Below are 288,358 nucleotides of genomic sequence, written 5' to 3' on the forward strand. Positions count from 1 at the left end.
CCTTCCTATCACACAGGGCTGTTGTGAGGATTAACTAGTTAATGATTGTCAGGTGGTTTGAACATTTAAAGCACAATATAAAAGCCTAGCACTATGAAAATGATGCTTTAGGCCCTTCACAATCAAATAAAGCAGCTAAAATTATCATTAATATTTCCTCAGCATACAATCAGAACTAGATGAAAATATGAAATTTCATACTTCTGCTATAGGAAAAGATTTTCAAACAGACCTCTCTAAACATTCTGTTGAAAAGCAGCTAATTCTACATCTATGGACTGGTGGGCAAGCATTCCACAGACACAGCACCAAGAAGCAAACATTTCATGGTTCCTGTCTGAGACGAGAAAAGTCGATGGAAGGTCAGGGCCTGGTGGAGGTGGGAAGCATGCCGAGATGGAAGGAACTTCAGATGACAGGGCATGGAGAGATGGTTGTTAGAAAGTGTCCTCATTTGTGCAGCTGCACATTTTGCACACACCACTCAGCTTCAGTCATTCTGAAGGTTTAGCCTTAGTGATACTCGCCAGTAGGCATTTTGTCCCCTTCCCCAGTTTACTCTCCTGCTCTCCTCTTTGGACTGCAGTTGGGACAGAGCCTGTGATCTTTCAATCACACGCTACAAAGTTTGTCCAAGAAGACTCTCCAAGACAAAGCTCTATCTGTCTTCTGGGATTGAATGCCAACAGCCAATAACATTTTCATTTTTATTATTGCCATGTTAAAAAAAAAATCCAGAAGGAAATTTAAAGAGTGAAGTGTGAAGCTAGTGAGTTCAGGAAACGGAAATGAATGGATGGACACTTTGGGATTGTTACAGGCAGCTTCGGTTCATTGAGATTTGCTTGGCTGCTGCTCTGCTAGCCTGGGAGATGCATTAGAAGATGATATTTAGAAATCATAAATAATCTTGTAATATTGCAGCTGTTAGAGCTTTAGGAAACATGGATAAAAGTAGCAGAGAACTGAATTAAAAAACCCCCAGTGGCATAACTGTGGCTGCAGTTGAAGGGGAAAAAACATAGATATTACGGCGGGGTGAACCTAAAGAATTTCTGGATTTTGGATTCAAGTTCAATTGAATCTCAACTATTTTGAGAAATTGTAAACTCCCAAATATCCATGTAAGGGCAGTCCAGTGGACTCTGTATGATGCTCCCTCTGCCAGGAATAGTAGAACTTAGAAATGGAAAATATCATTAAAGTTGGTCATCTAGACTATCTCCCGGCCCATGCACAATTGTTCCCATAGCACATTTGCCAGTGTTTTGTCCAGCTGAGTTTTAAATGTCCCAAAGCATTTTGGGAGACTATTCTGCAGCGTAATACAACTCACAGCCTGCGGATTTTCTCTGATGACTTAAATTTCCCTTCTCTTATTCCATCCCCTCTCCACAGCCTTGTCTGTGATACAAAATTGAACTGTTGCAGATAATGGGTGTCAGCAATAGGTGCAGCTGAACTGGTGCTGAGCGAGTATAAAGTGACTGTCTATGAGCACTGACACATGGATTGGAAAATGGCTAAAGAACCATGGAAAAGGATTATGATAAACAACAAAGTGAAAAAGCAGAGAGATGTAGAGAGGTGAGTTTCTTATAGATCCATGCTGTTTATTGCTCATGGTTCCATTACCATTTAGATGCTTAGCAATTTTCTCTCTTCATATTTGTTCCATTATTTTACTACTTATTAAAATTAGATTGACCAGATGGCAGCTGCCAGAATTACTGTTTTGAAAATCAGTATATTGTTTCCTTTTTTACCAATCTCTGGTTCTTCCTGAATTCACTGTGACTTTTCAAAATAAAGATCCATGGTTCAGAAAGTCTACTGGGTAATTCCGTTAGCAGCCTACATATCATCCACACCCACAGATTCATATGTACTATCATAGTCCCCCAGTTCCTTATCTGTTTTCATCCATAAAGTTTTTACACAGTCTTCACTATTTTATAATTGTCCAAACTTATAAAAAAATAATAATTTAAAGTCAGATTTTACAAAGCATTCAGATTTTTAGTAAAATAGGAGTTGATATTGATTTCCTTCCTTATTTCTAATTTCCACATTAGTGGGCCTACTTTATTTCTAATATTTTCTCCCATATTCACTTTCTCCCTTCTTTCTGTACTTATCTTTGACACCCTTAAATAATTCAATTCTCTTGTTTTGCTGCTTTCCTTTTTCTATTTGCAATATACATTTTTTTAAAACATCTTTGAACAGTCTCTCCTGAATCACAGTTGGCACTGCAGAAGCCCAGCCTCAAGGTGAGAGATGAATTAATAACATTCTGCTGCAGCTTGTCAAAGGCTTTGAGCTCCTTGATTAAAGGTTATGTTCTATCTGTAAAGTAACTTATTATCTAGTCAAGTATAATAGCTTGGTAAAGTACAAAACAAGATTAGAAATTTATTTGAATAAGAATAGCATCTGCAGGAAAATTAGCTAGTGTAAAATTACACACACTATTAATCCTTCAGCTGTGGGGCATAAAATGATCCCCAGCTGGGAGTCAGAAAAAAAAAATCCCTCACCTCACCAGAAGAATTTTATTAAAGCTAATGTTAAAAAAATTATATAATACATAGGTTGAGAAAAGAGTGTCTGTACATCTGGGTATAGTGCATAGATTATCCACAAATACAAAGTTTGTTTTTAAGTCATATGATACATAGAGTACATAATCAGCAATAACCCACATTTAGGTGAATTGGTTCAGCTTAGATATTAGAATCCGAATACTCAGGTACATCACTCATGAAAAGTTGTACAGAGATTTGGTTGTGGAAAGCAAACTATAACAATGAGTGGAGATTATCCCTCAGTAATTGAAAATTAGATAGGTTGTCCATTTAGAAAATACAATCCATGAGGAAAGTATTTCAGTTACTTCGTACAATTTAAATTATGGCGGTTTTATGCTTTTCTTTGAAGCATCTGATATTGTCCAACATAAAGATCATATTGACCACTGGTCTGTTATGGTATGGTGCTTCCTACATTCCTCTGGCTGGGATGATTTAACTGGGAATTGGTCCTGCTTCGAGCAGGGGGTTGGACTAGATGACCTTCTGGGGTCCCTTCCAACCCTGATATTCTATGATTCTATGACTCTATTTTCCACTCCATTCCTCAAGTCAGGAATTTTTGATTTTTTTATAATTGGACCACATACTGAAAGAGATATTATCTCATGGAGACCTCTCTTCCAGTTTCTGATCACATAACATCCCTGTGGCAACAACAGTAGTTGCGTACATGGAAAAGTAATATTTGGAAAATATTTCATGTATTTTAGTTGGATTTTAATATGAATTTCCAGCTGGAAACTAGGAGAAGCACTCAGAACACTATGCAGCCAGCTTTGTGCAGACCACCAGGAAAGGCTCTATGGACCAAAAGTGGCCCACAGAACCTCTTCCCAAACAGACAATGGACCTTTATAGTAGTGTTCTTAATTAACGGTCCAAAACACACCATTTATAACCTTATTCCTTTCAGCCTGAGTGGTTAGCCAATGTATTTGAGGTCTTGCAGATTGTCTTATGATGATAGTCAGGTATTTCTTGGATGCAAGCTTGTGTATTTACAAAGAATGTGCACAAAGCCCAGTTTCCCTGAACAGAGAAGGACTCAAACCACAGAAGGCTGTTTCTTTGCTCACATTCCTAAGTTTCCCTTCAGCCAGGATTCTGCCCCAAAAATGCTTTCTCTTGGCTCGCTTCTTCTGCTGCTGTTTACTGGCCTTTTCACTGCTTCTCTTTGCCTGTTCTCTGGGCTGTTTCGGAGTGCTTCTGCTCACAGACACACACACATCTTCATCAAACGATACTCAGGGAAATCCCTTCTCTCACACATGTCTGTTTCTGACCAGCTTTGCATTGGCCTGTGTTTTGGGAAATGGCTCCTATTTGTTCACCTATCTAACTCCAAAAAGGAGCTTAACTACTTCTTATGCTTATCTTGAATGAAGGGTCATGCCATGCTTCAAATCACATTCCATAATAACAATTCCCCCATCTTCAGAATGATAATGCCCTGTTTGACCCTCCCAAACAGAAAGAAAATAATTTGTTTACCAATTACAAACAACATGTGCTTACCTATTTACATATTTACATAGTATTTTTTTGTCAGGACACTTTCACATCACCAACCCAAATTGGCTTTACTCCCATCCAAATATCCTTGGGGGTCTTTCTCTCCCTGCTCAATTTTCTTGCACATGGGAGGGGGGTCCTCTATCATGGAGCCCCTGAGGAATGACTCTTGTTTCTGTGAAATTTGCTTTCTGGCACTGACTTTGGCCATTTTGTTCTAAAGAACAACTCATTACTGTCACAACTCTCCCAGCCTCAGGCTCCACAGTTCTATTTTTAGTGTGGGGAAAATTGCTGTTAACCTTGCTGTTGAAACTGACCCCATTCCATTCTGCTGCAAAATCTATGCACTATATGCAACATATGCCAAAACTGTAACGCAAGAGGCCTACAGGCCTGTATCCTGTAAGACTTGGCTTAAGCTAAAGCATTTACGTATGCTAGGCTATGGCACCTGACCCAGATAATGGAGTAGGCTGATCTCTAACTAGAAAAGAAACAAAAGGGCCTCCGGAAGAGTCCCTAGCTGTCCATTATATGCACCCTCCACCCTGCAAAAGTCCCTAGTCAAAACGCTGCCACAGCAAACCACAGATCTTGATAAGATCTTGATAATAACACGGTACGTCAGCACTGTGCTAGTTATAAAACTGCCCTTCCATTAATTCCTTATAAGGCTTTATTAATAATACTTGAGTGGTAAGGAAATGTATCATTTGGCTTGAATTTGGACCTATATAAGTCTGGTATTATAGGGGCAGGGCAGAGAGAGACTAGGGTGGCACCTGCGTGTGACCATCTCTATCTCCCTCTCCTTGCATGCTTGTATTCAATAAATGGACCTCAGACTGTTTGAACCAAACAGATGGTGTGACTCATTTTCCACAACATTAGTTTCTGGGTGCAGCCACACTGAAATTCTGTCCCCCTGGTAAACTCTTGATACAGTCCTTATGGATAACTTGGGGTTTAGTCCTGGAACCCAGCTGTATCCTATACGCCACTTAATTTATTTGGGTCTGTACTGTCTAGGGTTCCTCCCAAGACTGACCAGATCAGGACACCTACCCTTCTTTCTCCCAGGGAATGACATAGGGGGCTCTGGGAAATACTGTAAGAGAATTTAAGGCCAGACCAATACCATTGTTAGAATTCTTTTTGTTTCTAATAGACTTCAAAAACTCCTTCTTATTGTCCTTACCTCTATTGGCCATTGATGTTTTTGCCTTGTGTCTCTTTGCTTCCCTTATCAGTTTTCTAAAACTCCTAGCTTCTGATTTATATTCATTACTATATGAACTTCCCTTTTCCTTCATTTGTTATACATTATTCTTTGTTATATATTATTTTTATTTTTTATACCTGCCTTCACTTCCCCTCTAAACCAGGGTGGTTTTTTTTAACCAATATGGCCTTCTTCCACAATTATAGGATTGTGGCTTTTGGGCCTCTAGTAAAGTATTCTTAAACAATTTCCAATTATTATTCATATTTTTCTAATTAAATTCTTCCTCGAGCTGAGTTGGCTCACACTTGTTTTCAGCTTTGTGCTTTATAGCACCATGTATATATATTACTGGTCTGGATTTTATTTCGTTTGCACATAATAAATCTGATCAAGCCATGATCACTTGTACCTAAACTACCAATAATTCTTAGTTCTGGATCTGTTCCTCTTTATCTGTGAACATGAGCTTTAATATAGAATTCCCCAATGTTGTATGCAACACTTTTTGAGTGAGGAAATTTTCATCTATAATACTGGCAATGTGAGACCTTCAGCATACATCACTCAAATTGAAGTCCCCCATAATTACACAGTTTCCCCCCCTACACATTATAGATAGATGTGTAAGGAGCTGGTCATCATATTACCTAGTTTGATTTGGTTGTCTGCAGAAAACGCCAACTAATATCCCACCTTGTGCTTTATCTGTTAGCTCATTGATCCATAAGAATTCAAAATCCAAGTTTTCAGTGACTCAGAAATAGGTAATGTCATTTTCTATGTAAAGTCCCACTTCCCTCCTCTTTTGCCCACTGTATCCTTCTTAAATAGGTTATAACCATTGATTTTTAACATTCCAATCATGTGAATCATCCCACCAAATTTCAGTATTACCAAATAGATTGAATTTATGCTCATACACAAGCAATTCCCATTCCTCTTTTGTTACCCTGGCTCCTAGCATTGGTAAATAAACAATTAAAGAATGTCTTCTGTTCATGTCTTTGATTACTTGATTAATTTTGTCATCGGTATCTCAATTTTGTGCTAAATAATTGATCACATCTTACCTCTTTTCACCCTCCTCTTTTGTTATTAATGTATCACCCTCCTGATTACTCTAGACAGTCTGTCCCTGAGGAGATTGGTTCCCCTTCTACTGAAGTGGATGTCATTCAAACTATACAGCCTCATCTCCCCATAGAAGGTGGGCCAATATTCCACAAAGCCAAAACCCTCCACCATTTACCTAGCAAGCAGTTGACTTCCAGAATCTACCACCTCCTGTCTTCCTTCACTCGTGGGACAGAAAGGATCTCAGAGAAGATCACTTGGACATTCTTCTTCTTCATTGTGCTTCTGAGTTCCCTGAAGTAACCTATTATTTGTGAGACATCCTGCAATGCAGTGCCATTACTGCTGATATAAACCATCACCATAGATCCTTGCCAGTTGATTTGAGAATCCGAGCCAATCTTAGAATGAAGGCAGCACACCATCCTGTTATCCAGCTGTTGCTTGCAGAATGTGCTTTCAGTTCTTCTGAGTATTAAATGTTTCATACAAAGTTGAAGCTAGACAAATTAAGACTGGAAATAAGTCATACATTTTTACAATGAGAGTAATTAACCACTGAAACAATTTACCAAGTGTCATGTCTTCACTGACAATTTTTAAATCAAGATTGGATGTCTTTCCAAAAGATATTCTCTAGGAATTACTTTGAGGAAATTCTGTGGCCTATGTTATGTAGACTAGATTATCATAATTGTCCCTTCTGGCCATAGAATCTATGAACAAGGACCATCTGTCTTCCTTGGACATTTGGAGAACTCTTTATGGGCAAACTTAATTTTCTTAGAGGTTGGGCCAAACTGCCATGCACAGGTATGACCCCATATATCTCTCCATTCCCTTGGGCCAACTGGATCTTGAGAGCTATCTTCCACAGTTTCCATGTTGAGGACCTGCTATTGATTGGAAACTTCTAGCAGTGTGGAATTCCTCCTGGTACTCTTCTCTCTGGTGGCCACAGTCCGTCCATACTCATCTGTCTCCAGCTGTGTCGAATGCCCCCATGACCTCTTGCCTCTGGTGATTGCAAACTGCCAGGCCTCCTCTCTGACTCTTTCTTTCGCTGACTTCTTGGTGTCCAGCTCCTTTCTTCCTTGAACCTGGGGTATTGATGTTTTCCAAACCTAGCTGCTGAGGAACTCGTCAGCTTTTCTGATTCTCAGTATCATCTCTACTTGCCACTCCAATCTAAGAATCTTTTTCTTCAGTACAGTTACCAATTTAAACTTCATGCAAAGGAAATTCCTTCTGACTTCAGGAATAAAAAATAACATAGCACATTCATTGTAGGTCACCATTGCTGTTCCATTGCTGGTGTAATCATATGTATTATCCACACCATACATATATTAGTATGCATTAAGCACAAATGGCAATAAGCACAAATATTATAGCAGTTATACAGCCTAAATTGGTCTATAGTTTTACTTTAATCCTGGTCCCTTATCCTGAGTATTCTATAACACCTTGAATTAGCTGAAGTAAGTAAGGATAGCAAGAGGTAGAGCGTTATTCTCGCAGGCCTGTACTGGAATGTCCCAAAGGAAGAAGACAAGACATAGGATTGTTCTACCCTAGTATAGACCTAGGAGGTGCCTCCATGCCCCTTCATACCTGGAATGCATTTGTTCAGAACAAATTGAAAAGGGGTATACCATGGTACCAGAAAAGCAAGGTGGAAAGCTGATCGATTAAACCTAGTTTTGAATGACATACACTGTACTTATAAACAGGAAGGTTATAAAAAGATGGCTTTAGGGGTGTAACTTTGGGGAGCATACCTTCAGTGTAAGGTGAGTGTAACAATTCTGCATGAGATAGCATCCCAGAGATAGGTATTATATTGAACCTTTTTCCTATATTATATTATTATTGCCTTATAGCAATAAATCTGACTAATACTGCTATTTGGTCTCTTGAATATATTTCATAACAAATGAAAATGTGATCAAGCAATTGACTATACAATTTATCAACAAAATGGAAGGAAAAAGCAACAAAGGTTACAGGAGCTCATCAACATGCCACACTTCAGTGCCACAGAGAACTTCAGCTTTCACAGACCTTCACAGTGGACATAATGGCAGCAGTATTTTGCATGATTTTGAATTGCAAACAAGCTCCACAAAGAAACTGAGATATACTGGTATCTTCTTTAATTTATGCTACGGGGAAGCAAGCATATCTTTAAATCTTTTACTTTTAATGAAGACAGAAAAATGACTATGAAAGGGTTGTGGCTATGATTGATACATAATTTATACCTCAAAATTTTGGTTTATAAAATACCATGTTTTCAGCAGATAATTCAAGAACCAGGGAAAATGCTGAATGTTTTATAAGACGTCTGCATACACTGGCTGAAAACTGATTTGGAACTGCAAAATGTGAACATATCAGAGATAAGCTGGTTATAGGGTTAACAGATTAAAAACCTTCACAGCAGCTATAATTAAAAACAGATTTAATCCTACACACAGCTAGCTAGATAACAAAGCAATCTGGACTAGTCAAACTTGAAAAACCTGAAACAAGCTTAAAAGTTATAAACAGACACTTGACTGCTAAAAGTCCTTATCATAAAAACCCCTGAAGCAAAGAGAGAGAGCTCCCAGGTTAAAAGGAACAAATTCTAGTCTACAAGCACAAAGTGTGGAAAAAGTCATATCCCAAGAGATGATGCATGTCTAGCCAGAGGCACACAAAGTAATAATTGAACAAAATATTTGCTGTTTACTGCACCACAGTAGGAAGGAAATTGACCCATATTACAGATACTCAAGAGCTATTGTTTCTGGATGTATCACCTGGGATGACACAGAGCCTGCCTTGAGAGTGAAACTGAATATTCATGGCAAGACTATTGATTTTAAAACTGATATAGAAGCTGGCATCACAGTCGTCTCAGAAGGGACTTATACTCACCTACAAACCTTCCTAGAGCTGAAATCATCTGACACAGCTCTGATTAGCCCTGGAGGTATTCTGAACTGCATGGGTCAGTTCACCGCTGAAACAACTCATGAAGACAAAAGCTTTGCATTCAGAGTGTATGTGATCAAAGAACCACAGACCAACAGCCTTCACAGCCACAGTGAAGCAGCCAGGATAGGCCTAGGGAGAAAGGTGGAAGAACTTAATGGAATATTTGGTGATACTGAACTTCTGAAAGGAGATCCAGTAAAAATAACCTTAAGAGACAATCCTGAACAATATAGTGTACCTACACTTGGTAGGATTTCTATCCTATTACTTCATAAAGTAGAAAAGAGTTAAATTCCAACACATCTTGGCTATGGAGGCCAAATCTAGATAATGACTTCAAAAAGGTAAATGACATGATCTTAACACTCCAGTTCTCAAGTACTACGGTGTGAACAAATCCACAATAGTCAGAGCAGATGCAAGCAGCTATGGTCTAGGTGGTATATTTTTGCAACAGCATGGATCTGAGTGGAAAGCAGTTGCATTTTACTCTTGCACACTCCCAGAAGCAGAAAAATGACATGCACAGATTGAAAAATTGTGCCTGGAAAGCTTATGGGCATGTGAGAACTTTTACAAAAATATCTGTGTGGATTGGATTAATTTAAACTGATATCCAGCCATAAACCACTTGTTATCTTCATCAATGGAAAAGACCTGGATCAAGCACCAATGAGATGCCAATGTCTATTGATAAGATTAATCTGATCTAATACAATTGCTAAATAAGTTCCTGGAAAAAATCTGGTAGTAGCAAACTCTCTGTCATGGAGCCCAGCATTGCATGCAACTACCCTTGAGCTTGAAGATGAAGTAAAGGTGTATGTGGAGGCTGTAAACACATACAGACTAATGCCAGAAAAGAGACTACTCCAGCTACAAAAAGCAACCTCACGGACATGCAACTTCAGGAAGTTCTAAGTTACATTAGGGCTGGCTTGCCCAAGTATTGAAAGGATATGAAGGAAGTGAGAAGAGGCTACTTTGTGGTACAGGATTAAGGACAATTGCATCCTAATTCTAAATGAAATGAGAGGAGAAGTCTTAAATCTCATCCATGAAGATCATCAAGGATTAACTAAATGCTGTGAATGTGCCAACCAGTCAGTATGGTGGCCAGGCATCAGCAAGGCCATAAACAATGAAGTATCTGCATGTGAACATTGAAGAACTAACAGCCCAACACAAAGAATCTTTAATAACACCCCTACCAGAGAGACTTTGGAAGAGACTAGCTGCAGGTTTATGCAAATTCAGAGGTATATAGAAGTAAGATATAACATATTGCAGTGTTACAGAGAAATTGAAGTGCATGTTTACTCTCTTTGGTATTCCAGAACAACTAGTGACAGACAACTGACCCCAATTCATTGCAGCTGAATTTAATACAATTTTGATCATACTACCAGTAGCCCACATTACCCACAACTGAATTGAGAGGCTGAGAGAATAGTACACAGAGCCAAGAAAATCCTACTGCTGAAAGATCAGTTCCTTGCTCTTTTGAGTTACAGAACAACACAGGACTGTAAGAACAGCCATACTGGGTCAGACCAATGGTCCATCTAATCCAGTATCCTGTCTTCTGACAGTGGCCAATGCCAGGTGCTTCAGAGGGACTGAACAGAACAGGGCAATTATTGAGTCCAGCCCTGTTGTCAAGTCCCAGTTTAGGTCAGTCAGAGGTCTAGGGACACCCAGAGCATCGGTGACCATCTTGGCTAATAGCCATTGCTGGACCTATCCTCCAGGAACTTATCCTGTTCTTTTTCTAAAACTGTTATACTTCTGGCCCTCACAACATCCCCTGGCAACAAATTCCACAGGTTGACTGTGTGTTGTATGAAGAAATAATTACTTATGTTTGTTTTAAACCTGGTGCCTATTAATTTCATTGGGTGACCCCTAGTTCTTGTGTTACGAGAAGGGGTAAATAATACTTCCCTATTCACTTTCTCCTCACAAGTCATGATTTTATAGACCTCTAGAACATCGCCTCCGTAGTCGTCTCTTTTCTAAACTGAACAGTCCCAGTCTTTTTCATCTTTCCTCACAGGGAAGCTGTTCCATACCCCTCATCATTTTTGTTGTCCACCTCTGTACTTTTTCCAGTTTTACTATATCTTTTTTGAGATGAGGAGACTAGAACTGTTTGCTGAATTCAAGGTGTGGGCATACCATGAATTTATATAGTGGCATTGTGATATTTTCTGTCTCATCATTTATCCCTTTCCTAAGCATTCCTAACATTCTGTTAGCTTTTTTAACTTCTGCTGCACACTGAGCAGATGTTTTCAGAGATCTGTCCAAGAAAACTCCAAGATCTCTTTCTTGAGTGATAACAGCTAATTTAGATCCCATTATTTTATATGTATAGTTGAGATTATGTTTTCCAATGTGCATTACTTTGCATTTATCAACATTAAATTTCATCTGCTATTTTGTTGCCCAGTTTTGTGAAATCCCTTTGTAACTCTTCGCAAACTGCTTTGGACTTAACTATCTTGAGTAATTTTGTATCATCTGCAAACTTTGCCACTTCATTGTTTACCTCTTTTTCCAGATCATTTGTGAATACGTTGAACAGGACAGGTCCCAATACAGATCCTTGGAGAACTTCTTGCCATTCTGAAAACTAACCATTTATTCCTACCCTTTGCTTCCTATCTTTGAACCAGTTACTGATCATGACAGGACCGTCCCTCTTACCCCATGACTGCTTACTTTGCTTAAGAGCCTCTGGCAAGGGACCCTGTAAAAGGCTTTCTGAAAGTCCAAGGACCACTATATACACTATATCACCTTTGCCCACATGTTTGTTGACCCCCTCAAAGAATTCTAATAGATTGGTGAGGCATGATTTCCCTTTACAAAAGCAATGTTGACTCTTCCCCAACATATCATATCATATTCATCTATGTGTCTGATAGTTGTTCTTTACTATAGTTTCAACTGTTTTGCCTGGTATTGAAGTCAGGCTTATCAGCCTATAATTGCCGGGATCACCTCTGCAGCCCTTTTAAAAAAAACATTACATTCACTATCCTCCAATCATCTGGTACAAAGTCTGATTTAAGCAATAGGTTACATACCACACTTAGTAGTTCTGCCATTTCATATCTGAATTCTTTCAGAACTCTTGGGTGAATACCATCTGGTCTTGGTGACTTGTTAGTGTTTAGTTACTTTGTTCCAAAACCTCATCTAGTGACACCTCAATTTGGAACAGTTCTTCAGATTTGTCACCTAAAAAGAATGGCTGAGGCATGGGAATCTTCCTCACATCCTCTGCAGTGAAGACTAATGGCCTTATCTTCCTTGAATTCTGTATTAGTACCTTGATCATCCAAAAAGAAAAGGAGTACTTGTGGCACCTTAGAGACTAACCAATTTATTTGAGCATGAGCTTTCGTGAGCTACAGCTCACTTCATCGGATGCGTACCGTGGAAACTGCAGCAGACTTTATATACACACACACAGAGAATATGAAACAATACCCCCTCCCACCCCACTGTCCTGCTGGTAATAGCTTATAGATAATAGATAAGCTATTACCAGCAGGACAGTGGGGTGGGAGGGGGTATTGTTTCATATTCTCTGTGTGTATATAAAGTCTGCTGCAGTTTCCACGGTACGCATCTGATGAAGTGAGCTGTAGCTCACGAAAGCTCATGCTCAAATAAATTAGTTAGTCTCTAAGGTGCCACAAGTACTCCTTTTCTTTTTGCGAATACGGACTAACACGGCTGTTACTCTGAAACTTGATCATCCAGTGGCCCCACTGACTGTTTGGCAGGCTTCTTGCTTCTGATGTACTTTAAAAAAATTGTTAGTTTTGTATGTCTTGTTATTTGCTATTCAACTTCTTTTTTGACCTGCCTAATTATTGCTTTTCCCCTTGACTTGCCAGAGTTTATGCTTCTTTCTTTTTCCTCAGTGGGATTTGATTTCCACTTTTTAAAGGATCTCTTTTTGTCTCTAACTGCCTCTGTTATGCTGTTGTTTAGCTATAGTGGCATTTTTAGATCCTCTTACTGTTTTTTTAAAAAAAGAAAAGGAGTACTTGTGGCACCTTAGAAACTAACCAATTTATTTGAGCATAAGCTTTCATGAGCTACTTTATTTAGGGGTATACATTTAGTTTGAGCCTCTATTATGGTTTTTTTAAAATTTGTACATGCATCTATGAGAAGGCATTTGACAGCATAGAGACTAACCCCGTTCTTGAAGCTCTTTCAGAATAGTGCATCAGTGCGAAATATATCACATTACTAAAGGAAGTGAACTCTGGCTGCAGCATGGACATATCGCTGTTCGATATTCCCCTCCGAATCCCCATCGAGAAAGGTGTGAAACAAGGAGATACAGTTTCACCAAAATTATTCACAGCCCGTCTTTAATTGGTTTTTCAATGAGCAGACTTGAAAGGCGGAATTAATATCAATGGCGAGTGGCTAAATCATCTCAGGTTTGCAGATGATATAGTGCTAATAGCTGAAAAAACAGCCCAGCTTGAGAAAATGCTTAAAGAACTGAATGGGAAAAGTAGTCAAGTCAGATTAAAAATGAACCAATCAAAAAAGAAATACATGAGATCAGATGTTCTGCCAAGAACCCAAAAAACTCTTGGAGGAGAGCAGATCCAAGAGGTTGATAAATACGTTTATTTGGGCCAGGAAATCAACATGCACCATGATCAGAAAGGCAAACAGTTGTGCAGAAAAAAAGCTGGACTGTGTGCATTCAATGACATCAAGGACATCCTCCAAGGAAAGATCATCAAAAGAACTCATGCAAATCTTTTTAACTCAACCGTGCTTCCAGCGATGTTATATGGCAGCGAAACATGGTCGCTGACAAAGATTGAAGAACATCAACTGTCTCTCACACAGAGGGCAATGTAATGAACATTTTTGGGCATTTCACTCTGCGATCACATTCCCAACGAAATAATTAGGCAGCAGTCTGGAGTGCGAGACCTTGTTGTTGAAAGCAGGCTCAGCAAAATGCAGCGGGCGGGGCATGTGGCCTGACTCAGTGACAACAGATGGACCACAGCTATATCCAAGTGGTATCCACAAGAACAAAAATGGCCATGTGGTTGGCCTCCAAAGAGGTGGGATGATTTCCTAACAAGGAGATATGGACAAACATGGCGAAGGATGGCCAGAGTGAGAGAAGATTGGAAGATGTGTTGTGATCGGCTCAGTCTCCACTGATGAAGGACCGACAGTCTACATGCATCTTGTAGACATTTCACTCTTGTGACTTTTCCTTTTAATTTCCATTCAATTAGCTTCCTCATTTTTGTGTAGGTCCTCTTTTTGAAGTTCAATGCTACTGTGCTTGGTTTCTTTGGTATTTTTGCTTTTGTAAAGGGAAATCAAGCCTCACCAATCTATTTTGGTATTTCTCCCCACCCCCCAAGGATGTTAAATTTAATCACATTATGGTTGCTATTACCAAGTGGTTCAGCAATAGTCACCTCTTGGATCAGATCCTGTGTGCCACTTCCTTGTCTTCTGTCCAGCACAGCTATTGGCTATAGTGCAGCAGAACTCCTGATGGGAAGATAACTCAGAACTACAGTTCCAACTTTGGAAAAGAATCTGTCTCCAAAGTAACCAGACATGAAGAGAGTAACCTAGTTGGGTACAAAGGCTAAAAAAGCGTATGAACACATTTACAACAGATATCTTTCAGTTAGAGAACTGCTGGGTCTAGACCTTGGTGACTGTTCATGTCAAATGGGATGGAGAAAAAGGATGGACAACTCCAGCCATTGTGAAGAAAAAGAATTCAGGGTCCAGATCATATGCGGTTGAGACTGACAGTGGAATGTTCAACAGAAACCATCATCTTTGGTTTGTTCCTCAGAAAGAACAATCAACAGAGCAAACTCCACAGATATCAGAAGCAGAACAAGAAGACGACCCAAGGATTCCAGACTGACCACAGTCAGTAGCTGCAACTAATGACCAGCCAGATGACCACGTTGTTATGCATTCAGGTCGTGTAATTAGAAAACCAGTACGATTCAGAGACACTTAACAGATTGATAGGTAGTGAATTTCAAAGATAGTGTAAATAGTGTAAATGGTAGGAATGTAGAATTTAAAGGGAGAGATATAATGGAATGCTAAACTATAGCATACTGTTCAGTCAGTAAGTGGCGCTGTATTTAAGCTAACCTGAGCTATACCTGGCAGTGCATTAAAAGATCTTATGATGATCTGGTGTGTATCTTGCTCAGAAGTTAGCTCCATAGTCAGTGTATTTCTGATACAGGAACATAACAGCTAGCCATCTTGAAATTGCAAGTAAAGCTGAACCTAGAAGGAAAGCCTCTCACTCCTTCTCTAAACTCCCTCCAAAATTCTCCAGTTAGCTTTCTGTGACTCTCAAGTTCACCTAGCAAGTGACTTTTTACACTAAGTCTCCCTGCTTAGATCAGCTCAGCTCCACCCCTCACCACCAGAGAGAGATTAACCACTCAAAGATTTCAAATAGCCAAGCTGATCAAAACTCCAAGGCACCAACAAATAAACCTGTCTCAGCTGTTCACTCAGGGGCCCCATGCCTAGCTATGCAGCTCCTATACAGAGACGAAATAAACAGTTAAATAAACAAGCCACAGACAGACCAAGTGCCCCACTCACCAAGTCCCGCTACCTCCAAGCACAGTGAGTAGCTACATCCTCTAAAACTGTCCTGCTAGCTGCCTCTGTTTGTGTATACTAGAGTCTCTGCTATTGTCACAACCTCTTGGTTCCTTGTTGGGTAAGGCTCAGGCCATTTTGTAAAGCAGTCCATGGCTACCAATAAATATTGATTGCCAGAGTCTGTCTCAGGCAAGGGCTGGGATCCAGCAAATAGCGCAGACAGGGACTAGTGTGTGATACTGGGGATAAGCCATACTTGGGCATGCCGCCTGCACACCCCTTCCCTCCTACACCCAACGCAACACTACATACACACAACCCCCCCACACACTCCTCACCACACACACAACCCTCCTGTGCACACCCCTCACCACATACACACATGCAAACAACCCCCTCCCCCGGTCCCCTCACCACACACACAACCTCCCTGTACAAACTCCTCACAACACACATACAACCCCCCTGGGCAGACACCTCACCACACACACAGAAACCCCCTCTTCCCCACACAAAATCCTCACCACACACACAAACACATTAAGTTTAATGGCAAATTGGACATCCAATTCCTCTGAAAGATTTTTGAAAGTCTCAGCCAAGTTGCTGTGGTTGTCTGTGGCTCTTGTCTGAAAGGTTAGATATTGGGTTTCCAGTGCTGTTTTTTTGGTGAAATTAGGTATTTGTTTAAATCAAATTTAGAAGATATATATTTTGGTTTTTACAGTTTAATTTTTTTAAATCAATGTTCAAGGCACTTTCCCTTTTTATCAGTTAAAAATGCTAGCTTACCAGGGGCTAAAGGGAGCAATTAAGTAAGATAAGGACTTAGCTTTTGAGCCATATGATGTTTTTGCATCACTCTTCATCACAGAAGGTATTGGAGACATATTCACGCCAGACCTGATCTTTTCTGGTAATAAGGGTGTGGTACATTCAGAGATTGACATGTAAGAAGAAATCGTGCTGGAACAGACTGATAAATTAAAAAGCAGTAAGCCATCCAGTCCAGATGGTGCATATCCCAGAGTAGTGAAGGAACTGGGCTGAGCTGGTAGAATAAATATACAGTCTCTTATTAAATACCGCTCCTACAGTGGAGGGTTGGTGGGTAGAAAATGTTGCACCTCTATTTTAAAAAAGGCTTTAAGGGTGACCCAGGAAATTACAAACCAGTAAGCCTGACATCTGTACCTGGTAAACTGGTCAAAACTATAATTAAAGAATAAAACATCTAGAAGTTCACAATATGACAGAGTCTAACTAGCACTGTTTCTGCAAAGGAAAATTATGCCTCACTAATCAGTTAGAATTCTTTGAATGTATAAATAAAGTAAGGGATAAACAAGGTCAGGCTGACATGATTTTCAAAAGGCTTTGGATAAGGTCCCTCATAAAAAGCTACTAAAACCTATGTATTTATGGGGTGAGAGGCAAAGAATAGTCACGTATGGAAAACCGGCTATGAGACAGAAAACAAAGAGTATGCATAAATGGCAGCTCAGTGAAGACCTTGGCACAATGTGCAGCTGCAGTCGAAAAAGCAAACAGCATGTGAGGCTGGATAAGGAATGGGATTGAGAATAGCGCATAAAATATCATCATGCCATTATATAAATACATGGTTTGCCTTCATCTAGAATGATGAGTGCAGTCTTGGTTACCCTGTCTCAAAAAGGATATTACACAATTAGGCTTGGTCTACACTGGGCCGGGGCAAGCTAAATCGGTCTAAATTATGCAGCTTCAGCTATGAAAATAGTGTTGCTGAAGTCGACGTACTTAGAGCTACTTACCACAGTGTCTTCACTGCGGTAGGTAGACCGCTGGCGCTCCCCCGTCAACTCTGCATACGCTTCTTGCTCCGGTGGAGTACAGGAGTCAACGGTCGAGCGCTCGGTGGTCCATTTATCGCATCTTCACTAGACATGATAAATCGACCCCCGCTGGATTGATTGCTCCGAGAGAGTTCATAAATGAATGATGAAAATGATTAGGAGCCTGGAAAAACTGTCTTATGAAAAGAGATTGAACTTGTTTACTTTACAGAAGAAATGCATAGGACGGTCATGATCAAAGAACACAAAATAATGAATAATATAGAGAAAGTGGATCTATTCTTCCTGCTTCACAACACAAGTGGAAGGGGACAGTCACTGATACAAGAGTAGCAAGTTCAAAACTGATTATAGGAACTACATTTTCAGACAGTGCAAATTTAGACTGTGGAACTCATTGCCACAGGTGCCATTGAAGCCAAGGATTCAACAAGATTCAAAAAGGTATAGGAGATTTATGGAAATATTTAAGAGTTTTTGGAAAGGATATAAACCCCACTAATTCAGGGATTAAACCAATAGCTAACTATTGGGGTTAAGAGAAGAAACCCAGAGGAGATGCAAATTATCCCACTTCTGTCTACTTGCACCTTCCTTTGAAGCATTTGGTGCCAGCCACTGTCAGAGACATGATATTACACAAGATGGACGACAAGTCTGACCCAGTGTGACAATTCCTATGTTCCTCTTTTTAAAATGTTTAGAGAATTAACTTCCAAGTGTTTTCCTCCTTCCAAGGAACAATCTGCAATTCAGAGAACATTTTTCATTTAACGTTGGAAAAGCTATGAACTGCAAAACTGCACTTTTCAGCTTTTTTCATTGCTTGAGGTATTATTTAACATGTCAACAACATAGGTGGGAATATAATGTCACAGAAAAGTTGACAAATGAAAAAAAATTGAAAGTTCAAACTATTTACAATCTGTCATTTTCTGTGTTCATTTAAAAATTAACCTTAAATACGGTCTTCATAAGTTCAAAGTTAAAACTGGAAACTCTTGTTACATGTAAAATAATCCTTCCTATCAGCACAGACAGCTCACAAATCCTGTATGTTTGACTTTTGAAATCTTTTTGTAGAGCTCCAACATTTAAAAACAAAATGTTTATTGAGAAGTTTTTATTTTGTAAAGGAATTCCTGCTGTATTCCTATCTATCAGCTTATCTCATGAGACTAATAAATTCTTGGAGAAGTTCTAGTAGTTAATAAGAATCTGACTACGTCAAGGTTCTCATTTGTATAAAATTTCCTTGTTTGAGTGGAATCTTCCACACAAGTTCTTTATTACAATGACAGCTGCACAGCAATATCTTAACTTTGCCCACACTTCTCCTATATTCAGAACCAGTCATGCAGATGTGTGTGTGTATATTTGAACCTCCTTTAATTTCCATGTGTGGCAACCTTGTGTTTGCATTTGTGTCTGCAATTCCTGGGTTTTGCCCATAAAAGCATGTCAGCATTTTTAAAACTTGATGACCGCAGACTATGAATTGACTCTCACAGACAAACAAAAACAAAAGGAACAATTGCAAAGATTTATTTAGCGCAGTCTGTGCTTGGCACTTAGAAACAGAGTTCCGTGCATAGGGCAAATCTTTATACACCTTTTATTCTTCATACATATTTTACATACACTTTTTATTGCCCTCTTTTATATTCATAATATTGAATCCCCCACTAGGCACATAAATACATTTATACAACACTTCAAAACAAATCTCAATAATATCTGTATTCTGTTACTTGGTATTTGCATTTTCACACAACTTAAATGCTTAGCTCGCACCAAGCTACAATTGTTTTCTTATTTTTAAAGGACTTGAAGAAAAAGGAGAAAAAAACAGAAAAGAAAGAAACTTCAAAAGGCAATGATCTATTTGGTAAAACAGAGATCTAATGGCAGGCTGGGTGGAGAACACCTGTCCTTATCATTACTTAAATGCTAAAGGTTTTCTATGGCAACTCTTGCATGCAAGATAGATGAAGTTGGCCATACTATATATCTCAGGTCTGCAGAAAAGCAGAGCTCTCTTTTCTTGCCACCATTCACCATGAGCTGAATCTGGAGCTTTTTCTCTTGTTGAGTTGAATGCTGTGGGGCATATATGTTCCAAGCACAGATTTTCATTTCTTTTTGGCTGTGCTACTCTGGGTGACATCCACAGGAGTTGCACAGCTGAGACACCTCTCCCCTTCGGTATCATTCTAAAAATGCCCCCCAGCATATGGCAGAGGTTCCACCTCTGCTGATGAGGGTGTTCAAAGAAACATTTAATTTATGAGTTAAAACTCCTTGCTCTAGGCTCTCTCTCTTTGTGCAGGCATGGCACCATTGTGATCTAGACCCATGCAAAGAAAACTGCCTGCCAGGCACAGCCAGACTCAGAAAGTAAATATCTTTTGCGGGAGAGACGTTCCAGTTCAGCAATAATGTTCTGTTACTACAGCGGGGAGAAGGGACCACAGGACTTGTGTTAACTTCAGCAATATGCTAAACCACTCAGGCAGCAAGGAAAAGTCAGGGAAGGGTGAGGCCCTTAACGCAATGGCCTCTCATGGGCAGTGCAGCTCTGTAAGAGGAAGTCTTCAGTGACTTCTTTCCTTTGGTGTGGCGGAGATAGCACACGTACAAGACTCCCTCAACATCAAGAGTTCACGCTAATTGAGAGTTAATGCATATACTGTATTTTCTCAGATTCACTCCAGCTTCTCTTAAATGAGGCACTTCTCTCTAAAAAGCCCATTTGGCGCAGACGCTCCATTGCAGATGCTTAGGCCCCGGATTACAATGAGCAGCAGAGGCTGTCAGATCAGGGGCTTTCCATTGGATTCTTTGGAGTGTAACTTAGATGGCTTGTGTTTCCATTGATAATTAAACTACTAGTTCCATTATAAGTTTAAAGGCAAAAAGGTATTGAGACAGGATCGCCCATGGAGACAACGAGGGTCTTGCTGCCTTCAGTTCCAAGGAGACAAATCACGGGTTAAACCATGTGCACGGACATCTGTGAAGATGAGCCTGGAACAGCACCATATTGTCTGTTGTCACAGGCGTTGGCTGTTTGCTGGTTGCTGGATGGAGGACTGATCATGTGCATCCCATGATCCACCCCTGTTGAAAGGTATTGCCTCTCTCCAAAAGCCCCATTAGAAGGGGAAGAACAGAGTAAAGTGCTTTGAGGGGTGGTCAGTTTCTCTGGGCTTGCTGCCAGCCTAGGGGAAGCAGGGAAATTGTATCCATACAGGTTGTAAGGGTTGTGAAGGGAGAAGGCATTGTAGGAGCTCTGCTGCATGTGGCCACCACCAAACATATGTGAAGAAGAAGAGGTGGAGGCAGGGTTGCCTGCTTGCATGACATATTGAAACTGAGAGGCTGGGAACGACCCCAGCTGGCCACCAAAGGCTTCCATCTTACCATTGTTAGGCAGAGAGGAAGGAGTAGGCATTCCTGAGATCAAGGATGGAGTCCTCTGAGGCATGAAGGTTTCTGAGGGCTGAGTGGCAGAAGCAGTGCCACTTTGGAGTCGGTTGTACCCACTGTCACTTAGCCCTGGGTAGCTCTGTAAGGCAGCCATGTTGCTTCTGGCACATGGGGGATAATCGGACAGGTTGAGATTGCACAGCTGGCTCTCCCGGCAGCCAACGTTGAAAGTGTTGGGGGCCAAGTGAAAGGTTGGAGGGGAACAGGATGGAGAGAGAAGATGAGAGGAGGCAGAGGGCGATGGGGTCCCGGTGCTGGAGGTTGTTGGGGAGGTGCCTGTGCTGCCCCCTGAAAAACAAAACACAAAAGAGGATTTTAAAAGCTCCACAGCACATATGCAAAACAAGATGGTCCCCTTACAAACCAGCTTCTCTTAGTAAACAAACATGTAAGGCAAAATGGCCACCGTAAAAACTAGCCTCTACTAGCTTGCATCTTAGTTTCACAAACAAAATTGCTTGCTCCTTCTTTTGTTATTATTTGATTTTTAAACAGGTTTTCTTCCCTTCTACAATAGGAGAGAGAAGCACCACACCTTACAGCAAATTCCAGATCAGTGAAAACAGCTGTGGGCAAACCCAGCTCCATCTGTCAAGAGATCTGCATTTTACAGGGATATTAATCTAGTGTGCTCTTATTTAAAGTCTTGTCTCACTCTCTACTAGTTTCCAGGAAGACCACCTATTCAGCAGTCTGTACTGCACTGCTGCACACGTGCTTTATCATCAGCACTGTGGGCCTGAGGCAGGAAGTGGCTGAGGGCATGTAGGATTTTTACAGCGTTCCATGATTTTCTGTGATGGCTCATTGTGGAGTCAATAGTACTGATTTAAGCCACAGGATAAATTACACTAAAAATGGACAATGGTTACAAGCTACAGTGTGTTCTGCACAGCAGATGAATGGCTTGTTTGAATAAGGTTCTTCCATCATCTGCTTTAACTTTAAAATGGTACTGGATTGCATGCCCTCATTTACTATTAATGATTATTATAATTTCTATTACAGTATTAACTATACTGCATAATAAGCATGTGCCGGGTGCCATACAAAGAAATAGAATACCTTTCCCCTTTGAGCTGATAATATGAAGAAGCTAAAAACACAATAATATGAGAAGAGAACATACCAGGAAGGGATGTGGGGAAATGGGTGAAGAACAACAGAGGCATGGCTTTGGGGAGTGCAATTTTCCACTGAGCACAGACTGTAGAAGATATTTTCTTTCAAATGCTTCTTTTTACATTTTACATATTTCTTTATTTGCGGGGTTTGCATGGAAGGGCTTTGCTGAAGAAGTATAGGGGAGCTGGAGGAGTAATATGGTTAGAGGTGTGATGAGACCAGAGCAGAGGGAGAGGAAGATGATTGTAGAAGCTGAATTTTGGTCAAGCTGGAAGGGACCAGAGAAGAGGCGGGGGCACCAGAGAACAGGAAGACACAGTAGTCAAGGTGAGAGCTGACTAAGGTAAGGAGAAGGATTTTGGCAGTGAGTTTTAAAAGGAAAGGACAGATTCTGAGGTACTGTCATGGGAAAAAAATAAGAGGAGTTGGAGACTGCCTGGACATGGTATAAAAATGACAGAGGATTGAATACAGCCCTGAGGCTGGGCACCTGGATAATGGGGATAGTGTAGCTATTGTCAGTGATTGAAAGACAAGTTCTGTTTTCACCATGTTGCATCTGAGTGAGTGGTGGGACACTGATGATGCTACGTTAGAAAGTGATCGCATATTTGAGATGAAGCTGAGTGGGGGAGGTCAGAAGGAGCCATAGATTTGGAAGAAATTAATAAACTTGTTTCTGTTTTCACATCTATTTGGAATGAGAACTAGAAATGGTGAAATACAAGAAGAAAGGCTGGTCTTAGGTATTTCCAGCCAAGACAGCAAAGGAGGTTATGGAAATATTGAAGTAAAACCTGTTCTCATGAGATCTGCAGCCTAGTTCTGCAAACTCAGCCTGGATAGCTCTGATAAGCATCCAAACTTTTGGGTGATTATCAGAATTAAACTACAATTCTGAATAATTTTAATGTCCTCTTATCTGAAAATGTCTACCTCACTCTGAGTAAACTGCAGAAAAAAAGTGTCCTCAAATATTTATTCAAATTCAAAAGTAAATTTTGATTCAACAGCATTTAAGCACCTTCACTTTCCAAGAACATTCAAGTATTCAAAGCTTTCCTAGCATGTATACTCATGAAAAGCACATTTGAGCTTGAATGTTCAAAGATTCACTGTAAGTGAATTCAGAATTTTGTATTTGGTTGTAAAATTTGCAGTTCTTTGTGTGTTTGTTAGTTAAACAAGTCACTCAGTTAGGGAACAGATAAAATACCATGTGATATGTAATGAACCAACACAACACAAATGTCAAAATGTGATGAGCTGAAATGAATTTTTTGTGAACAATCCGCAGGCCATTAATTATATGATGATAGCATTTGGGAATAAATATGAACACAAATAATTTCTATGAATTTTGTGAGAATGTTGAGATCCATTTGTAGTAAAATTTGTTGAATAAATTATTCATTGTGACTAATTCAGTGACCTCTTCTTCTTACACTATGATGAACTTGAGAAAATGGTGTAGGAAAGCAGCATAAACTACTGGCTGCAATATAGGCTAGGCTTGAAATGTTTGTTCAGGAAATTGGGATAGAATCTTAACCAGAGTAGACATTCTGCTTCCTCAAAGCAAGGATGTAAAGATCTATATAGTGGTATTACAAAATGTAATAATTATATTGTACACCTAACATTGCACCTGAACAGGAATTAAAGTGGTTCCACCCCAAGTCATCCCCATCCACTGACCAGCAGTGAAAATCCAGTAATTAAGACAAAGCCAACCTAAAAAGTTATTTTGCACTAGGCCCTAAAAATGGCCACGATCTGATGGACACAACAATGGAAGCAATTCCAGAGCTGACGACCACTCACCTCAGTTCAACCCTAAGCATGGAACTCCAGAGTTTTCTGGCAAGTCCCAACTGCTACAGAAGGCATGAGGCTGAAGTAGTCACTTGAGTAGTGAGGTGCCAGGTGCTTTATAAAGGATAACCATTGAATGCCATCTGAAGCAGGATGGAAGACAACGTAGGGCATGGAGTACAGGAGTTATGTATTCATGTCAGCTTGCCCTGCTTAAAAGACAAGCAGCGGGATTCTGCACTAGCTGAAGTTTCTGAGCTGTCCTCTAGGGTAGAACTCAAGTTAACCCCTACCAGCCAGATACTGTTAGTATTTTCCTAGAGTTGACATTTGTAATGTCTGGTTCTTGGAAAGACTGTTAATACCCACTTTAGAAAGCACTGAGTCCAGCAAATGCACACCCGTCAAACTAAGGCCTTGTCCATGCAGAGTTTTGCACCATTTTACTAAAGACATGAATTTAAGCCAATTTAGTTAAACTGGTGCAAAAGGCTGTGTGGACATTCTATTTCATTTTAAATGAGGCATAGTTTGGTTTAGCTTAAATCAATTAAAAATGGGTTTAAATTAAACCAAAATAAGTGATTTTTAAACTGAAATAAGAATGTCCACACAGGGATTTGCATCAGTTTAACTAAACTGGTGTACATTTGTGTATAGACAAGGCCTTACTCACACTTGACCTAAACCTTAAGATTTGGCAAGACAATTCTTTTAACACATTTTCTCTTCTAACAACTCCTCCTCTCACTTTTCAGAAGTTCCTCATGCCAAGACACCTGGTTTGCACTGAAATACATGTTTAAACAACTTTTTGCACTGGTTTCACTGAACTAGTTTCAAATGACACCTTTAGGGCATGTTTACATGGGCAGGTAATGCTTACTATTAAAGTGCACTGATGTGTTGCACATTAATTGGTCCATGTAGACCCTGCTAGTGCACACTGCAAATTCCCTACGGTGGTTTAAAGTATCACTGTTTGAAACAGCACTATGTTGAAGTGCACTTGGAAAATTTTAGTGCATACCAGCAGGGTCTACACGGACTAATTAATGCACAACATGTTAGTGCGCATTTCCCCACCATGTAGACAAGTCATTAGTCAAACTGGTGCAAAGCTGCATATAGATAACTCCTTCGGATACAATTTTCAAAGACACTTGTGTGACTTAGCAGCCTACTGCCCAGCTTCAAATGTGACACAGCTGTAGGAGCTAGCCAAAGAATGCATTTCTCTGGACACTGACACTATTCGTGAATTCAGGTTGAATTCAAAATATAGTTTTGGCTGAAAAACATTCATTTTTTCCCCTTGAAAAGTCAAAACAGTTCATTTCAACCATTTTGGAGTTCATTTCAAAATGGAGCGGGTTTTTTTTTTTCCAAAATTTAGCTATATGCACTTTTTTTTTAAAAAAAGGTGAAAATTCTGAAATTTTCCTCCCGAAAATTCCATGAAGCCTCCCCCCTCCCCACACCGAAATTCATTTCTGATCTAAAAACACCCTGAAAAAAACAAAATTTAATTTTGTTTCTGGTGGGTTTTGATACAAAAAAAAAGTTTTGGGGTTTTGTTTTGGTTTTTCGTTTTGGCAACAAAACAAAACAAAAAAGTCTGTTTTGGTTAGAAACAAACTGAATTTTTGTTTTTTTGTTTTGGGGTTTTTTTCAGATTTTTTGGTTCAGACCCTGACTCAGAAAAACAATTATTTGCTCAGCTTGACTTAGGAGCCTAAGTCCCATTGGCTTTCAGTGACACTTAGGCTCCTAGCTGCCTAAGTCCCTTTTGAAAATGGGTTTGGGGCCAGATTTTTAAAGGTATTTAGGCATTGAAAAATGCAGATATGAGCCTAATGGGATTTTAAAAAGTTCCTGTTTGCCTAAGTCCCATTGAAATCACACTAGATGCTTTTCAAAATTTTACGCTTTTAGTTGTGACAGTCATTAGATGACTGCATACATACAGGGAACGGATGTGTTGAGTAAGAGAACATAATTCCCTTCCCCCCTATAAACACATGCGCATAGATGTGTGTGCACACACACACACACACTTTTGACTAAAAATGGCTCAAGAGCTCTTATTTCAACTTTCCAAAGCACTTTGCCTTTGCACAGAGAACAAGAATGAAAATGATAACCCAAAGGTGAACATTTCAGGAGGTTCTGGGTAAGTGAGGGCTCATGCAGACTTATGTAACTTTAACCATATTGGTCACTTCTGAGTGGTTGCTATTATCTACTTCTAAAAAGAGTACCATAGTTAATATTTATTCTGCATACCCTCCACTGTTCAGAAGCCTTGCTGACAAGTAAGATTTTTTGTTTTAGCCATCCATTTATGGAGTATAATCATGTATAATACTGGATTCCTGCATTAATCAAACCCCAGTGGAGGACCTGAAACTAGTAGTTTAATATATGACAGATTTTCACTTGCTGTAACCGAAACTCTATACTGTGCATAAAAGGTCCTGTCCTCCCTTTCTGTTGTCCTTCCAAACTTTGCATTACAAATATGACTGACAAGCAACAGATTTCTCCTTCTCTTGCCCTCTCTATACCTCCATCTGCTTTTCCTAATTTTCAAGAACTCAATTGCATAGAAATCTAAAAATGGCAGAAAGCTGGGAAGAAGCGAGTCACTAGAGAGTTCTTCATCACATTACCCCTGCAACCTCTCAGATTAGTTTTGTTTCTTCTTTACGCCTGCAATACCTCCCTGTCAGTGGAGATGTTCAGAAACTACATAGCTTTGATGCCTCTTTCAAGGCATCTCAGTCCCAGCAGGTGCAGTGCTATGTGACCTTCCAATGGAAAAGAAGTCCGGAGTGTTCACAAAAAAGCAATGCCCTGGGCTTAACCGTTCCATCAAGGCTGTCATTCCTGTGCTGATTATCCTCACAATGCTGAGTATTGGATTTGTGAGTAACTGGAATCCAGTCCCACATTTCCTGAAAAAGTCAATGGAATTTTCCACCCCTGGTTATCAGCAAGCTAAGAATGGAAGCAACACAAATTGCTTCCAAGATGTGCAATGTGCTCGACTCCATCCTGTTTCTTTCTTGGTTCCGGGAACTATATCTTCCCCTTTCGTGGGGTGATGAGACGGATCTATTTCTCCATAAAGATTTGCTCCATAAGAACATAACTGCTTGTTTCCTCACTACAATTTTTGGGCAATCATTGAATTATCAATTCATGGCACAATCTTCAAAAGGATAGAGATGAGGCTGAAAGGCTGTTTGCATAGTTGTTGCAACAGCCAGGATTTCTCAGAAGCTCTTTTCAGTCTCACGTATGAGTCTATTAAAAGGTCCACAGAAGGGCAACAAAGATGGTTACAGGGATGGATTTAGGAGGAGAAGGGACTTATTAGAGGACACACAAATACAAAGAATTAGACATTAGACATTCAGAGTTAGAAGGGTATAATGAAAGCTGAGCTGTCACTTCTTTTAAGATGCCTCCAAGTCTGAGAATCTGTAGAAATATTAGTAAATTTAGAGCCAGTTACAATAATACTTTCCATTTCTATAGCATTTCTGAAGGGTCCCCCTATAGCTCACGTCGACCAACCGACATGTTAAAGCAACAACTTGCCCAGTTTACACCAGGATTTTAAAATGTGCTAGCAATCAGATGTTTAGACCAAGACCAAAAAGGGGATAAGAACCCACAGTGCCAGGCTCCCAGTCTTGCATGCTAATCACTAGGCCATGCTTTCTTAAAGGAAAAGAGACAATAACACTCATATGGATAGTCTGTCACACAATGGCTTGTGTCCATCATGACAACCATAGGATTTTCCTGTACTGCATCTACACTCACTCAACCAGATGCTCATTGCACCAGATTGTCAGCCTTCGGCATGGCCAGCAGTAATGTAGTAAATAGGTCTCTTTCCTGGACCATATATCACCTACAGAAATTAGTTTCCTACAACCTCAATTCAGATACAGACGTATTAATCTGATTCATCTCTGTGGGCTGTTAGATCCAGTGAGCTTCTAGGACACCCTAGAGGAGAAATTGTCTAGCAGCAAGAATAGTTCACTGACCACTACAACAATCATTTGGACACAACCATTGATATACTGGCCACAAAATGGCCACTGCCCCAATGAAGTATATCAAACAAAGAATGGATGCAAATAATGAACACTTGTGGCACCCCTCTGCATCTGATATTGAAATATGCAAGGAAATCCTGCAGTTTTGCTGCTAAGATTAATCAAATCTGAGATAGTCTCATCAGCACCAAAGAAACCAACCAGAGACAACGACCTGTGGCCCTTCCACCATTCTTGATAGAGTTCGGTCCAGTCCAGCAGAGACCCTGGAAACTCTAGGCCAGTACATGCTAAGCAGATCCCTGCCTCCAGGCCTACTGCTAAGCAAGATTTTTGAATTGTGGGGAAAAAATATACTAGTACTATCCCAAGCCCAATACACAAACCAAGCTCCGCTCATATTGAAATGAGATGCCATTCACAGTAGATTGTGCAATTCTTCATAATATGACTATCCCTTTTCTCCCTTGTGTGATTTGATTAGCAGTGAAACTGATAACATTTAAATTCTGTAATAAGGATTCAGAGTTAACACCAGCGGTTCACCTGGAGACTCTGGTCAACTCAGGGGCCTCAGGTAATTTTATAGAGTGGGATGTGGCTAAGGGCCACGGGATCCCTGCAGTGTGTAAGAATTCTCTGGATCTGGCGGAAACCATTTCTGGGTTGCTCCTAGCCTTGGTGCTGGTCATCCACCAGACCACCCATTAGCAGTAATTACTCTTCTGGGGCACTGGGACCCTCTTCAGTTCAGGTTGATTCAGGATCCCCCATGCTCTGGTCATCCTCGGAATGCTCTGGCTTGTTGCTTATGACCTCCCACAAACGGCAGCCTCCAATGGTCAGCTGTACCCTTGAGCTTTTTACTAGTGCAAGCTCACCCCAGTGGAGCAAAACTATGGCTCAGATCAGCCTTTGAGGAATGGCAGCATCTCCTGGAGGGTGCCAGATTCCTATCCATGTCCTCACCAACCACAAGAACCTTGAATTTCTGAAGATGGTTCAGCACCTAAGTCGGCACTGGTCCTGCTTCTTCACACAAATCGACTCCATGGTGACCTACCGCCCCGAGACCAGGCATGGGAGGGCAGATGCTTTATCACAAAAGACTGACAAAGGTGGCGCATTTTATGCCACATTGCAGTCTCCCCACTGCCCAGGAAACAGTCCATTGTTTGAAGACAACGTCTTTCGCCTTCATGGACTGCCCACAAGTGTAATATCTCACCAAGGGTTCCAGTTAGTTTCCTGCTTTTGCTGGGAATTTTTGCATCTACTTGGCACCGAACTTTACACCTCGACAGCTTACCACCCTAGTATCAATGGCCAGGCAGAGAGAGTGAATCAGGTCTTGGAGTAACACCTATGCTGCTTCCTAAATTACCACCAGGTCAATTGGCTGGCACTCATTCCCCAGGCAGAATTTTCCTACAAGTCCACGCATGCCATCACCCACCAGACCCCTTTCTTCACAAATGCCCACTGTTGCTGACCTCACTGCACACATCCACTAAGAACATCAAGAACTCAGGCACTGGTTAGCACAGACTTACACAGCATTCAAGTGCTGACTGACACTGTCAGCTAACCCTTAACTTCAAGGTACGGGATAAGCTTTGGCAATATGTCCAAAACCCTTGCTCCCACCTGTCTATCCGAAAATTGGACCACAAATACTTGGGGACCTTTTGCAATCATGGAACAACTTAACCTGGTAGCCTTTCAACGGCAGCTGTAAGAATCCCTCAAGGTCCACCTTGTGTTCTCTCTACTGAAATCTTTCACTGAGAATCCCTTCCCACAATGCACTACTCCTCCCCCTCTGCCGATAACCAAACAGGGCAAAGAGCAAAACATGGGCCAGCAGATTCTAGAATCCCACCAAGCCTGGGGAAGACTCCAATATCTGATTGACTGGGCGAGATATGGCGTTCATGGGAAACCATGGAACACATTCATGCCCCAGACCACCTGAGCACCTTCCACCAGACCTACCCCAAGAAACCTGGCCCAGGGTCTCCTGGGAGGTGACCCAGAAGGGAGAGGGGTGCTGTCAGGCACCAGACCAGCTAGGAGCAGCTGCTGGCCTTCTCCCTGACTAACTGCACTGCTAGGCAACCAATGAGCCCAGCTGCACTGCCTCAGAACTCTCCTAAGGGCCACAGCCCTGATTGACTGTGTAGCAGTCCTGCTTATAAGCCTGGCCCCCACAGCTGGTCAGTGACTGCTCAGCACACACCACACCTGCAGCTGTGCTTGCCCTTCCTCCAGCCCTTATTCCAGTCTCTGCTCCAGCCCCTGCTCCCCTCTGGCTTTGACCCCCCAGCTCTGCCTCTGGTTTATGACCCTGGATGACCCTCAGGTTCTGACATTCAGCTTCCATCTCTCCAGTACTGATCCATGGCTCTGCCTCTAGTTTACAACTCTGGTTTACCCTCTCCAGCTCTGGCATTTGGTCTCTGCCCCTCCAGTACTGACCCTCAACTCATTTCCTGGACTCCACCCGCCCTGGATCCAGCAGGCCAAACTCTCACCTTCACTACTAGGCCTGATCGCTCACGGCCTGGTCAGCAATAGTATTGCACTGCACTACACTGGTTACATTTAAGTCACATATGGAAGGTTATCTTAACTTTTAATTATGAAATTATATATTCTGGAGCACCATACTGCAGCCTCCCCAAAAAGCAATAGTTTGTCAAGCTACCAGAAGGTGGCCCAGTTTGTCCTCATTTAAAGGAAGCAATGCTGGCCATATGAAGTATACAATAGTCTGACTTGTACTTAGGAAACCAGCACTTCATTCCAATAACTCTGCCAACAATTGCCCTGTTTCTAACATCTCTTTCTAGGGCAAACTAGTCAAGATGATAATGGAGACCAAACCCTAACATCTGACTGCTCCAATTATCCTAGACCACACACAAGTTCTAAATCTATTTCAAGCTCCCAGACCTAATCTTGAAGGCTATTAATGGGCTGTGGCATGGGAGAGAGATAGTCTCTCCACCTGTGACACAGAAGACAGCTGAGATCAATGGGGATGCTGCAGTTAATGGGGATCAGGAGCAGATGGTACAGTGTTCTCAGCAGAGGCCCATTTCAGAGCAAAGATATTCCATTTGAAAGGAATGGTGCCTTAAAATTCATTGTTTGGAATTAAAATTTTGAATTTTTATGGATTTTTAATGTGAAAATAGCTCTTTAGTGGACAAGTGAACTTTGAGGGGTACAACATAGTTGGAACACCATTTCACATGAATATTTTGCCAGCTTTGCGATTCTGCTCAGGAGGAAATCTCTCCCAGCAAGTAGAGTAATGCACAATTGGCTGGGTGCGTTAATTTTTACATGTTGCACAGTTTGTTTGATTTGATATGAAGAATCAGGTACTCATCATTACCACAATGCTGGTGAGATATGGGATTTACTGGTCCAATCCAGTTTGTTTAATCCTATGTTCTTACAATTATTGTTAAAGATCGGCTCATCTTAGTGTTTTGTGGGGACCAGAGTAGTATAGAGGAGCCAGCAACAGCTCTTTCAATGTTGAAAAGTGACATAATCCAGAGTTATTGGAACTCTTATTTTATTTATTATTTGTTTTATGTTCTTTGTTAGAGTCAAGAAACCAAGCCACGTATTTTTTAATAATGAGAATCTGGCTCAGGTTCAGTCTAAATTTCAAAAAATATATTCCTATTAAAGAGTTTAATAGATTCTTGGCTTTCCCCCCATCTCTTTGCCATATGCATTCAATAATGCCAAGTTTTTTTTCCCCTGGTAATAAGTAGATTTCAGTGATGGTAACATCATGCTTCAAAAGTTCAGCTGGATGGAGATCTGTTGTCATTGTGGCAAACTCCACTTACTGAAAAACTGGGACTCATTTGGACTCTCTGCTGCTCAGGAAACATTCTGTGCTCAGCCCTGAAAGACATACTGGTTCTTGGACAGAAGCAGCATGCCCCTCACTGGGAGGTCCATGTGGTGACCTCTAAAGCACCAGTCCTGCACAGGCTTCCACATGCGCTTAGCTTTCCTAGTGAGTAGTCCCAATGAAGTCAGTCAGACACATGTGTTTGCGGTATCATTTGTGTGATTTCAAATGCAAACAGAAACCTGTTATTTTTTTAAACTACAGTGTTGCTCAGTCCTTGAGTAGCGTAATGGAATCCACTGCACTAGATGTTTGATTCTGGGCAATGTCACTGTGGGCTCTGCTCTCAAAAAAGCAAACAATTAATTTATATAAAGGCATTATAATATTTACTGTATACAATTCTCCATCCCATTTTGGAGTGGGATGGAGAATTGTATACAGTAAATATTATAATGCCTTTATATAAATTAATGGTGTGGACCCATCCAAATACAGTCAGCAGTACTGGTCACCCCAAAAAAGTTATTGAAGAATTAGAAGCGATGGAGAGAAGTGCAATGAAAAGGATCCAGGGCCTGGAAAAATTTTCATATTAAAAGAGATTGAAAAGATTGGGATTGTATAATTTACAAAGGAGAAGACTAAGAGGGGAGATAATAAAAATTTATAAAATAATGAATGCTATAGAGGAGATAGATCAGCAGCTTCGGTTCTCCCTGTCTCATAGCACAACAAGGAGACATTAAGTTAAAAGTGGCAAATTCAAAACAGACAAATGGAAACACTTTTTCACACAATGTATGATTAATCTGTGGACCTCACTGGCACATAAAGTTGTTGAGGATTTGCTAGGTTAAATAGCCCTGTAGTACCAAGTATTTTCTCCCCGTGAAGGAACCTCAGGAAGGTCTGTAATCAAGTCACCTCTCAATCTTCTTTATGATAAGCTAAGCCTCTCACTATAAGGCATTTTCTTCAGATCTCGGACCACTTTTGTGGTTCTTTCCCGAACACTTTCCAATTTGTCAACATTCTTTTTAAAACGTAGACACCGGAACTGGATGCAGTATTCCAGCATTGGTCTCACGAATGCCATATAGAGAGGTAAGATCACCTCCCTACTGCTACATGTGACTCCAAGGATCACATTATCCCTTTTTGCCACAGCACTCCATTGGGAGCTCATGTTCAGGTGTTTGTCCAGTACGACCCCTAAATCCTTTTCAGAGTCACTGCTTTCCAGGATATAGCCCTCCCCCACCCCTGGTATAGGTGTGGCCTACATTTGTTGTTCCTAGATGTATGACCTTGCAAATGGCTATATTAAAATACATTTTGTTTTAATAGGCCCATGGTACCAAGGGATCCAGATAGCTCTGTAGGACTTCCCTGTCCTCATCAGTATTTAGCCCTCTTCCAAACATTGTGTCATTTGCAAATTTTATCAGCAGTGATTTTATGTTTACTTCCAGGTCATTGATAAAAATGTTGACTAGCATCAGGCCTAGAACTGATCCCAGTAGCACCCTGTAAGAAACACAATGATTTCCCCATTGACTACTACTTTTTGGAGTCTGTCAGTTAGCCAGTCCTGAATCCATTTAACATGTGCTTTATTAATATTGTATAGGGTTAATTTTTTCATCAGAATGTCATACAAGTCAAAAGCCTTACAAAAGTCTAAGTATATTACATCTACACAGCACTTTTTATACTTTATCAAACAAACTTGTAATCTCATCAAAGAATGAAACCAGATTTTTTTGACAAGATCTATTTTGGAAAGGGTCGCTGGCCTGGATCCCCAACGCCTTCTAGAAAAATCACAGGAATAACACTGCAATCCCCAAAGCCTGAGATAGGTGCATAGGCTCCTTACTTAATGAATAGGGAGACAAAACACCTAGGAATGGGATCCACAAAAGCCAGCACTCTAGGTGGTGAGCTGCCTAAGCTAGCCAATGGGAGATGCCACTGAGAGAGGTGTGTCCTGAACTGCTCCCCTCTGACAGAGATAGCCGTCTAAATCCAGGTTGCAGGGAGCACCTATTTTTGCTCATGATCCACAGATAGGAACCCATCTCAGGGAGGAGTATAAAAATATTGCTCGGGGATGCAGGAGTGAAATCAGGAAGGCCAAATCACACCTGGAGTTGCAGCTAGCAAGAGATGTTAAGAGTAACAAGAAGGATTTCTTCAGGTATGTTAGCAACAAGAAGAAAGTCAAGGAAAGTGTGGGCCCCTTACTGAATGAGGAAGGCAACCTAGTGACAGAGGATGTGGAAAAAGCTAATGTACTCAATGCTTTTTTTGCCTCTGTCTTCACGAACAAGGTCAGCTCCCAGACTGCTGCACTGGGCAGCACACCATGGGGAGGAAGTGGCCAGCCCTCTGTGGAGAAAGAAGTGGTTCGGGCCTATTTAGAAAAGCTGGATGAGCACAAGTCCATGGGGCCAGATGCGCTGCATCCGAGAGTGCTATAGGAGTTGGCAGATATGATTGCAGAGCCACTGGCCATTATCTTTGAAAACTCATGGCGATCGGGGGAGGTCCCGGATGACTGGAAAAAGGCTAATGTAGTGCCCATCTTTAAAAAAGGGAAGGAGGAGGATCTGGGGAACTACAGGCCAGTCAGCCTCACCTCAGTCCCCGGAAAAATCATGGAGCAGGTGCTCAAGGAATCAATTCTGAAGCACTTAGAGGAGAGGAAAGTGATCAGGAACAGTCAGCATGGATTCACCAAGGGCAAGTCATGCCTGACTAATCTAATTGCCTTCTATGACGAGATAACTGGTTCTGTGGATGAAGGGAAAGCAGTGGACGTGTTGTTCCTTGACTTTAGTAAAGCTTTTGACATGGTCTCCCACAGTATTCTTGCCAGCAAGTTAAAGAAGTATGGCCTGGATGAATGGACGATAAGGTGGATAGAAAGCTGGCTAGATTGTCGGGCTCAACGGGTAGTGATCAATGGCTCCATGTCTAGTTGGCAGCCGGTATCAAGTGGAGTGCCCCAAGGGTCGGTCCTGGGGCCGGTTTTGTTCAATATCTTCATAAATGATCTGGAAGATGGTATGGATTGCACCCTCAGCAAGTTTGCAGATGACACTAAACTGGGAGGAGAGGTAGATACGCTGGAGGGTACAGATAGGATACAGAGGGACCTAGACTAATTGGCGGATTGGGTCAAAAGAAATCTGATGAGGTTCAACAAGGACAAGTGCAGAGTCCTGCACTTAGGACGGAAGAATCCAATGCACTGCTACAGACTAGGGACCGAATGGCTAGGCAGCAGTTCTGCAGAAAAGGACCTAGGGGTTACAGTGGACGAGAAGCTGGATATGAGTCAACAGTGTGCCCTTGTTGCCAAGAAGGCCAATGGCATTTTGGGATATATAAGTAGAGGCATTGCCAGAAGATCAAGGGACGTGATCGTTCCCCTCTATTCGACACTGGTGAGGCCTCATCTGGAGTACTGTGTCCAGTTTTGGGCCCCACACTACAAGAAGGATGTGGAAAAATTGGTAAGAGTCCAGCGGAGGGCAACAAAAATTATTAGGGGACTGGAACACATGACTTATAAGGAGAGGCTGAGGGAACTGGGGATGTTTAGTCTATGGAAAAGAAGAATGAGGGGGGATTTGATAGCTGCTTTCAACTACCTGAAAGGGGGTTCCAAAGAGGATGGATCTAGACTGTTCTCAGTTGTGGCAGATGACAGAACAAGGAGTAATGGTCTCAAGTTGCAGTGGGGGAGATTTAGGTTGGATATTAGGAAAAACTTTTTCACGAGGAGGGTGGTGAAACACTGGAATGCGTTACCTAGGGAGGTGGTGGAATCTCCTTCCTTAGAAGTTTTTAAGGTAAGGCTTGACAAAGCCCTGGCTGGGATGATTTAATTGGGGATTGGTCTTGCTTTGAGCAGGGGGTTGGACTAGATGACCTCCTGAGGTCCCTTCCAACCCTGATATTCTATGATTCTATTATTCTATGATCTCCTGGTACCTAAGCAGTTTCTTGTCAGAAGGACTTAGGCACCTGCCTCATTCCACACAAAACAGCCAGAGGAGGAGGAAGTGGATGCGGTGTTGCCCCTCTCCCCCTCCATAACCTTTAGCTCAGTAGTTAGAGCACTCACCTGGGATGTCAAACACCCATGTGCAATTCCCCCATCTGCCAGAGGGGGCAAAAGGATTTGAATTGGGGTCTCCTACTTCTCAGGTAAGTGCTCTAACTATTGAGCTATGGGATATTCTGGTGTGGGGCTCCCTCAGTCTCTCCTGTTGAAGCTGTTCCATTGCGGATAAATACTTAAAAGAGACATTGGGCAGAAGAGAGAGCGCAAGAGAGCCTGGTGGCTGGGCACCCACCTTGGAGGTGGGAAACTCAGGGTCCAGTCTCCCAGATCTAATGACTCTTTCATCATTTACACAAAGTGGAACAACTTTAACAGGAGAGAGTCACAGCCTGAGAGCACCCTATATTAGAATTTTCCCAATCCCGTAGCTTAGTGGTTAGAGAACTCAGAGATGTGGGAGATCCCTGCTCAAATCTTTTCTCCCTCTCTGCCTGAGGGAGGAATTGAGTGCAGGTTTCCCACTTCTCAGCTGAGTGTTCTGGTACCTAGTAACAGGTGATACAGTGGGCACAGGCAGCACCACCACCTCCTCCTCTGGCCGCATTTTGAATTGTGCCCAAACTCTTAGAGATGCTCAAAGGCCGCCTACTGGAATGGGCCTCTCAGGCAAGAGGGGTGGATGAATGCCTATCCTACCCCACAACATGGATCACTCTGGTGGGAGATAGGTGTCCAAACACTGAGATGGAGGTAGCACTGCACATAGAATCATAGAATCATAGAATATCAGGGTTGGAAGGGACCTCAGGAGGCCATCTAGTCCAACCCCCTGCTCAAAGCAGGACCAATCCCCAATTTTTGCCCCAGATCCCTAAATGGCCCCCTCAAGGATTGAACTCGCAACCCTGGGTTTAGCAGGCCAATGCTCAAACCACTGAGCTATCCTTCTCCCCCACATGGGCAGAGGCAGAACCTAGGCGCCAAGGGAATTCGTGTGCCAAGTGAGTTTAGGCACCTACAGGGTTGGGCAGCAGCTAAGCAGGATTTTCGCGGATTGCAGTGGAGTCTAAAACCAGGAATTAGGGGCCAAAGTACATTTGTGGATCTGGGGCTCTGAGGTTCTAGACACCATTGCCATCACAAGAGGAAATAAGCAAATGAGAAGTTAGAAATCACACTGCAGAACTATAAAATCCATTTTTTAAGAGGACAGGCAAGCAGTGATGTTCCAGATGCAGGTAGCGTCTCATATGCTAGTTTAGACCAACTGGGAATACTATTTTTAAGGGGTTTTATGCTACCCTTAACATATCTGCTGATTTTGCCCCATCATTGTTGCTTTTCCTATGCTCTGGAAATCATGACTCTTAACTTTACTGAGCAGTAAGTGCTTGTTGCCCGGAAACCTTACATATTAAAATCCACTATCAGAATAGATGGGCAGGGTTCTTGGTTAATAGAATTCTGTGGTTTGTATTGCAGTTTAATGGTGTAGAACAGCAATGAGCATGAGAGCCCCAAACCGGTCAAGGCTGACGAACATCAGTTATATAGTTTTAAAGTTATTTAGATATAAGATTGGCAAATCAGGGGTCCCAAATGGGGACAACTTATTTAAGACCATCCTGAACCTAGTGGGCTGTAGAGCAGCTAGTGGTGGGCTGCAGGGAGCTGGCCAGTCAAATGGTGCTGGCTCTCTTCCTGGTTTTTCAGCTGCCAAATTGCATTAAAAGAAGCTAAAAATATATTAAATACTTTCCTTTCCTAACATTACTTCACCATGTAAGCAACTGCTGTAGTTGCTACTAGGATGTTATTTGATAACCAGTGGGAGGGGAAGTGAACAGTGCAATCACAAATAGGAAGCAGGTAGTTCAGCCAATCGACAGTGATGGGTGGGGGTGGGGGCAGGGAAGTTGCTTTAATGATCATGAGTAGAAGGGGAGGTGTCCATAAGGCAATCTTTTTATTAAAATGTGGTCCGTATAAAGAAAATGTTTTGGACTCCAGGCATTAAGCAGTCTTTAACTACATGTTCACAGGTTTTCTTAGACTTGGGTCTCTGAGGTTGTAGAAAACCCACTCTCTCTTATATTTGTACTATTTGAGAAATGGTTTGTGATCAGGAAATGAGCATGTATAAGGAGACTGACATTACTGCCAGATTCTGGCTCTGTGCCACTGGAAAGCTGGTGCAACAGGCTACCTGGGGATTACGCCGGTGCAACAGGAATTCCCAGGTGATGCAGAGCCAGAGTAGCACCTCTGTGCCAATGCCTCTTCTGACCCGGCCCCAGCAGTGTGCATTCCCTGGAGAAAGGGTATATGGCATCACTGCACCCAGACAATCCCTACCTATCGGAACAGCCCCTTTAGGCCATAAATAGCAAAGCATAACTAACAGCAGGCTTCAAGATGCTCTAATTTATGCTGGGGCTAAGTCCGTTCCTGACCTAAGATCTTTGGACACCCTTTTTGGTCTTGTGCCAAGCACAAATCAGACTAGAGAAAGTGGCCCTAAGATTGTGCATTCAATCTCACCATTTGCATTTCTTTCCTTTTGGTTGCTTAACTGCACAACCTTAACATGAAAAGACGGGGTTTTTTTTGTTTGTTTGTTTGTTTTGCATTTATATCTGAATATAAAGGACCAGTTTGTGATACCTTTACTCACAGTGAATGGTACCTTTTACCATGAGTAGTCCACTGAAGTCAATTGTAAGAAACTACTCAATGTGAGATGAGGTATCACAATCTGGCCGAAAGCAATGAGAAACTTACATCACCACTGTATTCATAAAGGGGTTTTCACACTGCAGAAAACTTTTTTTAAGGGAGCAGTGATAAAGAAATGGCCATGGCTCCTTCTGTTCTGTATTTCTATTAGCTTGCAGGGAAATGAAGTCACATTCCTGTACTTGTCATATCACAGTCTGTTGCATGACAGAAGAGTCTGAGTTTTAATCCCGTGTGTTGCTAGTATTCTTATGCCACTGCAGAATCCAGTAAAGCCAGCCAGTAACAGCTATGTCTTCACTGCACACAAAAAATGGTGTGTTTTCACACTGAGATAGCTAACTCAAGATAGCTATGTCAGTGCAAAATCTGAGTGGAGACAAGGCACAGGAAGTTTTTACCTTGATGAAGCTAGAGATGAAAGCCCCATTTAATGCACCGAGAGATATGGCAAGCAGAAACTGTAGTAAGAAACAGTATGAAGAACCTGTGAAAAGGGTATGTCCGGTATACTGGACAATTTCCACAAGTACCACTTCAACACAAAGGATTTTCTTGAAAGTGAGACTGGGTTTCATATGACAGGTGGTGTGATTCTATTGGCATGTACATGATGATACAGGTTCATGGAATCTTCTGGTTCAGAAAAGGTCCCCAGTGGATCACGCAGTCCAGCCTTCTCCTTCCTCCCACCACATCAGAGCATGACTCAAATGGTAAACATGTAACAATGCCCTTTTCTGTCACCTTCTCCTCAAGCAGGCGTGTCTCCACCACTTCCCTTCTGTACTCTCCTCACATTTGCTAAACTAATGTATTTATCAGAGTAGTTCCCCACGTACCTGTGTTCCTCCTCATTCTAGCCCTTATATACCCCAGAGATCCAAGGGATACTCAAGTGGCTTCACCACATCTCCTAAATTATAAAACCTCCATATTTCTAGAGCTGGTTGCTTCTCTTTTCTGTTTTATATCTCTTCATGGCAGTCAACAAACTCTGTGACTCAGCTGGACAATATAACATGGCTTTTGCCTCCCTGCCACCATTTTTTGCCCTTTATACAATGGCTCACCTTGCTGTTTCTGCATGGTAGTGAAATCTTCAAAAGTGAGGGTGCGCACAGGGGGCCTCCAGAACGCATATGTTTCCATAATGGCCTCCAGACCAGTTCTGTGGAATGAAAATAGAGCAAGGAAAGAAAATGTCAAACAGCTAGCAAGTATATCAGCTTCAATAAAGAAATAGTCCTAACCTCATTTGACAAACTGCCAATGGCCACTGTAAGGTCACCTTGACATCTGTGAATTCCTCAAGCAAGCCCTACTGCACAGGTGTTGTTCACAAGAATAAAACTGAATTTTCCCAGTCCAGGATAAGAATAGATTGTATCAGTATTCCAATTATTTTTCTTTTTAACCAGGACCCTAAAATCTCTGTACTTTTCATGGGCAAAAGTTTTGATGTTTAGTTCTTTGCTGCTGACTTTTCCAAGCTGTGCAGCATGAAATCTGTGTGTGTGTCTCTCTCTCACTCACACACACACGCAAGATGGGATTCAGCCTAGTGAACCTCAAGAAGATGTGAGGAAGGAGGATTTTTTATGAAATTCTCCCTCGCCCTTTCCCCCATATTTTGGATACTTATCTGAACCATGTTCATTTCAAAATCAGCCTGGAACCCTAGCCTAAGGAGGGGCTCTCGGGAGATCCCCACTGCTTTCTAGTTTTGCCTGGGTCAGGAATGCAGTGAGAGGCCTTTTCTTGGGATGGCTGGCACCTCCACTTTGGGTTCCTAGCCCAAAACAAATGCAGAAACAGACAGGAAAAAAAAGTAAGCTGAAATTTTCTTGGCTTCCTAAAGTGGTTGGGTTTTACCTTGAAGGTGTCAGGTGGGTTATTAGTTTACAGCTATCCTTAAATGCCTTGATTTTAAGTTCCTAGTATACAGTTAAGGCTATGAAGAAGAGTTAGCAGGAACAGAACTGTATGGTCTTTATGGAATCCTCCTCCCCAAATATGTTCTCCTTTCTAGAGTGAAATCTGCTCAACTCATCCCACGATTGCTTCATTTCTCTCTGTCTTTCAATGGCACGTTGGCTCCCCTGTACTGATTAAGCACAGCTAAGCGATGCTTCATTAAATGTGCAAATGCATCCCCTTTCAGTGCAAGTGGCTCTAACATCCCCAGAGCCTCTCAGCCCACTGACTGCTGATACTGTAGCTGGCTTTTGCCTTTGAAAATGTCTTCCTGCACATGCCTCCACTCACTTAGTTAACTTTTCATAGTTGCCCCGGAAGCTTGGATGCTTTAAATATATTGGAGTTGGCAAACCAAACTCTCTGTATTTTAAGAGGAGGTTTAGAGGAAAGATTGTTGCTTGGTGTTTATTAGCTGCTAAGCTGTTAGAAGTAGGAACAGAAGACATCTCCACATAGCAGGCTCGCACCAGCACTGAATATATTACAACACAACTATTTGGTTAATACGGAGGCCTTTGGCAGCTCATGGAGCTCAGAGACAACAAGACAAAATAACCCGTGAACCGAAAAGCTAAGCCTAGAACTGTGTGTTGAAGCTGCATGTAAGCTGCTGGCATCCCCCAGACCTTACAAATGTCTTCTCTCCTTTGCTGAGAAATCAGCTCCCGTGTCACGACAGTGTGTTAGCTCTTTCTGCTTCTCACACAGAAAAGTGAAGCTGTGGAGAGACAGGTACAGTTTCTTGGCCTCATGAAACCATCAAAAGCCCAAACCCTGAGGGAAGATTTCCTGTCACATGAAAACTAAAGGGAATAAAGGTTCCAGCACTGTTAACTTGGCTGTTTTGCATGTCCCATACCGAACAATAACACGTCAACCCACATTACTCACTAGAAAAGAGGATCTATGCACAACTTGGCTGAGTTAATTGTGTTCTTAAACCCTTAGCCTTTTCATTCTCTGCGCCAGAACCTGACCTCCAGCGCCTGTGTGCCAATGTGGTCTCCAGTCAAGCTGTGGCTCAGAGGAGCAGAAATGCCCCTTCCCCATCCTGGGTCCTGCACCAAGCATGGCTCAGCTTGACCCCGGGCTCTAGCTCTCCGAGTCTAACTGTATAGCCCTTCATTGTAATTACACAGGTTTTGGTATTTCGAGGGAAAAAAGGGAATAATTTGGAACAAATGAAAAGCAAAACAGAACTAAAACGCAGAGCTCTTTGGTGAGTAGCGCTTTCAGTCTCAGAACTAAACTGTGCCCATTAGGTACAGCTCAGAGTAAAGGACCGTGTGGAGCTGCACCATACCAGGGGCACCATGGGAATACCCACCTGTAGGGGAAGTGAGCCCATTGATACACAAGGTCATCCCACTCTGTGTGCGAGTGCAGAGGGGTGGGCAAGGCCAGAGCCCTGCTTCCTCTCTGTCCCATTTAGTGTGCTCCAGTGGGAATAGGAGTAGTTGCTTATGCAATGCATCCAACTATAAATGCTCAAGTCATGCAAGCAGTGTGTGGCAGAAATAGAAATGTAACCTAGTTCTCCTGTGTGCTAGTTTACTGCCTGAACCACAAGGCCATCCTTTCTCTTCCCGTAGTCCCCTGCCTCATTCACTGCATAACTACCAACAACTGCAACAAATGAGATAGGATTTCTCCACACAACAGCCACATTTACTAAACAACTCTGCCTTATTCACCTTCCATTCTTTTCACTGAATGAGGTGGGGGTCCTCTGGAAAAAGTAGTATGTGATCGTGTAATTAATGAGTGTATCATGGATACGCACAAGGGGGCAGAATTAAGATTTCATGAGCTACTTTATTTCCTTCTTTCCCTAACTTTTGAGTCCTTAACTTTGCAACCTTAATAATATTGTTTTAGTGCAGTTTTTCTGTGTAGATTTTCCTATTTTTATTTCTTTAAGAAAACTGAAGAAAAAAATTCCATCATTAGCAACTCTAATGAACATCCCCCCCAAGAAAAGATGATCAACTGGGTTTGACCCCAGGATCTCCAGAGCCATAGCACTGACCTCTACCACTGGAGCTAAATCAGTTACTTCATTAGCTACTATCAGTACCAGGCTTTTATTTTGTATGTGCACTCGCCACTAGAGGGGGAAACGACAGGCACTCTCTAAGCAGGTTACATAAATGTTTGCAAGAGGGCAGCAATAGGGGAGTGTTGTCTAGTGGTTATAGCAGGGGATCAAGAGTGCTATTTGTTAAGGATGCTTTTCTTTTACAAAGTGCTCTTTCACTGTTGGGTTGCAAAGCTCTTTGGCCTTGATTCAGCAAAGCACTTAATCATATACCCACATGTTATTAAAGTAAATGGGATTAAGACACACTTAAAATTAAACAGGTGCTTAAGTGCTTTTCTGAATTGGGATTACTCAACATGCTGAGCTCCTCTGAAATATCTAACTACTTATTTTGGTGCCTGAAGGGGAGCTGCTGTGCTCTTTTGAAAACCTGGCCCACAGAGCACTGGAGTAACCGTATAATCTCCATTTTCCTTTTCACAGGACCGCACTCAAAGTTCCAACTCTCTGTCCAGCCACAAATCCTCCCCCTCTCACACCATCTTTATGAAGTAGGGGGGGAAATATCTGAAGAGGATTCATTGCCAGCTTTATTTTAATAAGGTTGGACCCTTTAATAGGTATCCAGAATTTGCTCTCTTTTTTTCACTTGATTTTTTGATTTTCAGTGCTATAAAGTTTTAATACTGGGCAATAAATGAAAGTTCCATTGTCTGAAAAATGAAAAAAGATGTCCCAGCTATCTGTGTGTGTGTGAATAATCTATTCCATATGGCTGGCCCGGCCATGCCTGCTGCACACAGAATTCATGTCACCATTTCATTGTTCACTCAGGAAGCCAATCCATAGGCTCCAAGTATCCTTCCTGCGTCTCCTTCCCTATCCAAAGACTCCGATTGCTCCTGGCAGAGCCTACCCTTGTTCATCTCAGCTGCCAGAGATCTAGGTAAAGGGAAGAGTCATTGCATACCCATGGCTTAGGGTTTTCTTTCCCTTTGTCCTCTCCCCCTACATTTGTAGATTGTTACTTTTTAACAGGTAAGCTGCCTCTTGCTGGTTGCAGGAAATACCACATCCCAGAGGAATGAGGAGCCCATGCAAAAGGGATTCAAGCAGGCCTCCAAAATATGTCTTGCAATTTTGCATCTGTAGATTGGCTAGCTAAACATTCAGCTACCTGATCTGCATGTGCAATTCAGAAGCTATTTTAGAAAATTGTGGTTTCCACGCTCCTGCCACTTTTCAGGAAATCAACCAAACCATACCTGAGTCTAACTATTTATCTTAGGTACTTGTCTAGCCCCCATCACCCTGCTATCTGTTCACCTCACTTTTTTTCATTTATTTACCCTCACAACATACCTGTGAGGTAAAGCAGTATCTTATCTTATCACGATTTTACAGATGGGGAATTGAGGCACAGAGAGACTTGCCCAAGATCACACAGGCAGTGTGTGGCAAAGGAAGGAATTGAATCTAGGTTTCCTAAGTATTAGGTTATTCCCCTAATTGTCCTTTCGAAAAATAGTAAGATCACTAGCTACCATCAACTAATATTCTTTAAATGCTAAAATTTTTAAAGCCAAGCTCATCACACTGAGCTCTTGGGCACACCGTTTTTTCCTCCAAACTGTTTGTTCCTCTTCCTCCAAACACATTTCCTGGTAACCCAGGCAGTGAGCTGTACAGGGATCAGTTCTTTCATGCAAATGGCCTAGAACCTGAGGGAGACAGGCAATGAAGTAGAAAAGCAGGGAGCAAAGAACATTCCAGGCATACGGCCATGCTAACCCAAGTTTCACCCCATCCTCATTAGGTCTATGGTTGGCTTGTTGGTTCATGATTTATAATCGGCCTGTTGTCTCATTGTTTCTGAGCTCCACAAGCAGCCAGAGACTACCTTACAAATCACAGAGCTTTGCTGTAATGTATTCAGCATTAGGGCAGGGATTTTATGAGGCGAGATCTTCCTCAGATGGATTTGGATAGTCATACAATCATACAATTTCCCCAAGGCAGCAATTAATTCAGTCTTGCCTTGCACTATCAAGCCAGGTTCTGCCCAAATGGAGAGTTTGGGGGGAAAGTTATGAGCAAATGAAAACCAAAGGTTTATAATGGAGACCCATTTTGCAGTTTTAACAGCAATATCTAGTCCCTGTGGATGCTGCAGGAGGGAATAAAAATGAAAATGGAACAGTGTAAGAAACATTTAAAAAAAAGTAAAGGGGCAGCTTCTATTTCACAGTCATGGCCCCACCGCCAAGCAGAAAGGCAGTTTCAATAGGGAAAAGCTCAACAAAAAGAGGAGGCAGAATATTTTCCTCTTTTCATCTTGTGCTAGTTTTCCCTTTGCTTTATTTGTTCTGCATCACCTGTTGAAAAACTTTAGTGAAAGACATGATAGCAAGATTCAGTGATGCTGGAAAAATCATGGAGCAGGTCCTCAAAGAATCAATCCTGAAGCACTTGCATGAGAGGAAAGTGATCAGGAACAGCCAGCATGGATTCACCAAGGGAAGGTCATGCCTGACTAATCTAATCGCCTTTTATGATGAGATTACTGGTTCTGTGGATGAAGGGAAAGCAGTGGATGTATTGTTTCTTGACTTTAGCAAAGCTTTTGACACGGTCTCCCACAGTATTCTTGTCAGCAAGTTAAGGAAGTATGGGCTGGATGAATGCACTATAAGGTGGGTAGAAAGCTGGCTAGATTGTCGGGCTCAATGGGTAGTGATCAATGGCTCCATGTCTAGTTGGCAGCCGGTATCAAGTGGAGTGCCCCAAGGGTCGGTCCTGGGTCCGGTTTTGTTCAATATCTTCATAAATGATCTGGAGGATGGTGTGGATTGCACTCTCAGCAAATTTCCGGATGATACTAAACTGGGAGGAGTGGTAGATACGCTGGAGGGGAGGGATAGGATACAGAAGGACCTAGACAAATTGGAGGATTGGGCCAAAAGAAATCTGATGAGGTTCAATAAGGATAAGTGCAGGGTCCTGCACTTAGGACGGAAGAACCCAATGCATAGCTACAGACTAGGGACCGAATGGCTAGGCAGCAGTTCTGCGGAAAAGGACCTAGGGGTGACAGTGGATGAGAAGCTGGATATAAGTCAGCAGTGTGCCCTTGTTGCCAAGAAGGCCAATGGCATTTTGGGATGTATAAGTAGGGGCATAGCGAGCAGATCGAGGGACGTGATCGTTCCCCTCTATTCGACACTGGTGAGGCCTCATCTGGAGTACTGTGTCCAGTTTTGGGCCCCACACTACAAGAAGGATGTGAATAAATTGGAGAGAGTCCAGCGAAGGGCAACAAAAATGATTAGGGGTCTGGAACACATGAGTTATGAGGAGAGGCTGAGGGAGCTGGGATTGTTTAGCCTGCAGAAGAGAAGAATGAGGGGGGATTTGATAGCTGCTTTCAACTACCTGAAAGGGGGTTCCAAAGAGGATGGCTCTAGACTGTTCTCAATGGTAGCAGATGACAGAACGAGGAGTAATGGTCTCAAGTTGCAGTGGGGGAGGTTTAGATTGGATATTAGGAAAAACTTTTTCACTAAGAGGGTGATGAAACACTGGAATGCGTTACCTAGGGAGGTGGTAGAATCTCCTTCCTTAGAGGTTTTTAAGGTCAGGCTGGGATGGGATGATTTAACTGGGAATCCTGGCTGGGATGATTTAACTGGGAATTGGTCCTGCTTTGAGCAGGGGGTTGGACTAGATGACCTTCTGGGGTCCCTTCCAACACTGATATTCTATGATTCTATGACACAGTTCCCATGAAGCTTGCAGAGAGGAGCGCAGCTTCACAAGTCATTCTGTAGCTCCCACTGGTGTTTGTTTATTAAAAGGGAAAGAGATTTTAATACGAAATATCAATGAGAAGCTGTGTGCATTCCTCCTTCAGAAATGGGCCTTTCTCAAATTATGCCAGTTTATTTTTCAAAAAAAGACAGCTACATTTTAAGGGGAATGTTTTCCAGCTGCAACCTGGATGCTGCAACTGACAAAAATGGTTGGGGGACAGAGGAGAAGGCACAGAATACCACATGATAATTCTTCCTGTCAGCCCCCTCCAAGATGAGGCTGGAGCTGGGGGTTGAGGGAAGGAAGAAGACTTAGTTAGCATAGTTAAGAGCCCCACACACTCAAAGGATCCATTCCACACTGTGTTCACTCCAGTTCTCTAGTTTTCGCAAAGTTTGGATCTGAATCCCTTTTTCTCTTGTGTGTGTGGGGGGATGTACATGTGTCTGGGTATGTGTGTGCAGGGAGCAGGTGTTTGTTTTTTGGAGAAACGTTCTAAGTGTTACAGAAAATTTCTCACCCTGGCTGAGAATTGTAGTAAAATCTTGGCAGGCCCAGCATTAGTAGGACAGATGCTTTCATGTTATATGTGCTCTCAGATTCCTTCCCCTGCCTCTTCTTTAAAACTCCAGGCTACTCTCTTTGATGTGTAATACCTTAAAGATTTTAATTCCTCTTTACATCAGCAGAGAGCGTTATGAGTTCTACCCACAGCTGCAGCCATGTTACAATTTCTTGACCTTCCTTAAGTCAATGAGCCACAAGATCCCAACCTTTTCAGCGAACTGTCCAAATTCACCAGACTAAGACCTCGTCACTGCCCTCAGTCTCCCATTCAGCTATGCACTGTGTCAGGCCTTATTCTTGCCACTGTGAGCAACTCAACCTCCACTAAGCGGAGACATGAAGCAAGATTGCAACAGGAAAAAGGATAAACACTCATCATTAAGAAAGGAGACCAGGAAAACAGTCGCATTCCTGAAGTATCAGAACTGCTATGTGTGCCCTGACATGGGAATCTCTGATCTAAACAGGGATGGTGTTCGCTCACTTTCCCTAAATCTAATGTGAGATGAGAACATAGGAAATTACATATCAGATCAGACTAGTGATCCTCTTAATCCAACAAGATGTTCTGTCTCCCCACAGTCACCAGCACAATGTTTACCCTATATATTATTATTAACTAAAATCTACATTCAAAGGATATTAAGGTTACAAAGTCAAGCACTAAAAAGTTAGGAAATACCAGAATTAAGATTGCCTGTACCATCGTAATTTGCCACCCTTGTGCGTACGCATTATGATACAGTCTTTAATTACAAGATCACACACAGTTTTTTCCAAAAATGACACACATACACACACCCCGTCGCCTCATTTAGGAAACTTGGGAACCAAAATTGTGTGGGCCAACTGGGGGCATTGAGAATGACTCATATCTTGTCCTGACAAATTTTCCATAAGACCCGAAGTAGAAGTGGCAAGAGAGGGAAGGCAAAGTTCAGATGGTCAGACCACAGAAGGAGGAAGGCATCACCCTGACAGTGACGTCCTAGGGCTCCTGCGTAGCAGTATATTTTGCACTTCCTGTATGAGAAGTGAACAGATCCCTGGTGGGTGTTCCCCACTGAGCAAAAATACTGCTCACTGCTGAGTTATTTAAAACTCACTCTTGATAGTAAAGTGTCTGTTATGGGTGTTGACCAACATTTTTTGAGTCCCTGGAAGATAAACTGCTGATAGGGTGATTTGATTCCTGATGCACCAATTCCATAGGGTGACTGCTTCTGCACACAGAGGAATATATCTCACTGCTCCCTGTTTGTTGATGTCAAGGACAGTTTCATATTGTCCAACATTATGGGTATCTGGTGATGTTATATGAATAGGAGAAAGGCTTTGCAAGCCTCTCAGACAGCCCGCAATTCTAAAATGTTGATGGGCACCCTGGCTTTTCAGGGTATACAAGTGCCCTGTGTCTGTTCATGTGGGCTCCCCAGCCCAGGAGGGAGGCATCTGTGATAATCGTCCTGTCTGGTGAGAGGGAAAGGAAGGGAATGCCTACACATGCTTGATGCGTATTTTTCTACCACAGTAGATATGATATGCTTTTGTATTGCAAACACTGTTTGAAGCCATGCCTGCAGGCATCCAAGATGGAGTCTGGCAAATGGCAAAATGTAAGAACATGAAGCTATATGTCCCAGGATTGAAAGACAAGTTCTGACTGGCGCTCAAGGGTTTTGCGTGACCTGATCTATGAAATCGTCCATCACTTGGAATCTGTCCATTGGTAGATAAGCTCTTGCAGAGACTGAATCTAGAGACTGATGAAGTGTATAGTCTGTGTTAGAGTGAGGACAGACTTTTCCAAGTTTACACTGACCCCTAGGGAAGACAGGAGCTGAAGCATTAACTTGTAGACTTGTAGACTTCTTGATGTGTTTTGGCAATGAGAAGCCAGTTGTTGAGACAGTGGAAGACAGCGCAGTCCCCCTCACATGAAATGGGCAGCTACTACGAAGAACCCAGGGGCAGTTGCAATGTCAAATGGGAGTACTCTGTGAAACTGAGAAAATGTTGTGAGTGAGGCGAATGTTCACCTGAGAGTACGTGCCCTTCATATCGAGAGCTGTAAACAACATGTCCTTTTCCAGGGATGGGATTATAGATGCCAGCGTGACCACGCAAAATTTCAGCTTGCACATAAAGCAGACCTCATGGCAGAAGGTGCACTCTTTTCTGAGTTCGGCCAACGTACACGGAGGTCTCCTGATGTGGGTCCAACCATGGCCTCATGGCTTTGTCCATGAGGTGATTTTTGAAACAAAGTTCCTGCCCCTCACAAGTTCAACTGGAGAAAGAACTGATACTGCGCCTTGCTGCAACACGTACTTCCCTGAGGCAGTATAGGGATCGTTGTTGCTGACCAAGAAGGAGCATGGGCAAGAAGCAAAGATTTTGAACCTTGGGATTCTGGGCATAATCGAATACCCATAATGAGGTGGGAGTTCCCTGGGATGGGGAATCTATTTAACTATATAACTTATCTAAAACTGTAGAGTAAAAAATTCTAAATTATTAGATGGATATAGATACGGATACAGATATATAGATGAAGGTCCAGATGCTGGAGGTTCCAATCCTGGCCATCAGGCAATAAGAAGGAACTGGAGAGGCAGTCAGCCCACTCTGCTATTTATGTCCTCAGCTGGATGCATGAGGAGAGCAAAGATGCACACATGGACCAACAAACGCTACTTTCAAGAATTCTGACTCAGGGCACATTGAGGCTATGCATACCCACAGAAGAATACATACAGGGACCAGCACTCAAAGAAGAATCCCAAGTTCCATTACAGGAGCTGGAGAGCAGTGTGCTCTAGCATTCAGAAACCCTTCTGCCCCTGCTTCCCTCTGAGCCTGACCTCTGCTGCCCCTACTTCCTCCAGCCTGTTCCTGCCCCAGTCCTGTCTCTTCCCTTGTCCCCAGCTCTCAGTTCCATTCCCCTCTGACCCCCAGACTCATTGACCAAGTCTCCTTGCCCAGGCAGTCCCAGCCTCACATATTCCCCACCCTGGGCTCCTCATTCAGTCTCAGTCTTCCCCTCCAGAGTCCTGCTCCCTACCACTTCCCCAGGAGACTGGAGTCTCCTCCCTAGATTCCTTGTCCCAGTCTCCTTGTCCAGTTTTTCCAGGTTTGGGTTCCTCATCTGATCTCAGTCTCCTTCATGATCAGGATCTAAATCCAAGTCCCCACCCTAAATTCCTTTGCCCATCCAGTCCCAGTCTCTTCTTACTGAATTCTCATCTAACCTCAGCCTCCTTTCCCCCTCACTGGCTCTTCCCCTTCCATCCCTGTTTTTCCCCCACACCGGGCTCCCAGTCCCAGCCTCCTTGCCCAGTCAATCCAAGACTTCCCACACACACTGCCAGGTCCCACTCCCAGTCTCCCTTTCTCAATCTACCCCCTCCACTGCCCCCCAGGCCGCAAGTCCAGCTCTTGTCCCTTTTGCATTCAGATCAGGCTGTTTCCTCCCTCTTACTGCCTGGGTGTCAGCAGAAGGAGCTCTGAAAGCACCAGAGAGACAATCTCCCTGTTCTCAGTTCTACTACCCAGCTCCAAGGAGGCCTACAGCAGCTAGGAGCAGCAATTACAGGGAAAGCCCTATTCAGCCCCTGAAGTCTTTGGCTAGAGCATACTCAGAGCAAATGGAATCTTCAAAGATTTTAGCTGCCAAACTCTAACAAGTCTCTACTCTTATAATGACGTGTGTTCAGCAACGTTAATTATAGGCAGTGTTGTCCGCACCATTTATAATAACTGTGGATGGAATCCTACTTAGTTCTTGGCCTGAGTAATAACTTGTAATAATGAATTTCACAGATAAATCATGCATTGTATAAAAAGTATTTCCTTTATAGGTTTTTAATTTATTGCCTTTCCATTTCATTGAATATCCCTTGTTATGTTATAGTGCTGGTGAAATACTGTTCTGTCAAGCATTCTACAATTGAAAAATGCAATTTCATTGAAAATCAAAGTATTTCACAGGGATATTTTGATGAAATTTTTAACTGGAAAAAGTCAAAACATTTTATTTTGACTCTCTTATTTTGTTTTGATAACACTGAAACATTTTGATAGGTAAAATGTTTTGTTTCAATTTTCCCATTTTGATTAATTTTGTTTTGATTTTATAGGAAAATATTAGTGTTAATATTTGTCTAAATTGTATAATTTTATACTATAGCTACTATTTTAATATAAGGGTCTAAACAAAATGAACTGACATTATTGAATTGAAATACTGCCGTGTTTCCAAATCAAAACCTTTTGGAATTTTTGTTTTGCAGGAAATTTTGAAGTTTTGGTTTGTCATTTCAATTCTGAACAGTTTCTTTCCCCCAGCATTTTGGAATTCCCCACTGAATGGAAATTCTGGTTTCTGACCAATTCTAAGTATGACAAAGAGGAGATAGAACCACTTAGTTTACTCTCTCTGTGATATTTATTATTTTGCATGCCTCCATCATGTCTCTTTTAATTTGTCTTTCTAAATTTACAGTCCCAAACTTTTTAGTCTGTCTTCATTTAAAAGTCTCTCCATGCTGCTAACAATTTTTATCATTTATTTTTAAAAAACTCAACAATATTTTGCTATATCTTTATTAATTATGGAAGGCCCTATATATATTATGGTACTATGGAAGTAGTAAATAATAGTTATAAATGACTTGGAAGAGAGAGCAAAGACCACAGCAATTGAATCAGTAGATAATACTAAATTGAGAAGAATGCAAACTTCAGAGAGAATAGAAAAATAATACAACAGTAGCTAAAGAATTTGATACATGACTAGATAATAAAAAAATAAGAATTAACTTGGAAAAACTCATTGCTAATATAGGTCATAAAAACTAATGTGAAACACAAACAAAATGGAAGGAAGTGCTCTTGGAAGAAGTAGTACTGAAAGACGCAATGAGATGATAGTGGACAGTAAATTAGACATGAGTTTAAAATCTGATATATCAGGAAAATAAACAATTGCACTTTGGGGCATAATGTCATGAAGCAGGGAAATGATATCTATCTCTCTTTATAGGGATCTTGTGTAACAATGCCTAGAACATTGCATTGAGTTCTGGACACCAAGTTACCTGGAAAATACTGACAAACTGAAATACATTCACTGAAAAGCAACAAAATGGAAGAACTGACTTGTGAGGAGAAATGTTTAATCTGGTTATTGTGTTTTCTACTGATGCCAGCAGTACATAGTGGGTGTGTTTAAGCAAATTAAAACAGCCATTCCAAAGTTCTGTGGTAACTAGTTTACAGCAAGTATCAGAGGGGTAGCCGTGTTAGTCTGTATCCCCAAAAACAGCGAGGAGTCTGGTGGCACCTTAAAGACTAACAGATTTACAGCAACTTTCTTTTGCTGTAAAACTGAATTACCCAACAAAGAGCTTTCCTGGGACTTAAAAGGGATTTTAAAAAAGGGAGTGTAAGGGGTACAAAGAGAAAATGAGCTTAACAGAAGGAAAGATAAATGAGATCTTCTTACCTGTTCCTCCCAGAATCTCTGAATCCTTTAGCAAAAGGGTTTCGGTCAATTTTTAATCGAGTGATCTGCAAAGGAAGGAACTGAGAATTAGCAGTTGTTTGAAGATTTTTATTTTGAGAGCAACTAAACTACCCTTAATGCCCTAATATATGCTGCCTCTATTCATCCAACATGTTTTTTATTTTCTACTTACTAACTTCCCAAACAATGCTAAGGAGAAAAGGCAACAGCAAAGCACAGAGTACAGCCTCCAGACATTAGGCAGAACTGCAAAACCCAGGATGGTCCCAACCAGAAGGGGGCTATTGTTAGCTCTGCTTCTTGGTGGTTGGTGATTCATAACTACTCAAAGTTGGGTTAGTTAGTTTCCCTGGCCATTCTGATAGCAACAGTCCTATTTGTGTTTGATAATTGTTTCAGGATAGAGATATCTTGGGGTTGTAGAGTATATACATATAATAAATCAACAGCACCCCAGAGCCAAACATGGCCACACTAGAATTACTGCTCCTGAATATGGCTCTTTGAGCCACAGTCAACCTTGTGTAACTCCATTCCACCAATTTCAATAATAGAGATGAAACTGACTCTTTCATTGTGCAAAATTAGGCTGTAAATCTCACAAGAATAGGCTGTGATTTGTGACACCCTCTCCTGAGGATCATTGCCTCCTGTACAGAATTTTGAGCATTTCCCATCTTGGCTGAAAATGAAAATGACAGAAACTTACCTGCACATTTCAGACCTTAGAAAAAGCTTTGGTGTGAGTTCAAGTGCCAGATGGTGAAGGTTCAAGGGGATGATGTACAGCTGGTTTCTAAACCAGTTCTCTGGTCCCTACCTCAAAGCCATTAATCAGAATCTTTTAGAAATTATTCAACTTTGTGTCCCACTTTAGGACATTACTGTTACTTATATACTGTTATAATGTACATGGCACTGTACAATAGATTGAAAGCGTCAAAGATCAGAGACCTAGCCCCGTAGGACTGAAAGCACCCCTGTATTCACACCCTATAATTCATGTAATAACCTTTGTGCAAAATATGCCTTGTGAAGCATCATTTAAAAACTAGGAACACACCGATAATCAATATTCTTGTGTAATATATGTATGAAATGCATATTAAGAGTTATAAACATAAGCTGAAATTATTACTACAGTGTGTTTACCAGATAAGTCTGGGTAGTGGGTATGCCAGTTTCTCAAAGACAAAGAACAAGCTGATGCCTCTAGCCCAGTGTCATCAAAGGTGATTGTCAATCACCTGTCAAGTGGCCATTCCTTGGCAACGAAAGGGGGGAAGGAACAGATTGATGTGCATTTTAACAATCAACAACATGGATCCTCTTTTACCACAAGACCCCATGTCTCCATCCTCACAGCTGGAGTAAGCTTTATCTAGGGGTAACCTCAGGAAAATGAATTTCAAAGGGTGACTGGACTACAAAAGTGAGGGGCAAAACACCCCAGCTTATCTCTCTCTTTCACCTAACAAGACAAAGGAACCAGCCTTTTGATTTTTGGGGGAGAGCCTGACCTGAGAATTTGGTCAACCATGTTGCTGGGAGCCTGTGGTAAGGATTTTACCTTGAACCAAGTGTAGCTTAAGTTTGAACTACAAGAAATGTTTTACCTTTATTTTTTATAACCATTTCTAACTTTAATACCTTATACTTGTACTCACATGAAACCTATCTCTTTGTAGTTAAATAAACTTGTTTTATTTTTAATCTGAACTAATCCAGTGCTGTGTTTAAACTGAACTGTTTGGTAACTCCAGTTAAAGTAGCAAATTCTTGAATATTGAGCCTTTATGGGAGCAATGTACCTTTAATATATGAACTGTCCAGCAGAGGGCTGGACACTGCAGAACACATGTTTTGGGGCGAAATCTAGGAATGGGAGTGTATTGGGATCACCCAGCAAGTAGTAACCGAGGCTGGTGGAAGCCAGAGTGTGACTGGAGTGTTGCTGACAGGCTGCTGGATCAGGGCTGCAGCTATACACAGACACTCAGGGTGTGACCTGCATGCTGGTAGGCTGTTTGTCAGCAACCCTGATTGGGAGCTACAACAGCAAAGCACTGTGAGGCACGGCAGGTCTCAGGGCAAGAAGTGACAGACCCCTCACTGGACTGGATTGTACCCTACAATGTGACATACCCAAAAGGTTCAAAATCAAACGTGGGTAAAATATTAAATAAAACAGTACATATCCTTAAATTGTAAGGCCAGAAGGACTCATTATGAGAATCTAATCTGACCTCCTGCATAGCACGGGGCATAGAACCTCACCCAGGAAAAAAGCCAAAGGTCCAACAATTATTAATTGTAGGGCTAGGGCCTGGCTGGGATTTGAACCATAAGTGAGAAGCAGACCCGTAAGCCACCAATGTACCCTAAAACTGGTTAGGAACTGAACCTATCACCTCCTACACCCCAAGGCACTATCTTAGGGTGACCATACATCCTGTTTTGGCTGGGAAAGTCCCCTTTTTAAGCCCTGTCCCTGACATCCCGACTTTTTTGGTTGAACGGGGTATTTTTGCCTTTTGCTCTTGCCAAAAAAGTGGTGTGTGCCCCGCTAAGAGGGTTCAGAGGAATATTCAGGCAGGGGGGAGGAGAGACAAGAGATGACACCAGCCCCGCATGGCGGGGTTTGGCCAAGCAGATCGGGCCAGCCCCACGCAGAGGTGGAGGGTCTCAGATGATCAGCTGGGATCAGCTCCTCGCTGCGTCCCATTTTCACTTTGAGAAATATGATCACCTTACACTATATTAACCCTACATTAACCAGTACACCTCTACTGACACTTACCATCTACACAGAGTGACTGTGGATATGGCATCAATCTGTCTAATCTATTCAGGATCCTACACCACACACATCACCTTGCAACTGGAAGGCTTCAAAGAAGGAGTGAGATTTGAGGAGGGATTTGGGAATGAAAGGAAAATAGCCTATATTATAATGGGAAACCTCATATTCTGAAATTTTCTCCTGGCCTCCACTTCCCTTTTTTAGATTTCCCAACATATACAATTTTCAGATGGAATGAAAACATGCCAAAAGGTTGTAAGTTCTTTGCAGAAGGGAGTGTGTCCCTGTGTTCTCTAAAGTTCTATGGTGCTGTATAAACATTTTGTAATAATGAATTAATTAAATGTGACAAACTCTTTTGAATTGTTTTGACATGATATTGTCACTTATTTCAATGTTGTTTACTTTAACATATAAATTTGACTATATTTCATTGAAAAGAGAAGTGATTCCTAAAGATTGAGGTTACAATGTTATTGTCTGCAAAATAGCTAAGATGAGAAATGTTTTTTTATTACCATTCTTGATTTAAGACAAATTCTTTCATCCCTGCAATCTGTAGCAGCAAACTGCAGACCATATTTTCCTTTCAAGTCAGGCTACATTATCAGATTTTTCCTTTCAAGCTAATTCATGTTATCATTCTAGTTTATGATGCTTGTTTATGATATATAACTAGACCACCATGGTATTGACACACTGCATAGGACTTTGTCTATTATGACATCTTACTTCACATGGCTGTGATAAATGCTGAGAATCTGCATTAACACTGACATTTTGATCCCAGCACATATTATTGTTTTCATGCAAAGATGGTGAATGGAGGATCCTTTCAATGAGTTGAGGATCCAAATTAACACTTTCCTAAGCATGTGAAGTATAAGAAGTGCTCTCCAAAATCAAAGCATTTGAGAACCACTGTTCTACCGCCCCTGGTTCTGTGCCCAGCAAGTGCCCCCTCTCTGTGGCTTTCAGACTTCCCTGGACATTCAGGAACTGAGCTCACATTCAACTCATATTCAATTCTACCCAGCTTCCCAGAATCAGGACAACTGCTCCAAGCCCCTTTAAAGTTGTGTGACATAATATGTCCTCAGAACCAAAATGGTAGTGGCAGTTAATGTCATTTTCATCTCCTTCCCTACACCAGCTGAACCTCCTGCACCTTGGGAGTATTCACTCTGATGAGGGCAAGCATTAGCACTGACACCAGCTCTCCCTTGGGATTTCCACTTGGGAAGGGTAGCTTTAATTTACAGCTGGGACACCATAGGCATCAGCACATTACCCTGCTGACCTGACCTCACCTCCTCTCCCTACAGTACTCCCCGCTTTGGGGCTCGGTAAAGACTTGATTGAAACCACTCTCCACTTTCTGCCTTATGGGCCATGTGCTTGAGCTGCTGGTAGAAACTGCCGCTGAATCCATCCCTATGAAGGTAAAGTCTTTAGAAAGCAAAGTTGCCATCGGTATGGGATTTCTGAACCAGCTATCTCTTCATCCTTTTACCTCTGGACAATTGGGCTCTTCCCTTTAAGCACAACCCACAGCTCTCAGGCACTGATTCAGACCAGAGTTCTGTAGTTACAGAAAGAGGACCAATTTTTTTCTACAAGCCATGGAAGGATGAAAGAGTGAATCAGACTTTCATCAGGGTATGTTTTAGGTAACACAGAACTGGCCATTCTACTCCAAAACTTCCTGTCTTGGTTAAAATCTCAACTACTTGCATTGTCTTATTTTCCTTTCAGTCTCAAGAAATTCATATCCTTTCAAAACATCTTTTTGAAGTCATTCCTAATTAGAACAGGTATGGAATCCTATATAAATAATTTATAATAATTTCCTTAGTGCATCTAGAATGCCCATTTACTCAGGTGAATAAATACAGTTCTCCATGGTAAGCTCTCTGGTGCAGGGACCGTCTGCTTCAGTATTGGTACAGCTCCTGGTTCGTGACTATTGTATGGCTACTGCAACACAAATAAATAATATGGGCTAAGATGCCATTTCTGGATGTTTAAAAGTCTGGATCAAGGAACGCAGTTAGTCCATAATCAAAGCATTATCTGTTCCAGGAATAACTAGTTCTCCAGATCGTAATCTCATGATAGCAATGCCTTTTTCTGAAGGTATACTGAGTTAATGGACGCACCTTCCTGTGGAAAGTGACCAGGTCCTGAAACACTTGTACTTGTAGTGTACTTGTAAGTAAAGTATTAAGCCATTAAGAGCTGCTATGCATAGTGGCCCCTTTCTCTCATCTATGACTTTGTTTTCACTGCCAAAAACCGGTGTGTTTTACCATGGGATAGCTATGAGTACGTCTACACTGTAAAGAAAAACTCACAGCACTGAGTCTCAGACCCTGGGTGAATTGACTTGGGCTCATGCAGGGCTAAAAATAGCAGTGTAGATGTTCTGGCTCAAGCTGGAGTCCAGGATCTGAGACTCGGAGTGGGTGAGGGTCTAGCCTGAGCAGCAATGTCTACACTGCTATTTTTAAGCTACTCCGTAAGCCTGAGTCAATTGACTGTGCTCTGAGACTCTGTGCCATGGGTTTTTCTTTGCAGTGTAGACATACCCTAAGATGTGTTAGCTTTATCCACTGTAAAATCCTAGTGTTTTTTACTACGAGGTAGGCAGGTGAGGTCAACACCTTCCCCCTACCCACAATGATTGACCTCCCCTAGCTAGCTCAGAGTAAAACTGCAATGCCCTGTGTCTACCTAGGATTTTGCAGCAGGATAGCTAGCCATCTTTTTTTGCAGTGACAACATAGTTTAACTGCCCATACAGTGCATCTTCTCTGTTAGCTAGCTTTCTCAGAGATTTAATTCTCACAGAGACACAGAACATGCTACTATTTTTATAAATACAGGGGAAAACACTGCAGGTGAAGGAGCTGATGGGTCTCAGGGACACACACTGCTTTACCTGCTGGTTTTGATAGGCTGTCACTGTGGTGAAGACAGTTTCAGGGAAGTTGAAAGTTTTCACTCCATCACCTGCAGGGACTGGTTTTGTAGGAGACAGATCACTGCTGAAGTCCTTGCGGATCACATGAACTCGAGGCTGGTACTTGTGCATTGAATGTAGAATTATCTTTAAATAAAGAAGAGAGGGGGAAATTATTTGCCTTCAAGTCTCCTATGCTCGGCTCATAACAACTACATGGGGATGGGGGCAGGCTAACAAATCCCAAGACTTAGACTATTGTGATACAACTGCACAGTCTTTACACTTGTCTGATAACTGAGTGAGATTCAGCCAGTGATCCCTCCGTGGGGTGTGTATATGTGCAACCACCCCAACAAAACTGAGCTCCTATCCAAAGGGAGCCCTGGGACTGGGGGACAAGGGTTTATACATCGATGTGGTTAGGCAGTGTCCCAGAGTGCAAGCAATGGGGCTGGGCAAGAGGCCTTTCTAGCTTGTGTGTGGAATGGTTGCATCCCTGGGCTTGGAGCAGCAGAGCTGAGAAGTGTTATATCTCCCTGGGACACGGTGGGGCAGGGCAAGGGCAAGGGCACTGGGATTAGCTTCTGACTTACGTGGCCTTGATCATCAAGCTCATTGTTGGTCAGCTTGAGTTTGTCAAAACTGACAACCTGCCTCATCCAGGTGTCGCCAGAAGCCAACGAGTCAGGATGGATATACACCCTGGGAGGCACTGGGGAGTCAGCGTTGCCTGCCACCATCCACTTGGAGCTGTGATACACATACCTGAGAGAGAGGGGTGAATCTTTACGGCTAAGGAACCCCAGAGCCAGTGAAGAAGGAACATTGCCAGAGCTCCCCTTCCCCACCACCCTGCCATACACGTGCCAAGGCCTCATGCACAGATAGGGGGAATGTGCTTTACTGCAACCTTTCACCTTGCAAATGCAAACCAGATAATTGAACTGAACACATGGACGAGGGATTCCTTATTAAAATCACCTTCCCAGTTCCTTTCAGCTATAAAGCTCTGCCATATGTGCTGTCCCGGCTCCTTAACCCTCTCTGTGCTGGAAAACAAGCCTGTGAAAATACTGCTGAGCACTTCATTATTACTAAAAGACAGACCTGTGCGGGTGGGACCTCTCACACTGGATTGTTCAGCATGTATTTTCAGGGTGGATTGATTTGACTCAAAGTGATTTAAATCACTGATTTTAAACATGTTTTAAATCAGCAAGCAAGAATTCCTAATTTCAATCATCTATTTTCATCTCGTTTTGCAGTTATGCTTTGTAGTTCTTTTCTTAAAGAGAAGATGATTCTCACTGGTTGGTAACCATTAAAACATGTTGATATGCAACTAAATATAGCCTTCACCCTAAATTGGATAGGTCTTTTTGCTACCAGGGGATAAACTGTATCTACGCACATTTATTAAGCAATCATATAGTGTCACATATGTTTATTCAGAGTCTTAATTTTTACATTTTTAGTTTATTATTTCTTATTTACTAGATGATGATTTTTTTTTCTTTTGATTTGTGTCCACTCTGCTTGGATGGAAATTCAAATGCCTGAGAGCATCAGTGCCTGTGTCACCTGCTACTCCAGTGCTGCATCCAAAATATAGATCTGCAAATAGCTCAGTCCTGACCTGCAGCACTCCCTGCTATTTCAGTCTCAGGTTGCCCATCCCAGGGCTCTCTTGGTGAGTGATTGCTAATCCTGGTTAATTGTGAAATGCACACAGACCAATAGAGACTAGAAAGAGAAAAAAATATTATTACTTGAATCAGAAGGCAGGGTTTGAATCCTGGTCTCCAGAAATGCAAGGGAGGGAATGTATTAATCCACTTTCTCAGTGACACCCTCAGTACGACGGATCAGATACTCAGATAGTTTGAATCAGCATAGCACTACTGATGTCAATGAAGCAATGCTGATTTACACCAGCTGGTGAATCTGACTCAATCTCTCTCTGATTGAAGCATGGGCCTTTACACTTGGGTATAGTGGTAAATGTTTTTCCCAACCTCTCATTCTTTGGTATTCTGAGTCTAGCTCTCATGGTGTTCCTCATTGTGCCGTTGAAAGTCTTACCTGTATCTCTTGTTATCCACAGGCACAATGTCCATGGCTATGTAATACTGCTGGTGAGGGTCTAAGCCTGTAATTTTCACTCTCATGGCTGGAAACATTCTCCTAGAAAAATAAAATTAGAAATGAAGAAGAAAATGGTGAATGCAGGAATTATTAGAAAAGCTTGGGAGACTCGTTGGGATCTTGTTTGACAATAGGCAGCAACCATAAGAATATTGCCGCATGAAGGTCCTTTTGTAATGCAGGTCCTTCTTGTAGGACTGACTTATGGGTGGTTATATGACATCAGCTTGGTAAGGGTGCTATAGTTGTTACGTTGGTAGGTTGCCAGATACCTTCTTCTGTTCTAGTTTCCTAGTGCATAGTTCTTCCATAGCTACTTCAGGGTTAATTGTCTTTGACTCACCCATCTTGTTAGATATTGGCATTTAGATTTTTGTCCTTCTGCTCGTGAGTCTTTGAACTGGTTATGCTAATAAAGTATTGTGAGACATGCTTCAATAGTCCAAAAATACTAAATCTGGATCCCTTGAATCCACCAAGGCTGTTTTTATCAAGTTATTTGCTATTTGTACTGACTTTTCTGTTGAGCCCCTACTACCCAGAGTTAAATGAGTTGACATGGTGTACTTGAACTGATATATCAAAAAGTATTGCTGAAATGAGCCCCTCGTGAATTGTGAGCCATTACCAACTCAGCTAGAATCCCCCGGAAAGCAACTGTGATTTACAATGAGTTACTACATTGCTTTTCAATGTGCTGTGCAACAACTTACAAAAAATGAAATATTGGTCCACTGATAAGAGACAATCTTTTCTTTCTAATTCAAATAGCTTTGGCAATGAGGAATCTCCTGTGGTTTCAGGGATTGTTTTGCATTCTGTTCCCAATATGAGCTACAAATTTCTCACTTGGGTACTTTACCTTCAATGACAACATTCATAGCTGGCCAGAAACAGACATCACAGACTCTCTTCTGACACTTTTCAGTACCCAGGTGGGCACCGTGGATTATGCTTAGCATTTTTTACTTCACGCTGTAGCATGTTGTGACACCAAGCCCTTGTAAAGAATCTGGTTATATGAAGCAATGTCATCTGTATAGCCCCAGAAAGGTTTTTATGCTTGAAGCCACCTGGGCTTTTTCTGGTGGCTGTTCATCTAGCACTACCCTTTCAAGCCATAGTAAAGTTGGGACTTTTTGTGTTTCTTCATTGAGCAGATCAATTTTAGTTCTGGGAACCGGGGTAGTCCTTAAGTCATATTTACCTCCAATTCCCCTTCCTGAAGCTCCTTGCTTTGCTGTTTATAGGCACTCTTAAAAGCACATCTCATATGAATTTGCTTTATTGGGCCTATATTTCACATTTAATGAGAACTTTTGCCATTTCATAATCATTCTCTGAAGTCTAGGCAGTGCTTTGCACATTAGTTTTTGTAATATAAATTCCAGTGACTTATGGACTGGTTCTGTCTTGATTGATTTCTACCCATAAACATACTCCTGAAACTGTTCAAACCCAAAAATCAGTTGTAAGCATTTTTGTTCAATCTGAGCATACTGGGCATAGCTCTGTTGTGATTAGGAAGCATAAGCCACTAGGCAAGCATATCTAGACCAATGCCTAACTCATCCCTCTCCAGAGTGTATTCTCCAGGGCTTCGTTTTACCTAGTTTTAATGTTTTAAGTAATGGGTCCTTTACTACATCCCTTGAGGGACTATTGCACAATCTGGTAGACCTTACGTACCAGATGATTTTTCTTCTTTTCAGCAGAGAAGAGCGACATGCTTGAGAAAAAAAATATTTACATCCTCCTCCCCCCTTTGCTTATCCTTCAAACTGAATTTAACCTCATTAGAGGCATAGGATAAGTCTACCCTGCAAACAGAGGTGTGACTGCAGCATGTGTAGACATACCCAAACTAGCTTTGATCTAGCTAGTTTAAACAACAACAGCAGTGAAGCTGAGGCAGGATGGGTGGCAGCACAGGCTAGCAAGTTGAGTACACATCCGGCATCCCGGGCAGGTTTCTACAGCTAGTGTTGCTGCCCATGCTGCTGCAACTCCACTACTATTGTTATGTCAGCTAGCTGGGGTACGTCTACGGGTGCTGCAGTCACACCACTGATGGTGCAGACATACACATAGAAGTTGGGTCAAAGTACCAGGGAGGTTGTAACAGCAACACAGCACATCCTCCTAGCAGATCCCCTGCCCTCCCCCCCTCCCATTCTCACTTCGTGGCAAATTATCCAGAACTGGGGCCTGAGCAGGGAGTTAGGAAGAAGGAGACAATGGAAGAATTTAACTGTAATTATTCAAACATTTTTAAAGGCTCTGTTGTAGGGGTGTGGGAGATGGGAGGGTATTTTATTCTTTCCCAACCAGTTCACGCTTTCCAGCTGGATAGAAGGTGAGGAAGGAGGAAGTGCCAGTTCATAATCTCTGATGTGCTACTGAGTCACTGCTCCACCTAGTCACAGCTCTTCCACTTTATTCCAAAAAGAAGGAAAATGTAGATCGATTCATTATTGAATCTCACTTTACAAGGGGCATTCACAGGAGGAGAAAAGGAAAAACACGCTGTGGTCACTGGGGCCCAGCCAGCTAGAATGAGAGGTATAAAACTGTCAGAAGAATTCTGTGCAGGTGCCCCATAGTGAGAATGTGGATTTATGCACTGGATGGGGTTAGTTTCATAGCTGAACAACTAAATAAATTAAAAAGGAATGATGGACTACCCTAGAGCGGCATTACCTTGTTTCTACCACAATGGCTCGTTAAATCTGTCAAGTCACATGGGTACAGGATGTGGCATTTTACAGCCCAGCTCTTCTTAATTGGAAAGAGGAGGCTATGGAATTGTTTAAAAGATAAGTCATGTTTCAGCGGATTGATGAGGAATCCAGGATTAAATCTGAGGCTCCTTGGGTCTAAATCTGTGTACCACATTGGGAAGATTGAATGCAGTGTATTCCAAGTGACTCTCTCCAAAGCTAAAACCTCAAGTGTAAGGTTGCAGAATAGCCAAAGGGGTTGGTTGCATATGAAATACCTTGTAAAAGATTACCACAGCCCATTCAACAGGCTTAAAGGGTAATCTCTGAGATAATTGGAAAAAAGTTTATGCATCCCCCTGCCTTCATAAAAATGCTACAGCTGAAAAAATTCAGTTTATTTGTAAAGTTTTGTAGAAAATTATTGTTTTCTTTCACCTTGGCTGTAAAAGTAGCTCAAGTTCTTAGACATAAGGAACTACCACTGTGGGCATCCAGCAGGGATTGATGGATGAAAAGGAGGAAATAGAAGAGAATAGGCTAATGACTTCATTAATGTTCAAGTACCCTTCATCTAGAATGATACCAACGAGCTTCACAATTAATAATTGTACTCACAATTGCTGTATGTACGTAAAGGGAATACATAAGTATCTGGCATGGTACAATATGGTGGTTTTATTTTAACATGAATTTGAGATGAACAAGTTACTTACTACTCAGCAGTAAAGTGGTCTTTAAACGTAAGCTTGTATAAAATCTTCAAAACACACACATGCACCATATAGTCTCTCTATATATAAAAAGTCTGTGTGTGGGCATGGTAGCCTTCCGGATGAAATGTGCTTGAATTAAATCATCATCATTAGTTTAGGAATATTTGTGAGGGTTTTTTAAAAAGTATTATTGGCACAGCTGTTCATCTCATTCCTCCTACAATGCCAGGCTGCCATAATACCATGAATTCAAATGTACAGGACTCTTGGGGCACAGAAAACTAAACTAATATTATTTTTAAAATCTCTAATAACTACTTAAAATAGCTTTTGCATATACAACAACACAGTGAGTGTGAGCAACATCTGAGGATCTTTCAGGGCTAGAAGGAAGTGCTAATTTGGGGCAGCCAGCACATTTTCCTGGTTTCAACGTTTTTGTTTAATACAGAGACAAGGTCTCAGTTTTCCTTTGCGACAAGTGTTAACATACTGTGGTGACGGGGATCAGATACATATTCCAAAGTTGGGGACTTCCTCATTCCAATGGTTTAAAGCTCTGGTTTCTAACTTTGCTGAGTCATGAGATACTGGTCCATTATTCCATCACAGGAGTGTGCCCATCTAGACTTTGGTCAAATTTGATTTTGAGGGAAACACCACATCAGAGGGAAAGAAGGAAACAGTTCTCTGGCAGGTTGTTTTAAAACACAGTGGTAGTTGCTTGAAGCTTTTCAGATGTTGGAAGACGTCCCAGTGTAGGTGGATTAATGAGCAGAGGGAAGGCGAGGGGTTAAAAGTTAAATATAACTGCAATTAGAAAAAAAGCACAAAACAGTCAACTTTGAAACACCAAGCTTCTTGGCTACTCACATTTGCTTCAGCACCAGGCTCATGTAGGGCCTCCAAAACCCAAACTTTATTGGCAAGGGCCTCCAAAACCCAAACTTTATTGCCCACATATCTGGCACCCATGGCATACAGCAGAACTGCTCAGCTGAGCATGCTTAGAGCCAGGACATTGATTATAGGTAGGACCTCTCTTTTAAAGAAGTGAATAATAAGCAGTATGCTTCTGGTCCATATCCAAATCACTTTAACACTTTAATGTTGGTGGGATGGGAGTATATGTTGCTACTGAATGCTAGTTGCTAGTAGCCAGATTTCTATTAAGCAGAATCTTAATGTGTCACTTTGGTATTGCTCATATTGCACAAACTCACTTATGAACTTTGATGCCAAAATTCCTGTCAAAATTCTCAACACCAGATGGAGCTCTTGACTCCCCTCCCTTCCAAACTCATCTCCCCAGACCAGTGTGAGTTGATCAAGCCAAGTGGCAGAGGAGGTAGGGTAAAGTGCTTTTGCTAATGGTGCCCAGATATGAATGCTGGTAGGCTAGGAAGAGAGACTACTTTGTGGAATTTGTTTCTCCTTTGGTCAGCCAGAGCATGTGCCTGTTGACCTTCAGTACATGTACAGTGAAGGGTTTCTCTCTTCTTTCAATGCTTTTGCATGAGTGGACATGATTTGAGGATAGGAAGAAGTCTATGGTTTTGCTCAATAAATTGTGTGTATGGGGCCGGGGGGGTAATATATTTTGTATCATGCCCAGAAATTTTACACTTTGTTAGTGGAAAAATAAATTTAATCAAGGCTGGGATTTTCTAAAGCACCTGAAGTAGCTATCATTGGGATTGCTCAATGGGCTCATGGTACAAAACAGAGAAAGAAGTGTCCCCTTCCCTACTAGACCTTTAAAGACTTAATATTTCCCCAGTTTTGTTCCATATTAAAAATGACTTAAATGAATGCCGTATCATCCTACTTACAGTGAAGATCGTTTTAAGACTCTTAACTATTTTAACATTTGCTGCTAAATATCTCAGACAAGGTGTTTCAGTTCTAGAGATTGTTGAAAAATTTGGGGTGAGGGGAGGAGGATCCATGGAAAATACTGACAAAAACAAAGATTTTCCACAGAACATTGACTTTTAAAGGAAAACCTGAAAACTGAAGACTTTCAGTCAAAAACTGAAAGCTCCCCTTGAGAAAATTGAAACAAAGATATTTCATTTTGGATCATCTTGACCAAATCAAAACATTTCAGGCTGGGGAAATGTCTTATTTCAGGACAGTTCAAAGTTAAAATTGGTCTACCTTTGCTGCTATGGCACTTCATGTTCAGGTGCCTCATGCCCCTATTCTCCCCTAGTGGCCAGGTTCCTCCGCTGGACTACTCTCCCATGATAAACCACAGCCTCCTCTCTTGCTGACCCATCACAGAGCATCAAGGGAATCCCGTGAGTGTGGTGCATCATGGGAGATGTAGTCCATCTGGGGAGCTCTGCCCACAGAGCAGAAGGGATGTATGAAACAACTGAACTACAACTTCCATGATATCCGGGGCAGCTCCAGGGATGTGGTTTAATGTCAAACCAAGTTGAAATGAAATGTTTCAATCCAGACATTTTGAAATATTTTGTTTCAATAAAAAAATCTCAAAACAAAATGTTTTCACAATTCCAAATCGCAAGAGTCTGTTTTCAGCCAAAAGTTTTTGGCTGAAAATTTTCATCAGAAATATCTTTTAGTAGAAAATGCAGTTTCTGCACAAATTAAATTTTCCAAAATTTTTGGAGGAATGCAAAAATGAAATATTTTGTTTTGGATGAGTTTGACCCAAATCTAAATATTTCAGTTTGTTGAGCTGACCCAAAATATTTTGTTTCATTAAACTGTAGCTTTCTATGCTGTCACATTGTATTCTGGGAGTTTTAGTTCAGGTGCCTCATGCCCCCCAGAGTCTCCTGTGGGCTGGGATCCCTGGCTGGACTACATCTCCCATGATGCAATGCAGTATCCCTCTGACTGACCCCCTCGTTGCCTCATGGAAAGCACATGACTGCAGGCATATCTTGGGAAGTGTAGTCCAGCCATGCAGCTTCTTGTCCATAGAAAAGAGGGGGGGGGCATGAGGCAGTTTAACAGTCAGAAATGAAACATTTCAGTTGGGGGAATATCTACATGTTTTGTTTCATTCAAAACTGCCACACAACATTCTGCCATCAAAATTTGGTGGAACTTTTCAGTCCACGTAAAATTTCAGTATTTCAACTTTTATCCACATTTGGAATAAAAATAAATATTGCAATATCAGAAATTCCCATGGGACACGCCTGACAATGGCAGTGGAGACACACAGAGCTGACATCTCCTCATAGTAATCACTCATTCTAAGTATGGATCCCAGTATGCACAAACCTGAGGAACAAAACAGGATGTTAGCCCCTTGGTCCCAAAGCCATTACCCACTCTTGTTTCTCAAGCTCAGTGGGAATGGGTCTTAATTTAAATTGTAGGAGATTAAGGAACTGCAATTCATCTTCCAAATTTTCTCAAGCTGGGAACTTCAGGACATTTGATGAATCCCAAAAGAGATTTCAGCTCACAAATACCTTTCTCTTGTACATGCTAGTTAGGTGACTCCTGCAAACAACTGCAGAAGGAAATTGTGCCATAATCCCAGCCACTGCAAGGTTTGAGATCTATAGATGGAAAATATTATATAAGAGCAAGTATTATTATTAAGTTATTCCTGTCACCCCTCCTCTTCTATTTGTGATAGGAGGGCATGTACTGCAGTCTGAAAGAATGACAACACAAAGAGTATTGATGATCCTCTAATGATGAGGGGACCTCAAGTTAGTGATGAGAGAGCCTCAAGAGGTCCCAAAAGGCAGTTTGGTTCTGATAAGTTTTCAGAGGATGGATATTTCCAAACTTTTCCCAAGCTATCTGATCCTCCTGGAGCCACAAAACAATGGTGAACATCCCACAAGAATAGCCTAAAAGGACCAGACTAAGAAATATTTTAATCATTTTCCTCAAACCTTCAGAAAGGTTCTATTTGCGTTTTTGAAAAAGAGGCAGAGCAGTTCATATTTTAGCCAAACTGGCTCACTCATCTTTTATCATTTCTCTGTCCATGGTGCTGATTTGTTTTTAACACACTTAATTGGAATTAAAACACCAATAGTTTGAAACATACAGCATTAAATTAATGCACATAGAGTTGGAATTCTCCCTCCCCTCTTCAAATCTGAGAACTCTAGAAATGTTAAAGCTAATCTCAGCTTTCATTTTTGGCTAATATAAAATTTTAACTATTTCAGTGAGTGAAAATGTCTTCAGTTATGGCTGATGGTGTGACAGTATGAACTGCCTTTTTAAAAAAAAATCCCAAATTACTCCTGGTTCCTCCATACTCCCAACTGAAATGCAGCTACTTCTGGGGTGGAAGATGACAGCTGTGAGAAATCCTATGTATGTACCTGTTAGCAGAGGACGTCAAGAATGTACCCAGCTGGAGCTGAAGGAAGATGTTAGATTGGAACAAACCTGAGTTAATTCCACTAGAATTGGGATTAACAGAGCTAACCTCCTGGGGTGTTATGGGATCTTTAAAGAATATGAATGGCACAGGTTTCAACTGTATACCTCATCTGAAAGACAGCACTATGGCCATTTTTTCAGTATTTCCTCAGAAAGAAGACCAGCATCAACCATATCTTGATCTTGCAGTGCACGAATTTCCTTTAGAGGTCTCCTTTCTCAACAGTAACCTGGCTCAGCCCTGTTTAACCTGTGAGATCTGACAAGATCACAGCACAAGGAGGTACAGCTATATAACTTCCACAACTGTTTGCTTCTTCTAATTCATTCATATATTCATTCTCCTTTAAAGAAAGAAAATTAGTTTAAAACCCATCCATAACCATATTAAAAATTGTATCCTCTTTCTGTTTGTTTTTACTGGGCAAGAAGCCAGGAGTATCTTACCTGCCTGCTTTAGTGATGATCATCTCTGTCCCAATGTCATGGAATCTTTTCCAGAGGTCAGCACACTGCAGCTCTACCTGGATCTCCTCCATGGATGATGGAGGAGGAGGTTGGGGACCTGAGCCACCAGATGTGAGGTCAGAGTGGGAGCCAAATGAGCAGGATGTTCTTTCAGTCAACACCTCTGTGTCTGACCCAGTGCTCTGCTCTGAATCTGAAAAGTAAATACACCACGTAAGACACTTCAGTTCTGCTGCACCGGTGGGGGAAGGAAGGAAAAGAAACAACAGTGAGAACCTCTGGAGATGGTGCAATGGCCTTTTATTGTTCTGATTTATGACCTGATTTCTGGATCTCTGTTTCCAACATGACATCTAGCATTTTAGTAAAGTTTTAGAAACAGCTGAATAAAATTGCCCATAACATAAAATATAAAACATCACCATGATGCCAAGAATGAAGCACAATGTATAGATTAAAAATAGAAAGGAAAAAAATAATTCAACCAACAGTTAGATGGGCTCACTGGAAAACTACATGCCATTTAATTGCACATCATCCCACACTACTATTGCAGAGTTAGCTATTTTTAAACAAAGTACTTTTTTCCTTTTAATACCCTTGTCATCAAAAATAATGAAGGGGTTTTTGTTTTTGTTTTTTGGCAGCACCACTTTGGAAATGTATTTTATTTGTTCCTATACATAGGCGGCTAGTTATATGGGCCCGTGGTGCCCGTGCTCTACCAATAATTCAGGAACGTGGGCCCGGTTCCACCAGTGTCGAGGCTTATATGTTCAGATCCATAGGACGGACCGGGGCTACCATCCCGGGCCCTACGCTTTGGGCGGCCCTGCACTTCAGGGGGACGCAAGGTCCAGAGCAGTCTGGGGGTTAGGGGGGGACCTGGCGCTGGCAGCAGCTCTGCCCCACTTCTTCCTGCCCCTGCTCTACCCCCGCCCCATCCCCACTCCACTCCTTCTCCCACCCCACCTCTTCCCACCCCTGCTCCAACCCCACCTCTCCCCCATTCCACCCCTTCCCTCAAGCCCCCGCCCCGCCTCTTTCTGGTTTCCACACCCTCCCCCAAGCAAAGCCGGGAGCGGGAGGGTGGAGCAGAATGGGGTGGGCTGGGGCTGGGTCACTCACTGCTGCCAGCACCAGCCCCCCTGCTAAATCCCCAGGCCACCCTGGACCCTGCGTCCCCCAGAAGCGCGGATCCCTGCAAAGCGCGGGGCCCGGGGCAGTTGCCCCAGTCTGTTCAATGGACAGGACGGCTCTACTTGGACCCGTTCTGGGCACCAACAAAAATTATACAAACCTGGCACCCATGTTCCTATAATATAATTTTTGGAACAATGACATTTCCTGGGAAAACAACCATGCCGCTTTTGGTGAGGAAAATGCTATAGGCTACCAAAGGACAAGGAGGAAGGATGGTAAACATATGGAATCAGGGGAAAGCAATTGAAGCAAATGGCATAAAGGATTTCAAGAGACCCCCTTTATCCCCTTCTCTTTGTGGAGAAGGAAGGGGATAAAGGGGGCTAGCTAAAGAAGAGAGCTGGGACTGAGATCAACCAAAAGAAAAGCTGGCATGTTGAGCCAGATGTCTATACTGAAAATAACTTTTGTACTAACAAGCAAAAGCACAATAATCAGTATAGTACGAGACTACTGGGGTAAATTAAAGTTATGTTTAACAGTGGTGATTCCTTGCACCAGTATTCACACCATTTTTACATCAAAAGAAATTCATAACATTTTTTAAATGGAGATTGCCTTACAAGTTGGTTTTATGGCAAATTACTTACTAATATTAATATTAAATAATCAAGTGCAATTGATAAATAACAAGCATACACAGAGACTTTCAGAGAAAAGGATTCCAAGGAGCTTTGCAAATTTAAAAAATTGATATACAAACTATATCCAGGGATGACCTCACCAATCACTCAAATGCAGCCATGTCCATGGGAGAATAAGACATCTGTTTAATTGTGTACAGGAATATTACATACTGTTTAAGACAGGAAATACTGCCCAAAGTGGTCATATAGGGAGGGCTAGCACCAGGGCTAGCATCTCTTCCATTGCAAAAAGTGTGGTGGAATCTTTAATAATCACAAGTGGTCAGAGTCTCAGGACAGTTTGTCTGAAAGACATACCATCAGCAGCAGAGTACACCTGAAGGCAAAAAGCACTGGTTCAGTAAAGACTCAGAGAGAAACGTGCCACCTACTGAACCACCCAACACCACTTCCTGAAGCACATAAGTGTTCTTGGAAACCTCCTAAAAGTAATAACATGGGCACAAACTGCTTAGCTCATATTAGCTGATGAATTTACAGAATAAGGTGTAATTCACAAATCTTTTGCTTCTGTAACAATCCTGAGTGAACCTGGCTCTGAACCTCACTCTGAGCAATTTTCAGTATAAGTCATCCCTGAGATTTCTCATTGGACAATCTCTGGCTTTAAGCAGATGCCTTAGAGTCAACAGCATTTCAGTGAATTGACTGGAACTGTGTGCTACCGAGATCTACAGATCTTGGGCCTGATCCGCCTCTCTCCCGTTTTACATTGATGTAACTCCAGTAACTCCAGTAGAATTACTCCTGTTTGACAATGATGTAAGTGAAAAAAGAATCAGATCCTTTTATTATAATTCACTGTCCAGGTGCAAACTGTTAGTCCATTAGGCCTTCAGCAGTGGCCAATATCTTATGTGTCAATATCTGACCAACTGTGCAATGTGACACATGGGAAAATCAAATCCTTCCTTACCCCTACGACTATCACTTTTTTGTGCCCTGAAGCATGATCTGCGATTATCCCTATATTAGACTTCAGAACAGCAAATGCTATTGTTCAGAAAATTACTCTTTTGTTTTGTTTTGTTTTTCAATTTGGGAGATGGGTGAGGAGGACTCACTGGCATTGCCAGTTCTTTGTTCTGTAAGCATTGGGACTTACTTAGCATTTTCCTTCATTTTTGCTGAGCCAAGTCCTCCAATCTGGAGTCAGCCTTAAAAAAAGATTGATCCGGGGAAGTGCTGAGCACCTCCTTTGAGATCCAGAGTTCATTCCAGTCCTAATGAATTCCAAATCAGTTGCGGGTATTCAGCACCTCAAAGGCAGCTCCTGTGATTGATTTCCTACTCTGCATCCTGCAGTACTCCAAAACCATAACATGCTATCTTCGATACGCACTGGGATACTGAGGATCAGGGACTTTGTTGTCCCCAAGTGAGTCTGAAAATGTCATCATACATAAAGAGGAATGGCCAGCTTGTCCTGCTCTTTTTAGTTTTATGTCCTAACAGAAAGAACCTGCTGCCTCCAGCCCCTATAGGGTTACTCATTGCAGAGACCAGTGGCTGGCCGTAGCATACATCATTTTGGCCCATCTACTTGTTTGTAATGGAATATAGCAGCAACACCGCCTGAGTCACTTCTGACACTTTGATCTTCTGGGCTTGGTTCTCTTCTCTTTGAATTCAACAGATTTACTTCTGGTTTACACCAGTGCAACTGTGGGGAGAATCAAGCCCTATGATTCTGGCTATGGAAGGAGTGGTTCCTGATGCAGAAAAGTTTGTGGACATGCTCAGTGGTGAGCAATGGCAGGCACCAGTTACTGCTGCTGACTGAGATACTAACAAACGGGCTTCCAGATGAGAGAAGTCATATGACTTCTTCTATCTCCCCCAGGGAAAGGCCCCGCCAGAGTCCCCTGGAAGAACTGCTTCATATAAAACACCAAGTGCCTAATCTGAGATTCAGAGGAGGTGCAGGACAAACAGGCAAGTGACTCCCTGTGAAGGATGGAACACTATAGTGATTGGTATCATATGAAGGCTGGCTACCTGCTTCCATACACAGCACTGATGGGGTGGGGGGTGGGAATTCATACTATTTGCTAAGTACATTTGGTTCTTAGTGGTTACAGACCTATTAGGTGGAGTCTCTCTTCCTTCCAGGACAGGATATAGTCCCTCAGAAAGGACACATCAAAACTGAGCTCTTCCATTGCTGACATTAGTAAGGGTGGGAATGGAGACAATTGAGGATTTTAATCCTTTCATATAGTATCCTTATCCTTTTCACTTAGGGCGAGCTCAGTTCAGAGCTGTCTTCCTTGTTTCTAACAGCCACCATGGACTTGCACCAGCTGACTTTATGGACTTTTCTCTAGGAACTCCCTCCAGTCAAACATCTACATCCAGGATGTCCCTTCCCAAAATCCCATAGCTTCTTTATGGCTCCTGTTGACTGGAACAACTTCCTATACCCCTGTGTTGTTGACTCTCCCACCATTCTCCAATGTCTTCTAAAAACAACCCTTTTCTCTCTTGCCTGTACCTCATATATTCTCTTTCCCTCTGCTGTTCTCTGTTGTTTAACTCAGCTGTGATATATGTAGTGATGTAACTGGAAGGAAATGTTGACATTCTGTTTTCTGTGCGGAGAAGTCCCCGCCTACCACAGGAACATGCTGCCCCTTCAGCCAGCCCAGGCAATCTTCTCTCCCCAGAGAGACTAGAGAAGGAAAAGAGAATAAAGAGTCCACAACCTGCTACCCCACATCACAAAGTGCCTGTAGAACCAGTGAGCTCATCCCATTTCAGATGATGGAGACTGTGTCTGACCTGCATAAGAAGAGCTGGTGCTGTTTGTGAGGAACATCTTGCAACAATATTGACAGTTAGGTTCAGAAGATGCCCTGGGCTTTTTTTACATGCATAATAAACATCCCTAGACCTGAAGCAATGACCTTCTGTCTATTGGACTTGGTGTTTATAACAAGTTCTCCTCTTTCTGTTACCCTATTGTATGGATTTTTACTGTCATAAAAGGCCCTGAATATCACATTGACCACATATCCAGCAGTCTGCTAGCATTGGGCCAGAAGGAAAAGGGAACTCCTGGAATGGTTAACAGTGCCTGTGCCTATCAGCAACACCATGAGGTCACTTTGTGAGTCCTCAGGGATGTTGGTGCTTGGGAAGGCTGGCTGGGACCGGAGGACAAGAGGGAAGTATTATGGTTTGTTTGATGTTATGATTGTTGTTTTGTTAACTTTACCAATAATCCCTTTTTAGATCTCCTTTTCCTGTTCCCTCCAAACAAATTGAACTTCCTTATGGCTTTCACCATGGTTTTCAGCATATATGCCATTTTTTGTCTATGGGCTCTACAGAGCTTTGTATGCACTACTGTGAACTGAAACTGTTCTCAGAGGCAGTGTGACGCCCAATAATGTGCACATTTCCCAAAAATGCTACAAACTGAGAGCCACCAGAACCTGTTGCCAATGAACTGGTTATACAACAAAAAATGTTACTACCGTCCCAACCATAGAACTCATCTCATTTCAAAGGCAAGCATCTCCTAGTGGACCAATAGTGTTACATAGACACTTAATGGAGGTTAAGGGGCATGCCTACTGTAACAAATCACTTTTAAATGGGTGTTAAATATGACATTGTCCCTACTGTTTAGTTAAAAAAATTAAAGTCTATCTATTTGCCTTCTGAAACAACAACCCAGTATCTCCTATCTATTTTCCACTATACACAAGCCCAGTGTCTTCCCCACCCAGGGCTAAATTCTGCCCCAGTTTCACTGTGCAAATCTATTGATATTCCAATCCCTTCCATAGGCATAAGCAAGAGCAGAATTTAACATAACATAAGAACATAAGCCCATAAGAATGGTCATACTGGGTCAGACCAAAGGGCCATCTAGCCCTGTATCCTGTCTGCCGACAGTGGACAATGCCAGGTGCCCCAGAGGGAGTGAACCTAACAGGTAATGATCTAGTGATCTCTCTCCTGCCATCCAGCTCCACTCTCTGACAAACAGTGATCCCCTCTTTCCACAGCCCAACAACACAATGCCACCATCTGCATTATGTGGTGCACAACAGGGCAGCATCCCTGACCTGCTTTCTGCAGCATAGCCGCATATCCCTACTTGCCCTGGAGTCTCACTTTATACAACCACAACAGCCTACTATCTTCAAGTGCTTTCTATAACCCAGTTGCCCAATGTCCCCCACACAGACAACCTACCTTTCCATAACAGCCAACTTGTGACCACACAGCAACCCAGTGCTGAAGATGAAGCCATATCAGAGCTATGAAAGGTGCTGACTTTTTTCACTAATTCTACACATTGTTTTTCAGCAGGGCTTTATTTGTACTTGGAATACAATGGAAATATTGGGCCTTATAGTCAAGCATTAAGAAAAATGACCCGTGGTCATATAAGGTAAATCTTGCATTCAAGTAGTGCAACTCGTGCACTCAAGAAATGCATTACTCTCAAGTACCCAAGCATAAACAAGGGAGTAGTGTGTAGGAGTAGGGGAGGTGATTTTACCTCTGTACATGGCATTGGTGAGACCAGTTCTGGAATACTGTGTCTAGTACTAATGTCCATGTTTTAAAAAGAATGTTGGAAAAAGTTGGAGAGGGTGTAGGAAAGAGTCACAAAAATGGTTCATGGAATGGAGAAAATGTCTTATAGTGAGAGACTTACAGAGCTCAGTCTGTTTAGCTTATCAAAAAGAAGATTGATAGGTGACTTGATTACAGAGTGTAAGTACCTTCAAGGGCAGAAAATACAATGAACTAAAGGGCTCTTTCATCTAGTGGGAAAAAGGCATATAAGACCCAAGGGATGGCAGCTGAAACCAGATAAATATAAATAAGAAATTAGCCATACATTTTAACAGTGAGAGCGATTAACCCTTGGAACAAACTCCAAAGGGAAGTGGTGGATTTTCCATCTCTTGATGTCTTCAGATTAAGACTGGATGTCTTTCTGGAAGACATGCTTTAGCCACAACACAAGTTACTGGGCTCAGTATAGGGGTAAGTGGGTGATGTGTAATGGATTATGATATACAGGAGGTCAGACTGGATGACCTAATGGCCCCTGCTGGACTTTAAACTCTATGAATCTATAAATCTTTGTTTTGGGAGTTGCACTTCTGTAACTCAGGGCAGAACTGGTCCACAATGACTGTCTTAAGATCTCCTAATGGGGTCTCCTATTGGTCACCTATTTTGGAGGCATTACTCATTATATTAGGCTTCAAAAATGCCTTACTGTAAAGAACCCAAGATACTAAACTACACAATATTAAAAATAAAGAGAAAAACCTTACATGTGTATAATGCCACTTCTCCAGGAACACTTTACAACCCTTAACACACACTCTCTCTCTCTCTCTGTTTGTGTATTTATATATACATGGTGTGGATTCCTTCCCACTCCACTGCAATGACGGTTTCTCTGGGCCAGAATGTGGCAGCTGTTAGGTTTTAGTTATTTATTTGCACAGCTTATTTCTGTTTGCAAGCTTTGTGAACATTTTGTACAACAGGTGGCCATTACTCTTCTTAAAGTACATTTGCTAACAATAAGAATCTATGCTCTAAATAGATCACGCAAAACGTAGACATGGCAAACTTGGGTGAGATCACATATAGTCATATAGTGTCCCTTGTGGTAGAGACAGAACACAGCTGAAATGACTATAAAGGGAATTCCTTATTCAGGCTGCTGAACACAGACAGAGCCTGTGGTTCTCTCTAGATCTCTCACTTTCATATTAACTAATGTCAGCACAAGGGGCCTCCACAAAGTCAATCACATATAACAGACATGCATAAAAGGACCTTGTTATTGGGGTCATAAGTACAAAAGGTCACACACCTAGGAAGGCTAAGTGCTTGGAGGATATAGCAACCACATAGTGGCAGCTCAACCACATAGATCTCCCCCTAAGTATCCTTCACAGTAGCCAAATGCCACATAAACATAAAATACAGCTGGAAGATAATTCTACAGCAGTCTGTCATGGTGTACCAGAGTGTCTTACCAGAAAAACTATTTTTCATTCATTCATTCTAATGTATTAACTGTGCTCTCTCAAACTTGAGGTACATTATAAAAAGCGTGCAGTCCCAATTGTAATACATTCATTATTATTAATATGTATTATATGTACTACACTAGCACCTACAGCCCCCAGATAATATTGGGCCTATTGTGCTAGCCAATGTAAAGACACACAGGGTCTGGTTTTCATTTACGAATGCCCCTTTACACACTCTGGCAGCAGAAAGGGGCCTTAAAATAATTTCCTTCCACTTTAAGACCTTTTACACAGCCAGAGCAGATCTCAACATAAATGAGAATTAGGTCCATAGGGACAGACTTTACAAGCTCAATAGAGGAGACAGACAAAAAGTGGGAGAAAGGTAAGTATTATTATCATCCCATTTTACAGATGGGGACTGAAGCACAGGCAGATTAAATAGCTTGCCCAAAGTCACCCATGAAATCTATGACAGAGTCAGGATTTCAATCCAGAGCTCATGAGCCTTGGTCCAGTGTCTTAACCACAAGGATATCCTTTTTATCCTTCAATAAGTTTTAGAAGTGTGCTTAATGAGGGCTATACCCATCAGTAGGGATACTGAAATGCTCTAAAACTCATTGCTATGTTAATCAATAATAGAAAAAGAAGACTGAAAATATGCCCTAGAATGTTTGACAAATTGAGTGGTTACATATAGCCACATCAGAAATATTAATAAGAGAATCTAAAAGTGAAAACACAAAAAGTAAACAACAGTCACTCTAGTTCAAAATGTGGGTCTCACATCCACTGGACTGCTTATTGCCAGGCTCCATTACTTCCTCCTTGGTTTATTCCACACAAGACTCAGTAAAGGAACATGGGTCCGATCGAAGTTAAAAATATGTGCCTGTTTCACTGGTATGCTTCATCTGCTTGGCACTGCTCCAGCAATGCAAAGTTGCTGTACACCTATTTTAATCCACAAGTTGAATTGGATTTACTGCTCCTCTGAATTGGTAGAGCAGTGCCAAGCAGATGATGTTTACCAGTGTATTTGGCCCTATATGTTTGTCTCAGAAAGCTAACTCTTGCTTCATCCAGGAATATGGGTATATATTCACAGTCTAAAACTTAATTAATTAGCCTCTTACAGTTTGTATGGCAACGTCCACCTTCTCTGTATGTATATACATATCTTCTTATTATATGTTCCATTCTATGCATCCGATGAAGAGGGCTGTAGCCCACGAAAGCTTATGCTCTAATAAATTTGTTAGTCTCTAAGGTGCCACAAGTACTCCTGTTCTTAAAACTTTAAAGTGGCTCTTTATCTCCCAATCAGTCCTCTTCTTCAACAGTGTTGAGGTCCCACCTAGCAGTGTGGAGGTAAAGAAAGCTTTTACATTTTGAAGATTACAGTTTGGGGCCAGATTTTCAAGAGAGCTCAGCTCCCATTTAGAGCTGCTCCAGTTGAGAATGGGAGCTACTGAATGCTGAGCTCTTTTGAAAACCTAGCCATTGGAATCTTTCTTGCAAAGCACATTACGCATGTGTGAAGCAGGGGACCAGGACTGTTGTATGTGAAGTTTCAGAACAGAATTTATTTGCAGGGTTTAGTCCCACGAACCAGTCAGTCTGGACCTTACCCAAGATTATCTGTCACAGTCAAGAAATTCGTCCATTCCATTAATCTGATGTTAAACAAGAGCCTATTATATCAACACTATCATCTCTGGATTTATGTATCTTGCTCTCTTTTATAGTCTCCTTTATCGGCATATCCTGGTGCTCCACAACTGCCCTCAGTATTGGTTTGCAGGGCAACTAATCCTGGTGATTTAAAATATTTCAATCCTTCCAGCTGCTGAGCACCCTCAACTTCCACTGAAGAAAATGGGGCTGAGGATATTCAGTATCTCAATGGATGGACCACTAGTGAGCAAAGTGCAACTAAACTTCCAGAATGGAAGAAATCAGGAGAATCTTAACAGTCACTGAGACATATTCGCAGCTTGTGTAAATTGGCATTGCTCCACTGACTCTGAAGGACAAGAAATTACCAAATTGACTTATAAAGAGACTGTTCAAATATCTGAGGTTAAAAAAGCCTGTACCTGAAATGGAAAAGGAGGAGGGAACCAGACAAGAATATAACAAATCAGTTAACGCTGCACAAAAAAAGAAAAGGGCAACATCCACCACCAAATGCAGAGCAAAAGAGAGGCTATGGGTTTTTACAAATATAAAAAGTACCATAGAGAAAGTGGCCCATAAATAAAAGAGGAGGAGGGTATGCAATTAGTGATCTCTTTAACCTGACCAGGATACTCAGCTGTACAGACTACAAAGAAGTTGTTCTACCAACGTCCAAGAGTCTATGTAAAAATTAAAGAGTGGGAACACACCTGAAAGGTAAGGAAAACTAAAAAAAAAAAAAGGTGAAAAAGGTGAGGCAGGTGGATACATCCTATGGTGTCGCTCTTACATAGGACGATTATAGATAAAATCACACCACAAACATTTAGAGTTTGGTCTGAACCAAAATTTTGGATCTCACTAACTGCAAAGTGTGCAGTTTTAAACCACGTCCAAGCTTTATGGCTGACCCTTCCTAATCACAGCCTCTGTGGCAGTTTGTTTCTGGATTCTTCAGCTTGCACTTATCTCTACCAGCAAAAACAAAAATTGGTGAAGAAAGGAAAAACTATCATCTCACTGCCACAAACTGCCCATAGGAATAATGCTAGAAATGTGTGATACTCTCCCTGAGATTAAAGTTCTCAAAATTAGCCATAGCCAAACTGAACCTACAGTCCATCAAACAATTCAACTCAAACAAATCAAAGATTGTCATTTTAAATGTTTATGAATCCCAGTTCACAGAAATGTGGTGATTTATGAACTCCAAACAAGGGGCATTACATATGTCTCCCTATACCATCACTTTTTGCTGTGGCTATGACCCAGAAGTATTAGGGAGTCAGTCACTATAACGAAGAATGTCTAATCCTTTCTTGAGTCCTGCTAAGCTCTTGGCCTCGAAGACATCATGTGCCAGTGAGTTCCACAATGTAATTACACAATGGGGGAAAAAAGTATTTCCTTTTTTCACTTTTAAATGTGTTTAAATGTTCCTTTTAGTTCAATTTGAATGTCCTCTTGTTTTTGTATTATGAGAATACATTAATATAAGCAACTGTTCCCTTCTCAGTATTCTTTATTATTTTAGATACCTCTACCATATCCCTTTTCTATGGGATAAATTCACCAATCCCAATAAGACCTGGCTTGAAATTTTCCATTTGAATGATTTTCTGAAAAAAAAATGTTTCCACAAAAATCAAAAGTTTGGGTGAGAAATTTTCCCCCCAAAATTCAATTTTTTTGTCAGGAAAGCTGAAATGAAATATTTTGTTTTGGGTTGATTCAACCTGAATTGGAATATTTTGTTTTGATGAACTGATCCCAAAATTTTAGTTTCAGATAAGTTCAGCAAAATATTAAACTGCATTTCTCTATCAGCACACTGCCTTATGGAAATTGTATTTTGGACTCCCATTTCTCCCTGTGCACTTGGATCCCATAATGCAGTGCTATCTTCTGACTAAGCCACATGGTGCATCATGGGAGATATAGTCTGGCCAGGGAGCCTGACTCAGGCTCCTGAACTACAACTCCTCTTAGGCAACGTGCCACAATGGGAAATGCAGTTTAATAACTGGTAACAAAAACAATGCAGGTCAGTTCAACAAACCAAAACAAAATGTTTCAATTTCAGAATGTCAAAATATTTCATTTCTCTCAAAATTGCAATATGTTTAATTTGGCATTTCTGAACTGGTTGGTTTTTTTTTTATTTCCACTCTGTGGAAATTTTCAAAATTTCAACTTTTCATCCAGATTTGGGATGCAAACATGTGGAAATGTCAGAATTTCCCATGGGATGGAAATTCTGAATTTCTCTCACCTCCATTACCAGTCCTTTAAGTCTTTCTTCAGATGGAAGCTCTTCCATTCCTCGAATTATTTTTATCATCTGTCTCTGAACGCCCTTCATTTTAAAAAAATTGGGTTCCTGGAACTGTACTCAACATTCAAGATGAGTGTGTACCATTGATATATGTAATGGAATTATATTTTCATTAGTATTTTCTATACCATTTCCTTATGCAATTTAACTTTTTGTTTGTTTTTTAACCTCTTTTTTGCATAGTGAGCAGAAATTTTAATTGAACTGTCTATAACCATCCTCAGGTATTTTTTCCTGAGTGGCAAATTTATTGCTTTCTTCAGAGACTTGTATAGATTAATGCCTTGTATCCAAACTGGATCATTTGTACTACTAGTGTCTGGCCATATAATAAGGTATCTATGGTTGAATGAGACAGCTGACCAGAAAACTTTGTATGAAATAGAGATTTCCTTTTTAACTTCTAGCCCCCAAGGACCACACAAAACTTTATTTGAAACAAAGCCTGCATTACTGTGTGAGACAGAACAGTGTCACAAACTAAAGGGGATAGTAATGAATATAAATCACAAGCTAGGAATTGTAAAAAAATTGACAAAGGAAACAAAACGATAAAAGGAAAAGCATATGTCCAGTAGAGTTAAGGACAATAAAAGAGTTTTTAAAAGTATATTTTAAGAAAAAAAAGAAACCTAACATGGTACTGGTCAATTACTAGATGGAAATGGTAGAATTGTCAATAATGCAGAAAAGGCAGAAGTGTTCAATAAATATTTCTGTTCTATATTTGAGGAAAAGCAAGATGATGTAATCATATTATATGACAATGATGATACTCTTTACATTCCAATAGTAACTCATGAGGCTGTGAAACAGCAGCTAATAAAGTGAGAAAGTTTTATATCAGCATGTCTGGATAACTTACATCCAAGAGTTTTAAAAGAGCTGATTGAGGACATTAATGCTGATTTTGAATAGGTCTTGGAAGACTGGAGAAGTTCCAGAAGACAGGAAGAAAGCTAATGTTGAATCAATATTAAAAAAGAGTGAACAGGATGACCTGGATAATAATAAGCCTGTGAGGTTGACATTGACCCAAGGCAGAAAATGAAGCAGTTCACACGGGATTCATTTAATAAAGAATTAAAGGAGGGTAATGTAATTAATGTTAATGAATGGGAGCTTATGGAAAACAGATCCTGTTAATCTAACTCAATTTCATTATTTTATGAAATTACAAGTTTGATTGATAAACATAATAGTGTTGATGTAATAGACAGACTTCTGTAAGGCATTTGACTTGGTAAAGCACAACATTTGATCAAAAAACTAGCAAGATATCAAATTAACAAGGCACACATTACATAGATTAAAAGATGGCTAACTGATAGGTCTCAACGTGTAATTGTAAATGGAGAATCATCATCAAATGGGTGGAGCAAAGAGAGAGAGAAGGGAGAAGAGAGAAGGGAGAGAAGGAAGGCTGAACTGGCAGCCTGCACTGATTGTGAATTTGTCTTACTTTGTTTTGTTTGAATTAACCAAACACTGCCCTGGAAGAAGGACCTGAAAGACTCTTGGTGTGGCAGAGACTCGTTCCTGGGAAAGTTAGGTGTGTGTGGGCAAGTGACGGGTCCCTGGAATTGAGCGGAAACAGAGGCAGCGGCTAATCTGAAGCCAGACCAGTAAGGCAGCCCTCCTATAGGGTGTAGGAAGCCAAGCCCCCTTGCTACCTTGAGCTGACTACCTTCACTCATGGTGCAGGAGGGGAAACAGGCTCTGTAGAGCCACTATGTTCCCCTTTAAGTGGGTGGAGAGGTAGGAATAGGTCGCTCCTTGGCTTCATCCCTGCTCCCTACATGCCAGGCAGCGTAGCTGAGCCAGCACCTCGACAGACATATACTGCACTGAGTCTATACCTATTTATTCCCTCCCCTGAGCAGCAGAGAGCCGGAAAGGAGTGCTTGACTCCGTATGTCACAACCTACCTCCTGGATTACTCCAGGACAGCAACAACAACACATTACCCCATGCTCAGAGCAGATTGTTAATTCACACTAGCCTATAGTAGGAACTGTCCTTCTCTAGTTAGGCCTGGAGAGAGGGGAGCTGGAATATTGTGTTCAGCTGGAGCACTTCAGTAGCCGAAAGATGTAGGAGAAACCTGGAAGGAGTTCAAACTGGAGGAAAAAATACTTAAAGAGCTAGATGGATTGATTTATGGGAAAAGATTTTAGAAGAACTATATATGTATAGTGATGCACAGGTGCACAAGATAACCATATATAGATATTTGAAGAGTATAAGCACTAAAGATGGATGCTAAGGCCAAGACTTTTTAAAAAATGTGTGCTTAAAGGTAGGCTCCTAAATGCATATTTAAACAGTGAAATAAGTGGTCTGGTTTTCCAAAGTTCTAAGCACCCAGAGCCCCTTGTAGATTTCAATGGAGTAACACCATCACAAAGCTAATGTAACAGAGAGGTGAACCAGTCTTAGTGAGCATTTTCTTTTTCTTTAACAGAAAACCTCATGGTTATTTGTGGCTTGGCTTTCTCTCTCTTGCATTACAAGCTATTTTTGGTTCAAGTTTCCAAAGCAGCATCCTTACACAGTGTGCCAGTCATGATCCCAGACAGCCGTACACCCACAAGCAATCACGCATAGATTCCATCAGCCAGATCCTCAGCTGGTGTAATTTTGTTGACTTTGACTGAGCTACCCTGACTCACACCAGCTGAAGATTTGGCCCAAAGATAAACGCACATACAGTTGTCCCCTATCTGTATACATTACTAGTCAAACTGGAGGAGCACGCACATTCATACACACATTTTCAAACATCCTGGCAATCACAAGCTGAAGAAAATGAACCTGCAAGTTCCTTTCATATTTATAGACTCGCACATTCCAATCACACAGGCACTGAAGAGGTCCCAAACCTTTTCCCTTCATCAAAAGAAATCTTTGTTCTTGTCCTGATATTCAGTGTCACACACAAAGAAATCCATTCAAACACCTATGTTCTATTCTGCCCTGACACACTACCTCTATATCTAGTCACAATTACCCACAGGTGATCAGACTTTGTACATTCCTCTTCAGCCATAGCTGCAGTCTCATGTACATACTATATACAGGCTGTATACACCCCCTCTGTGCTATATAGACTGATTTTCCACTTTGTTATGCCAGCTCTGTGCCAGCAGAGCGATACTGGCATAAAAATGGTGCATCTAAATGGAGAATCAGGCCTAAATGTCCAAGTCCTATAGCATTAGAAATTGATTCAGAAAGTTTGTGCTTGCATAGCTTCACATCTATAGATGCTAGAAACTTCAAAAAACAGTTTTTATTTTATGGCTGTCATCCAATGCTAAACATCAAGGTATGTATGTGTTAAGAAAAGAAGTGTCCTAATTTTAGAAGTTATGAATCTTTAAATCTGGCATATTCTCAAAAGTGCTTAATTCAGAAAGTTTGCATTCGCATAAATCCCAAATTACTGACATCAGAAATATCAAACCATCTCATTTTGTAGATCTCACCAAACCTTAAATTACAAGGTACGTCTGAAAACAGTGGGTCTGACGACACTACACAGCTTACCACGGCACAGCCGCACCAATGCTGCTGCACCGCTGCACCACGGCTAGTGCGCAAGTTCTAAACCGAAGGGAGAGCGCTCTCCCGTCGACTTAATTACACCAGCCCCCGTGAGCAGTGGTGGAAGCTCTCCTGCCGACATAGCGCTGTCCACAGTGGCGTTTAGGTTGGTGTAACTTACGTCGCTCAGGGGAGGGGCTTACTCACACCCCTGAGCGACATAACTTATACCAACCTAAACTGTAGCTTGTACATAGCCAATCAATCTGGCAGTGTTAAAGTTATGAAAGTGGCACATTATTAAGGACCTAATCCCATAGCTGTTGAAGTCAGTGTATTACATGCTATTGATTTACGGGGGAGGAGGGAGTGGCATAGGCACTTTTAGGATCCAAGCTATGTCACACACAGGGACATACATTTTCTACATACATGCACAGCTGTCCACTTTCAAACATTCATAACTAGGCTATTTCACAACCCATTTTTTTAAACTTTGAAAAGCATGTGCTCCACATGGAGAACTATGCCCGTGACAGACTTCAATGTTCCAATTTAGCTGGTTTTGCACCCTCTTCACCCTGCCAAAAAAGTCATTTTATTTATGGCAATAGGAAAAGTGGTTTTGTTCCATTGTATCATAACTCAAAGACATAATAACGTTCAAACATTTCAAAAGAATTCCTTTTGGGATAGAGACCAAGCATGATAGTTTTCAGATAAAAAGGTAAACATGTAGGAATCATATGAGTATCTGAAAACAGGGTTATAACAGGAACTCTATATTTATGGTATGATGGGATAACATGATTTTGGCAATTAATTGATCTTTAAATATTCATGGTAAATAGGCCTAATGGCCTGTGATGGGATGTTAGATGGGTTGGGATCTGAGTTACCCGGGAAAGAATTTTCTGTAGTATCTGGCTGGTGAATCTTGCCCATGTGCTCAGGGGTTAGCTGATCGCCATATTTGGGGTTGGGAAGGAATTTTCCTCCAGGGCAGATTGGAAGAGGCCCTGGGGGTTTTTCACCTTCCTCTGTAGCATGGGGCACGTGTCACTTGCTGGAGGATTCTCTGCTCTTTGAAGTCTTTAAACCACGATTTGAGGACTTCAATAGCTCAGACATAGGTGAGAGGTTTATTTCAGGAGTGGGTGGGTGAGATTCTGTGGCCTGCGTTGTGCAGGAGATCAGACTAGATGATCATAATGGTCCCTTCTGACCTTAATATCTATGAATCTATGAATCTATTTCAGTCTTAACTATAGCAAAGGAGCCAATTATTCCATGATTTCTTGCCACAGATACTGGTGAGGAATCTCCCTCACCATGAGTTTCTGCTTTAGTATCTAGGTTTTAAGTTGCAAAAAAACCTTCAGAATGTGAACTGAGAAAACCAATGTAATGTTGACTTCCTGAGACTACAGACAGCCTGAAACATTAGTTCTGAGAGATATGAATTGCCCCACTTATCTCAGCAGGGAGGCAACTCTGCAATCTAAAGATGACAATTTCAGTGGCAACATAGTTAACCACTTCACTGTTGATCATTTTAGCAGGCACAGATCATATATTTATCCCACGACCCCTAAATGCCTTCCATATTTTCCTAGGTGTCAAAACCCCCATTTCCCCTCTACTCAGCTGCCAAAACCTACAGCTTACTCATTGACAAATTCTATGATTCATAGATTCCAAGGCCAGGAGGGACCACTGTGATAATCTGGTCTCACCTCCTGTATAACACAGGCCACATAACTTCCCCAAAATAATATTTTAGAGCAGATATTTTAGAAAAACATCCAATCTTGATTTTAAAATTGTCAGTGGTGGAGAATACACCACAATCCTTAGTAAATTGTTCCAGTGGTTAATTACTCTCACAGTTAAAAATTTACAACTTATTTCTACAAAAATCTGTGGCATAATGAAAATTGAAAATATAAGAGCGTAAAATAAATGGAATGTAATATTAAACTCATTCTCTCAGTGGCTACTGCACTCACTGAATTATTAATTTTTATATTTAAATAAATAAAAATCTCCACTTTTTAATTTAAGGGAAGGTGCCACAAAAATTTCCTGTCTGCCAAAGAAATCAGGAAGCCATGTCACAGAGTTTAGATCCAGCTTGCTGCAAAGTACAATGTATTGACTATGGGTCTGATCCAGAGCCCACGGACAGAAAGATTCCCATTGACATCCGTGGATTTTGGATCAGGTCATGTAACAGCACTACCTGTGCCAGTGATGATTTAGTACAGGAAATATACAATTTGTGGATACACAGATGTTCCACCTCATCCATCCCAGGCACTGTAGCAGATTAATCTTTCTAGACAATCAGAATGCCTGACAAAACAGCAGGAAGGCAAAATATAGTCAAGTACTGGTGCATATCCCAGGGTTGTTGTGAGGAATGGGGCCAAAGGCCAAGTGCACCAATAGCCAACTAAGGCACCCCTTACTGGGACTTGGAATAAAGTAAGGAGGCATGCTCAATCTAATAGTAATTAACTTAGCTCTTGAAACTGGATATTTGGACCTCTTCTTCCTCTTCCCATCCTCCATTATCCCAGCTATCCTGTCAGCTACAATTTGTAACTCAAAAGCCATTTCAGTCCTTCCTTTCTAATAGTGTAAACTGGCCAGAGGTCTGTACTGATCTGATAGAAAAGCGGCCAGCCCTTACCTCACAGTGGTCAAAAAACAGGTTCAAAATGTCAGTGCCTCTCTTTTCTCCCTGTCTTTCCACTTTCCCTCTAACTACCCTCCTGCTACCCTTCCATTTCCTCTTGTACAGTCAGTCAGTCAGTTTGAAGTGAAACGCATCCCAGCCATTTCTGTAGGGCAGCTGAGCCCCACAGCCAGGCTGCAGGGGGAGGCAGTAATTTCCCTTCGAAGTCCCATTGTGAACTTCCACAGTGATGCTTCAAAGGGAATCTGTTACTCCCCCTCTCAGCCCATCTGCAGAGCTCAGCAGGGTCTGAGAAGCAGCTGGATTGCTTTTCAGGGAAGCTTATTGTGGAAGACTGGGGGATGGGGAGGGACGGGGGGGGGGCAAAGAGAAGGAAGGGAAGAGAAGGGAGGAAAGCAAGAAGAAAGCAGAGGTTAAGTAAAAGTGCGGATGGGCTGAGAGAGGAGGGAGGCTAGGGCTGTGTGAAGGGTTTACAGGCACGGGCTTCTTTTACTCCTAAAGGCTGTAATATTTACCCAGAAGACAGTCCCTTTAGCAAGAGCTATGTGTAGTCTGTGGCCCAAAGGAACCAAATTCTACTAAAACAGCCCCATAAACTTCACTATAACATTAATCCATCCCACTGCCATGCATTACCCTCCATTCCCATCTCACCACCACCACACAAAGTTATGGCATTTAATTGAAAATACTCGTTAACATGAAATGTGTTGATAAATAAATTTTTTAAATGAAGATTAATCTCGGGTACCTACATAGTAATGTGGGGGGCTCACAATCTGTAATGTGTTACCCTTACAGCACCCCTCTGAAGTAAGACAGTGCTATTACCCCAGGACAGTGCTGGTATCCCCATTTGACAGATGGGGATCTGGGGCAGTGAAAGCCTAAGGCCCAGATCTACAAAGAGACTTAGGTGCCTAAAACCCAGATTTAGGCACCACTGTGAGCCACAAAAATCATTGTTTAGCTGCTACCAAGCCCTGTAGGTGCCTAAACTCACTTGTCACCCAATTTTTTTCTGTAAAAGTCCCCTAGGTGCCTACGTTTCTGCCTCTGGGCATGCACACAGCTGCCTCAAGCAGGCTCCAGATGCCTAGCTCACACCTAAAACCCAGCGCAATCCACAAACCGGAGGAAGACGCGCATTTCCCCACTTATTTCATTTGCAGAGCCTGCTCCAGCAGGCATGCTCAGAGCACGCCCAGCAACTCCACACAAAACATCTGAGGGAGTAGATGGTCTCCCTTCCTACCTTTAGCCCAGTGCTTATGTTACTATGTGGGAAACCCTGCTTCAACTCCTGCCCTGCCACCCCCACCTGTGAGAAGGGACCTGAACTGGAGTTTCCCACCTCTCACATGAGTGTCCCAACCACTGGGCTACAGAGCCAGACTCACTCTGGCTCACTTAACATTTAATTATTTATTCAAAGTGGAACAGATTAAACAGGAGAGTGAGAAAGACCCCCATCAGAATATCCCTGAGTCCGGTGGTTAGGGCTTGTCTTCAGCAGAGATTTTTTTACCTCAAGTTAACTGATCGCCAATTTACTCAAAGTAGTTAATACCACTGTAAAGGCCAAGACACAAGGAATCAGCCTAGAGCAAGGGTAGCCAATAGGTGGACTGCAGGCCAAATCCAGAACACCAGACACTTTTGAACAGACCGTGAAATCTTTTTTATTTACTTATTATTATAATTATTGTTATTTTTTAAATTATTTTCTCTGGAGTCTGAACATTGACTATACGTTGGCCAAAAAATAACTGATGACCCCTGGCCTAGAGTAACCTACGAACACTTGTAACTTTGAACAAACGGGTATCAACTTGCCAGACTTGCCTTTGCAAAAACATTCGCTATTCTGAGGTCAGAAATTGAAGTGAAGACAAGCTCTTGGAGCAGATATGCGTGCAAAAGAGTTACATGGTCAATGCACCATGCAGCGCTCCACTATTGCAAGTGACAACATGCAATGCACCGCCCACCTTCCTTCCCCACACACCATACCACTGCATTGCTCAGCACAACAAAGTGCCATGCAGGACTCCCCTCCCCTGCAGACAAAAGGTAGCACAGCACTCCATTTCCCCCAGGGGGCAACATGCTGTAAACATGCTGCTCCCCTCCCCCAGGAAGGAATATGACAACATTCCTCTCAGTCCTGGGAAAACAAAGCATTTTCTTCTTCCACATAACAGGGTGCACTGTGCTCCTCCTCTCCCTACAGGATCATGTTGCTCCCATTATGCCATGCACCTAAACAAATTATATTACATTATACTGTCAGCTGAACATGGAAAAGGGAGAGCGTATGCCAGGCAATGCCATGAGGCAGCTGCTCCTGCCATTGAGCTCTGGCAGTGGTCCCCAACCTTTGAGTGGGAATAGTGTATTGCTATTCCCAGAAGACTGTGGCAGCATTTCAGCGGTGCAGTGTCCTGCGGCCTCACAAAAATGCCCCGGCGGGCGCCACGGCACCGCGGTGGGGACCACTGAGCTATGGGATTGCTTTGTTTGTAGTTTTTTCAGCCTCCTCTCTCGCCATGAAACTTCTACAAATCAGAATTTGAAACCCCATTATGCACCAAAACTGCATTAGGAGCTATTCCAGCCCAAGTTCACGCTCCCCCCCCCCCCAAAGGTGAAAGTGCCACTGATCCTTGCATGGAGGAGTAGGGGAGAAAAGAGCTTTCGCCACCACTTCCTTATTTTCCCTCACACAACGACGTAGCACAATAGCGGTGCCAGTACTGAGGAGAGCACAGGGATGGCTTGCGCCTAATGTCCCATGGTCGCAAATCACCCCAACTGGGGAGAGACAAGGCTATGGCCCCACTTTTTATCCACACCACACAGTAGAGCTGCATGGGTATACCCGTGGGAGCTGGCTGCATCACCCTCCTTAGGGAAGGTGGAGTTTGTGCAGTCCCCATGTATGCCAGGAAGCTCAGGGAGAGATTAGACCTCTTGAGATAGATCACTCCTGGACCTCCTCTCAGGTAGTGTGACTCCACACTGCCCCCATGGAGGGCCTGTTGCAGATTGGCCCATGAGGACTTGTGAGAAAATATTGCCAGGCTGAGAGTCAATATGTTGAAACTCATCTTCAGAACTAAAATACTCCTGCCTGGATTTGACATAACTTGCATACTTCAGTCTCTTCAGTCCCTGGACTTTTACTGGACCAGATCTTATACCAGATGGTATAAATTGGCTCAGGTCAATTGAGCTATACTGATTGAACCGGAAGTATGCAATCAGGCAGCACCAGACACACACACACACACACACAAAAAGCAAGCACAGTACAATACTGTGTTAAATGCAAACTACTAAAATAAATAAAGGGAAAGAAGCATTTTTCTTCTGCATAGTAAAGTTTGAAAACTGCATTAAGTCAATATTCAGTTGTAAACTTTTGAAAGAACCACCCTAACATTTTGTTCAGAGTTACGAACATTTCAGAGCTACAAACAACCTCCATTCCTGAGGTAGTTCATAACTCTGAGGTTAGTTTGAACTGAAGCTAGACGACGTATCCTTAGAAAAATCACTTCTAAGTCACAAAGAGTGATAAGAACCGTCCGCAATGGTGGATGGAGAAAAACAACAGGGTCACAGAGCTGGGTTAAATGCAATAGTACCACCAACCCAAAGTTCAAACCTCCTGGATCAGACCCTAGAAAATCATGTGATTGTCCTGAAAATCCTGATTTTTTTAAAAAAAGTTTTAATCACTTTTTGGTCTGTCTGCTGATTTATTAATTCCTCCTGCTCATCCCCAGTGTGTGGGTAACAACTGCATTGATGCCAGTTCCCACACATTTCTAGTGGGTATGGCAATTCTGGCCCCTGCTGCAGGAGCTCTAACTAGAGCATCTGCCTGGGATCAGGGGGCCATCAGGCTAGACTCAGAACAAACACCCAGTCAGAGACGGTCATTGCCCTGAAGAGACGACACTCTAATGCAAGGCACAGTGGTCAGTCTGTGATGTGGGACCTAGAACTGAGACCCATCTCAAATAGGGGCCACCAACCATCCATTAGATGTGAACAGCTGGCAATCTGTGCTGAGCAGGGCAGGATTCAGACTGTCACCTATTTGCAATAGACTCTGAGCTGATAAGCACTGCCATGCGGCATCCAATCCCTATAAATGCTAACAACCCCTTAGAGAAGGAGAATTGGTTTCTGTAAAGAAACTGATTAAATCAAGTTCTGACCTTTTTGGAGCTTTCACAGGTATGGGCTTCCAGGCTCTGGATGTAATATAGAGAACATCTCCCATACAGAGCTCACAATCTCAAACACTCTAAATCTGCCACTGCCTATCCTTAAAAGGGACAGCTCCCATTAACCAAATACAAATAATAAAAATGCAACAGTAAAACAATTAGCACAACATACAAATTTACCTCTAAATACAATGTTTTACAATATAAAATGATTCTAACAATTACTGCAGGACCCCTACACGAATCTGTATACATATCTTTAGATCCACAGCCTAGACCTCCTCAGATATAGGAATACCTCATGGGTAAGAGCAGCAGGTGGAAAGCAGGCTGATACCCTCTATGCAGACCAGCCAATGCAAGGAAACACAACACTCACACTGCAGTGGGTTAGACAAGTATTTGTGAGACAACAATGGAAGATTTTTGGTTTCTATTCCTGGGTCTGGGAACAGATTGTGGTCTAGTAGTTACAGGCAACATAGCCAAATGTACCAACATCCCTATTCAGATTATCAGTTAGGACCTAACCAGGAATATCTGGATGAATCTCTACTGCTTAACCTAGAGAATGAGCTCACATAGCATGCCCACAGTAACAGACTTTAAAACCAGCATATGTGGACTACCTGCTAGAGGATGGCACAGAGCCCCTGTTAGTGGGTTACACAAGCACATAATCTGATGGCTGTTTTGAGAGATGGTGTGGCAAGGTAGGCGACTCAGCTCTGTTATGTTAGAGCCCTGGGTTCTCTTCCTAGCTCTGCTTGATGTAACTTTCTACAAACTACTAATTATCTTATCTATGAAATATGTGACTCATAGTGATACCCTGGGGTATGAGGCCATGGCCCATGAGGCCATGGCCCATAATAAGGGCTTATGAAAGGCACAGAAATGTTAATACTAGCCAGTGGATCTCAGGCACGCTGTGTGTATAATTCACTACACCATCCACTACTCTAGAGAGCATTGTATCTCAAACATCACACGGAGGCTGCAGGTTTCCACATCATCATGACACTAGATGCACAGGGGCCAAATTTGTGTGAATTGGCAATACTCATGTTTGACAACTGCAGTGTCCTCTTCTCTGACTTCGATAAATGCATTCTTGCCCTGCTCATAGCCATTCAAACATTGCTCCAAAGATAAGCTTCCGGTCTTGTCACTTTGACCATGTCACCCCTTTTTTTGCCTGCCATCATAACATCAAACAAAAGCTACTTGTCTTCTCTTTCAAGTCCCTTCCCAGTCCCTTCGCACCTAGCCCCACCACACCTACTATCTCTCAATATGCTACTGAGAAGTCAGCTCCCACCTCCAACTGGCTAATGATGCCAGTCTTCATCATCCACTTGTTAAATTTTTGAACTAGAACTCTCATTCCATCCCTCATGCATGGGGAGTACCCCCATAAGCTTCCGTAAAGCTACCTCATTATCCACACTCAAAACCCTCCTTAAAACTCTCCTTTGCTGTGATGCCTACAAACAACTAGATAACTGTTAGGCTGCTGGTGTGCTGTGACTGCAGCCTATCATGCTGACCAGAATCATCTCAAGGCTTGTCTACATGGGGAAATTTACCAGCATAATTATACCCCTATAGTTATACCTGCATAACTCCCCATGTAGACACTCTTATTCCACACTGAGTGTCTTTTTTCAATTTAGCTTATACCACTTTGAAATAACAACAATTGCAAATAAAGAGCAGTACTTCATGTAAAGTTGTAAAAGTCATTTCACTTTGTACTAAGCGACAAATAATGTGCAGTGATTACAGATTATACTCTGATGCACAAACACAAGGGGGCAGAACTGAGATGGAGCTTGCAAACCTTTACCCTGCATTTCTTGATTTTTGCGCTTGATTTCCTTCCAACATTCGATTTATGATTTTTTTCATTAAATAAGACAATTTCTTTAAACACAAATTAATAACTATCTAGTTGCCCCCATTAACTTTGAAGTTAACAGGCCCCCGGGATTCCCTTTGTGGGTCCCCCAACACTTCTGCACATAGCAGATCAAGCACAGCAAAGGCCTGAGCCCTGATTATGAGCTTAGCAATAACTCCAAACACAGAAGTATTCATGCTGAGAACATTAGTGCTGTCCCATCCATCACAAACGCACACACACAGAATTGTAAATAGCATACAGGCACTTTCCAGAGGGACCTTGTATGACTGTTTCACCCTCACAGCAATGGCGGCATAGTGCTCATCTGCCCAGGAACTAGTGCGCATATACCTCCATATGTAAAGGAAGCTTGCTTTATTGCTGCTTTGAGCCACTGGACCAGTGCAAAGCAGCTTCCATGGGGCTTAGGTTTTAGTTCACTATTTTTAAGGTTTTATTACATATCTTTGGCAGTGTCACTGCTATTTCGTATTTTATTTCCTTCACAAACCTCAAATTGTCCATGCACTCCTGGTGACTTACTGCATGTGTCTTCCTTATGTTTACCTGTGTGCTCCTACATACTACACAGACTTTTGTTTCAAACGTGTGGGGAAGCACTTCAAACTAAAACCCCAGAAATATGAAAAATTTGAGGCAAGAAACACAGTACAGCCCATAACCATAGACATCAGTCAAAAGATCAACAAAGTTCACCATTGACCAAGAATCAAAAAGGCTTTCAGACTTTATAAAGCTGTATGGTCTAATTGGTAGCACAGGAGTCAAGAAAGCACAAATCATGTGTTATCATCCCTGTCTATCACTCACTTGTAGTTAGAACTGGTCCAAAAATCCAGTTTTATTTCCACACAAAAATTCAACCCAATCAATTTTGTTCAAAAATTTTCACAGAAAATTTGAAATAAAATTGTATTTTTCAGTCAGCTATAGTTATTTCTTACCTATTAATATATTGCAGAAATAGCTCATGATTTGGGGGATTTGGGCAGGGGCTAAGTATGCACAAGTGCAAAGATACTCATATACATTATCTTCCATGGTATCTGTAAGTTACAGTGCACTCAAACAATTGCAAGTAGAACTTCCCAATGCCCCTACTGCATCATGCTAGAACTAGCCTGAATGGAACAGCCAAGCAACTCCTGGCTAAATCCAAACAGACCCATACTTGAGGGAATTGCTCAAATCAAAATTCTCCACTCCCAGATGAACTTCATAGGTAGCACTAGATGAACTAAGATTAACCAAAAGGGCCAGATAGCTTTAGTATCTAGCCATGCAATACTATAGCACAGAGGGCAAATTGAGGCATTCCAGGCCCTGAACAGTCTTTGCCCAAGCAATGTCAAATTACTGTCCCTACTCAACTGTTATTGACTGTTTTCTCGGTGTTTAAGCTCCTGAGAGGACATATGATTATGAAATTTACCAACTCATCCCAATTGGTAATTAACAGGAATGGACATTGAAAATAATTATCTGGCCTTGGAATCTATGAAAAACAAATAGACATGAGAGAGAGCTCCAAACACACTGTAAAACCCATCCAGCATAGACTGTATCAACCCACCTATGACAAATCTGTTACACTTGGGCAATACTTGTCTAGCTTGTCATGCCAGTAAGTATGATTGAACTGACTAACATGAATCACCAACCTGTGCTCAGAAGGCTGGTTTAAATCTCATCTATACACAAAATTGCACCAGATTAACTAAAGATGTGATGTCAGTAATAGTGGTACATGTAATCACAATAATTATAGTGATGTATATTATCATAGAATCATAGAATCATAGAATATCAGGGTTGGAAGGGACCCCAGAAGGTCATCTAGTCCAACCCCCTGCTCGAAGCAGGACCAATTCCCAGTTAAATCATCCCAGCCAGGGCTTTGTCAAGCCTGACCTTAAAAACCTCTAAGGAAGGAGATTCTACCACCTTCCTAGGTAACGCATTCCAGTGTTTCACCACCCTCTTAGTGAAAAAGTTTTTCCTAATATCCAATCTAATATCCACTAGAGTATCTGAGTCCTTCATAAATATTAATTGATATATTTTCAGAACCCTTTGAGGTGAGGGGGGTATTATTATCCCCATTTAAAAATGGGGACCCAAGGCACAAAGAGTTTAAGATCAAAAGTGTCCACTAATTTTGCATGTCCAATTTGACATGCCTCAGGCCTGCTTTTTCAGAATTCTTAGCATTATATAGCACTTCCTATGTTCCAAGCACAGCTCTCATTGACTTCAATTATAGCTGTGAATGCTCAGCATGTCTGCAAATTAGACCCAGAGTTTCATGTTGGGCACCCAGAAAATAAGAAACTTCGAGTTAGTGACCACCTATGAAAAGTCTGGCTTAAGTGACTTGCCCAGCATCATACAGAAACTATGGGGCAGAGGCAGGAATAGAATCCAATTCTCCAGAGCAGAATTCAGCTCCTTTGTCCATGAGACCGTCCTTTCTCTTTCTGTAATCTCCTGCCTCATTCCCTACACACTACACAACTTTCAAAGGAAAGGTTTCAAGAATTTTGTAACATGAGCAAAACAACGTATTTTTCACTCAGTTTGTTCTCAGAAACAGCTGAACTGTTTTGGCTGAAATTTTCCAGAATAATTCAGCCTGAGGCCTATAATATGTACTCTTAATAAAACAGCTGAACGCAAACACATACACAAGTTCAATAGCTTTATCTTCACATGTTTCCATGGGAGATGAGCTGCTTTCTCTGCACAAAGCTTATCCAGATGTGGAAGGATTAGCCTACACTGAAATTGGGAGGTAACCTGAGAGTCCAGTCTGGGAAACAAGACCCCAAATGAAGTCTCCATCTTTCCAGAATGTTCCCCCTTGACACCCATTTTGCCCATTCTATTCCCCATTCTGTCTCTGCCAGTAAGGTCCTAAAGCATCTAGCTTCTGCTTCCTCCCCCCTCCAGGAAGCTCCAGACTAACTGAGCACCAGCAGGTTGAGGAATAGACAGTCTCTCTACCCTGCTGCCAGCACTACTCTTAGAGCTAGGAAAAAAATTTCAGATGAAACTTTTTCAGCAAAAAAATGCAGACTCAGTGTCACTAAAAAGTTTAGTTTGTGTCAATTTTTTAGTGAATTGTTTAGGTATGAAATTTTTTTGAGGTACAGGACAGAGAAGGACCCATAAAGAGTCAAGCTGGGGAGAGGGAGGGATTGGCCTCATGTATGACGATAAAGATATGGGACTCTGGGCGGGTGGGGAAGGGAAGGCATTAAGGACAGACAAGGATGAGCAAAGTGAGTAGGGACAATGAGAGCAAAGAGGAGAGAGAAAGAGAAAACTGAGTAAAAGGAGCACAGAGGAAAGAGATGACTTCGGAGTGATGGAGGGAAATGTAAAAGGAAGAATATGCAGTGACTATGAAAGACAAATAATGAGAAGAAAGGAAAGGCTGTCTTTCAAATGAAGAAATAATAAAGGAGAGAGCATACTAAAAAGAAAAAAAATTCGCAACATGTGTACAAAACCTTTCGATGGATGGTGGCCTATTGACGAATAAACTAAATTCCTAGTTTATTTGGAGAACTATCCCTTGAAAATGTTTTCAGACATTGGTTACTGTCCATTATTGTCAATGCAAGCAGATGGGAACCACTTCTTCTGCAGCAGAAAAGGCTACATCTGTAGATCAAGGATTTATTATAATTATAATTATATTTATTACTATTATTATTATTTAAAATGAATGTTTCAGTTTTAGGGGCCAAAAAGAATCACTAAGGTAACACTCCCAAAAAAATCTTATGGCCAGCCCTCAGTGATAGACTGGGGAAGGAAGAGAATAAAAATATTAAGGAAGGAAACTAGAACATGAAGAAAAAAGGAAAGAAAAATTAAGAGACAGGGAAGAGAGACCAGGATAAAAAGAGAATGAGTAATAAAAATGAAAATGGAGAAGACATACTAAAGATGTAATCCAGGATGAAGAAGGAAAGCTGCTGTAGAAGCAGCTGGTTTTCCTATTAAGCAGATAAGTATGTTAGTGATGCGTGAGGTTCAGAACTTTCCAAGGATGCTGAACTGGGACAGCCTTGCTCTAAAGGACTGTGAAACACTTACAAATATTGTATCTAAAAAAAAGGGAAGCTGTTTTTATTGTTAAAGAGGAGGTAAAAGGATTAAGGTTGGTAGTTTTCAAAGAGATACTAGGTCTGATTCACTGGAGAGGGTATGGGCCCCTTACCACCTCCAGTTCTTGGCTAGCCTTTCCCATTTTGACTTATCCAGCAAAGGGGAGGCTCCATTCACTTTCTATCACTTCAAGCTATCATGGTGGACTTTCTGCAAGGATCTGTGTTCCTAGACAAGAACATGGGCCCTGAAGTAAATCTGTCCCATTGTAGGTCACAGTTTCTACATTTATAAATTGGAGAGGGTTCAGAGAAGAACCATGAAAATGATAAAAGATTAGTAAACATGCCTTCTAGCAATAGATTCAAGGAGCTCAATCTATTTAGTTTAACAAAGAGAAGCTTAAGGGTTGCCTTGATCACAATCCATAAGTACCTACATGAAGAACAAATATTTAACAATTGACTCTTTAATCTAGCAGAGAATGATCCAATGATTCAATGGGTGGAATTTGAAACTAGAAAAATTCAGACTGGAAATAAGGCATAATTTTTTAACAGAGTAATTAACCATTGGAACAATTTGCGAAGGTTCATGGTGGATCTCCATCACTCACAATTTTTAGATCAAGATTGGCTGTTTGTCTAAAAGATCTGCTCTAGGAACTATTATTTGGAGGAAGATCTATGGCCTGTGTTATACAGGAAGTCAGACAAGTTTATCAAAATAGTCCCTTCTGGTTTTGGAATCTATGATTATGCAAAGTATGGGGGTTTTGTGAACTCCCATTCTAAATGTGTTTAAATACATTAAAGAAATAGAACCTTTGATGAAGGCAGTTTAAAGTATGTTAAGGTGAGTATTCCAGGCTTTCTCCTCAGAGCATATTCTGTGGTATCTGAATGCTTCACCTCATGTACATCACATCATGGAATGGGCCCCCCAAATACCCTGAGAGAACATGCTTCAATACAGAAAGAAACCCACCAATTGCATTCCTCTAGTTGTCTCCTACCACCCCTGTCATAAATATAAAGGGAAGGGTAAACACCTTTAAAATCCCTCCTGGCCAGAGGAAAAACTCTTTCACCTGTAAAGGGTTAAGAAGCTAGGATAACCTCGCTGGCACCTGACCACAATGACCAATGAGGAGACAAGATACTTTCAAAGCTGGAGGGGGGAGAAACAAAGGGTCTGGGTCTGTCTGTGTGATGCTTTTGCCGGGGACAGAACAGGAATGGAGTCTTAGAACTTAGTAAGTAATCTACCTAGATATGCGTTAGATTCTGTTCGTTTAAATGGCTGAGAAAATAAGCTGTGCTGGAGGGAATGTCTATTCCTGTTTTTGTGTGTTTTTGTAACTTAAGGTTTTGCCTAGAGGGATTCTCTATGTTTTGAATCTAATTACCCTGTAAGGTATTTACCATCCTGATTTTAACAGAGGTGATTCTTTTTTACTTTTTCTTCTATTAAAATTCTTCTTTTAAGAAACTGAATGCTTTTTTCATTGTTCTTAAGATCCAAGGGTTTGGATGTGTGGTCACCTATGCAAATTGGTGAGGATTTTTATCAAACCTTCCCCAGAAAAAAGGGGGTAAGATTTGGGAGGATTTTGGGGGGAAAGACGTTTCCAAACGAACTCTTTCCTAATAATAATAATACCGGTGTTAGACGTTTGGTGGTGACAGCGAAAGTCCAAGGGCAAAAGGTAAAATAGTTTGTACCTTGGGGAAGTTTTAACCTAAGCTGGTAAAAGTAAACTCAGGAGGTTTTCATGCAGGTCCCCACATCTGTACCCTAACGTTCAGAGTGGGGAAGGAACCTTGACAACGCCACATTGGAACCCCTGTGGGGTATCATCAAACCATTATAACCCATACTTGATGGACTATTTCCTGAAATAAATCTTTCCAGAAACCCCCTTTTCTGGCCTTGAAACAAACCCCCAACCTCTCCAAGCTCATCATCAGGAGCAAGCTCCCCACAGACCAGGACACACCAACTCAAAGAGGCACCAGACCCTGCCATAACAACAGAAGCAAAACATGCAGACATAGCTCCGCTACTCAAATGTCAACACCCCCCACAACACACCTTTCAAAATCCATGGGTCTTGAAAAGTGCCTATCATAACATGTGGTATACTCACCAAGTGCATCAAATGTTCCAACTGTGTGTTTCGTGAAACCAGACAATCACTACACTGTCATAAAAAGAAAAGGAGGACTTGTGGCACCTTAGAGAATAACCAATTTATTTGAGCACAAGCTTTTGTAAGCTCAAATAAATTGGTTAGTCTCTAATGTACCACAAGTCCTCCTTTTCTTTTTGTGAATACAGACTAACACGGCTGTTACTCTGAAACCTACACTCTCATATTAACTCACACAGAAAAATCATAAGACCAAAAACTCCCGATTACCTGTGGGTGAACACTTTTCACAAAATGATCACTCCCTGTCTGACCTCTCAGTCCTCATCCTCAAAATAAACCTATATAGCTTCAAAAGATGAGCCAAGGCAGCTTAATTTCATAATTTTGCTATACACTAAAAAGCATGGTCTTAATAAAGACACTGGATTTATGGCTTATTGCAAAAATCTGTAATCCACTAACCCCCCTTTTTTGTTTTATGACTGGAGAGGTGTTAACAGGCCACTTTACCTTGAATGCTCTCTTAGTATAAGTACTAAATGCATATTCTAAACAATCTGTTCCACCTTATATTTTGTTGTGACATTCTGAAGAAGAGCTCGGGGAGCTCAAAAGCTTGTCTTTTTCAACAACAAAAGTTGGTCCAATAAAAGATATTACCTCACCTACCTCGTCTCTCTATTATTCCTTCTGTTTGCCAGAAGCTGCGAATGGGAGACTGGGAATGGATCACTTGATGATTACCTGTTCTGTCCATTCCCTCTGAAGCACCTGACGCTGGCCACTGTCAGAAGACAGGATACTAGGCTAGATGGATCTGACCCAGTATAGCCATTCTTATATTCTTCTGGCATTTCCAGTTCCTCAAATTGTCTCCCCTGCTTGCTGAAGTACTTTGGTTGCTGCAGGGGCAAAAGGGAAAGGACAGCTCACTCCTGGGCCATGGAGCTGTTCTGTAGCTATTATTCCAGCATAAAAACATGTAACAGCTTTTTCACCTCACCTGATGGTGGGGAGAGAATGATCTGTAGTACATCCCATCTGCCCAGTTGTTATATGCATAGACCTTTTAAAGAGCTTTTCTATTGCACAAAAATGAATAAGAAGTGCTTGCTATTTTCTGGGCATATTTTTGCCCAAAAGTTTTCCTTTTGAATCTCTTTGCATTGACAGTTAATGCCTGTAAACAGACATAGGGTAAAAATCATGCAGCTGTGGAGAAAAAAATGTCCTTATACATGGTCCTTACACATTACCAATAGCACCTTAGATTAAGAAAAATGAAGAAAAAAATCTATTTGTCACCCTACTAACTGTTAACATTACTTGCTGCATTTCTATCAGCTTGGACAATGAAAATAAACTATTAGTTAGATCTTATTATCCCTATTTTACATACAGAAAATCTGAGGCACTTGTCAAAGGTCATGCAGTGATTCCATGGCAGAGCTTGGACTAGAACCCAGGAGTCTTGTACATAATGATCTAAATAACTGTATAATCTTATTGTAAGCCTCATTGTTCTTTTCCTCATTCCTCCACCTCCATTTTCAGGTTTAGGCCTCACGGTCCTCCAAACAGATAGTCTGAAAGATTTTTCCACACTGAATTATCCCTGTGTGTATTGGTCACATGTATCATATGTATTATTTCTGTAACTTCTAAGCACAAACACAAGAAGTATGGAAATGAGAAAGAACAACACGTAAAGGAGATGGCATCTGGCCTTCTGTCCCCTGCTGAAGACTCCCTGGCACTGGGTACTCCTCAGTGTGTTTAGAGACTGCATAGCTGACCCTTGTACCAAACTGCTCTCAGCCTCCAGGGCAGGGGATGTGTCAGAGGTGGGGAGAAGGCATGGCTAGACCATACTGTGCTGCAGCTATCCTCAGATGATTGTCTCTTGAAGACCATAATGGAGGTCAGCTAGATAGTCAAGGAGCTGGAATCAGAGAGCCATAACTGGTTGCCTGGTGGTCCTCTCCCCGCCCTCTATTGCACGAAGCAGAAACTCAGCACAGCAGAGAATCTGACCTGAAGAGCTTTTAAAAGATGGTGATCATTATTATTATATTGCAGGTGCCAGAAAAGCTCCTTGGATCTAATCACTGAGACCCATCATCAGGAAGTACATAATTATGAACTGTATTGGTCACGTCTGCATAACACAGCCATCCATAGGGTACTGAATAAACTTCAAAAGTCCTGGCCTGGTCTGGTGTCAGTGTAAAACCTGAGATGGCTACTCTTGCAGCTGGTCTCTTCTTTGGCTTTTACAAAGTCCTGCTCAAGTATTCTGTGGGAGTGAACAGCCTTTTCCTTGCAGTTCTCCTCCTAGCCCCCCAGGATGGCTGTGAAGATGGGTCTGAAGGCAGATGCCTAGCTACTCTCTGGTCCTTCTGCAGGCTCTGAACAGAGCTCTTGGCAGCAGGAAGCATCAGCAACTGGCTAGCTGCCTCAGTGCCCTACCTTCAGGAGACGGGAGGGGCAATAGAGGGAGACAGTGTGAGGTCAGAGACTAAAGTCAGTGGGATGGGACTGAAGAGACAGGGTCAGACTATAGCTGGCAGAATGGGGGCAGCTAATGGGAAGAAGGGGTAGAATGGGGGGACTCTCCCAGTTGTCCCACTGCCTAACAATCGCCCTCTCACCTGGCCCCACCCCAGTTCACTCCAATAACCCCCAAATTCCACCTTGCCCAAGCCCTCCCACCTCCAGTTTTGAGGGATGCAAGGAATAAGCTCCTGTCACGCCCCCACCTCCTTCTTCCACTACTTGTCATCACTGATGAGAAACATCACAACGAGCTGCACAAAACTGGAGCCCAAATGAAGAATGTACTGAGAACAGGTGGGTAAAAGTCCAGTTTACCAGCACTTCATCTTGTCTCTTTTTTCCCTGCTATTCTGTGCCACATAAGAAAGCAGCAACAAAATGAAACTGTCAATATTAGACCTGGTCAAAAAAATTTAGGCGGAATAGTTTTCGGTCAGAAGATGCAGTTTTGTCAAAATCCAAACATTTCACACAAGTGTGTTGCTTTCAATTAAATTTTCAATGTGAAAAAGTCAAGATGAACCATTTGGGTTTTCTTGTTTCAATTTTGATAGCATCAAGACTTTTTTTACTTTATTGTTTCTATTCATGTAGTTTCAACTATTTATATTATATTGTAATAATGTGTCAATATTATTGAAATGAAACAATCCAACATTATCAAAATGAAACATTTAAATAGTTCTGAATCAAAAGTTTTAAGAAATTTTGTTCCTTGGGAAATTTCAGCTTTTTGTTCCCATTTGACATGAAAACAATGTTCAAAATGTCAGACTTTCCCATGGAGTGAGAATTCCAGTTTCTGACCAGCGATACTTAAGGTCTTTGAAGGGGCAAATATCTCGGCCCCACTTCTCCATTTCTCTCTTCCTGTGCCAAGCAGAGGAATGGAGGGAAAGCAAAGATGGCCTTAACTCACCTTCGTGTTCCTTTACCTTTAACTGTCCAAATACTGAAGGGGCCCTCAGAATAAGTCAAAACAGCCTCAGTGCTTCTTATGCTCTGGCTACAATAGCCTCATATGAGCTGTCTGCCAGTTGAAAAAGAAGGTGCACAGTGCCTTCTGTCCATGCCCCCTCATGCTCACTGACACACTGTCATCATGCCTCCTATGCCAGTGGCTGGGATAATGTTATTCTGGGAGCTTTACCCAGATCAGGAAAACCTCTTACTTATTTCCCACATGGTTTACTGCTCTCTTATGCAACTGGAGAGGCCTTTGGATGTGATAGAGCAACTGAGAATTGGGCTTCTCATCAATTTAGCTTTGCTGCTCCACTAATACTTGGAATAGAGCTGTGAAGTGGGTATTGAGCTGAGCAGCAAGGTCAGAGATTGGAATGACTCATTGCAGTGCAAAGGAAAATTGAATAGCTCTTGCTCACTCTCCATTATGATGCTCATTTCTCATTTACAACTTTCATGGAATATGCTGCTGGCAACATTCCATCCCTTTCCCTTGTTAAGGGATTTTATCTTTTGATGTTTGAGTAGTTACAAAAAAGGGAAATAATAGCTGGTTTGTACCCTGTTATGTTATACTCTCTGTTTGGATGTGGGAAGAAGGTGTGCTTGACCATTTTCCAGACACACATTGTAATATTTTTAGAAGTTTTGCTCTGAAGCACTGATTGTCAAAATGGCATACAGGTGTCTCATGTTCATTTTCCCTCTATCATTTCTGGATCAAATCTGCTCAATTTACAAGTAAAAGGATGTGTTCAACTGCCAGCCTTGCAAATTTAATCTGGGATCTGAGAGTCAAGCTGGGCTCTTTCTAAGACATGCATCCTCAACAATAAAGATTCTTCAATTGTAATTTAGGTAACAATTGTGTTGATGGAAACTCTCTTTTAATTGTGGCTCTCATTGACTTTAAAGGGAACAAGATTGGCCCCTTAAATTGTAAATTAAGACTACCTTAAACTTGATGCATAGAAATGGCAATATGGCTCAGGCCGGTGGTTTATATAGTCTAGTAGTGGCCAGTATGCGATGCTTCAGAGGACAGTATAAGAAATGCCTTAGAGTACAAAAACCACAAAAAATGTATTATAATTAGTAAAAGAGACAGAAATTACCGGTACTCTGAAGAAAAGGAAGAGACTTTGAGTAATAATGTAACATAGTCATGTTTCAGATTAGAATGAAATTATAATCTGACGCCATTTAAAGTTTTTTTTAACTTGTATAGGTATAACCTGTAAGCAGCAGCTATACTCTCTGTCTAAGAATCCTTCTTAACTTGTGTACATGCTATAACCACACAAGTGAACAAAATTGTAAATGGTGCGAAAACATTATAGCTTGGTTCTAATAGGGCATGTAGCGAGGCAGTGTGGCTCCCCGCCACCCCAGAGAGGGTCGAGCCCGTCCAGACACCAGAGTGGGCGGAGCCAGGAAGCTCTGAGCCCGCCCTGCAGAGGGACAGGCGGCGACCCGGAAGTAGAAAGATGTGACCCGGAAGTAGAAAGTTGGGCCCTCAGAGCTCACTGGAGGACCAGCCACCGGGGAGGCCAGACGCAGCCAGCCTAGCCCGCGACTGGGAAAACCCCATGGCCCCAGGTCCCTGCCGGGACTGGACTGGCCTGGCCTGCCCCGCCCCGCCCCGCCCCGCACCCGCTCTCCAGGGGAGTTACTGGATCTGCCCTGCCCCCGCTACATGGAGGATTTATCGGGCCTGCCGCTTGCCCACTGCCCCGAGGAGCCCATGGTGCTGGACCCCCTGCCGTGACCCAGGTGCCAGAAGGAGGGGAGTTAGGAAGCAGCCTGGGGGCAGCCGACCCTAGTCTGGCTGTAACTCTGCCGGAGCCCACATCAGTGTGTTGCGGTCAGGATCCCCACTGACCCAGCAGCGGGTCATTTGCCACTGTGAGGGCCCTGGGCTGGGACCCAGTGGAGTGTGTGGGCCTGCGTCTCCCCTGCCACCCAACTCCTGGGTGGCAGTCTCCCCCTCTTCCAGGTCCTTGGAGGCCTGGGCTAATTCACACATGCTGTGTTGCTCAGCATCTGCCTGAGGGCCTGAGCTATTGACTGTTGCCCTACCCTGACCCAGGGCCTGGGCCTGCCTAATCTTGAACTGTTTGCTCTGTCCCTGCCTGAGGGCCTGAGCTACTGACTGTTTGTTGCTCCGCCCTGACCCAGGGCCCGGGCCTACGGTGCTCGTTCCAGTTACTGCAAGGGCTGCCGAGGGAGACTCCGGTGACCGGACAAATTCCCCAAAGTCAACTGTGTGTAGCGAACCGGTGTGGCTCCCCACCACCCCAGAGAGGGTCAAGCCCCGGCCTAGCCCCTTTACAGGGCAGAACAGACTTTACTGGCAAAATGTTTAGCTTCTAAAAAACTGTATTGCAGCTGACAATACGCATTATCCTAAGACAACCATGTAATACTGTCTGTAAAAGTGCCATTTGATGATTCCTTTTCACACAAGACAGAAAGAGAAGCAATTCATTGTGTACATGTTGAAATGCATCCCAAAATTTGGTGTTTCAATGCTATCTCTATACAAAGCTCCCAAAGCAATTAACTCAACTCATTAATGCTCCTACTATGTAACAGGCAGGCATAAGCCAGCTGAAAGCCATGTTTGTAGTAATCTCCTGCCCTGCTGCCTTATTTCTGTTTGAGTTAATAATGTGTGTGGGGGGGTAACAAGAGATTTCAACAGAACTGAAAATATCTCATAGCGCTGACTTTGCAGCATGCTGTGAATAATTTAAAGCTGCCAAAACTATCTAAATCAACTCCCAGAAGGGATTCTTCTTTCTTCGAACCATGCACGTTAGAAAACAAAGATGGCCAGCTGCCATCCTCTTCCTCCTCACAGCAGATTCCTGCAGCTGGAACATTTTCACTAGAGGCTACCCTTATGGATTCCAAACCAGCAGACACGCAAAGTTTAAAAATGGTACACAAGCAACTAAACACAGCACAACAATGACTTCACTTTTTTTTTTATTACCAAAAACAGGAAGGGAACTCAGAAAACGTAAGAGGTACTCTGTGGTCTAAATTCTCAGAACTGTGTAGTTTGTTTACTCTCTGCAGTAATTTATATGTACAGTTGCCATGACTGCATGCACAGTCACAGGAGAACTGCAGATTAAATAAATATTTTAACTGGCCATTTGTGTGTGCAGCTATCATGACTGCTTGCAATTAAAATTAATGGGTTTTATATAAAAATTTTCATACAAAAAACTGTGCACTTAATACAAATAAATTATGGACATGTATTTTTTTGCCCATAATTATAGGATCAGAGAAATGTAGGGCTGACCTCAAGAGGTCATCTCGTCCTTCTCCCTGTGCTGAGGTAGGACCAGAAAAACCTTTCCTACCCCTGACAGATATTTGTCCAACTTGTTCATAAAAACCTCCCAATAATGGGGATCCGCAACCTCCCTTGGAAGCCTATTCCAGAGCTTAATTACCCTTATAGTTAGAAAGTTTTTCTTAATATCTAACCTAAATCTTCCTTGCTGCAGATTAAGACCATTACTTCATGTCCTACATTCAACAGACAGAGAGAACAATTTATCACAGTCGTCTTTATAACAGCCCATAACATATTTGAAGATTGACATGCTCCCACCCCCCAGGTTTCTTTTATCAATACTAAAAATGCTCATTTTTTAACCTTTCTTCTTAAGTCATGTTTTCTAAGCCTTTTATCATTTCTGTTGCTCTCCTCTGGACTCTCTCCAATTTGTCCACATCTTTCCTACAGTATGGTGCCCAGACCTGGATACAGTACCCCAGATGAGGCCTCACCAGTGCTGAATAGAACAGGACAGTTACTTCCCAGGGCTTACATACAACACTCCTGTTAGTACAACACAGAATGATATTAATCTTTTTCACAACTGTATCACATTGTTGACTCATCTTCAATTTGTGATCCACTATAACCCCACATCCTTTTCAGCAGTACGACCACCTAGCCAGTTATTTCCCCATTTTGTAGTTGTGCATTTCATTTTTCCTTCGTAAGTGAAGTGTTCTGAACTTATCTTTATTGAATTTCATCTTGTTGAATTTGACCAATTCTCCAATTTGCCAAGGTTGTTTTGAATTCTTATCCTGTCTTCTAAAGTGCTTGCAACCCCTCCCAGCTTTGTGTCATCTGCAGATTTCATAACCATATTCTCCTCTCCATTATCCAAGTCATTAATGAAAATATTGAATAGTGCTGGAGCAAGGACTGACCCCTGCAGGACGCTACTACATATACTCTCCCAATCTGCAGCAAACCATTGATAGCTACTCTTTGAATAACATCTTTCAGCCAGTTGTGCACCCACCTTATAGTAATTTCACCTAGGCCGCATATCGCTAATTTGCTTGTGAGAGTGTCATGAAGGACTGTGTCAAAAGTCTGACTAAAATCAGGATATATCAGATCTACTGCTTCTTCCCATCCACTAGGCCTGTAACCCTGTCAAAGAAGGAAATTATGTTGGTTTGGCATTATTCACCATATAGTTCTGAAAAATGTGTGCCTAGTTTTACTGATTGAGCAAGTTGTTTCGAAGGAGACCTGTTGTGCTACTTTCCAAACTCTCAGCTTCCAGGGAGAAGCCCCAGGGCTGTTATTATGCAGGCTAGCACATACATTATGGGTGAAAGGTCACCATACATAAACTGAAGGAGAACTTCTGCATGAAAACCAGCAAAAGAGTCAAGGCCAATGTGTTGGACCAGTTCTTGGCCAATCAGAAGGCAGAGAAAAAAGCTCAAGGCTGACAAAATGCTGGCTGAGGGACATAACCAATGTGAAAAAGAGAGCTGAAGGCAAAGGAGTAGGAAAAGATGCAGGAGGAACATCTCATGAAGGATCAAGAACTTCTAGTATTTTAGAAAAAAAATTCCAATTCCATAGAAGCCGTGGCTGAGTAATAAATGAAATGTGTTTTATGGCTTTAGGGCAAAAAAATAGCCCCCAAGTGCAGAGGCACCCTAGACAGAAGAAATGGTACAATTCCTATGTGCAACTGGGGCTGGATGTGGAGCAGATGGGGGACTTACAAAGCTCAACTCAGCACAGGCCCCTACACAGCAGCACACCAAGGGCAGAGGGGGTTGGGCATAAGTAGGCAAAAAGTACCAATAGGGCTCTGTCATCCTCCTCGTTGAGGGGTAGGGATGGAGTGGAGGCCATGGGCTGAGGTAGGCTCTGTGGAGAGGCTTCAAAGCTGTGGCGTGGAGAAAGAATTCTTCCTGCCTGTCCTCCTCCAAACTCACCTAGCCTGGGCCAGGCCAGGTGCTAGAGTCTGGATTTGAACCTGTGTGCCCTTTGCTTGTTCACTGCACTTAGTCCATATTGCTCTTCCTGCTTCTGACAGTCAATAATAGTCACTCCGTTGAGGCTGACAAAAGTGCTCTGTTCTGAAACTCTGTAAGGGCTATAGGCTTTATACTGGGGCTATAAGTCATTGAGTTCCTGTTCCTCAGGGGATAAACTGGCTTGCCTGAGTCTGGCCTTGTGAGTGGCCTTTCCCTTGTGGTTTGTCTTTTTCCTTTTATTTGATGAGTTTGTATAATATATAATCCTATGCAGAACGATTCTATTCTAACACTTCACTTTATTGTTACAAGCCCTTAAGTCGTTATTCCTTCCACTTCTACGTTGAAGTTAAATGTGATGCATCATTCACTGTTTGCATTTATCAGTCCCCAACAACAGACAGCTATAGTGGTCAAAATCTTGCTTGAAGACAAGGTGAACTGCAAAGCACAATTGTAAACTGAGTTTCCCTGATTTCTGTACTGAATGATTCCCACTAACCAGGCTCCAAGGGTGAGTCCACGCAGATATATAAACAACTAGCTTTTTAAAATCTTGTTTTGCTTGTTATTTGTTGGTTAGCCAGCGGTATTCCAGAAAATATTGTTCTGTGGCATCACAATAGCTGGGATTGTGTGAGTTGCAGTGCAACTTCAGGTCCTTAAGATTTCACACTCTGAGATCTTCAGTGTACCAGGCAAATGTCAAGGCTATTTAATAAAAGATGGGGGGGGAAGAACTAGCAAAATATTAGCTAAAACTTACTTCTGCTTTTAGTGCATCCTTCCATCCGGCGAGTGTAGAAAACCATGTTTAGCTCAAAGCTCATTATTGCCGTTGCTATATGTGGAATGAATTTTGCTTTGAATGTGCTTTCCCTGTGTACTCCATGAGAGGAAGCAAATTATCTCTTCAATCGTCTCAGCATTTAGTGTTTTTAATTATTTTAATGAAAACACATTGCTGTTTGTGTTGGTTTTTCATGCATCATGCCATTTCCCACATGATTTTCACATTAAGGTATTGTACTTTTTTTATTAGCGCGCATCACAAAAAAACTAATGTGGGGTAGGGGGTTAATATTCCTATTTTCATCTCTCTTGCTCACTTCATTAGTCTCCAACAGGATGGTTTTCTGTTGAATCTCCCTTGGAGTCTCTCTTTCATCTTCCTTCCTCAGACTAGTTTCTGTTTCAAACCTCCAGAGCAATTCTCTTGCTTGCTATGCCATCCCTCCATAGATGACCTGAAGCATGACTGGATATCATCTGTGTTTTTAGGGTTGTCTACACAAATTTGCATTGGTTTTGTTATAGCAGGTTAGTTTGTTAAAGTGGGTTAGTTAAATTCTGCCTTTGGCTCCAAAAACCCATTTTAAACTTAAACCAATCTACCTCCTTGAGCTAAGGAGAACTATCAAGTAATAACAGTAACAGATTTCTTTCAAGATGGTATCATCACAGGATTCCCTATTTTAGTCCCTGTGTTTCCATTGTGAGACCGAATGGAACTTCCCTCTCTCTGTGGTTTTTTAGTTTAGTGGCAATAGTAGCTGACACCTGAGACCCCAGATATACACTGGTCATTGACTTTGGCCAACACCCAGAACAAACTGCCATTGACTTTTTGGGAGCTCAGCCCTTCTGAAAACCAGAGCGCTTATTTAGGTGCCCAAATGTGGATTTATGTTCCCAACTTTAGGCTTCCAAGTGTGAACACTTTCCATCTTTAACACTGTAAATCATTTAGCACAATGAGAACTCTATACAAATAATAAGGAATAACTTGCTATTTCTGCCATTCACTCAATGCAACAGCCTGCTCCCTTCACAACTTTCATCTCCCCCATCTCTCACTCACTTTCCTATTTCCTTTCACTGCTTTAAGCAATAACACTTCACCATGCTCTTCTTCCTCTTCTTCTATCCTCTGAGTTCCCCATGCCTTCTTTATCCCTCTGGTTTGCAGTTCTCTCACTCCTTTATCCAGTCTCTTCTGTGTGTTTGCTATGTAACTAGACCTTCTTTTAGTCATACTAGCCCTCTTATTTCTCATCATTTTCTCAATGTAATGTCTATCTCTCATCTCTTTCTCTTGTAAAACTCTACCTACTCAACCCTGCTCAAAAAAGGACGCATTCTTATGAGGTACTGGGAATCCAGATCAGCTCCAACTGATGACAATGGGATTTGAGGAAATTTAGCTTCTCATAGGATCACATCCTAATTTCTTTATGTTCCTAAATGGGCTTGTGGAGGGGCCACTCACCTCACGTGCGTGCCCCTGCCAGCCAGGGGTGTCTGCACCTGCACTCTCTCAGCTTTGCTCTGCTTGCATGACTCCGGTTGATCGTTAAACTTCTCGAGCAGTGTTAATTTCAGGCCTCTGGCTGAGTCACACATAGTCTGCAGGCATACAAACAAAACAGACCCCTTCCGCAGTACAAGTCCAACAGAGCTTCTCATGGTGCCCTCTGTAACCTCAGTCTGTAGCCCTGTCTCCGGGCTCGATTCTAAGTCAGTCTAACAGGGCCTATCACAGTACCCTGATTAGCTTCAGTCCCTCCTGGGCTAGCTTCCAATGGTACCTGCTCTGTTGTGGAGCAGTGCCCAGACCCCTCCTCTAGCTGAGTCACTAGTTCAAAGTTTGATCTGCTTCTGGGGTTAACACAGTTCAATTAAAATCTAACCAGAGCATAAGAATGGCCATACTGGGTCAGACCAAAGGTCCATCTAGCCCAGTATCCTGTGTTCTGCCAGTGGCCAATGCCAGGTGCCCCAGACGGAATGAACAGAACAGGACCTAGGACCAGGCGAAGCTCCTGCCCTTTGTCTCCCATTGGATGGGCTGGTTATCAGCTGTTCCTGTTGCTCCAGCTTCCTGCACAGCCCACCTCACCTCACCTGGGAAAGAGTGGGGCAAGTGAAGATCCTCCCTGTGCTGACTCCTGCAGAGTTAGAAGGGAGGGAGAAGACCCTCCCTACATTGCCCTCCTCCTCTCATGGTGAAGGAGGCAGGGGAAAGATCCTGCCTGCTCCCCACCTGTATATAGGTGGTATTTGTGTGTGGAGAGGGTGTGCGTGCGTGAAAGGGGTGAATTTTAGGCAGTGTTAATTTCTTAAATGAAATGGGTGAATTTGGGTGGATGTGTGCATGGTTTGGGGTTTGTTTGAAAATTAGTGGGCTTTTGGAGGGTTTTTAAAAACACGATTGGCTTGGGGGAGTGATAGTATTTTTTAAACTGAGTGGGAGGGGAGTGTGTTTCAAGCATGGCATTTTTAGGGGGAGTTTGTTTTTAATAAGCACTTTTGGGATATGTGTTTTTAAATGTAATTGTGTCTTTGCAGGGAGAGGGAATGTGGTTTTGGAGGGGCTGTTTTTGGAATTAACTTGGTCCTGGGTAAAGAAGAATGAAACTCTCTGACAGAGAGGGAAAGAGGGAAGGGAACTATTATTTATTATTTGTATTACTGTAGCCTGTAGGGGCCCCAGTCTTGGGCCCCATTGTGCTAAGAACTGCACAAATACATAGCAAAGAGAGTCCCTCCGCAAAACAGCTTAAATTTAAGAAAATGAATGAAGTGCTCATGCTGAGGAGAAAAAGGCAGGAGAAAATGTAATGTTAGAGACTCTTTGCCCCCCTCACACTCTCATCTCCTTTTCTCTCGTTCTTTCTAGATGTGTGCAAATATATGCAAATTTATTTAAATGGCTGTAAATTCATATAGATTTATGCAAACCTTCACTCCACTGGTTTTCACTGTGAGGATGGTGGCCAGTATCCCGGAACTAGGGAGTGGTAGGAGGAGCGCTCCTTCTCCTGTTTAGCAGAGGACAGGAAACTCCGCTCTCATCCCTGCTCCTCCTTACTTTAACTCTTGCCTTCCATAGGCTAAAGGGGCTATGGTAGTTGCTGCTACTGCTGCCTTTCCTGAGCTCCTCCAGCTCTGTGCCTGGGATCATGCTCAGGGAAGTTGTTATGCAGGGAACTCTGTAAGGCTGGCGCATGCTTAGTGCTCCTGGACTGTTCAGCGATTTTTAGCAATAACCCGTAATAAGCTTTTCTGAGCATGGCAACTTTCAGAGGCTTCTCACTGAGTCAAAAATGGGTGGATTTTCATGGGAACAAAAGCATCTTCCTGGCAAATTTCAGATTCCTGCTCTGAACCTTAGAGATGTTAAGAGATCTGAATAGAAACCATTGCAGGGGGGATTAATATAGGCAAAGCTGCTTATTTTTCCCTAAACTCATTCTCAGAAACAGCTGAGCAATTTTTGTTAAAAAAAATGTTTTTAAAGGAGGGGAATGTGGGGAGAGAGGAATAGAGAGACAAATAAAGAAAAGAAAATCAGCCTTAGGCAATGAGCAATCATGGAAAGTTTCAGCTCAAACAGTAAAAGTTTGTCAAAGTTGTAAACAACTGAAAACAGGGGCTTGTAATGGAAAGTGTTAGGCAATCTTAAATATAGGGGTTGTTTCCAGCTCCACTTATAATTCCCAGTAGAGACCACGATGCTTCCTATTCAGATACCCATATAGCATGACATAACATGCAGCAGGGTGCCCGCAATTCAAACCACTCCAAATGGAAAGAAGCTATTTTCAAAGTTTTGGAAACAATATTCAAAATTCAACCCTTCAGACATTTTCTTTTCACTGCTGATGGCAAAGGACTCCTACACGTACCCAGTGGCTATCTGTGATGATGATCCTGCAGCTGCTTGTGCACTCCCACACCTTCTGTGCACGTGCCTTCCTAGCCTCAAACCCCAGGAATGGTGGTGCAAGACACTTCATCCCTTTCCCCACAGATCTGCCGGTGACTAGCTGGCCTCGGGCAAGTCACTTCACCTCTCTGGGGTTGTCTAGTAATGGTACCATTGTGGAAGTGCCTAGAGACTTCAGCCCAACTCTGCTTGGCATTATGGGCTTGTCATAAATATAAAGGGAAGGGTAAACACCTTTAAATCCCTTCTGGCCAGAGGAAAAACCCTTTCACCTGTAAAGGGTTAAGAAGCTAAGATAACCTCTCTCGCACCTGACCAAAGTGACCAATGAGGAGACAAGATACTTTCAAAGCTGGTGGGGGACAAAGGGTCTTCTGTGTCTGTGTGATGCTTTTGCCGGGACCAGAGCAGGAATGCAGGCCAGAACTCCTGTAAAGAGTTAGTAAGCAATCTAGTTAGATATGCATTAGATTCTGTTTTGTTTAAATGGCTGATAAAATAAGTTGTGCTGAATGGACTGTATATTCCTGTTTTTGTGTCTTTTTGTAACTTAAGGTTTTGCCTAGAGGGATTCTCTATGTTTTGAATCTGATTACCCTGTAAGGTATTTACCATCCTGATTTTACAGAGGTGATTCTTTTACTTTTTCTTTAATTAAAATTCTTCTTTTAAGAACCTGATTGCTTTTTCATTGTTCTTAAGATCCAAGGGTTTGGGTCTGTGTTCACTTATGCAAATTGGTGAGGATTTTTATCAAGCCTTCCCCAGGAAAGGGGGTGTAGGGCTTGGGGGGATATTTGTGGGGGAGACGTTTCCAAGTGGGCACTTCCCCTGTTCTTTGTGTAACACTTTGGTGGTGGCAGCTTCTAACCTAACCTGGTAAGAATAAGCTTAGGGGGTCTTTCATGCAGGTCCCCACATCTGTACCCTAGAGTTCAGAGTGGGGAAGGAACCTTGACAAGGGTTGTATGAAAGAGTATTTCATTTTACATTTGCTGTTTTTCAGTTTTGTTGGAAACCCCTTTGTTTTTGTGTTATGTGTGCACCTGGAGCTGCAGCTAGCCAGAGATGTCAAGAGTAACAAGAAGGGTTTCTTCAGGTATGTTGGCAACAAGAAGAAAGCCAAGGAATGTGTGGGCCCCTTACTGAATGAGGGAGGCAACCTAGTGACAGAGGATGTGGAAAAAGCTAATGTACTCAATGCTTTTTTTGCCTCTGTTTTCACTAACAAGGTCAGCTCCCAGACTGCTGCGCTGGGCATCACAAAATGCGGAAGAGATGGCCAGCCCTCTGTGGAGATAGAGGCGGTTAGGGACTATTTAGAAAAGCTGGACATGCACAAGTCCATGGGGCCGGACGAGTTGCATCCGAGAGTGCTGAAGGAATTGGCGGCTGTGATTGCAGAGCCCTTGGCCATTATCTTTGAAAACTCATGGCGAACCGGGGAAGTCCCGGATGACTGGAAAAAGGCTAATGTAGTGCCAATCTTTAAAAAAGGGAAGAAGGAAGATCCTGGGAACTACAGGCCAGTCAGCCTCACCTCAGTCCCTGGAAAAATCATGGAGCAGGTCCTCAAAGAATCAATCCTGAAGCACTTGCATGAGAGGAAAGTGATCAGGAACAGCCAGCATGGATTCACCAAGGGAAGGTCATGCCTGACTAATCTAATCGCCTTTTATGATGAGATTACTGGTTCTGTGGATGAAGGGAAAGCAGTGGATGTATTGTTTCTTGACTTTAGCAAAGTTTTGACACGGTCTCCCATAGTATTCTTGTCAGCAAGTTAAGGAAGTATGGGCTGGATGAATGCACTATAAGGTGGGTAGAAAGCTGGCTAGATTGTCGGGCTCAACGGGTAGTGATCAATGGCTCCATGTCTAGTTGGCAGCCGGTATCAAGTGGAGTGCCCCAAGGGTCGGTCCTGGGGCCGGTTTTATTCAATATCTTCATAAATGATCTGGAGGATGGTGTGGATTGCACTCTCAGCAAATTTGCGGATGATACTAAACTGGGAGGAGTGGTAGATACGCTGGAGGGGAGGGATAGGATACAGAAGGACCTAGACCAATTGGAAGATTGGGCCAAAAGGAATCTGATGAGGTTCAATAAGGATAAGTGCAGGGTCCTGCACTTAGGACGGAAGAACCCAATGCACAGCTACAGACTAGGGACCGAATGGCTAGGCAGCAGTTCTGCGGAAAAGGACCTAGGGGTGACAGTGGACGAGAAGCTGGATATGAGTCAGCAGTGTGCCCTTGTTGCCAAGAAGGCCAATGGCATTTTGGGATGTATAAGTAGGGGCATAGCGAGCAGATCGAGGGACGTGATCGTTCCCCTCTATTCGACATTGGTGAGGCCTCATCTGGAGTACTGTGTCCAGTTTTGGGCCCCACACTTCAAGAAGGATGTGGATAAATTGGAGAGAGTCCAGCGAAGGGCAGCAAAAATGATTAGGGGACTGGAACACATGAGTTATGAGGAGAGGCTGAGGGAGCTGGGATTGTTTAGCCTGCAGAAGAGAAGAATGAGGGGGGATTTGATAGCTGCTTTCAACTACCTGAAAGGGGGTTCCAAAGAGGATGGCTCTAGACTGTTCTCAATGGTAGCAGATGACAGAACGAGGAGTAATGGTCTCAAGTTGCAGTGGGGGAGGTTTAGATTGGATATTAGGAAAAACTTTTTCACTAAGAGGGTGGTGAAACACTGGAATGCGTTACCTAGGGAGGTGGTAGAATCTCCTTCCTTAGAGGTTTTTAAGGTCAGGCTTGACAAAGCCCTGGCTGGGATGATTTAACTGGGAATTGGTCCTGCTTTGAGCAGGGGGTTGGACTAGATGACCTTCTGGGGTCCCTTCCAACCCTGATATTCTATGATTCTATGATTCTATGAAACTGTAAATAGAAGCACCTGATTCATCTCCTCTATCCCATCCATTGTTCTGTATTCCCCTTCTCTCTAAATTGAACAGACCTAATGATTTAGTCTCTCCTTGTATGGAGGCTTTTGCACATAGAATCATAGAATATCAGGGTTGGAAGGGACCTCAGGAGGTCATCTAGTCCAACCCCCTGCTCAAAGCAGGACCAATCCCCAATTTTTGCCCCAGATCCCTAAATGGCCCCCTCAAGGATTGAGCTAACAACCCTGGATTTAGCAGGCCAATGCTCAAACCACTGAGCTATCTCTTCCCCTCCCCTCCTCTAATCATTTATGTGATTTGCTTCCATTTCTGCTGTATACTTTCTGAGATGGGGTGACAAGACCTGAATATTCATCCCCTAATTTTATGTGGCTGCAAGGAGAAATTCTCTCCCCTTTCTTCTAACTCTGTAATGGTGGAGTCACTTCAAGTCAGCGGCACTGCTATGGGTACCCACATGGCCCCACAGTAAGCCAACATTTTTATGGCTGACTTAGAACAATGCTTCCTCAGCTCTCGTCCCCTAGGGCCCCGCTCTACTTGCGCTACGTTGATGACATCTTCATCATATGGACCCATGGGAAGGAGGCCCTTGAGGAAATCCACCTGGATTTCGACAATTTCCACCCCACCATCAACCTCAGCCTGGACCATTTCACACAAGAGATCCATTTCCTGGACACTACAGTACAAATAAGTGATAGTCACATAAAACACCACCCTATACCGGAAACCTACTGACTGCTATACGTACCTACATGCCTCCAGCTTTCATCCAGACCACATCATACAGTCCATTGTCTACAGCTAAGCCCTAAGATACAACCACATTTGCGCCAATCCCTCAGACAGAGACAAATACCTACAGGATCTCTATCAGGCGTTCTTAAAACTACAATACCCACCTGGGGAACTGAAGAAACAGATTGACAGAGCCAGAAAGGTACCCAGAAGTCACCTACTACAGGACAGGCCGAACAAAGAAAGTAACAGAACGCCACTAGCCATCACCTACAGCCCCCAACTAAAACCTCTCCAGCACAACATTAAAGATATTCAACCTGTCCTGAAGGACAATCCCTCACTCTCACAGACTTTGGGAGACAGGACAGTCCTCATTTACAGACAGCCCACAAACCTGAAGCAAATATTCACCAGCAACTACACACCACACAACAGAAACACTAACACAGGAACCAACCCCTGCAACAAACCCCGTTGCCAACTCTGTCTGCATATCTATTCAAGGGATACCATCATAGGACCCAACCACATCAGCCACACCATAAAGGGCTCATTTACCTTCACATCTACCAGTGTGATATATGCCATTATGTGCCAGCAATGCCCCTCTGCCCTGTACATTGGCCATACCAGACAGTCTCTATGTAAAAGAATAAATGGACACAAATCAGACATCAAGAATTATAACATTCAAAAACCAGTAGGAGGACACTTCAGTCTCCCTGGACATTCAATAACAGACTTAAAAGTGGCCATTGTTCAACAAAAAAACCCTTCAAAAACAGACTTCAATGAGAAACTGCAGAACTGGAATTAATTTGCACCATCAAATTAGGCCTGAATAAAGACTGGGAGTAGCTGGGTCACTACAAAAAATAATTTTCCCTCTGTTGATACTTACACCTTCTTGTCAACTGCTGGGAATGGGCCACATCCACCCTAATTGAATTGGCCTCATTAGCACCGCTCCCCACCACACTTGGTAAGGCAACTCGCATATTTTCATGTGCTGTATATTTATACCTGCTTAGTGTATTTTCCACTCCATGCATCTGATGAAGTGGGTTCTAGCCCATGAAAGCTTATGCCCAAATAAATTTGTTAGTCTCTAAGGTGCCACAAGGACTCTTCATTGTTTTTACTGATACCGACTAAAACGGCTACCCCTCTGATTCCTCTCCCCGTTCCTTCAAGTGTGTGTGGCTGTAGGGGGACACCTCTCTTCCCCAGCTGTGTTTTACTGTCCATCCCTTCTCCCGAAATAAAACAGCAACAAATAAATGCTTTCACTAAGCAAAATTCAAACTCACAGGTGCAAAAGCCCCAGAAATCACCATGACTTACCCAGTGTGTTACGCTGTAAACACCAACACTGTGGCACAGGTGCACAGGCAGAGCAGCTAAAAGTGACAGCCGTGTGCATGTGTGAATGATGGTGAGGCGAAGAGCTTACGCGCTGTCTTAGCAGCTGCAGTACTAGTGTTAAAGCTGACTATTAGCATGCACCAGAGTTTCCTGCTAGCAGGTGTGACTGCTGCTTCCATTAATATGGTCATTGTCGTAGATATGCTATATAGAAAAAAAAGAACCACAAGAAAACAATTGACAATTTAAGGGCCAACATCTGTCCTCACACCAGTGCCACTGATTGACTTCTTTGGGGTTGCACAGGGGTACCTGAGGGCAGACATTGGTAAACTACATTCACATTAAATATGATTCAGTGACAAGTAATTCAGTCAGCCTCCACAGTTCAGTTTGAGTTTGATGCAGAGAAAAAGGGGGAACCCATGGAGGGACCTGAAGACGGAGATGATACAATTGAAACAATGAGCTAGGAACGTGATTTTGGCAGCAGCGTTTTGAATGGACTTGAGTGCACCAGAGATATATTAGCGAAAGCCAGACAGGGTGAGGTTGCATTAGTCAAGATTAAAGAGCACCTGGGAATTTACAAGCATTAGATCTTCCACCAAAAGGCAACAATATACATGCCTCATTGGTGCAAGAAACTCTGAACATTGCAAGTTTAAAAAATTACTACTAAAAACTTGATCTTTAAGAGCTAGATCCACAAAAGGGACTCAGTACTGCGCCACCTGATGTTAGGGACTAGATTCACAACTTGCGCATGGTGACACTCAGCATCCCCAAGCCTAACTTTTAGGAGCCTAGAAAAATCACTGGGATTCACAAAGCTGAAGTTAGGCACCTAACAGCCCTATGCAGTGAATGGAGAAAGACAGGCACCTGAAAACAAGATTCACAAAAGCCAGCATGATCGCTGATTCCTTCTAAACTAGCCAATAGGAGCTGGCAAGGAGAGGGATGTGTCCTAAGCTCCACCCCTCAGGAAGTTAGGCATCTGGGCACCTCGTGTGGGAGCTGCCGTGTGTGCAGAGGCAGAAAGATAGGCGCCAAGGGAATTTTACTGCAAAAATGTACGTGCTGATTGAGTTTAGGCACCTACAGAGTTCCGTGGCAGCTGAGTGAGGTTTGGTGAATCTGGGATTTAGGCCTCTAAAGTGACACTTAGGTGCTCAAGTCATTTTATGTCTCTAGCCCTCGGTGCTCTGCTGCCCAGTGGAATCCTGAGCCTGAGTTAGGCACGTAGGGTCCCTATACAATGTATGGAGAGAGTCAGGGGCCTAAACAGAATCACAGAAGCCAGCAAGCAGAACAGGAAACTACTGAAGCTAGCCAGTAGGAAATGCCAGGGTCGGGAGCCTAAGCCCCGTTCCCTCAAAGAGATTTATTCGCCTAACTCTGGGCTGGAGGGAGCATCAGGCACTCCGCCTGGGATTCACAGCTGCAAACCGTCTCCCAGAATTAGCTGCCTAAGCCAGGTCAGCCCTTCCTCACAAAAAACAAAGAGGTGGTGCCCCAACCCCACTCACTCCTAATGGCCAATAACCCAGTGGTTTGAGCACTTATCTGGGAGATAGGAGGCCTGAACTGAAGTCCCCAGGCTAACTTGGGCACTTCAATTTGTATTTCCACTTTGTATGAAATACTTAAATATACAATGGAGCTGGAACCTGGATTTCCCAGGGGAGTGTGTGGGCTATAAAGCCATTTCACTTTGGGAGTTGATATGATTGAAACAATGAGCTCAGTTCAAGTATGAATCTATACGTAGAATGCCTAATTCATATTTGTATATAGGTGTATAAGCACCTTCAGGGGGAGAACATACCATGAACTAAAAGGCTCTTCAGTCTAGCGGATAAAAGCATAACAAGAACCAATGGCTGGAAGCTGAAACCAGACAAATTCAAGTTAGAAATTAAGCATAAATTTATAACAGTGAAGGTGATTAACCACTGGAACCAACTGCCAAGAGAAGTGGTAGATTCTTCATTTCTTGATGTCTTTAATTCAAGACTGGATCCTCTCTGGAATAGATGCTTTAGTCAAATACAGTACAAGTTATTGGGCTCAATACAGTGGTAACTGGGTGAAATTTAATGTCCTGTGGTATCCAGGAGGTCAGACTAGATGATCTAATGACCCCTTCTGGACTTGTACTCTATGAATCTATAACTCTATGAACATGAGTTAAGAATGTAGATAAAACCTAATGGATTTATACCAGAGTAATTGAGAATAGTACCTGGCCGAAAGATTGTTCCCAGCCCATCCATTGGTACCATAGGTCTACTCCATGGATACTACAGATCATGACTTAATACTGCAGTTTCACTACCTGCTCCAATATTTTTTATTAAATGATGAATCTCTTTGGATTCAAAGTATTTAAACGAAAATGTTGGCACAACGTTTAAAATGCAACTCCAAAAAAAGGTAAACTTACTGGGCTTCCAGCTACAGTCAGTCATTTCAACACACTTCTGCAAGTGCAATGGAGGCAAAACATGACCTGTGAAGTTAAGGTTTGCCTTAGCTGCAATCATGGGAATGTACATGAATTACCTTACCTATAGGAGGGCTTCTCTGCCGTGCCCTGAATGCAATGGGAATATAGCTCAGTAAATTATTGGCTCTGGGCAGTCCCATTGATTTCAACGGTGTTGCATGGTGAGTTAATCAAGACAAAATGTGGCCCATGAAAAATTAGAAGAAAATAATAATTTCTAAATTAAATATAAGAATTATGAAGCTCAAACATAACGTATCCCCGTCATTCTGAGTGGGACAAGCACAGAAACTGCTCACGCCACCCATTATGCTGATTGAAATATAGAAACTGCTAGCACCACCTATTGATGGGAATAGAAAACTGTAAATTATACCCTGATCATTCGCATAACGCCACAGACAGGTAAACGGGGGGAAATAAGCAGGAGTTATTGCTCTGTCCTTGTGAATTATTTCTAATTGATACATATGAAATTCTGTCTTGGAAATGCTTTAATGTAAGCTGTTTCGCATACATCTATTACCTTTCAGTTGCAGGTGGGTAGATGGGTTGGAGGAAATGACTGCAAAGGAAAGTTAAGCTGATTGGCAGAAGAGCTCCTGAAGAAATAGTCTGGGAATATGTGAGCTTTCCGTTTGACTCCTTGGCTGAGCTGTTCATGCTGTCATTACTTACTTTAAATATAAGCTTTGAAGCAAAGAAGCTCCTGCTTTGGGATCAGAGAAATACCCTTGGAGGACTGTACAGGTGTTTGGTGATAATACCAAGATTTAGGCCAACACAGCATGTCTGCAAATCAGGCATCATTTACTATGCCCTGGAGCTTCTCCTCTGCAAGTGCACATTCCCAGTCTGCACAGAAGGTAGATACCACATCTCCATCACGCCCAGGAGCTGCCCACGTCTCTCTAATGGGACTCTCTGAAGAAGGGTCTCTGGGACATTTGAGGCACAGAGCAAGGAACTGACCATGCTTCAGCTTCACCCACCCACTGCAGACCCAGCAGTATGCAGAGAAATCCAGGGGCAGTGAACACAACTCAGCTCTATCAGCTGTAACTGGGCCCCTTCCACAACTGCTACTGAGAAGCCACAAGCAGGAACAGGCCCCAGGAATTTTGCCAGCTGGGGCAGAAAAACATTTTGGTGACCCTCCGGAGCAGCCAAGCAAAAAACAAAAACAAACCAACAACAGCAAAAACGTCCGGCTGATCAGTAGAGCAAATAAATAAAGTGGCCAAGCAGCACAGCGGTATGGCAGCCCTTGGAAGATGGCTTCCAGAGCGAGTGCCTGGCTTGCCCACCCCTAGAAGCAGCTCTGGCCCCCCGGGAGCCAAATTAACGGCAGCATGAATTCTTCTGGATCCCTGAGTGGAAAATCGGGCCACTGGAGCCAAACAGAGACAAATGGCTCCTGACTCCATGAAGCTAAGGGTGCCCTTCCCCAGGAGTCCCCCAAATCCTTGGATTTGGGAGGCCTTGTTCCCTCCCCATTCCATAGTCCCAAAAGAGAAAGGAGATGAAAGGGGAAGAGACGGAAGGCAGAGAGCTCAGTTACACTGTCTAGAAAACTGAAATTGAAGAGAAGATAGCTTGAAAAAGGCAAAGGAAAGGGTGAGACTCATAGCAGAAGGCAGGAAAAAGGAAGAGTACAGGCAATGGAAAGAGAAAAGAACAAATACAAAGAAACCAACTCAGATGTTTCGTTTTACGTACTAGAAAGTGTACCTGTAAAAGTCATTGATTGTAACATTTTTCAAAGCTTTTAAAAGGGGATTTTGTTCAGATGCACTGTGGGAGTTGGGCTAGAAATCTGCAGAGGGCCAACCCTGCCTCGCTAGCCACCCTTTCTCCCAATTTTGTCTTTTTTCGGTTGGATGACGTTTTCTATGGTCCCACCGATGAACAGCCAAAATGAATCAGCATCAGCCTTTCCCCCATTCTCTTTGGAATGTGCACAGGTCTGGGAGATAAGAGACCATGAAGTCAAGACCTTTTCTACTGATAGATGCTCATAGTTCTGTGCCATTCATAAACCTTAATCCTGAGGAAGGCCACGTGCCCCACTGAGAGATTACACACGCTGGGAACAGAACCCAGAAGCCAAGGAAACTTAGGAGTGGTGCCATTCAGCAGCACCATGCCTATCTTTTAGGGGCCTAGAAAATCACTGGAATTCACAGAGCCTGAATTAGGTGCCCAAGCTCCTATACAGTGAATGGGGAGAGATAGGCACCGTAGATGGAATTCACAAAAAGCCAGCTTGCTGGGCAGCTCCTGCCCTAACTAGCCAATGGGAGATGCCAGGGAGAGGGGTGTGCACTAAGCCTCACTTCTCTCTCTCTGAAATGGGCCTGACTCTGGGATTTAGGCACCTAAAGTGGCGGTTAGATGCCTACATCCTTTTGTGACTCCGAAATGTCTGTAGCATGGAGAAACTCCTGCATTTGTAACCCACTGTTCAGTGTGTTGTACTTCCTCCTGTAGCTGCTTGTCAACAGGGAATAATAACGTACGCCTGCTACCAGCTGACTTTAGCTCAAGAGGAAAGGTGTGTGCTGCAGTGCGAAAGGTCCCGCGTCCAAACCTTGCTACTATTACACATTTTTTTTTATTTTCTTCTTTAAAAAAAATTAGATTAAAGAACGTTTTTCAGGTTGCAAAGTCAAGCACCCAAAAGTTAGGAAAAGCCCCAGCTAAGGTTACCCAGACAGCTATAATTCAGCCCCATTGTGCATATGCATCATGATAGTCTTTAATGACATGATCACATACTGTTTTTCCCCCAGGACCTCTGCCTCATTCAGTGCACAGGATGGATGGTGTCCATGTTCAGGGGCCAGCTGTGCAACATTTCCTTTTATCCATATTCTTTTCACTGCACAGCATTAAAACCCTGCACTGAATTTGGAATTATTAACATCCTCAGGGGCTTTTTTAATGTTATCCCTACCTCACAGGTGGAAAACTTCCTAATATGAGACACCTAGGACCTAATTTTTCAGAGTATTTAGCATTTTATAGCACTTTACATGTTGCCAGAACTGCATAGACAGTAACTAATTAGCCCTCACAACACTCTAGTCATGAGCCAGATGGGCAGTGGAGTCTCCATTTTACAGGTCTGGAATCCAGATAAAGTGACTTGCCCAAGGTCAAGCAGTGAAATCAGCAGCAGAGACGGCATCCAGATATTGTTGAAGAAATGGTTTTTCAGACTCGGGTAAATCAGGGGTTTGAAGCTGGAATTCTGACATCCTAGGTAAGTGCCCTGCCCACTGGGCTATTGGGCATTCTTGGACTCACTTTGTTGCTTTTTTCATTTCCTGGGCTTGTTCTGGTATGAAATGAGAAAATCTTTGTTTTCCTGTCTCATGAACATTTTTGAGATTTCAGTTTGCCACCCATCTCTAGTCAGAATTTACGACTGCCTGGCTCCCAAACCTGTGCTCATTTCATCAGACCAAGTGGCCTCACTGCCAGAGGACGTACAGCTCCCATTAACTCTGGTTGCAGTTGTGAGCACTCAGTACTTCTCAGAATCACCTGTCTGAAGCTGTGCACCCAGAAAATGAGAAACTCACAATTAGTGGCTACCTCAAATTAATTGGTTTACATGACTTGCCCAGCATATCACAGAAAGTCTGTAGCAGAGCAAGGGACTGAGCCACCTTCTCCAGGATGGCATGCAACTGCCATAACTACAAAAGCCATCCCTTCTTTCTCTGACCTGCCTCCTCCCCTATATACCCTCCAGCTTTGGCTGCAAATGAGGCCAGGGTCCCAGAGGTAGCCTCATTCACTACTAATCCCTGATTCACTCCGGAGCAGAGTTCTTTCAGGGCACTGAATAAGGCAGGGGTCCTGTGGGCAAAATAGTATGGGATCCTGCAATGAAAGACTATCATAATACATATACACAAGTAGGATTGGGTGGGCACCTTTAATTCTGGCATTTCCTAACTGCTGAGTGCTTGATTTTGCAACCTTAAGAGCATTATTTTAACATAGTTTGTGAGTGTGTGTGTGCATATAACATATCTAAGTCTAACCCAGACTCTGCCTTTGCAAAGAGGGTCTCTACTTCTCAAATGGATGTGCAGCACTTCAGGGGCCTGTGGGAAATTAGTTGGTGAGTCTCAGTCCAGTTCCTATTCCACAGGTTGCCCCATCACAGAACTAGCACCAAGTGGCCGTCTTGTTGTCAATCTCATCAAAGCACCTCAGGACTGAATGAGACATGATGACTGAACTCTCTTCCTACTCTTAGAGCTGGTCCAGCCAGGGAGGTGCTAAGGCCACTGGTAGGACAGATCATAGAGAAGCTTAGTACCTGGTCTGGTGGGAAACAGAGGATTCTGGTATTATTGGTATTGCAGTAGTGCCTAGAGGCCTGGGCCCCACTGCACTAGACCTGTAAAAATATATATCAAAGAGACAGGTTCTTCCCCAAAGAGCTCAAAGTCTGTTCCAGGGCTTTCAAGGCAGCACCTTTTGCCAGCCTGAAATTCCCTTTGAATTCGCCATTTTTTTATTTAATTGGATTTAACTAAAAGGGGGAAGGGAGCTCACAGGAAAGGCAGGTTTCTCAATGATCCGCTCTGTCAGATATCTGCCCCCAAGTAGCTCAAAACCAGGGGTAGTTTGAATGGTAAAGACAAATCAACCCAACCAGAAATACAGCTGAAGAAAACGTCAGATGTAGAGCAAGTTCCCTTTTCCTTCTGAAGATGTAGGCCCAGATTCTGATCTTTTTTGCAGTGGTGTAGATCTGGAGTAACTGAATTGATTTACACCAGCGTAACTAAGATGATAATCTGGTCCCTTCAGTCTTGAAGATGGCTACTAACTCAATACACTTGCTGTAAAGCTTTACAATGCAAAGCGGTACAGGAGATTTTTGCTCTTGCATTAGGCCCTGTATTTGGCTGCTTTGTGATTTCTCTTTGCCTTCCAGAGTCCCTGCTGCTCTAGCTTGCACTGCAGGCTCTGCAGGCTCATATGGAATGAGCCAATTGACGGGAGAAGGATATTTCTCCGCCTTTGCATTTGGCAGCCTTGCATCTTGCAATGTTTATGGCCCTGACGTGACTTTTCAAGTGTGGGCAAATTTGCCACATTCTCCCTCTTTCTTATTTCATCCAAACCATACCCCAGAAGCTCTGGTTTTAATATCCTCCTGCATGTTTTCAGTTGAATCACAGAAAAATCAATACACAAGAAAGCATCCCCCCTCTAGAAATATGTCGTTTCCTTGTTAAATTACCATCTTCAAACCCTCTTGATCATATCTGATTTCCTCTCTAAAACCTTTTAAATCTCTTCTAAGCCCTGGATGTCCTTGTCAAGTGTATCCTGCTTTCAAAAATGCTTTTGCAACTGCTCACGGTTTCAAGAGACTTAATAGTAAGCAGCATTTCCCCCGTCTGTGCACCAGAAATCAATCGTTCTCTAGCTAGGCAGGGTGCCTTCCTTGCCTTGACTTGCAAAGAGAGCTGATACTCTGGGAACACCCATAGTCTTTTTGCATTGTCAAACTACCAGGACCATGAGGGCCACCCCTCACTGGTATGACATTGAACTGATCACAGACACTCTCATCTTTAAGACGGGCATGCTGAGTCTCCGTTTGATCTGAGCATAGCACCATTCAGATCCAGAGGGAGCATTTTAGGTTGGGACCTTTGAATTATCTAAACAGATCCTTCCTATGTGAGCTACATCTTGTTCATCCCGTGGACTATCCTACAGGGTAATGAGTGATGAGTTGCCTGGTCCTGCAGGACTTTTAGGAGAATGGCTCTTAACCACCTCAACTTCATCTGAACCAACCAGTGGCCACTGCCTCCAAATCAACTATGCCCCCTCTAACACGCAATAGTGTCTGAACTGCAAACTGATTGATTAGCAAGGATTTTAACATGGCTTAGAGCATGCACAATGGAATGGGATGGGATGGGGCAGCAGCAGTGCACTGGGGCCTAGCGTGGAAACTCACCATTAAAGTAAAAAGGGGAGCACAAAATACTCTTCAAAAAAGCCTGAAGTGTTGGTGTGTGGGCCAGTGGATGGAAAGCACGCTCTGGGATTTCTGTCATCACAGAGCATCTTCGTCCCTTCATAGTCTAGCTATGGGCCTATCCTTTATAAATCAGGACCAGAACTCAGACATGGCTCCAGTAAAGAACAAAGCCTGTACAGGCTGCAGAATTATCATCTCTCTTTGTCTTCTGATTTACACTACTGTAAATAAGAGGAGAATCAGGCATATTATGGGATAGATTCTGCTCTGAATTACAATAACGCAAAGCTAGAATAACTCCATGCAGTCTGTGGGCCAGATTCTGAACTGAGTTTCCTTGGTGTAAATCGGGAGTAATTCCATTGAATTCAATGCAGTTAGTCCAGATTTACCCTGGTGTGACACATAATTCGCACTTAAAGAAGGACAAACTCCTTAGAAAGACTTTCTCAAGGGAGTGCACCAACGTCATTTATTTGATCTCATCAGCAAAACAATCTATTCTCCCCCTTCCCGCTCTTGCCTCTCCATGTCCCCTGTTCCTTGTATTTCTTAACCCCTTTACCCCCATATCATTTTTATCTGTAGCAAAAATATGTGCTCCTCTGTGAACCCTTGGGCATCCTGCAGTCTCCTCTGACTGCAAGATTCGTCAGAATCAGCTGTTTCTCCTCCCTGTGCAGAAAGAAGGCTACAAACTCACAAAACTATCAGGAGGGAAAAGGCAAGTCTCATTCTCCTTCCTCTCTAGTTCATCACAGGCCATTTTGTCCTACTTTGCTGGATCTGTCCTGTATTTTGGTGTAGAGCCAATATTGCAGACCTACCCACAGAGCTGACACTTGGTGCTGGACATTATTAAAATTCACAATCACATAGGGTACGGCTACACTACAAAAAACAAACCTCTGCAGCAGCAAAGGTCAGAGCCCAGGGCTACAGATGTCGGCTCATGCCCGGGTGCTAACAATAGCACTGTAGACATTTCCGTTTGAGGTGGCGCTCGGGCTCTGAGACCCACTCCCCTCGCTGGGTTTCAGAGTCTGAGATCCAACCTGAGTGTGAATGGCTACACTGCTACTTTTAGTACCATAGCATGAGCCCGAGACTGTAGACCCAGGCTCTGAGACTCGCTGCTGCAGGAGTGGGTTTTTTGCAGCATAGTCAAACCCATAGCATAACCACCAAACAAACTGACAAAGACAATGCCACCGGGCACTTATTTTCCTCCGAAACCAAATACAAGTAAAATATTGTTTTTCCTCCGCACGTTTCCTTCCAGTTCCCGGTCAATGTAGCGCTTGTTTCAGGTGTCCCCAGCCTGTCTGCTTGCAAGGACATATCCACGGGGTATGTCCAAAGTGGAAAGGACAATATTCTAATAACATTTCCAAATGCAGCGGGCCTCAAAAGGTGATATTTGCTCTGGCTAAAAAAAACTAGCACCCACAGAGGATAAACAGAAGAAGCAACAAGAAGTGGATTACACCCCAAATTACTTCCAAAGGGACGATGAAAAAATGCATGTGATTTATAGACTCAGACTGAAAATGGCTGAGGATAAAAGCAGGGGAGGCGCGCTAAGGACCCCTTGTTTATCCTCCTTTCCCCCCAGGTGGCTGTGGTTTCAGGAGAATGGATTGTGCCACTGCCTGAGTGAATTAGGGAACAGACTCGCCTTTGGCTTGTGTAATGGGAATGGAATTGTTCCCCGCTGCTTCCTTTTGCTGTTCATGTAAACATGTCTGGATTTGGATGAAACGTGCATCTGTAGCTGAAATCAGCTGTTTGCAGGGAGTGATGGTTACAGAAACGGGTCCCATTTAGTTCTGTCATCTCTCAGAGCTCAGTCTCCAGAGAGACTGCATGCTGACTGGCCTGGCAATTGGGAAACTGGGATTTTATACCTCTTTCTGCTACTAAGTTTAGCTCTGATCCAGCACTCTGATGACCATGGACAGACCCCTGAATCTGTTCAGAGACTCAGGGCAGGTCTACTCTTACAACACTGCAGCAACGCAGTTGGGCTGGTGTAGCACTTCAGTAAAGGTGCTACTATGCTGAGGGAGGAGCTTCTCCCATCAGGATAGTTAATCCACCTCCTCGAGGGTGGCAGTTATATCAATGGGAGGAGCCCTCCTGTCAACATAGCACTATCTATGCTGTGGATTTGGTTGGAATAACTACATCGCGCAGGGGGATGGATTTTTCACGCCTCTGTGTAAAGTAGTTATCCCAATGCAAGTTTGTAGCGTAGACCTGGCCTCACTGAAGTCAGCAGAATTTTCACAGGTCTGACTGTGTGGTACAAATTGCAGGAGTGGGGCATCCATGTGTGATCTTGGCCAAGTCATTTCTCCTTTCTGTGCCACAGGTTCCCACTCGGTAAAATACTCCTTTGTAAAGTGCATGGAAAGTGCCTGCTATTAGAGGGATTCAAATTTAAAATGAGACAAGCTGTTGAACGAGGGAAAGGGCCTAGGAAGGAGAGCTGACTGTCATGTGATTCTGCGTGCTCGAAAATGGAAGGCTGTTTCCATGCTGAGAGGGTTTTGAGGGACAGCATGCATGATCCACATTTTTGTTAGATTTTTAGAGATTTTTTTTAAATTGTAAAATAAAGTTCTTGTTCATTCAAATATGCCCTGAAAACACAAATAGAATAATACGTAAGACACAGACAAGATCAAGTGGGTGAACATATGACACCTGTAAATGACAGGCCTTTTTTTTTGGTAACTTTTTTTTAAATCAGTCAGATCCTCAGCTGGTATCAATCACACTTGGCATAAATATAAATGCTATCCTACTATGTCTCTCTTTATTCTTATGACCGTTGTAAGACAGATTGGGTTTTGTCATCATTACCTTTGGATATATATACATTCTGTGTGCTTATTAATAATAATTAATTGGGCTATTATCTTTCAGAGCTCTTTAGAATCCCCATCTCTCTATCTCTCTCTTTTTCTCTCATTTCCAGCCATTCTTGTAAAGTATTTTGCACGTCTGAATATAATTGAAGCCAATACAGCATGCTGTCGTGTTGAATGAAAAATCTTTTTTCTTCTCTCACAACAAAGAGCTTGCCTCTATAATTTGTTTACACCTGATACTGCACTTTATTAATGATATTTTATTAATAAAAATGATGTTATTCCTAACTGTCCCTGGCCTAGGTGCCTGCGGTAATGCAGAAAACAAACCCAAAGTATCCAGGAAATAATTCTTCATATGTAGCTGCTATTCCAATTACCATTCACTGTTAAAATGTTTACTCAATTTCCTTTTTCGTGCTGCCACATTGTGTTGCTCTTTATTATTTGATTTTGTTTTTATATGAATTATTTCATGATATTTTAATTGGGTGTTTTATTCATCTTGGCTATGAGTACTCCCAACAATTCAGTGGGTGGCCACTTTATAAATAACAATATTGGCATTATTGTAGTTATGAAATGACCAGATATTTATTGCTGTTAGTAATTTTAGTACAGAAAGGCCCATATCTTAAGAGTCCTAGTCCTGCAAACTTACTTTGTTTGGATACTCATTGTAGCAAGTGCTACACCTGATAGTGCTTGCAGGGCTGGACCAATCATTTTTCTGTGCCCTCATTCCTTGATATGACGCTAAAGAAATCTGGAAGCACTTTAAAGAGTGTAGCTGTTGATCCTCTAGCTCCTGCTACTTTAATGCTTACTAACAAGTAGCCCCTCTGGCACCATTTATGTGAGTAAGGATTTTTTGGATCCGGCCCATAGATTTTGGGAGGTAGAGCAGTAAAGCCCAGAACCTTGACATGCACCCGAAACTCCAGAGGCAGTTACACAAAATAGAGAAGAGTTTCCTGTACTGGGCAGCAAGGCTGCAGTTAGCGATGGTTTGTATAAAGTCTATTTGATCTCAGACCACCCCCACTATAGCAGCACAAAACTTACCGGATTTTCTGATGAAAGTTGGTGAAAGTGCCATTGATTTCATTGTTGTAAGTAGAGCAACAGAGAGGGGGAAAGAATTTTAGCTGGCACCAGCCGCTCTTTGACTCACTGTGACCAACCCCCAAAAGCAAAAGCTCCAAATTATTAGGAGATTTTTCCTTTTGCTGGACAGACAATGTTCCCGTCCTGCAAACACTTAAACTGTAGTGCTTAAAATTGTGACCAGACCCACATGACTAAACACGAACACTCACAATAGTGAAAGCTACCCTCAGCACTAAGGATTTGAAGCCACGTCCAAAGTCACCTGCAGTCTTGTACTTTTAGCCTTTTTATTTATTTGTTTTTACTGTGTTTAAATCAATTCCCCACATCTACGTAGCCTAGGTAGATAGAGCTACATGTAATTTTAAAAGCCTTTATTTTCTTTCTGTTTGCAAAGGTACCTTTTCCTGTAGTACAGAAAATATTGGGGTGGGGTGGGGGGGGGAATTCAGAGCATAAACTGATGATTTTTCAAAAATCTCATCAAATACTCCAAAAAAACCACAACCCAGCTGAAAATGTGTGGAAAATATCATTGCTTCCCTATAGAATCTTAGGATATCAGGATTGGAAGAGACCTCAGGAGCTTATGTAGTCCAATCCCATGCTCAAAGCAGGACAGACCCCAACTATCTAGGCATTTACGCTGCATTAATCACCTCAGTCTCATTGTCACGTCAGCATCATGCTGGCTCTGAAGATGTATCAATAAAATGCACTAAAATGCGCCAGGAGGCAGTGCTGGTGGATGCAATCACATGAATTCATCACACCACAGATATGTTAAGACACTATACAGTTCAAAGACCCAATCCTGCTTCCATGGACACCAATGAGCAATTGCTTACAGTGAGAGCAGGACTGGGCTCAAAGTCAGCACAACTGTATGAGTAATAAGTTGCTAAAAAATAATATTATTCATTGTTTTGGTTCCATTTACATTTTAGTTCATCTCATGTATATGTCTTCGTTTTTGTTCTCTTGTATTTATTTCTGTTATTCCCTGGGCTTTGCAAGAGAGAGAATGGGAGAAAGTGAATACACATTTTGTCTATTAATACACAAACTAGAGCCAGATCCTGCATTCTTTGTACCCCCAAGACTCCCAGGGCATGCAAGGAACGCAGGGTCAGGCCTATACATATTACCTCATGCTTCTTTGTCCACTGTGTGGTGGTGGTGCTGTTATTTTAATGGCACATCTTTGCTTCTGCTGTTATTTTAGCATCAGATTTTATTACTTCCACCGACGTAGGTACAAGCCCCAAAGCTGGGTCAGGGACACAGAGGTGGTAGGCATATGGTGAGCCGAAGGAGCTTGGGCAATGCTGGGAGCCTGAAGTAGCTATCTGTACTCTGGGTAAAATTCATACCTGAAGCTCCACACAAGGGACCAAACTGAACCCTTCGTACAGGATGTAAATTGGTCTTATATGGTAAGCAGGATCTTATGTAAGGCCTTCACACCAGGGAAGATTTCACCTGGAGGCTGTAGCTATTTGCATCAAGCCAGTGGAAAGTTTTACAAAAAGCTAATTCTGTATTAATTTTATAAGAAAACTATTAACATGTGCCACACAAGCAGAGACCTTTCCTACAGTGTTACAAGAGGTTAGAAAATACCCAGGGTGAGAAAGCATGGTACTCAACGCTCTAAAAACGTTCAGTGAAGAAAAGATATTGTTACAGTTGAATATCTCACTTACATGTACAATGAGGCATACCTTGTTCAAAATAATCATAGTGAAATAAATAAAAGCACACATATTTTAACACTATTTTAATGGATTTTTTTATCTTAAAATATTTTTACTCTTAAAACCTACGATTAATAATAATACTTTGTATTTACATAAAGAAAAGGAGTACTTGTGGCACCTTAGAGACTAACCAATTTATTTGAGCATGAGCTTTCGTGAGCTACAGCTCACTTCATCAGATGTTTACCGTGGAAACTGCAGCAGACTTTATATACACACAGAAATCATGAAACAATACCTCCTCCCACCCCACTGTCCTGCTGGTAATAGCTTTGATCACTTTAGATAAGCTATTACCAGCAGGACAGTGGGGTGGGAGGAGGTATTGTTTCATGATTTCTGTGTGTATATAAAGTCTGCTGCAGTTTCCACGGTAAACATCTGATGAAGTGAGCTGTAGCTCACGAAAGCTCATGCTCAAATAAATTGGTTAGTCTCTAAGGTGCCACAAGTACTCCTTTTCTTTTTGCGAATACAGACTAACACGGCTGTTCCTCTGGAACCTTGTATTTACATAGTGCCTTTTATATGAGGATCTCAAAACATTTTCTACAGGAGGGTGAATTTTGTATTATCTCCCATTTTACAGGTGGGAAAACTGAGGCACAAAGAACTTTGTGTAAAGTTTGGGCACCCAAACATTGAGTCACACAAAACTAGTAAACCCTTGAAAAGCTGGGGCTAAGTGACTTGCTTAATGTCACACAGCAAGTAAGTAGCAAAACCTGGAACAGAACTCAGGTCTCCTGAATCCAAGTCCCCTGTTCTAACCATTAGGAAGTGCTGTATCACTTAAAATAATGTTTCCCGAAGTGTACAACATAAATTCCTGGATGGGGATTACAAAGGGCTAGCTAGGAAGCACAGATACGCTTCTCAATTGTTCTTCAACATCTCACTTCTCATTTAAAGAAAAAGTCAATCTCTAGCAGTTACAGTTGCAAAGAGAATCTTCAAAGTCTGACACAAGGGTAACCAAGGCAGAGACATCTGCCTGAGTTTGTAGAGAGCCTGAAAGAGTAGCTCTGAGTTGTGAATGGCACTGATCATTTCGGTGGGTGCTAACTCGGATGTCGATGATGATATTTTATATGTCCACATTAACTATTTCGCCGCTCATCGCATATTGTAAGAAAGGAGAGGAAGTGTGATATTATAAAGATCTACACTAGTGTTTCCTAAGATATGGAGGGCATCCTCCTGGGGGGAGGAGGGAGAGGAAGGACTAGTTGGGAGTGAGAGGGCACAGAAGGTATATAAATTAGCATGAGTAAGCCTTTAACAACACATTCCAGGGCGGCAGGGGTATGTACAATTGGATTCATTTTCCTGGACTGGGGCTCAGCTTCCAAAAGTTTGGGAAATACTGCCTTAAATTATGAAGCAAATTATATGAAATTCAAAAGCCGTGTTAAAATAACCTTCACTAAAATGGAGCAGAAACTTCCCCAAGGCACGGTAGTGAGGTCATACTGAACCTCTATCATAAAAAAGGGTTGAGGCCCCTTTGAAAACTTGGGTGTAAAACTAGGGGAGTTTACCTCTCGGCGCCACAATTTCTCCAATTACCAAAGTCCGTCAGAGTCCGAGGAGTGGTAAGAATGCAACATGGAGACCTCGGAGTGTAAAATGTTGCTACAACCTTCCAAATGCACTACTCTCGAGTTGTTTTCCCCACATGTGTTAAAGATCAAACTGCTGACATCTCCCCCTGTGCTGTGCAAATGGCGCGCAGAATAAAAGAGCTGCCCGATTGTGCGGGAAACAAGGGCTGGGAGCTGGAAGCAATAATTGCTTGTCTCCGTTGCACATTCTCTGCAATCAAAATCCAAAAAGCAGGGGGACAGCAGACCCCTTCTCTTCCTTTTAGCCTGTATCTCAGATAGATACTTGGAGAGGAAACAAACTTTTCACCAAATCCTTTTCAATCCCAAAATTATTCTGACTTCATTATTTTGGGCCTGATCATGTTAACTTCACTTTCCTTGTCAATAGGATTTAAGGTGTGATGTCAGGGCCGGGGGTCCCTAAGCTTTAACTCAACCAGTTAAGTATGTGCCAAAAGCAATATGCCTTAGCTAGACTGGACTTTTAAAACATGTTAGTTAGCACACACCAACATAACCCTTTAAAGCTTGGCCTAGGCAGCGGATCAAATATTCAAAAACAGCTAAGTGACTTAGAAACCAAAGTCCCATTTTCAAAAGTGACATAGGCACTTAGGAGCGTAAGTCTCTACTTATATAAATTTTAGCCAAGCCATTACCCAGTGACGTTAGTGGGACTAGTCATATGAATAAGAACTCAGAGGACTTGTGGCTTGATTTTATTTTCTATTGCGGCATCTGGTGTCACCATAATGGGAGCGCACTAACAACATCAATACCTCTGAATGAAACCGTCCCAAGCTCCGGAATCAAAAATGCTAAACGTACCAAGAGACATCGTAAGGCAGGTGAAATAAAACCAAGGCTTCTTCCTCACTAGATTCCAATGAAGAGCAACCAAACAGATCAACAGTTTTATATTAAAAAGATTTTTTTTAAAGAATCAAATTTTGTCCCCGCCCGCTCAGTTCTAATACGAATCAAGCCAATTATTTCTTAATTACAATGAGCAGTTCTGTTTAAAAGGACATACTTGATGTGAAAAATCATATGCCTCTCTGAAATTTGCGTATCTCCTGGAGTTACTAATAATATCCAAGATTCCTGTGATCGGGGAATGGGAGGACAATATTTTACTCTGTGTTCTCCATGTGTTTAATTTGTGCCACTGGCAGCACTTTGTGCATGGGCAGTTTCAATTTCCCCTGTACAGCTGGCCCTGATCCTGCAACCGTTCTGAGTATGGTTACCTTTACTGCCACAAATGATTTCAGTGGGACTGCCCAGGGTTGCAAAGTTAAGCACATGCATAAGCATTTGCAGGTTTGAGGCCTTAGCTATCAAAATGGGGAAACTGACTAACTGAAATTACCTTGATAAGTATGAACAGAGAAGCAAAAAAGCTCTAATCAGAAATGTTTAAGGCATTTTTTAAAAAAATCAGCCCGTAATATAAGAAACTGAGTGATTTTGAAAATAGGCAGTATCAAAAAATTCATGTTGACAGCGTCCCTTTTGGACTGATGGCAGGATACAACCCCAGATTGCTTTGTTTGGCTTTTACTAGACTATTATTGTCTTTTGCTAAAAGCACCAGCAGTTCAAAGTCCAGTTTTCTTCTCCTTACGTCTGTTTTGCAGTTGCTCCTGAGTTATTCAACATTAAAACTTCTTTCTATTCTGCTTGGCCCACGCCTTGCTCACTAGATGTAAATGCTTCAGGAATTTCTCCAGCTCTGCTTCAGTTTAGCAGAGTGACAATCTTAGGCAAATGTTTTCAATGTGTCTTTCAATGTGTTGTTGGTTTTGAGGGGTGGGGGGTTGTTGTTTTTTTAAAACCTTCTTTGTTTAACACTGGGGAGTTTTAGAATTACCCTTTTTGAGAGAAAATTTCACCCCGACGCTTGTCTTCTGGGAAGCCCTGGCTGTCACAGAAACAAATCTATAGTATAAATGGGAGAGGTGAAGATGCAAAGTGGCTCTGATTAAAGACAGGGGAAAATTTCCTTCTGTTTCAAGATTTCTAATTAGCATCTTTTTTAAAAAGTTGTGAACTTCAAAGGACTAGTAAAGATTTAATCAGATAGATAGATAGATAGATTAGTTAGATAGATAGTACCAAAAAGACTATAAAAAATCATTAAGATAGACACACACAATTAAAACACACACTGACCAAAACTGCAGTTATCACTGCTGAAATAACAAGAACAATGGGAGTTGCTTCTAGTCAAAAATCCCTGTTATTAAAGGAGTGATAAATCTAAAAAATACAGAAAAATAAATTATATCCATTAGAAACAGGTGATGCAAGTGGCTCACTCCTGCAAGTTGCTGAGCTCTCTGACCTGATCCAGCAATGTTCTTAGTATGTGCTTAATTTTAGGTATGTGAGTACTCCCACTGAAGTTAATGGGACTATTCACATACTTAAAGTTAAGCATGTGCTTAAGTACTAATGAGTATCTAACCAAGTATGCAAAGGAAGCCATCATTATAAATGTTTTTCCAAGTTTCTTGCTTCTTTCTAATTAGTACATTTTTCTTTTCTCTGCCACTACAACTTGGCATTTAATTGGAGGGAAAAAATAAGCTGTTATTGCTCTGATCTTTGTAAATTCCTCCCTTAAAAAACTAAACTCTGTCTTCTCTCTTCTACATCTTCCTTACTAAGATATTTGGATCTGATGATTCTGAAAGATGACTCTTTGCTGTGTTTTAATCGGATTTAAAACTTTATCCTGATCATTGCAAAGTGGGCCAGAAACAGAAAGGTTTGACATGTCTCTGTTAACCAAGCCTTCTTACCTCAGCAGCGCTTGGCATGCAGAAAGACAAAAAGCCCTTTCTTTCTATCATTTTAATATGGGAAAACTTTATTTTTAAAATTTCCTTTAGTATGCTAGGTAGGATAAGCAGAACTATTATGTCAGGAATCTTTTCTTTTTCATAAACTAATTTCACTATAAAATCTATGATGGTTTAATCTGTGATGAATCCTGAACTGAAACAATGTGGGACTTGCATTCTATTTCACTGCAACTGTGATTTCCACTCTTTCCCCTTCCTCTCTAAGCAGGTTCCACTGTATTAAGGTGTTTGGGTTCCTGTGTTTTCTATTAGATCAATATCTACAACAATCCTCTATTACTGATCATGAAATGATGCCACTCTGAGACCCCATTCACACACACTTAACAACTTTCTGCTTCAAGGCCCTGTTCTCCTGCTCACAGCAAATGCAAAGAAGGGGTAACAATTCTAAGATTGTCCAGCTGAAAAAACTGTGAAAATGATATTAATAGAGGGTCACGATTTAATATGCCTTTAAAAACATCTGTTTCAACCCACCAATATGTAAATGGGTGATGGGCTATACAACCTACTTTTTGGAAGGCATCTGATCAACTCCACCTTCATGTTATTATTTCTTATTGTATTACCGTAGCTTCTGGGAACCCTTACCATGGGCTAAGACCCCATTGTGCTGGGAGTTGTACAAACAGAACAAAAAGGCAGACGCTGCCTTGAAGAGCTTACAGTCTAAGTCACGGGTGGGCAAACTACTGCCCGCAGGCCGGACCCAGCCTGTCAGGGCTTTGGATCGGGCCAGCGGGATTGCCCCCCCTGTGGTGCCGCAGGCCCTGCGCCACTCCCGGAAGTGGCTGGCACCACGACCCTGCAGACCCTGGGGGAGCAGGGGCAGAGGGCTCTGTGCACTGCCCTTGCCTGCGGGTACCGCCCCCGAAGCGCCCATTGGCTGCAGTTCCCTGTTCCGGGCCAATGGGAGTTGTGGGGGGCGGTGCCTGCAGGCGACGGTAGCACACGGAGCCCTTTGCCCCTGCTCCCCCAGGGGCCACAGGGTCGTGGTGCTGGCCGCTTCTGGGAGTGGTGCGGGGCCAGGGCAGGCAGTCAGGGAGCCTGCCCTGGGCCCAGTGCGCGCCGCTGCCATCCCGGCACCACTCCAGGTAAGCAGCACCAGGCCAGAGCCCGCACCCTGAACCTCTCCTGCACCCCGCACTCCAACCCCTGCCCTGAGTCCCTGCCGCACCCCACACCCCTCCTGCCCTGAACCCCCTGCTGCATCCCACACCCCTACTGCACCCCAAACCCCTGCCCTGAGCCCCCTCCCACACTCTGCACCCCCTCCCGTACCCCAACCTCCTTCCCTGAGCCCCCTCGTACACCCCACACCCCTCCTCTACCCCAACCCCTTGCCCTGAGCCCCTTCTTACACACCGCACCCCGTCCTACACCCTGCACTCCCTCCCACACCCCAACCCTACATTCATGGCCCTGCATGCAATTTCCCCACCCAGATGTGGCCCTCTGGCCAAAAAGTTTGCCCAGCCCTGCTTTAGCGCATAATGAATATGGAATAATTCCCTTTCCAGGACAATTTTGGGCTGTGTAATCACTCATGCTACAACTAGTGACAATTTGGGAATTCACAAACATTTTCAGGAATACCCAGCAGTTGTCCAAATACTTATAAATAACCAATAAAAAGGCCCCATCTGTGTGAATTCATGAACCAGGTTTTTCCACTATCCCGTGGTGGTCTGTGACAGTGTGATAAGGAAGCAGCCTTGTTCATAACATTTCAGATGAATCTAACTGGCCCTCGCCAGCATTCTTAGTCGATACTTTACCCATCTGTCTTGTACAATATATTGAACTGATTTCCCGTACCTGCATAAATGACATTGGACTGTAGTTAATAGGTTCTGTCTATTCCCTTCAAGAGCCAGGCTTGTCCTTATGTGCAAAAACCCACCAAGGGGAGGAAAAAACATCAAATTCCCATTCATGCATCACATAGTCTGGGGATGTGGTGTGCTCAGGCCCCTAACTCTCCCCTTCTCTTTCTTTCTCTCTGTAGTCCCTCTTCTCTCCCTCACCCATCAATCCCCCCATCTCTGCCTTGTTTCTTACTTTTGTGCTCCTATTAACTCCTCTGTTCCTGATTGCCCCATCACTCCACCCGGGTCATGATTTTATAGATCTATATAATCAAAACAAAAATTTAAAAATATACCTGATCGTTGATCACTTTACTTGTATGTTGTACCCTTTGCCTCCCCCCTTTGTCTATCATGCCTATCTCGATCGCAACCTCTTTAGAGCAGAAACTGTACTCCCAGGAAGCTTGACCCTAACTGAGGCTGTTAGGCACGACAGCAACAAAAACAATAATAATAATTGATCATTCCTGTGGCTCTCAGGGTTCTCTTTGATCTATTTCCCTAGCGCAGCTTCTCAGCCTGGAGTAGCTCAGCTCCTACAGGAGCCCAATGGACCCCCAGTCCAGCTGCTATCTCCAAACTCCTCTTCAAGGGACGGGTTGATATGGTGGAAGGGGACCATTAGTGCCCAAAGCCTTCTTTTCGGTAGATTTGATTTGCTAAAGGTTATGATTGTATTGGATCATTTGCTATTGTGTCCTGTATGAATTTCATTGGTCCTGTCTTCATTTTTATAAAAAAGTGACTAATTCCCCAAATTTTCCTGGAAAACCACACCCCCTCTCCCCCCCCGCCCCAGCTTCTTACCGCAGATCAAACAACAAATCTGGACCCCCCCCCCCGATGAGCCAGCACTTCAGCACACATTCCTTAATAAAGGAAATAGGTAAAGCCCTATCATGTAAGTATAGCCTCACAAAGTCTATTCACCAACACCATTTTCTGCAATATCGAAACAAATCACTACAAATCTCCACAACCATCCCAGCTCTTTGTGAGGGTTTTCTTGAATCCAGGAGCAAACACAGCTACTGTTTCAGGGCTAACCTGAGCAGTCACTAAGAGGGCAACACAACCTTTCTGCCACCCAGCCAGAAAGTTTCAAGATTTGCACAGCAGACCTGCCATGCTACAGTCTTGCATGGGTATCAGTAGCATTAAAGTGGATAATATGCCTGCAGTGCTGGGGAACAGACAGAGCCTTTACCTGAGTTGTTTGATGGACACTTTTTTTATTTGCTCCAAGCAGCCTGGACAGGAAACCCCAAAATCCTAGAACAATAAATCTTTTGTTTATTTTTTAAATTTGAGAGTGAAATAAAAACGTTTAGGCAGCTAGGACTATGTGCTGTACTATATGTTTCCAGGCCTTCCCACACACCTTAAGCACACTGCTTTGAAGGGTAGATCCAACTTCTTACGTTAAAAGCACAGCCTCCGAGTGGTCTTGCATTACGGGCTGTGAAGAAGTTACACCATAAAGAGGTCACATGCTAAAATGCCACAATGATGGGCACGTTATAAAAAACCTAAACTGACAACCAGATAGAAAGCATGAGGAGCATTACCGCCTGGTAACTTTACACTGGAGGCGGACTTGATTCCTTCCATTTGCAAAAAGCAGTCAGCCGGACCTAGAGCCACAAAGAGACGTAAGCATTGCAACACATAATTTTGGGCACCCTGCCACCCAGTGGAATCCTCAGCCTAGAATTCCTAGGCACCCCGAATAAAATGCATAAGGAGAGTTAGGTGCTTAAGAAAGGGATCCTCAGAAGCCTGCAGACTGAGCAAGAAGCTGTCTAAGCTAATCAGTCGGAAATGACAAGGAGAGGGGTGGGGCCAAAGCCTCATTCATCAAAGGGAGTTAGGCACCAAACTCTGGGCTGGAGGGCCTTGAACTGGGATTTCTTATATCCCAGCAGAGGTACCTGACTACCAGGCTATTGGGAGTTCTTAGCAGGAGGAAGGGGTTCTTTATGGCCTCTCTCAAGCACTCATTGAAGCTGTTCCACTGTGTAGAAATAATTTTTGGTGCAGGGTCTTGAGCCCAGCTCTCCCACATCCAAGGGGAGTGCCCTAGCTCTGGCCTATTGGGTATTCTGTGGATATGTATGCATACATACATGCACAAGCCCCCAAAATTCCCCAGCTAATCACCCCTAACCATCTTTTGTGGGGGTTAGGCACACTTTGAACACACCTGCCAGGTTGGGCCATGCAGGTGAGGGAATACCTACTTTGAAAATCCCACCAGGGCTTAGGTGTGAGCTAGGGTGCCAAGCAACTCAGCAGCATCAGGACTCAAGTCAGCTGTGCACATGCCCACCGATGACAACTTCTTTCGGCGATGTGTAGAATATGTACTTGGACAGCCCCCCAGCACAGGTTTAAGTAGCAGTGTAGACGGTGAGGTGAGTAGGGCTGTGGGTATGAACCCGAGTACATTCCTAACATGGCTCTCTACTAGCCCAAGCCAGGCTTTCCCATCTACACTGCTATTTTTAGTACATATTTTAATACAATTTTTAATATTTTTAGAGGCTATCCTGCTGCTTCCCTGCTGCTAGAGCCTTTCCCCACTGCAGGGAAAGAGTCGGGCACCAGGGAAAGGCTCTGGCAGTGGGGATACAGTGGGGAAAACCTCCCTCCTCTCCTGCCAGAACTTTTCACTGACACGTGTAGCTACACATAGCAGTGGGGACACGGTGCATTTTTCAGTATGGCGTGTAACTACGCAGCCCCTCCGTGCCACACAAAGTGGTGTGTAGTGTCAAGGTAGCCTTAGGTACCATCGGAATTTAGAGGCCTACAGCATTAGGCAGTGGCTGAGAGGGGGCTTTGAGAATCTGAGGGGCATAAAGTGCATCTCAGCTGCATTAAGTGGCAGTGAGGCACCTAAGTCCCTTTGTGGATCTAACTCTCTAGCTTTCCTCTAGCTTTCTCTATGATTGATCCAGCATCTCAGCACATCAGAGAGAGATGCCAGTATAAAAATCAGGAACACCTGGTGACTCCACAGATGGGGTGGATGGAGGGCAGTGGCTGGCGGTGAATGCCTGACTGGAGTAGCTGAGACCCTGGGTAACTGCCCAAGGAAGAGGTCATAATGATTTCAGTGGGAGTTTTGGATGATCAGCACCTCTGAAAATTAGGCCACAAAGGTTCAGACCTAAAAGGTCAGCACCATAAAGCCACTGTGCCTGGTGGGTGCTCAGCACTTTACAGGATTTGTCCCTAATACAGTAGCTAGCAGGTAAACAAGACTTCAGCATAACTTTAGGTTTATCATCTTCCACAACATGATAAAGAATAGGCACTTTGTTACTTCATTTCATTTTTAAATGTTGTATGTCATAGTCAGAGTTTAAGGCCAAAAGGGACCACTAGATCATCCAGCCTGACCACCGGTATATCACAGGTCACCAGCATCACTAAGCCACCCACACAGGAAACCCAACAGTCAGAATTAGACCAAAGTATCACAGCCTTGTGTGTGTCTGGTAAATACATAAAAAGAGCAATTTCAGAAGCAATTGCTACATTTGCAAGAGGAAATGTTGCCTAAAGATTTATGATCACCCATCTCAATTATCTCACGGAGGTTTATTTAAGCTTAGGCAGCATTTAGTATAATGTATGGGCTAGACCTTGCTCCCACGGAAACCAGTGGGAGTGTCGCTGTTAGCTACTGTGAGAACATGAGCAGATCCTATTCATTTTATTTCCTGTACTTTTCTCACCCAGATGCACAGGAGAGCTAATGGCAGAATAAAACCAGGTGAAATGTAATGCACATCCGAATGATTTCAGACGCACCGACTAAGATGTAGGGATAGCCGGACAGCACTGGGAAGATCTGGGAGCCAAGTTACACAAAATGTGATTTGTAAAGGTCATAAACAAGCCAAAACAGCTGGATATTTAAACTAATAACATCTTTGATCTTATAAAAGGATTTCTGAATGGGATTGAGGCTCATCAAAACGCCAAGCTGATTCCTAGTAACTGTGAGAAAATCACCTTCAATCTAATTTTCCTGGAAGAAGCAAATGGGATGAGGCAATGTACAGAACTTTCCTTCCTGAGCCCCACACTGGACATCGCTAGCTAGAGCCCAGGAGAGTTGCACAAGGTAAATACACTTCGCAATGTGAAGTCCTCAGGAATTGATGGTGCTGTGAAACTGATCGAAGAAACCAGAGCCACTCTGACATCTCCCGCTCGTGAGCTTTGGGTTGGTGTGTGGCAGTCCAGATCAGTTCAACAGACAGTCTGATAATAGAAAAGGAGGACTTGTGGCACCTTAGAGACTAACCAATTTATTTGAGCATAAGCTTTCGTGAGCTACAGCTCACTTCATCGGATGCATACCGTGGAAACTGCAGCAGACTTTATATACACACAGAGAATATGAAACAATCTGTGTGTATATAAAGTCTGCTGCAGTTTCCACGGTATGCATCCGATGAAGTGAGCTGTAGCTCACGAAAGCTTATGCTCAAATAAATTGGTTAGTCTCTAAGGTGCCACAAGTACTCCTTTTCTTTTTGCGAATACAGACTAACACGGCTGCTACTCTGAAGTCTGATAATACTGATTATAAAGATTATTAATTATGGGGCTTGTGAGACCACAAAGAGGTTTATAAAATGTAACCCTGAGTTTGGAACTGTGATTCTTCCCTGCCGATGGAACTTGTGCCGCTGCACTTGTGAGATAATTATCCAGCCACTCTCTAACACTAGTTTTATTTTCTTAAAATAATGTATTGATTAATTGAAAATCATAACAGTGCTAGGTTCTAACAATACGGCCTTGAGGCAATATAGTGTATGCAATTTGCTATGCAAACTTCCACAAATAGCTCTGCTGAAGCACCCTCAGTCCTGATCTGCATCCCTATTTCAATCCTGGGACATCTTCAGCAGCTCAGCTGTATAAATTATATGGAGGTTTTGCAATGTGTGCAGATGTTTATTAGAGTTTTTGATGAGAGACCACCAAATTTATGTTCCCTTGTGACCTGGTCTAGAGTTGAATGCAGCTCTCCAAAGGTAAGGTGAGGTGCTGGTGCACTAATTCACTCAGCACCAAGGCCTCAATATTGGGACCACATCCACAGAAATGTGCTGATTATTAATATAACTTGTATCAGTTCCTAACCAGTTTGTAAGCTACTCTTCAGAAACTGTAAATCTGTTATTTTAAGGCTGGTTGGCAGTAACTGCTTTCCAAGCTATGCCCACCAGCTTCCTGCCTGCTGTGGATATCACTGGTGATGTACATTTGACAACACTCTAGGTGTTTCCTATGTGCCCATCATGGAAGGCAGAGCCCTTGTCAGTGTGGTGGGGAAACAGAGACAGATTAGATGTGAACATGGAAGTAAATCTTAGGAAGACAAACTGTTAGTGGCTGGGCTGAAGTATTTGCTGGCCTCACTCTGGCCTACATTACAGTCATAATTTACATTTACAAATATAGATTTTAACATTTTAACAAACATTTTATATCTTACATTGTCTCTGGAGCAATCTTTGGACAACTATTTTGCATCTGTCACTGGATCTTCTTCACTCCATCTTCACAATATTGTCAGATCAATAGGGCTACTTAGAAAATGGCTCATGGAGATATTCATTTATCTAATCCTTTTGTCACTTCTCTGAATGATTTTGTAACTCATCATTTTCTAGTCTGCCAGTCTACTCAGTTAAAATATTGGTTTTGGTATGAATACTGCTGATAGAGCTTTAACTGGACCTAGGTTTTCTGATCATGTTACAGTTGTAAAATATCTTTACTGGCTTCCAGTAACATTTCAGTTTAATTTTACAATAATAATACTTTGCATTTTTCTAGACACTGTCACTGTTGGGCCTTACAAATATTACCAGAAGAAGAAGAAGTATTTTCTACCCAAGGATCTCAAAGTGCTTTACCAATCAGTTAGGTTAATATTATTATCTATATTTTACAGAGGGTGAAACTGAGGCTCAAAGGCCTTGTCTAGACTGACATTTTTTTCTGAAAAATATCCCAGCATTGCTAACAACGTGCAGTGCATCACTATTAGTGATAGCAGTTGAGAAAGCTCTCGTGTAGATATGGTACCGGAGAATGCCAATACTTTTAACATTGTGTTGTGTAGAGGAGCTCTAAGCAGGGTTAGATGACAAGGCGCTTTAAAAGACAAGGGTTACCTGGAGTCCTGTTTATACTATGCTTCCCATTGTTGCTGCTGCCAGCAGAGATGTACCATTTTTAGCAAAGATGGAAGTGTTTTTTCGTTCATTTGTTCATTTAAAAGGCTACTGTGGTTCAACCTAAAAGATTAAATGAAAGCTGGGAACACCATGCACCCTGACTAGCAAATTCTCATCATTTCACCTCTGCTTCTACTATTGAATATTAAATGCTTCCCTCTCCCCTGCTGCAAACCATACAATATCATTAAAAGTGTTTGCACAAGATGTTTGAGCACTAATATTTGGTCACAAACTAATAAAATTCCATCGCTAGGTACTGAGAAACCCAGGCCTTCTGGGAAACTATGATAATCTCAGAAGCCTTTTTTATAGTATACTAATACTTAAAGGAAGTATTTTTTCACACAATGCAGTCAACCTGTGGAACTCCTTGCCGGAGGATGTTGTGAAGGCCAAGACTATAACAGGGTTCAAGAAAGAACTACATAAGTTCATGGAGGATAGGTCCAGCAATGGCTATTAGCCAGGATGGGCAGGGATGGTGTCCCGAGTCTCTGTTTGCCAGAAGCTGGGAATGAGCAACAGGAGATGGATCACTTGATGATTACCTGGTCTGTTCATTCCCTCTGGGGCACCTGGCATTGGCCACTGTCAGAAGGCAGGATGCTGGGCTAGATGGACCTTTGGTCTGACCCAGTATAGCCATTCTTATGTTCTTATAGTAGAAAATCCCACCAACTTAACTAAAAAATTGATTTAGTTACACCAGCATAAATCCCTGCTATAGATGTACTTAAACTGGTTTACATTGCACTTAAACTGATTTAGCTTAAAGCATAAATTGGTTGAAGTGCTTTTTGAACCAGTTTCAGTAAATGTACATTAGGGGTTTGCCCCTGTGTAATTGCATTGATTTTAATGAGTTTTGTTACACCAGCACATTTTATAATATAGCCCAGGGCTCAGAGAGAGACAGAGAGAGAGAGATTTTAAAACCATGTTGGTCCTTGAGGGCCCAAGACTGCAAACCTTGTTTCATACAAGAAATCCATTGACTTCAATAGGAATACTTGACTTGTGTGAGTAATTCTTACTCATGTGAAGAGGGGTTTGCAGGACCAGGCCCTACAGCAATAGAAACGTTCTTCTCTGGAGGTACCAGACTTACAATTGTAGAATAATAGAAACGTAAGGCTCGAAGGAACTTCAAGAGATCATCTAATCCATCCCCTGCACTGAGCCAGGGTCTCACAATCTCGCTCTTGCTTTTCCATCTGAAAAAGGCATCAGTTTTCTGTAAAGACAGATATAGATAGACCAGGACACCTCTGCCTGAGGGAGACTAGCTAAGCTGATATTTGATATAAGAGCTCAGCCTGAAGTGGGAGGAAAGAGATGTGATGGATGGTTAGTAGGAAGTTACTTGACTTGTGCCTGTAATTGAAGCTCTTTGGATTTTCCCTGAGATCTCGTCACACACAAGAATGTCCTTTGAATTCCTGCCTTTTCCCACTTCATGCAGATGGAATAATTTTGGACAGTTTTGGATATTCAAAATAAGTCACAAAGAAAGCAAAACATTGTCTGATATGCTGTCTCCTTTCTAAGACTCTGCTGTCTTGGAAACAATTCCTGGATTTTTTCATATTATTCCATTACCTGCAGTCTTAGTTCAGTGTGAGTAATTCACTTCCCTGCAGGAAGAGTTTAACAGGCATGACAGCGAAGCCCACCAATTCAATAAGATATAGATTACTATAGAGATAAACCCTTCTCATTCACTCGCTCTTTCCTCAAGAATGAAAGGTCAAGGTTGGATGAACTTGAGCAACACAAACCTCGCCTGCACTCCCACACTGTACTCCTGGTTCCCATCTAGACAGCTCCATCTCCTTTTCTCTACCTTCTGACAGCAAGAGCCTCCACTCTATGGGCAAAGCGCAGGGGGAGCATACATGTCCTGGAGGTTACATTTTTATTATTTCCTCAAATTATCAAACACAGCACAGACTATCACAGTCTCAGCCACTTCTGCTCAAATACACATTTAGAGCTTTCTAGCTAACACTTAATTCTAATACAGCATTTGGGATCTGCAGATCACAAAGGGGGAGTAGTTTTCATACACCCCATTTTACAGATGGGCAAGCTGAAGCACAGAACGGTGACTTAACCTGTATAAGGTTCCACACCAAGTGAGTGGCAGAACTAAGAATGGAACTGAAGTTTCCCAACTCCTCTTCCTCTGCCCTGGTTGCCTCACCACACTCTATCAGATAGGTCTTAACCAAAACTCAACTCTAAACAACCAAAGCTGGAACCATATTTTGCAGCTTAGGCCCATGGGGGATATGTCCATCAATGGCTATTAGCCAAGATGGTCAGGGATGCAACCCCGTGCTTTGAGTGTCCCTAAGCATCTGACTGCCGGATGGTGGGACTGGACGACAAAGGATGGATCACTTGATAATTGCCCTGGTCTGTTCATTCTCTCCGATGTATCTGGCGTTGGCCACTGTAGGAAGACAAGATACTGGGCTAGATGGACCATTGGTCTGACCCAGTATGGCTGTTCTTATTTCTAAACTATATACATTATACATAGATTCACATACATGAATAGGAACGTACGTAATAATGTATATACATTAAAATAACAAATAAAGTGGTGATTATATCTCTGGGATCAATTGTGAAAGCATGTGGCAAACTGTATTTATTGTTGCAGGAATTACCAGCCCTTTGACTCTCTTACCTGCTTTCTGCCCACTAATCCCTCTTGGCCAGGATTACTTCCCAGTTCTAAACCTCTGAGCAGATTTAGACAGCTGCTGTTTGTTGTAGTTATTTTAGACATCCTTGCTTTCTCCTTTCCTCAAAGTCTGGAATTTCTCCCACAAAATTACATGATGCTAAAGTGCAAGATGGTCAGTATTCAGTCCAGGGGCAGGTTTAAGATGAATAGCTCATGAACACTTAGGTCTAGGCATAAGAGCTTTCTATCAATGGAAAGGCCCTGGGAATTCCCCCCTAGCCAAGGGTGTAACGCTTTTGTCTCTAATATTGGTAGGACACAAGTCATCACACCATAAAATTAGGACAGTGTGGTGGAGCTTTTTTAGATCTTTCTAAAATGTATTATTTTCTCTCCCTCTAAAGCCCCACAGTAACTAGGCTGTATGCTGTGACAGGAAGAAGGATATGAAATGCTGATCGAATTTGACAAAATGTAAAACTCTCAAACATTTTCGTCTTTAAAATATGTGGCATAAACAATATCCTGGAGGACTGTGTAGCATCAAGGTGTTACAGGCATTTGTTTAGGGAAATGTGCATATTTCACTGGTGGCTTCTCTGCTTGTAGTATGGCTATCTTAAACTCAAAGAATAAAAACGCTTACCACACCACTTTGATCCCGCTCCCTCGCTCTCTAATACAGATAATGGGCCTGCCTATCTCTCTAAAAGTACAACGTTGGCAACTGAGAGAAGAACTGTGCTTCAAAGGAGAATCCAGATTTCAGAGGTTATCAGTCACCATGAGAAACTTCAGTCACAAATTTCTGATGAGCTGATGAGCTCACTAAACTCTCCCCCCAGCCTGCTAATTTCACTCCGTCACTGATGAAAGATACAGCTGTAAACAATGATGAATAAATTATACATAAAGGATTGAAAGATACAGTGATTAGGACACTGCGGACTTTAGCGCTGATCATACCTGGAAAATACCTGGAAACCCAGAGACACCAGGGATATGTGTTAATTGATTGACGGTCTAAAACCGTTACGGGGCTGGGCATTTCAGTGTCTGAATTAACCCACCAGCTAGTTTTCCCCATCTCTGAACTGCGGCTAATATTCACCCACTTCCCAGAGGCATGGAACGCTCCGACTCATTCGTGTTTGCAGCGCGCGTTGAGATCCGCAGGTGACAGGCAGCAGCGCGGAGCAGAGCGTCATTACTGCTCGGGCAATAAGCCCCTGAGATGGGAGTAGCCTAGGCGAGGCCGTTCCGGGCAGGTCAAGGCCAGGCCCCTACAGCAGTTAATCTGCAGCACTAGGGACCAGAGTCATTGCTCCCCTGGGCCGCAAGCTCAGCTCCGGAGCCACTGCAAACCCTCGGCTAGGGAGGCCGCAGTGGGAGCAAGAGAGAAGGAGGCTCGCAGGGGGTGGGAGGCTCGCGGATCCGGGTGCTGAGCTTCCCTCTGGCCGCCTGCAGCTGCTCGGCTCCCGGCAGGGTCTCACTCAACGCCTGGCACCTACGTGTCAACCTGGCCGGCGCAGACAGAAGGGCCCTTTCACTCAAGGCGGTGCATGTGCCGCAGCCCTGGTGAAAGGAGATTTCAGCGCCTGCCTCCTGCCAGGCCTGGGCAGGCTGCGTCCTCCATTAGCTCCCAGCCCCACGGCAGCTCCCCGCGCCACTCCCCTGCGCTCCACGCTGGCCCAGGGCTGCCGCGGGCTTTCCTTCATATTCGCCCCTCATCCTCGCCCAGCCGCCCGCAGCAGGCCCTGCACATGCCCCGGGGCCAGGGCCAGCCCAGCCCCCCCCCCCCCCCCTTCATAGAATCTCAGGGTTGGAAGGGACCTCAGGAGGTCATCTAGTCCAACCCCCTGCTCAAAGCAGGACCAATCCCCCATTTTTGCCCCAGATCCCAAATGGCCCCCTCAAGGATTGAACTCGCAACCCTGGGTTTAGCAGGCCAATGCTCAAACCCCTGAGCCATCCCGCCCCCCAAAAGAAACCCGAACCTGCGCGGGGAGACCCCAATGGGTTTCTAGTCCATCGCCTTAACCACTGGCCCAGGACTACACTGCTGCCCCAGGCCCAGCCCGCTCCCCTAGCGCTGCTGCGGGCCGCGTGGCAAGGCCAGTTCTGAGACCCAGCCGGCCTCCTGCTGCTCCGGGCTCCCCCCAGCCGGCCTGCTGGGCCCAGCCACCCAGCGGAGCGGTGGGGATCCGGAACCACCCCCCGTTCTGGGCCTAAGGCCTGGGCTCCGGGCCCTGGGCAGAGGAGCGGAACTGGGCTTCGCTCCCCCCCGCACGGGGAGGGGGGGGAGGGGTCACTGCCTGGAGCCAGGGCGCATTTTTAAGGCTGTATTGACACTTGTGGGGCGTTTTTCCTTGCGAGGACTCTGCGCTGACCACGCCGTTACCGAATAAGCCCGCCTCACCCTGGCGCCTCACCCCGCGCGCACCCATTCCTGCAGGGCCCCGGCCCCTCACGCAGGGACAACCGGCACCGGCCGCCGGCTCTCTCGGCGCGGCCCACACACGCGCTTAGAAAGTCTCCAAACAGCCCCGGCCACGCCGGGTGCACACGGCACGAGACCCCAGCTCACCCGCGAGGGGGGCGTCACCCCGGGTGCCTTTCGCCTAGCGCTGGGATTCAAAGCCAGCTTCAGACCCGCCTCAGCCGAGCCGCCTAGAGCCGCCCGGCCCCTCTGCCGGCGGGAGGCATGGCTGAGGCATCAGTAACGCGCACCTTTAGAAACCCCGAAGCTTTCTCCAAGTCATTCTCCCCCGCCACAGGCAGGGCCCTTCACTTCGGGAGAGGGGGGGCCTCTGCCCGGCTCAGGCTCTCAGGTCTCCTTCCTGTTGAATACACCCGCACGCAAGGCCTTGGGCATGGCCGGGAAGTCCCACTACTCGGCGGTTTGTTTAACCCAAAGGGAGACGTGTGGACGTGCCGAGGTCCCCCCCAGGTGCACGCGGTTTTGTGCGGAATGGCTCTGGCCCGATGCAGCGCGGGAGTCGCCAAAAGGGCGCTGCCAAACAAGACTGAAAAGGAGACGCGGCGTCCGGCAGCAACACCGGCATTAGCGTGTCCCAGAACACGCCATTCCGACAGCATCCAGTCATCCCGCTCGCTCGGGCAGGTCCCCGGGGAGAGGCGTTAACACCTCAGCTACCCCCTGCTAAACCCAAACCCCAGGCGCCTTGATAACGAAGAGAAAACTATGGAATTGAAGTAGCAAACGAGTCCCAGCTACGCCCGGCTTCCATTACATAGTACAGACAGGCGTCGCAATATAGTAGCATGAATTACTATTAATGATTGGTTATTAAGTATTGGTTACTTATTATGCATTGTTATTATTTAGAATATTTTATGCTCGGCCTAATTGTCATGATTCTAAAACCTCTCGGTATCCAATTTTGTTTCTTTAATTTCAATTTAATACAATTAAAATTAAACCCTAGTAGGTAACGGAAAACTTTTAACAAAAATTGGCTTGAAAATATGGAATTGATGGGAAGTAATAAGAATAAATCCACTGTCGACGTACAACATTGTTGATTATTTGCTGTAATATTTGGTGCAAACACTTTGAATTTGGGCTATTATCTTTTTTGTTTATCTTCTAATGCATCTTTTGAGATTTATTAAGATTTAAATACTTTAGCTTCAAAGTTTGCATTTAATTGGTAATTTTGTTGTTGTAAATAAGCATGGTATATGGTCTACATGTATATGTATATAGATGTTTGTATCTATATCAGCTAATCTGTTTTCACCCAGTAGCAAAGGAAAACTACAGTAGATTTGGACTGAGTTGATTTAATGAAGTGATTGTGCAAATTGCACTCGCAGATTTTTTTTATATTTATTCTAGCACCCTAAAAATGATTTTAAAATCTGGCCTTGATTTGCTGTGCTTTATGAAAACACTTTGCTTTCCAATATTTCAGACGTTAGCAGCCGTGTTTACCCGCTTTCCAAGTCTGGCGCTTTGGGGTGTCTCTCTTTATTCCAGATTCATGCAGAAATGGACAAGTTAAACAGTCTTATGCTTTGTGTGTAACCTCCAATAAAGGGTATTAATTGGAAATTAAAATAACAAAAAACGGGATAACACGCAGATCTGCCAGATTACTGAAGAAGGGATTTTATTGGTTGATTGATTGATTTTCTTGAGGAATAATTAGTAAACTAGGTTTACTTCTCTCTCTTTCTTTTTATTCTTGTCTCCACTCTTTCTCATTGCTAGGGAGCATTTTCTTCACAGGGAATTCCCTAACCATAAAATTTTAGGCAGGTCTCTTTGGGTTACATAGGGAGAAGAAACTGAAGTTGTCGCAATTCAGATAACTATTATTAATCATAAAATTCCTTGAGAGCTGGAGGGAGGGGGAAAGGGTCTCGAGAATTTTCAATATTTTCCCACCTTCCTTTTTTTAAAATCCTTTTTTACAATTGTAAACTTTTGACCAGTACCTTTCTGTCCGATTTTTATGCTGGATTTGAGAAAAGCGATCTTTATTTAGTCATTTAAAATTGTACAAAAAATTACGTATTTGCGTCCCAAAGTATCGTGGGTTCAAGTGAGTACAGGAGGCATTGATTTTTTCAGCGAGGAACCGAAAACTCTTCCTTCCCCAGACACAAAAAGTGATTTGGACATTATTTAGAATTCCCTTTCGCCACTAAGCATAATAATAATGGTAATAATAATTGCTGTAATCGCATTTTAAGATATTGTGTAGCCGCAACGAGCCGAAGGCAACTAGCCTAGCAAGACGGTTGTGTCATCGGGTGAAAAGGAATAGTTTTCATCCAGTGTCTGTTTTCTTTCCCCCCGTAGCTCTAGCCGTGGCATTGATCCGTACTTCTGTACTCCCTGAGAATATTTACAGACAGGGACTTCTGTGGAATACATTTGCTTTTTAAAATGGAAATTAGGCATGAGTCAAATCACCAAGGGACAATAGTTGAATTTTTCACTCAGGCAAATCTCTTAATTAAGTCAATATTTTAATTCTTTTTTAAAACAAGTAAAAACTGAGTGAGAGAATCCAGCCTGTTCTCCCAGACAATCCTCAGCAGGAATCCGAGCTGCGGCCAACCGGCCTGTCTTTTACCTTTTGTGTTGTTACCCCCGGGGGTTGTTTTCCACAATTTACCCAGTATCTGTCATTGAATGCACGTAGGCAGTATTGAATCTAGGACTGTAATTCAGCCGTCTTTTAATGCGTTTCATTTCTTTCCCTTTCCCTTTCTACCGGAAAGGCTGGAATCGAGGAGGGCCAGGCCCAGGGCGCAAGCGGGGAGATCGCTACTATTACAAGGGGCCGCCTGGCCGGGAGCAGAGCTCCCCACCGAACTTAAGGGCGAGCCCCGCTCAAAGCCGGACCGGCTCGTATGGCCCGGGGCTGTCGGCCTGAGCCGTCAGCCGGCTGCTGCGGGCCTGTCACTGCGGCGCTGGGACCTCTCTCCCCAGCACAGAGAGCTAGCTCGGCACGAGCGCCAGCTCCCTCCGGGGCCCGATCCTGCCGCCTTCACCCTCAATGGCACTTTGCCCGTCGGCCTCCCCGGGGTCAGGATCAGGCCCCAGCCCCCTGGGGCCGCTCAGGGCGGGCTTCGCTGCACAGGGCATTTTACCCACGCCTGCTGCTCCCTGCGTTTCTGTGCTGCTTTCACTGGCCAGCCCCAGCACGGGCGTTTCTCGCAATCCGCGCTCCGTCAGGCCGGCTGGAGCTTTCGCCTCCTGCCAACAGCTGTTCGCCCCGGACTGGGCGCTTTTGTTTTCATGGGAGCCAAGTGCCTGCAAAAGCCGGGCGAGGCGGCTCACAGAGCGTGCTTGGGAGTCCGGAACCGGGGGGAACCACCTCGCCGCCCAGTATTGACCCCCCCCCCGCACACACACTCACTCACACTCACACACACACACACACACACACTCTCCAGTGCTCAGAAATTGCACTAGTTGCTCGGCGCCCTGCAAAGCGGCGGCGCAAGGCAAGGCGGGTGTCCGAAGCCAGCCGGCAGCTAGCAATGCCCAGCGCGCTAGAGAGACCTGGGGAGGTGGGGGGGAAGCAGCGGCGCCGTGCCCCGCCTGGGGGCTGTCAGAGCCAGAGAAAGGGAGCGGGAGACAGTCCCCTCTCCGCCAAGCAGGAGACCGGGGGCTGGGCAAGGCCCGCGAAGGGGCCCGCGGCTGCGAGGGGCTCTTTGGGAAGCGCGGTGGGGATAGAAAAGACGGGTCACTAACCGGGGTTGAGGTCCAGGCACTGGCTCGGGTCTTCGTTCTCCCCTAGCTGGCCATTGGGGCTGAGGCTCTCCATGGACAAATCCAACCCCTTGTCCTCCCAGTCTCGCAGTTTCCGCTTTTTATTTGTCCCAATCAAGGCTTCTACCGAGAAAGCGTGAGCCCGGGAGCTGAGGGCTACTGCAGATCTTCTCCGCTCACTCATCTTAGCCCCCAGCCCGGAGCCGCGCCAGAGGAGCAACCGGGGGCTCGGACGGCAGAGCTTGGGGAGCAGAGGCAAAGGCCGTCGCCTCTCTCCCCACCAGCCCCTCCCCAGCTGCGCCTCCAGAAGAGCCCTGAGTCCTCTGTCGGCTCTACATGAGGCAGGGCCGGGCGAGAGTGGGCAGCCCAGGTCCTCAGCACTTGCTCAGAGGGGTTGCAGGCTGGATTGCATCTTTTTTCCCCCCCTCTCTCTCTCCTTCCCCTTCTGCCTCCCTCTGATTGATACAAACTTCTGGGAATTTTTTTCCCAAAGAGTTAGGCAGGCTGCTTGCGCCTGTCAAAAAAAAAAAAAAAGTCCCTGGCCAATAGGAGGAAGGGAAGGAGAGAAAACCAAAAGCTGAAACCCAATGAGGAGGGGAGAGAGACTCAGGCTTGAGGGCTAAGAATTTGGCCTGGTGGGTCCTGGAACCCTGGAGGAGAATTAACCCTTTGAAGAATGGAGACGGGCAGGGGGAAAAAGCTAGCTATAAATGCAGCGCGGTGACAACGCCAACGCTTATCTAACCCCCTCCGCACCCAGAGTTTTTAGCGACTTCTGGCCACTAAAGCACCAGAGTATTTGGAAGGGCCTTAAAAGGTGGGACTTAAAGATCAGGGACTGTTTGCAGGACGCCCTCAAACGCCGCGCTGTTGTCTTTGTTGCTGCTGCTGCTGGTGGTGATGGTGGTTTCCCGTTCAAAAATAAGGGCTTTGTGTATGAGACCCGTTTTCCCTCGGAACGATGTCAGATGTTTAAGTGATTTTGATAACCATCGGGCTGTGAAATCGGCGTTAAACTGACTGCGCCATTTTGCCCTAAGTTTTAAATATTTGCTACCATTGGGACTACCTTATATTTTGGCATTTGGATTTTTTCCATGTTCTTTTGCTAGTGTATAATTTTATCCCGCCAGAGAAAATCCGCTCAAGGCCAACTCTGGCACAGGCAGTTGTCTGGATATTTATTCAAAACCTTAATTAAGGATTTTTCATACAGCGCTGTTTGAGATTTATATACACATAAATAAATAATAGTATATATCTGTATAACCACCTGGGTAGTGAGTTCGTAGTAAACAGAAAATTAGCTCTATTTACCAAGAAAAAAACCCCACGATATGTTTCCGCTCATGTTTTTCTTTCAGCAAGAAACATATTTTGAATGATTAGCTAGAAAGATAAACACAACGCTGAGCATTTAATGAAGTAAATAATAAATGAAACATGGAAAATATATCAACAAAATAGAAATTAGAAAAATAGAAGGCCGACCGACATGATAATTGGATCTTCCACATCTAATAAATTAGGAGGAAAATGTAATAGACACTTCAAATTCAGTAATGGATTGATTGATTGATCGATTTATGTATTTATTTATTTATTTCGATGGTTACAGAAGGAAAAAGAGAGAAATGGCTGACCTGGAGCTGTTTTCAAAGTAGGTAGAATGGCTGGACATGGTTAAGCTAATTTTAAATTAACCTTTGCGATGGAATCGCCATCCCAAAGACTTCTGGGCAGAAATCAAAACTTTGAGCATAAAAGTGCTGGAACTCTGAGCATAAGTGCATAAGTGCTGTTGCACCTCCTGGCTTGAAGGGTTCCCATCATATACAGGCTTTACAGTTTGCTTCAGTAGCTCTCCGCACCCCCATTGTACACATTGTTCCAGCGCCCCTGACTTTGGGGCAGCCGTGGATCAGTTTCTGGGGCTGAACGCACACACATCCATGTCTAGGTGTGTGGTATCAAAGACGCTTTCACAGCTCTCTTTCCATCCCAATACTCTGAAGTCCTCTGGTAAAGTTAAAGCAATAACCTTTTGCGAGGAAGAGGTTTTAAAGATAAAAGACCTGAAAGGTGTGATTTCAACGGCTGAGTAACACGGGGAAACTCGATGCAATTTTCCTGAGCGGGAACTGGGAATTGTTTTTTTCAAAATATATCGCTTTCGACGGCTCACTTCCATAGACACCGGGCACATATTCAGCGACAAACTGGGGTGCACTGGGGTATTCTTGCCTTTCCCTGCATCGCAGGCCATTTGGGGCTTAGGGCGTTCTCAGCTAGCCCTGGTTACAAAGGGACCATTCGGAAGGGAGGTTTTGAGGAAGCTAGAATTATTATTTATTATTATTATTTACATTCTTAGGGAACTGGAAAGGTCAGACTTATTTAAATACGATTGTTTTCCAGGGGTTTTCGCTCTAAACCTAATAGAGAAGAAATTTCCTGAAAAATGATCCCCTCTTTTCTGCACTCCTGATAGCATTCTTCTGCGAGATAGACACAGCCAGAACGATTTTACAGGAGAGTCGCAAGTTAGGAGGTAGATTTGAAGGGGGAGGGGGGAGACCAAGAAAACACAGAATCACTTATGAAGTTCAGCAAAACGGAATTGTATTTGAAAAGCAGTATATTTAAATCCCATGTTGAGCTTATATTTCCTTCAGATACGTTTCTCAGGCTTTTTAAAAAGTGTTGGTTTAGTAGACAATAGTTTTTTTAATTATCTACCAATTTTCATTCTAATTGTTAAGATATATAGATCACACACACACACACACACACATCCCCCGCATGTGCTATACAACCTTTAGTTTCAAAGGTTCTGATACAGGAACAAGTTTTTTTAATAAAATGTACAAAACCTCTAGCATATCTAGATTACATCCCATAATCATACAATCGATAATTATAGACTCAAAGGGTCACAGAGTTTGTCAATAATTGAGAAGAAGCAAGATTTTCAGATACTAATTTCCATTTGATAAAGTTTTTGGGGAATTTGGATGCCATCAGTATATATTACTATAGGGCTGTGTTTTACATTTATTATCTCGAAGACACAGAAAGAGGTCAAAATTCCCTAATATCATTGTGACCTGTAGAATTTACGTGCCTAATGCAAATGGTAGATCTAATGAATGTTGAAAATTTGACCAAAGTTGTGACCAACAACACCCGACCTGTTAGGAGCTTCTCATTTACTTTAAACCAAGCGCAAAAACGCAAAGCAAAGAAATGCCTCTGTTTCTTTGAAATGTGGCCACCGTTACTGCACACGACAGAAAGTAGTTTAATAGGCTTGTTGTTGTTGTTGTTATGGGAAAACAAAGGCTGCCCTCTTGCAAAGATTTCTTCTTGTGTGTTAAGAAGTGTTGTCTGTGCGAGTCCTCGCTAATCAGAAGCAAACATAAAATGGAATCTCCACTCAGTCTTAAAAGTCTAGGGCCAAATCCTGGTGCCTTATTCACACCACGAGGAAGTCAATAAGTCAAACTCAATGGAGTTGCCCCAGGGATTAATTTGTCCCATTGGAGTTCTGCTCGGGTGAACTAAAAGCGCAGTATTTGGGACTAGCATCTTGGTTACAGCTGTGTAACTCTGGAGTCACTCCATTGAAGTCAGTTTGGAGTTACTCCGGATTTACCCCAGAAACTGGTGTCAGAATTTAACCTTGCCTCATTAAAAAATAATGTATCTATCTCATAGGAAATTCCTGGTCCTTAATCCAGGAGCGAATAGCCCTGATTTGCAGGAGTAGCCCGCATTGTCAAGGAAACTGCTCCGCTGAATAAAAGACCCAGGGTTGCAGGGTACGGTCCGAGGGTGTATAAAGAAATCAGACTCCAGCTTTCCAGTCGTCGCAGTGCAAGCCTGGAGATATTCCTTTCTCTCTGGCAATATTAATGCAAGAAAGAAATGGGGGTGCCTGCTGCGGGGTGGGAGAGCTGTGCAGATGTTCTGCTCTCCGAGGCGGAAAGGAGCTGGTTTCAGACATTCTGCTACACCAAACGAGAAACGTTAACTAGAAGCCTGTAGCAGCCAGAGCTAGCCTGGGGATTTTTCGAGCTAGTAATTGAAAACAATGTTAAAGCTAGTCAGCGGGTGTGGGCTGAAGGCTGCCTTATAATGTGAGCCAATGATTTACGTGACTTTAATACAATTTAGATTGTCTTTAAAGCGTATTGGAGTATGTTTATACCGGCGCTTGTTTAAGAGGCGAGATTAATTTAGGCAGAATTGCAGTTTGCCAGTGGAATTTCAGGAGAGGTGAATTTCCTGTGCTGTGCAAGGTCATTTATTGTGACTGTAAAAAATATACCTACACTTTCTTTTTATGGCCTGCACAAACTGTATTGTTATTTATTATTAGCTAATTAATAACTATGCCCCCATTTTACACCCGACTCATTCAACCGCTTCTCCTGGGTCCAACGCAGGCTTTGAGTAGTGAAGCACCGCAAAATGTTTACAGTTCCAAGCGTTTTTAAGTGGGCTTTTGTTTGTTTTTTACAGAATAAAAATCTCTATTAGTATTTTAAACAAACACCATGCCAGCCTCTTAAACCTTCCAGATGTTTGCAATAAAATGTCAGGTTTTGCCTTTGGGACTCGAAATAAAATTTAACTACTTTCACCCTGTAATTATTCTCTTAGCTCTCCCTCCATAAATTTATCTGCTTTCTATCAGGAGAGAGAGAAAAAATCTGATTATATACTTGGACTATAAAACAAGCCACCAGCTCCCCTCCATTTTACCAGGACTTCAGCCGGTTGGCTTTGGGTTGTAGAGCCCCAAAGCCCGCCCATTGTTCCGGGCTTGGTTTCTGCCTTGCATCCGATGAAGTGAGCTGTAGCTCACGGAAAGCTCATGCTCAAATAAATTGGTTAGTCTCTAAGGTGCCACAAGTCCTCCTTTTCTTTTTGCCTTGCTTTTGTTTTCAGGGTGAAAGCTAAAAATCACCAAAGCAAGGACTAGGCAGGAAATTTCCTTCTCTAAAGCCAGCCAAGTGCCCGCGTGCCCCCGGCCCCAAGCCACCAGAAGGCGGCACCCCTCTGGAATGAAAACTGCCCCTGACCTTCCACCAGCTCCAGGCGTCGCTTCTTCCCAGGCACTAATCAGACCTGACTGTCCTGAACTGCAGCGGCGGCGCAGCCGTGTCCGTCCTAGGATATGGGAGAGACAAGGTGGGTGAGGTAATGTCCTTTATTGGACCCACTTCTGCTGGGGAGAGAGAGAAGCTCTGGAGCTTACTCAGAGCTCTGCGGAAGCTGCAAGGCTCCTCTCTCTCCCCAACAGAAGCTGGTCCAGGACACGAGTTCGCCTCACCCACCCTGTCCCTCTGACTGTTGTGAAATATTCCCGGGGAGCTTTTTGGAAATAGTTACGGTGGATAATTCATACCCAATAAATTTCCCTTACTGATCAAGCCCAGAGTCCAAACGAGGCTTGCAAGGAAGCCTCTTTGCACACTATCTCCCAGCTCAACAAACAAAGGGCTGGCAGACCTTTATGTTGCATTTTCGACTTTAAACCTCCAAGCAACGCCGAGCAACGGGCGGGTCTATTTGTATTTTAAATCTAAAACTCACTGCGCCGGGCCCTCCTGCCCAGAGAGTGTCTGCAGAGTTTTAAGCCTTTTGACATCGCGACCCCCACGGAGTCGCACATCCGCGTCCACACACTGATTTACACATTTTAGCACCTGGTGTTAGCACCCCAGTCGTAAACACACAGCTTCCACACAAACACACGTCGGTACACAAAATCCCCCCTCACACGGCTTTCTGGTGGAGTAACTTTCTTTTGAAGTTCGCTACCTGCTCTTGCTGAGGTCTCTGTTGACAGGTGGTCCCTGGACCCAGATCATTCGGGACAAAAGCGAGCTACCCGAAGGGCACCCGAAACACACGGGAATGCAGCCGAGCTCGCTGGTTCGAAAGCAGCGATTGCAAAAGCAATAGGGTTACTTAAGGCTGGCCAGTGTTCTCGGCTTCTCTGAACCCGAGGGAAGGCCAAGGAGACAGATAAGGGTCTAATCAGCTGGGCCAAAGTGCCCCGTCCACAGCTCACCTTATTACCTTGCTGGCCATTGCATCTGCCCTGCAGGACAGAGCCGGCACGGAGGGTGCTGACACACCGGAGCCCAGGCTGGAAAGACTAGGCGTGTGCTTTGTTCCTCCCGTTGTTTTTATGTTTTCATGTGGGCTCCTACCTCGGCCGCTTTGCTCCTGGCTTGCAGGTGTATTTGTTTTTCCACGGAGAGGAAGGATTATAGAATGGGATCGTATATTTTAAAAGCCTCAACTGTCCGTTTCTACAAACAATTCAGAAGAAAAGGAAAGCGAGTGAAGAAAATGGGGAAGGTGGAACCCTGAAATGATTGGGATAAACTGAGAGCAGAGGCGAGACGGCAAGTGGCTTTACCTCTGACGGGCGCTTAACCCAGAGCGAGAGCTTAAGGCAGGTCTATTGTAACAGCAACAGCAGAAGTACATGAACATGTATGTGTGTGCGTGTGAAGATTTATTTCTGCGATCACTTTTTGTACTGGACATTATATACGTAATAATCCAGCCACAAAACGACAACCGTCTCCCAGAGGTTAGAGGACAGGCTCAGTTTTCTCTCTCCTGTGTATAAGGGGAAACAAAGAATATTCTTATTAAGTAGCAGACAAAATAAAACAGTAAAACATGATGGTAGTGACGGTGTCACTCTTAAATGCTGATGATGTTAACATGGTTATCTGGTAATTGGGAATAAAAAGATTTTCACGAAAGCATTCCAAGTCTATTTGATAAAATATAACAACCATGGAACAATATCGCGTTGTTCGAAGCAAGAAGTTAAACAGCTTTTAATAGAAGCAGCCTGTATGCGGCTATAAAATACAATAGTGTAAGAGTGTTACATTGTTTGCGCCAATGGGTAAACACTGTAGTCCAGGGAATCAGACCTAGGAGAATCAGAGAAGCCAAGGAAAATGGATAGTTTCTTTGCAAACTGATAGCAGATGAACCTTCTTTGCTGTCATTTTACTCCGTGTCAGACTCATGGAGAGTAAAAAAACCCAACAAACTGTCTGTTGCTTTATGGCTGGCAAACTAGATTTAAACGCCTAAACATATCGTTTGGTGATGTGACCCTATTTTAAAGTGTTCTGCCAAATTCTGAGATCCTTTGCTCAGTCCCTAGGCAAACTCCCACTGACCTTACTGGAAATCAGGTCTTCACGGTTTGACTTGCAATTCATAAAAAGGCAACTCTTCACAAAACTGTTGGCAAAGTCATACATTTGTTAGCTTCCCACCCGCTGCTTTTTAATTACTTGCGGCGTGAACGTGTCGGCGTGAGAAAGTCTGGGCAATAATAACGTGATCTGGAACAAACAGGGTTCGGTTTTTTTGCATAGAACGTGTGTGATTCTTCCCCAAAAGCCTCGCTTCGCCCTGTAACTCAGAGCGATTTGCCGGCTCTGGAGAGCTGTGAGTCCATGGAGCCCACCCCGGGGACAAGCGCGCCACAGGGAAGCAACGGTGGGTTTGCTTTTGAGAGGCGAGTCTCCACAAGGGAGAGGTTAAAGCTGGCCCAGGAAACCGCCAGAAGGTGTCTGAGCAAATCTGCTTCTTTTCCTGACGCTGGCTGATGCCAGGCAGGACACACAGCCCAGCCTGGCGACCTAGAGGCCTTCTCCTGCCTAGCCCTATTCCTGCCAACGCTCCTTGCTCGCCTTAGGGAGCGTTGCAGGGTGCAAGTGCATTGCCATTGTCCCCCGTGACTCAAGAGTTGGGGTCTGCGGGGGCTTTGAAGGAGGAAGACCGGGTTTGACAGGGTCTGTCTCAAACCTGCGTGAAAATTCCCAGGGCAGGGCAGGGAGAGCGTGCGGAGTGCTCAAAGCCGGGGGCAGTCCAATGGGGCTCTGCAAGCCTAGGAGCGCCTTCCTGGGTTTATTCCTCCCCTAGTGGAGAACGGAGCAGGCCGCTGAAGACTCCCCTTCTATTGGCTAGAAGTGCGAACAAGCGCTCGGCCGGTTGTTTTCTGTTCAAGGGAATCAGGGCCATCTGGCTGGTGAGAGATCCCTTCCCACCCTGGATCAGAGAGGGGAAGGGATCTCTCTGGGCGCCCCGCAGCCTCCTGCCATCCCTACCCGGACTAGAACTAAGCAGAGAAAGCAACAATCTCCTTAGAGCGAGATTTCAGAGGCAGGAGAGGAAAAGTCCCCGGCCCAGACGGCGGGTAACTAGCTTTAGGAAGATGGGTTTCAGAGTAGCAGCCGTGTTAGTCTGTATCTGCAAAAAGAAAAGGAGGACTTGTGGCACCTTAGAGACTAACCAATTTATTTGAGCATAAGCTTTCAGCTGTAGCTCACGAAAGCTTATGCTCAAATAAATTGGTTAGTCTCTAAGGTGCCACAAGTCCTCCTCTTCTTTTTAAGAAGATGAGAGCTATTAAGGCAAAGTGGAAAACAATGGAAACTGTGAGCCTCCAACGGGAGCTGACCCGCTTGCATCCCTCATTTGCCCCCTCTGTGCGTGGCCCGCCTTGCAAATTCCACTCTCCCACTGCCGCGCACTCAAAGCCGGAAGCTGCACGCTTTAAACGTGAATCGTTTCCCATAAAGTGCTGGGCTCACACACACACTGGCTCTCACATGACCTACTGCACCCGGACAGCCACCCCTTGTTACAGAAACAGGATCCAGGTTGGACTACAGAACTATTTCCCCGCTTTTTCAGGGTATAAAGTCTAACTTTGCAGGGCATTTCCAATGTTCGTTCAGCCAAAACAATAAATACAAGAGCGTTTTGTTTGGGGGATGGGGGGGGCACAGCTCTTGTGAACCAAACATTGAGTCTGGAAAGGCCCTGTGCGTTACCCATCCCCACACATGATGTATATTATGTTGTAAACATCCCACTTTAGGCCTGACCCTAAAGCATAGCAGACTTCACTGGGACTATTCAAATAGGGAAGGGTTGCAGGGTATAGCCAGTACAATAACTTTTTGTATAGCTACTGTAAATGCAAGGCATGCTTGTAAAAGTCGTCAAATGGGGATTATGGGGATTATACGTAAAACTCCTCCATTTAACCAAGATAAGTTATTGAACAAATATAAGTGAAGTTTGTGAGATAAATCAGACTCCAGCATTTACAAAATTGCCAGGATTAATTTCGATCGGCCAGCCATGCAAAGCCTTTTATCGTATTACTACGTTTTTATTAATATATAGCTGTTGTACCTTTTTGTACCCAGCTGCTTAATTTATTAGTTGTCAGGAGTATTCATTGCACATTTAATCCCCTTTGCAGTTTCTAAGACACCTCTCCCGACTTCTAGGAAATAATTTGTTTATTTATAAAAATCGGCTGTTGATTTTTCTGCCTATTCGGACGACTCAATCCTTTTAAAGAAGAAAATACTGATTGATGGGTCACTAATGGCACACCTTCTGATACAGAATGTCAGGCCAGTCATGTATACTAAAATTTTCTAAAACTTCCTGCATTTCCAGGAATGTGAACATTCACAGCCTCACTCATCAGAGTAACCGGTTCTGGTCGCTTTTCTTCCTGACTCACTTCTTGTGTTATTTCGCCTGTTCTGCTCCCAGACTTTGATCCCAAAGGTTTATCCTTAAGACTGAAGGAAGACAACTTCCCCACCAGGTCCTCAGCCTTAGTAGTGAAGATGCAGACTGAAGACCCAGGAAGCTGTGCGGGCCACGTAGAAAAGGGAATGATGTGGCACCCAGCAGCTTGGTATCTGAGCCCCCCCCCCCCCCCTGCTCTGGGAAGATTTAGCCTTGCCCTCAGGCTGTGAGACAGGGAGGTGTGTGGGATCAGAGATTAGCCCAGGGTCAGGCAGAAAGCTGGGGTTAGAGCTCAGAGCTGAGAGGGTCTCTGCAGTGGCAGCCTAGTACCTGAGCCGCAGAGCCTGCAGGGGAAGACTGCAGCGCAGAAAGCCTGCCACTGGCCTGGAAACGAGTGGCATGGCTTGGCCGCTGGGAAGGAAGGCAATGCTTAATTGCCCATCATTGTGAAGGGCTAGCAACCTAGGCTTGTCAATTGGTTCAGTGTCTGAGAGCCGAGAGCTCACACAGCTACAGAGGCAGGGCCTTGGCCAGAACTGGGAGATGCCACAGGCCCAGCCTGCGAGTCCGCGGCCACCTGGCCAGCTAGTGACAGCTGACATCCCCGAAGGGGAGCGAGCAAGCTCCCGGCCCGCTGGGTCCCGGGCCCACCAACGCGCTGCGTGGCTGACAGCTCTGCCTCCTCCTGGAAGTGTTTCCAGCGGGGCTGGGAACGGCGGCCGGCTCTGTTCTCCTCCCAGGCGCCTGGGTGCAGCTCAGTTGCAAGGGACCTGCTGCCTCGGCAATGGGAAGGCTGGCGAGGGACCGCAGGCCAAAGGGGTCAGGCTCGCGCCTATTGCCATAGGCCGGGAGGTCAGACCCCGAGGGGAGCTCGTGCCGGCAGCATTGGGGAGAGGGAGAAAATTGCTGACGGCAAAAAGACCCAGCAGAGCCTGCGCCACTGTAGTAAAGTGCCTGATAGCCCAGCTCGAGACGGGGGAGGCATCCCGTGCAGGCAGCAGCTAAGAAGCCCTGAGACAGGGAGCTCGGGGCTGGGCTCGCGGCAGAGGGTTGTTTTTGTGTGGTGGGCGGCGCACGGCTAAAGAGGGGCTTGTTTCGGGCTGCTCGTCCCTTTGCGACAACTAGACGCCGGCTGTGTGCCAGGCGGCAAGGGCTGATTGCAGAGCTACTTACTGCCTTTGGGAAAGGCAAAGCCGGACACAGTGACAAGCAAACGGCCTTTAGTGGGACTTGTTTGTCCGGATGCGGACGGGCTCCCCATCAGAGCATAGGCTTGCCCTTGCCTCTCGCCTTCCCAGTGTGCCGGGCACCCTGGGGCGGCGCTTTCCAGTGGCCCCCGGTGAACACCGATTCCACACGGGCATCTCCGCGCAGAAGACCTCGCCGTCCCCTGAGACCTAAACCTCAGCCCGCGGTGCACTCCGACACCGGCCTGGGGGCGAGGGTCTTTAGTTTAATTGCAGGGTATGACTCATTTCTTAGAGTAAAAATCGAAGCTTTCTTCTGGACAGAGGTGTGGCCACAGATCAGTCCATTTCTTACCAGCCTGATGTGCCCGAGCAATTCTGCCCTGCTGCATCTAGTCCTTATCGGCTGGCGTGGTTTCTCCTCTGGCTCTTCGAGATAAAAATCTGTCTTTTCTTCCCGGACTTTGGGGTTCAGGGGAAGGTTGGCAAAAACTCCTCCTGTGCTGCTTTCTTTCCCCTCTGATGGCAAAGTCAGCGTCACGTGTGCACTTGCCCAAGGCAAACAGTACAGTAAAATGTATTCCGAGACATTTTGTTGTCGCTCTGCAATTCTTTGATGTGGTTTATAAGCACCAAATGTTGATGTCTCCCCATGACTCTTCCGTGTCCGCGTCAAACAATTTCTGTCGCTTTTTTTTTTCCTCTTCATTTTTCCTTTCGTCTTTTGACGGAGCCTGGTACATTTTTTCTTCTCTACAACTTAATTTTGCGATCAAGCTATTTGTCTCTTCTTCACACTCACACTCAGGCAGACTCACACGTCTCGAGCTGAATTCGGATGCTGTTTTATTTGTTAGCGAACGGAAATGTCCCTCGGGCTCGTCCATGAGGATTTGGTGAACGATGAGTGTGCTAAGTGGTGTGGCTGCATGCCAGTGTGTGTGTGAAATGGGTCTCTGTGTGCGAGACATTCACATTTTGGGTCCATATAGATGTGCTCTGTACGTGCACACACAATAGTGTCTATTCCTGCCCCGAATCTGATTTTGGGGGGTTACATTTGGTTAATATACTATACGTGGGCCCTATTCTGCAAAGCTTTAGGAAGGTGAGATGAAAAGTCCCTTTGAAATCATTAGTAAGGACTAGCTCCTAATAAGGAGTAAGGACTACTCGTGTGAACAGGGGGCTTGCAGGATCGGGTCTGCAATTGTATTAACCTGGCAATGCGATATATAAAACCAAGACATCCTGCGCCAAGCAGCAACCTTCACTTTTTGTTGTTCAATTAATATATCCTTTTTGTGGATGTTTTTGTCCTGTAATTTTTATTTAATCTCATTAACTAATTTGCTTTGCGGGACTATAAGCAACTCTACCAATTTCGTTTCATTTATTTATTAGGTGCAGTAGAAATATAAACGCGAATATAATTATGTTCCGTGCATTGCGTCGGCGCTGGAGCCTTTCAAAAACACCCCAAAACACTCCATTACTGAAAAGGCTCTTAGCTACTCCGGATTAACTCCATGTGTGGACACTCCTATTCCGGTATAAGAGTGCCTCGTTCCATTTTCATTTAATCCACTTCCACAGTGACAGTGACAACCTTCAGTTCCTAGGAAATCAGTAACGCTTGCTCCCGCGATCTCTGAGACGTCTAGTTCAGAGGAATAGATGACTCTTGTGTAGCATCCTGCTCCCAATAAAGCCAATGGCAAAGAGAGCGGGCTAGGGTATAATGAAAGAAAGAGAATATGAAGAAAGTGTATTTAATAATTCAGACAGACTTTAAAAGTAATTATTGGATTACATCTTTGAAAGGCAAAGGGTTTTAATAATGAAATAAATAAAATACTAATAGATTAATAAAGTAAAACATTAATCCTAATAAATATCATAATAAATAACACAGCAACTATGTCCCCTCTAGCACCAGGAATCTGAATATTGTTAGTAGTGACGTGGAATTCACCGCAAGTTTTTACTTTTATATTAAAAGAGCCCTGGGCACTGGACACTGCCTCTGGGATTCTCTTGCGTTTTACTTCTGGATTCGCTACCCTCTCCCAAAAGAGCAGCGAGCGGATTTCCATCACGTCTTGTTTCCTGCTCCAGTATGTCAGGGCCAGACACAAGTCCGGAGCGGGTTGGCTGATGAAGCCCCTGAAATGATCAGAGGCTCTGGACAGGTGGAAGGGGCCATCGACCCGGCTCAGGATTTTAGGGGGGTGTTAATGGGGACTTTAAGCACGGCGCTTTAGGGGAAGCAGGGCCAGATCCCCTGATTGCCCAGCTACAGGCCCCTGAAGCTGCCCAGGGTCTCTGCCTTGCAGCACGCCCTCTATACGCCCCAGAGACATTCATTCACTGCAGCCTGAGGGGCTGTGGCAAAAGTGTGTGACTTTGCTGGAGCCAGATCTGGAGCCTCAGGAAATGCAGGGCAACCAGAGCCTTTGCCCTCCTGGTGAGGGGTAGGAGGAATGCAGGCGGCCCCGGCTCTGGCTGACATGATCCTGCTCTTTCCCTGATCCCCAGCCGCTCTGGATTATGAAACTCCACGGACACAAAACTGCACGAGCCGTCTCGTTTCACTGAGCCCCTTGCTAGGGGAGCGAGTCAGGACGGCTGGAACGGCTGTGCCCTATCCCAAAGCAAACGAAATCCCTTCTCCTGTCCTCTCTGGAAGGACGTGGGCCCCTTGCAAGTGGCTTTCCCTATGTTTCACAGTAACAGCCATGTTAGTCTGTATTCGCAAAAAGAAAAGGAGTACCTGTGGCACCTTAGAGACTAACCAATTTATTTGAGCATGCTCGGGGGTCGCATAATGCCACAAGTACTCCTTTTCTTTTCCCGTATGTGTGGCTCCTGGCCCTGGCCCCCCAGCCCACTTCAAACTCCCGCGTTGTTTTTATACGAACTTTCCCGGTTTCAAAAGATCCCGGGCTGTTTATAATCCCTGGGTGTGAGCCACCTCCCAGGCACCCTGCCCCAGTTCTCGCAGCCCGCGAATAGACCCGTTTACACATAAAGGGGAGCGCATCGCATACGGCAGCTACGCCCATATGCACTGGCGGAAACTTTTCTTCTGTGAACAAGAATGGCTGTAAAACGGGCCGGGAGCAGATGTTCCTGTGGAGCCCGTGGATAGAAAACCCGTCCCTGCATCTTGGTTCCCCAGCTCCATTAACTGTCTGCCACCGCCCCGCCCCATGACCTCACTCCCGGCATGGTTGCCATCATGCTCTCAGCCACTCAGCCATTTTTTGAAAAATTAAAAAATATAAAACGTGGCTTTGTGAGATCAAAGTCAGCAGTTCTGGTGCATCTGGAGACTGGCGGGGGGAAAAGTGGAGCTGCAACAGTTGGACGACTTCAAAGCGTTTTCAACCATGATTTTGCTCCCTCCCCCCAGCCCCCAATCTTTCAAGCATCAGATAAAGACAATGGATTCGGTGGCTGGGCTCCAAAGAAATAACCTGCCTAAAGAGCTGCACAAAACCTCAAGACAGGAAACGCCTCGCGCAGCTTTCTTCTGTCCATAAAACGGGAGGGATACAAGACTGGTCTTTCTCTCTGCCTTGCGCCATCTCCACAGTTGTTTGGCGGAGTATGAAGGCTGCAGTTTAATAACACGCCGGAAAACGAGTTTCAGAGCCAGGCTGCGCCTTATGCTTTATTCTTTTATAGGAGGTTCTAAAAAGCAATCACATTCCTGCATGACACAACAGCCTAACACAACCCAGTAGCATGCGGTGCAATAATACAAGGTGGGGGGCAGGTTTAGTCTGTTTTAATAAACCAGCTCCCAGCAGGTTATTCTCAGGTGTGGAGGACCGATGCAGTCAGGTCCTTAGTGGTGCCAGAGAGATGTTTATTTCCTTGTATACCAAGAAATGAAACGTACCCACCGGATAAGAATATCCATAACAGACAGGCCTCTAGAGTTAGTCAATAGGTAGGCAGGTGTACCAGCGTTTAGCCACTCTCCTTGCTTGGCTTCCACTCCCACGGATGTCCTGGATTTCGCTGTAGCAATTTTCGCAGGATCCTGCCCGTGATCCAGGGGTGCTGGGACAAGTTGTACAGCGAGGGTGCTGAAGGCCATTGAACCAAATTGAAAACCCTGTACGTGATGGGAACCACTTCAAGCTGGGGGTGCGGCAGCGCCCCAGCCCGCCTAATTCCAGCACCTACGTCCAGATCTCTGCATCGACAATACACAGTTATATAATCATTGTAATTCTCGCCCCCTCTCGCAGTGCTGGTCTGTCAGAGAGTTTCCTGCAAAAGGGGAAAAGCCGGCTGGGGGGACTGTACCTCTGGTCGGTAGCCGAGCCCGACAGAGAGCTCTAGGAACAGACCCCTTTAGAAAGAGTGATTGCGACGTTTATAGAGCAGCACACACACTAGGAAGGGAGAAGGAATCGCCTGGCTGGGCTGCGGAGGAGAAATGACAGCGCCCAACCGGCTGTGGGATAAGGAGCAGTTTACAGCCCTTCCTCCAAGCCATCAAAGGGGGACAGCAGAGAAGGCGGCCTGGGTCAGATTTCGGGGGAGAGGCCTGGGACCCCCGCCGCAGGTCCCTGTTGTGAACGTTCCTTATCTAAATAATTGTCTTCCCAGATTGTTCCTCGTTAATACCTGAACACCGCAAATATCAGACAGACTCTGGCTGCGATCTGGGCCTCCGTTCTCCCAGCCCCCAGGCAGGAGGAGGAGACGGGAGCAGAGGGAGAAGGGTCACCCCAGCCCGTGGGTTGGACTGCTGGCTTCATTCTGAGCTCTTGGTCCAGGCATGGATCTAAAAGAGGTTTCGCTGCAAAATAAAGGCCCCAACCAGGCCTGTAACCCCTCGCTCCTATGAGCAGGCGAGCCTACTTGATGGAGCGGATTTTGCGGGATTAACGCTGTGACCGGTACCTTGCGGGCTGGCGGAACAACTATCTGGCTGCGAAACAGAGACGACAAACGTGCCACGAATAATACGGATTCAATCCCCCTAAAGATAGTCTTGCGACTGCACTTTTGGGCGGGGAGGGGAATCCTTGCTACTGCAAACAAACGCCTTGGCGCAGTTGTATGCCCTGGTCACCCTTCGTTGCTGCCTTGTGTGTATCCCGGGGGGCAGGTGTGTGGTCTCATAGTGCTCCTCCCGTAACCAGCCCCGGGTACAGAGAGCTAGAAGACTCACGGAGCGATCAAACCATCGTCCTGCCCATCACCTCGCTTTTACTTCTGCCCTAGCTGGGCTGCTCGACTGACCTGCTTCGTTACACTAAAGAGAAGCGCAGAAGGGACACAACTGTTCTTCCACACAGCAATGCAGAACACGATATCTGTCAAACCTGGCACCCCTCCTTTTCTTTCCCCTTTCTTCTGCATAAACATACGATTAGACATGCAGGCTGACACGCGCAAACCAGATTTTGCATATCCCTCTCTATGCCAGATTTGCGTTTTTCTTAGCTGCTTCCTTACTGTAGTTACCATATTTATCTCCCTTATTATTCTTTAAACACAAGACTCAGCACAGTACTGACCAGCTTATGCTACACGAGTCCTCCTTCTCTTCCAGCGCAGGATTTTCGGGTTACCTATACCAGCTTCAGATTTCATAATTGGTCCCCTGGGGACTGTGAATTTTCAGGGCTGCAAAAAAAAGCCTTGGTTAAAAAGTTTCTTTAATTTTTTGGGAGACCATTTAGCAAACTACTACCCCCAAGAGATCACAAGAGAAATCTCCCACAGGTGGTAGAAGTAGCCTGGGGGAGGATACCTGAACGATACAATATGGATCATGAGCAGTTGCTGCAAAATACTCTCCAAATGCAGCCATTCCGAATCCAAGACATTAAATCCGCTGGTTTTTTGTTTAAAGCCTTCGAAGGTCCGTATCCATAAATCTTGCAGTAACCGTCAGTTCAGCAGTTCCTCGGTCAGCTCTAGATCCTGCAGCCTCCCCACTCGGTGTGTCTATTGGCTCGAGTAGGGAATAATTTTGACTTTTTAGATAGCAAAAGTTGCAGGATCGGGACCTGTTTAGTTTCTAGATTCACAACGGTGTTCTGCTCATGTGTTCACTTTGGGGCTCACTTTTAATGATTTTTATAATTTTATTGCCATTTTCCAACGAATGCCCCACTCTAGTAACAAAATTGGGTTGTAGCCATTATCTCTTCACATTTTAGTCGGAAGGCAAGACTCCACCATTGCTGATTCCCTTGTTTTCTAAGGAAGAGCAGTTAAAAAAATAGAAGGGTTGAAAATCTGAAAGGAAAATTATTAAGAAAATCAGAACTCGTCGGGTTTTTACATTTTAAAAATAACGTTTATGCTTGAAAAGTAGCAATAGACTGTGAGAGGACTTTGATGAGCGCTGAATTTTGTCTTTTTTCCTATACAGTTATTCCTGTTTTATGCATTGGCATAATTTTGATGGCCTGAGAGTTTGTACGATATTGCTATAGTCAAGTCAGATAAATACATTTCCGTCATAGAAATCTCGATCAGTCAAAGTCCCTTGCTTTTCTGGCTGGTGATGATGGGGTTTTCTTTTAAACGTCTTGAATTGTTTTGTTTTTGTTTTTTAAATTCCTTGCACAAGAAACAGACCAGCCAAGGGAAACTGTATACTGAAGTGAGGGGCACATTATCATTTATATCGAACCTAACCTGTTGTATCTATGTATCTAATTTATAATGATAGGTAGATCTGCAAGTTAGAAAAGGGGCAAGAGTTCACCTTGGAAAGGAGAGGAGACTTTAAAAGAATAGGTGTGACTTTTATGTATTTATTTGGGTGGGAGGCTCAATTGTATGGATCTCTTGAAATCATCACTTCCCACAAAACACGTTTCACCAGCATCTTTCTGTTGCCTCCCTAGAAGTTCAGGACAGGGAGGAGAGCTGAGAATAAAGCGTTGCTGAAAAGTTGAAGATAAAAAAAACAAACAAACCCCAGAGTAGAATGGGTTAGGAACGCAGATATTCCTGGATTCCAAGGCTAGCAGGACCTTTGTGATTCTCTAGTCTGACCCCCTGTATAACACAGGCCACAGAACATCCCCAAAGTAATTCCTCGAACATCTGTTAGAAAAAACATCCGAACTTGATGTAAAAATGGTCAGTGACGCAGAATCCACCGGGATCCTTGGTAAATTGTTCCAAAGGTTAATTACATTCACCCTTAAAAAATGAACCCCTTATTCCCAGTCTGAATTTGTCTAGCTTCAACATCCAGCCGTTGGATGGGGAATTGAAGCGGAGCTCCCTTATATTGGGAAGAGAAGGTCAGAGCCATGGGGCTGCGCCATTAATACTCAGGGACTCCAGCCTGCCCACAGGAGGGTGTGAAAGCCAGAGAGAAATCAGAGATACCCTTCAAACTTACAGAGCATAAAGTTCACGGAAACACTGGAAACACAGGCTAACACACAGGCATACACCAAACCACGCACAGAGCAAGTTGCTCTCCGGAGAGAGCATGAAGCCAGGGTGACTGCCACTGGATAGCATGTCCCAAGATATTAGACATCAAGAAAGGTGCGGCCCTCCAGGGTTTCAGAATATCTACAGCGCCTGCACTCAAAGGGGTCCCTCCGCATCTGCGGTGGCTAAGGGGGTGTTTGAAAAGCACCTTCCTTTCCGAGAGGGGTTTGGAAGAAGTCTCCAAAATATTTTGCAACTAGTGAAAAGATCAATTTCCCGGGGCTTTCAACATTGCATTTCAAAACATTAAGGTTCTTACTTCATCGTGTGCAGCCTGCTCGATAAGAGGAAGCGCCATGGGAGGAGAAGACCTGCACGAGACCCACGGCACCATGGCTCCAGAGCCTGAAATGGTATTTATTTCAGAGAGTAGACTCAATGAGTCAATGGAGCTACCGGGCTGAGAAATGACTGCTTTGGTGAGGTAGAGGTACCTAAGGGCAGGCAGTATTTACAGCGAGAAAGACAGCGCGTGTGTGCGTGTCACTTTCTGACAATCACATTGCGTGTGTAGCTGTTTCCCACTGTGTTATTGTTCGCTTATGCTTTACACACCAAATCTCCTGTACGCAATCTGTCTCTTTGTACACCCATACAAAATGCATATTCCCACGGACTATGCACCCACATGCTGTATTTTCTATGCAGAGTTCTATGCCTTAAATACAGAGTCTCCTCCCTGAAATCCTCTTTCACGTGTGTTTGAATAGGACTGTATCCAAATGGCTCTCCAAAGGCGCAATATACATTGTATTGTGCTAGAATGTGGACACAGTCAGACACCTATAAATACTCATTTCCTAATTCAAAGATGACCGGCTCTCAAGAATTAAAGGGGGGGACGGACCCTAAAGCACATGCGTACAAGACTAAACACTGCATTGCACTACAAGATAAAGAAATGCACAGCGAGTAAATAAAAAGGAATCTGTCCATATTTTGAAGAGAAATGTTTGTTCAGAAAAACCGACAAGCAAGGGAATTTGCAATATTCTTTGAAAGAATTTGGGACCCAGGATTTTTTAAATTGAATCACGGATTTACTCGCTCCGAAACCCGCCCCCCCCCATATAAAAAAGATACTTTATGAAGTTGAATGCTGAAATCCCAGAAATGTGTGGTGTCAGAGAGCTCCTTGCCCAGACTTCATAACAACGGGAAGACAGGCGAGGGAGCTAACTAGAACTGTATCAGCTTTCAGTGTTCGCTGTTGTACAATGTTCTAGACGCTGAATTCTAGTGTTCAAACGAGAGTCTTTGGTGAAGTCCTCTTTTGCATGCATGGCTCTGTAAATCTTTACCGGGCGTGGAGGGAAGGGGGAGGGCATTAACAGAGAACTAAAGGACTCTATGCAGGGAATTTTGTCAGGAGTTTGGGATTTAACTTCTTTAAGGAAATCAGGTCTGTAATTGTTTTGTGCTTTTATGTTTCTTTTAAGCTTTTCCCCCCTTCCTTGTGAAATCACTTTCATTCCCCCCTCTGAGACGCTTGAAAAACGAGGACCCTTGCACTTCAGGCAAAGTGTTTCTGCCTGCCAGCTCCAACGCTTGGTGTGTTTCCCGGATTGGTTTTCATGTAAGGGTAAAGTTGACCTCGTGCTCAGCCAAAATGGTTCGAATGCGCCAGGGCTGGAAATGTTCCATTTTGGGGTAAATCGCAGTTTGCAGGCTATTCTTTGTCTTCCGAAAACATACACACTTCGGTGGACCTCCGATCAGCCTGACGCAGACTCACTTAAACCAATTCTCTTAATTGGGGAGAGGGATAGCTCCGTGGTTTGAGCATTGGCCTGCTAAACCCAGGGTTGTGAGTTCAATCCTTGAGGGGGTCATTTAGTGATCAGGGCAAAAATGGGGGATTGGTCCTGCTTTGAGCAGGGGGTTGGACTAGATGACCTCCTGAGGTCCCTTCCAACCCTGATATTCTATGATTCTCCTAAAAGCCACTGGAATAGCGATGCAATTAGGGTGGGTGCAACAATTCTGCATTTCCCACCTACCCAGTCCTGATCTAGATCTGCAGCCCCAGGAGGACTTTATAGATGAAGGGTTCCAGAAAATGCCCCAACCCCCGAGGCTGCTCCCAGCCTCCGCCACCTTCATTCGCTCAATGGCAATTGTTTGGAGACGTGGTTACTAAACGCGTGGCAGTGATGCAGAGCCCTTAGCAGCATTGAACAGGCAAGTGCAGAGAGGAAGAGCCCGCAGTTTGGGCGACTGCCTTTGCTACTCACTGAGGACCGGCAGTCTCTTAAGAAGAAGGAATATTTTTAGCCATCCTCTCATAACCACTGGTATAGATCAAGGCGAAGAACTGAATCAAAGACAAACCAAGAGCCGGGTAACGTACTTAAGTGACACATCCAAGTAGCGGTCCTTTATATATGGATGCATTCACCGGGCTTCCAACAGTGGTTAGCAAGATGCATGGGGGAAATACCTTAACGGAATATTTAAAAGCTTCCAGTGAAATCGAGCGTGCGTCCCCCCCTACGTGCCTTAGACATTCAGGGAGGCCCTGCGGCCCAAGCTGATCCTTGGCCCCTCTCGCGTCGTGTGTGTGTTTAAGAAAAGCAGAGCGGTTGGGGCACCGTTTTAATCTCATCTGTGCCTCAGCGTCTCTGCTCCAAAGAGCAACACGCGTCTCTCACCCTGTATTAAACTCACTTTTGCTTTCGGGGACAGGCTCGCTTGACCGCCTTAGGTTGCCTGATCCAAGTGTCAAACCTCCTCCGGCCAAGGGAGCGGGATTGTGCCCGAGACATCTCTGCTCTGAAATCTGCACGGTAAGGGGGCAGGCCACAGGGTGTAATATTTCAGTGCTGCAGGAAGGGACCCCCCCCCACCCTCACCCCCAACACCCGGATCCTAACGTGTTCCTCGGGCTCCTCGGAGCTGAAACTGGGCCCGATCCTGCACTCCTCGCTCCGGCGCTGGTCCCTCCGCGGCCACGGGGAGTTTCCTGCAACTTGATCTCAAGCGACACCTGCCTTTATCGATCCGTGACCTTCCCAGCGGCGGTGGGACCCCCGGGGGCCTCACAGGAAGCGGCGGAGGAGCCGGGTGGGGCTGGGGACCTGCTTTCTGGCTGGCCAGGGACCAGACCGCTTGAGAGCGGGCTTTGCCCCGGCACAGAACAGGGGTGGTGCCGCTGGGACCCCCCCCCCGCCTCTGGCGCTAGGGCCACTTCGTGGGTCGGCGCTTTGGAGGGCTGCCCCCCAGCGCCGCGGGCCCCCAGGGAAGATCACCCACCACCGGCAAAGCCAGGCTGGGCTCCTCCGGGGAGCCGGAGCTGCGCCCTCGTCTCCAGCCCGGTTGGCTTTTCGCCTCGCACAGCGCAGCGGCAGGAAGCAGCGCCGGGCTGGGGGGGACGCGTGGGGGACGGGAGCGATCTGTGCCGCGAGAAAGCGGACTCAGCAGTTCCCGGGCAGCGCTTTCCCCGCCCCATCCCTTTCTTCCCGTTCCCCTCCGGAGAGTAACCCGCCCCGCCGCCGCCGCCGCCCGCGCCCGCTGACCAGACTCACCGCGCGGCAGCCAAGTCACCACGCTGCCCCCTGCTGACCGTCCCGAGCTACTACTGGTCCCCCGGCCCTTTCTCTCCCTTGGCGCTCCCGGCGCGTGCGGCTGCGGGGTTCTGCACTGGGGCGGTGGAATTCCCCGCAGAGAAGGGGAAGCCGCACTGGAGAAACTCCCTCCTGCCCACGGACTTTGAAGCATTCATTCAATTTGTCCTGCCAGGCCCACCGCTATTAACGTTTATGATACCTTTTAAATCAAACTTTTTTTTTTGGGGGGGGGGGGGAGGGAAGCTGCAACAATAGCCCAAACTGCAGCAGGCAGATGGATGATATAACTGTGCAGGCATCCACTAGGGCCCAGCTAGAAAGCGTTCAGGGGTTTTAAAGCTGTTTACTATTCAGGAAATTTGGTAATTACTCCCCCCCTCCATGAAGTGGCATTACCCTTTCCCTTTTGATATTAGATCCTCAGTGGAGGCCCTCCCTTTCAAGCTGCCAGGAGAGAGGAAAGATGAAGGGGCTGCAACAGTGCAGGGCCATGCACGTTTCTTTTAGGCCAGCTGAGCCCTTGGAGCAGAGAGCAAGAAAACCAAGGTAGGAAGGTCCTGCCTGTAGGTTTTTGAAAGACACAAAGGCATAATGCTTTCATTGGTTTCCTTATTTATTATGCAGGACTGAAATGTCTGCCCCCTGGCATGTTTCATTGTTTGTCTATGCCATGCACTCCACTAGCAGAAAGAAAAGGAGGACTTGTGGCACCTTAGAGACTAACCAATTTATTAGAGCATAAGCTTTCGTGAGCTACAGCTCACTTCCTCAGATGCATATCCTGGAAACTGCAGCAGGCTTTATATATACACAGAGAATATGAAACAATACCTCCTCCCACCCCACTGTCCTGCTGGTAATAGCTTATCTAAAGTGATCATCAGGTGGGCCATTTCCAGCACAAATCCAGGTTTTCTCACCCTCCACCCCCCCACACAAATTCACTCTCCTGCTGGTGATAGAGTGTCAGGTTGAAATGCTACACCTCTAGGTTGACAAACAGTAGTTTACCTTTGGTTTCAGAGTAACAACCGTGTCAGTCAGTATTCGCAAAAAGAAAAGGAATACTTGTGGCACCTTAGAGACTAACCAATTTAGGAAGGCTCATTAGCCTCATTTTACAGCTGAGGAAACTGAGGCACAGAGGGCTAAAGTAACTTACCCAAGGTCACACAGGAAACATATGCAAAGCCAGGTCTTCAGACTCCTATTCCTGTGCTTTCACAAGATCAAACTTCCTCCCTCCAGAATACAATCCAATTCAAGGAGCAGGGAACCATGGCATGTAATAAAGAGCCATTATACACCAGGGATAAAACTCTGCCCTTACACTAATGCAGTTATTTTCTGTGCAGTTGCAGGAGCGTATCCTGAAGGGAGAATTTGCTCTTTATTTACTACAATTTATCAGACTTTTCTTTTTCTCCAGGCCCTATGGAGATTTTGTTAAAAAACACATCAAATGTCCCAGTATCCATAAAATCTCCCCAGTCCACTCAGAATCCTGAGTGGCAACCTGCACACATCAGCCACTAAAACTTTCTCCTAAATCACAAAGACATTGCCACTTCAGCTAACCTCTTCCCTCAAAAGCAGCTTGAGAGTAGTTAGGTTTAGGAGCCAAAGCTCAGCTAGATTAAAAATAAATAAAAAGGTGGTTCTTTGACCATCAAACTTGACAGTGTGTGATACCAGCAAGATGTGTGACAAATGAGCACGTTGACTGCTATTGTATCTTGTGTGTTATGCTGTAACTGACAGATTATGATGTTTTTTTAACTATAAAGCCTATTTAAAGGATATTATTTCACTGTGTGAATTAAATAAATCATTAACAAACATACAAGCAAACAAAACAACCTACCCCAGAAAAACAAGCCTATCTTTTGTGAAACCACACTCCACAACAGAATCCAAATCCTGGACCTCTAAATCCACATCACAGATTGCTGAACTAGTTGAGCTACTGCGGAAATTGCTAGCCTTATGCGGACCAAATATTACAGGGAGATTTGACATACACTTTCCAGTGAGTTACACAACTCTTTGATGACAGTAGAAGCACACTGGAGATCAAGAATCCCAGGTTCTATCCTTAGTTGCAGGCAGGGAGCATGGTGGAGTGGTTACAGATAGGATAACTACAGCACATAGATTTGGTTCATGCAGTATGAAAGGAAGCATGGATAACCTGATGAAGTTTAGCTCTGCTGTATTAGAGAGCAGGGGTTCAATTTTCAGTTGGTTTGAAATGACATCATACAATTTTGTTGCAAACCTGTATGTAAAATAGAGAATGGATTAATATTTGACTGCCTTCTAGGGTTGGGGCATAAAGCTTTGTTCAGTGATAGGGGCTAGGAAGTATGCTGAAGCATAAACAGCAGTCACTAGAACTGAAACCACAACTCATGGCTCCTAGCTCAGTAAATCTTCCTTTATACATTACGGTATTTAAATGAAAAGACTCTCTTACAACAAGCAGCCTGATAGTTCCACTGTGGAACATTCTGCACAATCTGGTACAGTTGAGCACTCTCTGTAGTATTCTCCAGCTTCGTCCATGGAAATGAATCCCATTCACAGTAGACTGGCAAACATTCATAATAGGCTCTTCCTTTGTGTGTGTGTACTTTGATCAACAGCGAAAAAGTAAATAATGTTGACAGTTAACATTAGGTTTCAGAGTAAACAAACCTATTGAGATGAATGGGACGGTTCACACTTCCTTCCTGGTTATTTTTTTAATCCATGTGTGGACTAAACTGCATTGGTTATATATGCTGCACAACTGGCCTGTGCTAGGGTGGAAATCATACTTAATAATTTATCTTCTCAACTTGGCATGTGTGAAATATAAAATACCTACCTCCAGCCCCCCCCCCAAAAAAAACCCCCAGATTTTTATCATACTTTTAGGTTGTCCCAAAGAAAATAAAATGATCAATATGTTCTATAAAAATGTGGTAAAAGTGTAAAATTTGTTTAAGGGAAGAAAAATAAAATAAAGAAATAAAAAGGAAAAACCAGTTCTCTTAAATGCAAACAAAAGGAAAGAAAGAAGAAAATTTTCCAGAAACAGGGGTAAACCCTTAAATTTAATAAAGCCAAATTACAGTAGCAAGAGACCTTCGTCAGAACCACTCTCCCTGCCCCAAGCAGAGTTTTTGGCTTCTCAGAAAAATCTCAGTGACACCTCTTGGAGACTGGTAGAGACAATCCACTCTTCCAACATGCCAGGAGTTTCTCTCTTTTGTCCCCATCTCCTCCTTATTTTACTGGTACGAAAGATTTCTATTTTAAGAGCACATTTGCTCCTGTTTCTTTGCTTGAAAGGGAGGAATATTGAACCCCAAGCCCATATGGAGCTAAAGCAAAATAATTCAACAACATTCATAACACAATGCAGAGTGGCTGCAGTCTGCACATCCAGTGCTTGTGTGAATTTGTGCAGAATTTGTATGCTCTGATATTTCAGAGCTCTGAAATCTCTCTTAAAAAACAAACAACTTAAAGATTAAAACACAAAACCAAACCCTAGGAATATCAAGATTTGTCTTGTCTTTCTTGATCTTGCTGGAGGTCCCCCTTTGAAAGAGGAAGAAATGGATTGGGAGCCTTTAATCTTATCTGATGTGGTACAGTATAGAATTTTTAACAAATATATTTTACCAAAGTGTTTGTTGGGCATTTGAATTAAACAGGTGTCAACAGAAATCAAGAGAGTGTTTTAAACAGGCTGAATAAAAATCCCTTCCCTTGCCAATTAATCAGGTTTATCTTCCTGGTACCTCTGACGTCATTTGTAACCATATGAGTTCTCCAGTCTTTCATGCTGTCCCGTAGGAAAAATACAGCAGATGAGAGCTGAATTTCTAATGTAAAAAACAAGCAGGGAAAAACATTAAAAAAATACCTGTGGGCCTTCTGCATACATCATTAAGAAAGAAAAAGTATACAACATTTTTGTTTTCTTTTATAGGTCATTTTAAGACTGGCCAGCTCAGTTTGAACAATTCAGAGCCAATAAGTTATTTTGTACCAGTGAGAAACATCTCCGTATGTGACTGTATGGCTATATCTGTGATAACTGAAGAACTGTAATGAGCCTAATCACAGTGTCTAGTGATGGGCAGCTTGGTTAATCTAAGCTGCTTCAGTTAGTGGCAGGTCCAAGACCCTCCCAACGCTTTCCTGATAAAATTGGGTGGATTTGAACTGAATTGTTTCTGTGTAGAAACAGAAATAGATATAAACTGTGAGCTAATTGCTTCAGACAGTCCCAAATCAGAATTTTGTTGCACAGAATTCCCTTAGAAATACAGAAATTGCCATTCTGGAGGAGGCTAGTTGTCCATCTAAGCACCAAATGCTTCAAGATGAAGGTACAAAAATCCTCACAATGAACAGATATGGAATAAAGAGCCCACAGTATAAGTTTCTTCTTAAGCATAATCAGTTGCTTATAGTCCATGTCTAATACTTTGAAGCATATAGGTTTATATTCTTTATTCATATATGTGCAAGTTTTTCTGAATCCTGCTGAATACTTGCACTTTAATATCTTGTGTAAATGAGTTCCACAGGTTAGCCATACATTCTGTAAAACAATTTTAAAAAAATCAGTTTTTAAGTTTGTTGTCTTTTACATTTCATTGGACACTTCTTGTTCTGATATTATAAGACAATGTATGAATGTAATCCACCTTCTCTTTATAATGTTTATTATATATACCTCTATCATGGCTCCCTCTTCTTTTCCTTGTAAAGAAGACAGTCCTAATCTTTTCAATCTCTTTGTCTCTCATTTTTATTCCTCACCTTTTGACCATCTTCTATTTCTGCTATAACTTTTTTAACCTGGGGCATCCAGAAATGAACAGTATATCTTTATCTTGAGTATTATCAATTTAGAGTGGTGTTACAATATTTTCAGTAGCACTTTCTATCCCAGGGATCGGCAACCTTTGGCCCGCAGCCCGCCAGGGTAAGCCTCCTGGTGGGCCGGGCCGGTTTGTTTACCTGCTGCGTCCACATGTTCAGCCGATCGCAGCTCCCACTGGCCGCGGTTTGCCACTCCAGGCCAATGGGGGCTGCAGGAAGCGGCGTGGGCCAAGGGATGTGCTGGCTGCCACTTCCCGCAGCCCCCATTGGCCTGGAGCAGCGAACCGCGGCCAGTGGGAGCTGCAATCAGCCAAACCTGCGGATGCAGCAGGTAAACAAACTGGCCTGGCATGTTATGGGGCTTACCCTGGTGGGCTGCGTGCCAAAGGTTGCCGATCCCTGTTCTACCCTATTCTTCATGAAACCTAACAATTGCTTTCTGGTCCACTGCTGGCCATTGAGCAGAGATTTTCAATGAGCTGTCCATGACACCCATGTCTTTCCCTGTGTGTTAATTTAGAAACCAGCAATGTGTATGAAAAGATGCAGTTAATCCTTCCAATGTACATTACCTTGCACTTGTTTTCTAACTGACATCCTTGTGTCCATTCATATACCTTCTCTAGTCTTGACTAGCTTTAGTAATGGTCTTACCTGAAAATTCTCATCCCATTGTCCTCTTTCTACAGATCCTTTATAATATAAACCCGGGTCTTAGCTTGGATGGTAGGGACATCCAATTGTGAATTTCTTGCTTTGCAATACACAGGAGCTAAAGGATTCTGAGTCAGTGAACACTCACCATTTCACTCCAACCAGTAAACAAATTCATCAGCTTTTTATTGGTCTGTATTACACAGAAAAAAGATCAGTTCATGATGATTCACGAGTATAAAGTTGCTCTAGTTTCTTGATATAACTTCCACCTTTCCCAACTCAGGAGAAAGAAACAGTGAAGACATGTTTCAGACACTTTTAAATTTGTGTTTTCCTCTTTGCAGTACCTGCCATGGTTGTGATATATAAACTTAGTTTAAGTTTTAATACAGTGGTTTCAAATGTGAAGCATCAACACACTGATGCAGCAAAATTCTCCGCAACAGTACAATAATTGCTTTTGCATTGCTTTAAACACTTCTCTGCCCTCTCCATTCCATTGCCTTTAGAATAGTTTATTCCTTTTTGCCAGTTTCTCCCTTTCCTTCTGCTCCTCAGCAGCAGCTCACTCATTCTAGGCTCTCTCACTGGGGCTTGGGAGGAATAAGATCTGTGGAGGCTGAGTGCAGCTCTCATTACTAGGCCTATTCATTTTGAGAAAAATGCTTTGATCATAACCATGGCTTTGTATTCAGCTAGTCACTTACACAAGCAGTTTTTGTTAATTTTACAGCCAGTTCTCTGGTTTCCCAGCCGAAAGTCATTTCCCTGCTGGACACAGATTCTATAATGAATCACGTAGTTGGTGCTGGACTGACAGTGCTGAAGCCTTTACTTCTCTACAGAATAGCTGCAAAATGGACAGCTGCAGAGCAAGCTTCTCAACACAGACAGTCCCCTGCCAATGTATCTTAGCCCTGACCTACTAAGATGACTTAGAAGTGAGAGGGGGTGTTCAGGATAGAGGGTACAGGTTCCATTCAGTCCATGAGTTCTTTACTGAGACTGCCAAAAAGAAGCCGAGTTTCAATGGTCATGGTGGTTTCTGTAATATGGACATTTATATATCAGGAAATGGACTAAGAGACCAACTCATTTCATACAGACTAGATGTCATTACCAAACTAGGCTGCATTTGAACTGGGGATTTAGAGGTGAAAGGCTCTCTTTCCTACTACCAATGTCCTGGGCATTCCGGGTCTCTGGTATGTATTTTTATTCTGGTTATCCAGAAGCACATTCTGCCATCACATTCAACATAGTGTAACTGTCCTTCTCTGTGGGGTTGTGTGTGTAATAGGGGAGGATTTTATGAAGCTTGTGACTTCCTCTCCTTCTGGAGTAATCAGGAATGCAGCAACTCTGTCATCCCAACGATCGTGGCTTCTATTTCAACTTTTTATGTTGCTCTATGAAAACAGGCAATTCATTTGGTCAGCTTCACTGTTCTGGTCTTGTGAGTTTCTTTGGAAATTGTGTGTCCGTCCTTTGGCCATCCAGAATGGCTCCCATTAGATGGTATCACAATCACATGAAAAAATCATCTCTGATTGTTCTTGTCTGATATTCCAGAACAAAGAAAATTCTCTCTCAGACTCTGAGATGGGAGATGATGAACAAGAGCTATCGCAGGAAATAAGAAAATTTGCAACTATTCAGTAGGTTCTATTGAAACCCCACTAATCTCCTTATTTCTTGATACACAAGGGAAGCTAGTTCTTTGGCTTTCTCTGCTCCAGCCTGTAAAACCTTCTCCAAGTGGGATTTGTCCTCCTGGAGCCTCTTAATTTCGTTCCCAATTGGCGCAAATTTCTGAATAACTGCCTCTGCCACTATCCCTTTGTAGTGTGCAGTGTCAAGACCAATACACTGGTGCACCACTTCCTTTATGCTGAGTCCTGTTACTGCAGCATGAATGGTCACCAGATTGGAGACACCAGGACGAGAGTCTGGGTCATAGGTTACCTCGGAGGTGAAGTCAGTCACAGCCTTGCGGAATTTCAGAACTATCTCCTCTGGACTGTCTGTGATATTGAGTGTGCCTAATTTCTGAGGGTCTGACTTGGACATCTTGGCTGTTGGATCCCTGAGAGACTTTATCTTCTTCGTTGTACCTAAAAAGACAAACAGATCATGGTTGTCTATTCATGCTTATTTGGCACTTTTCTTAGGAGAGTACTACAGCCTATAGCAGGTTGCCCTGGCTGCTTGCCTTGCTTTAACAATTACTTTCTCAAGCATTACAAAATACACCTCATCCTTAATCTTCATTCTCTCCCACCAAAAGCACCCCAGCCATTCTCCTTTCTCCCCATAATCACCCAAAGAACCTGAACCTAGTTCCCCTTTCTCCCCATTTACCTACTGCTTCTGGGATGATTCCAGCCTGCTATGGCTCTATGCTGATTTCCCTACCAATCCACCTCCTCCTCTAGGTACCTGGTATTGGCGAGGCGAGTAACCCAGGGAGCACAAACTAGAAGTGTGTGAGGGATCCCGTAACAGTGGGAAGCTGGATCAGATCACACTCCAGGGTCCCAAAATGACCAGCCTCCTCACCATGAGAAGCTGCCCCACACAAGAAGCCCCTGAAACTCTCCTAGAGCTCCTTAGAAATTGCTCCCTCCCAGGTGTTATCTACCCAAAAACTAGGCAGGGGGAAAACATTTTGCTTAGATTTTGGCAGGGTGATAGGTGCCTTAGAAATAACTGAGACACATGCACGCATGCAAGACAGGATACCAGTACTATAAAGCACGTGGCAACATTCATCTAGTTACACCACTCCATTAATTCACAGTCTCTTCCCATTGTTACTATTATACACAAAATGCAGTGTGAGCCATTGAGCTAATGACTAGAATCACATAGCACAGAATCACTGTTGCATAGACATCACAGTATTGGTGCTCAAACTGCTCACAAGACACTGCACCAAGGTTTGTAACACCCTGTATTCTCATGGGTGACCTCTCATTTTTAACTGGGGCTTTAAAGTGGAAAGAGGGCTACTAATGATACTCTGGCAGTGTAATCTTTTCTAAGGGGAGAACTCCCTGCCCCTGGGGGTGCACATTCCTCTAGATTATGAACTAATGCAAAGATACCACACTTTTTCTGTACTCAGCTGCTCATGTTTCCCACCACATGTGCCATTTGCTCTACAGAAAGATTCAGAAATTTTTCATGGCCTCGTAATGCGAAAAATGGCTGAACACATTTTCCTCAAAATCTCCTAAGCTTTAGGCTGTGACCAAGAATGGAAAGTTTAGCGCCAATGAAGAGCCTTCTTGAAATTTACAAGCATATGTCAAAGCACCTAGTGAACTTTTGGGTGCTATGGTAATGAAGGTAATAAAACAGAAACTGCTTTGCAACTTCAATTACAGCATTTACTACTAGCAAACACTATCGCGTTATGCTGGTTGGTGGTCTCTTATTCAACGCCCTAATGGGCATCACAAATTGCTCCTTAATTGGCACCATCAAACATGCTCTCTCCTCATGAGAGGCCCATGCCTGCACGAACAGACAGGGGCTGCAACCAAGCAGGATTGAAAGGCAGTAGCAGAGCATTGTGGGGGGCCCCAGGACTGGAATAGCAGATACTGTACACATTCCTTTCTGGGGGTTTTCAAAGCCCCATATTCATTCTTTTCTATTAATCTACTTTGCCATCAGTTTGCCCCCTTTCCAGTTGTTCCCACATAGATTCACCCTACCTGTAAGTCAACCTCAACCCTTAATAACTCACTGCAATCTAGTATTTAACCACACCTCTCCCTACTCACTTAAAATGGCTTTGGGCACAGGAAAGAAGTTTCCATATTTCTTGTTAAAGTGCTGTGCTATATCTCGAGCCAGTTCCAGGTGCAGGACTTGATCTTCTCCAACAGGAACATGTGTTGACCTTTTAATAAAAGACAGATACAGGAAACTCAGCAAAATTCTCTAGTTCTATTGAAATGTTACCTGAGACTGTCACGGCTCCTGCCATAGTTGAGGGCCAGATGGAGCCAAATGTTCAATCACAGCTAACTCGCTCTCCTCTGGGTGAACAAGATTCCAGACGGATCCTGTCTAATACGGTTCTGCTGTGTCTGATGGGATGAAATGCAGAATCAGCAGCAAAAGAACAGCCTTTTACCAAAGTTTGAATGTAAATGGGAAATATACCAGAAAAAGTAACAATATTGGCACGTACACTTGTGTTCTGCAAGCATCTACCACTTTCCATAAGATTTCTACTACCCACTGTCTTCTATTCATTCATGGATTTTAAGGATAGAAGGGACCGTTAGATCATCTAGTCTGATTTCTTGTATAACATAGGTCATGCAAATTTATCCAGTTACTACTGTGTTGAAGTCCAATAACTTGTGTTTGGCTAATGCATATCTTCCAGAATGGCATCCAGTCTTGATTTGAAGACTTTAAGGGATGGAGAATCCATCACTTTCCCTTGTGTTTTTTTCCAATGATTAATTGCCCTCACTGTTAACCTGTGATTTTTTAGGTGAGATATAGACTTGAAATCATGTCCTCTTTTGTTTATTAAAGCTTCCACTGCACTTTTAAAGAGTTGGTGTATGATAAACCAAGTCCTGGCCAAATTCTAATTTAATTCAAATTCTGCGTCTCTAAATACCCAGACAATTTCAATTCAATATGGTATTCTTTACTTCTGATCCTAAATTACAGGGGGTCAATCTCTTCACCCTCTACCCACCAAAGAGTAAGCAAGACAAGCTAAAAACTATTACAGTAGCCCATAGTAAATCACAGTGTCTTACAACACAGAAAAAACAGTTACCTTAATCAATACACTTAAGCAGGCCAAAAGGAACATTTCCATATGCCAAAATGGTACCAGAATCACAAAGTTATCCGACTAGCCTGAAAACATATTGTGTTTCTATAAACACCTCAGCATGACTCTTTCTTTCTTATGTTAGTTTTCTTGCGGTCTTTGCTCCTGCTTCTCACATGCTATTTATTTACCTTCTATTAATTAACTTTTTTTTCTTCTTCCTAATCCTCTTTTTTCTCCAAGGTCACTTCAGTTGGTTTTATTTCTCCCTCACTTCCTTCTCCTAATTCATTTATTTTGTTTGTGGTATTTTATTTGCTGAATCTTTTCTGCCACTTTTATGAGTTCTTATTTCTGCAGTTAGTTTTGCTTTGTACCATTTCAGCGTCTGCTTTTCCTGCTCTTCCTTCTACGACTGCTGCTCCTTTCCTAATTATCCATTTTCTCTTGCCTCTTGTCCCATTTCCTATCCCTTTTAATATAAAAGAGCTCTCTTGTTAAATATATATCTTTTAATATATGTGCTCTCTCTCTCTCTGACACCTCCTTATTTTGTCATCTGTTTCCAGTCAGCCAGCACTTAATATGCAAAAGTTGAGCTAAAATGAGCTGGAAGTACAAATCAAAAGTACAGAATCTTACTACATAGAGATGGAAAAGATCTAGGTAGTTCAGTCCATCCCAGGGCCCAGTGCAGAATGGTTTCTGACAGTGAAGTTGCCAGTGTTTTGTTTATTAAAATTACTTTAATTGATGGGGCTTCTATTATTCCCCTTGGGGAACTATTCAACAATCAAACAGATCTCAGTTAAGAATTTTTTTCTAATATTCAAATTACATTTTCCCTCTACTTTTACCCCTATATTCCTAATTATGATATATATAAACTAGCAATATCATCCCTAAGTCTTTTGACATGACTGTTTCCCCTCCCATTGACTCTATGCTTTGGATTATTTTACCCAAGATATATTTTTCCAGGTAGAAGACTTGTTATTCCCGCCTATTCTATATTCCCAAACCCTCCATGCCCTTTTGTATCATTTCTCTGTCTTCCCAGAAGTTGATGAACCCACACAACTCAATATAATCTGCAAACATAATGTACTATTTACTCTGTCTTTGAGATTCATTAATTAAGATTTTACATATTACCCGACTTAACTATGCTTCATTCACAGATGCAACCTTCCTCCACATTACCAGCTCTTGATCTCAGCCTCATCAGACAGCCTAGGAACTAATAAAGGGCTAATAGGTCAGCCATGTATGGGGAGAACGGGAGCGTGGAGTGGAACCATCAAGCTGCTGGAGTGGAGTGGTGTAAGCATGGAGTCAGGCTGCTAGCACTGGGTAGGTGGGCAGGGAAAAGAAGAGCGATTAGGTTTACAAGAGACGTGCGGGAAGAACCAGGAAAAAAAGAAAGAGTAACTGAAAGAAGGATATTGTCTACATTTCTTCAGTATAGGAAACGTCCCCTCAAGGATGTAAAAAAGTTAAAATGTGGGGGAAAAAAAAAAGAGACTTCACAGTTTCCCAATTTGCAGAAGACTTCTTCAAACACTGTGCCATATCGCTACACGACATCCTGATGGTGCCAGTCATTACACCTCAGGTCAAAGCTGGGACCTCTGCTAATCTTACATCAAAGATAATTGACTAGTATAGAACTATGCTTCTGTAATGGGTCTCAACTTTCTCATGGAGGCAACACATGAGGTTTGGCTACCCCTTTGTGCAGAAAACTCTTCACCCATTGACACAGCATAATCTACACCAGAACCTGAAAAAAATGTAAGTGAATTTAATAGTGGTGTAAAGTGCCCAACTGAAAGGTCTGGACACTAAATCTCTCTAGCTTCATAGCAGGTCCATCATGGGAAGTAACAACATGATTCAGCCCTGACCTTGAGGATCCACAACTAGTTTAATCTCTGTGGCCCATTCAGTCAATCAATCCAATGCAACTGCTGAATGGGTCAATTGGTGTTAGTTTTATTGGTGATTTTAGGGACATGCACTAAATTGTTCTGAGGTGACCAACTCTTCTTAGACAATACCATCCAATGGTTTTCCAGTGGCCTGATATTTAATCACTATCAACCTGAGCAAGATTTTAATCAGTGACTGAAAGATGAAAGTGTGCCATCCATTCCCAGTCCTCTCAGCTATTCACGCCCCTTGATATTTAACATGTTGACCCATAGAACTTTAGTCTTACAGCAGTTGAACAGACGTTGCCTGTGGGCTCACATTCTGTCTCTTACTTGTACAGCAGAATATCTGCAGCTTGAAGCACAGGGTATGTGAATAGACCAACGGTTCCTTCAGAATTCTGGCTGGCATTCTTTACCTGTTTGCAAAAGAAAGACATACGGAAATCATCCATTTGGCTGATGTTAACATCTGATTTTGATTTTTTTTGTTGTAAGTTTTACTTACTGAGTCCGTTTCGTTCACTGACTGTCATTCTAGCAAAGAAGCAAGCCTAACAGAATTTGTGCTTTTTCAATGTCCAGTGCTACTTACTGCTCATGGCTCAGTTATTTTCTAGAGATATTTATAGATCTTGTCTCATAATATTATTCTATTACTTTATTAGGGAGAGATATTAGATGTGTGGGACGGTAACTGCCAAACTCACTCCTCTTTTTGTTGTTTGTTAGAAGACTGGTATGCAGCACTTGTTTTTATCCAAAGTCCTGATACCCTCCAGATTAACCCACCTTTTTGTAAATAATTATCAGAGGTTCAGAAGTTCAGTACCTAATTCCTTTAACACCCTAGATGCATATCATCTGGACCAGCTGGTCTATAGATGTTCAAGTATCTAGTTTCCTGCTTTTTGTTTTAACTGTAGCTACATTTAAAAAAATCCTTAAAATCTGTCCAGACTTCTTTATATTTTCCTGTATCTTTTTACTCTCCCCGTCATCCAGATCACACTGTCTTGTCTCCATCTCCAGGCTCTTAAATATGGGGGGCCTGATGCCAAGCACCTGCAGCTCCTATTTGTGGGTTTTAAAAGTCCAACCACTTATACTTAGATGTCTAAATATCGCTTTACAAGTCTAACTTGAGAAACACAGGTTTGAAAAGCTTGGCTTTAATCTAAGTTTTGCATTAACACTATTTGTTGCATTTAAATTTGAATGGGTTTATTTAATTAAGAAGAAAAAACAGGAAGGGAAAAAAAACACCCAAAAACATCTGGAGGTATTTAGCCCTCTCCAGTTGTGAACTCTGCAAACCAAATTGCTCTGGATTTTTTTTCTTCTCATTGTTTGTCTCTCTTCTGACTCCTTGTAAAACCGTCTTTCGGGTTCGGGGCCCCTTGCCACACCCCAGTACCACCACAGGGGCAGCCCAGTCCAGGCCCCAGCCTCTTAGCCCTTGCAGTGGACCCCACCACCCCGTCCTTGTAGGCCTTCTTACTTTGTTTATGGGTGACGAAAAGCAAAAGTTCAAACTCAACAGAGAAGCCCCTTTTGTCAGGTCAGTGACACCACCTTACTTCAGGGTTGCCCAGAAAGCAGGTTTACTGGAGTCCTTCCAGCCAGGTAGCCCAATCACTCTCTCCCTGCCAGGCTTGCCTCTGGGGCTCACTGGACTCTTCCCAGAGAGGTGGTGATATCTAAACAGTCAAATAAGGCCTCTCTGACCCTCCTATAGTCCTGGGCTGTTGCCAAATCAAGTTCATGGCATTCAGCTTGAGCCGGTCCTGACAGATGGCACCAATAACATGGTCCAGTGCTCTGAGGACCACACCACAGCAGATGCCACCAGCTCAAAAGGAGTGAGAAATGCCTTGGGGGTCACTGGTGGTGCCCATCTTAGACAGCTTTCTCAGGGATGGGTGTTGAGCTGGGAGGCCCAGGGTTAGTGGTCACCACAGCCCTAGGTGACCCTAGAGGTCGGAGAACTGACAGCATCTGTTGCTCCAGGTTCTGTTGTTGCTGTTGGCATGTGGCTAATTCCCTGTCAGCTATTGCTGCTGCTGCCCCAGCTGTTGCTGGATTGCAAGCTGTTGAAGCAGCTGCTGCTGCTGTTTTTGTTGCAGGATGGCCTGGTGCTGCTGGTTTTCTGTGACCCATTTTAACAGCCATTCCAGATCCATTACAAAGTTGTTTCTGTCAGGATTTTCTCAGCCTCAAACCTCTTTTCTCCTTTTTCCCACTCCCTGCTCCCTTTTCCTCTCCCTTTCAGCAGAGCTGACCAAGTGCCCGCATTCTCCACCACTTTTAAGAGATTCTTTCTGGGGCACTTCTCTAGCTCGGTCGGGGCCCCTTGCCATGCCCAGTGACCACCACAGGGTCAGCCCAGTCAAGACCACCGCCTCTAAGCCCTTGCAGTGGGCCCCACCCTTGCGGAGTTCAAAGTCAACAAAGAAGCCCTTCCAGGGGTCCAAAAGAAAAAAAGGTCAGTGGCACCACCTTATTTCAGAGATGCCTGGGTAGGAGCTTTACTGGAGTCCTTTGGGCTAGATAGCCCAATCATGCTCTCCCTGCCAGGCTTGCTTCTGGGGCTCACTGGACTCTTTCCAGAGCTGGGGGTCTCTGGCATGGTGGAGGTTCCTCCTGCTGCTTCAGGAGACTCTCCAGCCGCTTCATTCTCAGGGCTTCCCCCTTGCTGATTGCAGCTTCCTCTTTTGAATGCCTTCCACCCTACCATGCATGGTTGGAAGGGCCAGAGAGGTGGGGCTACCTTAGCGCTGAACCTCCCTAGCCCCTTCCCTGTCAGCGTGGGGTTTACACATCCCAGCACACTTCTGATTTCTCTTCTTGTTAAATAAAGAAAACCCACGGAAATTAAATGCAAAAAACAGTTGATGTAATACTAAGAAATTAAGCACATATGTCATGAATGGCAAAAGGGAAGATTTTTCAAAACATCAACTCAGCCACAGTCATCTTTAGTTATGTTTATTTCTGTATCCCTTTTAAAATGTAAACCTTAATATATCCCATACCATACAACACACAGAATGGCCAACTAATGTTGCAGAAGACTTACTTATGGAATTTCCTTACTTGTGACTGCTTGATTTTTTAGCCTTAATGTTGTGCTGTACTCATTGCATTTTATTATGTTATGAGGCTTGAAATAAGAACTTTAAGCATTTTGATAAATGATTAAAAATACCAGTCTATAATTGAAAACCTTCTTTAACTGCCTCTGTATTCTCTACTTTTACCGGTATGCTACTTTGTAACCTCCCAGAGCAGCAGCCTCACTGACTCACAATATACAGTTATGTCTCCTATAGTAATAGCATTGTATGGGGTTGTTTTCTTTCCTCTTCCTGAAGTGACTCCATCACCTTTTAGTAAGAATGACTGGCCCAGTGTTTATGGTCCACAGGCAACAGAAAGGACAATACTGTTTTTATTAAATTCCCTTAAATCTCCTTTTAGTTTAATATGCTGATCATATAAACCTTACCTTCCACTGGGGAAAGCTTTGTATACGTGGCATACTAGTTAAGCACCCAAGAATCCAACCGAGTTCTGCATGTTCAGGCACCTAAAAAAAAAAAAAGCCATAAGAAATCAGAATAGATTTAATGTATTTTCACCTGCACACATCATGTCTAGAGAAAGTACAGCCAGTAAAGGCTATCAAACCAAAGATTAGTAAGATTAGTTTATTTTTGGCTAACATTTTTTCAGTGAGTTTAGTGCTGGTGAGAAGTAACAGAGAGCCCTAGTGACTGAAGAACCTATATTGATCCATAGTACAAGTACAGCTCCTGCAACAGCAGTACAAGCTTTCCCACCCTACCTGGTCAGTCTGCCCTAACTGACCAAGAAAGAAAACTGCAGAGATGAGACGGGTGTTTAATTTTCATGTTCATTCAGATCTTGGCCTTTATGCTGAGAATGCCAAGTACCTTGAGGCAGTGGGCTAGGGGTTACAGCACAGGACTGTTAGTCAGATCCCCTTGCTTCTAGTCCTAGCTCCAACATTAATTTGATGTGGGAGTCAAAAACCTCTCTGTGCTTCAGTTGTCCTGTCTGTAAAATGGGGACACCTAGACCTCTTAAGTATTCTGGATTTTGTGGAATGTTCTACATTTTGGGTTAATCAGCCTGCCTGTTCTGCAGCACCAAAGGCAGGAGATGTTTTGCAAATGAAAGAGGAAGACTGACTCAAAATATCCATTGACTTAGGGAAGGATGCATAGGGCAGATAGCCAGGATGCCAAATCTAATGTGGGAGATTGCAACCACCAAAATGCCTTCAGGAAATGAAATGATTAACACATTTTAGCATTTGTAAGACTAGATTAGATTATTTTAAAATATGTTTTAGATTTTTTTTCCTTCCTAATGGTGTCATTCACTACAGGGCAGAGTTAAGGTTGTTTGGTGCCCTCGTATTTCTACACCTTAATATGTTAGGATTCCTGTTAAAGTTTAACCTTAATTCTGAATTTCCTGGGTTTACAATGCATGTTTTGGAAATAATTACATCGCTTTATTAAAAAAAACCCCACCATGAATCACTGATGTGTACTCTCAATCTTAACTCCATTTTAACTGTTTTTGTCTGGAGGTAATTTATGAGGTATAATGTGCAACAAAACAAGGGTCCACTTCTGGTCACTTGCCACACATTTCAGTTGCCTCTGTCACATGCTGGCAGGTATGGGTTCAGAGGTATGATAATACCTAGGACAGAGGGGTTGAGAAACTTAATGCTTGTGTTTCGATCTGAGAGCTCAGATAAAAAGCTTTAAAAAGTGCTTATTAACAACAAGTGGGACAATTACTAATATCATCTGCAGAAATCATTTTGGTGTTGTATGTAGACTTGGAAAAGGACCGATTCCATAAGTGACTAAATTTAATATAATTAAATAGCCCTAAGATTGTAATTACTTTTGGTCACTGATGATATGGTCCACAGCTGAACTGATGACCTGAGGTGAATAGCTCAGGAACTGATTACAATGACATGAAGCCTCCCAGACCCTCTCTTTTTTGATTCCCTCATGTTCATTTGCCGGCCTGGCTTTAGTACACAAGGCAAAGTGTGACAAGATGGCACCAAATGTGTCCTCTATGCAATGTAAACCGAGCTGGATGGAACTGACTTAACCTATGCCTATTTCATTTAGGAGGAATCACCATCTGGTACAAAACAATTTATCGTTTCTTCCTTCTAGTCACAAACTAAGAGGGGATGTTGTTCTGCAGCATTGCTGTTGACAAGGCCTCTCTTTCAAAGCTACAGATTTCACTATATGCCTCTGTCATGCCTCCCTCCCACAACCAAGGCTGCATATGCCCATTGTGCCAGTTGCTTTGACATCCCATGTGTTACCGGAACACTGAGCTGTCAGCCATTCTGCAGCCCTGGCTCTAAGCAGCGAGTTAATTCACTTCTAGCCCCCAAAGCCAGATTCACATGAAGCACGGTCCATTATTAACAAAGTGATAAGAGCACATGCTAATGTAAAGAAAAGCTGCCAGGGAGGGAGCACAAAGAAGCATGGAAGAAACAAAGAAAAACAATCACACAGGGTAAAATAAATAAAAAGCTTGTTAACTCATTGCCCCAATGGAATTTAATTCATTTAAAATTCTGCAGGAAGTCCTTCTCTATGCTGCTAAACAAGGGACTGTGGAGTTAATTCATATAATAGAAAGAAATAGGCAAAAGTAAAAAAGACATGCCCCATCTCTCTGTCACTCAATTTTCAATAGCTTTGAATAAACTTTCGTAACATTTATCATGCTAATATTAATGAAGAGCAAAACCTTCGAAAAACAAACAGCTCCTTCCACAAAGGGCAATAGCTTCAAAAAAACTCTTTGATGAAGGTCCTGTTCTTTCTGAAAGAAGTAACTGAAATGCTGAGGATCCTATCTGAAAACCTGGGAAACTAATACACAAAAACATAGTGTTGTGTATCAGTTAAGGCTGTTCTATACATAACACTTCACATAAAAATCTAGGGCTTAAAGCAATTAAAAAAAGCAACTAAAAATTAATCCTGATTAATCGCACTGCTAAACAATAATAGAATACCATCTATTTAAATATTTTTGGATGTTATCTACATTTTCAAATATATTGATTTCAATTACAACACAGATTGTACAGTGCTCACTTTATATTTATTTTTTATTACAAATATTTGCACTGTAAAAAACAAAAATAGTATTTTTCAATTCATTTAATAAAAGTACTGTAGTGCAATTGCTTTATCATGAAAGCTGAACTTACAAATGTAGAATTATGTTAAAAAAAATAATTGCATTCAAAAATAAAACAATGTAAAACTTTAGAGCCTACAAGTCCACTCAGTCCTACTTCTCGTTCAGCCAATCGCTCAAACAAGTTTGTTTACATTTGCAGGAGACAATGCTGCCCACTTCTTGTTTACAATGTCACTTGAAAGCGAGAACAAGAGTTCACATGGCACTGTTGTAGCTGGCGTCTCAAGATATTTACTTGCCAGATGCGCTAAAGATTCATATGTCCCTTCATGCTTCAACCACCATTCCAGAGGACATGTGTCCATGCTGATGATGGGTTCTGCTCGATAACAATCCAAAGCAGTGCGGACCGACTCATGTTCATTTTAATAATCTGAGTCAGATGCCACCAGCAGAAAGTCGATTTTCTTTTTTGGTGGTTCGGGTTCTGTAGCTTCCACATTGGAGTGTTACTCTTTTAAGAGTTCTGAAAGCATGCTCCACACCTCGTCCCTCTCAGATTTTGGAAGGCACTTCAGATTCTTAAACCTTGGGTCAAGTGCTGTACCTATCTTTAGAAATCTCACATTGGTACCTTCTTTCCGTTTTGTCAAATCTGAAGTGAAAGTGTTCTTAAAACGAACAACAGGGTCATCATCCGAGACTGCTATAACATGAAATACATGGCAGAATGTGGGTAAAACAGAGCAGGAGACATACAAATTCTCCCCTAAGGAGTTCAGTCACAAATTTAATTAACACATTTTTTTTTAATGAGCGTCATCAGCATGGAAGCATGTCCTCTGGAATGGTGGCCGAAGCATGAAGGGGTATACAAATGTTTAGCATATCTGGCACATAAATACCTTGCAATGTTGGCTGCAAAAGTGCCATGCGAAGGCCTGTTCTCATAAAATCATAGAATATCAGGGTTGGAAGGGACCTCAGGAGGTCATCTAGTCCAACCCCCTGCCCAGAGCAGGACCAATCCCAACTAAATCATCCCAGCCAGGGCTTTGTCAAGCCTGACCTTAAAAACTTCTAAGGAAGGAGATTCTACCACCTCCCTACGTAACGCATTCCAGTGTTTCACCACCCTCCTCGTGAAAACGTTTTTCCTAATATCCAACCTAAACCTCCCCCACTGCAACTTGAGACCATTACTCCTTCTCCTGTCCTCTTCTACCACTGAGAATAGTCTAGAACCATCCTCTCTGAAACCACCTCTCAGGTAGTTGAAAGCAGCTATCAAATCCCCCCTCATTCTTCTCTTCTGCAGACTAAACAATCCCAGTTCCCTCAACCTCTCCTCATAAGTCATGTGTTCCAGACCCCTAATCATTTTTGTTGCCCTTTGCTGGATTCTCTCCAATTTATCCACATCCTTCTTGTAGTGTGGGGCCCAAAACTGGACACAGTACTCCAGATGAGGCCTCACCAATGTCGAATAGAGGGGGACGATCACGTCCCTCGATCTGCTTGCTATGCCCCTACTTATACATCCCAAAATGCCATTGGCCTTCTTGGCAACAAGGGCACACTGCTGACTCATATCCAGCTTCTCGTCCACTGTCACCCCTAGGTCCTTTTCCGCAGAACTGCTGCCTAGCCATTCGGTCCCTAGTCTGTAGCTGTGCATTGGGTTCTTCCGTCCTAAGTGCAGGACCCTGCACTTATCCTTATTGAACCTCATCAGATTTCTTTTGGCCCAATCCTCTAATTTGTCTAGGTCCCTCTGTATCCTATCCCTGCCCTCCAGCGTATCTACCACTCCTCCCAGTTTAGTATCATCCGCAAATTTGCTGAGAGTGCAATCCACACCATCCTCCAGATCATTTATGAAGATATTGAACAAAACCGGCCCCACGACCGACCCCTGGGGCACTCACTTGATACCGGCTGCCAACTAGACATGGAGCCATTGATCACTACCCGTTGAGCCCGACAATCTAGCCAACTTTCTACCCACCTTATAGTGCATTCATCCAGCCCATACTTCTTTAACTTGCTGACAAGAATACTGTGGGAGACTGTCAAAAGCTTTGCTAAAGTCAAGAAACAATACATCCACTGCTTTCCCTTCATCCACAGAACCAGTAATCTCATCATAGAAGGTGATTAGATTAGTCAAGCATGACCTTCCCTTGGTGAATCCATGCTGACTGTTCCTGATCACTTTCCTCTCATGTAAGTGCTTCAGGATTGATTCTTTGAGGACCTGCTCCATGATTTTTCCGGGAACTGAGGTGAGGCTGACTGGCCTGTAGTTCCCAGGATCCTCCTTCTTCTCCTTTTTTAAAGATTGGCACTACATTAGCCCTTTTCCAGTCATCCGGGACTTCCCCCATTCGCCACGAGTTTTCAAAGGTAATGGCCAATGGCTCTGCAATCACAGCCGCCAATTCCTTTAGCACTCTCGGATGCAACTCGTCTGGCCCCATGGACTTGTGCACGTCCAGCTTTTCTAAATAGTCCCTAACCACCTCTTTCTCCACAGAGGGCTGGCTATCTATTCCCCATGTTGTGATGCCCAGCGCAGCAGTCTGGGAGCTGACCTTGTGAATCTCACATTGGTACCTTGTGACCTCAGATGACATTGTAAACAAGAAGCGGGCAGCATTATCTCCCGTAAATGTAAACAAACCTGTTTGTCTTAGCGATGGGCTGAACAAGAAGTAGGACTGAGTGGACCTGTAGGCTCTAAAGTTTTACATTGTTTTGTTTTTGAATGCAGTTATGTAACAAAAAATAATCTATATCTGTAAACTGCACTTTCACGATAAAGAGATTGCACTAAAATACTAGTATGACGTGAATTGAAAAATACTATTTCTTTTATCATTTTTACAGTGCAAATATTTGTAATAAAAATAATAATATAAAGTAAGCATTGTCTACTTTGTATTCTGTCTTGTAATTGAAATCAAGATACCTGAAAATATAGAAAAACATCCAAAAATATTTAATAAATTTCAATTGGAATTTTATTAACAGTGCGATTAAAACTACGTGTAATTGCAATTAATTTTTAAATCATGATTAATTTTTTTCAGTTAATCACATGAGTTAACTGCGATTAATCGACAACCCTAATAAAATAAAATGACATGGAAAGTTAAGTCTATCATCTGCTTAAGAGAATGTACCACAACCTTAACTCTGCCCCACCTTGGATGTCAGATTTCCAGCACTACCTTCTCCGAACACTTGAGTGTATGCAACCTTACAGAACTGCAGAAAAGGGATGGTGTAGGGACTGAGGGAGTATGGCCTGTTTGTGGTGGAGATAAGATTGTGAATTTGGGGAGGAGGTGATGGAAGGTTGGCATCCCATTCTCTGTCACATCATCACCTGACCTGAGCTACTGACAAGACCCTGTCTATAACTGTAACAGTTAGAAAATTTTAATTACACTGTCCTTTCACTTTGCTCCTGACCATTGACTATCAATCTTGGCTCTACCTCCCAGTTCTGACTCTGTCAAGGTTCCTTCCCCACTCTGAACTCTAGAGTACAGATGTGGGGACCTGCATGAGAACCCCCTAAGCTTATTTTTACCAGCTTAGGTTAAAACTTCCCCAAGGTACAAACTATTTTACCTTTTGCCCTTGGACTTTTTTGCTGCCACCACCAAGCGTCTAACAAATATATATAACAGGGAAAGAGCCCGCTTGGAAATGTCTTTCCCCCCAAAATCCTCCCAAACCCTACACCCCCTTTCCTGGGGAAGGCTTGATAAAAATCCTCACCAATTCGCATAGGTGAACACAGACCCAAACCCTTGGATCTCAAGAACAATGAAAAAAGCAATCAGGTTCTTAAAAGAAGAATTTTAACAGAAGAAAAAGTAAAAGAATCACCTCTGTAAAATCAGGATGGTAAATACCTTACAGGGTAATCAGATTCAAAACATAGAGAATCCCTCTAGGCAAAACCTTAAGTTACAAAAAGACACAAAAACAGGAATATACAGTTCATTCACCACAACTTATTTTATCAGCCATTTAAACAAAACAGAATCTAATGCATATCTAGCTAGATTACTTACTAAGTTCTAAGACTCCATTCCTTTCTGTTCCCGGCAAAAGCATCACACAGACAGACAGAACCTTTGTTTCCCCGCCCCCCTCCAGCTTTGAAAGTATCTTGTCTCCTTGTTGGTCACTGTGGTCAGGTGCCAGCGAGGTTATCCTAGCTTCTTAACCCTTTACAGGTGAAAGGGTTTTTCCTCTGGCCAGGAGGGATTTTAAAGGTGTTTACCCTTCCCTTTATATTTATGACAGACTCAAACTCTGGCTCAATCCTTTGCTCTGGCATTTGGTATCTAACCCCAGCTCCAATCCTCAGCGTTGATTCCCGGTCCTGACTCTGGCTCAGCTCCCTGGCTCTGGTACTTAGCAGTTGACCCCAAGTCTCCCACGCACTTCTGTTCTCTGACCTGGATACCTGCTCTGCCCACTAGGCCAGACTGCCCACATCCTGGTTCCTGACATTTTACATACATGAAACAGACAGAAAAAGCACATGTCTCATCTGCCTCTAGGAGCCAATCCACATAGAGGACAACAGCCTAATACTGCTACCAGTTATTCCATCAGTTCAAAGTGATATACATCTGTGCTGGTGATAGAGAGGTTCCTTGCCAGTAGCTGGCGTTCTTCAAGTGTACTGCACCTGCATATTTGCTATGGAATCTTTCTAGAGAGTAGTGTGTATTGGGGTCAACTGCCTCTCTCTACCCTTCCCTTGTGGAGGATTCAGAAGTTATTAAAGGGGCAACCAAAGACCCTAACCACCTTTCAGCTCCTTCCCTAATTTTGGAATTATTTACCTTAGACTCTGAAGTGGTGAGGGTGAGGTGAAGAGTGAATATGCAGAGGCAGTGCATTCAAAGACCAACAGTTAGTTTTAAGTAGCCTCTTTCCTTAGGGTGGCTTCCACATATTCCCACCTGTGGGAGATTAGTGAGCAGTACCCTTCCCCCCACGACCCTGGAACATGGGCTGAGTTCTAAGTGAACAAGGACTCAGAATTGCCAAAGTGAGCATCAGCTCTGGATGGCAAGTCAAGAGATATCAGAAGGGACCACAGTTTTGTTCTCCCAGATCAGAATGCAAGGGACAACATTTTATTTAGTTTATTTTTTTGGTGCTTTAAGTACATATAGAGCTTCAAGTAACAGCTTTTCAAATTCTATGAAGACAGGAGCCTACATGGATGTTTCTTTGGATTAGTTGAATATTTTTGATATATCCAGGTGAATAAACATCTGACAAGTCTTAAGCATGGGTGTAAAAAAGATTGCAGAAATAGGCTGGTTAGCAGAAAAGGAGAGGACTTGAGACTGGAAATGGGGATGAGAACACTGATCATATCACACTTATCATATGGACTACTGTTTATAGAGGACTGGCCATTAGGCTGGTATCTCGAAGTCTAGCATGTAGCTACACCTATGAGGAACATCGTCTTCCCTCCAGCAAACTCCAACAAAACAGACAAGAGCTTGGTGAAACAAGACTCTAACCCCAAATCAAAAGAAATATATGCACTAGAGAGAACACTCCCAGGACAGCTAAGTGAGTATGTCTCCCTTGTGGTATTCACAGTACAAACAAATGTGCTGCTGTAAAATAAATCCTGTAAAAAGATTCCTTGGACACAGGCGTGAAGGACAAAGCAATTATCTCCAGAAATCTTAGTAGTGCACAGTGCAGCCTTTCTGCAAAGTATGGTGTTGCAAGTGTGTGAGCACTACTAACCTAAGCACGTGAGGGTGGAAACTGAAATCATCACCCAGAAAGCTTGATAGAACTCAAAACACGGTTCTGAATGTTCAAAGTGTAATAAACAGCAACGTTAAAAGCAAGAGATTTGTTTGGTCAAAGATTGCTGCTTTTTGATAAGAACCATTAAACTTCCAACAAACTCTCTCATCAAGCCTGTTGGCAATCCAGAAGTCCAGATGTCAGTCTGAGAAGATGCAGGGGCAGATCCAGTACATGGTAAAGTAATGCTAACAACAGATTGCAGATTAGTCTTCAAACATCCTACAAGACCTGGTTATGGCTGCTAACAACATCTTGGTTCCATCCCAAATGATCTGCAGACAGATTTCCTGAACCAATGGAAATCAGAGGGAACGCATAGAATTCCTGATTCCAGTCCAAAAAAAGAGACTCTGCCAATGACAATGGGTCTTGTTCGACTTTGAAACAGAACTGGAGACAATAGATGTTCACCTTGGTAATAAAGAGACCTGGTTGGGTCTCCACTTGCATAACACATAAATATCAGCCAGAGGTAAGACATTTATGCTGTTGTATGAAAACTGGTAAAAGAATTTGCCAGGGTATAGGTAAGTTCTGATCAAAAGAGAGAAAGATTCACGAGCTAAACAAACAGATTTCAACTCCAAACCTGTATGTGGAGCTTTTATCTCTTGCAGAATCCATAAATCTCAAAAGGGCTGGGAAACAAGGTGAACATCCCATCTAGAAATATTACTGCAGATTGTAAGAAAGGAGGGAAGAGAATTCCTTAATAAGCACGTTATCTTCACCTTCAGTTTTTTGAATGACTTGATACATAAATAGCTCAGGTGTAAGTATCAAGATTCCTTCTGTAATCAGTCTCATGGAGCTACATGAAAAACTTTTTCACTAAGAGGGTGGTGAAACACTGGAATGCGTTACCTAGGGAGGTGGTAGAATCTCCTTCCTTAGAGGTTTTTAAGGTCAGGCTTGACAAAGCCCAGGCTGGGATGATTTAACTGGGAATTGGTCCTGCTTTGAGCAGGGGGTTGGACTAGATGACCTTCTGGGGTCCCTTCCAACCCTGATATTCTATGATTCTATGATACAGGCATAGCCTGAGTATGCACCCATTTATGCTGTTATGGAACCTGTCTGTGGACCCAAGTCTAGATGAGTGCCCTGTTGATTGACAAAGATCAAGTCAAGATAGCAGGGTTCTCTCTCTCTCATTTATGTGCTGCTTTTAAAGAAAAGCATTTAATAGATACTTTCAATGAGGTGGACTGGTATAGCAGGCTCTGGTGTTTGTCCTGTGAAGAGGTGATACAATGTCAATGTCACCTTATAAGTACAGGTTTCAGAGTAACAGCCGTGTTAGTCTGTATTCACAAAAAGAAAAGGAGTACTTGTGGCACCTTAGAGACTAACCAATTTATTTGAGCATAAGCTTCCGTGAGCTACAGCTCACTTGCATCCGATGAAGTGAGCTGTAGCTCACGAAAGCTTATGCTCAAATAAATTGGTTAGTCTCTAAGGTGCCACAAGTACACCTTATAAGTAGCAATTTTCATGTACTGTGTGTTCAAGGAATAGCACTAACAATTCTAAGCAAATTATGTTTCATAGATTCATAGATATTTAGGTCAGAAGGGACCATTATGATCATCTAGTCTGACCCCCTGCACAACGCAGGCCACAGAATTTCACTCACCACTCCTGCAAAAAACTTCACACCTATAAAAAGGGAAGAAGGAAGATCCTGGGAACTACAGGCCAGTCAGCCTCACCTCAGTCCCTGGAAAAATCATGGAGCAGGTCCTCAAAGAATCAATCCTGAAGCACTTGCATGAGAGGAAAGTGATCAGGAACAGCCAGCATGGATTCACCAAGGGAAGGTCATGCCTGACTAATCTAATCGCCTTTTATGATGAGATTACTGGTTCTGTGGATGAAGGGAAAGCAGTGGATGTATTGTTTCTTGACTTTAGCAAAGCTTTTGACACGGTCTCCCATAGTATTCTTGTCAGCAAGTTAAGGAAGTATGGGCTGGATGAATGCACTATAAGGTGGGTAGAAAGCTGGCTAAATTGTCGGGCTCAATGGGTAGTGATCAATGGCTCCATGTCTAGTTGGCAGCCGGTATCAAGTGGAGTGCCCCAAGGGTCGGTCCTGGGGCCAGTTTTATTCAATATCTTCATAAATGATCTGGAGGATGGTGTGGATTGCACTCTCAGCAAATTTGCGGATGATACTAAACTGGGAGGAGTGGTAGATACGCTGGAGGGGAGGGATAGGATACAGAAGGACCTAGACCAATTGGAAGATTGGGCCAAAAGGAATCTGATGAGGTTCAATAAGGATAAGTGCAGGGTCCTGTACTTAGGACGGAAGAACCCAATGCACAGCTACAGACTAGGGACCGAATGGCTAGGCAGCAGTTCTGCAGAAAAGGACCTAGGGGTGACAGTGGACGAGAAGCTGGATATGAGTCAGCAGTGTGCCCTTGTTGCCAAGAAGGCCAATGGCATTTTGGGATGTATAAGTAGGGGCATAGCGAGCAGATCGAGGGACGTGATCGTTCCCCTCTATTCGACATTGGTGAGGCCTCATCTGGAGTACTGTGTCCAGTTTTGGGCCCCACACTTCAAGAAGGATGTGGATAAATTGGAGAGAGTCCAGCGAAGGGCAACAAAAATGATTAGGGGACTGGAACACATGAGTTATGAGGAGAGGCTGAGGGAGCTGGGATTGTTTAGCCTGCAGAAGAGAAGAATGAGGGGGGATTTGATAGCTGCTTTCAACTACCTGAAAGGGGGTTCCAAAGAGGATGGCTCTAGACTGTTCTCAATGGTAGCAGATGACAGAACGAGGAGTAATGGTCTCAAGTTGCAGTGGGGGAGGTTTAGATTGGATATTAGGAAAAACTTTTTCACTAAGAGGGTGGTGAAACACTGGAATGCGTTACCTAGGGAGGTGGTAGAATCTCCTTCCTTAGAGGTTTTTAAGGTCAGGCTTGACAAAGCCCTGGCTGGGATGATTTAACTGGGAATTGGTCCTGCTTTGAGCAGGGGGTTGGACTAGATGACCTTCCGGGGTCCCTTCCAACCCTGATATTCTATGATTCTATATCTGTGCTATTGAAGTCCTCAAATCATAGTTTAAAGACTTCAAGGAGCAGAGAATCCTCCAGCAAGTGACCCGTGCCAGCAAGTGACCCGTGCCCCATGCTACAGAGGAAGGTGAAAAACCTCCAGGGCCTCTTCCAATCTGCCCTGGAGGAAAATTCCTTCCTGACCCCAAATATGGCGATCTTAAACTCAGCTGAGAATCCCAGATTTATAAGTTAAATTCTTTCCCACTGGGCATGGTTACTTACATAAGCAGTCAGGTTCAGGTAAATTTAAAAGTATGTAAGAACATTTCTGAGGCATGTGCACCTGAAATAGATTGTTTGCTAAACCCAAACCGAGAATGTAAGTCCAAGCTCTTCCTGGCACTGCTATAAGAATAGGTTCCAGAACAAAAGCACTGGAGATCTGGCACTGGAGGGCCCAATCTGATCATAAAGACCTTCTGTGCCAAAGCAGGAGGGGATGCCAAGATTTCCTTTAAAAAATTTCTTTAACATTGTTATTCACTCAAAGACTTGGAAATGTCAATGCACACTTGCTTGTCAAGTTGGTCCAGTAAAAGATATTACCTCACCCACTTTCTCTAGTATCCGGGGACTGACATGGCTATAACAACACTGCATACATAAAAAAGACATGCAGATCCAGTAATCCAACATTAGTAGATAAGAAGTGGACTCCAGGAGTCAGAAATAAAGCACTGATACAGGTGTTGGGAACCTAGATGTCTCCAGGTAATCACAGCCTTGGATGTTTTCAAAGTCATTTTCAGAGCCCATACGTGGCACAGAATGGAGACTCAGGCACTGAAGCTACCTCAGCCCAGGCCTGGGAACAGGTTTCCAAGGTTTCAGTGCTGAGGGTGTCTTAGCACTCAAGGGCGCCTCAGATAGGGAACCCAGCTGAAGGGTTTAGGAGCCAATGAAGGCCATTTCGGGTTGTATGCAGAACCCCAGCATGGTATGTGAACAGTTCTTCTGGTTTCCCCTGGAAGGACTCCCACAAAAGGAATTCCTACAGTTTCAGCTGACTATTCTTGCAAGCTCTGGGTGTAAGCCCTCAGTAGACATCACCTATCAGTAATGCCTACTTGAGACTAGGCATCTGACTATGGAAAGGCTCTATGACAGTAGAGCCAGATTTAGGGGTGTTGATGAAGTAGGGCTCAAAGGATCAGGAGACTACGGTGCCACCTAGATAAACAGAGTCAATTTCACTCAGCACCAGACTCAGTCTACTGAGTTAAGTTTTGGGGCTTGTGAGCCACTTATACTAAATATAGAACATCACAGTATGTGATTCACTCTGAACCTGTGGTTCTGGAGCCTCACCACCAATCTGCTAAGCAGCATTGATGGAATAAAAAAAGGTGCGGGACCTTTGGCATCACACTCATCTGACCTTGACAAATCAGGAACCTTGGTAATACTGACATACAATCTAATACTCTCCTAATAAATGTCACTTCAGAGACTTTCAGCATTGGACCCAGTTGACCTGAGCACCAGAGCCCTGAGTACTGCAGACATGGGACAAACAACAACTTTGACTGGTGGCTTATCCAAGCTAATGGTGCTGAATCTTTGCCAGCTATGTTGGTTCAGATGAATCCATGGATCCTATTGTCACCTGAGCTGGGTACCTGACTTCAACTAAGGTCGACCTTAGTGCCAGTTACAGTGACCCATAAACTGGAACCAGGCCACTTCATTAAGTAGGTCACCAGGTCATGATTTTAGATCCTAAGCACTGAACTCAGTCAGCCTGGATGGATCCAGGGAAGTCTACAGTGTGGGAACCTCAGAACACATAAGGTCAACCTATAAGGATCCAAGGACCTTAGTGCTGGGAAGTTAGTGCCCAATTAGGTCAACACAGAGGAATCCAGGGACCTTGGCATTGCATTGACGGTGCCAGGCTCACCCAGATAAGACCAGGGAGGCAGACACTGCTTAAGCTGGGCACAGTATCTTAGGCTAGCAACGTCCAGACGAAGTTCATACTGGATTTAGATACTGCAAGAATAAGTTGACTGGGCCTGAGAAACACAACATAGGTAGAGGAGAGGAAGCCCTCTTGTTCCTGAAGGTCATTCAGATGATACCTGTGCCCAAGGGGTACCATTTTCAATTTGTTCTTCTAATAAAAGAAAAACTGCACTAAGAAAAACAAAGAAACTGATGAGCAAAGTGTCACAGGCACTGCTCGATATCTGAGCTTGCTGTACCTTTGGTGGTTAAAAAAGGAAGTGAAGGGTAGTTAGGGGCACTCCCCCTTTACAGCCTCTGAATCCTCTTTGAACCAAGGGGGAGGAGAGGCAAAGTGGCCCCAATGGACACTGCTCTCTAGAAAGATTTCACAGCTCAATGCCAGGAGGTAATAATCATCCCAGAAGTGAGAACACACAGAAGCCGCTCAGAAAACTAAAAGTTCCAACCTTGCTGATGATCCATGTGGGGGGTCAGTATAATTCCACATGGTGAATTTTTGTCAGTTTTCTCTTCTAAAATGTAAAGTTACATTTACACACACACACACTCATTGGCAGTTATATAAGAGGTAAGTTAAGGTTGTAAAATCAAACACTCAAAGCTTATGAAATGCCAGAATTAAGATTGCATACATGAAATGCGGCCAAATGAAGGCTACAGGGGCAACCTTACTTCTGGCATTTCCTATCCAGAAAATGAAGGAACATGCTATAAGTGACCACTTGTGAAAAGTCTGGTCTAAGTGACTTGCCCAGCATCACACAGGAACTCTGTGGCAGAGGTGGGGACAGAATCTAATTCTCCAAGGTGGCATTCAACTGCCTTAACCATGAAACCATCCTTTCTCTTCCTGGAATCCCCTGCCTCATTCACTATACACCTACTAACTTCTTCAACAGGCGAAGTGGGGGTCCCATAAATGCTAGCTTTATTAACTACATAGTTCTGATTCATTCCCCAAGCACCATCCATCCTGTGCACAGAATGATGCAGGTGTGCTGCAGGCAAAATAGTAATTAAAAGACTATCATAATGCATATGCACAAAAGGTCTGAATTAATGTTGCACAGGCAACCTTAAAATTGGTATTTCCTAACTTTTGAGTGCTCAACTTTGCAATGTTAACTTTTTAAAATGTAGTTTTGTATGAAGTTTCTCAAGTTTTAAAAAAAGCAAACTTAAAAACAGAAATTCCATCATGTAGAACTATACTGACTCCCATGTCTATTGACTGGTAGTGTTGGAATCTTTATGTAAAGTCTACACTTTGAGCTGGGAGTGTGAAGCCCAGCTCAAGGAGACATATTTGGGCTAGCTCAATCAGATCAAGTCTGCTAAAAACAGAGTAGTCATGAGCATGCGACTGGTGGGAGGGGCTAGCTGCCCTGAGTACATGCCTAAGGTCTTGAACAGGTACGTAGTCGGAGTGGTTAGTCCCTCTTGCCGGTCACACCACTGCAGCTACATTCTATTTTTAGCATACTAGCTGGATAAGAGCTAGTGCAAGTATGTTTCCTTGAGCTGGGCATCATACCCCCAGCTTGAAGTTTAGACATACCATCAGATTCACATCACAGACCTCTACCACTCGAGCTCATTCATAGAGTTTAAGGCCATAAGGGACAGTTACACCATCTAGTCTTACCCTTCTGTATATCACAGGCCAATAAACTTTACCTAGTTAGCCCAATAACTTTTATTTGATGAAAATATAACTTGTATTTGGCTAAAGCGTATCTTTTAGAAAGGCATCCATCCAGTCTTGATGTGAAGATATCAGGAGATGGAGAATCTACCACTTCTCTTGGTAGTTTCTTCCAGTGGCTAATCACTATCACAGTAAAAAAATATATTTAAATTTTCATTTGAATTTGTCTGGCTTCAGTTTCCAGCTATTGGTTCTTGTTATCTTGCCTTTTTCTGCTAGATTAGGAGCCATTTTGTATAACAGAGTAACTGATAGCATTTGTAGGCTATTAACCACTATGGGGACGAGCTAGTTTCACAGCTATTTGCTGGACAACAGAGGAAACACTGGGACTCTGTGTAGGAGCAGGATTTTATATTTGTACTATAAGAATTAATGTACGATTTGATCATCCTACCAGCCACCCTTTTTGAATAGCAGAAAAGAATGACCCCCTGGGACATTGGTAGAAACGCATCTGACAGACTGCCAGTGTCTGTACTGATGTTAAGGCAGGGGCAGACCAGAACAATCCTTATGACTGATTATAGTCACCCTTTTGTTTTAGGATAAGTTATAATGTCTACTATGGTTTCCTATATGTATTATAAATTAGGCACTCTGGTTAAATATACATTTATTTGTTTTGAGGTTTAGTAAGTAAAAGACAGGATCTTGTATTGTGTCTATGTTAATAAGATTAGAGGAAAGTTGAAGGCCCAGGCCACAATGTGAACTGTTTTGATTACAAGATTTAGTAAGGTTTAATTTACAATGCCTTTCTTGCTCAACATAAAAACTGCTGTATACCTTTAAAGGTCTCTGTAAAAGACTGTGAATGAGGAATGTATGCATCAGGAAAAAATAAAGTGTGAAGGCCATTGTTATAGCCAGATAGTCAAGGAAGAAGGAGTGAAGAGACTTAAGGACACCGGAGAACCATCAACATGCATGCATGACTGAGGAAGGGCAGACTGATGACCCTAAGGTGAAGGCTGGCACCCCTAAAGACAAGACAAGACGATTTTGATTAAATCAAAACCAGGGCAGGATGACCCTCTCGGAGGTGTTTTGAAATGTTAACATCAAAAGATAAGACCAATTAAGGAGTAACCATAGTAATTTGTAAACACAGACAGCAAAGTCCATAGACTTCAACAGAGAAAAAAAGACTATGAAAACAGGGTGCTTGGCCATGGGACTTTGGGTTCATCTCACCACAACTCCAGGAGCATCGGATGGTGACCGACAGAGCCTGGCTCCCCTCTGCGACCAATCTGGTTGGCCACTAGATTGATCCAGACTCTGGACTGGTAACTATAAACATCAACTGGCAGGACTGTGTGCGTGGTGTGTGTGGGTGTGTGTGTATGTGTGTGTGTGTGACTGAAAAGCATATGCTAACTGCTGTATTCTCAATCAATGCAGCGTATTGCCTTTTTTCCCTAAAAAAGATCCCGTGTGCTTCTTATAAGCATAACATCTGGAATTCTAAATTCTATTCCAGGTTGTGGAGAGGAATGTGCTCCAGTGATTCTATCCCCACAGCCTGCCTCTGTCACTCCTCTGAATTTGAATCAGGCTGCCTCCTCCTCCACTTTGCCTCAGCATCAGCATGGGAAGCCCTGATCACAGGCAAGACAATCTCCTTGCTCTTAGCTCCAGCACCAGGTACCACAGTGGGCCCCAGGAACCAAGAGGTACAACCATAGGGAAAGTTCTGCTCAGCCTCTACAGCAGTGGGCTGGAGCATGCTGAGTGCAGACAATCTTCAGGTAGTTTAGATGCCAAACTAAACAAACCTCTATTGAGCATGTATAAACAGTGATTTTCAGAGACTTGTAACTTGGCCAGATATGGATGGATTTTCATGGGATAGCAAAAAGGCACTTCTCTCACCCTAGGTGACAACACCCCTCGCCACCATCCCTCCGCCTCATACACACTCCAAATTTCAAGACTCTGCACTGAAGCAGTAAGGAACTAGATCTTCTCAATTAATGGTTGTGAAATTTAACATTTGCAAAACAACCTATTTTTACCAAATTGCATTATCAAGAATGACCGATGCTTAAATTAAAAATAAAAATCAGGCATCTGGAATGAAAAATTTCAACTCCAGTGATTAAAGTTGTACAAAATTGCAAGCAACTGAAAACAGGCTCTTATAAGAGAAAGTGTTTGGCAAAGTTAACTAGAGATGTAACTGTCAGCGCTGCTTATAGCAAAATTCATAAGAGATTACATATGCACAAGGTAATGTAAATTGATCAGAAAGAATTGGGAAGAGAATGGCGGTTCAAAGGGCATTCTTGCAAATTGCTAAATTTAATAGGAAAGAGTAAGAGTAAAATCTTCTCTAAGCTTTCCACAAGTCTTGCAGATTATTTTAACAAGCCAATATAACTAGAGTTCAAGCAACTGCATGAAGGAGCAGTCAGCAGATGTCTGTGCTGGATGGAGATAAAGAAAAACCAAAAAAAGTCCATACATGGAGCAAAGCAAATGCATATCTTCCAACTCCCAAAGCAGCGCTCTAGGATTTCTTCTGCAATGAGCAAAACCGCAATTTAGGAGATGTCACTGACTGCATGTCAAGTCAACCTACTAGAACATCACCATTAGAAACCCTAAGTAGCAGCTATCTAATCTAATCCATTAAATCCTGCATGTCAGCTCCAGCTGCTTTTGTGTCCTGAAGGATATAAATATCAAAAAATACTTCCTGCAACTTGGCTCAAGATATTTTGAAGACTTACAAATCCCCTATTTACTGTTTCCCTTAGGAAACTAGCTCTCTCTCATTTAGTAGTTTTCACATCCACGATGAATCCCTCTATTTGGCCACCTAGATCACACCTTTGCTAAATACATCAAGTTTGTGCTGTTGGTCTGTTCTGTATGTTTGTGTGCTCAAGTTCTAGTCTTCCTGTTTCTCTTCTCCCACTCCCACATTTTTCACAAGCCAAAAAACTTCTTAATACCTCTCATCAGGTTGAGACTGTCGCCTCCCTACTCCTAACAGTGATGTAGAGGTTTCATGTCCCCGCACCTTCAATCTTCATTGCATCAAATCAGCACAGCAACACGAGAGTACTTCCTGCTAATCACTGATAAAAGTTATTTCCAGTGCAAACTATTGAACCTTTTTCCTGTGGGGCTCACATTTGGTCTATGTTTAATCTGTTTTCAGACTTTTAAAAACTTCAGTGACATTTACAGCAAACATGGTTACATGTGGATGATCCAAGCACTTCCCTGGAACTCCAGCATATGTTTCCCTTCTTTCATCCAAAGGAAACTTGTGCTGGTTTGCAGCCCAGTTTGTCCCTCCATACAGACAAATGGCTTTTCAGTTGTCTACTCTTCTCTCTACACCTTAGGATTCTGTGATCATTTGCAATTCCCATGCTGCTCTAATAAAGCACCCTCTTCTTGACATTTGACTTTATTAATAAACTAACAAATTGAGACCCAAACCTTATCCCAAAGCTTGATTGTTCCTAGAGCTTCTCCTGTGCAACAATTTCTCTCCTAGACTCTAGCTCTCTTCTACCAGCTGACTGCTGCACTCCTCTGATCGCTACCCTTGTAGTTTCAGTGGAATGTACGATTTTGTCAGTTAAACCTGGCCAGTTGGAAAATACCTGCCACCTGTGGTGTTGCAGAAGGGCCAGTGTTTCCTGCTTTTGGGTGGGTTTCAAACCCTCCCATATATCAAGGCTCTCCAGAGGGATCTCTTTCTTACTCTCCCAAATCAATTAAAGGGGCACTTAACGTTCCCTGATCCGCACAACAAATCATATTCACTCCCTTCTCCCTTTTATGATAAGCCTTCATTCTAGCAACAAGTGCTGTTTGCACAGACTCCCCTGCCACGGGGGTTCCTTACATTGTAAGTGACCTCATTCCCTCTATCAACTCAAAAGGTCCTTCCCAACAATCCTGCATTTTGTTCCTCCTCCCTGGAATCAACACCAATACCAAATCACCTATGTCAAAAGCATGCCTGCCGTATCAAACTTTTTGAGTCACCTGATTTCTTTCAAGGTTTTGCTGCACTAAATCCATCATAGCCTTTAAATTCTCTTTAAAATGAATGACATACTCCCCTATAGGCTGTCTTGTCTCCTTTGTACTACCCTCCCAAGAGCCTCAAATCATCCCCTCACATGTGTTCCATAAAGAAGATCAAAGGGGGCAAAGCCAGTAGATTCTTGCGGTACACTTCTGTGTGCGAATAACACATAAGAGAGTAACACATCCAGTCTTTCGCTTGCCTGATAACATACATCTTCAGCATAGCTTTCAAAGTCCCATTAACTCTTTCCATCAGACCATTAGTTTCTGGATGATGAGAGCAGCCTTTGTAAGTCTCACTTCACACAATTTCCATAACTTAAAGTTTGCACTGTGGTCTGACAAAAAATCTCTGGGAAAACTTACTCTGTTAAAATGCTGAATAGGATAGTGGCCATGGTCTCAGCTCTATGTTAGACAGAGCTGCGGCTTCAGAGTACCTGGTGGCAGAATCCACCACAACAAGAATGTATTTCTTTCCAATCCTGGACGCTATGGACACAATATCCAGAGACACTCTGGCAAACACCACGTTAATGATGGGCAATGGCTGCAACGGTGCCTTACAAAGTCCTTTTATTTTCTCATGCTTCTAACACAAGTCACAGCTCTTACAGTAATTATTTATTGTCTCACACATGAGGCCAATAGAAATTCTGTTTAAGCCTGTCACCAGTTCCTTTTACTCCTTAATGTGCAGCTTAAAAAAATCAGGGCTTAACTGCAGAAATTCTGTCCTGTATTTATCAGGTACAAGCACCTGCTTGCAAACCTCAACAGCATACCTCTTTTTTCCTATGGAATCCTCTTGGTACAACAAAACTCCTTAAAGAAAAAAAATCTACCCTTTCCTTCTCCACCTGGCATATTATTCTGAGCCGCAACCCTCTCCTGGTCCAGGGAAGGATCAGCCTGTTAAGCCTCAGTAAAGTCCTTTGGAGTCTCACTTACATTCACAGCAGACTCTGGCAAAGCAGTGGAATTTTCAAATTCCTCCTCTGAAGACAAAACCCGCTGCTCTCAGCTGACAAAGGACTGAGGGCATTTCCCTCCTACTTGCAGCCCTTCCTGCTGTCCACAGACAAAGCAGGTGTGGTTGAGCTATACTCTTTCTGGCTGCGAGTTATAATATCAACCTGCTTAGACATGGCTAAAATGTTATTACTATTAAAATATCAGCAGGGAGCAGATTTCTAATGCCCACAATATCATCACCCTTAAAATCCTCCCACTCAAGGTGGACCTTAGCCAGAGGCACAGCTACAGAGCATTCAGCCAAAGCTAATATATTTAAACTCTTACCAGTGTCTGTCTTTCTCCTTTACGAAACTTTCCTTGATCAAAGTGACTTGGGGTGCTGTGTTCCTCCAGCCCTTATGATCTATGTTATTTACCTTAGCATCCTTAATAAATCTTCACTGCCTTCCCAAGACTCAGTCCTTACATAGTTCACTGGGTCCTGCACCTTCTCTACTACTGTCTCTGGTACCACTGTAGCGGCGTCACAATGGGGGTTGTGGATCATAGGGTTACCTTGAGTTTTGGGCAAGTTAATTTTATATGGCCAGGAGCCCCACAAAGTGATGGCAGATTACCTGCCTTCCCTTAGGGTAGAGGGTTTCAAAAGCTGGGCTCCCCTGGGGTTTCTTATCAACACTGGGTTTAGGTTTACTTCCAATCTCCTCCTCCCTCTTAACTGGGGTGACAGGGAATTTCCTTTCCCCTGGGATTTGCATCCTCCATGGACCCTTGATTCAATATATTCATCAGAAATTTCTATAGTCTATGGAACGTTTTTTGTCACAGATGGCTACCTTTACCTCTTCTGTAACTACCCATAACAATTGTTCTTGGGCCATCAGATCAAACAGTTTTTCATAATCACCTTCAGCCCTTATCCCCGTTATCCATTTTCTCATAAAATTTGACATTTTGTGTATATATTCAACATGAGTAATACTGTCAAACATTTTTAAGATTTCTGTACTTCAGTCGATATGTCTCAGGAGTGATCTTTAATTTTTTCAATACACTTTCTTTAAACTTCTTCCACACCATAGCATCCGCCTCCTCCATATAATTAAAAACTTGTCTCACTATCCCAGTTAATCTGGTGAAGAGGATAGGCATCCACTTATCCTTTGGGATCTTGTGGATTTCACACAGTCTCTCAGAGGTAGACAGGAACTCTTCTAGAGCGACGAAGTAGGTCAGGTAATATCTTTTATTGGCCCAACTTCTGTGGGTGAGAGAGACAAGCTTTTGAGCTACACAGAGCTGTTCTTCAGGTATGGGGAAGGTACTCAGAGTGTCACAGCTAAATACAAGATCTAACAGATAGTTCAGCGTAAGTAGTTAACATTGGTCCCTTAGAACAGGGGTAGGCAACCTACAGCACACGTGCCAAAGGTGGCACATGAGCTGATTTTCAGTAGCACTCACACTGCCTGGGTCCTGGCCACTGGTCCAGAGGGCTCTGCATTTTAATTTCATTTTAAATGAAGCTTCTTAAACATTTAAAAAACCTTATTTACTTTACATTCAACAATAGTTTAGTTATATATTATAGACTTATAGAAAGAGACCTTCTAAAAATGTTAAAATGTATCACTGGCATGCAAAACCTTAAATTAGAGTGAATAAATGAAGACTTGGCACACCACTTCTGAAAGGTTGCCAACCCCTGACTTAGAATATGTGCTAACACCCCTGTAGTCATAGGACAAAAAGTGGGGACAGTGGGTTACAGATTGTTGTAATAAGCCATAAATCCAGTGTTTTAATTAAGTGCATGAATTTTAGTGTCTAGCAGTTATGAATTTAAGTTCCCAGGCTTGTCTTTTGAAAGCGTTGTGCAGACTTCCTTTGCAGATGAGGACTTATTGTCGACATATAGAATGATCACTTTGTGAAAAGTGTTCTCCCACAGGTGATATGTTGGTTTTGTCTCATCATTTTCCTCTGAGTTCATTCAAGAACTATTGTCTGGTTTCATGCACACAGCTGTTATTGGGGCACTTAGTGCAGTGGATGAGGTATACCAAATGTAGTGATAGGCAAATGTTGGATCCATAACTCTTGAAAGGTGTGTTGTGTATTGATCATTGCAGCAGTGGAGATATATCTGCATGTTTTGCATCTGTTGTTCTGGCAGAGTCTGGTGCTGCTTTGAGTTGATGTGTCCTGGTCTGTGGGGAGCTTGCGTCTGATGATAAGCCTGGAGAGGTCGGGGTTGTCTGAAAGCCAAAAGTGCAGGTTCAGGGAAGATGTCTTTCAGGATGGGGTCCCAAATGAGTATGAGTTGTAATTAACATGAGAACGACCATACTGGGTCAGACCAAAGGTCCATCTAGCCTAATATCCTGTCTTCCAACAATGCCAATGCCAGGTGCTTCAGGGGGAATGAACAGAACAGGTAATCATCAAGTGACCCATCCCCTGTCGCTCACTCCCAGCTTCAGGCAAACAGAGGCTAGGGACACCATCGCTGCCTGTCCTGGCTAATAGCCATTGATGGCTATCCTCCATGAATTTATCTGATGATACCCCATATGGATTCCAGTGTGGATGGCAGTGTGATAACCAGTGGTGTGTGGTCAGAGACGGTTTTATTTCTGTATTGAAGCAGATTCTCTCGGGGTATTTGGGTGGCCCATTCCAGGATGCGATCTACTTTTCTGGTGGAGTGTCACAGGAACTCTTCTATGCAATTAGTCTCTTTGCTACTGTGGAGGAGGGAGAGGGTGTAATCACTGGCTGAGGAAACTCCTTTTGCTGCTCCAGTACTTTGACCTGCAATGTGTGAACTTCCATCTGTTTCTGGTGTGCCCTCTCCTCAGCTTCTAGCTGTTCCACATGTCTTCAGTGGGCTTTCTCCTTGACCTGTTTGTTAGCTATGCATCATTGGTGGGCTCTCTCCTCAACCTTCTTACTGGCTTTGACTGATGCTTGGATTGCCTCAGTCTCCCTGATCCGCAGCTCTACCATCATTCTCTCGTGCTTACGTTCTTTCTGGGCTACCAAGTACTACAATCAGGCCAGTTCCCCAACTGTATCTAGAGCAGCAGGGTCCTTGGATGCCTGGTCAAAACTTATGAGCAAAGCTCTCAGTTCCAGATTTGGGGCTTTCCTTTTAAAAGATATTCCCCTCTCCGTGCGTGACTGTTCAAGGTCTTTTGTGACAAGACCATCATATAACGGTGGCCCACTTACTGTGTCTATTCTTTAATCCTTAAAACTCTCAATATCAAGCTTAAACTTTTAACAGCACTGGGTTATGATCTATAAATCCAGCTGACCAGTGGCATGTGAATTGGGCCAAGATTACACCAATGTCACACTGTCTGGAGTAGCTCATGAGCGAGAATACCAATCTCAGGGCAGATTGTGAAGAAGCAAGCACAACTCTCAAACTTGTTGTGTGTTCTATACATAGATTTCACCAACCAAGTAACAAGTGTAAACTCCTCAGGCACTACACAGCCGTAGCATGGTGTCAGAGTCCCCTTGGGCATTCCAATCTATCTTGCCACCCAGCAAAGCTTGACTCTGATAGATGGTGTCAAGGTTCCTCCCCCACTCTGAACTCTAGGGTACACTCTAGAGTACCCTACACTCTAGGGTAGATGTGGGGACCTGCATGAAAAACCTCCTAAGCTTATCTTTACCAGCTTAGGTCAAAACTTCCCCAAGGTACAAAATATTCTACCCGTTGTCCTTGTACTGGCCGCTACCACCACCAAACTAATACTGGTTACTGGGGAAGAGCTGTTTGGACGCGTCCTTCCCCCCAAAATATTTCCCAAAACCTTGCACCCCACTTCCTGGACAAGGTTTGGTAAAAAGCCTCACCAATTTGCCTAGGTGACTACAGACCCAGACCCTTGGATCTTAAGAACAATGAACAATCCTCCCAACACTTGCACCCCCCCCTTTCCTGGGAAATGTTGGATAAAAAGCCTCACCAATTTGCATAGGTGACCACAGACCCAAACCCTTGGATCTGAGAACAATGAAAAAGCATTCAGTTCCTTACAAGAAGACTTTTAATAAAAATAGAAGTAAATAGAAATGAAGAAATCCCCCCTGTAAAATCAGGATGGTAGATATCTTACAGGGTAATTAGATTCAAAAACATAGAGAACCCCTCTAGGCAAAACCTTAAGTTACAAAAAAGATACACAGACAGAAATAGCTATTCTATTCAGCACAATTCTTTTCTCAGCCATTTAAAGAAATCATAATCTAACACATACCTAGCTAGATTACTTACTAAAAGTTCTAAGACTCCATTCCTGGTCTATCCCCGGTAAAGACCAGCATATAGACAGACTATAGACAGACACACAGACCCTTTGTTTCTCCCCCTCCTCCCAGCTTTTGAAAGTATCTTGTCTCCTCATTGGTCATTTTGGTCAGGTGCCAGCAAGGTTACCTTTAGCTTCTTAACCCTTTACAGGTGAGAGGAGCTTTCCCCTGGCCAGGAGGGATTTCAAAGGGGTTTACCCTTCCCTTTATATTTATGACAGATGGTCACTTAACATCAAAGATCACAAAATAAAATGGATCTGTGTGGGCATTTTGGGATATTTAGGGGTTGGAGTTGTGTAACTGAAGAGACACAAATAAAGGTGAGACTATCCTAAGTTTCAAAAAAGTGAAAGATTTGAGGGTTTATACATATTTCAGGAGCACCTGCTAGTGCTCCCAATACTCTCAAAGAATTCAAGAGACCTCTAAGAGCGTTTTCCATTTTTAGGCTGAACTACAAAGAGGTGCAAGGTTCTGTCAAAGTCTAAAGCCTGAGGCAACATTGACAAGGTTGCTGATAACGCACCTCCATATAATAAGCAAATAGAGAAAAATCACTAGTGTATAAAGAAGAACAGAACCATGAACAATAAGCAGCAAGTCAGATTGCTTCTTTTCATAAATTCACAAAAGTTACTGGGTGAGAGCGAACCAATAGTAGTACTATCTGGATTTTAGGAAACTTGATATGGTATCTCAAATTCTTGCTCATGAAATTAATACAACTTGGCTTGAATACGATCATTGTTAGATGGACAGTAGACTAGCTGAAGGACCAAAAATAAAGAGCAAAGTATTGAGTTGGGGAAGATGGCTTCTGGATTGCCACAGGGATTACCTGTTATTACTTAGCAGAGGAAAGAGAAAAATATTTGCCTAACTTGATAATTTATGTTCACCTAATATTTAGGAGAAGCTTGTAGCATTTAAACAAGTGAAAGATCAGAATAATCAGGTGCGGGTGGTGTTTTTCTCTCTCTCCTCTTTTACAAAAATGCCATGGAATATTTAAAGGAGAAGAGAAGGTTACTCACCCTATGCAGTAACTGAGGTTCTTTGAGATGGGCGTCCCTGTGGGTGCTTTACTTCAGGTGATGGAGTGTCCTGTGCCTTTCAGCAGCAGTGCCCATCTGGTTGTGCCTGCGCTGTCCTCCTCTCAGAGACATACCATCACCTGAAGTGAAGCACCCACAAGGGCATTCCTCGAAGAACTATGAAATTACTCCAAATTGCAATATTAATTCAAATGCCCTTCCGATGTGCCCAGATAATTTATGGGGGAGCTAGACTGACAGACATGGATAATAAGAGAAAAAAATCCCTCTCCCGTTTAACCACAACTTTCAGTTCCACTGTGTGATATAAACCGCTGTGAATATCCTAGGGAGGGACAATTATCTGAATTAAAATAACTATTCACATATTTCTTCTTATTAAATATAGTCTTTCTTGGTCCATGCCAGTTGAGTATATTTTAATGGATTTAGAAGTTACCAGTTATGTTTCTGAAAATGATCAGCAGTGAAGTAATTTGTGTTATCATTTAAACTGTCATCTTTTGGCTTCAGAATTGAGACCACACTGAGATGAGTAGGTAAATTTCCACCTTCTGAGTTCTGCTTTAATTTACCTGCAGATTGCAAGAGTGCGTCCAGTTACATTCAAAGGTCTATCACAACCAGAAGGGCTAGAAACTTAATTCTCTTTAGAAACTGCAGATTTAATTCTGCAGAAACCAATGGAGCTCTCAGAGAAGTGGTGCTATGACACCAGTCAGTACCTGCTGAATCCAACCTTTCAATAAAAGTGTTGATTGCTCTTTAGACATCAACCATGCATCCACTTCGACAGCTGGGTAGACTGATCTTTCAGCAGGATATCCTAAGATCTCCGAACAATATTTGGCTTGGGAACAAAGACAGGATTAGTCCATAAAATCATGTTGTTTTTACTGTAAGTGCAACAATGGGACAATGTCTAGAGTCACTAGTTTTGAAATTCTTCTAACAAGTGATCACTGTGAAAAAAGGCTGCTTTAATGGAAAAAAAAAATAAGGAAATTGAGCTCAGGTGTCGAAATGATGAAAGGGTTAGGGCTCCAAGGGCAGAGTTAAGGCTCCAGACTTTGAACAAGTGCCTTTGACAATTTTCTTACAGGGGGAATAGAAAGATATGCCCTGGTCTGTCTCATCCAATTATATTGGCAATTACTGAGACAAAGCCCTTCAAGGAACTAGGTTTATCCCTAATAATCAATTTTGAATACATTATAAGAAGTGATTATATTAATATAATCTGCTCATTTGAACCCCAATGTATTAATTTTAGTAGTAATTTTAGTAGCCTGGAAAATAATATATTGGTTGAGTCCTCTCTGGGTGCCATAGCCGTTTCAAATGGCCATTTTGGAGTTCCCTTGCTAGGTCAGTCTTCCCCCTTTAAGATTTCAAGGTGCTAGACACGTCTTCCTGGCTCACAGAGAAAGATCAGATGCTGGATAAACGAGTCTGATCTTATTTAATTCCCATTAGTTCTGATCTTAGGACAATAAGGTTTGAAAAAACAGGGGCTCCTTGACTTGTGAGGTGCAGTGAGAAGTATAATGGCTTCCTCCTTGATTTTCCAGACTACCATGTTTTGACAAAGCTGAGACATAGCTTTCCCTGGACCACCCTGTCCAACCTTGTGATTGTTGCTTGGTGTAAAATGGTCCATCAGCTGGATTCGACAGAACATTTGTAATTTTGTTCTCTATTTCATTATTTACATAGCCCATGAAGTTGTGTCATCTGACTAGAATGTGACAGGTTAATTGTGTCATCTCACTGGAATATAACAGATTAATTGGGAATTCTGTATTTTAATGCAAACTAGGACAATGGCCATGAGTTCAAGGCAATTGATACTCATGATTCACTTGAGGGGCGATCATTGTCCTTGTGTAACTGGAGATGAAATGCAGACACAGCCTGGTCTGAGATGCTTGTTCCCATCCAAATAATTGGGAACAGTTTTGTTTTTTGGATTATCTGGGCCTCAAATTTTGGAGCTGAGCAACAACCTCAACTTTGTAAGTCAATAACATAAGTCTTAACAAATGTCATGCTCATGATTACACCAGACTGGTTGAAAAATAGGTAGAAATTTTCATCAAAATTCTCAAAAAATTGTTTAATCAAAATTCAAAATTTTGATGAAAAATTTCATATAAATTGTGAATTCATAAGTATTTAACCAACTCTATGTGGCACTAAGGAGGGCTTTAGAGTGAGCAGTTGATCTCATATCCTATAGAACAGGAGTTCTCAAACTTTTTCATAGTGTGGACAACATTTTAATACAGAGATTGTGAATATGGGGAGAGGTGGTCTGCACAGCTACAAAAAAACCTTGGAGCAAGTGTTGCTATGTGGAAGCATTTAATATATTTTTAGCTTCTTTAATGCAGTTTAGCAGCTGGAAATAAGGACCAGGCAGCACCACACAATTGGTCACCTTCCTGAGCAAGTGCTCTGTGGATCACAGTTTGGAAACCTGCACTACAGATTTGATCTGTAAAGGAGGGATTAGGAAAGTAATCTTCATTGGCACTAACTTTTCTTGTTCCCCAAAGACATATGAAGCCAGCTTAGCATTTTTGGTAGAATACCAGACTCTAAAGATTGTGGTAAAATGGCTGGCTGAAGAGCAAAAAAAGTGATGGAGAGGGTTAGACAGGGCAACACAAAGCTGCAGGAAAGAGACTGCAGTGGCAGCAACCTGCAGTGGATGATGTCTTCCCTGAGCTCACCCAGACAGTGTGAATGCATTTCCTGGTGGGATTCAAAGCCATCCAGAGGAAGACTCTCACCTGCGCAGAGTCTTTCAGATTAGGCCAAAGAGAATAAGGGCCTGTGAAGAGTCCAGGCATAGCCTCTCAAAACTGGTAAGGAATCCACATTCCAAGAGGCAGTGATGGATTCTGTCCCGGCTTATCAAGAAAGGGCAAAACTGTCCCAGAACAGTCACATGCTTAGATAGGGATAAATGTGAAAACCTTCCTATCAAAATTTGGCAGCCACCTCCATGCAGACTTAGGGCTGAGTTGAGATTAAAGGGATAGGTCAACCTATCAGCAGGGAGTTAAACACACCATGAACACGAGATTAGGTGCGTACTGGGGAAGGATCTAATGGTATGTGAAGATGACCTCAGGAACTGAACACAGGAAATCTACCTGCAAAGAAGTGCAGTTTTCTCGGCAGAATCATACTCTCTGAACAGCCTGGGCATCAGGTGTCAGAGTTTGAGTGGAACCTTTCCCAACAGCTACCCAGACCAGGAAGCAATGGGTGCAGAAGTTGTCTGATGAATGAAAAAAATGATCTGCTTATTAGTGATTGAGACACTTGCAGGTCTAGGGTCTATCCTCCGTCAGAGAAGAAGCTAAAACGGAGAGGGACAAGGATGGGAGCAGAATTCTATATTACAAACGTCGCTTCTACCCTAGTAAATCGAGGAACTGATCTAGCTCTCTGCAAAGAAGTTATAATGGAGAAAGGAGGTGAGGAAAAAAGAGCAGAGACAAGGCTGATATTCTTCAAAGAGTATACGTCAATGGCCAAGGGCTTATACTAGGAAAAAATGTTGACCTGAATGTTCCTATCTGGACTAGGCTGCACAAGATGGAGTCCATTCTCTGGAAGAGGAGACACAGAGGAAAAGAAAGACATGGAAAAGCTCCTTCTGGAGAAGAATCAGGGCAGGATTTTACAGCTGATTCGGTTGTTATGAGAGAGGGTATTTCTAGGAGTTAGAATTGCTTTTCCCCTTAGACAGTTTCTCACCTTTATGAGGAGGGCAGAAATTTTTGTCCCACTAATGGTCTGGATATTCCAAAATCACAGCGAAAGTAGGAATGCCCCAAGGTGGAAGTGTCTATAGCCCTAGTCTCCAAGAATTCCCATCACAACAAGGCACAGTGAAAGCAGGCTCCATCCTTACAAACCAAAGGAGAAACCAGTCCTACAAAGAGCAAAGTGACGGACAGCCTCTTACCTCCCAATTCCTGGTGATAGTCATCTTCTTCCACTTTTATTCTAATGAAGAAAGAGGGGACAGTTGTCTTTCATTTCACATATACCTCTCACTGGAAGCCCTAACAAAGTTATCAATGACAAAAAATCCATTTTCCACAATTATATTTAATTTAATCTTTCTTATGGCACTTTCATCGTATGTGGTATGCATCATTACTCCATTACATATCTTTTAGCATAACAGGAGAAGAATGTTACTGAAAGCATATTTTGAGATGATTTGGTTTTAGGGTAAACAGCACATCACATATTGAACTAAAAACACATACCAAGGACAACACCATCCTATCCCGTATCTTAGAAAATGATTAATTGTAATCGAGAGAAGTCATCCAGTCATTAATTTACATCTAGACTCCATGTCAAGACTTATTAACTTGTGTAAATTCTGAAACAAGCACTTTTGTTTTACAGGAATTTTTATTACTCCTCTGTGACCTGTTATTTTCCTATTAAATTCTTTAACCTGGCCAGGCTGTAATTAATAGTACCTGGTTTGTAAATAATGGTGGGACTTTTACTTCTTTCCTTCAGACTCCATTCTAGTGTCTAACAGATTTTACACTAGGAAGTTTTTCTAAATAGTCATCTTAAAAATTTCCATTGCTTAATTTCAGTCTATCATAGCTAGTTATACCGAACCCCCTTGCACCACCCTAAATAATTATTTGGGATCCTAGATAATTATACATTTCAAATACTTGTAGACTATCATTATGTCTCCTTTTAAGTCACTACTTAGTCAACCTACATAGATTTTGTTTTCATATAGCAATACCTATACTGGTATTAGCAAAAAGAAAAGAAGTACTTGTGGCACCTTAGAATCATAGAATCATAGAATATCAGGGTTGGAAGGGACCCCAGAAGGTCATCTAGTCCAACCCCCTGCTCAAAGCAGGACCAATTCCCAGTTAAATCATCCCAGCCAGGGCTTTGTCAAGCCTGACCTTAAAAACCTCTAAGGAAGGAGATTCTACCACCTCCCTAGGTAACGCATTCCAGTGTTTCACCACCCTCTTAGTGAAAAAGTTTTTCCTAATATCCAATTTAAACCTCCCCCACTGCAACTTGAGACCATTACTCCTCGTTCTGTCATCTGCTACCATTGAGAACAGTCTAGAGCCATCCTCTTTGGAACCCCCTTTCAGGTAGTTGAAAGCAGCTATCAAATCCCCCCTCATTCTTCTCTTCTGCAGGCTAAACAATCCCAGCTCCCTCAGCCTCTCCTCATAACTCATGTGTTCCAGTCCCCTAATAATTTTTGTTGCCCTTCGCTGGACTCTCTCCAATTTATCCACATCCATCTTGAAGTGTGGGGCCCAAAACTGGACACAGTACTCCAGATGAGGCCTCACCAATGTCGAATAGAGGGGAACGATCACGTCCCTCGATCTGCTCGCTATGCCCCTACTTATACATCCCAAAATGCCATTGGCCTTCTTGGCAACAAGGGCACACTGCTGACTCATATCCAGCTTCTCGTCCACTGTCACCCCTAGGTCCTTTTCCGCAGAACTGCTGCCTAGCCATTCGGTCCCTAGTCTGTAGCTGTGCATTGGGTTCTTCCGTCCTAAGTGCAGGACCCTGCACTTATCCTTATTGAACCTCATCAGATTTCTTTTGGCCCAATCCTCCAATTTGTCTAGGTCCTTCTGTATCCTATCCCTCCCCTCCAGCGTATCTACCACTCCTCCCAGTTTAGTATCATCCGCAAATTTGCTGAGTGTGCAATCCACACCATCCTCCAGATCATTTATGAAGATATTGAACAAAACCGGCCCCGACCCTTGGGGTACTCCACTTGATACCGGCTGCCAACTAGATATGGAGCCATTGATCACTACCCGTTGAGCCCGACAATCTAGCCAGCTTTCTACCCACCTTGTAGTGCATTCATCCAGCCCATACTTCCTTAACTTGCTGACAAGAATACTGTGGGAGACCGTGTCAAAAGCTTTGCTAAAGTCAAGAAACAATACATCCACTGCTTTCCCTTCATCCACAGAACCAGTAATCTCATCATAAAAGGCGATTAGATTAGTCAGGCATGACCTTCCCTTGGTGAATCCATGCTGGCTGTTCCTGATCACTTTCCTCTCATGCAAGTGCTTCAGGATTGATTCTTTGAGGACCTGCTCCATGATTTTTCCAGGGACTGAAGTGAGGCTGACTGGCCTGTAGTTCCCAGGATCCTCCTTCTTCCCTTTTTTAAAGATTGGCACTGCATTAGCCTTTTTCCAGTCATCCGGGACTTCCCCGGTTCGCCACGAGTTTTCAAAGATAATGGCCAATGGCTCTGCAATCACAGCCGCCAATTCCTTCAGCACTCTCAGATGCAACTCGTCCGGCCCCATGGACTTGTGCACGTCCAGCTTTTCTAAATAGTCCCTAACCACCTCTATCTCCACAGAGGGCTGGCCATCTCTTCCCCATTTTGTGATGCCCAGCGCAGCAGTCTGGGAGCTGACCTTGTTAGTGAAAACAGAGGCAAAAAAAGCATTGAGTACATCAGCTTTTTCCACATCCTCTGTCACTAGGTTGCCTCCCTCATTCAGTAAGGGGCCCACACATTCCTTGGCTTTCTTCTTGTTGCCAACATACCTGAAGAAACCCTTCTTGTTACTCTTGACATCTCTGGCTAGCTGCAGATAATTAGAGACTAACAAATTTATTTGAGCACATGCATAACCTTAGAGACTAACACATTTATTTGAGCACATGCATAAAGCCTAATATTTAAGTGTCTCAACCCAGCCTCCATTTGTACCCATGTAATTGACACGCTATCACTTGCACATGCAAATGATAGAATCTCCATGCACAAAACCTGTTTTCACCAAACCTACCCTGGATTTTCATGTGCAAACGGACTGTAAGTGTGTGTTTATGTGCACAAACGAAGCCTAAATTTGTAGCCTTTAATTTCCTCAAATTAAGCAACATATTGGCCTTAATTTCTTTAAAAATCAATCCGTTCACTGCTACTGCACTGACATATTTATTAATTTTATCCATTCTTGAATTTTATTTCTTCCTTGCTGAGTGAATTTAGTAGTGCAAATTATCAGACTGAGAACACTGGAATCTGCACAGGTACAGAACAGGGTGTAATGATGATCTTGTCAGTACTATGAATTCTCCTTGTCTTTTTTGTAGTACATCTCGAAATATACACAAAGGTATGACACTAGGTTTACATGACTGCCAAATGCCATTTGTTTTCAGCAAGTCTAAATATTGTTCCAGTTTAAACAATTTAGTGCCAATCTGGATAGCACAAACAACTCAAATACTCTTTCTCTGACTGTCCATCAGTGTTCCGAAGGCATTTTAAAATCTCCCAGAATCCACTGCTTCTGCGAGCTGTGCTGGCAACTATGGACTAGGTAGTTCTCAAAGAGCACTGCAATTGAAACAGTTTTGAACATCGGTAGCGTGGCCATGGGCAAAACTGCAATGATTCAGAATGTGAATCAGCACATCCAGATACAGCGAATTGTTTGTGCTTCAGCTGTTCTATCCCTCTACTTCAGTTAGGAATTACTGAGATCACTAACACAGACAAGCCCTAGATAACAGTGGTAACTTTGAATGTTTTTCCATCAATGGATAATTGAAGCATATTAATAACACAGGTCAAAGGTACCAGAATCAATTTAATTTAGGCCAGTCTACCCACTGCATAATGTGAAGAGTCACTGCTGGCAGTAACTTTATGTTTGAGAATGCTTCCTTGTTAATGTCAAATGTTCTTGAAATCCAGAGGTTCCTATTAAGATGCTGACTCTGTACCATGGCTCTGTAATAACAATTAGAATTTTCTTGAATTTGCTACCCCAAAAACCGTGATGCACCGGGGGAGGGGTCTGAGCATTGGCCTGCTAAACCCAGGATTGTGAGTTCACTCCTTGAGGGGGCCATTTAGAGATATGGGGCAAAAATCTGTTGGATGATTCAATTGGGGATTGATCCTGCTTTAAGCAGGGGGTTAGACTAGATGATCTCCTGAGGTCCCTTCCAACCCAGATATTCTATGATTCTATGATCATTTATAATTTGGCTTAATGATAAATGAAATATAATGGATAGTTTGTAGTGTATAATCTCTATAGTTACTAAGAGAACACTAAATACTAAGGACCTGATCCTGCAAGGTACTGAGCATCCTAAACCCCTAAGGATGGCAAAGGGAGCTCAGGATATTCAGTGTCTCACAGACTGCACTAGGAAATTGCCTTCTCAAGGGACTTTGAAAGAATCAACTTCTGCATTGCTTATGTTGTGCAAGATGCATAAAGCCTTCCACCATCAGCTAGAGACTAGTAGCCTTACTCAGACACTCAGCTGAAGTCAAGAGAATCTTTCCATTGCATTCTAAGACTTGATTCAAGGCAGACTGGACCACATTAGCTCAGCTTTCAGACTTCTGTGATGTCAACAACCCAATCCTCAAGTTGCTGCCCAAGTCTTCTAATAAAAAGTTAGAAGACAGGACACAATATTCATTTTTTAATGCAAATAATACAAACAACCCTTAAAACATTATGAAAAGTCATCTTTATTATAAAGGAAAAATACGATAAAAATATGTATTGGTTTAAATTTCACATTTATAGCTCTGTAAGTAACATTTTTACACCTGTTTCCAAATTGCAGAGATTCAAGTCAAAAATTCATACAATAAAACTGTGAAGGGGAACTTTTTGCAAACATAATCCCAGTTGCTTTAGATTTGAGATCAAGAGAACACTGAACCGGCTTCAAGTTTACACCTAAAGACTGAGAAAAAAGAATGTAAACTGGTGTAGCTTTACTGGCATAGGGTTATTCCTGGGTCACCTACTTATCTCAAGCCTCCTTTGGCTGGAGGCCTCCTATGGCTAAGTTGAAATCTTACAGGTCTTAGCCTGTAGGCCTTGCATTATAGCCCTACCTTGTTTATATACCTAATACACACTCATCACTCAAAAATACTTGTCAATAAATTGAATTGATAGTTGAATTCATAGTTCTGTGTGAAACCAGTGTCCCCAGTGAGTGAGTCTGGCTTCTGTGTTGCTACACTTTTAAAATCAACAGGTGAAAATCGCCTTTAGCAATTTTCTTAAGTTGGGACACCCTAGGAGTACATGAAGAACGAATACAGTGACCACAAACACAGTTACAATTAAGAAATCTTGTTTGCATTATAAATTATAAAACAGCAGCAACACAGGAGCTGGAATCACTCACTGGGGACACTGGGGTTTAACACTGAACTATGAATTCAATTTAATTAGCAGCTACACTGGCTTCCCAAAAGAATTCAGCTATGATGCATACAATCACTTGGGCGAAATGAAGGCTCGTGACAGACTGGTTTCTGGTCTGTCAATAATTCAAATTTCCTATAAAGGAGAAATACTGGTAAAAAGGAATCATGGGCAAAACATAAAACCTGCCTCAAAAAAGACAATGAGATATCTCTTGATCAACACCTATGGTCAGGGACAGAAAACATCTGAAGCTATTTAGCATCCCAAACTTATTTTTGATAACAGTCATTCACCCAGGGTAGGTCTACACTGGAGGAAATTTTAAACTCGAGTTAATTGGCAAACATGTACGTACATACTAATGACATTCTACAAAACACTTGTCCAGACTAGCATGTACAAACGTGTTAGCTAACATGAGCTAGTTAACAGTCCATTAACGGAAGTTAAAAAACGTGTAGACAAATTTCCAGAGGATGGTAAGCTGTAAATGCGGGTTGAAAAGTTAACTAATAAAAAATAAACACACCAGAAAGGAAAAAAGGAACCTCTGAACTGGTTTACCAAAAGAGGATAACTAGAGCAGTGGTTCTCAACCAGAGACCTGGAGGGCTGCAAGCAGATTTCAGGGAGTCTGCCAAGCAGGGCCAGCTCCACTGCATGGGTCTGAAGCCTGAGGCCCTGAGCCCTGCCACCCAGGGCTGAAGCTGAAGCCTGAACAATGTAGCTTTGCAGGAACGCCTGTGGCATAGGGCTCCAGGCAATTGCCCTGCTTGCTACCCCCTAACGCTGGCCCTGGCTTTTACGTGCAGAAAACAAGTTACTGTGGCATAGGTAGGCCATGGAGTTTTTATTGCTTGTTGCGGGGGGGCGGCGGCGCGCTCAGAATGAAAAAGATTGAGAATCTCTGAACAAGAGAATGACTAACACACAATGGACATTTAATAGACAGACAACCGTCTCTCTAGGGAGGTGGTTTTCTGCATAAATACCTTTATGAGGGACGCCAGATATTATAAACAGGCAGGCTGGCATGTTTAGGATCAAAAGGATCACAGTGTATCCATATCTATATTAGAAAAGTTTCATCACCCATTTAAATCAATCTAGTGAACTTGGTGCCAGCCCCACTGCACTTAAGCAAGGGTTCAGTCAGTTCAAACCATGAGATAATTTCTCAAATAGAAATAAACAGGTTTAGTCAAAAGTTGAGCTGGTTTAAGTGCATCTACAATAGAAGTCTTCACTGGGTTAACTAGATGGATTTAAAATCCGTTTAGTTACGCCAGTGGAATTTTCTAATGTAGAGCAGGCTTTAGTAGTCACAGCAGTACTAGCGAAGGAAGGCTATATGAAATCTATCCTACTTAAGAATCTCACTCAAAAGGGCAGGGAATTAAGAAGTCCTCTAAGGTTTGTCTTCTGCAGCACTTCTGTTTGACAGATGCACAGGAAACTCCAGACAAACCATGGATAAGAACCAAGTTCGAGGAGCAAGATAATGAAAACTAGGACTTGTCTTCAACTGGTAAAATTCAGACCCTCTATTCAGCACCTCTGTAGCTCCACTGGTGATTGCAGGAGTGGACTCTGCCCTTCTACACTACAAGCTTCCACTCTTGTTACCAAGGGTGGAGCTGTATTCAGGGTGAATTATGGACGCAAATTTTCCCAGCATAGATGCAATTATAAAAAATTAACAGGACCAGACAGATGAACAAAGTTGTATTCTGAAGTTTCTGAGCACACAACAGAATAAATAGAAATAATTTAACAAGGATAGTTAAATAGTCCCCCAGGAGGTGGGCCAGATAGAACTTTGGAGTGGGAACAAATATTTCCTTTACAACTCATCAGGTCAAGTGGGCAATGGAAGTCTCCGAAAAGGGGGAGCTCGAGAAGGTGGGAAAGGTGAAAAAAATGGACGCACATATGGGAGAAAGGGAAACACCTGATCTCAGAGAAGACAGGAGAGACAGATGTCCAGGGCTGGACCTGTATGAGACTTGCCACGTTGACTGTCTGCAAAAGAAGCTGAGAAACGGGCAAATTTGGCAAAAAAAGTATTTGGTTGACAAATACTGACACCAAGAGATCAGAGTGTATTTTGTTTATGTAAGTTATACAAACTGACTTTATGCAGCTACGCTTTTGTTAGTTTTACAGGAGACTTGCTTCTAATAAGACTCACTGTTTTCTAATAAGTTTGACTTAAGATCCACAAAGTCCTAGGCTGTTTGGGAAATATATGTATCTCAGGATGGACTTTGTGAACAAATCTTTGACCTTTGCAGAGAGTTAGTGAAGGCAGGAGCTTGGAATCGAACACTGCTAAGAATTTCTAGACAATCAGTACAAAAGAATAAAAGACTTGCACAGTGCTATGTGTGCTCAGCAAAGTGCATGGGGAACACCATATGGCCATGTCTGAGAACCAAGTTTTAAATAACTGGGACGCTGACCTGTGACTGCTGAAAAAGGAGGCACTTCTCTGGATTGATACCACAGGCGAGGAGAGTGGCAGTAGTATCCAAGACGCTTTGACGCAAGACTGCTGGCTCCCGTGGTATTGTGAGAGCGTGCAGATCTACAATGCTGTACAACACGGAGTTGTACTCTTCCTGAAGCCTCACCCAGTTCTGGATGGCTCCAAAGTAGTTGCCAAGGTGGAGCTTCCCAGTTGGTTGAATACCGGAGAAAATGCGATCCATACCGCTATTCTGTAACGAAAACATTTAATAATTTATACCATCATTGCTTTTTCACAGCTTCTTTCATCTGTGGCTGTCAGTGTTTTTCAGACATTGGTTACGCCTCACCTACGCCCTATTTCCTCCTTCTCTTCATTTTGCAGTGTTTAATGTCAAACTGGAAGAATGTATATGATGGAGATCTCCAGGGATCTGTCCTGTGTCTGGTATTATGAAATATTATCATCACTGACTTCAGTAATGGAGTTGAGAGAACACTTATAAAATTTGCGGATAACACCTAGCTGGGAGGAGTTGCAAGCACTTTGGAGGACAGGATTAGAATTCAAAATGATCTTGACAAATTGGTTAATTGATCTGAAATCACTAAGATAAAATTCAATAAAGACAGTAAGATACTATACTTAGGAAGGAAAAAAAATCAAATGCACAGATACAAAATCGGAAAAAAGCAGAAGTACTGCTGAAAAGGATCGTTGTAGATCCCAAATTGAAGATAAGTCAACACTGTGATGCAACTGACAAAAAGACACATAATTCTGGAACGTAACAATAGGAACATCATATGCAAGACATGGGAGGTAACTGTTCTGCTGTCACTGGCATTCGTCCAGTTTTTGGCACCACACTTTAAGGAAGACATGGATAATAAGCACTGGAATAGTTTACCAATGGAGGTTGTGGAATCCCCATCATTGTAGGTTTTTAAGAACAGGTTAAACAAACACCTGTCAGGGATGGCCTTGATATACTTGGTACTGCTCAGTGCAGGGGGCTAGAAGGAATATATAAGGTCTTGAGGTCTATTTCCCACCTTAGACATCTATGATTTCCTCCTGCAAGGTATGTATAATTGTTACATAAAATAAATTCTGGCTCGTGATTGCCCAGAAACAGTTATTGTGATCAGTCATTAAAACTTCCTACTGTTTACCTCAAATAAATACTGAAATCTAGAATAATTTTAACCAGTCAGATTACATGTAAAAACAAATGCACTGGCTGAAATTGAATTCTGTAAGGACTACTTTTCAACAGAGGCAAGGGAATTTTTCTTTTAGCATGTTAACCATACTGATACAGAAGCTCAGAATGACAGTGAAGGGAATTCCAGACATTTCTCCTGAAAATGTTCCAAGTATCAAAAGAAATTGACTTCTCATTCCAGTGAGCATAAAAGGTTTATCCCTATTGATGGGAAAATATTGACAGCAGTGTTCTATTAGAAAGATTAAAAAGAGTTAATATATACAGTTTGGTTAAATGACAACTAACATTTTTGGAAAGTTCATTTTCCTCTGTCCCAGCTCTCAGGCTGATCATTCTCTCAGGGTACATCTACACTGCAAAAAACTCCCAGTGGCAGCAAGTCTTAGAGCCCAGGTCTACAGAGATGTTCCCACTAAGGCTGGAGCCCAGACTCTGACACCCACCCCCATCACTGAGTTTCAGAGACTGAGTTCCAGCCCAAGCAGAAACATCCACAGTGCTATTTTTAGTGCTGTAAGGCAAGCCCAAATCTGTAGCCCTGGGCTCTGTAACTTGCTACCACATTTTTTTCCCTTTTGCACTGTAGATGTACCCTCAGAAACTTAAGCTGGCAGGGTTTGATCAATTACCTCCAAATTTACCAGAAAAATTCCTGGGTACTTTGAAAATAATTAAACAATGTTATGTGAAAATACTTTTTGTAAAGTTAAGAGTGTGCAAATGTAACCCTGCTTTCAATCTTAACTATGGAACCACTACAAAGATTATTCATAACATAGGAAGTTTACATGTTAAAAGGACATCAAATTAAAAGAAATCTTTCAAATAAAAGTGTGATTATCTACTACTGTTACAAGTAACATCTAAGATTCCTATAATTAAGACAAGAAAAAATTTCTCCCAGTTTTACTTTGAGGACTTGATGGCATTTTGTTTATAACAGTTTTCATTGTTTCCCCTTCATGACTAGTTAGATGGTCAGCTTCTCATTTGTGGGAGGTCTCTCCTACATGTGTGGACTTTTTTTTTTTTTTAAAATTGGAAAAAAATGTGATTGTAAAACCACAAAAAATAACGGGGATACTCTCGGGCAACTGTAAAACCTGAAATTAATTTTTTAATTTTTTAATTCACTAGCTTTCAAGTTGACTGTGTCCCTTTAATATCTAATCTAGATGGGTGTAATGAAATACAAAATTTTAGGTAACATTTCAAATTGGTACTGTTTTTTTTTTTTTTTAAATGACCAGCAATTCAAAAGAACATTGTGATACGGTATAAAGGGGAAGGTGACTGTCTATAATACTAATACGGTCACCACTTTTACAAAATTGTGATAATTCCTATACAAAGTATGCTTTCTGAGGTATCACTGGAAAAGTTATAATTTGCTGTGTATTGGTATCTCATTATTATGTGTGTATCAACACTGTATGTAGTTATGAAATTCTGGCTATGTGTTTGTAACTCAAACATGTGAGTCTAGGAAACACCCACAGGTTAGCCCTTCAGGAATAACAAATGAGCTATCTACATGTCATTTCTAAAGACACCTTAAGCAGCATGTACCACGCAGAAAGTGGAAGCAAAATTTGCAATTCATATGAAGAACTGTTGGCCCAGTGGAGCTGTCTGATCCAGCACATAAACACTGGAGCCATCTGACTCCATGACACAGCCAGGATTTTTCCAGAAGAGGGGTCAAGATATAAAAGGCAAGAACAAAGGCTCCTGACCCCCTCTTTCCTACCACATCTCTGGACTGCTGAACTCTGACAAAGGAAATTTTGAACAAAGGACTGAGGTCCCCACTGTTATTGGGTAAACCACAGACTTATAGAAAACTAGTAGATATAACATCCCTGCTAGAATTTTGGATTGACAAACTAACCCCTCAGTAATGTATTTTACCTGATTTAAACCTCTAAAATAACTCTCATTTCTTTTCTTAGCTAATAAAACTTTAGTTAATTTACTGAAGTAACTGGCTGGCGGCATTGTCTTGACCTGGTGGTAAGTGACTAGCTCTTTGGAGCCAAAACTTGATGTGTGGTGATTATTGGTTTTAATAACCTTTCATCACAGTAGTCTAGTTTGTCTGGATGGAGGCTTGAGAGCGAAGTGGACTGTCAGTGGCTTTATGATGAGATAATAAAGGGAGGGCTTGTCTTCACTAACAGGGTAAGTCGATCTAAGTTATGCTTCTCCAGCTATGTGAATAACGTAGCTGGAGTTGATGTAGCTTAGGTTGACTTATCCCAGTGTCTTCACTGTGCTGCATCGATGGGAGACGCTCTCCCATTGACTTACCTTACTCTTCTCGGGGAGTTGCAATACCGGGGTTGACCAGAGAACACTGCAGTCGATTTAGCGGGTCTTCACTAGACCCACTAAATTGACCCCTGTTGCATCAATTGCAGCAGCGTTGATCTCCCTGTAGTGAAGATCAGGCCTGACCCAGGAGCAGGCATATACTGCTGGCTTGGTTAAATCTAAATATAGAATATGCCATCTGTTTGGAAGTGTCTGCCAAGTTTTGCCAGTCTGACCTAATATTGGCACTCACAGTTGTGACCCACACTAGACACAAGTGACAACCATAACCAATTTTCTTCCTACTTTGGTAAAAAAATTATCCTTTGCCTTCAGAATAAATTACCACTCTTCAGGTCAAGTCAATTTTCTTACTTAAAGTTAGAGCAAGCAAATACAGGACTTCTAATGGAGCCTTTTCTGCAATCTTTAACATCTGATCACAATTAAACTACTATATACTAGCAGAATCTGTCCCAATTACCATTAAACCAGTTTCCTGGGAGATGTGCGAATAAAACAATTATTCTGAGGTTACAGTACACTCTACCCAATTGCACCACTCTAATATTTTGTGTTTACACAACACATTTTGTGTCCAGTTTTTGGCCCCACACTACAGAAGGGATGCGGACAAACTGGAAAGAGTCCACAGGAGGGCAACAAAAATTATTAGGGGGCTGGGGCACATGACTTACAAGGAGAGGCTGAGGGAACTGGGGTTATTTAGTCTGCAGAAGAAAAGAGTGAGGGGGGATTTGATAGCAGCCTTCGACTACCTGAAGGGGGGTCCCAAAGAGGATGAAGCTAGGCTGTTCTCAGTGGTAGCAGACAACAGAGCAAGAAACAGTGGTCTCAAGTTGTAGTGGGGGAGGTCTAGGTTGGATATTAGGAAACATTATTTCAGTAGGAGGGTGGTGAAGCCTGGAATGGGTTACCTAGGGAGGTGGTGGAATCTCCATCCTTAGAGGTTTTTAAGGTCCGGCTGGACAAAGCCTTGGCTGGGATGATTTAGTTGGTTTCGGTCCTGCTTTGAGCAGGGGGTTGGACTAGATGACCTCCTGAGGTCTCTTCCAACCCTAATATTCTATGATTCTATGATTTCATCCCAAGACACTTTGCTAAAGCAAAAATAATGTATCAATGGCAAACAACTATGTTCATGCAGAGTTAATGGTGTGTGGTGGTAAGCAGTCCTCTTGAAGAATGCTGAGTTGAGCACGGGCAACCTTAACTGAGGTCAGACTAGATAATCGTAAGGGTCCCTTCTGGCCTTAGAATCTATGAACTCTGCATTTCCCGGTTTTCCGAAGTTTGAATTTTGCTCAACAAAATGATCTGCAAGGGGATGACATGTCACCAAGCAACCTTAACTCTGTGTTAACACTGAGGTTTTTGGCATTGAATTTCCTAGATATATAGTTGTTAGGAGTTAGTAGTCATTTAGACAGTTGTACAGATCATTTCTCACAATTAGCATACTGAGTCAGCCTGTCCCCCCACCTCTCTGGCCCTATCAGCCATGCTTCTGCACCCTTCTCTAGCCATGTCCTCAACCCAGGCAATGTGTTCCCCCCTCCTACCCGGCCCCTCCCTGACTACTATGCCATGGCCTCCCCTGCGCAAGCAGGAACCACATCTTCCTGCAGTCTTCACTCCTAGTATACAAATGTTTATATTGCCCTTCCTTCCCTTCTCTTATAACCCAACTCACATGCAATACCGGGAGCAAAGGACAACTGTGTTACAGTGGAATAGTGTTCCTGGTTGTGGCTATTTTTTCCAGGGCTTATATCTGTAGAACCCCACAATCAAATGACCTCAAATGGGGGTCATAAACATTATCTACTCTGCACCTTTGTGAAACACACCAAATTTCAAAGAAATCCAACTGAGCATATTGATTTTAGAGGACTTAGAAAAGTTGTCCCTTAAAATGATATCATGATGTACCACTATAATACGATGTTGTACCACTATAATAATGTAGTAGTGCAACACTGCTCAGGGGTACCCAGGATTGTGAAGTTTTGCTACTACTGATCCTTAGCATGAGGAAACCTTTTTTGAGCCTCCTGTGGGTCAGCTCCCCACCACCACTAGCCTCTGGTAACACAAGCACTGTTTCCATTATGGCCCTGTTTTCAATCACTCAGAAGTTGGCACAATTTTTAGCTATTGGGCTGAAGTTTTCCAGGACTGATTTCTCTTCAAAGTTGAATTTTTGGGGGGGGAATTTTTGTCTTGTAGACACTTCCTCTCTTATCTGCCATCCCGCAGCTCACATCATATGAAATCACTGGGGTAATGACCACAAAGGAACAGGCAGTCTTAACTCTCCCCATGTTTACTAGTTATATTTCTATGTGTTTGGATCATTAATGCAGCACTGTCGTGTCTTTCTAAGTCATACTGTACATAGTTCTGTACTTGGTTTTGTATTGTGTGCATAAGCGAGAGAGAGATGGTCCAAGAGACTTGTTTATCTATCATGTTTAGGAAAGCCTGCATGAACAGGACTGTTAAAACACACATTAGTTAGTGTCATAGTTTTTATATGTTAGACAAACATCCTGCCTTAGCGAGGGGAGATGGAGTAGAGACCTCTCAAGGTCCCTTCCAGTTGTAAATTTCTGTGATTCTATGATTTTCTCCTGCGAGGCAAGAATTCTTACGTGAAATACCAGCTTATGATTGTCCAGAAACGTATGTGATGGAGTCATTAAACAAAATCTGTATGTGTGCACACTGGCATAGCATGTTCACAGCTGGAGCTCCAGATGCACTTGGTCTGTGGGCAGTGGAAGAGAGGTGGCTGAATCTGAAGTGGAGTTTAGAATGACTTAACTCTTAATTCCTTGGTTTTTGTGATTTGCACTGATAGATTATGTAGTCTTTACCCCAAAGTTAAAGCTGTGTAGGAATTTCCCAGCTTTTTAAAAAAATAAGTGGGTCAGCATCAACAGGTATTTATGTTTTCATGTACCCTGGATTATCACTAGCACCACTGGTACAAATTAATCTTCAGAGATCTAAAGCTGATTTTTGAAGACTAGAAAAGCACCGCGGGAGTGGGGATGTTGTTGGGGGAGGCCTGGATGGGTTAGCATGGGTGCGCTAGGTGGAAGTAATGGAGGGGAGCATGAGAAAAAAGTGGGACATGTGGGGTTGAAAAGTTGAGGGGATGGGAGAGAAGCTCTGCTCTGACAAGAAAAAGGAAAGCTGTTACTTGTAATTGGACTCTGCATAGTCACACTCACGGGTTGTGCCAGCTGCTGGAGCCTAGAGTGTGGAACCTCCTCCAAACAGTACCTGTTACAGCATTTATGTCCCCACTCCTACTTCTCTGCTCCCAAACATCCTGGGGGCAAAGTTACAGAGAGGAGTGGGATGCCCTTCTCTGCCTCAGTTCCTTCCAATAGTTCATCAGAGAAAGTGTTCATTAGACCTCTGAGGAAGAGGGGAAGATTGATGGGGAGTGTGACTATGCAGCATTCATTTCTAAGAACTCTGGTTACAAGTTAGTACCCTCCATTTCTTTCCAGAGTCTCCTGCATATTCTCGCTTATGGGATAGTTTGGCAAGTAATACTCCAACCAGGAGGAGGATTAAAAAAGACTGATGTACGGCTCTAACAAACTGTGCATCAGTTTGAGCTGTCAGATCTGACATGTAATGTTTTGTGAAAATATGTAGAGTTCCAAGTGGCAGCTTTACATGACTCCTGATCAGACACATCTAAAACACGCTATGGCCATGCAATCTAATACCTAGAGGGGAGGAGAGTGCTGCTATATATAATTTTTCTGAATACATTGTTCAATCCATCTGGAAATGGTTGGCGATGATACTGCCTGATTCTCAAGAGCGTCCACATATGAAATAAACAATTTACTGGATTTGTAAAATTCCTGAGTTCTATTAAGATAATAGGTGAGGGTTCTTTTAGCATCCAAATCATGTAAAGTGGATTCCCTAGTGTCAGGAAGGAGTTAAAATTCAGCCAGCAGAAAAGACAGAAACTGCTGAGAAGCAAGGACATAGTTTCTGTCAATACCTGATAACTTAGCTCAGCTTATATGGTCAATGCCCGCCCAGTAACTCAGCTCTTAGAACAGTGCTAACCCTCCCTTCACAACCCACCGGATGTCTGTAAGCACTCATCCCTACCCTCCCTTCCACCCAGCCTCTTTCCCCTGCAAGGTAGCCATAGATGCTTGATACAACGGGATGACCTCTATACCTACGTACTGTTCCTATTTTTATCTTTGTTTAGGGTTCTCCCTTGATTTGTAACAATGTCTGTCTCTGTATGTACAGATAAATACAAATAAACTGATAAGAGAATGTATATAACTGGCCACTATGGCACCATATTTTTGAAGCTGCTTGTCAGTCTTCCTGGTACCGTGAATAAACCCCTTCAGTATTGTCTGTGCTTGCCTGATTCTTGGGAAAAAGAATCTTTGTGCCTAACACCAGTTTGGGAAAGAAAATTGGTAGATTTATAGTTTGATTAACATGGAATAATGACATAATTTATGGTAATGATCTAGGGTATAGCCTGAAAACTACCTTGTTTCTATGAAAGATAGTGAAAGGAGGGTGTGATAAGGACATGCAATCCACTAACTTGTCTAGCAGAAACTCTAGCAATAACAAAGGCAACCTCAACAGACAAATGAAATAATGAACACTCCACCAAAGGTTCAAGCTTTATCATTACAAGTTTATTAGGCCAGGTCTACACTACAGACCTATATCGGCATAACTATGTCACTCAGGATGTGAAAAAGCCACACCCCTGAGTGATGTAGTTATACTGACCTAATCACCCCGCCCCCCCCACCCCCGTGTAGACTGTGCTATGTAGACGGGAGAACTTTTCCTGTTGACATAACCATCACCTCTTGGGGAGATGGATTCACTACACTGAAGGGAGAAGCTCTCTCACCAGCATAGTAGTGTCTTCATTGAAGTGCTACAGTGGCACAGCTGCACCGGTACAGCTGTGCTGCTGTAGCAATGTACCCCAGCACTAAAGTGAGGTCCCATGCAGGTACAGGATCTTTCACTGGTAGATATAGATTTGCAAGTCCCTTCAGGAACCTTTTAACTGAACCATGTATAAATACCAATTTATTATCTAATTATGGTCTGTCAATATAGCCACTAAGGGAACCTCTCTGAAGAATCTGAAAGGCCCTCAGAGGCTTCAAATGCAATAAATACTTTAAAATATATTGAAGAGAAGCCAGTTCTGAATGCTCTGGTTTGATGTGCATCCAAGTCATAAATCTCAACCATTTAAGCTGCTAACATCTACTGGTCAATTGTCTTTAAGGATGCACGGCCAGGAGCCTTGCAGAGAAGGCGGGGACAAAGCTCTCCATCACCCAACCATCTGGGGATGAACTGGAAGAAGGGGACCAGACCAAATACTGCCTCCTCCATCATAGCAGGGCAGAAACCAATAGAATGTTGCCCTACTGAACCTTCTCAGCTTGAGGATTAATTGAGGGAGAAGCTGGCTAAGGGCCTCCAGTGGATTAAATTACACCCCAGCTCCAAGGAGGAGAGTTTGGGTACTCCTGGCTTAAGGAGAAAAGTAATAACTGGCTGAATTATCCAGCTCCAGGAGGAGGGCTAGTGCTCCTGTTTAAGGAAAGACAAAGAGACTGAAAGGTAACCCAGGAGGGACTGGGAACAGGACCCAGAAGGCTGGCTTCAGAGAAGTCCTAAAGGCCAGAATATCCTTTTGTTTATTTTGGACTTTTGTTTGGACTTATTATGCCGAAAATGAATTGAACTCAGAGTGATCCAGCCAGAGGGCCCAGGTGAACCAGAAAACCTTGGGGAGGAGGAAACTGAGGCAGGGAGTGCCTGGAGTGCCACATTCAGACAACAGGGCAGGCACACCCTGTGATACAATGGAAGGGGAGGAAAGCACAGAGTAGGTCTTTTCTCCAGTGCAGAAGAAACACATCCAATATGGAGTTTCAGATGCTTCCTGACCTGGAAAAGAAGAGTCTATACTTTGTGTTGTGACTTGTTGCAACCAGGTCTATATCTGGACAACCCCATATTCTAGAGATCTCATGTATCACTTCCTTCTCTATAGACCAATCATGCAGCTGTACAGCCTCTCTGCTCAGTGGGTCCACTAGGTTGTTTTCCTCTCCTACAAGGTGCAGGGCTAACGGATAAATCTTGTGCTAAATGGGATGTTATATGCGGTGGGATCTGAGTTAATACACAGAATTCTTTCCTGGGTATCTGGCTAGTGAATCTTGCCCATGCTCAGGGTTCAGCTGATCGTCATATTTGGGGTCGGGAAGTAATTTTCCTCCAGGGCAGATTGGAAGAGGCCCTAGAGGTTTTTCGCCTTCTTCTGTAGCATGGGGCACGTGTCACTTGCTGGAGGATTCTCTGCACCTTGAAGTCTTTAAACCATGATCTGAGGACTTCAATAGCTCAGACATAGGTGAGAGGTTTATTGCAGGAGTGGGTGGGTGAGATTCTGTGGCCTGCATTGTGCAGGAGGTCAGACTAGATGATCATAATGGTCCCTTCTGACCTTAATATCTATGAATCTATGAAAATGCACCAGTCCCCTAGCTTGACTGCATACTTGAGATGAGTGAGCCTCTCTCCCTGCTTGTTCACAAAGTATATGACAGTTGTATTGTCAGTTACCACCAGAACCAGTTTTCCTTTGACAAAAGCCAGTTAAATTGCCCTCAGCTCCAGTAGATTTACAGGCAGTCTCTTCTCCTGATAGCTCCAATGTCCTTGAACTATCAGGGAATTTAAATAAGCTCCCTAACCATTGCTGGATGCATCCAAAGTGCTTGTCATTTATTAGGTTGCAGGACTGAATAAAATTTCTCTTAGAACTTTTATTCAAGTTCACCATGTCAAGAACTTTAGTACATTCTGTGGTATCGCTGGAAATTTCTGTATGCTGTCTGAACTGGGTCAGTAGTTTAGAGATAGCCACTACTATAGAATCCTCATTATGAGACAAGCACATGGTGCGTGACACATATTCCCAATGCCTTTAGGCCGGTAAGTATTAGGACAAAACGACTGCCTTCTGAGAACACTGTCAAGGTTTAAATCTGAGAAATCTGTCATCTGGAACAAAAGCGCTACCCTACAGAGAATTTAGGATTACACCTATGATGGAGCCCTCTGTGTGGTGCATAACTGAGATTTCTTTATATTTATGAAGAGACCCAGGTTCTTTAGTAGAAACATGATATACTGAATTTCTCTGAGGAATCCCTCGCATGATGTTGACTTCAGAAGTCAGTTGTTTAGTTATGGGTAGACAAACAAGTCTTGTATTCTCAAGGGAGCTGCCACAGCAGAGAGGCATTTCATAAAAAGACTGTGGAGGCCATAAACAGCCCAAGAGGGAGGACCCTATATTGAAAGTGTCTTTGACCCACCATAAACCAGAGCTACTTGAGGTGAGTTGGTCTTATAGCTATGTGAAAATAAGCATCCTTGAGGCAGAGAGCTGCAAACCAATCTAGGAAATAAAAGGGATGTACACAGGTGTCAACAAACAGAAGCAAACATTTTTGATAAAGGTGTTGATCTTTCTTAAATCCAGAATAGGACAAAGTTCACTTTCCTTCTTTGGTATGAGGAAGTAATTTGATTAAAAATCCAAGCCCCAGAATTCTTTTGGAAAACTCCTCTATAGCACCTGAGAGCAGTAGAGACTGTACGACCCATAACATCATATGCTTGTGAGAGAGGTCCCAGAACAAGGAAAGGGGATGAGGGGGCTGGATGGAGGCACAGTATTGAATTGAACTCCATACTCTTCTTCTATAATTTCCCATATCCTTTTGGCAGATGTTATTGACATCCATTTGTTGATAAAGCGAGACAGTCCATTTCTGAATAAGGAGTGGCAAAGAGAATGACAGGTAAAATTGACGGTGGTATCTAAGTGTAGACACAGACAGACTTAATCCCAGGGACCAAGCAGTAGATTTTGGATCTTCTAGTTTTTCTAGCAGCTCATTTGTTTTTCTAGCAGCTCCTTTGCTAAATCGACCATCACCTTCAAAGAGGGGATCCTCTACTTATACCCTTGTTTCAGTAGGAAAAGTAGATGATTTTAACTAGGCAGGCCTTTCTATAATAATAGCCAAGGCTACTGCTCTGGCTAACAAATCAGAAGCATAAAAAAACCTTGCGCTTAGCATATGTTTAGCCATATTCTGTCCCTCTGTCAAAATGGTATAAGCCAACTTAAGTTGGCCCTCAGGCAGTTCGAGGTGGCCACCAGGCCGCACTTAAATAAAGGTAACCATCTTTTCCCAGAAGTGAAATTGGTAACGAGATATTACTGCCTGATAGTTTACTACTCTAATCCCCAAGAAAAGAAAACAAAAAAAGTTTCCTTCCCAAAACATCCAATTTTTAACCCTTTTTATCATATGGTGGGAAATGTCCTTGTCTACTCTTCACCTGCTGAGAGCTGCTGCTTCCACAAGAAGCAGGATGTGAATGAAAAAAAGACAATCCTTCATAGGGAAGGTGGTATAACTTAACAGCCTTTCTGGAAATTGGTCTACACCAGCTTCTCAGCCCAACATATTTGGCAGGCTGTAGTAACTCATCCAAAATGGATAAAGAAAACTTGCTCTTCGATGGTGCTCTCCATATGTCAAAAATTGGATGGGAAGAGACAATTAGCACAGCAGGCAGTTTTAGAATTCCTGACATTCTGTCCACCAGCTTATGAAATTGTCGCGCAGTCTCTGAGGGAAAGGAAGCTGAAGTTATTCCCATGTTTTTATCAAATCAATCTGCCTCTAATTCTATATCAAGATGCTGAAAGTCCATTTGTGGGGCTAAGCATTCCTCCTCCTCAGAGTGTCTGGTACTACCATCGGGAATTGTTCCCTGAAGGCAGGGGAGGTAGACTGATCTTGGAAACTTGAAACCATTCCACAGTCTCCTCCTGGATCCTTATTAGAAGGGAGGTTCTTCTACCACACTTAGGTGATGGCATAAATTCCCTTGCTGAATGTCAAGAGGGCCCTGCAGCTCAAGGAGGCCAACCTTACCAATATCCTCCCATCCAGTACTATTTTACAACTAGGAAGGTAGGTAGGTCTAAAGGCATCATCTCCTGGATTATATTCCATTCCTGTAGAATAGAAGCTAGGCAGTGCCTCAGGTTGTTTAAGACTTTCCTGCTTTGGTTCCTCAACGTGGATGCAACCTTGGATTTGTAGCTGAGACAACTGGAGGCACTATCAAAACTGGAACATCCATATATTCAGAGGATCTGAGGGTGTCTTGGGAGGAGGTAGAGAAGACTTTGGATAAAAGCAAGATATTTCCTCCACTCTACCTCACTTATTAGAGGAACTGATCCCAACAGACATTTCTGAAGAAGCTTTTCTCTTCCTTTCCCTGAAGATACCTCTTGCAGATCAGTAAATCATTCCAGTTGGGGATCCATGTAGTACAGCGGTTCTCAAACTGTTGGTCGGGACTCCAAAGTGGGTCGCAACCCCATTTTAATGGCATTTCCAGGGCTGGCTTAGACTTACTGGGGCCTGGGGCCACAGCCAAAGCCCTGGGCAGCAAGGCTAAGGTTGGGCTTCGGCTTTGGTCCCCCCGCCTGAGGCAATGGGGCTCGGGCTTTGGCCCTCCTACCCAAGGTGGCAGGGCTTGGGTGGGCTCAGGCTTCGGTCCCCCCTCCTGGGGTCATGTATTAATTTTTATTGTCAGAAGGAGGTCACAGTGCAACGAAGTTTGAGAACCGCTGATGTAGTAAATTTCAGCTACCATCCTAGTACTATTCAGTTCCAAAGACAGCACTGTTATCTGGTCTGGTCATGCCTTTGCCATAACCTTCGGATCCATATGAATCACAGGTTCCACTAACAAAATGTCTTGTTTAGTTTTCAGTCTGGGAACTGATACTAATGGCCTGACTGATCTGAAGAGTCTCTCATCTGGGATCCGTCCCTGCTAACAGTGGCTGCTCTTTCCTTAGCCACCTTCATTAGATCCATGTGGTCTGATTCCAAGGGTCTTACACATGGCCCGTCCTCTGATGGATCCAAGGCACGTGGTGATGGGACCTCAGGAGTTTTCAGTTTTAACAGATCCCACATCTTGTGTGCCATGCATACAGAAGGTTCTAGAGTTCGGTCCTATGCCATTTCCTGAGTCTTCATAGTCCACGTAGTCTTAGAACTGAACCTGAAGCTAACAGCAGTCTCTTCTCTGTGTTCCATGCTCTGAGAGGAGTCAGACCCTATAGGCTGAACTGCCAAAGCCTCTTGAATCAAGGGTGCCTGTAGCCTATTTCATCTACACACTCTTAGGATAAATGTGTAGCAGATGGAACATCTGGATTGACAATATCCTTCACCAAGATACGAGAGGCACCTTAGATGAGAGTCTGATGCCAGGAACACTGCCAGACATGAGGCAGGTCCCTTGAAGCCTGCTCTTCTGTTCTTCTGATCCGCCATTACAGCTCTGATGGAACTAAAATTAAAATCACTTTTCTAACAGTAACTAAATTTACTAATATAGCACCCAATAATAACTAGCTTCTAATACACTTTACTACTGACCTAACTAATGGCACTACAGAAAAGCAAGGCTCCGGATCTAGGAGATCCAAAGAAGTTTGCTTCTGTGCCCAGGAGTCGTAGAGCACAGAGAAGCAGAAGTGGCAATAGTATAAGAAAAGCTCCAGTGCCAATGCCTTGGCATGAAGACACAGGGCTCACCTCCACAGACTCAGCACCCCAACCCACAAATCTCTTCACTCCCAGGCCTCCCACTCTTCCCTGCTAACCCCCACTCAACACTTCATGCCTCTCCAAGCTAGGGTCACTTTGCCTGCTCCCTAGCTCCCCCACCCCCTCGAGCAATGCAGTTAAAATGACCTAACCCCCCTACACTGAAGCACTACAACGGTGCAGCTTCTGCGGCGTAGATGTACCACTAGAGCATTTTAAGTGTAGACGTACCCTAAATAATTTAAGCATGCAATCAATGCAAATCAACCTAGAGTTTAGTATGGAGTCACTACTGACCCCTCCATACCACAAATAAATGTGACAGGTCCTTGTGCTATAGATACTGGAAAATATTGAGATCTTAAAGGGTATATTCCCCATTCAAATACAGATCCTGTGCTATTTATTGATATAAATATTTGGAGGAAGATTACAGATGAGCTCAAAATTAAATATGGGCTTAATGTTCTATTACACAGTGTAGCAGTGGAATAGGCAGCATATTCTTCAAGGCAAAGCCCAAGCATAGCACAATACGGATTGTGGATAGAGTTAATGGATTCATGGCAAATAACAACACATCTGTGAATGGACAAGATATTGAAAATGGGCTAAAAGAATTTTTAAAAGGGGTTTTTAATTTTGTTTGTATGTACAAATGGTAAATAGCTAATGATACAAGGTTCGCTTAGTACTTGAACAATGGTGGAGTCAATGAGAGAATTAAATGGTAGCAATACTAAACTGGTTCTGAGTTCAGCAATTATCCAACATAAAATGGTGAAGTTGCAAAAAAGATACCACAAAGCCAAGCAAGCAGAATAATAAGAATTAGACTAGACTGGAACTGGATACAGCACTAGAGAATACATTGCAAGGAACAATCTTCCTTTGGCTTCCAGCTGAGGGACCAGTTTACTAGAAACCTTTCATCTTTAACTCCTTCGATTCTATCCATTAAGAAAGAAATGTTTCACAAGTAGGGGAGTACGAAATATTCCATTGTGTTAGCAAATGTCTGTATAAAAACCGTTATATGCATCCCTGATTCATTGCTACTACTAAAAAATATACAGAAAACATTGCTTCTTTGGACACAGTTTATGTTTCTCGTCTGAACACCCTGTGAGGATTAGTAGGTAGCATAGCAGCATGGCAGGGGAGTCCTGCCAGGTAGTATAAAATCACAGGGCTGGAATGTGCTTCAATGGAGTTGTGAAATCATGGGATAGGAGTTGTGTATTCTAAAGTACAGAGGTGAGAAAATGACAAAACTGAAAGGAGTGAAGACTTCCCAATGGAGCAGAGTGAAAGCCACAAGACAGGTGTCCTTAGCCCTCAGGCTCTCTCTAAGGCATCTGTAGTATGTGCAGCGTGAAAGTCTGTTATGTGTGTGTTTAAGTCTACATGGTGAGCATGTAACTCCATAAAGGTTGTGTGTGGCAGATTAATCTATATACGAGTCTACAGTGTGTGTCAGAGGAAAGGGGAACCTTTTCAGACACTTCATTTGCTTTATCACATTTTCCTTCAATAAGGCTTCTGCATTCGGTACTACTTATTACTCCCTGGCATTCCCAAAGGAAAAAATTCCACACCTCAGACTTTGGAACTTGCTACTCAACCCAGGTGTGGTGGTAGGTCTTGCCATTTAAATAAAATGTGAAATGTGGCAAGGTTCAGCTATTCCTTCACCAAATCCTATCTTTCACGAGAAGATGAACAGCTACCCCTCCTGACAAATGCAAAAGCGTAGGCCACTGACTTCCATATCTCTTGCTCTTAAATGATCACAAGCAGGCTTGGTACCATTTGATATTTTCCCCCAATCTTAATAAAAAATAAAAATCAATATTAATTAACTATTTTTACAGTTGCTGGAATTTAAGGGAGGGTAGGAGTGGGGCAGTGCTGACAGCGGTGCTGCAGGGGGTTCCCAGCATAGTGCAGGGGCTCAAGATCCCTGGGTGCAAGGTGTGGGGAAGGATACAGTCCTGGCCTACAGGAACAGAGCCCTCAGCCAGGCCTGCAAGGAGGAGAAGCCAGTGGTCATGGGGGAGGCCACCACACTGCTGAACAATTCCAGCCTGGGATGGCCTTCGCACTCCAGGCTGGTGAGTGAGAATGTGGGTCCGTGACAGCGAAGCTGTAGAGGGCTCTCTGCATGACTGAGGGGCCAACAACACCCCATCCCTTCAAGGAGGCATTCAGCAGTGGAGTGGCCTCCCTTGTGGCCAGGGGGTTCATCTGCCTCCTGGCTGTGGGGTAGTCTGCCAGGACTGCAGGCTCCTCTGCAACTTGTGCCTGCAGGGATCAGGTGTCACCGACCATGTAGCTGGGCAGGGAGCCCTCTACAGCCCTGCTCACTCACTCCCATGACAGCAGGGCTGCAGAGGGCTCCCTGCATGGCCGCAGGGTCAGTGACACCTGCAAGGTGTGAGGGGCAGGCTGCACTCACCACAACTGTTACCAATGGGTTTTGTTGTTGTTGATTTCAGTGCGTCATCTGAAAATGACATTTACCGACATCTATTGATTTAAATTGAATCCTGCCAAGACTAATCATAACTAAAACATCTGTGCTTACCTTATTGCTAGGGCCCAATCAAATTCACTGCCATGAAAAATGCGGCATGGACTGTGAAATCTTGTCTCCCCTGTGAAATCTGGTGTTTTGTGTGCTTTTACCCTATTCTATACAGATTTCACAGGGGGAGACCAGTGTTTCTCAAATTGGGGGTCCTGACCAAAAAGGGAGTTGCAGGGAGGACACAAGATTATTTGAGGGGGGTTGCGATATTGCCACCCTTACTTCTGCACTGCCTTTAGAGCTGGGCGGCTTGAGAGCAGCAGCTGTTGGCCAGGCACCCAGCTCTGAAGGCAGCACCCCGCCAGCAGCACACAGCAGTACCATATCCTGCCACCCTTACTTCTGTGCTGCTGCCTTCAGAGCTGGGTGGCTGGAGAGCGGCAGCTGCTGACTGAGGGTCCAGCTCTGCAGGCAGCAGCGCAGAAGCAAGCGTGGCAATACTATCCCATGCCATCCTTCCTTCTGCTCTGCTGCTGGCAGCGCTCTGCCTTCAGAGCTGGGCTCCTGTCCAGCAGCTGCCGCTCTGCCGCCACCCAGCTCTGGAGGTAGCGTCACCACCACCAGCAGTGCAGAAGTAAGGGTAGCAGTACTGCAACCTCTTCCCCCCCACAACTCCTTTTTGGGTCAGGACCCCGACAATTACAACAGGGTGACATTTCAGATTTAAATAGTTGAAATCATGAAATTTACAATTTTTTAAAATCCCCTGACTGCGAAACTGACCAAGATGGACCATGAATTTGGTAGGGCCCTACTTACTGCAGGACAACCAAGCATGTCCCACACCAAATTCTACCGTGTGACTCATTTTTAGAGTGTTCTTTAGAGACCGCCAGCCCCTGCATGCAATGTTGCCTTCTTTTTGGCATCAAGATAGAGCACTGCATGCAGCCACCCAGCTTCTCAAGAGGCTACACCTCCATGTTAAAGATAAGGATGCATACAATATCTGGACCTCAGCCTCCAAACTTGGTTTCCATAAGAAATCCACCTGTTGAAACGGGAGAATGTTGTGTAATTGCTGGATTCGAGGACAGAAAATCCGAGTGTTCCCCGCACTATTGTCATAAGCTGCATTTTTCAAGCCACAATGGCACTAGCAGTTGGCTTATATTGCTTATTTCATAGAATAGAATCATAGACTATCAGGGTTGGAAGGGACGACAGGAGGTCATCTAGTCCAACCCCCTGCTCAAAGCAGAACCAATCCCCAATTTTTGCCCCAGATCCCTAAATGGCCCCCTCAAGGATTGAACTCACAACCCTGGGTTTAGCAGGCCAATGCTCAAACCACTGAGCTATCCCTCCGCCCGAAGGGTACACTTATATTTACTTCTGTTGGGGGTGTACAAACACACACACACACGGCATATAGATTCTTCATACCATTATCAGGCTGATTTTGAACACCCACTGCTCACCAGGCACTTCAAAGGTCCACTTAATTTGTCCAAACATTTGCAAACAGGGCCCTCTTCCAGAACAAAAATTTTCTGAAAAGGTTGAAGCAAATAAGAGAAGACATTTCCAAGATTCGGGAGTGCCAAAAATGAATGGAGTGTTTGACTATGAAAAGTTTCCTCATTTGTTTTTGTCCCTTCACAGATCAAAAGTGGTTTGACCTAGGAAAAATGGCCAGATCCCCCGGTATGTTTTCCTGAGCTGTCCTTAGACATCAAGGAAGAGGGCCTTTTGCAATTTCCAAGGAGTCTGGAGATGGATTATCTATTATAGGAACTAAAACAAATACTTCAAGATAAGGCATGGTCCCCACGTGCCATTCATAATGTACATGAAGAAACTTCCAAGCTCTTGACCAGTATGGCAGCCTGAAATCCTCATCTAAATGGCTATGCCATTCAAACTTTAGGATGCTGGCAGACATACGTGCTATGTTTTATGTTATCTCTAATGCTTCGTGCACCATTCAGAGTAGTGTGTCACATGCTCCATTAGAGGTAAACAGCTGCAGCCAAAGTTTCACAATAAAGTTTCTCTATTGCATTCTATGACTTGTAACTGACTCAAGTTTATTTCAGCAAACTGAAGAAGAGCCCTGTGTAAGCTTGAAAGCTTGTCTCTTTCACCAACAGAAGTTGGTTCAATAAAGAATATTACCTCACCCATCTTGTCTCTCTAATATCCTGGGACCAAAGAGGCTAAACACTGCAAACAAGTTTATTTTGTTAATGCCTCTCCAAACTGTACAGATGTCCAAATCAGTATACACAACTTTTAGACATCCCTAACAGATGTCCAAGTGACAGAAACGGCAATAAAACGCATTCAAAAATCTAAAAAAAACTCTCAGGCAAAACTTTAATCTTTAAATAAGTTTGTAAATACCTATCTTGTAAGGAAAAGGCTTGACAACATTGTAGTTTTCTCAAATTACAGTAACATTATAAGTTTGGAACTTCCAAGGTCACGTTACATAAAAAAACCCCAAAAAGCAAACAGCCATGAAAACCTAACCCTAACTCTGACCTGTATCTCAACCCAGAGAACAACTGAAAGGCAGTAGATAATCCCATCTTCAAAAGCACATTTAATCATTGTGTCAGTGACTAAAATTACTGTACTGTTGTTGATTAACTGAGCACTACTGCTGTAGCATATAAACCGAAGTACAACTGTCTTTACATCACTACAGCAAAATACTTCCACCTTATTTAAGGCCATAAGCAGTCAGTCACTGAAAAAAAAATACAGATTTAAATCTCTTGACCAGAGGTGAACACTTTTTAGGAATTATCCTGAATGATATTCTGTGTAATTTCAAATATGAGTGCTGTCATACTGCAAAAGTTAGTATAGGCACATGGACCAGAGATTTTCAAAGGTGACTATTGATTTGGGGTGCCTCAGTTTGTATGTGCTCATTAAGACACCTTTCAAGGATCTGATTTTCAGAAAGTGCTGTGGATACACTTTCTGACAAATATCAGGCCAATTAATGCACCTTCAGTGAGCACCCACAAATTGAGGGACCCAAAAATCACTACTCACCTTTGCAAAATTTTGACCATGGCTACCATGTCTAGGGTTATGAACTTCATAAAGGATGAACCCCAAATTAAGTAGTTTTACACATCGAGATTATAGCAGGATCACATATATCAAACATGTATTACTGTTCCTCTGCTCCTCAGACAACTTAAACTATGTACATAAAGTGGATTTAAAGCTCAGTTCCTATCAAAAATCCTCCAGAAGTCTATAAGAATATCACCATCATATACTCAAGGTGCAATAGAAGAGTGGAAGCAGACAAGAGCAGAGTTAGGGTTACCTGGATGCCCTTAACTGCGCATTTCCATTCTTTCCAAATATTTTGTTGTTTTTAGCAAAATCTTAGCTTTGAACAGACAGGCCAACAGCTGCTGAAGTTTTGTAAAAACTACTAACGTTCCTGTAAGAGCTTTCTTTTTAAATAATTGAGAAGCATATTGCTTACAACCTTAACTCTACCAATGCCATAAACAATTTTTTTTTGCCTAGAAAGTTTATTTATATACAAGCTTGTAGCCCAGTGGGCCAGCTTACCTCTATTATATTCATGGCTTTGCATTATATTCTGCTTTTTATATTCAGTAGTAATACAAGGAACCTACAGGCTTGTATCCTGTAAGTCATTGGCTTCAGCCGCTAGCATGAGGCTTGAGGCCTATGAACTTTGGCACAGATAAACTTAGGTAACTCATAAATTTTGGGGAACTGGAAATAGAGTGCAGGGGGAAATTCTGTCCATAAGGACATCAGCCAATCACAGCACATGAACTCACACCAGCTTCTGGAAGGTTTTGGACGGAACATCCGACCACAAGAGTGCCATAGTAATGAATTGACATATATGTTAATGCGGTGAAATCATAAATACACTAACCTGTGGAAGAAGAACACCTTAACATTGGTAAGGGGAGGAAATACACATAAGGAAGCGGGGGAAAACCCCTAATGAATATGCATTAGAAATGGTAACGTCAGCGTAAAATATTATAAAAGTGGCATCCCAAGGCAGTAGTGGGGAGAGATGTAGCCCTTGGGAGGGGCCAGAATGATAGCCACTGGTGAAGATGAGGAGGGTGATGGTGATGAGGAAGATAATGGTTAACATTTCAGGTTGTCTTGCAAGGGATGGTGTGAGTGTGGATGTTCAGATGTACTTTCTGTATTATCTCTATCTACCTTACTGAGTTAGAGTGTGGGAGACTTTGCTAAATGTATTAATAAATTATTTATTTGTAAATATAAAAGAGTTCCTACAGTGTAAGTGTTGCACCTGTGCACATCGGGGTTCACAATTATATAATAATTTTAAAAATAATGGGTCTGATCTTTGGACAAGAACCTGTCAACGCTCAAAGTGATAGCTGGGAATTTTATTCATAATCTAGATCAGGCTACAAGCTACATGACAGCGAGAATAAAGGTTTTACTTGGCCACATTATTCGACAGAGACAAACTGATGAGATTATGGAGTTGAACCTGGAGGCACCAATCTATTAGTAGCCAAAAGAGGAGGGGATGGGACTTCTAATTTTCAAAACACCCACTAGCGAGATGCAGATATCAAGACCAAGCCCAGGGTACAAAAGCTTTTTGATAAGAACCCTCCCAGTAGCTGAGCATAAAGACTGGGCTTTTAACCCAACTGTTGCCTATGGACTTACTTTGCAGGCTGTCTCCAACCCTCATCCCTGACCCTGACCACCCCCTCAAACTCCTCTGCCCCCTCTGCAGCACAGAGCACCGGGTCAGGCAGAGGCTTTGCAGCTGTGCTGCCCCAGGATCTTGCAGCCCCCCCCACCCCCCCGCCCAGAGCATTGTGCCGGCAGCGCAGTGAGTCGAGGCTGCACGGGAGGGGGAAAGCGGGGGAGGGGACGGGGGCTAGCCTCCCAGGCCAGGAGCTCAGGGGCCGAGCCGGAGGGGCCCGTGGGCCGTAGTTTGCTCCCCTCTGCTCTAGCTAGTTTAGTCCTCTCATGAGAAAGTGCATAATATATATTTCAACCTCTGCAGATAATAAATGGCTAACTAGAGTTTTCTAAAACTCTCAAAAGTTCATCACTGGGCTGAAGTGAAAGCAAGCAAAGTTTCAGCCATAAGAATGAACGTTACACAAAGTGGAGAGAGTCACAACAGATTATTATAAGGGAAATTATTTTACAATCCAAACTCAAGCAGTCACTCCTCACAAATGCTATAGCAGTACGACCACTTGCTATTTTCTCGGAGCAGATCAGGTAAGGACGGGAGTGAGATTAGTAGACTCAGAGCTAATTCTAAACACAGGTGGTGAGCAAGACAGAGAGAACAGGAAGTGGAGAGGGGAATCACTGTTGGCATGTGGTGACGGGAAAGATTGATGGCTTCCCTCTCTAGTTTTCCCCACTGTGTAGGCAGGCAGGGGGTGGGGGAAAGGGACTGAGGAGCTGCTGTGCTGGCGACATAACACACCACCCAGCCTCCACAGCACTAGCACTGATTAATGGGGCTGGAATGACTCAGGAAACAGAGAAGAATCACTCTCAGACTTTTCTCCTTTTTATCGTTATTTTATCCAAGGCAGGTCACATTTCCAACCAAAACATCTTGAAATTTGTCAAAAGAAGAGAAACATGCAAGATTGAAAACCAGAGTGTCAGAAGGAAGAAAGAACAATATATAAGTGAATGCAGTCAAAAGAAAAGTGCCTGACATTGTAAGTGCCTGATCAAACATAAGTAAGATCTTCCCGAGGGGGTTGGAGAAGAAAACAAAACAAAACAAAACCTTGCCTCATCTTCAGGGACAGGAGAAATTCTCTGGCTATAAATATGAACTCTTGAATCTTTAGGGTCTGCACATAATTTTTACTTCCCTTATTAATATTTTGCAAATAAAAAGCTTTTGTTTTCTAAATGATATGCTGGTCTGTTAACATAGACTTACAAAAAAAAAAGTTTGAAGCAGTAAGAAAGGTAGGAACTTACCCTAACTCATTAAACCCCTGCATTAAACTGAGGTATACATTTTAAAACCTAACTGGGGCCATTGAAGTGCTATCATCATCAGGTATAAGCATTTGTTTCACTTTCTTTTTAAAAGGAACAGGGAAACCAAGGGCTGGTTTAGACATCAATTTTTTTGTGCTGATGTAACTAAAGTAATTTAATTACATCAGTGCACACTCCTAACGTAAGATGTACTTAAACTGGTTTAGCTTAATCTGGTAATCAAAATAAAATAAACTGGTATAAATGCAGTTTAAACTGATTTAAGTGCATTTAGAGTTAGGGGTTTGCACTGATGTAATTAAATTAAAGATTTATTCCGCGCAAGTTTTTGGATATAGACATGCACTAAGAAACTATATTAATGCACTGCCCCAAAACTTAGTTAATGTAGAGGTAAGGTTGTCCAGCAGTGCCTTGTACCCTTCCAAAATGCCAAATGCACCTATACTTGAAACTCTGAAAACCAGGAAAGAAAGATTTAAGATACACAACAGCCACGCCCCAAACCTGGAGCTGGCAAGTACTGAATGTATGAAGTAAATGGGCCATTTTAAGTGATGTGCTGGTCCCACAGAACTGCATTATCTTATTCATCTACAAACACTATAACTTCACTTTACTTTGTTACAGACAGCAGTATTGATTAGTGCAGGGATTACCTGCAGCAGGTTGACACAACTAACACTGCAGTAGCAGGAGAGAGACGTGCACCCAAAGGGATCACAGACCCCTCGTTTCTGTGCTGAGTTATGCGGGTTGTGCAAGCACAGGAGCATAAAATCTATTCTTGCCATGCGGATCTGTAGCAGTCTGCTAGCATACATAATAATGCAGACGTTGGTGCAAGTATGTTGCAGAGAAAGCCCTTAGGACAAGGGTCAAAGGATGGTAACATCTAGTAATTTTGGAATGGTTTGTGAAAAGCAGGTGAAAGAGTTGAGCAAAAGACAGATGTAGCCTGCTGGTGCCACTAAGCCTGCCCTAAACACAACTTTTCCCTTAATGAGGACAGGCGCTGACAATTCCTCCTATCACACTCCCATGCTGTGTCCTCACAGACGTCTGTTGGAGGGGCCGCACTGGTATGTCACACAGAGAACGCACAGTTATTGTTACAGGGTAGGGATGGTATGCTTCCTGGTTTTCAGAGGTTTAAATATAGGTTCATTTGACATTCTGGAGGGTTAAGATGCTCTGCTGGTCAAACTTAACTCTGCACTAAATTTTTAGTCAGCAAATTCCTCTTGTGTTTTGAGGAAGTGGTGGCAATGAGGGGGATAGGAGGTGGCATCCTGGGGACACCTCACTGCCACTCAGCTACCGATTCTACCCTCCTCCGAGCCCCTCCACACTCCCAGCAGGGCTGCAGGGGCCATGAGGAAGAAGGTGGTAACCAATGGGCTTTGAGGAACACATCCACTAACTGAAGATAGAAAAGCGGAGTTGGGGGGAGCCATAGAACACTTCGAATACTACAGCAGGGGAATTTTTCCTTTTCCATATGGGAATAATTGTACTGATATAGAGCACTTTTACACTAGTATAACCATGTCCACACTATAGGGTTGTACTGTTTTAAACTACACCAGTCAATTGAAAACTGCAACTTTCCGGTGTAGATAAAGCCCCCTCCCAAAAAAACCCCATTGTTGTGCAAGAAATGACAACGAAGCTCAATGGATCATGTGATCTGAGCCTGTCTTATTCTGACAAGTTTTGGGGAAGCGATTATAAAAACCCATTATAGGTAAGAATTGAACACTGACAATTTTGCAACCATTCTGTGTTCTACCTTGATAGAGATGTTCTGGAAACAAGGAAATGTGGCTTAGTATTTAGTACTTATAGCCTCGTGTGTACTATCATTCAGAAATAGAAGAAACCTCCATTTATTTGCACCAAATAAGACTGCTGGAAAGAAGTCTGATTTGTTTCCAAAAAGAAAAGTGATTTTAGAAATGAGGAGTAAGCAATACAGAGGCAAAACTTATTTTCAGACTATGAAAAGACAGTATGTAATTATTACCTTTTATTACCAAAACAATTCTCAGTATGGTAAAGTTTGGGCATCCATCATTATTTTAAGAATAATGACAATTGGACATACAAAGGGGTAGTAGCTAATTTATTGAATGCCTCCTTTTTCTGATCTCTGACTTATGTAAACAATTATTTCATTTATTTGTAAAAAAGATTTCCCAGTTTCTCTTTAGGAGAGGGCAACCAAATTCCCAACTGCCTGCTTCCCTCTCAGTGAACTAGCTAGCTAAGTTTTTATATTGCAATCACCACAGTAGTATCTAAATCCCTCACAAACATACAATCTCAGTTTCTCCTTCTCTGACCTTCAGGTGAAGGGAACTTTTTATATTTTATTGCATTTCTGGTTCAAGTGTGTAGTTGTATGCTAGCAAGACTAGCCCAAAAAACACAAACAAGGACAAACAGTATCAAGTCACATATAGAGTGGCCTTTTAAAAACGTGTGTTTTGGGTTTTAATTATTCAATTGTTCATAATACATCTTAAAAACCAGAAGATACATTTTTCTATTGGTTATTTTGTTTGGCAATTGCCTCAAGGCTGGAAAGGTTAGCTACTTTGTATACGGCGCCAAAATTAACACACCTGTTTAAAAACTTTCACTTTGTGGTCTCTGGCTCAAATCTAGCTCAGGTGGAAATGAAAGTTTACACCATTTGATGGTACTGTGAAGTGTGTGTGAGTTAGGAGTCTCATAGTGAGCAAATGTGCACATGACAAAAAACACAACTGGCCCTTCTTGCCCATTTTAGAAAAGTTATACCAATTTAAATGGATTTAAAATAGAACTAATTAAATCAGCGTGAACCCCTCACATAGACATATTTAAACTGTTTTAACCTTTACTTAATCAACATAGCTTGTGTTGCAACATTACTGAACTAAGATTTAAAAATCTTTTCTAAAGTTGACCAGGCCTAAATCTCAGACACACCAAAGACTGCATGAGCAACAGAAGTTGCATTCCCCCCCTCAAGAAGCCCAATCTACGTTGGGGTTGAAGCTCCCTAGTGGAGATCGGGCAGATGGGAGGCTTTCACCATCATTTATTGTGTTGGACCTATTCTTCAGATAGACAACTCTTCAATCTCTACTTCTGTATATATCCAAGAATTTTCACCAATGCTGCATTCACTTAAAACATTGTAAGAAACTACCAATTCAACCTAGCACCCTCTCACATCTAGAAACCTAATATATCAGCATATTTAACAGACACCAGCATAACTAACAGTTGTTTTTATGGCTGCTGCAAAAGTGGAAGCCATATTTTCTTTAATGTTACAATGACTAAGGGTAGACTTAAAAGAAAACTATTAGTTTACAAGTGAAAATGTGAATTCCACCCTTACCAAGTGCCAGGGTATTTAGCAGCGTGCCACTTAATAGAGTTCTAAGATATTTAAAATCCAGAGGACTCTTCCCATAAGACCAGGATGGCCAAAGTGCATCTCATGAAAGTCACAGTCTTATTTGTTATTTCTCTTAAGCCAAGCAGCATCACATGATTGGGTCTGTAGTCTTCATGAGCCATTCCTCTGCAAGAAAGATGAGAGGCCATTTGCGATCTGCCATGTTTTTATACAAGTCTGGTGTGGATGTGGTGGGCAACCTGCGGCCTGTCAGGGTAATCCACTGGTGGGCCACTAGACAGTTTGTTTACACTGACCATCAGCAGGCACGACCGCCTGCAGCTTCCAGTGGCCACGGTTCACCATTCCTGGCCAATGGGAGCTGCGGGAAGTGGTGGCCAGCACGTCCCGGCAGCCTACGCCGCTTCCTGCGGCTCCCATTGGCTGGGAACGGCGAACCGCAGCCACTGAGAGCTGTGGGCGGCCGTGCCTGGGGACGGTCAATGTAAACAAACTGTCCCGCAGCCCACCAGTGGATTATCCTGAAGGGCCACATGTGGCCCACAGGCTGAAGTTGCCCACCACTGGACTATAGGTTCATTACAAATTACCAAAACAATTCTCAGTATGGTAAAGTTTGGGCATCCATCATTAGACTACACCGAGTTTAAGGCCCCAGAGATGTTCACAGCCTTCTGTTTAAATGCATAGTGCATTGCAGGAGTCAGGAGGTGGCAGAAGCAGGACAGGAGGGGGAGTGAGGGGAGGTACTAAGACTTGGCCAGCATGGAGGCAGGAAGGAGGGTCCCAGGCTGGGAAGGAGGGTCCCAGGGCTTCCTACCTGCTCCCGGGCACATTCTAGCCCCTCCATTTCCAGCTCCCTGGAATGAGCCCAGGTCCTAGAGCAGCTGGTCTCACTCTCACCTCTCCCCCCATCCCTTGCTGTGCATGAGTTTCCAAGGAGACAAAGCCCACTCCCCACCCCCATCCCTCCTGGTTCTGCTACCCAGGCAGGAGTGATCTCATTAGAGAGACAATGAGGTTTAATTCCAAGATACAATTGAATAATTAAGTGAATATTTAGGGGTGGCAAAAGAGAAAAATCATAAATTTTGGCAACTCTGATCTCATTCTAGGATGTCTCATAACCATGTTTTTTTAAAAAAGTCAATCCCACAGCGTAGGCACCACTTCTGATCTAGCTCTTTGATGCCCAAGACGTTATTTTCTGGATAGTATCCAGTAAGCCAATGCAAAAATATCATCCCTTCTACAGTATCCAGATGGTAGAAGATCAAATTCATCAGTTCAAGGTCTACACTTAACTGATGTGAAATGCTGGCTTCTCAGACGACTCTTGGGGTTGGACAACAAGCAAAATCCTTTGAACAAGTCAAGAAATCACTTGAAGCTTTTTTCTTCTTAACTTAACTGAACATTGTAATCAAGCTTGTTTAAATCAGTCCTCAGAGGGGATGCAAAACTGATAATCTGACCACACTGGGTTATTAAAGATCCTATGGCACTTTTTGTAAGGCTTGGGCCATTAACAGCAGCATCCTGGTGAAATCTCACCTCATATTACATCCTGCCTCACTAAATTCCCCCTGCAGTTTCAGCTGGATACAAAATTCTGCTTCTCTTCCTGTCCTAAACAGTTGCACAGTTTTGCTGTGCACCAAAGACTTGATGCCCAATTACATCTCAAGCATGGCAATGATGTTTATGTAGAATAATTACAGGAAGATGCTCAGGCACCACAGTGACAGACATACCTTTTCAAAAGCGTCTTAAGGACTACAAGTCCCACTGAAAGTCAGTGGGACCATGGGCTGGTCTGCACAACTTTTGTTCAACTATAACAACATGAGTTTAGAAAACAATAACCAAAGCAATGCAACCCCCTAGTGTGGACAGTTACACCAGTAGAAAGGTGCTTTAAGCTCCGTTGTGTAGGCCAGCCCCTAGTTCCATTGATTGTCAATGAGAGTTAGGTTCCTAAGTGACTAAGTCACTTTTGAAAATGGGACTTTGGCACTTTTGAAAATTTTAAGTCTAAGAATCTAAGCAGTACATTACAGTTTAAGGTCACAAGATGCTTTTGGAATCCTTCACGTTAAAAGGAGCTGTACAGAAATATAGGATATTACACAGGAAATCCTCATTTCCTGAATCCAGCCTCTCTAGCATGAATTGCTGTGTATACGCATGGTCTCTTCATTAAAACAGATGTCCCCTGAACTGCTGACTTTCCAGTAGTGCATCCTTGAGACAGACACTACTAGAGTAGTGGCAAAGGTGTATCCCAAATGCCAGCTGTAATTTTCTCTAACATCCTGGAGGAAAAGACAATGCAACACAGCAATGTGGTGGTATAATGGATACAGCTACTTCTGAGCATCTTCTCCTGGATACAAGAAAGCATCTTAACCCCCCCCAAATAATAAGTGTTCCAAAATTTTCACTTTCTCCTGATTATTAATTATCTTATAGCCACACTTCTATCCTGAAGAATCCCAAAGTTATTTACAAGCTTAACATTATACACAAAATATACACAGGAATCACTATGATTCAGCAACCTCTAAGGTGGAACATGGCAGCTGTTTAACTGCTTGGGACAGTAAGTGAATACCAAATCCATATAAGAACCTAGGTTTTTTCTTACTTAGTAGATAGCACTTCCAGCAGCACAATGTCCTTCCCCAGTACCACTCCAGCATTGGCTCAATACTGACTCACAAAGTAAGACTGTACTTATCACAAACGCCATATCAGGCAGAACATGCATATTCTCCGGACTTCTCCAGTCCAAGTGCTGACCCATCCCAGCAAGGCACATCTTGAAATATGTGATTGGATCATGGCTTGAGGTGGGGGCACAATTGCTTATACAGAGTCACATGTTAAAAGGAGTTATAATGAACTGCGTTAGCTTTGGGACAGTCATACATCAGAAGTTGAAAGTAAGAGTTTCCAGATCATTTGAACTGGAAAATGTGGCAGATTTTGGAGTCCAGACAGACAAGTGCACTAGCCTCTGGAGAGGAAAGTTCAAATCCTATTTTAGGCCTGGCGCTCTCACCTTAGCTCTTACTGGACAACAGTCCACATCACAAAAGACGCTACACTCTCAGAAACCTCCTAGTGCAAATCCTTATGTATGTCAGTACGCATTTGCTGTAACAAGAGGTGTGTACATGGGAAGGGTGCTGAGTATGACAATTATAGATATTAGTGTCAATTCTAAACTAGTAGGATCTCCGTTTTACGAGGCACACTAAAGTGCTACCACTGTACCAGATTAGGCTTGGCAAGCCAGTCAATTGACTGGCCAGTTGAGCACCTATTATTTGACTACAGCCAAATATTGTCAAATACTCCAGCAAGAATATCCTGATATAAGCAGTTGCCTCCCTTTTTGATTGCACCATTCTTTCATTTTTTATCTTAATTTCATTGTGTTATACATTTTTCTGCATTAAAATAACTCTGCTTCATAAATGTTTTTTGTTATTAGGCATAAGTACATAAAGCTAAGCCTATTGGAGACCATAAAGTCTTACTCTTTTTTTGTTACTGTTGTTATTGTTCTAATAAATTAATGCTTTAAAATATTTGACCATTTTTGACATTATTTGACAATATGTGACTAATATGTAATTGGTCAAATGACTAGCTATTTTTGGACTGGTCAAATGCCCAACCCTAGATAGTAGGAGACCCAGCTCTTTAGGGTGGCCGAAAAAGCCCAGTGTGAAGATTGCATAAAAAGCAAATCTTTACCCTCAGGGCTTGAAAACTCCACTCCTACTAACTATAAGCTCTCGTTTAAAATAAAAAAATGTGTATAGCCTTTATAGTCTAAACACAAAATGTTATAACTGACGTGGTTCTACTTCTGCTGCTAATCACCAGGTGCATTATCATGAAAACTGACCAGAGTACAGCAAGCTGTCCCTGCTGCTATTCAAAGTCCTGCAGGAATCAGTGAAACGAATAAGAATCTGGTCCACTTCATTCTGCTGCTTAGAAAAACTCAGAGAAACAGCAGCAAGCCTTGGAAGAACCATAGAAATAGAAGCTGGGGGCTAAGAGTAACAGAGACCTCCCCCACCCTTGTGGCAGACAGATGGAAATAGTGTGGGACTGGTCAAAGACAGAAAATATTCCTCCTTGCAGCAGAGATTTGGGAGCACTTTCAAGCTGGACACCTGTTTGTTCTGGCTTACAGGTACTAGGTAAATCTTTTAAACCCAACAGAAACAAGTGAGGCTCCTGAAGGCTGTTCATTGGCCTGTCTGAATAAAGGGGAAAGGTGTCAGCCCATTTCCTAGTGAACAGATGCTCAACTCACTAAAAACCACTATGATCAGCCCTCTTATATGCAAACTCAGCTGAGGTCAAGGGCTAAATGGTCCAAGGAGACTTAACTGACCTCAATCTTCAGGTTTGTCAGAACTTGAATTACAATAGGAGAACAAAGTCAATTCCACAAGTGTTTGTCCATCTAACCTTGGAGTCCAAGTGTAAACCAACAATTTTGGTGTCCTGTAACAAAGAGCTGTGGAGTGTCTCAACTTGCATTTATAATCATATTTTAGTTAACTTGAGTTAACTAAATTGTCAGTTAAATTCAGTTAATACAGGACTACACACTCTACTCTTGACATACCCCAAGAGGTGGTTCTCTGAGGGCAGGCCAGTTTGGAGGAAGTTTTCCACTGCCCCATTGTATTTGTTACAGGTCTGGCCAAGCTCCCCCTACGGCAGACTTGCCAGAAAGCTGTGAGGGGATCTAAACACTGAAGACACATAACATGGGCTCAGCCCCAGCAAGATGAGCTTAGGCACTGTCCCTGCCTTTGGGCCTCTACGCATGCATTCCAGGTGCAGACCTTGCATCTGATGCCACTCTTGGCAATGAGGACCACACGGTCCAGTTGCTAAGTCCTGAAACTAGAGCCATCTTCCCCAAGGCTCCCCAGCAGCTCTTGCACGTTTCCCAGAATACCTTGTGAGCCTTCTGGTTGTGGAAAGCAAATAGCAAAAGACAGTCTTTCTAACTCAGTCACTCTTTACTTAAGAGAAAGCACAATTCATTTAGAAAACAAGCATCCTGAATGCAACACCCCTTACTCCAGCTCACCCAACCCTTAAGTGTCTGTCTGTTCAGACAGCCAGGTCTCCCCCTGCCTCCTCAAGGCTCCTGCAGCAGCAGCTCTCTTCAGCTTTGGCTGGTGAAAATGGCTGGAGATGCAGAATAGAGCAGCTCCTGCCCTTTTATAACCTTCTAGTCTCCTGTTGTGCGATGACAGGTAGATACTGCAACACCAGGCAGTATCTCTGGGGACCAGTGTACTAAATGTATTCATGGTTTATGTATGACTACGTTCTACTTCATGGGAAGGGTTACCACAGGTCCTTCAGGAACTAAAAACGGTGCGTGTGTTTGGTGAGGGGGGTGATTAAGGTGAGTCACTGAGACTAAACTACTCTACAGCGGTATCACCTCCTGGAGAGGTTTGCATATATTGGTTCGCACTGTGTTTTCCAGAGACTCAAACAAATAAAGCGCTTTTGGTATAAACAGGCTGAGTTTATACCAAAAGCCTGGGACACAGGGCCTTCTTTTCTGACCCAGTAAACAGAAAGGACCCTCTGTCCAAGGAGGAGGATCCCCAATCCTTGCGGAAGGGTTGGAAGGCTGCTTGGTAACTGGTATACACTGCTGTAGCCCCGGGAGAAAGGTTAACCATAGGTGCTAGAACCTGGTCACACCTGCTGAGAAAACCACAGTGAAGTGCAAAGGGACTGCTAATCTAATCTCCCAGCTTGGAGGGAAAGAGACACAGGTCTCTGCCCACGAGAGGTGACTACCGGGAGCCTGAAACTTAAATGGATATCCTCAAGGATGACCAGGGGTTGGGGGGGCAGAGGGAGCAGTTAACCTTGAAATGGTGACAATTACTACCTGCTCTGGGGATATTTACAGAGAACTTCGGCATCTGGAACTGTCAGTTTAACATCAGGCTCAACGAAGAGATTCAATTACGGGCTAGAGAGGAAACGAGTGGTAGGACTCTAACCAAGCCCTGCCAAGACACCAGAATGAAGGCCACTGGGAGCTGCGGGCAACTCTGCAAATGTAAACAAACTGTCTGGTGGCCCGCCACCGGATTACCCTGATGGGCCACGTGCAGCCCACGGGCCACAGGTTGCCCACCACTGTCCTAAGAGATATCTGAAAGGGATATTCAATCCTTAGTGCAAATGGCTGTAAAGCTACCCAATACGCTATATCAGAACAGAAGACTGGTAAGAGAGGCCTAGGAGCAAACCCAACACTAACAGTTCAAAGGCATAAAATTAGGAGAAGGATAATAGTAATAAAAAAGAAAACTGAGGTAGAATATCATGTACCAGCTCTTCTGTGTACAGTCTTTTAAGGAAGCAATGGAAGCCACATTTGAAGTAATTTAAAACTGGACTAAAAAAAAAAACCATGAAAATTACACTGTACTAAACAATCCTGCACTGGCCCCCACGAGATGGTCTGGGATCAAACAGACCTTTGCCGCTTCCAACTTCCACCTCACCCAGAAACATTGCATCATCCTCATGTCTCTGCACTCTCAAGAACAATGAGATAGGCCGCAGTGTAGTGTCCACTGCAAATCACAGCATCCAAACAATCTTAACTTCACCTTGTCACATTCTTCAAACTTTCCATATAATTAAAACTTAGTGCAGTCTTAGGTATAGGCTACGTTTTGATTTTTATGATTAGTGGCCTTTTTTCTAACATTATTCCTCAGAGGTGAAAAATTTTTGTTCAGTAGGAACCACCCGGTAATGCAGGGGTGGGCAAACTTTTTCACTGGAGGGCCACATTGGGGTTGCAAAACAGTATGGAGGGCTGGGTAGGGAAGGCTGTGCCTCCCCAAAGAGCCTAGCCCCCACCCCCTCTCAACTTCCAACCCCACTTCCAACCCTCTCAGAACCCCCGACCCATCTAACCCCCGCCCCCTTTTCCTTGTCCCCGGACCCCCCGCCCCTAACCACACACACACACCCCTGGGACCCTGCACCCTATCCAACCCCCCCCCCACTCCCTGTCCCCTGACTGCCCCCCCAGGACCCCACCCCCATCCAACCCTCTCTGCTCCCTGTAGGAGCATCTTCGCTTAAGCCAGCATTCCCCAAACTTTTGAGGGTCACACCCCCCTTACCTCTGTCTGCACTCCCCCACTCCTCCAGAGCCGGAAGCGGGGCTGCAGCTGGGGGGGGAAGAACACAGTGGGGTGGGGGGCTGGAAGCAGGGCCATGGCCAGGGGCCAAGGCTGGGGGCAGGAGCAGAGCCAGACCCAGGCTGTGGTGGGGGCTGGGACCAGAGCAGACCTAGGGACAGGGAGGGGCTAGGTGGTTCCCCACCCCCACATTCCTGTCCCTGCTTTGGGGACCTCTCACTTAAGTGCTATAGCAATGCAGCTGCACTGATGCATTTTAAGTGTAGACCTTCCCTCAGAGCGTCACAGCTAAATACAAAATGTAACAGACTGTTTAGCATATGTAGGGCTCCATGTTTGTCACACAGGTTGCAGAAGTTACAGATTCCATGACTTCTGCAGCAGCCAGTGTGGCTGATCCCAGGGGGGCCCGAGCAGCTGGCACTGGGGCCAGCTGCTCAGGCGGCCCTGGAGACAGCTACACAGATTGCTCGAGCAGTGGCCGATACAGCTGGCCCCAGGGGCCTATTTCTTCTTTACATTTGTGAGCTTTTTCTTGAAAAAGATTTTTTCTACAAGAGGAAGACAGGTAAAACCTTGTACTATTCGTAAAAAAAAATCTTATTACACATACTTTTGGATAAACTGAATTATTCCCTTCCACCCTGATTCACCTAACTTTGCTGTAAACAGTTTACCAGTTTTCCAACTATACCACCTCTGGCTGAGAAGAAGGTTGATAAATTTCAGCCCAAAGGGTTTGTTTTGAAAAATTCTAAAACGCACATATAAACACAGTAAACTATGGAAAAAAGGTTAGAAAGTCAGGCTCTGGCTCCCCATCACCCTGAGAAAAACTATTACCAAATACTGTCTAGACTAGGATTTCATGGTGTGATGGTTAGTGACTACCTTTCAAGAAGAAAAGGAGTACTTGTGGCACCTTAGAGACTAACCAATTTATTTGAGCATAAGCTTTGCATCCGATGAAGTGAGCTGTAGCTTACGAAAGCTTATGCTCAAATAAATTGGTTAGTCTCTAAGGTGCCACAAGTCCTCCTTTTCTTTTTGTGAATAAAGACTAACACCGCTGTTACTCTGAAACCTACCTTTTAAGAGTCTCATTGAGACAAAGTGGCCTTCCTTTAACATGCTAAATTGGACTAGCTCTCCCTAGTCCAGACAAGGCCAAAGGCTTTGTCTGGACTAGGGACAGTGAATGAGTGTAAAGTAGGGTTTAGCTCACACATGTGCCAGCTAAGCCTAACTTAAATTTGACTTTTTTTCCTACAGTAAATACAAGGTAACAGGACAGTACAGTCGTGCATTGTTGCAGCACAGCAGGAAGGTGGTGATCTGGTAGAGTGGTGCAGGCAGGGCACGCAGAGCAAGGATGCAGTGTAGAGATGTGGCACAATGCTGCAGAGGGGCAGGGCAATACAGAGCGGAGGTGCGCTGATGTGCTGCAGAGCAAACACCAGGGCGGTGATGTGGTGCAGAGGATGGGGCAGTACAGGGTGGGAACGGGGGGCAGCAGGGCAGAGGACAGCGTGGTGTAGGGCAGAGGGAGGGACAGGGATGTGGTGCAGAGAGCGGGGCGATGCGCTGCAGAGCTGGGCCGGGATGTGGTGCGAGGCAGAGGCTGGTGGGGCAGGGCACGGGGCGGCGTGGGGCAGGAGGCGGGCGCGGCGATGCGCTGCAGAGAGGCACAGGAAGGGCCGGGGGCAGCGAAGTGATGCGGGGCGGGGCCCGGGGCCAGACGAGGTGCGATGCGGGGCAGAGAGCGGCGGCGCAGGGCCGAGCCGCGCAGAGGGGCTGGCCCCTGGCCCACGCTCCGGCTCCCCGCTCGGGGCGGCTCCAGGGAGAGGCCGGGGCGCAGCGTGGGGCCGGGGGCCGGTGCCCGGGCGCGGCGCCCAGGGCGGGGCGAGGAGGCGCGCGGGCCCCGCCCAGGAGGGTCAGGGGAGGGGCCCCGGCCCGTTACCTGGGTGAGGGTCCCGCGGTGCAGGGCCCGGATCACGCCGCACGGCGCCGCCATGGCTGGGGGAGGGGAGAAGCGAGCCGGGGAGCCTGCGCCTGCGCACGTGGCCTGACTGACTGCTAGCGCCTGCGCGCCCGGCACCCGCCTTCAAGGGGCGGGGCCAGAACATCATCGACCGCCCGGCCCAGGGGCGGGGCCGGCAGGTTCGTCAGCGTCCCCCGCCCCCACCCCCTCCTCCCAGTGGTGCGGCCGCCGGCGCGTGTTGCCTCCTCTCCCGTTGCGTCATCCCAGCCTCCCCCAGCCAGGGCTTTCATGCCCCGCCCCTCTCGCGCAGCGTCCGAGCTCCCCCTACGCCCCCGCCCCCGCGCCTCTCCCGGGGCCCGTGCCCGCCCCGGCGCGTGCACAGCTCCCCTCTCCCAGCGCCTCCCCCGTCCCGTCCCACGCAGACTCCTGCACAGGGCCATGTCCCCGCACAGAGATGCGGGTGTCCAGCTCTCCTCCCTCCCGGCTCCAGCCCCAGCCCAAGAGTCAGACTGAACCTCCCCGCCCGGCCTTCCTCCGAGGCTGCTCCCAGAATCACCCCAAAGTCTCGTCCCCGTCCCCCCAACACTCCAAACAGACCCCACCTACACAGGGCACCGCCAGCCCCATCCCTGCCAGAAATCGGCCACTTCTCCCCCAGGCCATCACCTCTCCCTAACCATCCGGCACGATCTTGCACCCCCGTCCCCTCTCGATGCTCGGGATAACAGAACCAAGAGCAATACACATCACTGGAGTTATAAAGAACAGGTGATTTGTTCCCTGATAGCTTTGTGATCAGTTAGCTCAAGCTGAACCGAGATGGGCAGGCTCAGATCCAGGACCGGGAACCTGCGCGGTGCTAAAAGCAGGGGTGGATTATTGCGGGATTTGTGTAATTCAGACCCAACAGTTAGGAAGAGCCAGATGCAGCAGTGGACCAATGGCAGAGCAGAAGATGACAGTACGTAACACACAGGTGATTGCTTCCAGCTGCCTGTAAATTTTCGAGCAAGACTACCAGTCTACGGGGGAGGGGGTCTCCCACCGTTTTGGTGGCTCTAGCTACTGTTTAGCCATAATCCACTTCTGGCTGGAGGAAGTGAGTGACATTACTAATTCAGGAGGGGGCACTCTTCTCTGAGTCAATACTAACCCCAACGTCCTACTGTGGGTAATATATTCCAGGCTTTACTAGTATGGGTGTCAATCCATAATATGCTCCCACAGATGCGCAACATGAGGCATTTCTGCCATTTGATAGAGTTTACAAAGAAACATTAGGTGGAAGCTCGGCTTTTATTTTCAACCTCAGGTCATCTGCACACATTATGTTTTAGTGCAGGTTAGATCAGATTAGTAGCCTGACGTTAGAACAGAGACATTCAGCACACATACAATACTGCTTAAAAGTTAATTTTCACAGAAATACTTCAATTTAGAGTCAGATTGTTGAAAAAATTAATCCTTATGCAGTCTACTTAATTAAAATGTTAATGTAATGAAGAGAAGAGGTCACTGACAGAGTCCTCTGGATCACTTGGTAAACTAGGCACAAGCAAATAATATGTGTTTTAAAACAGCTAAATGTATACACCTAGGAACAAAGTATGTAGGTTGTATTTACTGGCGGGGGGGACTCTATCCTGAGGAGCAGTGACTGAAGAAAATGTGGGGGCATTGGTGGATAATCAACTGAATGTCAGCTCCCAGGCTGACTCTGGCCAAAATGGTTATTGCAATCCTTGAATGCATAGACTGGGAAATTTCAACTTGTAGAGAGGTTATTTTATTCTCTATTTGGCGATGGTGCCACCACTGCAAGGAATACTGTGTCCAGTTCTGGTGTCTACAGTTAAAAAAAAAGTTGATAAATTGGAGAGAGTTCAAAGAAGAGCCACGACAATGATTAAAGGATTAGAAAACCTGCCTTCTAGTGAAAGACTGAAGTTCAATCTATTTAGCTTAACAAACAAGGTTAAGGGGTGACTTGATTACATTCTATAAGTACCTAAGGGGGGAACAAATATTTAATAATGGGCTCTTCAATCTAGCTGAGAACAATATAACATGATCCAACAGCTTGAAGTTGAAGCTAAACAGCTTCAGGCTGGAAATAAGGTGTACATTTTTAAACAGTGACAATAATTAACCACTGGAACAATTTACCAAGGTTCATAGTGGATTCTCCATCAATGGCAATTTTTAAATTAAGACTGGATGTTTTTCCAAAAGATCTGCTCTAGGAATTATTTTGGGGAGGTCAGACTAGATGATCAAAGATCCCTTCTGGCCTTAGAATCTATGAATAGTTTTAGTCTTCTGAGGATTGTAATACCTTGGTCTAATTCCAGTTGTTGGGTTTAGTTGGAGATTTGCTTTGAATATATAATGTACTTTAAAAAACACTAAGTACTCTGAAAAATCAGGGCCTAAGGCTTGTATCTACAGAGAGACTTTGTGACAGTGAGTATCACAATGTCTAATTTATAGGCACCTAGAAAAAAAAATCACTGGAACAACACTGATCCACAAAGCCTGAGTTTGGCTCCTAAACTTCCAACACAATAAACAGGGAAAGATAGGTGCCTTAGAGTGATTCACAAAGTCAGCATATGAGGCGGGGAGCTGCCTAAGATAGCCAATGTGAGATGCTGCTAAGCCCCTCCACTCTCTCAGAGTTCAGTGCCTAGGTCCAGGCTGCAGGAAAGTGCCTCTCTCTGCTAACAATCCATGAACTAGAGGAGGTAGGTGCTCCTCCACCGACCTCACATGTGGAGTCCAATCCAGTAGGTTTGCTTAGAGGCTGCCTCCATAAAACAGTTGGAGCCAGAGGAGGGGCTCTGAAACTTTAGCCCAGTGGTTAGGGTATTCACCCAGGATGTGGGAGAGCCTCCTCTGCCTGATAAGAGGGGATTTGAATTAGGGATGTAAAATGTTAACTGGTAAGTAGTAGTCTTACTGGTTAACCCGACTTAACCATTAACCCTGGGCTGACCGGCTAGCCCTACTGCCCCACACCGCCCAGCTGGAGTGGGGCCAGCTGTGCTGCCTGGCCAGAGCAGGGACCAGCCATGCCACCCAGCTGGAGCAGCCCCAGTCATGCCAGCTGGCTGGCAAGATCAGCCTCAACTGTTTAATTGGTTAATGATTTAAAAGAAATATTTTTAATCGTTTAAACAGTTAGGCATGTAAATACTGTTTTAAAAGTTAATTTGAATTGGGATCTGCCACCTCTGAAATGAGTGCTCTTACCACTGGGCCATAGAGTCACTCATTCTTTCTCTGCCCAAATAAATATTTAATTCATATAAAGTGGAACAACTTCAGTGGGAGATTGAGAGACAACCACATCAGCATAGGTGCTGATTCTGTGGGTTCACCAGTTATCAGTGGCTCACAATCAAGCTGGAAGAGCATATCGAGTCGGGTCCTGCAGGGATCAGTTTTGGGTCCGGTTCTGTTCAATATCTTCATCAATGATTTAGATAATGGCATAGAGAGTATGCTTATAAATTTTGTGAATGATACCAAGCTGGGAGGAGTTGCAAGTGCTCTGGAGAATAGGATTAAAATTCAAAATGATCTGGACAAACTGGAGAAATGGTCTGAAGTCCCAACTCTACATATAAAATGGCAGGAGTCTAAATTAGCTGTTGCTACTCAAGAAAGATCTTGAAGTCATTGTGGATAGTTCTATGAAAACATCCACTCAATGTGCAACAGCAGTCAAAAAATCTAACAATGTTTGGAATCATTAAGAAAGGGATAGATAAGACAGAAAATATCATATTGCCTCTATATAAATCTGTGGTACACCCACATCTTGACTACTGTGTGCCGATGTGGTCGTCCATCTAAAAAAAAATACTGGAATTGGAAAAGGTTTACAAAAAGGCAACAAAAATGATTAGGGATATGGAACAGCTGCCATATGAGGAGAGATTAATAAGACTGACTTTTCAGCTTGGAAAAGAGATGACTAAGGGGGGGATATGATAGAGGTCTATAAAATCATGACTGGTATGGAGAAAAAATAAATGAGGTAGTATTATTTACTCCTCATAACACAAGAACTAGGGGGTCACCAAATGAAATTAATAGGGAGCAGGTTTAAAACAAACAAAAAGAAGTATTTTTTACATACAACCTACAGTCAACCTGTGGAACTCCTTGCCAGAGGATGTTGTGAAGGCCAGGACTATAGCAGGGTTCAAAAAAGAACAAGATAAATTAATGGAGGATAGGTCCAACAATGGCTATTGGCAGGGATGGTGTCCCTAACCTCTGTTTGCCAGAAGCTGGGAATGGGCAACGGGATGGATCACTTGATGATTACCTGTTCTGTTCATTTCCTCTGGGGCACCTGGCATTGGCCACTGTCGGAAGACAGGATACTGGTCTAGATGGACCTTTGGTCTGACCCAGTATGGCCTTTCTTATGTTCTTCTTAAGTAAATAGAATGAAATTCAGTAAGGACAAATGCAAAGTACTTCTCTTAGGAAGGAACAATTAGTTGCACACATACAAAATGAGAAACGACTGCCTCGGGAGGAGTACTATGGAAAGGGATCTGGGGTTTATAGTAAATCACAAGCTAAAGATGGAGTCAGCAGTGTAACACTGTTGCAAAAAAATGAACATCATTCTCAGATGTATCAGCAGGAGTGTTGAGAGCAAGACATGAGAAGTAATTGTTCTGCTCTACTCTGCGCTGATATGGCCTCAGCTGGAGCACTGTGTCCAGTACTGGGTGCCACATTTCAGGAAAGATGTGGATAAACTGGAGAAAGTCCAAAGGACAGTAACAAAAATGATTAAAGAAACATGACCTGTGAGGGAAGATTGAAAAAAATGGTTTTTTTGGGTCTGGAGAAGAGAAGACTGAGGGGGAGACATGATAACAGTTTTCAAGTACATAAAAGGTTGTTACAAGGAGGAGAATGAAAAATAGTTCTCATTAACCTCTGAGGATAGGACAAGAAGCAGTGGGCTTAATTGCAGCAAGGGAGATTTAGGTTAGACATTAGGAAAAACTTCCTGTCAGGATAGTTAAGCACTGGAATAAATTGCCTAGGAAGGTTGTGGAATCTCCATCATTGGAGGTTTTTAAGAATAGTTTAGACAAACACCTGTCAGGAATGGTCTAGTCTAGTTCTTACTTGGTCTTGCTTTGAGTGCAGGGGTCTGGTCTAGATGACCTATTGCGGTCCCTTCTAGTCTACACTTCTATGATCTTTGTACATGTGAATGTTTGAATATGTATTTGAGAAGTACATGTTGAAATGTCTTTGTGGGTGCAAAAAGAAATGGAGTACCCACCTGCTGAAATGAAGAAACAGATTGACAGAGCCAGAAGACTACCCAGAAGTCACCTACTACAGGACAGGCCCAACAAAGAAAATAACAGAACACCACTAGCCATCACCTTCAGCCCCCAACTAAAATCTCTCCAATGTATCATCAAGGATCTACAACTTATCCTGAAGGATGACCCATCACTCACAGATCTTGGGAGACAGGCCAGTCCTTGCTAACAGACAGCCCCTCAACCTGAAGCAAATACTCACCAGCAACCCTACACCACACAACAGAACCACTAACCCAGGAACCTATCCTTGCAACAAAGCCTGTTGCCAACTGTGTCCACATATCTATTCAGGGGACACCATCATAGGGCCTAATCACATCAGCCACAATATTAGAGGCTCGTTCACCTGCACATCTACCAATGTGATATATGCCATCATGTGCCAGCAATGCCCCTCTGCCATGTACATTGGTCAAACTGGACAGTCTCTATGTAAAAGAATAAATGTACACAAATCAGATGTCAAGAATTATAACGTTCAAAAACCAGTCGGAGAACACTTCAATCTCTCTGGTCACTTGATTACAGACCTAAAGGTGGCAATACTTCAACAAAAAACTTCAAAAATAGACTCCAACGAGAGACTGCTGAATTGGAATTAATTTGTAAACTGGATACAATTAACTTAGGCTTGAATAGAGACTGGGAATGGATGGGTCATTACACAAAGAAACTATTTCCCCATGTTAATCCCTCACCTCCCCAACCCCCACTGTTCCTCAGACGTTCTTGTCAACTGCTGGAAATGGTCCACCTTGACTATCACTACAAAAAGTCGTCCCTGTCCCCTCCACACCCCCCCCCCCCGCTCTGCTGCTGGTAATAGCTCACCTTAAGTGATCGCTCTCTTTACAGTGTGTATGGTAACACCCATTGTTTCATGTTCTCTTTGTATATAAATCTCCCCACTGTATTTTCCACTGAATGCATCCGATGAAGTGAGCTGTAGCTCACGAAAGCTTATGCTCTAATAAATGTGTTAGTCTCTAAGGTGCCACAAGTCCTCCTTTTCTTTTTGCGAATACAGACTAACACGGCTGCTACTCTGAAACCTGTATTTGTGGGTACAGAGTTTGGGAGCAGGCCTGGCCTAAGGAGTTAGAGCAGGGCTGGAGACTGGCTGAGGGGCTAGGGAGTGGATCAAATAATCATATCTGTTCCATTAAAAACTTTACACACATAAGAAGAGGAAGCTTTAACAACTGATATTTCTGTTTTGTACTCAGAGCTTTTCACATGAAGCAGTTTAGCAGTTTGAAAAGAGCTGAGTATCTGGCAGAGACAGTAAATGTGTATTGTGCACAAAAACCAGATATATTCGCACAGTACTATATGGCACAGTTTGGTAAGGATTATTTTCTCTGAAGTACATGAAAAACATTTGCATTGATAACATAGCAGAAATACATACACCTAAAATCTACTGGAATTTTCTTTCTCTACTATTTTGGGGGAAGGAGATCTTTCCTACAAGTTCTTTTGTATTATCACCCATTGTGGTGACTCTGTTCTTACATTCATTTTGAATCTGTGTTTCCTGTCATGGGTAGATTAAAAACAGAGGAGTGCAGGGTGAAAGTTTTCTATTGCAAACATCTGTGTCTGAAAAAGGATTGTGTTTCCACGTCCTGGAACATCAAGGGGAAAAGCTCTCCCTCCCCAGACACACACCTTTAGTTTGTAGCAATAAGGAGTTTCTAGACCAGGTTGCTTTACTACGGTAAATAAAAAAAGCGATTATTTCCAGTAGTTTGTCCAGTCTGAATGTCTGAAGACAGCTCCAATCATATTCAGGGCAGGGCCCTGTCTTATCTCATGTCCGTAAAGTGCCTAGCACATTTTTGGATGCCACAGAAATAATAATTAATAATTACATTTTCATTTCTCCTGCTTCCCAAATTCAGTTTGTAGCAGTGTTGCTGTTTAGATGCTGATAATATGAATTAGTAATAAGGGGGATAGTGGAAATATCTATCTACTTAAAATGACATGAATTCCCCAGGCTGAAAGAAAAGGATGCATCAATATCCAAATCAGACAATATGAAGAAAAGTTTTAGTGCTGATCTGGTACCTACTTTTATATGCTTTTCCAGAATACAAGAGAGGGATGGGAAGGGAAGAAGAGTATGTGTGTATGAGAGAGAACTATCAGGAGGGGGGGCAGATATATACAGTATTTCCTCATATTATACAGCAATCTTACAAGAACGTGACCCATAAGTGTATGGGGGTGGGGGGATTGAATGGCTGGGATGTCACCTCAACTGCTCTCCCCCTCTCTCCCACACACTTCTTCCTTTTAAAACTTCCAGGTACCAATGTAGCTTAACAAATTAAAATATTATCCAAAGTAGTTTCCACCAGAGTCACAGACTCCTCCCTACACTGATCCACAGAGATCAAGCAGGCTTTATAATAAATCAGTACAGTTCTGACAGCAAACATTTAAATTTCATCCTCTCCAATAGATCCCCAGTCATCATTCTCTTCTTGGGTGCTGAGAAGGTTCTGTCATGTGGAATGGCAATATGTGCAAAACATCTGCAATGGGCCCTATATTATTTTCTTGGATTAAATTAATATACTCTGCACCATCTGCTTAAATAACTATTCATGGAGTAGAGCTGAAGGATTTTACTCTGAAGAGAGTTAGTAGATCTTATCTCCTTTACTCTTATCTATGGAACCTGTCTGCAGAGCATCCAAACTGACAGTGATATTCCCAAACAAAAATATGCTAAAATAGTGCTAAGATTGTAATATATATTTATAACATAAGAGAAAAATATCTGTCTCATGTAGTTAGATGAACCCACAGGTGCTGGAATTAGGGGTGCTGGGGGAGGCCTGCTGCACCCCCTGGCTTGACATGGTTTCCACCATATACAGGATTTATTACAGTTTCGTTCAATGGCTTTCAGCACCCCCACTATAAAAATTGTTCCAGTGCCCTTGGGTGAACCTCCCTCTGAATATGAATGAATGAATTTACTCTCACAACACACCTGGGAGGTGGAGAAGTATTATCCTAATTTTACAGATGTGAGATTGAGGCACAGAGATATTAAGTGATTTACTCAGTGTCACATAGGAGTCTGTGATGGGCCCAAGAATTCAACCCAGACCTCTTTACTTCCAATACAGTGCCCTTACCCCAGGGAGGACAGATGGCTGTGTGGTGTGTTCCATCAATGTGATCATAGATTATTCTCAGATTCACCCTTTGAAGGGTTAATGTCTAGCTATTCCACCTGGAAGCAGGCGGGGCACACCCTGACTGTTTCCTAGGAGCAATGCACACATTGCTCTATCCAAGGACAAGGGCTAGATATGAACCCTGAGAACTTGATTGTTTGGACAGCAACTGTGGGAGGTTTCTTTAGCCTGGGCTCAAGGCCTGAGAACCAGGATTGTAGTAGATAGAGGATGGTAACTAAGCATATGAATCAACGTCATACATTCCTTTGTGTAGCAGTGTGTAATGCTTAGGGGGAGAAATATAATAAAAGGAGAAGGTGGAAGGCAGGGGGGGCAGAACAGCCCATCTCCGCTGACCAGCCTGTTTGCTTGCATAAAGCTGTGTTCTGTCTCATCACTGAACCGCAACAACTGGCGCCCAAACGTGGGGCCCTCAGCACTCACCTCGCCCGGCAAGGGTTTCAGACGCGTCACTCATCCACTTCGTGGATCCCGGTGAGTATTTTTCATTGTGGTAAGTATGGGAAGCTCCCTCTCTGCTTTGCAAGTGCAACACCGCAATGAGCTGCAGTATTTGCTGCGTAAGGCTCAGCATGACTGCCCGGCTCGAGAACTCACTCTCCTGCTACAGGAGGTGCGTGCCAAGTGCCCGTGGTATCCTGAAGCTGGAAGCCTTAAGCTAGCGGACTGGGAGCGATTGGGCCAGACATTGCACAAAGAGCCTCGGGCACCCGTGCAGGCTTTACATGCCTGGCACCTCTGCCGCGACGTGGTACAGCGTGTCGCCTCGGACAGACCCTCCCTCGCGAGGCTGGTGCTCTCACCGCCCCCGTCCGCCCCTGCAGCCATCCCCCCTCCTGGCGATGCGACACAGCGTGTCGCCTTGAAAAGGCCCTCTCCAGCACCAACAGAGGAGCTGCCAATCCTGCCACCCCCGTCCGCTCCTGCAGCCATCCCTCCCCCTGCTTCGCCCCCAGTGCCTCTATTACCACCGCCTCCCTGGCCTTCCCCACCGGAGCCGGTGTGTGATCACCCTCCCCCCATGGGGCCCCCCGGAGAGTCATCTGCATCTGCTCAGAAGCTTTCGCTGGTGCAACAGATGGTTCACGCAGCGAAAGCTCGATCAGATCTTACAGCAGAGGAGCTGGCTGATCTGGTCTCCGTTTGCCCGGTGACCTGGCAGAATGATGACCAGGGCAACCCCGTGGGCACCTGGACCACTCTGCCATACTCGGTGGTTAGAGAGGTAAAGAAAGCAATTCGTGAATTTGGCCTGACTAGCACCTTTGTGCGTGGTCTCATTGAAGGGATGGGTGCTGGGTACTCCCTAATCCCTGAGGATTAGAAAACGCTGCTGCGCATGATGTTGTCACCCAGTCAGTATGTTATTTGGCTTAGTGAGTATCGGCAGATGGCAGAACGCCAAGCCCAGGTATATAGAGAGCAAGGTATCATTTATGAGCATTTGGCAGGGGAGGGCCAGTTTGCTACTATTGAGATGCAGTCTCAACTCCCTCAGGCCGTCTTCCCCATTATTTCCACCTGTGCCCAGCATGCTTTCAAGAAGGTCCCGGATTCAGGCAAGCCTACCAAAAGCTTTGTCAGTATCCGTCAGGGTGCCTTAGAGTCCTTTTTGGATTTTACCAACAGATTGCAGGAGGACACTGACTTTCAGCTGCCAGGGGAGGTCTGTGCCATACCTACACAGGTGACGGGACCTCTCCCTGCCGGCTTTGTAGGTCTTGTTCTCCCTCGCTCACATGCTGGGAAACAGGGCTTTTTTGTCATTCCAGGGGTCATTGATGCTGATTACACTGGCATTATTAAGGTTCAGGTGTGGACTCATCTTCCACAGTCGCTCCCGCGTGGACGGTCAATTGCACAATTGATTTTAGTCCCCTATCAGGTGCCAGCTGCCGAGGATCGAACTCGGGGTGGAGGAGGCTTTGGATCTACGTTGTCTCACTCGCCGTCTCACAGCGCGTCTTCTCCACTTGTTGCTCTGACAATGTCAGTCTGCCCCTCGAAACCTCAGTTAACACTTCTCTTAAATGATGTTCCTTTTACAGGGCTGGTGGACACTGGAGCTGATGTTACAGTGATTCGTGATCTGGAGTGGCCGGTTAGTTGGCCTACGGTTCCTTCTAAAGAGTTGTGGGGGATTGGGGGTAGCAAACCCGGGCGCCAAAGTTTGTCTTGGGTCACGGTCTCTAAACCAGGAGGCCGTGCCCTTGCTACAATCCGCCCTTTTGTGCTCCCTGTCCACCTCAATATTTGGGGCCGTGATTTACTTACAAAGTTAGACACCACCCTCGATATTAACATCTGATGGCTCTCCCCACCGAGGTGTAGTCACTTATCAGTTGGGTGACCCCCCTCGTTGGCATTCTCGTTTTACACTGCCTCAGCGTTCGGCACAGCGTTCAGAATTAGCTGCTGTTATTTTGGCCTTTCAACTTTTTGCTGATTGTTCCTTTAATTTAATTGTGGATACCCATTATGTTTATCAGGTAATTGATCATTTACCCCTTGCCCTCATTACCCCTCAGGTTGATGCAGACCTCCTTCACCTGTTTTTGTCTTTACAGCATCTTCTTGCCACTCGTCATTTCCCTTACTTTGTTGCTCATATTCGCAGTCATACCCCTCTGCCTGGGCCACTCACTGAGGGCAATGCACGCGCCGATCGCACGTTGCGTGGTCACGTAAATTCCCTTTTTTCTGACCCCATTGAAAGCCATGCCTTTTTTCATCAGTCTGCCTCTGTTTTGGCCCGGCAGTTTTACATTCCTGCTGATCATGCACGTTCCATTGTTCGTTCCTGCCCCCACTGTGCTGCTGCTGCTCCTACTTTTTCTTATGCCGTTAACCCCCGAGGTACCGCAGCAAATCAGCTGTGGCAATTGGATGTTACTCATGTACCACAATTCCGCCCCTATTCATTTTTACATGTTTCCGTTGATACTTATTCAGGCTTCCTTTGGGCAACCCCACAACGTGGGGAAGCCACTAACAAAGTTATTCACCATTTGCTGGCCTGCTTTTCTGTTATGGGTCGCCCTTGCCAAATTAAAACAGATAATGCCCCAGCCTACTGCTCTGCAGCCCTCTCCACCTTTTGTGCCCGCTGGGACGTCCGTCTTAAACACGGAATCCCTTATAATTCCACGGGCCAAGCCATTGTTGAACGTGCCAATCGCACACTCAAAACCTTGCTAGATAAACAATTAAAACAAGGGGAGCTGCATCTCCGAACCTTAGGAGACATTCAACAACAAATGTATATCCTCTTGTTTACTTTAAATAATTTAACACTGAATGCAGATCAGCAGACCCCTGCGGATCGGCATTTTCACAAATCTGAGGTACTGGAAAGACCGCGTGTCTTTTACCGTCAGCTGCCCGATCCACAGTGGCTGGGCCCAGCACCTCTAATCACTTGGGGTCGGGGATATGCTGCTGTGTCTCTCCCTGCAGGACCGTTGTGGGTTCCAGCCGTGCGAGGGACGTTGAGCCGTGGCGACCAATGCTTTTACTGCTCCCCATGTCACGGGCTGGCTTGGGACGCTACGCCTCCTCCGTTTCCGTCCCGCCGTTGTCGACTCGGGGGGCAACGCGGTCTCCTCCAAGGTCAGCTGAAACTCTGGTATGGGATTCGACAGCCCCTGGTGCCATGCCATGTTGTTTAAGTGCTGTGCGACCAGCACTTAAACAACATGGCATGGCACCAGGGGCTGTCGAATCCCACAGCACTTAAACAACATGGCATGGCACCAGGGGCTGTCGAATCCCATACCAGAGTTTCAGCTGACCTTGGAGGAGACCGCGTTGCCCCCCGAGTCGACAACGGCGGGACGGAAACGGAGGAGGCGTAGCGTCCCAAGCCAGCCCGTGACATGGGGAGCAGTAAAAGCATTGGTCGCCACGGCTCAACGAAAACTGGCAGCAGATCAGCAGCCAGAAACTCCTAAGACTTTGTTTGTGGCAATTCTCGCCCAAATCACTGCTAATTCTGTGATGATTGTGTGCCTTTTGTGCCTGTTATTTTCTGTAGGGGTTGGCTCGGAAGCGCCTCCCCCGTTACAAGTCCGAAGGAGAATAAGATACTGCTCTTTGCTTATGCTAATCTTTTCTCCCAGTACTCTAGCATGGCTAATTGGGGCCCGGCCAACTATATTCTGCCTCGCACGGCTATATCCCTTCACACACCGTACCCGGCCGGGGCTCACAATGTCACCTGTGCGCGTGTAGTTAACTGCACTAGTACAAAGGTGCCATTGGGCTGTCAAAAAATTTCTCAATCCCTTTTAAATTGTTCCCATGCTGTTAATGTTTCATATAATTATGGCCATATCATCCTACCATCAGGATGGGTTTTTACTTGTGGTTCATGTACCTTTAATAATATTCCTGCAAATTTAAGTGATGGCACCCTTTGCTGTCTTAGTAGAATGATACTTATATTGCCTTTTGCTGGTTACAATTGTAGTAAAAGAAGTGTACCCCTTTTAGATGATTATATTGCAGATGTTAAGCTTTTGGTTATTTTGTGTTTGTAATCATTGGGCTTATTTTTTTGTTGCTGCTGTGTACAATGTATTCCTTCCTTGTTAAGACTTTGTAAAATTTTTGCCCTGGAAAGCTCCCCAAGTTATGTCCTTGTCTGTCTGGGAGTTAAATAGCATGACAAAACAAATTGGCGGCTACCATGAGATGGCCAACTATCAATAAACAAAAAAAGGGGAGATGAAGGGTTAATGTCTAGCTATTCCACCTGGAAGCAGGCGGGGCACACCCTGACTGTTTCCTAGGAGCAATGCACACATTGCTCTATCCAAGGACAAGGGCTAGATATGAACCCTGAGAACTTGATTGTTTGGACAGCAACTGTGGGAGGTTTCTTTAGCCTGGGCTCAAGGCCTGAGAACCAGGATTGTAGTAGATAGAGGATGGTAACTAAGCATATGAATCAACGTCATACATTCCTTTGTGTAGCAGTGTGTAATGCTTAGGGGGAGAAATATAATAAAAGGAGAAGGTGGAAGGCAGGGGGGCAGAACAGCCCATCTCCGCTGACCAGCCTGTTTGCTTGCATAAAGCTGTGTTCTGTCTCATCACTGAACCGCAACAACCCTTCATTGACAAGACATCAACATCTCACCATATACACACCAACAAAGTATCCAACACCCATCCTATCTTCCCCTCACACCAGCTATTGGACATTTTACAACCATTTTAACCTTTAGCCCTGGTCTACACTAGGACTTTAGGTCAAATTTAGCAGCATTAAATCGATGTAAACCTGCACCCGTCCACACGATGAAGCCCTTTATTTCGACTTAAAGGGCTCTTAAAATCGATTTCCTTACTCCACCCCTGACAAGTGCATTAGCGCTTAAATCGGCCTTGCCGGCTCGAATTTGGGGTACTGTGGACACAATTCGACGGTATTGGCCTCCGGGAGCTATCCCAGAGTGCTCCATTGTGACCGCTCTGGACAGCACTCTCAACTCAGATGCACTGGCCAGGTAGACAGGAAAAGAACCACGAACTTTTGAATCTCATTTCCTGTTTGGCCAGCGTGGCAAGCTGCAGGTGACCATGCAGAGCTCATCAGCAGAGGTGACCATAATGGAGTCCCAGAATCACAAAAGAGCTCCAGCATGGACCGAACGGGAGGTACGGGATCTGATCGCTGTATGGGGAGAGGAATCCGTGCTATCAGAACGCCGTTCCAGTTTTCGAAATGCCAAAACCTTTGTCAAAATCTCCCAGGGCATGAAGGACAGAGGCCATAACAGGGACCCGAAGCAGTGCCGCGTGAAACTGAAGGAGCTGAGGCAAGCCTACCAGTGAAGCATAGAAAGAAAAAAAAAAACGCACTCGAGATGAAATGTTCTCTGAGCTCATGCTGTCCTCCCACACTGACAGAGCACAGACGAATGCGTGGAGGCAAATAATGTCAGAGTGTAGGAAAGCACAAAATGACCGGGAGGAGAGGTGGCGGGCTGAAGAGAGTAAGTGTCGGGCTGAAGAGAGGGCTGAAGGTCAAATGGGGCGGCAGCGTGATGAGAGGAGGCAGGATTCAATGCTGAGGCTGCTGGAGGACCAAACCAGTGTGCTCCAGTGTATGGTTGAGCTGCAGCAAAGGCAGCTGGAGCACAGACTGCCACTACAGCCCCTGTGTAACCAACCGCCCTCCTCCCCAAGTTCCATAGCCTCCACACCCAGACGCCCAAGAACGCGGTGGGGGGGCCACTGGCCAACCAGCCACTCCGCCACAGAGGACTGCCCAAAAAACAGAAGGCTGGCATTCAATAAATTTTAAAGTTGTAAACTTTTAAAGTGCTGTGCTTAAAGTGCTGTGTGGCATTTTCCTTCCCTCCTCCACCACCCCTCCTGGGCTACCTTGGTAGTCATCCCCCTATTTGTGTGAGGAATGAATAAAGAATGCATGAATGTGAAGCAACAATGACTTTATTGCCTCTGCAAGCGGTGATCGAAGGGAGGAGGGGAGGGTGCTTAGCTTACAGGGAAGTAGAGTGAACCAAGGGGTGGGGGGTTTCATCAAGGAGAAACAAACAGAACTTTCACACCGTAGCCTGTCCAGTCATGAAACTGGTTTTCAAAGCTTCTCTGATGCGTACCGCGCCCTCCTGTGCTCTTCTAACCGCCCTGGTGTCTGGCTGCACGTAACCAGCAGCCAGGCGATTTGCCTCAACCTCCCACCCCGCCATAAATGTCTCCCCCTTACTCTCACAGATATTGTGGAGCACACAGCAAGCAGTAATAACTGGGAATATTGGTTTCGCTGAGGTCTAAGCAAGTCAGTAAACTGCGCCAGCGCACCTTTAAACGTCCAAATGCACATTCTACCGCGATTCTGCACTTGCTCAGCCTGTAGTTGAACAGCTCCTGACTACTGTCCAGGCTGCCTGTGTACGGCTTCATGAGCCATGGCATTAATCATAGAATATCAGGGTTGGAAGGGACCCCAGAAGGTCATCTAGTCCAACCCCCTGCTCAAAGCAGGACCAATTCCCAGTTAAATCATCCCAGCCAGGGCTTTGTCAAGCCTGACCTTAAAAACCTCTAAGGAAGGAGATTCTACCACCTCCCTAGGTAACGCATTCCAGTGTTTCACCACCCTCTTAGTGAAAAAGTTTTTCCTAATATCCAATCTAAACCTCCCCCACTGCAACTTGAGACCATTACTCCTCGTTCTGTCATCTGCTACCATTGAGAACAGTCTAGAGCCATCCTCTTTGGAACCCCCTTTCAGGTAGTTGAAAGCAGCTATCAAATCCCCCCTCATTCTTCTCTTCTGCAGGCTAAACAATCCCAGCTCCCTCAGCCTCTCCTCATAACTCATGTGTTCCAGTCCCCTAATCATTTTTGTTGCCCTTCGCTGAACTCTCTCCAATTTATCCACATCCTTCTTGAAGTGTGGGGCCCAAAACTGGACACAGTACTCCAGATGAGGCCTCACCAATGTCGAATAGAGGGGAACGATCACGTCCCTCGATCTGCTCGCTATGCCCCTACTTATATTAAGGGGTAGGCTGGGTCCCCAAGGATACATATAGGCATTTCAATATCCCCAACAGTTATTTTCTGGTCTGGAAATAAAGTCCCTTCCTGCAGCTTTTGAAACAGACCAGAGTTCCTGAAGATGCGAGTGTCATGTACCTTTCCTGGCCATCCCATGTTGATGTTGGTGAAACGTCCCTTGTGATCCACCAGAGCTTGCAGCACTATTGAAAAGTACCCCTTGCGGTTTATGTACTCGGCGGCTTGGTGCTCCGGTGCCAAGATAGGGATATGGGTTCCGTCTAAGGCCCCACCACAGTTAGGGAATCCCATTGCAGCAAAGCCATCCACTATGACCTGCACATTTCCCAGGGTCACTACCCTTGGTATCAGCAGATCTTTGATTGCGTGGGCTACTTGCATCACAGCAGCCCCAACAGTAGATTTGCCCACTCCAAATTGATTCCCAACTGACCGGTAGCTGTCTGGCGTTGCAAGCTTCCACAGGGCTATCGCCACTCGCTTCTCAACTGTGAGGGCTGCTCTCATCTTGGTATTCATGCGCCTCAGGGCAGGGGAAAGAAAGTCACAAAGTTCCATGAAAGTGCCCTTACGCATGCAAAAGTTTCGCAGCCACTGGGAATCGGCCCAGACCTGCAACACTATGCGGTCCCACCAGTCTGTGCTGGTTTCCCGAGCCCAAATCGGCGTTCCACAGCATGAACCTGCCCCATTAGCACCATGATGCATGCATTGGCAGGGCCCATGCTTTCAGAGAAATCTGTGTCCATGTCCTGATCACTCACATAACCGCCCTGACGTCGCCTCCTCGCCCGGTATCGCTCTGCCAGGTTCTCATGCTGCATATACTGCTGGATAATGCGTGTGGTGTTTAATGTGCTCCTAATTGCCAAAGTGAGCTGAGTGGCCTCCATGCTTGCCTTGGTATGGCGTCCACACAGAAAAAAGGCACGGAACGATTGTCTGCCGTTGCTCTGACGGAGGGAGAGGCGACTGACGACACAGCTTACAGGGTTGGCTTCAGGGAGCTAAAATCAACAAAGGGGGTGGCTTTACATCAAGGAGTATTTCAGGCAGGACTTCACGGAGGGTTCCAATAAGAAATGGTGCACCTAAGTTATTGTTCTTATTGGAACAAGGAGGTTAGCCTGGCCTCTGATTGATACATGGCTAGATTTACCTCGCTGCACCCTCTCTGTGAGTGACTGCAGTGTGACCTAGAGGAATGAGTCCCCTAGACAGGGGAGGGGGGGGAAGCAAATGAGTACAAAACAAATCTGGTCTATTTCTTGTTTTGATCCACTCCATCTATCTTTTACATCTTTGGCTGGCAGCAGACGGTGCAGAAGGACTGCATGCCATCCTCATCTCTTGCCTGCCCGGCAGAAGATGGTACAATACGACTGCTAGCCATCCTCATCTCTTGCCTACCCGGCAGAAGATGGTACAATACGACTGCTAGCCATCCTCATCTCTTGCCTACCCGGCAGAAGATGGTACAATACAACTGCTAGCAATCCGTATCGCCTGCCTGCTCACCATAAGACGGTTCAATAGGACTGACTGCAGGACTAAAGAGAATGACCTGGTCAAGTCACTCCAAATTTAGTCCCTGCGCCCATGTCTGCCCAGGCGCTCCCAGCCGACGTGGCCAGGAGCACCTTGGACACGACAAGGACGGCTACCAGTCGTACTGCACCGTCTGCTGCCAGAAGGCAATGGGTTGCTGCTACTGTGTAGCAATGCCGTACTGCGTCTGCCAGCACCCAGGAGACATACAGTGATGATTACCTGAGCGGGCTCAATGCTTGCCGTGGTATGGCATCTGCACAGGTAACTCAGGAAAAAAGGTGCGAAACGATTGTCTGCCCTTGCTTTCACGGAGGGAGGGAGGGAACAGGGGCCTGATGATATGTACCCAGAACCACCCACGACAATGTTTTAGCCCCATCAGGCATTGGGATCTCAACCCAGAATTCCAATGGGCAGTGGAGACTGCGGGAACTGTGGCATAGCTACCCACGGTGCAACACTCCGGAAGTCGACGCTTGCCTCGGTACTGTGGAAGCACTCCGCCGAGTTAATGCACTTAATGCACTTAGAGCATTTTCTGTGGGGACACACACACTCGAATATATAAAACCAATTTCTAAAAAAACGACTTCTATAAATTCGACCTTATTCCGTAGTGTAGACATACCCTTAGTCTGGCTCCCTAAAGCTGAGGACATCTTAAATCCTGTGTATGCTCATGGTTTGGCTATGTAAAGCCTACCATGAAACATATTGGGGATCTTGTTAAATACATCCATGTATGTGTGAACACGTAGTCCTAGATTTTAGTCCAGAAGTGACCATTATGATCCTCTAGACTGACACCTTACATAGCACAGATCACAGAATTCACCCAGTGATTCCTGCTAAAGCCCATAACTTTGGGCTGAGCTAGAGGATATCTTTTAGAAAGATATTCAGTCTTGATTTAAATACTTCAAGTGATAGAGAATCCTCCCACCCCCTGCCCCAACCTCTTTGGCAAATTATTCTAGTTATTCTCAATGTTAAAAATTGTGCCTCATTTCCAGTCTGAACTAATTTCACTCCAACTTCCAGCCATTGTATCTTATTATGCCTTTGTCCAATAAACTATAGAATCATAAGATTAGGGTTGGAAGAGACCTCAGGAGGTCATCTAGTCTAACCCCCTGCTCAAAGTAGGACCAACCCCAAGTAAATCATCGCAGCAAGAGCCCTCTGTTCTCAGAAATCTTCTCTCCAAATAATCAAGTCAGTCCTTTATCTTGTCTTTGATAAACTAATAGATTTTTCTTTCAGAGTAACAGCCGTGTTAGTCTGTATCCGCAAAAAGAAAAGGAGTACTTGTGGCACCTTAGAGACTAACCAATTTATTTGAGCATGAGCTTTCGTGAGCTACAGCTCACTTCATCGGATGCATACTGTGGAAACGGCAGAAGACATTATATACACAGAGACCATGAAACAATACCTCCTCCCACCCCACTCTCCTGCTGGTAATAGCCCATCCAAAGTGACCACTCTCTTTAAAATGTGTATGATAATCAAGGTGAGCCATTTCCAGCATAAATCCAAGTTTAACCAGAACGTCGGGGGGGGGGGTAGAAAAAAACAAGGGGAAATAGGCTACCCTGCATAATGACTTAGCCACTCCCAGTCTCTATTTAAGCCTAAATTAATAGTATCCAATTTGCAAATGAATTCCAATTCAGCAGTTTCTCGTTGGAGTCTATTTTTGAAGTTTTTTTGTTGTAAGATAGCGACCTTCATGTCTGTGATTGCGTGACCAGAGAGATTGAAGTGTTCTCCGACTGGTTTATGAATGTTATAATTCTTGACATCTGATTTGTGTCCATTTATTCTTTTACGTAGAGATTGTCCAGTTTGACCAATGTAAATGGCAGAAGGGCATTGCTGGCACATGATGGCATATATCACATTGGTGGATGTGCAGGTGAACGAGCCTCTGATAGCGTGGCTGATGTTATTAGGCCCTTTGATGGTGTCCCCTGAATAGATATGTGGGCACAGTTGGCAACGGGCTTTGTTGCAAGGATAGGTTCCTGGGTTAGTGGTTCTGTTGTGTGGTATGTGGTTGTTGGTGAGTATTTGCTTCAGGTTGGGGGGCTGTCTGTAGGCAAGGACTGGCCTGTCTCCCAAGATTTGTGAGAGTGTTGGGTCATCCTTCAGGATAGGTTGTAGATCCTTAATGCATTGAAGGGGTTTTAGTTGGGGGCTGAAGGTGACGGCTAGTGGCGTTCTGTTATTTTCTTTGTTAGGCCTGTCCTGTAGTAGGTGACTTCTGGGAACTCTTCTGGCTCTATCAATCTATTTCTTCACTTCCACAGGTGGGTATTGTAGTTGTAAGAATGCTTGATAGATTTTTCTTATGTTTCTCACTCTAAATCAGGATTTTCAGCCCTCAAATCATTCTTGTAGCTCTTTTCTGATCACTTTCTAATTTTTCAACATCCTTTTTGAAGCAGGGACACCAGAACAGGGCAGAGTATTCCAATAACAGTCTCACTTAATTCAACCTGCTTACTCAATATTCCTCTGTTTATACATCCAAGTATAGCATTAGCCACCATGAAGCAGTGGGAGATCATGTTCAATTGCTTATTCACCATGAACTCCTAAATCATTTTCAGTCACTGCTTTCTAAGATACAGTGTTGCATCCTGTAAGTATGACCCACGTTCTTTGTTCCTAGATGTATGACCTTGCACTTAGTTGTATTAAAAGACGTTGTTTGACTGAGTCTTTCTTACCAAGCAATCCTGATCACTTGGTATAACAGTCTGATCCTCAACATTATTTACTAATCCAACAACTTTAGTCATTTGCAAACTCTACCTGCAATAATTTTCTTCCAGATTGTTGAAAAAAAGACATTCAAGAGCATTAGAGCAAGATCAGATCTCTGCAGAAAACCCATAAAAACACCCTTATCTGATGATTCCCCAATCACAATTATTTTTGGAAATCTGTCAGTTTTTAAGCTATTTAATATGTGCTTCATTGATGTTTTATGTACAAAATACATTACAGGTGTCTTGTAATTATCTAAAAGCCAAGCATTATGGTCCCAGGAAATTCAGTTAAGATTAAATTTTAAAGAAATCCAAACCTGTTAAAGTAAGGAAATGCACAGTTAGGGCACCCAAATAACCTTAACTCAGTCCTATAGTAAACTAGGAGGAGAAAATAATGAAGAAAATCTAATGTTTTAAAAAATATTTTACTCTAATTTGGGACCACAAATCCTAAAATGCCGTAATTATAATAATAATAAATCATATGGTTTTGTCCTACATGGCAGAGTTAAGGTATTTGCAGATCAAGAAACTTTTAGCTATGAAGACTTGTGGGGGAAAATGACCATTAATTCTAAAGAAATATAGATTCAAATGTAGCCTATGCATAACATTTCACTGAGCTCTAACTATATGAGAAGTTTTGAAGAGTCTGTGACAAGGCAGATTTAAGATGGTTTCAGTGCCCTCGTTTGTGCCTCTCCGTACCTTAACATGATTGAATTTCTTTTCATCTTAAACTTAACTGTGAATTTCCTCGGATTACAACAGTTTGGGGTGGGGTTTTTTTTTGTTTATTTGATATATAATTACAACATGGATTTTACCCTAAATACTGAAATTTATTCTAACCTTTAAAACCATTTTGACATAGGAAATTCCCAGACAATAACTTTTTTAAATGAAAATTTAATAGAAGAACACTAAATAAGAAACTCAAAGAGAATGTTGCATTTGATATTTTCAGTGATTTGAAGATATGCAGTATCAGCCTTAAATCTGTTTTTTAAATTTTAACTTTTATGACCAGATTCACTGATACATTCTGGCTGCTTTACCCCACTCTGGAGCAACACAAAGGAGCCAGAGTTTATGGGTCATATAAACTGGATTTATGGCTGCTTTGTTTCAGAGCCCTGTCTTCCATACTCCAAATTTCTCCTGCCTCTTGTACCTCCCAGCATTGTCCTGGCAAAAATTCCATTTCTCTCTTGCACCTCCCTATGTTCCACTATTCAGAACCCTCAGATTACCCCTGTTGTTCCACCTCCCAGCATTACCTTGTGTGCACACAAAATTCCCCTGCTTCTTGCGCCTTCTTACATTACCCTGTGCTAGGCTTTCCAATCCTCCAGGAATTAAAGATTAATCTTTAATTAAAGATTATGTCATGTGATGAAACCTCCAGGAATACATCCTACCAGAACTAGCAAACCTACCCTATGCACACACTCCAAATTCCCTCTTCCTCTGGCACCTGTCTACATGACCCTGCACCCACATGTCTGTTTCTTCTTTCCTCCTGTATCCTCCTACATTCCCCTGCATGGACACACACATTCCAGTTTCCCCCTCTCTCAAGGCCTACCTGATGCAATGGTTGGCTTTTGAAAAGATATTTAGGATGAATGATCATATGTGCCATTCTTATTCATAACTGAAAATTTATCTGTCATGAATTGCTTCCTTTCAAAATGCCCACCATCTCACAATGTTCTCAGTGGAACTGAAGTCTGACAGCTGCCCTCAGGGAAGATGGTGAGAGACTATATTGTGAAGAATCAGAGAAATTCAGACCCATTGAGAACAATGAGAGAGACAGTGCACCTTCTCAAAATGGACACCAACAGGGGGCAACTGTGGCTTCAGTCCCACTGAGAGCAATGGAACATGGCAGACATCTGAAAGAGGGCAATTCTTTATGGAATTCTTTGTAGTAGGCCATTCTATCCTTCAGCCACTGCTGAAGGAAAAAAAATCAGTTATGAAGAAAAACTTGAAAAATGATCTAAACCAGGGGTGGGCAAACTACGGCCCACAAGCCGGATCTGGCCTACCAGCCATTTTAATCTGGCCCTCAAGCTCCCGTTGTGGAGCGGGGTCTTGGGCTTGTCCTGCTCCTGTGCTCCAGCCGGGGAGCAGTGTTGGGGGCCACTCTGTGCAGCTCCCAGAAGCAGCAGCATGGTCCCCCTCTGGCTCCTACACATAGGGAAGCCAGGTGGCTCAGCTCTGCATGCTGCCCCCATCCCAAGCACCATCCCCACAGCTCCCATTGGCCAGGAAACATGGCCAATGGGAGCTGCAGGGACAGCGCCTGCAGACGGGGCAGCGCGTAGCAGAGCCACCCAGATGTGCCTCCTCATAGGAGCTGGAGGGGGGACATGTCTCTGCTTCTGGGAGCCACTTGAGGTAAGCACCGCCTGGAGCCTGCACCCCGAGCCACCCCTATGCCCCAACCCCAATTTTGTGAGCATTCATGGCCCACCATACAATTTCTATACCCAGATGCCCTTGGTCCAAAAAGTTTGCCCACCCCAATATAAACAGTGATTCTAAACAAAAACAAAACTGAATGTAGTTTATGCATAAGATTTCAGTGATTTTTAACTATGTGGGAAGTTTGAAGAGTCTGTTATTCTGCTACTGAGATTATTAGAGGCAAAAATGAGATATGTCAGTGGATGATATATTTCTTAAAGGACCCATTTTTCATTAATTTTTATTCCTAAACTAATTAACTAATGCATCACAAATACTCAGAAAATTTTAAAGTAAAGTGTTGCAATTTTGGGGAGGAAATTTTTTTTTCCGCATACATGACAAAGAAGTTAAATCCCCTGCTTTAAGTGCAGAACTCAACTCAGTCTTAGCTATGGAATTACTAACAATGCCTCCATAGTCTATATT

The 288,358-nt window shown here is 43.4% G+C and overlaps 2 protein-coding genes across 3 annotated transcripts; both read right to left on the minus strand.

Annotated features, from left to right (window-relative positions):
• Positions 1-19,492: 19,492 nt before the first annotated feature.
• TBX15 (T-box transcription factor 15) lies at positions 19,493-154,702 on the minus strand. Its single transcript, XM_073329070.2, has 8 exons — positions 154,243-154,702; positions 69,210-69,423; positions 60,869-60,970; positions 59,380-59,551; positions 58,763-58,930; positions 52,998-53,062; positions 40,167-40,264; positions 19,493-21,671 (listed from the first exon to the last, which is right to left on the minus strand). The coding sequence occupies exons 1-8, from the start codon at positions 154,442-154,444 to the stop codon at positions 20,887-20,889; spliced, it is 1,806 nt and encodes a 601-aa protein (XP_073185171.1). The 5' UTR covers positions 154,445-154,702; the 3' UTR covers positions 19,493-20,886.
• Positions 154,703-181,817: 27,115 nt separating this feature from the next.
• WARS2 (tryptophanyl tRNA synthetase 2, mitochondrial) lies at positions 181,818-265,078 on the minus strand. 2 transcript variants are annotated; one of them, XM_073310412.1, is made up of 7 exons: positions 264,956-265,022; positions 255,746-255,931; positions 229,420-229,677; positions 191,904-191,984; positions 188,729-188,814; positions 185,443-185,561; positions 181,818-183,765 (listed from the first exon to the last, which is right to left on the minus strand). In XM_073310412.1, exons 3-7 carry the CDS (start codon positions 229,666-229,668, stop codon positions 183,317-183,319), a joined length of 984 nt encoding a protein of 327 aa, XP_073166513.1. In that variant the 5' UTR covers positions 229,669-229,677; positions 255,746-255,931; positions 264,956-265,022; the 3' UTR covers positions 181,818-183,316. The 2 variants fall into 2 exon arrangements, with proteins under 2 accessions (XP_073166513.1, XP_073166503.1); XM_073310402.1 differs by lacking the exon at positions 255,746-255,931 and having other exon boundaries at positions 264,956-265,078.
• Between the last annotated feature and the right edge of the window lie 23,280 nt (positions 265,079-288,358).

Source organism: Lepidochelys kempii, chromosome 1, assembly GCF_965140285.1.
Source record: "Lepidochelys kempii isolate rLepKem1 chromosome 1, rLepKem1.hap1, whole genome shotgun sequence".
Taxonomy (NCBI): Eukaryota; Metazoa; Chordata; order Testudines; family Cheloniidae; genus Lepidochelys; species Lepidochelys kempii.

Excerpts from the sequence above, each read along its gene's own strand:
- TBX15 (XM_073329070.2), bottom strand. The coding sequence starts at position 154,444 with ATGAGTGAGCGGAGAAGATCTGCAGTAGCCCTCAGCTCCCGGGCTCAC. Across the intron at positions 40,265-52,997 it reads AGAGATTCTGGGAGGAACAG|AACTGGTCTGGAGGCCATTA; the intron begins GTAAGAAGATCT and ends TTCATTCCACAG. Across the intron at positions 21,672-40,166 it reads TACCATGCAGAAACAGCAAG|GGGGCAGCACAGGCACCTCC; the intron begins GTGAGCCATTGT and ends TTTGTTTTTCAG.
- WARS2 (XM_073310402.1), bottom strand. The coding sequence starts at position 265,009 with ATGGCGGCGCCGTGCGGCGTGATCCGGGCCCTGCACCGCGGGACCCTC. Across the intron at positions 185,562-188,728 it reads GCAGATATTCTGCTGTACAA|GTCAACACATGTTCCTGTTG; the intron begins GTAAGAGACAGA and ends TTTTATTAAAAG. Across the intron at positions 183,766-185,442 it reads TGTGCCCAAAGCCATTTTAA|GTACAACGAAGAAGATAAAG; the intron begins GTGAGTAGGGAG and ends TTGTCTTTTTAG.